Source organism: Lepidochelys kempii, chromosome 5 (assembly GCF_965140265.1).
Source record: "Lepidochelys kempii isolate rLepKem1 chromosome 5, rLepKem1.hap2, whole genome shotgun sequence".
Lineage (NCBI taxonomy): Eukaryota > Metazoa > Chordata > Testudines > Cheloniidae > Lepidochelys > Lepidochelys kempii.
Window position 1 is genome coordinate 77,882,387 of NC_133260.1, and position 288,358 is coordinate 78,170,744.

The following is a 288,358-nucleotide window of genomic DNA, read 5'->3' on the forward strand; positions in this document are numbered from 1 at the left end:
CAGACTTCTGATGGACCCCAGGCAGCTCGCAGGACTTCCAGGACCCCCAGTTCCACAGCAACCAGGGAGCATATTCTGTTTCACAAACATCACGTTTTTGGTGTATTCTAAACAAAATAGTGCCAAATTTCAGTTCCACAAAAATTAAAGTTTCTGGCTTTTTGTCCTGCTTCAGGATGAAAATTATTTCCAAAACCTCAAAATTGAGGAATTAAAAATTGGTTTCCATGCCAGCTCTCCACAGAATACTGATTTCTAAACCGCTGTAAGTGTCCCATTGGAACTATAGAATTAGGAATGTCAAGGGTGTGTGCGCAAAATGTTACACCCTATATCCTTATCCCTTGTAAGGCACTGCAGCTGAGGACTACACCTACAAAGAGAATGTAGTGCTAGTTGTAGGTAACAGCAGTGAGAAATACAGCGGGTTGTTCAGTATGTCGTGCATGTGTCTTTAATATATCAGCCCATGTTTTATATATAAAATTAGAGCATAGCCATGTGCTTCTTGTAGGTTGTCTGTACATTCAAGTGTCACACTGGCAGACCAGCTAACCTGTGTGTGACCCATAACAACTAAATGAGGCGTTACAATTATCAGGACACTTCACTTGCAGATGAATTTCAAAGAGATGTATTATCATTGACCCATTCATTTGTAGAAATAGAAATCAAGGGGAGATGCTAAATTTGTTTGTCTGTGTACCTGTATCCTGTGAGACATTTACCAATGTAATCAAATTAGCTTTTAGATGCTAAATCCTTTTCATTTTTTAATCACCTTACATTATGTATGTTACTGTTCAGTTAGCCTTAATATCAAAGATGTGAGATACTGCAGCAAACTAATTATAGTATCTACATTGTCTTCAGCTTATCTATCTCTGTTATAATGAAGGACTGGCTAATTGCCTTTTGCAAATGAGTGTAACTAGATTACCTGTGTATGCATAAAAGGAAAAGGAGTACTTGTGGCACCTTAGAGACTAACCAATTTATTTAAGCATAAGCTTTCGTGAGCTACAGCTCACTTCATCGGATGCTTATGCTCAAATAAATTGGTTAGTCTCTAAGGTGCCACAAGTACTCCTTTTCTTTTTGCAAATACAGACTAACACGGCTGTTACTCTGAAACCTGTGTATGCATAGGAAATTTAATGTTAATTTCGAAGAGGTGGGTCAGTGTGTCTTCAACAAAAAAGAACCTCAATCACATGCTGTGCTCAACCCACTTAACAGCCTGCTTCAGCTATAAAACCTCAGGCCTGATCTGTCATCTCTAGTCTGCTGAATTTTAAACAGGGAAAGTTTAAGCCCTGGGACTAAGCTCATCCAAGTAGTTATTTACAATACCCTGGGAATTGCATGGAAAGACTCTAACAGACTTGCATCTAAACCGCATTTGGATTCTTACCTTTTTGGGATGATTCCATAGAGACTTTTGCAAACCAGTAGATTCATCCATCACTGCTACAAATCTGCTATAAGGACTTGCAAGCTTTTGTAATGTATATAATAATTTAACCATTCAATAACTCTTTTCTTTTATTAATAAATCTTTAGTTAGTTTACTAAGGATTGTCTGATAGTGTGATATTTGGGTAAAATCTGAAATACATATTGACCTGGCGATAAGTGTCTGATCCTTTGGGATTAGTAGAACCTTACATATGATGCATTAGGTTTTCAGTAAAACGAAAAGGAGTACTTGTGGAACCTTAGAGACTAACCAATTTATTTGAGCATGAGCTTTCGTGAGCTACAGCTCACTTCATCGGATGCAGCTGTAGCTCACGAAAGCTCATGCTCAAATAAATTGGTTAGTCTCTAAGGTGCCACAAGTACTCCTTTTCTTTTTGCGAATACAGACTAACACGGCTGTTACTCTGAAACCTAGGTTTTCAGTAACCCCTTACTATATAAAACCTGTTTGCCGAAATGGGAGCCAAAGGCTGGAATGCTGAAAAGGAGCTGTGTTTGGTTTTTTGTTAATCAGTGTGGTGCTGCAGAAGCTCTTCTGATACTGTTTGGTGATTCTAATTATAGAATAAACCACCAGTTTGGGGGAATTGTCTGCCCTATTTCTTGCAGTTTGCTGACATTCTCAATGTGGTCCATCCCAGGCACCTGGTCACACCAAACACTCAAATGGTCCTCATCATATACTGTCTGATGCTCTGGTGAAAGGTGCCTGAAGAAAAAAATGCTAAATATAAGCAGAACATTTTACTTCTCCTAAAGTCTGCCTGTGTGATATCAGGTAGAGAACAAAAAATAATTCATACTGCAAGTGATTCTGAGCAATACCTGACCATTATATGCAATGGGGACACATTACTGAAGTATCAGTTATACTGTACTTTTGTGTTATTTGTTAAAAACCATTCACTCCAAGCAAAACAAAGTCTAATGCTTCTGTTACCAATTTTGAAATCTGGCTTGTGTAAACATACATTTTTGGCATTAATAATGTTTTTTATAATTTAATTAAACCCCTGTGATTTGTTTGCCATTGGCACTGGTCACGGATGAGAACCAGACTTAGACAAAGTTTACTTACTAGATGGCTGACATACAGATCCAAGAAGCAGCTATTTACTAGATATGACCCAGGAACCCCTCAAAGTCCATGAGAAAGGGGGCTACAAGAATATCCCAGTTCTGGTACGTACATTCTGGTTCACCAAAAAAACGTGGGGCCTTAAGTGAAAGCCAGGGTCAGGATGATCATTAATATTATTGTGAAAAGTACATACAGATTATGTATGTATACTGATAATATGTTCCTAAAATGTATCAAGGCTGAGTTGACAAACAGGTTTTCTGGCAGACAGAAGAAGTTGATTCACCTGTCGCTCTATCTGCATGTAAACTAAGCACTGTAAGTCAGCACAATGGAAACTCCATTTACCTACAAAGTCAACAGTGGCATGTGAAATCAACAGGGAGGCAGAGAATAAGACAAAGGTGATTATCCTGAATCTGGGTACAGACAATGAATTTTGGGGAATACAAGGAGAAGGAAATAAAGACATCCTTTTATCCTGCACCTAGGAAGTAATTTGGCAGTGAAGTTAAAGGCATGAAGATAGGATCATAATCTGACCTGGATGAAATGATACAGAGAACATTTGAAGTGAGAAACTTTTAGACAGAAGTTTAGCCCCTAGAAATAGTGTTATGATTTTGTTTTATATGTAACCCATTTGTTTCCATAATCTTTACTATCTCTAGAACCTGGAATTTTGGTAATAAACGTATCCTTGTTCTCACTATAAATATCTCAGTACTATGGTGTTGTTCAGTGACCTGATCGTGAGTTGATTCATTCAAGCTAGTGTGTTCACTGTTCCCTTGTGGACAGCAGACCTGGTATTTGTATGAGTGTTCAGTGGATAATGGGGTGGACACTTCAAAGGGTCTTGAAAAGCGAGTTAGTTTTCCTGTCTTTCCTTGCTTTTGGTTGCTGTATGTGTCTGTTTTATTATTTGCTATATGTAGTTATCTCCTCCTGCTTTTATAGCTTACTACTGGGGTGATCTTGAGAGGTGTTGTATACTCACAGCTCTTCCAGTGAGGCTCTATTTGACCAGGAATCTACATATTGGACCAAATTTCAGCCTCAGTTACATTTAAGTGAAACCAGAGATAAACCTAGAGGAGTTGCTCTAGATTTACATCAGTGTAACCAAAGACAGGGGACCAGTACCTCTAAGACATCCTTTGGAAGTTCAGAATTCATCATCAACAGTATTCTTGTCACTTTTTGGCTACTGGGTTTGACTGTGAAAGATGAGAATTCTTTAGTCTTTAAAAGTGCTGAGTAAGGGCAGGGGCACTTTTCAACTGGACATTTTAAAAACAAAGTAAAATGGGCCCAAACCTGCAGTCTGACATACAAAACTACTTATGAATTCAGTGAAGCAGATGCTTCTTTTCACTTTTTCTATTGGCAATACACACTTCACAGTGAGGCCCAGGAAAGGGCAGGGAAAAGGCGGAGTGGGATCAGACTCTTGAAATAAGAAGCAGATGTTGAGGGGGAAAGTGTTGAAGTAATATTTTGTTTCCCATTAGCCAGTTATTTCAGCATGTTGAATGCTCAGAATGTGTATTAACACTTGTGTGATAAGAGAAATCAATAATACAGGTTAAATACAGCAGTAAATCCCACATTGGAAAAAGGAATTTTCAACCTCAATTTTTCAGTTATTTTAAATCCTAAACTGACCTACTCACTCTGGTTTAATAACCTACAAAATTGTATTATAAAACCCCAAGCTATTTCTAACAAAGTGTAATGCAAAAAATTGAAATTAGTAAAGTTCCATTGCTTTCTTGTGATCTTAAAGCAACTAATTTCTAAAACCAAAATCTAAAGTAAATCAAATATGCTGTTTCCAACTATTGCTAGTATCTATGGTTGAATTCATATTGATTTTAATTACAGGTTGATAATGGTAATGATGAGAAGCTGTTACCATCACCAGTTCAGCAGTGTCAGGAAGTCTATTGTAAATCAGACTTCTGTGGCCACCAGTGCGACGATTGTATTATATCTAGCTCAGAGTAAAACTAAATGGCATACTATTGAAATCTCTAATGACCACAAAAGCCTTGTCTGTACTTTATTTTTACTACTGCTGATGGAACTGCACTACCATTAATTGGGAGGCTGAGAATGTTGCCACCCTCAGCCCCATTGTGGACAAGATCTATTCATGCAGCCTGTGTCTGCATGCCTGGTAACTCCTCCCCATGCAGAAGTACCATTATCTTTCTGCTAGCCAAGCCCAAATGACCCTCACAATGGAGATCATAGAGTGCGCAGGGCAAGAGAATGCTGCTTTTAGCACAGTTAGAGTGACAAATGTGTCTAAGTTACACCAGTTTGAGAGGGGAACATGCAATCTAAAATGGCTGTACTCCTGACTCCTTCTCCCTTCAAGCAGGTCATAGCCTATTATGTCACATGCTAGTGCCTGAAGATAGTTGATGAGGAGGGGCTGTGGATGGCTTTGTGGCCTCAAGGAAATATTCCATGCATAGATATTTTCATGGCAATCTCCTGCTTTCTATCATACTACATGATGAAGTGAGCAAAGTGTGCAGAGAGGCATTTGTTGGTTGAGAAACACTGGATTATATACTTGCCTAGTAATTATATCTCCTACACTGAATATTGAATATTGTTTGCTTTGCAGTAGGGAAGAGCCCTATATTTTGGAGTAATTTAAACATTTCTCAGACATTAACTACCTTGAGCTGCTGAGATTTCACATTGTAATTTTGCCCTCTGCTACTTTCAGCCATATTCGTTGCCACAGAATCCAAAAGAATAGCCCTTAGTAGTGATAGCACTGTAACGCCGCTATAGCTTTCCCCATAGGAGATTGCTGCCATAATCATCCTGGGATCTAGCGGTCTGGGATGATTCAGCAGAGTAACACTACTGTTACTCTAATTCCATCCCTCACTTTTCTTACTTGATGTCATGGGAGCTAGAAATTAAAGTACCTGTTGGTCTATTCATGCTAAGCCTGAATAGCAGCAGTTAACAGAAAGAAGACTGCTAACTTTCTTTCACAGAAGGCGCTATACTACCTAGTCCATTCAATTTTAAAACTCTGGCCCTAATTTTTTTTCTTCTATAAAAATATTTAAACTTAAGTTTTCCATGAAATCGACAAACACAGAGCCAGGTATTAAACAAAATAGTGATCCACATTCAGAGTAACTACGTGCCCAACCTGTCAAATACTTGGCTTGGAGCTTACTATCTCAAGGAGTCCCACTGAAGTCAGAGGGATGCCTCACAGTAGATAGCATTATACCAGGCAGAAAGGCTTTGACTGCGAAAAGTAGTTATGCATATATCTCTGTTCAGGACAGCACTCAAACACATTCTTAAATTTAAGCATATAGAATCACAGAAATGTAGGAGTAGAAGGGACCTTGGTAGGTCATCTAGTTCAGTCCCCTGCACTGAGGCAGGACTAAAAATTATCTAGGCCTTCCCTGATAGGTGTTTGTCTAACTTCTTTTTTTAAAAACCTCCAATGATGGAGATTTCACAACCTCCCTAGATAATTTGTTTCAGTGCTTCAGTATGCTTACAGTTAGGATGTTTTTCCCAATGTCTAGCCTAACTCTTCCTTGCTGTAATTTAAACCCATTACTACTTGTCCTATCCTCAATGGTAAGAACAATTTATCACCCTCTTCTTAATAACAACCTTTTATATACTTATAGACTGTTGTCAAGTCTCCCCTCAGTCTTCTTCTCTCCAGACTAAACAAAGCCAATTTTTTGTCAATCTCTCCTCATAGGTCATATTTCTAGACCTTTAATCATTTTTGTTGCTCTCTTCTGGACTTTCTCCAATTAGCACACATCTTTCTCAAAGTGTGGTGCCCAGCACCAGACACCGTACTCCAGTTGAGGCCCTATTAATGCTAAGTAGAGTGGAAGAATTACTACTTGTATCTTGCTAATACATCCCAGAATGATGTTTACTTTTTTTGCAATAGTATTACATTGTCGACCCATATTTAGTTTCTGATCCACTATAACCCCCATATCCTTTTCTGCAGTACTCTTTCCCAGGCAGTCACTTTTCATTTTGTGTTTGTGCAGTTGATTAGTCCTCCCTAAGTGTAGTTCTTTGTATTTGTCCTTACTGTGTTTATGCTATTGTACTTCAGACCATTTCTTCAGTTTGTCAAGATCATTTTCAATTTTAATCCTGTCCAGCAGAGTGCTTGCAACCCCTCCCAGCTTGGTATTGTCCGCAACCTTTCTGAGTGTTGTAGCGAGGGGGCGTGGTCTCCCTCCCTGACTGATGGGGAGAGAACCACGACTGCCCCTTGGTGGGCAGAACTGGGACACCCGTGGCCGCCCTGCCAGAAGCAGAGGGGCAGGACTGGAACTGGAAAAGGGGCAGAGCTGCCCGAGGAGCAGGACGTCTCCCCCCACTACTGGAGTCTGGACCTTACAGAGGCTGCTATACTGCCAGAGACCCGGAGGAGCTGCCAGAGCTGTCATCCAAATTATTTGTGAAGTTATTGAATAGAACAGGACCCAGGACAGATCCCTGTGGGATCCCATTTGATATGCCATTCCAGCATGATTGTGAGTCATTGATAACTTCTCTGAGTATGCTTTTCCACCCAGTTGTGCTCCAACCTTATAATAGGTTTGTTTAGACTATCCTTCTCTAGTTTGTTTGGACGGTCTTGTGATACAGTATCAAAAGCCTTGTTTCAGAGTTTAAGAGTTGTTTAAGAGTACTGTCCTAAATCATGGCCTAAATATTTCTAGAATCAGGCCTTATGCCCATCACAATGAAGACTACTTTTTTTTTTAAAGGCCTACATGTGAAGAGACTATTGTGGATTTCAAACTTCAGAGCAAGATAATGACCTAATGGCAATTCCTGACCAGCTGACTTTAATCGCTTCATAGAATAGCAAAGATCCTGAGATTTGATTTCAGATTACTCTGAACACCTTAAAAACAAACTTCAGGGCAGTAAGAGCTGACAATGATGCACAAGTGTCTGTATTTTCAAAGAAAACTTGACCTGAGCATCTTTGAAAGAAGGTGTTTTGTTTTCATTCTAAGAAGTCAACTGGATGATACTAAATCTGCAAAACAAAACCTTCCTCAGCTGTCAAGAGTCCCCTTGAATATGTGAAGAAACATAAAGAGAGAATTCCCTTGAATAGTGTGAAGTTTAGAAGAGAGTGAACTTTTAGAAAGCTGTCCCTTCCAGCAATGTCAAGTCTTCTGATGTAGTCCAGTAGGATTTTCTTTAATTTTCTTTATTCACAGGGATCCCAGCAAGGTAATGTGAAAAAATGGGAGACATACAGTTATAAACACCTCAAAGGTCTCCTTTTAATCAGCAACTCCTTCCTTCCCACACTTGCTTCCAGGTTGTGTTAGTGGAAGTCAAGATGATTAGTTGCTGGCCAAAGGCCAGGGCAACATTTATGATTGGATGCAGTGTGTGATAAGATTTGACAGTTGAGTGAAGTCTGAAGGGATTGTTCAGTGATATTAAAAACTGAGGAATTTTCCTACCCACATCCACCTTAATTGGAGGTTGCATAACGTAAAGTTGCAATGGGTCAGCTTTAAACTATATTTCTGCTTATAAAAAAAAAAAAATCCAGAGAGAGAACATGCGCCTTGTTCCCTTTTCTATGTGCTCCACACTACTTTGTTGATTCGTACCCCATATCAATTGCTGATTATTTTGGCTATTCCTTTTTATTATTATTTTTTTAAAAAGGAAACAACTCATACTACAGCCATAAGGCCAAACTCTGCTCACCTTACTCACGTAAGCAGTTCTATTGACAAAATTAGGGCTACTTGTGTTAGTAAAGCAAGCAAGATTTGGCCACTGTTACTGTAAAACTACAGTATATACTTTTTGCTGAGCCAGGCAGTCTGAAAACCCATCTGATCAACATCTCACCAGAAACATTCCAAAATGTATTTTAATTACAGTTGGCATTTCTAGACCTCTTCATGAGGATAGCATAGGTGCCAACTCCATAGATACTCTGGGGCTGGAGCACCTACTGGGAAAAAATACTGAACACCCACTGGCAGCCCCCCTATCAGAACCTCCCCTTTTCTCTAGTGGCTCCTGCCTGCCGGCAGACCCCACCAACCAGCACCTCTCCCTCCCTCCCTTCACTTCCTGCCCACCGTAATCACCCGGATCCGGCCCACAGGCCATAGTTTGCCCACCCCCGATGTAAATGAGCATCACTATTACAAGAAAAATACAAAACTGAGAATAGAAAAATAGAAATGATTCTTTTCCTAGCATCACCTTTAAATAAGAAGAGTTGGTGAACCACAAGGGTTAAGACAATTTGACTAAAACAATTTGGCTGAACTCAAACAACATTAATTATTAATTAATTACAATTAATTTTCTTCCCAATTTCCCTTTTCTGCAACTAACACGGCCAATGCTTTCCTGTTGGCAAGTTAAGAATATACCCACCTGCTGCAACATGCTTCAGAGTTAAGAGCAGAAAGCAGAGTATTTTCCCCATGGCAGGGGTGGGCAAACTATGGACGGTGGACTGGCCCACTGGGAAGTGGGGGCTGGGTCTTGCTCCAGACGGGGTGCAGGGTCGGGGACTGCACCAAGCAGCTCCCCAAAGCCACAGCATGGCCCCGCTCCGGCTCCTATGCACTCCAATGGTCTGCCCTGGCACTCCAATGGGAGCTGCAGGGATGGTGACTGAGGATGGGGCAGTGTGCAGAGCCACTTGGCCGTGCCTCCACGCTGGAGCCGGAAAAGGGACATGCCGCTGCTTCTGGGAGCCACTTGAGGTAAGTGCCGCTTGGAGACTTGATACCAATCAGCTCTGTGTTCTTGGGGAACCAGCGTGCAGTATCCAGCCTGTCTGACTCATGAAAGACCCCCCCACACCTCTGTTTAAACCAAAACCCATCAGAGAGAAAAAAACTTGCAGAGAGCAGTGAAGGGCATTGGGAGACACACCTAGACCCCTCCTGACAAGGGTGACAAGATTAAGACCTCTCAATTAGCATACAGAATGGAAAACAGAGACAACTCCCCTAGCTTCATCTGCATGAAAGATGGGACGGGGAGACATCTCAATTTGCATGGAGAATGGAGAACCGCACTGAACTCTGGGACCAGAAAAACAGGCATGCATCGCATCATGGAACTCTCTTCTCCAGATGTTAATGAACCTGTGCCTGCACACACCCAGCTCAGCAATTATTAGACCAATTCTATGCTTAAACTCTGTACCGTTTTCTTTTTACTTCAACATCAAGCAGCCTAGTTGCATTGTGAGCTCCCTGGAAGAAAACACCACCCAGAGCCAAGAGTGATCAGCTCCTATTGTCTAGCCTAAAGAAAACCCTTGAGTCATATTCAACACACTGAAGAAATGGATGATAGGACTTGCATTGGACACATTGAGCTCTTAAGAGTAGCATAGCCCTACACTCCACTACTTCCTACACTCCATTCAGAGTAGGAAAATGAGGAAGTTTATTTTATAGGGCAAGATGCCTACAAAATGTTCTAGGCTAAAGCAAATGTTGATTTCTGTTATAAGACACTTAGAATTTTTCAAGAGAATTACACAGGGATGCTTCAGAAAAATTCTGAGGTGGGGTGGAGGAAGGAGTACAGTTGTGTCAAAATATAGAGCATTTTTGTCCCAAATAGCATAATGGATCAGAGAGACTGGACAATTATTGTTTCCTAATGACCATGTCCAAGCTTGTGGAGAGGGGAGGGCAAGCCACAGTCTGGGGGGCAACCCATGGAAAAAGACACCCCTGTAATTAGCTTGTGTGGAGGGGGGGCTGTGAGTGGGGAATTAATGTCCAAAATTTACCCATTCCCTGGGATTTGGTATTGTCAATTTAAGAAAATGTAACCTTCACTTGTACTCCTCCTGCACTTGTCTTATGCCTATAGTCCCTCTAATTCCTTCTGTCCTAAGAGAGAAGAACTCTAACCCTTTTTATTGATTGGAGCAACTGAACCGTACCTGTTCTGGTTCCAGGATTAGATAGCATGAGTCAGAAAAGCCCTAAATCTCTCTGTAGGGGCCTAAAACCAGTGTCTGTCCCTCACCCTTTACACTGTCCGTGATTAAGGAACTACAACCTCAAGATCATACACAAAACCAGGTGTCAAAGATCAATATTTGAAAAAGAAGAATGCAGTAATTTCTTCCCCAATCATCCCTTCTTTTTCAAAATAATTTTAAAAAATCTCCAACCTTGGGGTAACCTGTTGACATGTCATGCAAAGTTAGTTGATTGGGGAAATCTGTGGATGATGGCACAGGACCAGGAAACTCCATTAGGCTAACTTGGCAGAATTTCCAGGTGATCATCCCCTAAAGTGGAAGGGGCTAGAGCACAGCCTCCTAACCTCATAGATACTGGTAATCAGCTGGGAAGTGGAGCACCAGCCCAGAGGAGGTACTATGGCGGACAGCTCAACTGCATTCAGAAGTCATGATGCCATTGTATGAGTCTCCCAGTCTGGCCTTTCTTTAGCACGCAATCTTGGCTTTCGGAACTAGTGTTGAAAAAAATCCCCACACTGTTTTTCCCTTGAATGGCAATTTTTTACACTATATTTTTAAGAAATCTGTAACGTAATCTTTGAACATTCTAACTTCACCCATCACAATGTGACTTTTCATGTCAAGACATATCAGTCAGCAATGTAATGTGCTATTGATGTAAGGAGATGGCTGGCATCCACTGGAAACACTGAATATCTGCATTATTGAAATGAGTTAAATAAACCTGTTGTGGTTTTTTTGTTAAGAGAAGTGTGAGTTTGAAAAAATCTTGAACAAAAACAGTTTTGAGAAAACAAAGAAAAGCTTTTATTACTCCTAGTATGTGAGATAATCAGTTGAGCTGATCAAAAAATGCCAGTTGTTTCTTGCCAGATATTTCTAACTTTTTTAAAAAAATTCCTATAAAAAATAAAAATCCGTTTAATTGAAAAACCAGAACTGAAAACAAATTTTTCCCCAAACATTGCAAAGTTCAATTTGTAGTAAATATGATCAATTTTCAGTTTTAAAAATAGAATTGCTTGATTTTTTCCCCCTCAAAAAAATTGAAGTTTTGAAGACACAAAATATTCTTAGTAGGTTTCTGCCCCAGGATCAAACCACTAGGTCCCAGTTCTCAAGGCAATAAAGGAAAGAAAACTAAATTAAAAGAAATAAAAGCAGCTTCTCTATCCTGGCAGGATCTTCCAGCCTTCTGTCTAACCACTCTCTATTCACAAGCTTGAGTAGCTTGGCTCTCTGCTGCACTTCTCTGTAGAGCTGAAAATAAAAGGTCTGCTCACTTCCTCCACGCTAGGCCCTACTAAAGTGAATTTCTCCCTTTTTAAGGCTCCTCTTCCAAAATTGATATGTCTTTCAGGTGTGGCAGGGCAAGGCTGTCCAAAGTTGCGCTTTAATGCCTTCTTGCCTGTACACACTGTCACAGTGCAAAATTATTTTTCTTAGGTCCTGTCCCATTTAGAACCCATTAAACACTCAGGTATCATATTATAGATGGCTTAAAGCAAAAAACAAAACAAAAAACAAAACAAAAACCAACCAAACAAAAAAACATTTGAGTGTTGTTAGCATTTTAATACAATATATAACACAAATATAAATTTTAAAATAAAACAAAAACAGGAGACATGGGTTCAGTTCCTATCTATACCACAGACTTCTTCTGTGACCTTGGTTAAATCACTTACTAATCTCTCTGTGCCTCAGTTCCCCAGGTGTAAATAGGGATAATATGACTTCCTTTGCCTGTCCTATCTATTTAGATTGTAAGCTTTTTGAGGTAGGAACTGTCTCTTACTATGTGTATGTACAGGGCCGAGCACAAAGGGGCCCTGATCTCAGCTGGTCCTCTAGGTTCTAGTACAATATAATTAAAAACAAAACAAAAGAACAAAGCCAGGGCAGATACTCCAGTATAATTAAAAAGACACTTCTGTGACAGCAATGAAAATATGAGACACAGAGTGTGAAGCTATAGGGTAGAGTGGTGCAAATCCTGCCAGTTTTTGTTGTCCCAATTTTGGTTACTTTACTGGCGGTTGCATTTTGTGCAATTTCAGCACTCCAGAATTTAGTTCACAAAAACTCCAAGAACATAAGAATGGCTCTACTGGGTCAGACCAAAGGTCCATCTAGCCCCGTATCCTGTCTTCCGACAGTGGCCAATGCCAGGTGCCCCAGAGGGAATGAACAGAACACGTAATCATCAAGTGATCCATCCCCTGTTGCTCATTCCCAGCTTCTGGCAAAGAGAGGCTAGGGACACCATTCCTGCCCATCCCAGCTAATAGCCGTTGATGGACCTATCGTCCATGAATTTGTCTAGTTCTTTTTTTAACTTTGTTATCGTCTTGGCCTTCACAACATCCTCTGGCAAGAAGTTCCACCAGTTGACTGTGAGCTGTGTGAAGAAATACTTCCTTTTATTTGTTTTAAACCTGCTGCCTATTAATTTCATTTGGTGACCTCTAGTTCTTGTGTTATGAGAAGTAGTAAACAACGCTTCCTTATCTACTTTCTCTACACCAGTCATGATTTTATAGACCTCAATCATATCTCCCCTTAGCCGTCTCTTTTCCAAGCTGAAAAATCCCAGTCTTAATTTCTCCTCATATGGGAGCCGTTCCATACCCCTAATAATTTTTGTTGCCCTTTTCTGAACCTTTTCCAATTCCAATATATATTTTTTGAGGTGGGGTCACCACATCTGCACACAGTATTCAAGATGTGGGCGTATCATGGATTTATATATCGGCAACATGATATTTTCTGTCCTATTATCTATCCCTTTCTTAATTATTCCCAGATTCTGATTGTTTTTTTGACTACCGCTGCACATTGAGTGAATGTTTTCAGAGAACTATCCACAATGACTCCAAAATCTCTTTCTTGAGTGGTAACAGCTAATTTAGACTGCATCATTTTATATGTATAGTTGGGATTATGCTTTCCAATGTGCATTACTTTACATTTATCAACATTAAATTTCATTTGCCATTGTGTTGCCCAGTCACCCAGTTTTGAGAGATCCTTTTGTAGCTCTTCCCAGTCTGCCTGGGTTTTAACTATCTTTTGTAATTTTGTATCATCTGCAAATTTTGCCACCTCACTGTTTAGCCCTTTTTCCAGATCATGAAATGAAAGGGAAATGAAGCAGAACTGCCAAAAGCCATTTACTGTCACATTTATTGTCACTGTCAATAGGAAAACCAACGTATATGTGCACAGTAAAGATGTGATGATATATGACCATAAGCATCTGTATTAAATTAATATTTCAATCTGTATCCTAAAATATTATTTGTGTGTTTGACTTTTAAGATAGTGTGTTGGACTAACAAAGGGGAGCAGGGAGTTTCAATACCCTAATCTACAGTGGGGACATAGCCATCAGGCCAGTGATTACAACTGAGACTGATTGGGTCTAGCTGCCCAAGCAATGGAGCAGCCTGGATAGGCCCTCTTTGGTACTCCATCAGACGATGAAAAACATTCTCAGGTACCAGCAGACTTCACATCTGGGGCTTGAAAAAAAAAGAAACTATTGAGCAATAGTAAATGGGCCCAGCTGCCCACTGGGATGGTGGGGGTTTTCTTAAGCCCAATTTTCCCTAAGGGGAGGGAGACACATAAAGACACAAAGGAGGATCTGTTCTTGGTAGGAGAATGTGAGCTGGTTCTGGTCCGTTCCTGTGACTAACTTCCAACTAACTTAGCTTGTAGTGAAGCATAATATTATATAAGACTAAATATGCATGTAGGCTGTTTACTGTTTTAAAATCCATTTTCTCTAACACTTTGTTCCAACAGCTGAAAAAATAAAAATACTGTTTTAAGAAAGCTGTTGGTATCACCAGTTACAAGTTCCTGAAGGGAGAAAACACAGGTGCTCAAAACCCAATCAGACCTGTATGGTCACAGTTGGTTAGTACACACTGGGTAGTGTATCTAGAGCCTGGTCTAAGACTGGCCATACTGTGACATTCCACCCCAAACAGGGGCAAAAGTAAGGCGGTACGGGCCAGTACGACACACCGGTAAAAGGTAGCCGCCAGTACCTGCCTGTACCGCTGACTTTAAAGCGCTGCCGTGGCCCTGCTTAAAGTGCTGCCAGCAGCCCTTTAACATCGCTGCCCCTTCTGCACCCTCCATCGGCCGCCCTGCCAGGTCCCTACCAGCAGGGCTGCCGATGGGGGGCGCAAAAGGGACAGCGACGTTAAAGCGCTGCCAGGGCATCGCTTTAAGCAGAGTCCTTAAAGCGCTGCTGTGGCAAAGGACCCTGCTTAAAGTGCTGCTGTGGGGGGCAAGAAGTAGCTGCCCCGGGCCCTTTAAATTGCTGCTGGAGCCCTGGCGGGGCCAGGCAACACAGATGAGCTGGCAGGGGACGCTGACCCCCACCCCGCCCCTTCCGCTGGAGGCCCCATACTGCTAAGAGCTCAATTTGACTTTCACCCCGACCCCAAAACAGGTGAGGGTAAGAAGGCAAAGACTTGAAATGGGTACACACAGAGATCATAAATGGGTCAGAGTTGCAGTTAGTCCTGTAACTATGACAGCTGCCAACCTGATGTTGCTGTAGAAATTTGGGGCTTGATTCGCACTTACACACAGTGTACAAAGACCTTAAAATGGGTGCAAATGTAATTTTCCCCTGCTTTAAGATCTCTTTAAAATGCTACAGCAGTGTAAAGAAACCCCTGTGTAAGTGAGATTCCAGTGCCTTATCTTTTTCACTTCTGATTTTTGTGTTTGGATTTGTGAATTTGGCATTGCAATGATATAGGCTGGGCTTTTTGTTTTGGTGCTGTCCATATAATTATAGAGTGCAAATTATTTGAAGCCACCTATATTTCAATATAATATTAAATCATATCAATATTTGTCTAATTTCCCCCTCCTCACAACAGGTTCTGGCTCTCCTCCACTACAGCTGGCATTGATATAGATGGAAGAGAAAGCTACTGAACCGCCAATACTAAGTCTTGCAGAATCTTGAATTCAACTTGGATGTTTTCCATCCGAGTACTGGCTTGCCCTGCCTCTGCTGAGTTTGTGAAACATGATAAAAATCACAGCCTGAAGTGGTACATCTGCAGTTCACTTAGAAAGTATGTCTGGCCACGTGTTAGCAGCCAAACAACAAAACATAGGTAGAGCTAAATGTTAGATCCTGAAGTGTATGTATTATAGAGGTATCTGAACTGAGTTTAGATTTCCTTCCTTTATTATTCAATCTTCAAAGCCAAAGAATTCTTAGAGCAACAGTGCCATCCAGGGGCCAGTTAATTAGTGGTGTGTAACCAAAATAATTGCCTAGAACTGATAAGATATGTATAAACAATAATTTCTGCTGTGATTGTATTTGGAATTATTTCTTCAAGTGTATTCATAAATGATTTTACGTAATCTGAATAGTTCAACAGATTAAAGTGTAGAAATCTAAAACAATAACATTGATTATCAGCTGTGGTAGTGAAACCTGTAACATTCTAAAAGAAAAGGAGTACCTGTGGCACCTTAGAGACTAACCAATTTATTTGAGCATAAGCTTTCGTGAGCTACAGCTCACTTCATCGGATGTATAAAGTGGAAAATACAGTGAGGAGATTTATATAGACACAGACCATGAAAAAATGGGTGTTTATCATACACATTGTAAGGAGAGTGATCACTTAAGATGAGCTATTACCAGCAGGAGAGTGGGGTGGGGGGAGAGAAAACCTTTTGAAGTGATGGCCCACCTTGATTATCACTTCAAAAGGTTTTCTCTTCCCCACCCTGTGCCCCCACTCTCCTGCTGGTAATAGCTCATCTTAAGTGATCACTCTGCTTACAATGTGTATGATAAACACCCATTTTTTCATGGTCTGTGTCTATATAAATCTCCTCACTGTATTTTCCACTTTATACATCCGATGAAGTGAGCTGTAGCTCACGAAAGCTTATGCTCAAATAAATTGGTTAGTCTCTAAGGTGCCACAAGTACTCCTTTTCTTTTTGCAAATACAAACCAACACGGCTGCTACTCTGAAACCTGTAACATGCTAGAATAACATAGGAAATATATAAAGTGGTTTAAGATGATTGCATTTAAAAATCATATGGCAATTCACGGTAGCGTAATAAATCTGAAGTAAAGGAAAAACTATCTTTCCATGAAACCTTGATAAACAGTTTCAGCCCCAATCCTGCAAATACTTATACAAAACATGAGCTTCATTGAAGCTATTCACAGTGCATAACATTAAACATGTATGTAAATCTTTACAGGGTCGAGGCCTTAATTACTGTACATTGCATATTCTGCTTTCCAACTTTACGCATGTGAGTAGTATAATTGAAACTACTTACTTTCACTCGCTCATAACTTTCTCCTTTTAGGCTGAAACTTCCCGTATTTGATCTCTGCACAATTTTAAAACAACGTATTCAACTTTTTTTTTTTAATAAGAGAATGGAGAATAAATACATTGTTCTGTTATTAACATTGTTTAGATTTCTTGTGCAGTTTCAATTAGCTGAATTTCAAACTGTGCTCACGGCTACTTTGCAGTGAGCCAAGCCTCTTTACATTTGAATTAAACCAAAAGTAACTCTTCCTTTATTCCAATTCCTTTCCCCATGCTACCAAATTTCTTTCAGATATTGAGGGAGGCAGTACCTGAAAATACTGTAGACTAGGTAAAAACTTAAATTTTCAATTCCATATCTGGTAAAAAAAAATTCAAACCCTGTTGAGCATAATGAAACTCAGACACATAGGGTGACTGGGTGGCTCCCCGATTAATTTTGTTTATAATTTTGTCATTTTAAAAAACTCGTTAAACATGTAATTTGTTTATTATATAAAAAGCAGCAAGGACTAGATGCAGTGAATCTAGAGGAAGGGATATTTGTTTTACAGGGTTAGATTGAACAATTGCCAAGAAACTTGCCACTCTGCATGTTATGCTCTTATTACTTTTCTATTATCGTTATATGTTCGCCTTACAAAGGCAGCAACTACCATCAAATTGTGGATGTAATTCACTCCGTGGGAAAGGCCTAATAGCACGGGCTCGACCCAGCGTCAGCCCGAGCGTGGATCCCGGTGCAGGGCGGCGTGAGGGGACCCTGTGCCCAGCTCCGGCACACACACACACACACACACACACACACACGTGAGAAGGGGAGGATCTGGACACAGACCCGCCCCTCCCCTGCCTGCTTGGGGGCTCCTCCGGGCTCGATCACAAAGCTCCGTTATTCAAGGCATAATAGGTCCCGACCCGCCCAAAAGCTGCAGTCCCTGAAAAACAAAGGAAAAGTCTCTCCCGCCCCCGCGGCCGCCCCGCAGGGCACCCAGCCCAACTTCCCCAGCTCTGCCCCCGGCACCCTGGTGCGCGTGGGTCAAACGACCAGCGAGTCGGCACCTAGACTGTCCCTCACCATCGAGACGCCATCTAGAGCGTTTCCGCAACGCTGAGAGCGGTGCGCACGCGCGCAGTTTCTTTTCGTGGTTGTCTTTGGAAAGAGCGTGGGCTGCTGCGGCCGCCGCCATGGCGCAGGTGCTGAACCTCAACAATGAGGTGAGTCCGCACGCGGCCCCTATCCCGCCGCACGTGGCCCTCGCCGGCGGTTTCCCGGCTGCTCCCTCCTGGGGCTCAGAACCGGGGCGCCTCTGGTGGGCGGATGTGGCTCCCCGTTGGGGGGCGGAGGGAGAGCGCTGGGGGCGGGCGGGTCCCGGGCTGCGCGTGGATGGGGGGGGGTCCCTGGCTGCGGCGAGTTGTTTCTTGGGCTTTTAGCTCATCACCCATGTCAGAGGAGCCCTGGGATCAGGTATGTTGTGGCCCCTCAAAGCCTGGCCAGTACCAGTCAGAGGAGGCCCCAGTAGCCCTGCAGTGTGGCCCATGGTGCCCAGGGTGTTTATAAGTAGGGGCCCTACCAAATTCATGTTCCGTTTTGGTCAATTTCATGATCATAGGCTTTTAAAAATAGTTAATTTCACAGTTTCAGGTATTTACATCTGAAATGTCACAGTGTTATAACCATGGGGGTCCAGACGCAAAAGGTTGCAAGGCTATTGTAGGTCATAGTATTGTCACCCTTATTTCTGTGCTGTTGGTGACCGAGGTGCTGCCTTCAGAACTGGGTAGCTGGAGAGCAGTGGGCTGTGCAGACATGAGGGCTGCATGGTTTGAAGGGGAACATAATCGCTTTCGGGGAGGGCAGGGCAGGGCTGGCCTTATGGTCCCTCCACCAGCAGCTGGAGTCTGGTGCTTGCTAGGAGTCCCCGGTGGGGCACCCCCAGCCCTGCTTCTCCCTGGCAGATTTCATGGGGGGAGACCAGATTTCACAATCTGTGATTCATTTTTCATGGCTGTGAATTTGGTAGTGTCCTATTTATAAGCCTCTAGAAATGTTTGGTCCAAGTCCTGCCTCTGTCACCCTCATTGAGTGGACAAAGGCTGGTGTAAACTTCACGTTACACCTTCACGTTGACACCACTGGGATTGAGAAGTGGCGGGTGGAGATGTTGTCTCATGGGCTGCAGTTGTCTGGCTCCATGGGTTCTAGTGGGCTCTGCGCATCCTGATCCAAGTAACTGTAACCAACAGCAGTGAGTACTAGCCCTTCTGCGTAGCTCAGAGTGGTGTTTAACCTGATGGACACTGTAATTTTGTTGGGTGTTCCCTGTGCCTTAAAAGTAAGGGCAGGTTCAACAGTTTCTTCCAGTTTTTAAAAACTACATGCATCCCTTTGGCTTCTGGCAGATTGAAATGCTGCCCTTAGATGGAGCTAGCCTGATTAAGGTTAACAAAAGATTAGGGTTCCACCACTGATGTTCTCGGTAATGTCCTAATGGAAAGCACAGACTTTCTCCCTTGAGGCTGCTGAGAAGAGAAAGGGTGCTGTTGTTCAGTGACCCTAAGACCCTCCCCGTGCCAACTGCCAAAGGTGTCATGTAACAGTAACTGTCATGTAACAGTAACTCCTATTAGGTCCGACAAACACACTACATCTAACATATTGTTATCCTTGTTGAATGAAGGCCAGTAGCCAACTGGTCATTAATATAATTGTGATATGTATGTATTAACACTATATGAGGAATTATGATACTTGCTGCTGATATACTTTCAAGTCTGTAGCCAAACAAAGGGAGAAGCAGGTTTTCTTCCAGACAGGAGGGAAGGTATTTATCTCCTTGTTTCGAAAGTAAATTCAGCATTGTGGAACCAACACCGAGAGCCCCATTTTCATGTACCTCATCAGGAAAAGCCGGTTTGACTTGGGGGATGTGAAATCAGCATAGAAGGACATTGGAGTCTGAACCCCAAGGGTTCATCTGGAAACAAATAAAGTAAATTCTGGGGAAATAAAAAGTGAAGCAAAAAGACACTTTTGCGATCCATCACTGAGGGCAGGTCTACACTTAAAACGCTGTGGCGACGCAGTTGCACTTCAGTGAGGACACTACTACACCCACGGGAGAGCTTCTGTCAGCATAGTTCATCCACCTCCACGAGAAGTGATAGCTATGTCAACAGGAGACGGCCTCCCATCAACATAGCGATGGCTACATTGGGGGTTAGGTCGGAATTACTGTCGCTCAGGGGTGTGGATTTTTCTACACCCCTGAGCCACATAGTTATATTGATGTAAGTTTATAGACCTGGCCCGAGAACAAAAAGGACTGTGTTTTTTGTATCCATGTATGTTGGATCCTGGCCTGGAAGGGACTGGTAACTGAGAAGTTGGTATAGGTGAGAAAATTAACGTAGACATAGATTTTTAGCCTGTTAGAGTTGTTTAGTCTCTCAAAGCATGGTATACTTTTGTTTTATTTGTAACCATATCTGTTTCCACTATCTTTGCTCAGGGCATGGCTACACTTGCAGATGTAGAGTGCTGGGAGTTAAACCAGGCCTTGGAGACAGCAGCAGGGAAAGCGTTGCCGTGCGCTTACACTGTCAGCAGCAAGCGCACTGTCGTGGCCACATTAGCAGATCCTGCAAAGCCACAGAGAGCAGTGCATTGTGGTAGCTATTCCAGTGTGCAAGTGGCTGCAGCGTGCTTTTCGAATGGGGGGGGAGGTGTTGTGTATATGTGGGGGGAGAGACTGTGTTTTGGGGGGCAGAGAGTGTGTCAGCATGCTGTTTTGTTAGTTCAGACAGTGGCAGGGGAAACCCCCGACATCAGGCCCCTCTCTCTCTCTCTCTCACATGCCTGCCTCAGTGGCAGCAGCATTCCACAGTAATGGTTTGCTTTGTCCTGGAGCAGATAAGCATGCTGTCAGAAACAGCGCTTTGAAAGGGGATATCCACATGCCTGTAGCAGAGGTCAGAACAATGACAAGAGTGGCCACTTGGGATGTTTCTGGAGGCTAATCACATCGCAGTAAGGCAACATATAGTCCACACTGACAACCGGGCCAGGTTTCAGCCAGGGCGCAGAAAGCTCTATGCTTCTTGTGGAGGTGGATTACCAGGAACGCTCCAGCTGCAGAGGCCAGCCACTCTAAGTGCCTTGCCACTGTGGACACCTCAGGAGTTAGGGCGCCCGGGGCTGATTTGATGCTCTCTAACTTGCAAGTGTAGCCAAGGCCTCAGTATCATTCAAATCTCTATTTTATGAATAAACTTCTTTGTTTTATCCTGAGTAGATCTCAGTACTTTAATATTAAGTGAAGTGTGAGTTCTTTGTTGACTTAGCTAAGCTGGTGTGCATGCTATCTCTTTGGAGGCAGTGGACTTCGTAATGACTGAGAGTGTCCAATGACACTGAGTGTCCAGCCTTCTCGGGGCTCAGGAACTGGGATACAAGTGTTACCTGCAAAGTAAAGTAAGGGCTGGCAGAGTCCTGAGAAGTTTGTCAGTGAGGCCTAACAGACTGGGGTAAAAGGATGCTGTCACCCAGTTTAGCTCCAGCAAGTCTCTGTTGCTAAGGCAGAGGGGTCACAAGGTCACCAATACTTGTGGGCGCCCTGAGAGAGCATCACAGGTTCTCAGTCACATGTTATCTCTAAAACCTTTTAGGGGCTACATCTTTCAAGCTGCTGTCAAGTAAGTATTTGATAATATGAAGCCAAACTCACTCCCTGATGGAAATAGAGAGCCCACTCTTTCTTGCCTCCCTCTGAGTCTTCAAACAGGAGGGCTGAGGACAAAAGGAAGGGGAAATAGTTTTTTCAAGCTCTCAGTCAATACCCAGGGATATGCAGTAGACAACTAATGAAGGGTTTGAGCTAATGAAGGGTTAATGTTTTACTCTCACTTCTCTCAATATGCACAGTATCTTAAAATAATGCTTAAGCCTTGTTTATATGTACACGGAAATAAGGATATTATTAACTAAAGTTCAGTGGTTACTTTAATTCAGACAGGTAGCCAATTGACCTTCATCTTTCTGGAGACATTCTTTTTGGATTAATTGCCTTAAAACTAAAAACTCTACTTCTTTGTTGTGTTACAAATTACTGAATCTTTTAAATTTTTTCCCCTAATTTAAGATGTCATATTTTGACAGTAGTTTTAAATGGTCCTGCATTATTGAGATTTCAAATTGGACAAAATCAGATTGCAGGTATTTTATTCCCTATGTTGTGAATGTGCCGGACAGCAGGGGGAGCATGAGACATAATATTTGGGCTCCTATCTTGCAACTGATAGTTGAAGTTAGGATTTGTCTATAAAGCGGGAAATTTCCCACAATAAGTATTCCACATATTCTTCAGTAGGTATTCTGATATAATTAATTAATAGGTATAATTCCCCTTTGTTGTCACTATGCTGCAAAAAAATGACTTTAGTCTGGAATAACTACTCTGCTTTGGAAGCAGAGTAATTATTGAGGAATAAAATTACTTATTTTGGAGTACAGTATCAACATGGTAAGTTATTCAGGAATAGATATTTGCTAATGCTGTGCTGGTCAGATGTCTGCAGACAAGCCCTTAGAGGGGGTGACACAGATGCAAGGGATCACATGTTTGGGTACAGTTGCCGACTCAGATCGCTATTATACACTCAGGTGGTAGGAGCCTTAAAGCTTAAGCTGTCTCTCCCTCTGACTTTAATCAGGCCATTAAATAGAATTGTTTTGCATTTTTTTAACTTCTTGTAGGGTGGATAGGTTCTGGATTAAGTCTGTCTAGGTCCAGACCTATCCTTTTAACTTCCAAATATTCAGCATGATAGGAACCAGACAGAACAGGCAGTCTGTTTATATAAAATTGAAAAATAAACATGAGTATCTGTTTAGTGATTTAGCTCTTTGTGTGCTATCTCACTTGAGATTTGGGATTCTAAAATATTAATTTGTACTTGAAAACAGAATGGCAGTTCTGCTCTCTAACGTGTTTTTAAACAATTCACTGTGGGGGGTTCCACATTTTCCAAAGGACTACAGATTATTTTTGTGCAGTTTGAGTACAAAGATACTGTTTTTCTAAGTGCTAATCATGTAAATTCTCAACTTGGATTTGAAAGTCATGTTATGTACTTTCCTCCTTGCAGATTCTTTTTGATAGTAAGGATTCAACTAATAGGATTAACTATGTATAAATGAGGTTGTTTGGAACAGAGTTAACTATTCTGGATGAGTTTATGGATCAGCCAGAACTGAATCCAGCTTGCTTGTGCAGCTATGTTGACTTTCTAAAGTGCTAACAAGAATAAAAAGGACTACAAATAGGCTTGGCAGAATTAGATTTTTATTTTTATAATTTTAACAGATATTGATTTATTTTAAAACTGTTTTTATTTAAATTTTCATATTTGCAAACAATTAGGGGGTTAAGCATTTTAAACTTTTTTTTATCAGTTTAAATTTTCACAGTTGCGGGAACTTAGGAGAGTGGGTATCAGACAATGGGACTCTCACTAATTTAATATCTATAAACATTAACAAATAGTTTAAAAGCTTTCTATAATTATACTATGACTGTAGACATTGAAATTCAAAAACGTAAAAGCTTTAACTGTTAAAACACAAGTGTCAACATTTACAAAACAAATAGTGATAAATCAAACACTAAGTTCTCAAGCAACATTTTTCTTATGTTGCCTACCTGTACCTTTTGATTACCATCGATAGAAATACTTTTTCATTGGTTTGTATGAATGGTGAACTCGACATTTATTGACGATCTAATCTTCCCAATTTATTTTTGGTCCTAAAGTAAGTAGACATGATTTTGAATACACGGAGGAAACATATTTTTGATGGAGTGTAATTTATACAGATACTTTTCGAAGTAGAACCACACAAATAAAAATAACTAATGAATATGGGGAACATGAGTGGTGAAAACAAGTGTGTTCCACACCAATTTTGGCAATTCTTTCATTTAGTGTTATCATAGATTGCATTATTTTGTCTTTGAGATCATAGAAGAATTTGTGAAGTCCCTGAATTCATACCAGTAATCATAAAAAATAATACAACCTAAAATGAGTTGGCAGAAATCAAAGAAACCCAAGCCACACAAATTCTGTGAAAGGTCTTTGTGAAAGGTCCTGATCTCATTTAACATAATACATTATTATACACTAGGGAAATAAGCAAAAGACTTACCACAGAAAACATGGATATTGCACTAGTACATGCTAAATTAGAAATATCTTTTGAGTTAGTGAAAAAAATCCATATTGGAGTTACTCAAGGATGATGGGTTTCAGAGTAGCAGCCGTGTTAGTCTGTATTCGCAAAAAGAAAAGGAGTACTTTTGGCACCTTAGAGACTAACCAATTTATTTGAGCATAAGCTTTTGTGAGCTACAGCTCACTTAATCGGATGATATAGCTAGAAAATGAAAACAGAAGAGATGGTAGAGCTGAACAATAGTAATTAAAGAAAAAAGCACTTTTAAACAAAGTACTGGAATACAGGTAAGATGGGAGACTACTGGAGGTACTAAGTGATGCGGGGGAAATGTGTGGATTATTTGAGAGAACACTATGAAGATTCTTGATCTTGCTAGCAGCTAATAAGGAGAAACAGAGTCTGGGCTCTGAAATCTTGTGGCAGTATTATGAGATATTGATGAGTGGCCAAGTTTTTCAGGAATCTATAAAGGGAAAATGGAAGGGACACTGAATTTCTTATAAGGGAATCTATTTATTTTTATTTAAGATCTTAATCTTACAGGCAAAGAGAGGAGCTTTACCATTGTCCATCTTGGGCAAGTGCATTGTTTCAGTCACTTCAGCAGAGAATCTAAGCTGAATACCAGTCAAACAAGTAATCTTAAAAAGGACTGATGCTTAGCAAAATTTTAAATTAGCTATATAGATAAAATAATTTTCTGGGAAACTAAACTGAAATAAATTACATGGGCAATTGTAATCGACCAGGTGGAGCACTCTGTCCTATGTTCAGGAGATAGTGGAAGTTGACAGCATTGGACTAGTTTGATTGTATTGCCTAAACATAGTGTTTGACTGTCTTCTCTTAAAATCCAAACCACATACAGATCCACAAGTTGAAATGCTTCAGATAAGCTGTTTAATTTTTTGTTGTAGAAATTTACACTTTCTTTTTATGGCTGCAAAGAGAAACATTAACTGTCACATCTGTTTAAATAGTAATTTTTAATTGCTGACATAGTTAAATTGGTTTGGAGAACTGAAAGGGCAAATGTTTAGTTAATTACTTACTAAAGGCACCTCCGGGACTGCAGAAGGCTTTTAAAGCAAGGTCTGCAGTCATTTAATGCTGTAGTCACTTACTTGGTTTTTTCCCCACCCTGTATTGATACATCATAGGTGATCTGAGACTACTAACGCCAGCCAATGTTTTAAAGATGCTTTTTGGAAGCAGAGAAGTTTCCCAGCTGCTTTTCTCAAATGGCTTTTTATTTTGGGAGCCCAATTCCCCATATTGTGTATGTCCAGTCTGAACTATGACCATGTTTATTTACAAGTCATATGCTTGTAGAGTGTATTTATTTGAATAGGGACTGTAGCTTGTCCAAGATTCTTTGAGTAAACAGTACTGTTTATGCTGTTTTGTGTTTTTCAGGAAGCATTTATCAGGACAAAACAAAAAATCTGAGATCTGATAATGTTCAAAAGTTTTCAGAGATACTTGTCATTAAGTGACGGCTGACAGCATTTGGGATCTCATTTTGGGATGTATAAGTAGGGGCATAGCGAGCAGATCGAGGGACGTGATCGTTCCCCTCTATTTGACATTGGTGAGGCCTCATCTGGAGTACTGTGTCCAGTTTTGGGCCCCACTCTACAAGAAGGATGTGGATAAATTGGAAAGAGTCCAGCGAAGGGCAACAAAAATGATTAGGGGTCTGGAACACATGAGTTATGAGGAGAGGCTGAGGGAACTGGGATTGTTTAGTCTGCAGAAGAGAAGAATGAGGGGGGATTTGATAGCTGCTTTCAACTACCTGCGAGGTGGTTCCAGAGAGGATGGTTCTAGACTATTCTCAGTGGTGGTAGAGGACAGGATAAGGAGTAATGGTCTCAAGTTGCAGGGGGGAGCTTTAGGTTGGATATTAGGAAAAACTTTTTCACTAGGAGGGTGGTGAAACACTGGAATGCGTTGCCTAGGAAGGTGGTGGAATCTCCTTCCTTAGAAGTTTTTAAGGTCAGGCTTGACAAAGCCCTGGCTGGGATGATTTAATTGGGGATGGGTCCTGCTTTTGAGCAGGGGGTTGGACTAGATGACCTCCTGAGGTCCTTTCCAACCCTGATATTCTATGATTCTGTGACAGGTTGTTAAGTTGATAATGTTGATGTCCTGCTGGGAACTAGACTGAGGCAGAGGAAATTTATCTCCTCAGTGCAGTATATGAGAAATCAGATTTTTCAAAATTGCTCTAAGGTAAGGTCTGGTACTCTTAAATTTTTTAAAGTGATTAACTTTTTTAAAAAATACAAACATTTCAAAAATTGGTTTCGTACATGGTCCAGTAATCTGATGCATTTTCTGTATCTAATCTGTGTCAGGCATTGTTAATCTGCATTAAGATTTTTATGAATTTAACTTCTGTAATTAGATGTAGTGCTTTGACTACCTTTTGATATTACAGGTTTCAGAGTAGCAGCCGTTAGTCTGTATTGGCAAAAAGAAAAGGAGTACTTGTGGCACCTTAGAGACTAACCAATTTATTTGAGTACTCCTTTTCTTTTTTCAAGTAAATTTGTTAGTCTCTACGGTGCCACAAGTACTCCTTTTCTTTTTGATATTACGTTGCTGTTTTTCTTTAATTATTAGTATATCTGAACAGACAGAGTTTGAGAACAGTGTTAAAAAAAACCTGTTGGTTTATGGTTGTAATAGATTAGAAGAGTCCTGTAGGGGAACTTAGACTCCAGTTGTCACCTCTGGGCTTTTCAGAGGCTGGGCAGAACAAATAAAGAACTTCCTACATCAAGGACTTAAAGAAAAGTTTTGAAAAGCTTTCTTCAACCTGTTTCCTAAACGTTTCTCAAGGAGAACTTTTTCACTGTTAACATTCTCCTTCCTCTCCCTCCTTCCCTCCAAAGGATGGTCTGGCTCCTAATCCCAGTCAGCCAACCTTCTCCTCACAGCACACACCCCTTCTAAAGAGTGCTGAAGCAGTTACTAATTCTCTTTGCCAACCCATGAGCATGCACTACTTAATCATACAAAGTGATTGAGGTGGGTGGCGGTGGGAGGGGGTAAAGAAATAAGAACTAGGTTATCATAAGGGTCCTTTTTTTTGTTTTGTTTTGTTTCTGTATTGTTACTGCCATACTTACTGACAGGTGTTTTGAAATAAATTAACAAAATAATTGAAACTGGAGTGATTACACAGTGTTGTTTTGACAAATAAAATATGCAGAATCTTAAAATATAGTGTACAGAACTTTTAATTTTTTTGTGTAGAATTCCCCCAGGAGTAAAGTGTAGAATTTTTCCCCCCACATAACTGCACTCAAAAACAAAACAATATAAAACTTGTAGGCTCTAAAGTCCACTCGGTCCTACTTCTTGTTCAGCCAGTTGCTAAGACAGACTGGTTCGTTTACATTTACTGCCTGCTTCTTCTTTACAATGTCACCTGAAAGTGAGAACAGGCGTTCAAATGGCCGGTTCATTTACATTTACTGCCTGCTTCTTCTTTACAATGTCACCTGAAAGTGAGAACAGGCGTTCAAATGGCACTGTTGTAGCTGGCATTGCAAGGTATTTATGTGCCAGATATGCTAAATGTTGATATGCTCCTTAGTACAGTCTACAAGTGGGAGCATAATCTTTTATCTTTTTACAGTGCAAATATTTGTAATAAAAATATAAAGTGAGCACTATACACTTTGCATTCTGTGTTGTAATTACAATAAATATAGTTAACAATGGAGAGAATATTTATAATTTCAATTATTCTATTGTTTAACAGTGTGATTAAAACAACAATCACAACTATTTTTTTAAACTCATGCTTAATTGCGATTATTTTTAATCACTTGGCAGCCCTAATTTTTAATTATGCTTTAACTTTAAATTTTAGAAATATGTTAACTAGTGTAGACAGAACACAAACACATGTTGCCAACACTAGCTATTGTCTTCATTACAGCGTTAGCTCAAGTTATCTACACTTGGTTTAATAACTCTCAAGTGAGCCTTGCTAAAGTAAGTGTGGTCACTCTGCACAACACTTGAGCAGTTCAGAGTGTTTGTATTAGCAGCACAAAGTAGTTGAGTCCTTTCTGCATTATTAGCTGGAGTATCAGTCCCGCTTGGGTGTCAGCCCCCTACCCTGATGGACCAGCTAGCTCAAGTTTAAAGGATCACTTAATTTGAGCTAGCGATTATTGTGTGTGCATGGGAATCAGCTCGTCTACACTGGCAGCAACACTTTAACATGCCTTGTGTAGTCGCGCCCTGCGAGGGGCACTGTCTACACTGGTGCTTTACAGTGCTGAAACTTGCTGCGCTCGGGGGTGTTTTTTCACGTCCCTGAGCCAGAAAGTTGCAGCGCTATAAATTGCCAGTGCAGACAAGCCCTCGGATTACTCCTCAAATTAACGCTGCAGTGAAGACATGCCCTAGTTTTTAAACATGACTAAGAGCAAGTGTTTGTTCTGTCTACACGAAAATATTCAACTGTATTAGTGAAAATATGACTAAAAGCTCAAGTGTAGGTATACCATAATGTGTCCAGAGGATAACTCCTTGATATGGCAGTGTTGCCTGGAATGTTCTGTCTTCAGTGTGGTCATTTAATTTTGTGTTTATACCAAATATTTTATGGGGTTTTAAAGATATAATTCAACAAATATTTGACTTTTGTATTTTATACATGTAGAAGGAAACCCATGCTTTTTGAGAGAGTGGAATTATCCTTCTATGTGAGCAAGACTTGTTTAAAACACAGTGGCAGACATTTTGTTTACTAATCTTTTAGTATTTTATGAAGTGTGACTTCAAAGTATTAGAGTTTCAAAACTAGTTTGGAAACTAATTCATAATTAAAAGCAGTTATCTCCTGTGTAACTGACATGGCTATGTTCAAAAAATGAATGTTGACTTAGTCTGTCACCAGAAAATCTCAACTAAGGCCCTGAATCAAGAAAGCACTTAAGCATGTGTTTAATGTTAAAAACATGAATAAGCATCTGTCCTGAATAGGAGTGCTTAATGTGCAGAAATAGCAGCAAGACTAGATCCCAACTCCTCAATGTGCTTAGCTCTCCTACAACTTTGCTGCTTTCTTCTTGAAATTCCATTTCTACATTCTGATGATGGCCACGTTGGATTGCTTAAACCCCATTGGTGTCTGTGCATGCTATAATATACAATGACAGGTTTCAGAGTAACAGCCGTGTTAGTCTGTATTCACAAAAAGAAAAGGAGGACTTGTGGCACCTTAGAGACTAACCAATTTATTTGAGCATAAGCTTTCATGAGCTACAGCTCACTTCATCGGATGCATACTCTGGAAAATACAGAAGATGTTTGTTTTTATACACACAAATCATGAAAAAATGGGTGTTAATCACTACAAAAGGTTTTCTCTCCCCCCACCCCACTCTCCTGCTGGTAATAGTTTATATAAAGTGATCACTCTCCTTCCAGTGTGTATGATAATCAAAGTGGGCCATTTCCAGCACAAATCCAGGGTTTAGCAAGAACATCTGAGGCGGCGGGGGGGAGGGTTAGGTTACCTTGCATAATGACGTAGCCACTCCCAGTCTCTATTCAAGCCTAAGTTAATTGTATCCAATTTGCAAATGAATTCCAATTCAGCAGTCTCTCGCTGGAGTCTGGATTTGAAGTTTTTCTGTTGTAATATCGCAACTTTCATGTCTGTAATCGCGTGACCGGAGAGATTGAAGTGTTCTCCGACTGGTTTATGAATGTTATAGTTCTTGACATCTGATTTGTGCATCATACACATTGTAAGGAGAGTGATCACTTTACATAAGCTGTTACCAGTAGGAGAGTGGGGTGGGGGGAGAGAAAACCTTTTGTAGTGATTAACACCCATTTTTTTCATGATTTGTGTGTATAAAAACAAACATCTTCTGTATTTTCCACAATATGCATCCGATGAAGTGAGCTGTAGCTCACGAAAGCTTATGCGCAAATAAATTGGTTAATCTCTAAGGTGCCACAAGTACTCCTTTTCTTTTTGCATAATATACAATGTGCCTCTGAATAGGTTTGATAATTCCATTTTTATTTCCATGTAGCACAGTGGAGTGTATAGGAGGAGGAAAGTAGAAAATTGGAGCAAAGTGGAAAGATGAGAGAAGGGACTTTTGAGAAGGAGTAGAAATATGGAGAATAAGATGCTTCTTTGATCTAGTGCAAGGAAATGCATGTTACCCTCCCCCACTCTTTTTCCCTAAGAGAAAAGGAGAGTGATAAGAATACAAACACAAATTTATGTGGGAGGAAGGAAAACCTTTCATCTTGTAAACTCTTATAGCCATTGTATACAAGTATGACAGGTTTCAGAGTAACAGCCGTGTTAGTCTGTATTCGCAAAAAGAAAAGGAGTACTTGTGGCACCTTAGAGACTAACCAATTTATTTGAGCATGAGCTTTCGTGAGCTACAGCTCACTTCATCGTCTCTAAGGTGCCACAAGTACTCCTTTTCTTTTTGTGTATACAAGTATGCTTCCAGTGTTTACATTCATTAGGCTGCAATTGTCTGTCTCCCCCCCCCTCCGAAAATCCTCTCCTTTTGTCTAATTTTGCAGTGATGATCTTATATTGAAACAATATCTTGTCCTTATCTGGCCATTAATTGATGACTATGAACTTGCATGAAAACAAGATCTTTGTTTGAACATATTTCTAAGAATAAAGAATGAGGGAAGAAAAAGATTAGAAAACATGTATCGTACACCAGATGTATTTCGTTTACAAAGTCTTCTAAAGTTTTAATATGTGGTCCCAGGTACAATAGTCTGCTGTCAGAAAGTATGTGTGGATAAACTAAATTCTTCTGAAAAATTTTGCTAGATGGCAGCACATAATCAGCAATGTCAATGACTGCTTTAGAGAGATCTATGTCATGTATTTGTTTAATATGGAAAAAAGGATTGTTTTTCATCTGCAATATAGAGGAGTACAAGAGTGAAACTGATTACTGTTCACAAATACAGTTATAAGATTTGAGTTTATTAATCATAACTAATGCTTTTAGGCAGTATTGGCCTATTTCTATTCTGTGGGACGGTACAGTTGTAGAGACTGAAAGCACAGAATTTGGCCTTATTTGATTTTTATTTATTTATTTTTAAAAGTTTCTTAGGTTTTGGAAATGTGTTAAACATGTGGACAAACAACCGAGGTAGCAAAAAGACAAAATATAAAAAATAAATGTATTTCACATTTTAAAGTCCAGTTGTAACAAGGTGTCATATTTTGTACCATGAATTAAATCCCCACCGAACGGGCAGTGGTGATCCATCACTAAGGCATGCTGAAACGGGGTGAAACTGATATGATGGTTCAGGGGAAATAAATGAAAATAATCAACAATTTTGTTTGTATATGCAAGCATTTGTCATAATATCCATTTAAACTAATTTTTTTTGTGGTGTGTCCTTCCGTCCCGCACATATGCCCCCAAATAATCTTGTGGGCTACCTAACAAATTCTCTCCAAACTAACTGAGTTTTAAAAATGATGGGACCTGTTCCTGCAGAAGTCAATGGCAATATTCCCATTCATTTTATCAGTAGCAGAATTGGACCATTAAAAGGATTGCATAAAACAAAACCTTCGATCTGGGAAAGTTTTTATAAACGCTGTCATTTTATGAAGCATGGTATGTTGTAATATTTTCTTACCAGATTGGTAGATCCAATGGTGGGCAGTGGATCTCTCTCAGATTAATAAACTTTTGATCTCCAATCGCCTCCCAGAAGGTGCTGGTTAAGTTTTACTTTACCCCTGGACTTGTGGTTCTTGCTCAGTCTTGACCAAGCTGAAATAAAAAACTCAATTAGTGGATTGGACCAGAGATGTTTAGATTATTAAGCATTTTAAATCAAGAATGCACTCTAAAGAAGCCGTCCGTCCCCCCCCCCACACACACACACACAAACACACACAACTTGAGCAATGAGAAAATGTATGACTATTTGTGCCTGGAGGAGATTTGGGCACGTAGAGATGGTGGGAGTTGTAATCAGAACTACGCAGCCAGAGGAGTCGTGCCATTGGGATAGTGAGGGTAGTTGCTGTTCTCTCATGTCATGTTGTTGAGGAGGAGAGGGGATAATGGGTTAGTGCTCCAGGCCAGAAGCTGCTTTCTCGTGGGTGGTTTTTTCCCCCCCCTTTACTTTCCATGTTTCCTTGCTGTTCTATTATAGATGTTTGCAGCAGTGGAGTGGGTGGGGGGAAGCTAACATCCTAAATTTCTGAAATGTTCTGTGGGGTGCCTCCAATAGTGAGATGTTTAGAAAGGAAAGATGAATTTGTAGTTAAAGCGCTAAACTGGGTCTGGGAATTCAGTTTGTAACTGTCACATAATGTTACTATGTTTATGAACAGTGCCTACCTAGTACAACAGGGCTCAGATCTCAGTTGAGGAAGGTCTCAACAGTCTACTTTAATAGACATTTTCACTCTTTTCACGGTTAACAAGACTGGTAGGAAAATGTGGAGTGGGAGAGCTGTTGGGAAATAGTAGGGTGTCCTTAATGGCACTGAAAATCATCTTTTTATTTTGACTGCAGATTTTTTAGTCTATTATTTATTAGACCACAACTTACCAGAAAGTCTTTTTGCACTGCTCTGTTTTTTGGGGTTTTTTTGGTAGGGTGTGCAGGTTGGACCTCTTAACTTCTAAATTTGTCTTTGTTATACAATTGAACTATATAACTCCTTATATAAGGAGAAAAAACAATATGCATATAGAACATGTGTGAAAATAGCCATAACTTATGAAAAAAGACCAAATATATTTACTTTCAGAGCCCTCAGACTACACATCAGAATATATTCTCTATGTGCCCAAGTTGTCAATCAGAGTGAAAATGGAGGGAAGTTTTGATTTGGGGATCTGTGTATCTCACAGGGGACTGTGCATTCCCTTATTTGTAGGGAGGCGGGTTTGTATGTTGTGCTATATAACATGGATGAGTATTGTTCTCCAGGAGCTGGTCAGATAGTGGTTCTGAGGAAATTTCCACAGCTAAGATGAGAGAAGTAAATAGAAAATCAGTTGCTGGATTCTTATTCCTTGCCTTCCTTTGCTCCAGAAGTGTTATTTCTCAACTTGTAAATTGAATGACCAAACACATTCTTTCATGGTATGTTCCTTTGGAGATATTGGCTTCTGTATAATGAGAAAAACATGTATTCTCAGCCTCATTGGGGTAGAGGGTGGAATTTGAAGGAAGGATGGGAAAATATGGTAGGGAGATATGTTCTGACTGAAGCTGAGCTGTCAGACTTGCATAGTCCAGGGCTGTTTAGATTAGTGTCTAAAATGTTTTAAACTATTAAATACAAAATATGTTGTTTACTTACCCGTGTTAGACTTTATATCTTATTAGTTTTACATGACTGACATTAATGGTGTTAATTGCACAATCTAATGGATCCCAGTACAAACTGAACAAATGGGAACTGCTTTGCTGTCACTGAATGGCAGCCACTTTGAGTGGGAAGCACCTTAAACACTTAACAATTCAGAGCCAATCCTCCATGATGTATATCTTACATCACCCAAAGTTGGTTCTTGGCTGATTTCTCATTCTTGCTTTCACTATAGTGCACCACGCTGGGACCTGTTTCCAATTTGTGTGGCACTTATCCATTTTTGCATTTCCATATTGAATTGTCATCATAACGTGTTAAAAGTAATGAACTCTTTTTACTTTCATAGTTAAGGCTAGAGAAACAAACTACTTTTAATATGTGAGGCATCTTCTCACAAGACTCCATCTTTGTCAAGAGAGTTGCTGAGACATTCAAATCAATTTGGATACCTTGTTTGGATACTTGATGCATGCACCGAAAGAACAGACTTGGCTAGTGTGTCGTAAACTGTGGTCTGTTTAGTTACCTGTTGGTCTTCACAGTGGTTAAGTGTTAGTCTTCAAGCAGTGACACTATGTGAATTAAGATTTTGGTATGCAGATTCCTGACCTGAAGTGGTTAGAAGATTGAAATTTACAGGCAATGAGGCGATCTGGTGCTAAGTACTGTACTTAGTTCTTCATCCAGGGTAAGGAATAGATAGATGATTGGGAGAAGAAAACCAACCAAACTGCTGAATTAAAGACTGTTTATATTTATTTTCTCACCTAATAATACTTTTTCTATGTAACCAAGGTCTGTTGATGCTGCAGGGAAGGTGTTGGATTTGGGCTGTAAACTTGAGGTAGGTTGAGGGGGAGAGGTTCTTTGATAGATGAAGTTCAACATACTAAAGTTTGAGAGCCACTAGGTAAAGCCATTGGGAAGAAGAACTTCAGACGAGCTATTGCCACTGAAGAACCTGCTTTTTACCTTTTTTTCCTGTTCACACTGGTGTGGGATGAGTGTTGAGGAGGACAGAAAGAGAACTTGCTTAATCAGCTTAGGCTGACATTCCCCCCATCTTCCTGGTCCAAAATAAAAATACAGTTGAAAGACAGATATCGGTTGGGATCTTTTTTAATATCCCTTTTAAAATCGTTTGGTCTTTTTGAGGCCAAAGCTCAGATATGCTACTTTACAGAACCTTATGTTTTTTATTACAAAAACAATAATTGGTTAATAGCAAAAAAGTAATTTTGTATACAACTTATCTTTCCCTTTTATTACATTAATCACATTGCTGAGGAATCTTTATCGATTGGTGGAAAAACACTAAACCAAAATTATAATTTTCAAAGTAACTTTGTCTCTAGAGGGCTAAGCAAGGCAAGAGAAATCATTAAAGTTTCAAATTCCACCTCTTTACCAAATGTATTTTTTCATGCTTTAGCCAACTTGGGCACATAAATATAAATACTAGCTAACTAAAATTTATATAATATATATATATATATATATATATATATATATATTTATTTATTTTTGCTTTGACTGCATGTTATAAACGTGTAGGGTGTTATGAAGAAAAAAGTATGTACTCTTTAACCTCTGAAATACTTGGCAACAGTCATCTTTAGCTCTATGGAAATACATGTAAAGCTTTTTGTTTTACTTGTGTTCCTTTTAAATAATCTTCAGTACAACAGTTTCTGGAAGAAAAAAAAATGATAGCTTGATCTTAAGTTCTGCCTAAAATTATTTAAATGTTAAATTACTGACATTCTTTTACAGACCATGTAGATGTCCTAAGGAAAAGGTCTCTTTAAAGCTTATGGAATTTCCAAATTTATACCATGTGAGAGAATTCAGAGGAACAGTACTTTTTCTAGGAACTCTTCCAGCAGCTGTTTTTAAAGTTCCTAGAGATGCCACATCATCAGTTATACTCTATTAACGGCAAACTATGATCAGCAGATCACACAGATTTTCTTTCAGCAGATTGCAAAAGTAATTAAACATGTAAAGCAGACCAGGCTTTGCTGCCAACTATATTGTACACAAACAATATCAAACTACTGTACTTGAGGAAAAGAATTGAAGTTTTCCTTAGCTCTCAGTAGTTTATATAAAAGTGTGTGTGGTAGGCCACGTAGGCTAGTTAGGTGCTCTCATAAAATAAAACATCTGTGGTTCCTTGGTATGGCAGTGTATAATGAAAAAAACATGGACACACAGTCATGAGAAACTGCTGTAGATTTTATTTTATTTTTAGCATAGCTGAAGCGCACAGATTATGCTATATAATATAGTTTACCAGTACTAATTTATTGGTATATATGCATGTGTAAAGGACAAATGCTTTAAAAAGGGGGAGGAAAAGTAACATACTTCAGTATAGCTCACTGCTGTCTACATAATGCAGACTTCCCTCTCTGTTCAGCTTTTGAATTGTTAGTTGGCATTACAGGCTTGACATGTACAAATTCATGGAAAAAAAAATAGAGGGTGGTTGGAGGAAGGAAGGAAGGGTTATGCTACAGGTTTTTCTTCCAAATTAGAATGGAGGCACTGTTGAGGTCTGTTATCTAGAAAACTAAGAGTGAATAATAGTGAGTGATGATGATGGCTGCTTAATTGGGGCAGTGTTGATGAACTTCCACTCAATTTGGCTCATATTATGGAGTTAAATAGCTGTGACATTCTGATTTCTCATCTCTAATACAGAAGTTACCAGATAATTGTTAAAAGTTCACTGAAGTCAATGGAAGTTTTTGTGTTGACTTCATTGTGCTTTGGATCTTGCCGTAGTCTAGGATGAAATAAGCATGGAGTAAATTGAATAACCTTTTGCATCTGTTCAGTATAGTAATTAAGTCATTTGAAAAATGACTTAACTGAGATATCTGCTTTATTGGGAAAATGCTCCAAGGTGTCTTCCAGTTTCTATAGTATTAGTAACAGCACTATTCACGATAATACAGTGTGTATATTTGAACTGAACACTTAGACCAGATTATAGATAAATTTTGCATAGTTTTTAAATGCAAATATTCCACTCCAGTTTATGTACTTTGTTCTGTGAATGTCATGGCTTTTGTCAAGGTTCCTCCCCCACTCTGAACTCTAGGGTACAGATGTGGGGACCTGCATGAAAAACCTCCTAAGCTTATCTTTACCAGCTTAGGTCAAAACTTCCCCAAGGTACAAAATATTCCACCCGTTGTCCTTGGACTGGCCGCTACCACCACCAAACTAATACTGGTTACTGGGGAAGAGCTGTTTGGATGCGTCTTTCCCCCCAAAATACTTCCCAAAACCTTGCACCCCACTTCCTGGACAAGGTTTGGTAAAAAGCCTCACCAATTTGCCTAGGTGACTGCAGACCCAGACCCTTGGATCTTAAGAACAATGAACAATCCTCCCAACGCTTGCACCCCCCCCTTTCCTGGGAAATGTTGGATAAAAAGCCTCACCAATTTGCATAGGTGACCACAGACCCAAACCCTTGGATCTGAGAACAATGAAAAAGCATTCAGTTTTCTTACAAGAAGACTTTTAATAAAAATAGAAGTAAATAGAAATAAAGAAATCCCCCCTGTAAAATCAGGATGGTAGATATCTTACAGGGTAATTAGATTCAAAAACATAGAGAACCCCTCTAGGCAAAAACCTTAAGTTACAAAAAAGATACACAGACAGAAATAGTTATTCTATTCAGCACAGTTCTTTTCTCAGCCATTTAAAGAAATCATAATCTAACACGTACCTAGCTAGATTACTTACTAAAAGTTCTAAGACTCCATTCCTGGTCTATCCCCAGCCAAGACAGAATATAGACAGACCCTTTGTTTCTCTCCCTCCTCCCAGCTTTTGAAAGTATCTTGTCTCCTCATTGGTCATTTTGGTCAGGTGCCAGCGAGGTTACCTTTAGCTTCTTAACCCTTTACAGGTGAGAGGAGCTTTCCCCTGGCCAGGAGGGATTTCAAAGGGGTTTACCCTTCCCTTTATATTTATGACAGCTTTCCATCTCATAGTTCCAATATTTAATTAAAGGCTAATATCATATGTGGCATAGGAATTGAGTAATCATTCTTAGAGTAACTCCATTAAAATCATTGTGGAGTTAGACCCAGAGATCTCCAGGTTACCACACTGTAAGTCAGGGTTATTTAGGCATTCTGTTTCACAAACTTAGTTTGCTGTCTGAGATCCAGGACTCTGTTCACATTCACTCAAAAAGAAAAGGAGGACTTGTGGCATCTTAGAGACTAACAAATTTATTTGAACATAAGCTTTCGTGAACTACAGCTCACTTCATCGTTAGTCTCTTCATTTACTTCATTGTTAGTCCCTGTGGTGCCACAAGTACTCCTTTTCTTTTTACGGATACAGACTAACACGGCTGCTACTCTGAAACACATTCACTCAGTTAGGTATTGGAAGCTGACATACCATGTGGTGCAGGGCCTGTTTAAAAAAAACTTCCTCTGAGGTCAGTCAGACATTTAACGTGAATCAGCACTAAGCAATCTCATTGAAAAGTCATCAGATTAAAAATACCGTTGTATTCAAATAGTATCCAAGGATAGGAAATTTTAGGATTTTGGATGAAAAAAGCATATAGTTGAACAGAAAATTGAAGCTAATTAAACATCAATGGTAAAAATAGATGCACTGATACGTGTACAGTGCAGATAAGTTGTAGTAATGAGTAGGAACAGAAGCTCAGAGTAAGAGACAACATTTTAGCGAATGTCTATAAAAGCACTGCAAAGCTCTTTTTTGGAGGAGATATGAACGGGGTCCCTAAATAGCTTGTTTTGTCTAGTCTTAAAAATTATTTTTGATTAAATTAAGTGTGAATGTAAAGCACAAGAGTAATTCTGGAATAGCTCCCTATGTGGATACTCTGATTCTAGAGTAAGAGTACCTTGTTCTGGCTTAGCTTAATCCGCTTCCAAACAATAACCTCATTATATCAAATCAAATTAATGTGAATAAACCACTTTCAAACAAGGATTCTCTATACCCATTTTAAAGTTGATTAATATGTTGTTTATCTGGGAATCATCTCTGTGCTCTTCTCTTTTGCATATTTCCCAAATTGCCCTCGTTGTTTAGGAACCCTCAATTGAATGGAAAATAAGGACTGGCCCTGAGAATGAAATCGGCCAATGGAAAACTAAATTTGCCCAGCACAAGGGAATCATTCCTGAGGATTCACATCACAACTCTGAAATATTAAGACATCATTTTTCTTCTTTAAATAAAAGAGTGCTGCTGTAGGAGCCACTCTTTTTTCACTCAGAATTATTAGAAAGCCTATTGTGGGGCAGAGCAAGCTGGAAGAGATAATAGGAATTTTGATTAATACTCTGTGTCAATGAAGAGTTTAATAGTGACTTAGAGCTCCTGAAAGCAACAGGCCTTGAATAACTGAATCTCTAAGATAAAATACAGTTTTTCTCTTAAATTTGAAACTTCTGTGATGCATCAATTTATTTCAAAATATAGCCTATAGAGTCTATCAGTATTTGGGGAAGCCATCTTCAGGCAGCATTCATGTCTCCTTTTTCAGCATCTTTTTTTATGCCTGTATCCAGTGTCCAATTTTGTGAGGGCTTAGGACAGTGGTCTCCAACCTTTTACCTCACGCCCCTCTTCCCATGAGCCAGGAGAGGGGATATGGCTCTGGGAGGGGGGACACAGACAGGAGTAAGGGGACTGAGGCTGGGGTCACAACAGGGAGCGGGACAGGGCTGGGAGCAGAGCCTTGGTCAGGGGCCAATGCCAGCAGCTGGGATCCCGGGAGCAGGGCTGCAGGCACGGGACGGAGCTGGGTGGAGCTCCTTCTCTTCCCCCTGTGTGGGCTGACCCAGGCCCCAGCCGTGCTCTCCTATGGGACGTGCCTCACAGTTTGGGGACCTCTGGGTTAGGAGTAATTTCTCGGAGACCTGACACATGCTAGTATGGGGAGATGAGTAATTTGACCTCTCTCAATGAATCTGTTTCTATGAGAGCAGTTTTGGATGGATACCAAGTCGAGTAAAAGATCAAAGGAGACCCATCATGTGTGTAGCATAAGCGTCTGAGAGAGTGCTGACACAGAGGTTGAAGTTGCCAGTGATGAGTCTGGAAGGGAGCGTGTGAGGGGGATCCATGATGGTGATGGAAAACAGGACTGAACGAGTGTGCTGAGCAGCGGTTAACAGTGCTTCTTTACGAGGAAGGGAGAGAGTAGCTGGAGTGAGAAAGTGGGATGCCAATGCTAAAGCATAAAAATAGACTTGCTGAAACCTTCCATGGCAGTAATAAGTAGCACTTAAAAGATGGTGGCAGTGATTTGTGGCATCTCATGTAGGTTGGGGCTTATAGGCTGTCTGGGGGAGGATTAACTACGCAGGTAGGAGCTTAGTATAAATTATATATGGGGGGAGGGATAGCTCAGTGGTTTGAGCATTGGCCTGCTAAACCCAGGGTTGTGAGTTCAGTCCTTGAGGGGGCCGTTTAGGGATCTGGGCCAAAAATTGGGGATTGGTCTTGCTTTGAGCAGGGGGTTGGACTAGATGACCTCCTGAGGTCCCTTCCAACCTTGATATTCTATGATTCTATGAAAAGTACACTGTCAATCAAACATCTAGCAGGGGTATTTGAAGCTCTTTATTCCTTCTCTTATCCTCTCCCATGGGCTTCACCCCCACTATCCGCTTTTTCTTGTGGAAAGCGTTTGTGTGTAGAAGGCAAACTACTGTTCCCATTGTAATTTCAAGCAAAATTCAATATCAAACTTTGTTAAACCAGTGCTCAATCTGGCTTAATCTGTAAACGCCAAGTGGGGCACAGAGTTCCTATTGAAGGAAGGAAATACACAAATGATAGAAGTAACCTCAGGAGGAACCCTTTCTTGTGGGATATAAACACTTGCTAACACAGAAATTCTCCATGCGGCTATGTTTCACAATCTGGCTGGCCAGTAATACCAAAGCCTACTTGTGGGCAGCAGAAAGCCCTCTTCCTCTTTTGGTATCTATAGCGGTCCCAGGCAAATGCAGGGTATTCACCCTCTCCAAATAAAATATGAAAAGGACTGAAGCAAAACTGTGAAACTTTCAGATGAAATAAAAACAGGAATGTTTTGGAACAGCTGTGGGAAAAATGCACAAAGGCACTTTTTGAATAAATTCACTATACTTTTGATTTCATTTCCTCCTGTTCTCTGTTCTTTTCCTATATCCTATTTCTTTGCATCAGAAGTACAAGCTTGTGTCCCCCAATGCAGTGGTAAATCTTTTTCACGTTATCACCCTCTGGAAAACCCTATTTAAAATAAAGGAGTTGGTCAGCTTCAAACATGTTTTTATCAAAGCTCTTTTTTGTGGCTTTGATTCAATTATTTATCTGAATAAAAGAATCCAGTCCTACTCCTGAGCCTCAGTTTCCTTGTATTTGGTCATTCTGTTTGAAATGTACTCCTAGTCGTCTTCACCTCTGTACATCTAACTTTGCTTCCTGTGTGTGATATTCACTGGTTGCTGTTAAGGTGTTGATATTTAGGGTATATAGAATTTTTTTTCTAAAGTTTAATAGTGTTGTGTTCATTGAGCTTAATAGGTCAAAGCAGTCAATTATCATAGGGCTTATATTTCCCAATAGGGGAAAAAAGATTAGAGGAGATTTCTTTAGATAAACTTACATCTAGCCAAATTTCTATGACAAAAGCCTGTAGAAAATGTGAAGAGGACTTCCTAAGAGTAAAGTTTCCCTTTCAAGTCTTGACATTTTTGAAAGTTGACACTTGTGTAGCCCAAGTTGTTACAGAAAGAACAGATGTACAATATCTTTACAAAGAGACTTCATTGAATATGAGCAGACAACAATAGGTGGGAATCTTATAAGGGGAACCTTTAAAGTTTCAGTTTAGTTCAAGGTATGTATTTATTTTTGGGGAAGAAATAAAAAGTAAATGAATAAAAAATACCACCTAATATTACACTGTACTAAAGTGCAGTTGTACACTATTCATTTGAAACCTTTATTGGCCTGTATGAAATGAAAACTGAGGAAGAATAAAGAAAAGAAGATAGTGACACAGAAGGAAGAGGAGGAAGGAGAGGTTACAAAGTAAGAGGACCCATAGATCTGTGTGATGAAAACAATAAAATGTGATCATGTATATTTTTACGTGAGAAATGTCTTCCAAGGTCTCCTGGGATTGGTAGCACAAGTCCAGGTTGCTTCTTCTATAGAGGGTGACCTTCTTCTGCTTATAACAGTAGATGCTAAATCTGTTACCAGGAATACAGTGGTTCCCTGATTGATTTAGCTTCACAGATGTGAAAACCATGGCTAGAACTTGAGCAGAGTCCACCAGAAATGGATGAAAGGGCTCCAAATTGTAGCCCAATATTATCTGTTTAAGGGCTATATCCTGGGCTGACGTGCTTTGTTGAATTAGGGCTGTAGCGCTCAGAATCTTATAGGATCAAGCCCTATGTGAATAGTTGTATTTGCTTCAGACTGCTCAAGGGAAAATGAAATGACTATCCATTTCTGGGCTGATATATTTGAGATGAAGATAACAATTATGGAAGTACATTTCTTTAACGACTAAAAGTTTAAAGATGAATTATGACCTGGGTGATTTAAATGATTCTTGTATGCAAAATTATCTGCTGCTTGTACACAGCAACAGAATAAAAAGCTCTGATTTTTATAATGTCTTTTTGAAGTCTTATCCAGACAGGTTCTCTGTGTATATAAATCTCCCCACTGTATTTTCCACTGAATGCATCCAATGAAGTGAGCTGTAGCTCACGAAAGCTTATGCTCAAATAAATTTGTTAGTCTCTAAGGTTCCACAAGTACTCCTTTTCTTTTTGCCAGATCATCTAGTACCTGTATTTCAATATTTTAGAACAGAATACACCAAGCTAGTCCTGGGAGAATATATGCGCATTGCTTATTTTTGTCCCTTAACCAACTGGATAGTTAACTGTTGCGTAATGCATTTTGAACTCTGTGCTGCCCCTGTAGTTGAAAATATAGGCCTGTACCTTTCTTGATACATCTCACAAATCTTTAGTCATGTTCTCCTAGATTAAAAATAAATTGGCCAAATGTTCGCTTAATTTGGAGATGAGCTCCCTCTACAAACTTTAAAACAAGCCCCAAATGCAGCCAAGAATAACATTTAATTCTAATGTAATATTCCTTTGAGAATATTTCCACCACAGTCGAGGTCCTTGAAATTGATGGGCTTAAAAAAAGGCTAATGCGAGGAGAGAGTGAGGACAAATCTCTTTAGCAGAGGCCTTTGATATTAATTTAAATTTTATGTATGAATGTCTTTCTAGGCCTGTATCTGAGATTCAGTTATCATTAATGCATATGTGGAGCTATAGTTTTTTGGGTTTTTTTGGGGTATCAGCCAGGCAAGTGGAAGGATTTCAATAAATAAATACATTAAAATTAAATAAATAATAAAGGATTTTATGGTCTCCCTTATCTAGAAATTCCCCACTTCTTATCAAGAAACCAGCAAAGCACTGTTTGTGGAAATTTCCAACTTTAAATTGTACAGGTAATTTCTCAAATAAGAAAGAAATAGGAAAGTGTGTGCATTGTATGCAGTGACACTTTCTTCTCTTCTGTCATGCATTTGTTTTGCTTCACACTATGTAAAAGCAAATGCTACTTGTCCTATAAAGTTGGTCGGTGCAGCAGTCTTGATCAGAGGCTAGTTTTGGTAAGTATGTCACTAAGTTCAGTCACGTTAACCAAGATGAAAATATTTAATGGTAAGTAACATCCTCCGACCCAACCTCAAAGAGCAAGTTTAATAACTCTGCTTCTACTTCAGGGAAAAGATGTTAGAGCTGTGAATATTTTGTGGGTATCAGAAAAAACTAGTATGCCTAGGGGATAACACATCGTGTAATGAATCTAAAGAATTCTCCCAAGCCTCCATTACGCTTGGCACAGTAATGAAAATGGTAAATCTTTTACAGGATTCTAATTGATAAAGGTTTTGAGTAAGATGGTAAAAACTATATAACTCTCACAATAAGGAGTGAGGGGAAAAAGAAGAATCTCAGCTGTCTGACTTCTACACAGTACTTGTTGCAAATTTTAGACGGTAGGTGAAGGATAACATGGCAGAGAAATGGTTAAATCCCCTGTTCATTAACTGGTCTAATATTTGGATTTTTTTGGAAGTTGTAGAATTTTTTTTTAAGAAAGTAACTTTTGATGGGGATGGAGTATGGTGAACTCTACTGAAGTACACTTTTTAATTTTATCTCTAACAGTTTTTTGTTTAGGAATTTAAATTGGGTGGAGGTATACGGCTAAAAGGAGGGAAGCCTTGTCCTAACAGATCTTACAAGGCCTACCAAAGTGGGGCTCCCCTCCTGCAGTCTTTGGACAGTACACAAGAGAGGTTAGGGTGATGGGAGTTGTATATGGATGGAATATAGGCTGTGTAGAAGGAGGACAGGAGAGGCAGATCTTTATCCATTTGAGAGACTTCAAGCAGTGACACCCCGATTCAGCAAAATACTTCAGCATATGCCTATTTTTAAGCATGTGAGTACTTCCATAACTAGCCAATATAATTCTCAAGTTATATGTTTCTCCATATTGATATTTGACCACTGAAATGGCAGAGAGCTGAAAAAGTACTCTGTTTAGGATTAGAATGCAATTAAGCACTCTTTTTTTTCTGCAAAAATATTGTAAACAATATTTGCAAAAGCACACTAGAAGAAAACTTGGAGGAGCAAAGCATGACTGAACTGTCTAGTTTTTAACCCTGACAGCTTGGGGACCAGCACTTCTGAGAAACTACTAATTGCTGGGAAGGCATTCCTAGTGCTGGAATGCAAGTCAACATGTCATATATTTCACATTCTCTTCTAGAATTCCATTATCCAATAATGACACTACAGAATGGTACAAAATATATTTTCCCAGGTTCGGACCATAACTATGGGGCCGTTTTGACATTTTAACCTATCAGTATAATAAAGCTACAGTGATGATTAAACTTACTATACTGATTAAGCGTCTTATAATTACAAGTCAAATTATATCTAAAGTCAGTTTTGTTATGTACTCTGCTAACTTGTTCTTTTTCAATGTTTCTTCTTTCTGTTTCTTTCTGTAGAAAGGAAATTATGCTCCAGTGATTTAAACACAGGACTAGGAGTCCAGTGATGTGGATTTTATCCTATCTGTTCCATAGAATTACTGTGAGACCATAACTTTTATACCTCAGTTTTCATCTTCAAAATTAGGATATTTATATACTTAACTGTGGTGGTCAGAATTATTTCCATTGGTGTTAGTAAAATGCTTTGCTATCTTCTAATGGAATATACTCTAGAAGTGCAAGATGTTATGATTATTTTAATATAGATAAACCTAGTATATATGAATCTGACATACTTGAATTTATTGCAAGATTATTTGTTTAAATGCAAAATACAGAACTCTGATTCATCTGTTATCACTGATCCAAATATTTAAGTTGTGAATACAGTAACTCCTCACTTAACGTTGTAGTTATGTTCCTGAAAAATGCGGCTTCAAGTGAAACCAAGTTAAGTGAATCCAATTTCCCCATAAGAATGAATGTAAATGCGGGGGTTAGGTTCCAGGGTATTTTTTTTTTTTTGGCAGTACAGTACTAAAGTCAAGAGGTGCCACCACCTTACCCCACCCAGGCACAGCCCACTAGAACTGGACACAATGAGGCAGGCAAGGATACTGAAGGTGCCGTAGGCTAGGAGAAGCATGTTGCGCAGCAGCAGCGGCAGCTTCCCATACTCTGCAAGCACCAGGGGTGGGGGGCTCAACCCTTGGCCTGCCCGCTCCACCCCTTTCCCCAAGCCCCCACCCTTAACCCGCCTTGTCTTCCCTCCCTTCTCCCCCTTTTACTCCGCACGCCACGTCCTCTCTCCTCCGTCCTGCCCACGGCAATCAGCTGGCTTGCGGTGTTCAGGAGAAACGGGGGAGGAGCAAGGACATGGCGCTCAGGCTCCCCCTCCCTCCCCTGCCTCCTGGCCGCGGCAAGCTGTGTTGAGGAGGGAAAGGGGAGGCGTGCTGCGTCCTCGCTCCTCCCTCCTGCCCTCGGCAATCAGCTGGCTTGCAATGTTCAGGGGGAAGGAGGGTGGAAGGAGGAGCAAGGACTCGGCGCCCAGCCTCCCCTCTCCTTCCCCTGCCTCCTGCCCGTGGCAATCCGATGGTTTGAGGTGTTAGGGAGTCGGGGAGGGATGGGGAGCCTGCACGCCAAGTCCTTGCACCTCCCCCCTCCCTCTTGAATACCACAAGCCAGCTGATTGCCGTGGGCAGGAGGAGGGGGAAGGCGCTGGTCCGTGGGGTCTGCTGGTGGGCGGAAGGCGCTGGGGGGAGGCGTAGAGGAGCTGATGGGGGGCTGCCAGCTGTGGACAAAACAGGCAGCCAAACGATGTTATAGCGAAGCATTGCACAACTTTAAATGGAGCATGTTCTGTAATTGAGCAGGGACGTAAGATTGAAACAATGTTAAGTGAGAGGACGTTAAGTGGGGAGTTACTGTAAATATACTGTAAAGCATGCATAAGTGTATGCTTAGTTTTAGTTGTAATTGATATATATTGGGTGAGACCCTCACTCCTTTCCAGCCCCTTTATGTTAGGTAAAAGGTCTGGAGCAGTGTAAAGGGCCCTAAAAGCCAGGTTTTGGTTGGGATAGTCATCGGCCTACCTTCTAAAACAGTGGGTATGCAGAGGTCTTCCAGGGGGTATATCAGCTCATCTAAATTGTTTTACAACAGGCTACATAAAAAGCACTAGCGAAGTCCGTACAAACTAAAATTTCATACAGACAATAACATGTTGATACTGTTCTATGTACTATACACTGAAATGTAAGTATAATATTGATATTCCAATCCATTTATTTTTTATAATTATATGGTAAAAATGAGAATGTAAGCAATTTTTCAGTTATAATGTGCTGTTACGCTTTTGTATTTTTGTCTGATTTTGTAAGCAAGTAGTTTTTAAATGAGGTGAAATTTGGGGGTATGCAAGAGAAATCAGTCTCCTGAAAGGGGTACAGTAGTCTGGAAAGGTTGAGAGCGAGTGGTCTAAGACACCCTTGAAGAAATGGCATAGGGAGTATGTTGAGGGCAGGGCCCAGCATACAGTATTGCAGAGATTCTGGGTAGCATTGCAACCCATGGAGCAACACAGGAAGCTGCTGTAATTTAGACAGCACTAGGAGTCTAAATTTCATAGTCTATAAATTATAAGGTCCGAAGGCATCACTGTGATCTCCTGTTAAATTATGCCGGAGGCTTCTCCAGTCCCTGGAATAGCCCAGAATCAGGAGGGTGCATAGAGGGCTTGAAGCCACCATAGCTGTGCCCTTCTCCTGGGTTGTGAGTTCTGTGCTGTATCTCTGAGACGCAGCATAGAGTTGCATGCATTATTTCTGGCAAGATTCCTGGGGATGACTTGTTAAATGTGTTGATGTATCTTTTGCTTTGCTGGTGTGTGTTACACATTTGTGTTTAAAGACACTAAAACTGGTTTTCTTTCCACAATGACTTCTCAAGTTTTAGTGGTTTTAGATCTAAGCCAACTAGACAGCACCATTCTGCAACGAATGGCAGAGCTCTCTTGGCGGAAGGAGAGCCCCATCATTCCCATCCTGCATTGCAAACAATTCTTGGTCATTCTTTCCACTGGTAGCCACGTAGTCTGTGGACTTCCAGCCACTCTAGAATGTAATTTTCCAGGGCTGCTGTTCACAGAGGAAATTATTTGGTTTGAGGTTTACCTCTGGGCTATAATTAGTCTCTTCTGATTTTTGTTTGTATTTTTATATCTGTGTGGAAGGAACTCCCCATCACCAAGTTTCAGAGGCTACTAAGTATGGGGAGTTCTGATATATGGTCATGGGCCTACCTCATACCCCAGTCATTTTAGAGATTTCATTGAAGAGGGCTTCCACTTCCTTTACTGCTTGACCTTCTGAAACATCAGAGTCCTGCTTGACTATAGGCCCTATATAATTTAATAATAATAAAAAAAAATCTTTGCCAACTGAGCAGTAAGCCAAGGAAGAAACGTCTATCTCATTTTTGGATGTCAGAACTCACTGAACATTATCATCTTTTATTATTTGTAGCAATGAGGAGCCCCAGTCATGACCAGGACCCCATTGTGCTAGGCACTATACAAACACAGAAAAAAAAAGACAGTCTCTGCTTCAAAGAGCTGGTTGTTTTCATGGGAGTAACTTCAGGAGGACTTCCAAGAGCCCAATTCACACACAACACCACTGGGAAAGAAATGGCCACAGATTACCTAATTCGACATTTTGTGCCTGCTGGATAGTGGATACCTCTTATTCTTGTTGTTATCCAGCTACTGAACTTTAATTGGCTGACAGCTGAAGAAGTTGATTTTTTTGGCGCAGTTGGTCTGTAAAAAACATGCTCCATCTGCATTAAATGTTCCTAGAAAAATACATTACAAAGCATGTTGGAGAGGAAACTAAATGTATATGTTTGGTTATGTAATAACAAGCTGTGCTTTTTAAATTAGTGTATGCCTTATACAAAGAATAATCTTTGGCTTTTTTACTATAGTGTGTGGATTTTTTTTCTGCAGTGTTAAAGAACCACTATTAAAGCTTCCTATGAAATAAGACATACTCATTTTTTCTTAGTTTAAGAAGTTCTAAATGAACTTGAGCTTAAATGTTTTCTAGTGTGTATTCAACTGTACAGACTGCAGTTGTCAAATCACAGCTAGATGTGCAATGTGATGAACTCCAAGGAAATAGTTTTCTCTCTAGTTATTTAATTACACCAAGTCCTCTTTGCACCTGTTTCTTTTTTAGGGGCGAGAGAGATGCTCTGAGCAATTACTACCTATCACATCAGTAGTTGACGTTTGTCTCCAATGCTCATTTTGAAAAAGTACAACTTTGCAAGACTTTTTAAAGACATACTTCCTGTTTGTACAGTTGTTGGATGAAGGTTGTTTGCCGGCATGAAAATGTCTGAATAGTAAATTATTGCAGTTCGCCCAGACTTCACATTCATGACCAGTTGGTTTGAAGGTGCAAACACACTTTTTTTGCTTTGCGGTTAACCTTTTAAGAGCCTCTAGTTTATTCAGCGTGTGGAATGGTATACAGATGTTCCTACATTAGAACTACTACTATTAAATTGAAATAGGATCTGTACTACCTTGTGAGAAAAATGTGCTTCGCATTCTGAATGTAGTGAGTTGAGTACACGTAGTCAATAAAAGCCCAGCTGAAATATTTGACCTTTTTACCATTGAAACTTTAATCAGAACACAAATCATCTTTACTCTTTTTTTTTTTTAACTTGGTTAGTTGCACGTAACTTCTAATATTTACAAACTCTTGTCTGTCATGAAAAATCTGAATAATTCAGTTCTGTACTTTCACCGATTTTTACTATCCTATATTGAAGCCTGGATGCAAATTTCTCAAATATCCCTTATTTTGAAGGGTGTCACTCGTTTTAGTCCCGGTAACCTACATTCTTCACAAATTTGGTCCCTTCACTTTTATTGTTGACAGCTGTTTAAATTAGAAACAAGAATTGTGAAACTGAGATAATAATTTATAATGTTGGGTTGAATCCTACAGCATTTTAAGTTTCCTCCGCTCTTGATTGTTTTTTATTTGTGTCCCTAATTTTGAGTTTGTCATTCTGTGTGTCCCATTTTTGGGCAGTGGCAGTTTGGGAGGTATGCCTGCATAGTTTACACTCTAGAATATTTTAAGCAGGCTCTTCGTAAGGAGCTGGCAAATCTGTTTGTTCAGCCAGTGTCTTAATTCTGTGCACAATATAGCCATCAATTTCACGATCACATACCAGTTATCAAATAACACAATATGTTTTCTCCAACCATAGATGCATGAAGCATTTTGCATCTTTTCCTGCCTGCGTATTTACACAATTTTTATTATCATATAGCCCACTATCTTTCATGTAGACTTTTAAAACTCTCCTCTCTGAAGTGTGCATTTCAAGAATTGAGTCACAAATCTTCAAATACTTATGCACATGCTTAACTTTACACATGTGATTAATATCCTGATCTTATTAGGACTACTAAATCTAAACATATGTGTATTTGCAGAAATGAGGTCTTGGTCATGAGCATATATAAACTCTACTTTGGTTTCAGCCACCAGCAGAGTAGTCTTTCGGTACAATTCAGAGGCTTGGGCTCTTAACTATGATGGTATCTTGGTTACAATCTTAAATCACATACATAGGCCAGCAAATCTTTACTTGGTGTCATACTTAATCTATAGTATGTTGTGTAAGTACCATTTGCTATCCACTACTTTTGTGGTCTCTGTTCTACATGTCTCCTTTCAAATGGTGAAAATATCTTATTTCTAACCATAAGAGATTAGACCTTAAACTGTCTTTGGTCCAGGACTGAATACTACCCAACAGGGCCTGTGACTGTAATTTTGAGATGGTAATTTCACATGGGGGAGACTTTTCTTTTCCCATGTTGTTCATCGGAAAGGGAACTGGCTCTTTAAAGCTTTTCTGAGGTTTGGAGTGTTAGTATTCCTGATGGAGATGTATTAATGATGAGGCTGAGGTTGTCGGTAGGACGAGATAAATACAGTTTAGCACATGGTGTGATGGGGCAGATCCCCACGTGAGTCAGGAAGATGTTACAGCTCCTCTGGACGCAATCATCCTCAACCCAGCACACCTGTAAGGCTTGTCAGGCCAGGAGATGGGTGGGTCCTAGAAAGGGAGGGATCCCTGCTTAATGCAAGTTGGCACTATAAAGGAGCAGGATTGCAACTCGGAGCTAGAGCCTTGAAACTTGACAGAACCCAACTTCAAGTGTCGGGGTTGGGTTGGGTTGAAAACAACCCAGTACTCTCTGGCTTCAGTTGAGTCAGGTAGTCTCTGATCACCTTTTCTTGCCCATGGGATCCATGTAGTGGCAATTGTGTGCCTCGTTCTTGCTGACCACTGTTACCTCCCTGCGTTGTGTGTTGTGAAGTGAATGTGCCAGCAAGTCACAGCGCACCTCACGCTGTAGCACATACAATAGAGCTGTGGTATTTGGCAAAAACTGGGCACGCAGCTGCTGATGCCATTGGCAGGAGGGAGCTGGATCTGGATCACGGGCATGATCACAGGGAAGCCCCTGCAGGCTGAGCCCCAATTCAGAGTGGTGGTATTTGAGCTGCCACAGATTTGGCAGGGAATGGCCTGGAGACATGGGGAAACCAGACTTTCTTCAGATGTGCTGCTCGGGACTGGGAGAGAGAGTGCCTGGCATGTAGGGTTGGTAGAGTGGGGCTGGAGGTAATTTGCCCTAGCAGCTCCACAGGGGAAACAAAGAAATGAAGTCCAGCCTGGCAGTTAGATCCTTGAAACTTGACCTGAACCAGACAGGACCCAACTACAAGTGTCCGGTTTGGGACAAGTACGAAAACAACCAACACGCTCGTGCTTGGTTGGAGTTCGAACTGTCTGCTCTAGTTGGTTTCAGATTGGGCTTTAAAATTAGGCCAGAGCAGACCTCTTCTCAGAGCCCCCTTGGCCTTGAAAGAAGGGGTGGCTGTCTGGGGAGATGGCTTGAGAGCCTTGGTCATCCAGGCCCACTCGGAAAGGAGAAGGGCTGGTACTCCTTCCCCCGTCCCCCATTTTTGCCTTCCTGAAAGTTTAGGATCCTTCATCTAATGGCACAGCGAAAGGTGTGTGCCCTGGGGTCCAAGACAGTAGCAGTGCCCACCCTTTACCTAAGGGGACACTAGAGAGGTGTCGCCTGCTACAAATACTGGAGAATATAGGTGTTCGCTTCCAATGCTAACCCTAGGGTAGATTAGAGGGAAATTAAGTCCATACATGAGAGAGACAGAGCACCCAAGCAGAATTGGTCCACAGCAGTGGTACGAGTGACTGACAGAGCCAGAGACAACAGGCAACTAACCCAGCAACAGCCATTCCAGCAGCAGCTGTTGCAACAGGGCACTACTCAACAGCTGCAGACAACCCAACAGCACCAGCTGCTATGCAAGATGGTGAGCCAGCAGAAAGACTTACAACTAAACCTGCTAAACAGCTACTGTTGGAGCTGTGGCTGGCCTGGGCAGCCAGGGTCTGATGATTGTGGCCGTGAGCCCAGGGCCAGTGCTTCCATCAGTGCCTTTTGTGATGCCAGTAAACCAGGTGCCAGCTCATGCCAAGTCTGTAGTTGTATTCAGTTTTCTTACAAGAAGACTTTTAATAGAAATAGAAGTACATAGAAGTAAAGGAATCCCCCCTGTAAAATCAGGATGGTAGATACCTTACAGGGTAATTAGATTCAAAACATAGAGAATCCCTCTAGGCAAAACCTTAAATTACAAAAAGGACACACAGACAGAAATAGTCATTCTATTCAGCACAATTCTTTTCTCAGCCATTTAAAGAAATCATAATCTAACACATACCTAGCTAGATTACTTACTAAAAGTTCTAAGACTCCATTCCTAGTCTATCCCTGGCAAAAGCAGCATATAGACAGACCCAGACCCTCTGTTTCTCTCCCTCCTCCCAGCTTTTGAAAGTATCTTGTCTCCTCATTGGTCATTTTGGTCAGGTGCCAGCGTGGTTACCTTTAGCTTCTTAACCCTTTACAGGTGAGAGGAGCTTTCCCCTGGCCAGGAGGGATTTTAAAGGGGTTTACCCTTCCCTTTATATTTATGACAGGGTCATTCACCAATCTTTGTAGTCCAATCACACCTTGGAAATGCTACATGCTAGGGAGTTCGTCTCATGGGCTGGAAGGCTTAAATGTAAAGATAAAATGGGCAAAAGTAAATTTTTCATCTCTTTGCTGTTTGAACTCTCAGAGGGCTAGAGATACTAAACTAAGGCAGAGATTCCCAGGGGTTAGCCCTGGGTCCACCCTGAAAGTCCTTTTCAATTGAAAGATTACTATGTCTGTCATCTTTAGGAACCATGGATGGTAACTTATTTGCATGTGTATGCTTTCTTGCTTTAACCTGTAAATAACTCTCTAATTTCTTTTTCCTAGTTAATAAACCTTTAGTTAGTTTATTAAGGATTGGTTTGAAGCATTGTCTTTGAGAACTGAGGTATAAACTGTTTCTCTGGGACTGGAAGTAACCTGAATATTTTGTGATCTTTAGTCCAACTTGGGTGGCAAGATAGACAGGAGAGCCTAAGGGGACTGTGTTACTGGGTTGATATCTAATTATAGAGCATAGCACCAGTTTGGAGTGTCTGCCCTGTTTTTGACAGTCTGCCCTGAGGTAGGCACTCAATCATGAGGCACTCCTGACAGCGTGACCCCTATGAAAACTGACTAAGATGGCCTGCCTATGACCCTGAAGCTTTCTTGATCACTTTTGAATGAGTGGCATTGGTCTCCCAAGGGCCTCAAGATCATAGGGGCCTGATACAGGCTACCTGACTGACCTGGCTCATGCAGCCTACTGAGGGCTTGACCTTGTGTGGCTATATCGGATTACACACTGGGTGAGGCTGTCATCCTGGACTTGATCTCAGTGAAGAGAGAGATACTGCTGCCATTTCTGGATGGAAATGTATCTGGCCTAGCCACTGGTGGTGGTCCAAAATTTGAAAGACCATTGCTGGTAGTGATTATGGCTGGAGGAGTGGACTGGTGCTCAAGTAGCCAAATTAGTGCTGGTTGTGCAGTTTGTGAGTACTCACCAGTGCGGCCCAAGTGAGTACTAAGGCACTATCCAAGGTGCCTGAGGCAGTACAACTGCTGAGAAACTGGAGAGATGAGGGCAGGGGACAACCTGGGGCTGAGAAGCCAAGCCAACCCAACCTGATACGAAGCCCAGGCAGAAGAGAACACACTCTGTTCGTCAGGGACAAGTGCCCTAATCTTTAGCATCTCGTCAGTTAGAATGACTGACTTTGGACGAGTCACAGCAACAGGCTAGTAAGGGCCTGGACAAAACCTAAAGGGTGTGGTTGGCTCCTGACACTGCTGCTCTGAGGGAATAGTGTGGACTTAGATGCCAAGCCACTAACAGACAAGGTTGATAACAGATGAGAGAATGGGCTCAGACCAAAACATGTTGGCCTGTTCTCATGTGGGCAACCAGAACACACCCAAAGAGAGTGCCCCTTTATGGAATGTGAGTATCCCAAGGTTTGAACAGTGGAAAGCTGAGTGTGGAAGACCAGACCTGCCAAAATAATTGATCCCTGTGTGGATCAATGGGACAGAAGTGCAAGGTCGGTTGGACTCTGTTTATAGCCAGATCCTGGTGCAGACTCCTGTGCCTGGGGCAGAAGGAACCCCAGGGGAGACCATCTTTCTACAGTGCATTCACATTGATTTGAAGGCCTACCTCTGCAGATGACTATGGCTATCTGTGGGATGACACATGGCTCTACCCTCGCTGTTGTCCTATCCTCGGATTAGCAGTACCTGTGGGAAATGTATCCAGGAGCTAAGAAAATTGAATACAGTGGCTGCTGAACCCAATTCTAGCACCTGGGGAAGATCCTGGAATGGTGGATCTAGCTGAGTTAGGAGAATTAGTCATTAGAATTTAGGGAAGTTTAAGATTCACAGGTCATTCATCCAGGTTGCAGACAGGAGTGGTAGTGGTTGCCAGATTTAGGGAGCCTTGGCTCATGACACAGATTTTGTCTGTGAGCAAAAAGAAGACCCTATGCTGAGCAGGGCCTACAACTAAATTACTGCTGTGCATGACAAGGTGGTAGAACTCCAACACTTGTGGATGTTGCCCCATTTAATACTCTGAGGAGAAAAACTGTATCACGTTGAACATGGTAAACGCATGGGGGAGGTAGGGTACCTTGTTTGTACCACTGGATACTTCTGCAGCTAGTACATTATATCACTTGTACTGGGCAGGAGAAGACTTGCATAGACTTCTGAGAAGTTAATTCAGTCTCAGTTTGATGCATGCCTAATGCCATGAGCTGTTAGAACATTTAGGGTTTGCCCCAGATATATCAGTATTTTAGATTTTATATGTAGATATGCATAGGGAATGTTCAAGTATTTAAAATTGTCAGTTTAAAAATAAAAACTCCGGGTACAATAAAGAGAAAGTCCTCTATGGAATTTTAAGAAGGGCATGGCAACTTGGCATACAGTACAAATTCTCTGTCTAGGAGTAAATTTTAGGATTTTGCTAGAACTTTACCACAAATAAAAAATCAGACACTGTTTTTGTTCTGATTTCTTTTTCTCTCCACTTTGTGGGTTTAGCATTTAACACTGTTACTATTGATGATGGTAAATCACTTCAAAAAAGAGAGTTCTAGAAATGTATTTGGAAAATCTATTGCTAAATAGTTTTAAATTTCTTTACAGTATTAACGTACACAAATGGCCAGGTCATCAGTCATCAATGAGATGCTATTATCATCCTACATCTCAAAGTTCTTGTATCTTTATGAAAACACTAACTTGCAATAAGTTTGGCCCTGGAGAAATTTCATGGCAAAAGATCCTAGATAACTTGCTGGACTTACCATCTGTTTATCTATGCTACATTTTTCAAATGTGTTTTTTGTGAGGTGGGTTGGGGAGAAATAATACTAAAGTAGGATTAAATATATATTGATGTAAGTCTGTAAATTTACAACTTGCAAGTATAAATTCGTGGGGTGGAAATGAAACTAAATTTAATGACAGTCGGTATGTAACAATGTGGTTTCATTTGTTTGTCTATTTGTTTGTTCTTGTAGAATTTAGAATGGCCTTTGACAGAGAGTCTATTATTGAAGAATGAATAAATGTTAGTTTTAGGGGCTTTTTAAAGAACATTTAAATTGTCAGTTAAATGTAGTTTTGTTCCATATTGTACTTTAACAGAAAAGTACAGGTGCATTTTCAATGAAGGTGGGAATACAAAATGAATGAGCAAAAAATAAATGTAAGCTGTTCAAAACTCTAGGCCAGCCTGGTTCTAAGAATATTATTAAAATATGCTGGTTAAGAATGCCTTGGCTTTTTCATGTCTTCTTCCTGTTCAGACCTCAGACACATTTTTAGACTATTGGTTTGTTTTCCTCCTCTGATGTTTATGGAAGCAGTTTGAGTTTAACAGGAATCTGAATTCATTTGAACTACGATTTTTTGTTAAGCAGAGGCATGAACTGTGTTCAGATATTTTTCTGTTTGTTGAATCAGTTTAAAAAAAACAAAGGCATAATAGATACATTGATTAGTTTCTGTACACGAGGATAAATAGCTATCTAACATATTGTCCTCCTTTCAAATAGGTTGTGAAGATGAGAAAAGAGGTGAAGAAGGCCAGAGTTCTTACCATTCGCAGACTCACCAGACACATTGCAAAACTTAGGTTAAAAAAGTTAGTTTTAATATTTAATCCTTTTTTAAAAAAAATTTTAATGCTGCATTTATTTTAAATGACATGTAAATATTGACTAGACTGTGGGGGAAATGAGTATCTACAAAACATTATTTAACACTACACATTTGAGGTGGATAGTAGGGCAGTATATTAATTGAATAGTTAATACTTTTAAAGAACACAATATATTTTTAGAACAGGATTGGTCTTGCACTGTACTTCTATGAATGTGCATTATTAAGTGTCTAAGATGTAGTAAATCTTATTTATAGATTTGTGTCAACATTTAACTTACCTTAATATAGTCTAAGGCAGTGGTTCCCAAACTTTAACAACCCATGAACCCCTTTCACTAAACTGTCAAGTCTCATGAACCCCCTTCCTAAAAATGAATATTTCCAGGGATTTTCTCCCTTTCTTCGACATAAATTATAAAAGCAGTGTTCTTGGGAATATAACATTTGTTTTTATGACATGCTTATTACACACTATTATTTATCATTACAGTATTTTTATTACATTATGAAAATGGCAACACTCTTCCAAGATCTCACTTTTGTAGCTTGTATCACTTTTGATTAAGCCTATTATAAGACAAGGCTCCTATCAGAGGTGCAAGTAGAAAAAAGGAGTGTGGGGGCGAAGGCCCTGTGCACCCTGGGGCCTGGCGGGACACCACCGGAAAAGTGGGGGGGTGTGGGGGGGGCTGCCGGGGGGAAAAAAAGGGGAGGGACCTATGGGGGGGTGCACCACGGTGGGGGCGGCACATGACCCTCGTCGCCCTCATGTACTATGTTTCATCAAGGAGTATCAGATGTGAAACAGGATGAAGGTATTTAAGAAGCCAACTAGGAGTTCCTCCTACACAAGCATTCAGATCTTGAGCAGTCCGGGCAAATAATGCACATCACAACAAAGCTTAAACTTATTCTTCATACGAATTTAAAAACAACACGAGCAGCCTATTTTAAAAACCACAAAAAAATCCACCTCCCTTTCTATTTCGTATAAGGAGTCTTGAAGTTTAAATATCCTCAGTGTGATAGATATGCTTGCTTTGATCTGCTTAGCTCTTGGAAGTCCCCAAGGCTCTGGGCTGCTGGCCCCGTTCTGCCTGGGGTCCCTATGGACAGCTCTGTCCGCCATTAGGGAATTTTTTTCCGAGAGCCCCCTGTAACATTTGGTGAACCCCCCAGGGTTTCATGAATTCCAGTTTGGGAACCACTGGTCTTAAGTAATATGAACCTAAAGACAATTTCCCAAAGCAGACTTGAAGTAAAATTTTCAGAAGTGCTTAAGTGACTTTGGACCTTCGGTCCCATTTTCAAAACTGGTTTAAACACTTGACCGTAGTAATTTTGAAAATGGGATTTAGACTAAATCACTTAAGCATTTTGGAAAAGTTTACCCTTGATGTGTTAGAACATCACTGTATTACAGAAAGCTTCAGTAGCTTCCTTAGTGCAAAGTTCTGCAAGTTTCAGTGCAAGGAGCTCTCTTCAATATGCTTTGAACAAATAAACACTGTTTTTGGAATTTTTAATTGTGTTTCTAATCCGTGTTAATGTAATTAATCTTTCACATGGGGCAAAGTGATTTGTGACACTGTTAGTACTGAGACCAATGGAAGAAGACAAATCTACTGTTGTTGTGTTTAAAATGTGAAGAATACAGTTGTTTAGACATTTCACCCACTGCAGCAAATTTTGTAAGATTTTGGCAGTATTGTGGCCTCCATTACGTATTTAAATTTAGTAATTAACATTTTATTGTAAATTTTACTCAGAAAAGTATCTCTTGTCATCTAAATTTTCAGGATTCTATCTTCAGCTAACTCACTTTTTTTTTTTGGTAGATATTCTTTAATCCCGATCTCTTAAGGTTTAATTATTATATCCTACCTAGGGTCATTCAAAATTTAATCATAATGTACTTATACAAATTTTACAAGTAAACTTTCTCAGGCTTGATTCATCTCGTATCTAGTTTGAGCAACCTTGGCTTAGACTGGCGCTAAACGATTTACAGCATTCTCTAGACACTACGTTTAGTTCAACAGCTCCCAGAGAAGATGCAGCAGATTCTTCTGATTTCAGAAAAGTCCTTGCCAAAATGTTGCTATCAAATATATTACTACTTGCCCTCACGTTTTTAGAATTACCATTATATCTCTTCTGCATGCTAATTTCATTTGTAAAAGCTGGGGACGCATTGATGTTTCTATGTGTCTACTTCGCTGTTCTGATAATTTACATTTAACATAAAATAGATGTGAACAGTAAAATTGTTTATATTGACTTTTGTGATTTATTTTGCTGCAAATAGTAATTTCCGTGTTGCCAATCAGTGTGTTACCCAGTTAAACAGAGTCTTTATCAACAGGGGTTCGGAAGATGTGGTACTAAAGAACCAAAGGCGAGCAGAGAGATTACTAAAAGAAATTCATGCCATGAAGGTAATGTCTTCATATTCATATATACACACATATATTTAATATTTAGTGTCACTTATTTTAGTAACAAAACCCTGGGCCTGTTTTCTTGCAATGTGGTATGAAGAGACTTACCTGAAATCATGCATAGGTCTGTTTTGACTGTAAATGTAATAAGGTGGAACACTAAGAATATTTGCATATTCCATGTTTGTTGCTATATCTGTCAAGGTGTGAAACTAATTTTGACTGAGACTTGCCAAACTAAACTTGGATCTGTTCAGAAATGCTCTGTGCCTGAAGCTTTCACTGTAACAGTTACAAATATAGGAATTTAAATATTTGTGCTGTTCAGGGGATGTAGATCGGTTGAAATTGAAGTTGCAGTGGACTGACGAGACATTGAATCAGATACATTTTTCCCTGTTTAGACAGGGTGTTTGTTAGAGAAATGAATGACTCGAAAGTTATGCTAACACTGTGACATGTAATTAAATGTCTGATTGTCTATTTTTTATAACAGAACTTTAAAATCACATTTGACTAATAATTATCCTAATGACAGGTTCAATTTTCATGGAGGTTTTTTAAATTCTGAATATTGAATTTGAGTAAAATTCCAGCGTTCAAGTTTGAGTTTAAGGATACAATATGTTCCGAGAGCTGTTTTCTCAGTTAGATTGGTGAATTCCCATCACTTTACCTGTTGTTTTTCCTTCTGATGTCTCTGGAGACTCTAGGTTTGAGTCATATACAAAGGCATGCAAATTGGAAAGTCTTTATTGATGATGTAACAGTAAGTAAGATGTTCTTGGGCAGATCTGTAAACTAGCTGGGTATGTTCTCTCCTCCAGCGCGTTTCTCTTACAACTGATTCAAAACCAGATAGTCTCAACAGATGAACAAGAAATAGACAGAAAAGCCTCTCCCATGTGGGTAACGATAAAACATACAGTACTGCATTTAAACATGGAAAGCAATTAAAGAATGTCAGATAATTGATTCAGAGACATTCCATGTGTAACCTTTCTGCTAGTTGGGTTGGCAGCAACAAGGGCCGGGCCCTTATGTTAGGGGATTCTCTCTAGTGTCTGTCTTTTTGGCTCAAGCCCCCACTCAGTAATCTGGGAACCTATAACCACTCTGGTAGCCTTTGCCAAGCTAATCTGTACCCAGTCACAAGCACAGAAGTTTAGACAAATTAACTTTATTGCCGGGAGGGGAGAAAAAGGAAAGAGCAGGTTGAATCGAGACAAGTATTTACAGTTTAACTCCCACCACCATTTACCTCAGAGTACATAAGTCACAGTCCCAAACAATTGGACCTTGAATGGCTGATGCTCTCCCTCTGCTGTTCAGTGTGCTGCTCTCCTGCTGGAAGCTGTGGCCTGTGGGTGAATCCAACTGTCACTTTGCTCTGCCTGCTTGGTGCTATGGCTGGGCCCAGTTGTTGCTGCTCAGCCTAGAACTGTTGCTGACTTCTCCTTGCCACTGGCTAGATAATGAGTTTCTGGTGAGCAATTACAGCTCTTAGTTCAGCTCTTTCAAATACAACAGGATCAGTGCCCTCAAGAACCCATCAGAGTTCTTGCCACCCTAAGAGATATTCCCAGCAGCTATCTAGGAATGTGTAGTCTCTCTCCCCCTTGCGCTCTAGCTCTGTCCAGGGCTTCTTACTCCACCTTGGCAAACATCGGTTTTCATCAGGTTGACACCATATCCAGTTATTGTTCAGGCTTTGTCCAGGTGGGTTCCTAACAGGGAAGTCTCAAAAATATGGGCCCCAAGTCAAAACTTAGTCAAATTGTACCCCAATGTCCCCAAACTACCGGCCGTTAGTATGCCTCTCTGTCGACTCCCCTTGCTCTTCAACAGATGACTGAAGAAGAGGTTAATGTAAGCTCAGAAGCTTGTCTCTCACCAACAGAAGTTGGCCCAATAAAAGATATTTCACCCATCTTATGTCTCTAATATCCTGGAACCGACCTGGCTACAACCACACTACATCAGAAAGCTCCCTTCTCTCATAGGCATCAAGCCACAGGGCTTGCACATGCTTGTGACTTCCCCCTACTTCACATTCTTTACCTGTTGGCTTATTCATTTATTTTTTTTTTCTTTCTTGTCCAACAACCATAGCATGAGACATAAATACAGCAGAAAAATTCTTATTGTAGGCCGTATGATAGCTCTACTCTTTGGAACTCTAGCATTTCAGTGACTCTATAACAAAAAGAGCGGAAAGCAAACTGGATATTTTCTCTTGATCCAGGCTTTCAGTTAACCGTAGGGGAAAAGTAGGTTAGCAGCAACAGTTAGTGTTCTGGAAAAAAATGTTAGCTCTTCCAAAGCAACATCCTATGAGATTGGATTAATTTATCAAGGGTGGATAACATTTCTATAAACATATGGAATTAAAGGAGGTTTTTAGTGATTCAGTAGCTGGAGGATTGATACAAATTTAACTTCATATGTTCAGCAATTCTAAATGCTAGTTGACTGGGCCATTTGTGAAGGATAGAATCTGAAGTTGGAAACCTGGAATTTAACGTAAGACCAAGGAGTCTGAACATTGTTTTGGAGCACAGGCACCAGAATATACAAAACTTTCCAGGAGACTGCCCGCTTGATGGGGCAGAAGTGACCCAGGATGTTACACTTACAGAAGGAAAACAAAAGGACAGTTGAGTGGTTCACCAGGACTGAATGGTAGAAATCATGCATATCCCTAATGATTTGTTACACAAATTAAAAATCTAATATAGTGTATAAGCCTGTACCCAGTTTTTCCTGAAGTAGGTTTATTAAATTCCCATCAGTTGGTTCCGCAATACCACCTGCCACTTCTGAAATAATAAACATAGGAGAGCAATAACTGTAGCTAGTTTTGTAGTTATGCCATGTGAGCATTACTGGTTATCTTATTATAGACACTTTGTACCCTAATTATAAGAGATTTGAAGTTTGGCATTTCAATATAAGAACAAGCAATATTTGTGAAAAGTTTAGGTTTAGGATCTGGTTTGATCAAGTAATTAATAATAGCTGATGCTTTTTAGATAAGCACAAATACCAAGTCATAGACTATGCAGTTTAATATTTGTACAACGTGTCATTTTAAAAGATTGTATTGTATTAAAAAAGTGTAAAGCAACCGTATGTAACTCTCAGCTTGGAAGGATTAGATTTTTATCAGTAAATGTCAGTTAAGTCACTTTCGGAGTGCACAAGTGAAATTAACTAAAAAAAAATATTTCTATTGATAAAAGAAATTTACAGATAGGCAACGTAAGAAAAATGTTGCGTGAGAACTTAATGGTTTGCTGTAAGACTATTTATTATGTATATTTTGATGTGATGACAATTTGTTTTAATGGTTAAAAAGCTAAAGCTTCATGAATCAGTGTCTGCTATCATTAAATAATTGTCTCTGCTTCCCCCTTCCTCCTCCTCCGCCTAATTTCCCACAACTATGAAGATTTAAGTGGATGAAAATAGAAAAAAATACTTAAGAATAAACATTTATATGAATTCTGATAAGTCTACATGTGATGCCTAGGCTATTTAGTGGCAAATGATCTATCTAGATAGTAGTATAGGTATGTATATTAGTAAAGATTGCAATGTTACCATACTGAACCACTTCTGAGAATTTTAGACTCAAGTAAATTTATGTACCATAACAAATATGGTACTTTATCAAAAATATTCCCTTCATACATATAATGCCAGTATGGCAAAATAAGCAACTTATTGTCAAATTCTACTCACCGTTTGTGTTAAAATAGACTATGAAAGCAAAGCACTTTTCTCAAACGAGATGGGAAACTTGCCCATCCTCACTCACTGCACATCCGTTTCTCAGATGCTCTTTCACTCTGTCCAGTACTCCATGTTTTAGCAGATGTTACAAGAATCTTAGTGTCCCAGTGCATTCCTTTTCATAGTAAAAAATATCTTTCTTTGTAGCACCAGTTCACAGAGCAATTTCAAAGTTGGGTTTTCCTTTCATTCAGTCCTAAGACCAAGCAGCTTTGACAAGACAAGCCTATTCAGCTGGACTTGTTCTTCTACAACTGGGAATCTTTATTTTACTTTTGGATTTGGAGTCTTGGTAGAACATGTCAGAGTTGGAATGGAGAAGTATGGCAGTCACAGTGCAAGTGCTTCATTAGTGACTATATAAAATTTGTGTCCAGTTTCCAAATCCAAAAATCATGTAGGAAGCTTCATTTTAGTTTTTATTTGATTGGGTTATTTTTTGGGGGGTGGGGGGTTAGGTTGTTCTCTAAAGATTGGAACTTTTTGACCCAATTTTAGATGTCTATACTTGGGAAAAGTCTCAAACCACAGCTTTAGTCTCTGAAGTTCTCTTAGCATCAATAATTCAAAAAGAGCCTACGGAGAAATGTGTGCTTTCAGAACTTGTAGAAAGGAGTTGACGTATCGGCTTTCTATCCCAAGGGAGACACTCTGATACGTGGTTTCAGCTGTAACTCTTAATTAGTGCTTTCTTAGATCTGCCATTTTGGACTGATGTTTCCTACCTATATGCTGTCTGTTAGGGCTCTTTTTTTGCTGTCCCTGAATCTTGTGGTGGTTCAACATTAATTTCTAAAAATTATGTAATCATTTACACAACACTTTAGAAATCTAAACAATCAATACAAATAAGATAAGATACAGGACATTAGTTTAGGAAAGTGGATGTGACTATTACTGAATTATTAACTGTATTTTATTTTTGCTCGGCTTAGTGGGAGATCCCGTGCCTACCTGCTGTACAGCCCAAGTATGTTTCTGTTGTTGCCCTGAAACATGTGACCTGTAGCACACTGTTGCCTTTTGTTCTCTGAGTAGGATTAGAGCTTTTTTTTTTTGTTTTTTTGTGTCCTTCTCTCTCCCCCCCTCCCCCCCCCCAAAAAAGTATAGTTTAGTAGGTAGGAGCAATTAGGGTTTGTGCTATGTGGAAAATTTCTGTGCAAGCAGACCTCTTCCTACTCTTACACGCCCACAATGGGTTGTGCGTTTTTGACAGTTTAATATGGAGTGGGAACAGCTAAAAGAAAGGAAGAGTGGAGAGATTATTTAAGATGGAATCCCTTTGGAAATTGAGGAACTAATTCCCCTTCACCCTAATGATGTCTTTTAAAGATCAAGAGTGGTAAATGGGTCAACAGGCCTTCTGTGTTAATAGTTTTTGGGAAAGGTGGTGTTTGTGAGGGGATACACCAAATCACTCTTGCTCCACTAACGTCATCCAAAAAAGTGGGAAAAGAGGAAAGGGGAGGCATTCATGTAATATGAATAGTTATTAACAGTAATATTCAAGGACAGTGGTAGTGGTTTTAGGCTTATTTACTTACACAATCGTGCTCCACCTTAGTCTCTCTTACTACATCAGCTTTTATCCGGCTTTTTTCCCCAGCTGACGTTAATTGAACAGACTCAAGAAGTTGCCCTATGAATTTGCTATGGCATCTGTCTTGTTTTAGGCCAAAATAATACTGCATATTAGCTGCTCTTGGCATTGGATTTTGAGTTGGAAAAAGTTCAATTGTTCCACGTTCATCTCCCTTCCATGTTTTGGGGAAGGAAATGTAAAATAAAAATTGTACTTCTCACTGGAGAAGTGGAGAGTAGAAAAACAGGTCTGCTTTTCTTGAACATGCTTCTTAACGGACTGGGTGTTTTCCATAAATCAAAGAAGCACAGATAATCAGATTGGCTTTCAAAATTACAAATATATTTGACTGTTTCAGGCATAACTTTTATCTGCTAAAAACAAATGGGAATATCAAAGAGAAAAGTAAGAGGAAAAAAGTTGGTTTTAAACACAAACACCTCTACATATCCTTTCCATCCAAGAAGAATCTTTAGCATATTGCAAAGAAACACCACAAATTATTGTGTTCTTGCTTCCACTTTTAATATGGTACTGTTTTTTAGTAGGACTCAGATATGCAAGACAGACTGGATATGTTTTGCTCTCCCTTAACATCACCCTCAAATGGTGGAGTGGAAAGAGAACCCAACTTATTAAAATCTCAGGAAGATCCTGGCTATGTATACTGTAAAATCATATCTTGAAAATTCATATTTTGTTAACTTTCAAGCCAAAAACAACCCCAGTTTGGAGGCCTGATTTGACTTTTCACTGAAATCATATATTTATTGTGGGCATTCTGAATGAACAAGTAGTACATAAACTCTTCCAGATTCCTGGGAGCTTATGTTCTGGCCATATGTCATTCTCAAGAAAACTACCCAGATTTTGAATAAAATCTTCCTGAGCTTTGACCTCTGACGTTGATAGAGCATTTTTAATATTAAATGCAAAAGTATGGATTGATATAATATGAATATTGGTCCCTAAAGATAAGTCTTAAAAATGTAATGTTCTACAACAAAGTAAACTCAGTCATTTTTCACTTATTTTCTGTTATCTCTGTAATAAATTGAGACAGAGAGCATCCACCAATTCAGAGACCAGGCCTCTTGGTTGGTTTGCCCACAATCAGCAACAAAGACAGCACAAATGAATGCTTCAAGTAGGTGTGCTCAGCCTTCCCTCTGAGCACTGTTTTTTCTTTGCTTTTTTGTTTTTTCACAAAAAACTTCAGTTTTTTTCACACTTTTTTTGTTTCTCTCTCATTTGCTTTGTCTTCAAAAACCATCTTCACAGCCTTCTCCACTTGGCCTGTTCAGATATACAGCTGCAGGACTCAGGCTAGGGTGACCAGACAGCAAATGTGAAAAATTGGGACATGGGTGGGGGGTAATAGGAACCTATATAAGAAAAAGACCCAAAATCAGGACTGTCCCTATAAAATCAGGTCATTTGGTCACCTTAACTCGGGCTGTCAGTCCCTGTCAGTGTGCCTTCACAGCTGAAGAGTCAGAATGTTTAACTCTGTATGACTGCTGCTCTCACTTTGTCATCAGGCCTGGGGAATACAGCAAGGCTAAGGATGAGCAACTTAAAGAAGATAAAGACAAGGAAGGCAAATTTAGAGGGGAAAAACACAATAGTGGGCAGATGAATTAGCTGGGTTAGAGCCTAGGAAAGAAAATGTTATCTCTAGAACCTATTTAATCCATACACTTTTTTTCTTCTGTACCTTTTTCAGTAGATGGCTACTATAACAATACTTAGCACGTACAGTGTAGATGTGGCTAGACAAAGTTATTAAGGTTCCTACAGATTTAAAGAAAATGCAGCTTTCTCAGGAATCTCAAGAAAGGAAACATCAGTAAAAGTTAAAGTCCTTTTAGGTTTCTGTTTAAAATTAGCAGAGGCAGCCTTTTTGTTCTTTCAGAACTAATAGGTGATTTTTTTTCTGTTACAACAAGCGGAGGACCAGAGCCAGACCACCTTTCTCCATCAACAAGGCTAACATTTAAAAAAAATCAAACCTGGGCAAACTCTCACTGGATTGGTGGGCTTCAGAAGGGATCAAAGGTGATAGTCTACCACGTTAGTCCATTTCATAAGGTCATCATTTCAAGTACACTGTGTGAAGAAAAGAACTCAAGAGTCTTGGAGCAATTGCATTGTTGTTGCTCCTGCTCAGCATTTCCAGAGCAACACTCAAGCATCATCTTTACATAGGAAAAAGTCAAGGGGATTTGAGCCCCAGTCTGAGGGACTTCTCTCCTCAGCCAGTGTAATGAGTTTTGATTTTCTGCATGGAGACCCTCTATCTATTCATCTCTCTGGAAATTATCAACATTCAATTGGTTTAAAAAAATAGTAGGCCTTTTTGTACATTTCTGGGATATGCATCTCATTATTGACTAACATTTAAATAATTTCAGTCTAGCCACTGTTACATCCTGAATTTTTTTTCTCTTCCCTTTCTGCACAGCTACAGACTAGGGACCGAATGGCTAGGCAGCAGTTCTGCGGAAAAGGACCTAGGGGTGACAGTGGACGAGAAGCTGGATAGGAGTCAGCAGTGTGCCCTTGTTGCCAAGAAGGCCAATGGCATTTTGGGATGTATAAGTAGGGGCATAGCGAGCAGATCGAGGGACGTGATCGTTCCCCTCTATTCGACATTGGTGAGGCCTCATCTGGAGTACTGTGTCCAGTTTTGGGCCCCACACTTCAAGAAGGATGTGGATAAATTGGAGAGAGTCCAGCGAAGGGCAACAAAAATGATTCGGGGACTGGAACACATGAGTTATGAGGAGAGGCTGAGGGAGCTGGGATTGTTTAGCCTGCAGAAGAGAAGAATGAGGGGGGATTTGATAGCTGCTTTCAACTACCTGAAAGGGGGTTCCAAAGAGGATGGCTCTAGACTGTTCTCAATGGTAGCAGATGACAGAACGAGGAGTAATGGTCTCAAGTTGCAGTGGGGAAGGTTTAGATTGAATATTAGGAAAAACTTTTTCACTAAGAGGGTGGTGAAACACTGGAATGCGTTACCTAGGGAGGTGGTAGAATCTCCTTCCTTAGAGGTTTTTAAGGTCAGGCTTGACAAAGCCCTGGCTGGGATGATTTAACTGGGAATTGGTCCTGCTTTGAGCAGGGGGTTGGACTAGATGACCTTCTGGGGTCCCTTCCAACCCTGATATTCTATGATTCTATTCTATGGTGGCATGTGTGTGACTGGAAGACATCTTAGTGCTTAATTACCTGATGGGAGATCTGCTCATCAGCGCTGTCTCTATTCAACACAATAAGAGTTGTAAATGCTCAGCCCTCTTCAGGATCAGACCTTTTAACATAAAGAAAGCTTAAGTAACTAGGCCTGGAAAGTGAATTTTCCCAAATGTGTTTTCATGGTTTCTGTATGTGTATTATACATGTGTGTTAAAAATTTCCCTCCAGATGTACATTGTGTGCTCCATTTCTCTGCTTTGTATAACCAAACTAGTTTGGTGGAGGGATATTTTTGATTTTCATTTAATTTTAAGAAAGAGAATTAAGGTTGCATGCCAGCATGCAAAAGTCCTAATATGGCCATATTAGGCCTGAACTTTGCCCCTGTATGTGTTAGACAGCAGTTCTTCTTGAACCTTTTCTGTACCAGGACCTCTTCCCCTTCCCTTGCATCCACTCTTCTATCTAGCCAGGACCACCCAACCCCTCTCTCCTCCAATTGAACAACATGGGAATTGCGACACCTTGACACCAGATTTAGTGCTAATTTTATTTCTCAGTTAATACAATAGCCGACAATGAACTAATTTTACAGCCAGTATACTATGTTGAAGGATAATGTTATCCCATACCTGAAGAACAACAAATATTGTGCCATGTTACAGAGACTTAACTTTTTTTTAAAAAAAGTCATATATAAATAGTCATAGAGGCAAATAATGGTGAATATGTTGAAACCCAAGGATATTTTGCCACTTGTAGACAGAACTTTTTTATTTACAGCAAATTTGTTCGTAGGATCAGTTATATGACTGTGGTTTGGAATCGCATTTGTCATTGATGCTTATGTATCGTGGGTTTTTTGGGTAATGCAGGAGAATTAAAGGACAATTAATTGCATTCAATAACAGTGAAATGTGTTTAGAGTTGTTGCATTTCTGAAGCACAGGAATTAGGAATGTGTTTTATGTGGAAGATGACAGTGGTTAAAAATTCCAGCTACGTGGATGCAAGAACTGGGTTAATTGTTTGCAGGAGTTTTCGGAGCTATTGGAATAGAACAGTGTTTTTGGACTCTTCTGACTTCATTTTGCCAGAACTGAATAAAACATTTATTTTAACATTTCTCAAAAGAAGAAAAGAAAAAGGCTACCAAGGAGCATACTGTTCTTTTCTTTCTTAGAAGCTATTTACTTTATAGAAATAAAAAAAATTGACAAACTGGAAAGATAGGGATATTTTTAAAATAGTCCTTGCCTTGTTTGAAGGTATTTTCCAAATGTATTATGGTTTGACTTTGCAGTTTTTTATCCTATTTTTTAAAAAGTGTAATATTTAATCTAGCTTTCTTTACACAATATACTGTTGAAATGTCAAACTAATCAGAAAATAGCATCTTAATTTTTAAAAGTTTTTAACAGAAATTAGTATTTAGTGTCCAAGATTTAACATACCTACTAAAAAGTAAAAAATCACATTTACACATTGTGTGATTTGCGTTGTTAGATATTTGCTATCATTGAGTGACTCTGTCCCTTTTAAAAAAGGCACTCTTTTAAGCCTGATTTTGTTTTCTTATCCCAAATTTATCTAATCGAGAATCTCTGCAGTGGAATTATAGAAGAAGGGTAAAGCCCTCCCCTTGATCAATAAAGGGAAACGTGTGGGTTCCACTTGCTGGTATTGAGCAGCAAATTGGCCAGCTCTATTAGCAGAGCAAGAAGATGGCACACAATAGACATTTAGCACTTTCAGTTTTTTCAAAATATTGTTGGAAACCAATGAAGCAATATAATATCTTTATCTAGTATCCTTCATACACAGTGTAAGAATGCTTTAGGGACTCAATTTTAGGCTAAAAGGGAAGGTTTTAAGATGAGATTTAAAGAAAGGAAAAAACTTAGGGCATGTGTGCTCAGCAGACAAATTAAAGAATGCGTATATGAACAAAAGCAAAGTCAAGAGAGGTATGAGCTCTAATAATGCTCTGAAGGTTGTGAATGCCAGATTTGTCGGTAAAGTTGTTTTGAGGGGATAACATGAGGCTCCAGGATGATTTTAAGAGTATGGGCTTTGAGAAGAAAATTGAGATCTAAATTCTTGAAAGCCATAGTGCAGTCAATGACATGACGAAGGAATGGCCAGGAGGAAAGCTGCAGTCTTTGGAAATGTTTCATTATAGGAAGATACTATTTATGTAGAGGGTTATTCAAGGTAGGTAGGCAGAGAGAAAATTATGGGAATTAAAGATGGAGTTAGTGGTTTTCCACACAGAAGTGATGTCTAAGGCTGACGCTAACTGTGAGCTAGAGGTTCCAAGGGAAAGGGGGACAAAAATAAATAATATGAGGGAATATGGGAGATTTGTAGAATTTAAATCTCTTAAATTTGTAGAATTTAAGCACATTCTCTTCTTGCAATAGAGAGAATGATCAATACCAAAAATCACATAGATTCAGTGAAGTAAGAAGTGATCAGAAGCAAGGTTTAGGTCATTAACTCATCTAATAAAGGGAAATCTCAGAAGCATTACAAGTCTTGCTCATTGCATTGTTTTCTTGGATTTGTTTGGTGTTTTTGTTTTTCTTTATTGATTTTTCAAAAGATAGATTTCTTTTCTAAAAGACTAATAATATGAATTCTTGTAATAGTAGCTACTTTTTTGTTTGATCCGTTCAGTTTCTGTAGCCTAGGTTTCAGTCAACATCCCCTTGTAAATAATTGTATTATGCAAGAGCAGTGACTAATATTCCTTGTTGCTGTTTTGCTATAGTTTTCTTTTGTCTCACAGCATATGTTTCCAACAAAAATGTGCTATATATTTTGCTTCATATTAGGCATTGCAACATTCCATAAAGTTAGTATGAAAGAATATTTTCAAGGCTTTTGGAAAGAATGGTGTGAAGATTTAGAGGCAAAGCAGCATCCCCTCAGTCAGCAGAGGTTGGGCCTTGCCTCTATCTGGAACCATAAACACCAGAGAAGCAGGCAGCCAGTGTAAGTTCCCCACCTTCCTGGGGGCAGTGGGGATTGGACTTCTGGTTTCAGCCCTGGGGTGAGGGGTTTTGGGCTCTGTCCCTCGACTGCAGGGTTTCAGGCTCCAGTTGCAGGGCCATGGGCTTCAGCCCCAGTCCCCAGCCATCCAGCATTGGGTGCTGGGCCCGCACTCACCCGCACGTCCTCCCCCCCCCCCCCCCCGGATCCCCCTGCGTCCTCTTGCCCTAAGCTTCAGTCATGTGGCTGCAGGGCTCTGGTCCCCAGGCTCCGGCTTCAGGTCACCACCACCCCATCTCTGCTGCCTTGCTCAGCCCCCCCAATACATCCCACCATCGTCCCTGATCCCTGCTGCCCCCCTACCCACCTCCCCATCCAGGGCTTAATTTGTGTCCTAGCTTACCAGGGCTGAGAGAGTCTGTTGTGAAAAGTGATATTTGTTAATATCACTTTTTGCTGCCTCACAGCTAGCTAGCTAGCAAGTCTGCTGCTATGAAAACTGATATTAACAAATATCACTTTTCACAGAAGCAGACTTACTAACTAACAAGTCTTGAAAGCAACCAAAAAAGCAAAAGAAACAATAACAAAAAAGACAAGAACATGCAAAGCACATTATTTGTTTCTGTTCTCTTTGGGTCCAGTAAAGAATAGAGACAACTGTATGTTGTTTTTATTTTTGAGTCTGCAAAAAACCCTACATAGATAAATTACTATGATTTGGACATGTATATGTGCATATTTATTTGTTTTTCCGAAAGTTAAGTATTTTAGGAAAAATTGTCACACTGTGGCCGCCAAAATTTTTTTTGTGAGAACCCTGCATGTAGACAAGCCCTTAGGTACTCAAGGGCTGATACATAGGAGTAAGTGTACAAGGCAGTAGATTTATCTCCCAAAGAGCTGGTGGAAGAGCCCCCATTACCAGTATCCCGTAAAAGTAGGCTGGATGAAGCAATTGAGATGTTGAAGGGAACAGTCCTATATTTGCAGTTTCACAGACGAGATAGCTTAATACATCTTTTCAGTATCAAATTTATAGGATTGTTTCTTTTTTTCCCCAGTTTAACCTATCTTCCCCTGAAACCATTTCTCTCTTCCCTCTCATGTAGAATTCTCCATTTATACACTTGCTATAAATACCCATAGACCCTCAGTTATGCAGTGTAACATCCTCCAAATGTCTAGGCAGTATAAGAAGAAAAGCTTGGTGTAAGTGCAAAAGTTCGTCTCTCTCACCAACAGAAGTTGGTCCAATAAGATATTACCTCACCCACCTTGTCTCTCTAATATCCTGGGACCAGTGTGCCTACAACAACATTGCATACACATTTCGTGAGGTCTGATAGCCTCTTGTTAGCTGCCTAAAGTAATTATTAGAGCAGCCTGGACAACCTAGTTTCAAAGATAAAAATTTGGTTGCTGTTAGGGTGACCAGACAGCAAATGTGAAAAATTGGGACAGGGGGTGCGGGGGGGAGGTTATAAGAGCCTATATAAGAAAAAGACCCCAAAATCGGGACTGTTCCTATAAAATCGGGCAAACTTTTTGACCTGAGGGTCACATCGGGTTTCCGAAATTGTATGGAGGGCCGGTTAGGGGAGGCTGTGCCTCCCCAAATGGCCAGGTCTGGCCCGGCTTCCACCCCCTATCTGATTCCCCCTGCTTCTTGCCCCCTGACACTCCCCTGTTCCCTGGGACTCCTGCGCCATCCAACCACCCCTTCTCCCTGACTGGCCCCGGGACCCTGCCCCCATTCAATGCCCCTGTTCCCTGCCCTCTAACCAACCTGACCCCTATCCATTCCTTGACCACCACCCCGATCTCCCCTGCCCTCTATCCAACCCTCCTCCCCCCGCTCCCTGCCCCCTTTACCACACTGCCTGGAGCACCTGTGCCTGGAGGCACTACAGCTGCGCTGCCCAGAGCACCAGGACAGGCAGACATGCCACCCGGCTGGAGCCAGCCACGCCACCGCACAGAACAGAGCACCATGTCAGGCTGCAGCTCTGCAGCTGCACTGCCTGGCAAGAGCTCACAGCCCCGCCGCCCAGAGCATTGCGCTGGCAGCATGGTGAGCTGAGGCTGCCGGGGAGGGAGGACAGTGGGGGAGGGGCCAGGGGCTAGCCTCCTGGACCAGGAGCTCAGGGGCCAGGCAGGAGGTTCCCCACCTCTGTGCTAAAGAGAGAGCAAGTGTCCCTGTTCTCCTATCAAATCCATTTGTCTACCCTTTCCAGGAAGTTACTGTTGTAAAGAATGAAGGTCTGATCTTTGTTCCACTCCTCTCTACTCTCCCAACTGCCCAGTTAGTGTTCTAAAGACATTACTACAGTCCACACATGACTGGGCATGTCCAGGGATCTCAGTTTATTCTCTTTTCCCCCCGTCAAGGTCTTTCAACAGAAAAAATCTGCAACCTTTTGTTGAAGTGATACAGCAGGATGCAGCAAGGAGACATATTCTTAGTCATGATTTTTTCAAGGTCCAGTCAATGTCAATAGCTTTAATTACTTTGAAGGGTGTTCTGTCATTTGGGTATTTTCCATAGAATTCAATAGTTGCTGAAGAATTCAGTTTCATATTTTCTTTTAATTTTGTGATTGTGTAGCTGAGTCTAGATCTTTCATGTGGAGTTGTTCAACCCCTATTCCAGGATACAAGGAGTTGCACTGGCAGAAGTATTTTGTTGCGTCGGGAAATGAGTTATTTGTACCACCTGAATATTTTTGTCATTTGTTACAGTGTGTTTATTTTTGTGTTGTTGGTAAATTTCTGTTTTAGTTCTTTCCTTTGTTTTTGTAATATTGAAAGCCAGAACATAATAGTGAAAATTGTTTTTAAACATAACAAAAGCAAGAAAGAAAACTGAACCTTACCAATAAATAGTAACAACTTAAGTGTTTTTTAAAGCTTCCAGACTTGACTTTACTACTCATCTCTGTAACTAGATAACTGGTACTCCTACCCCCTCCACTGTTCATGCTTCTATGTCACTTTTCTACATATCTGAAACTAACTGCTACTATGTGATCCTAACTGTATTACATTAGTACATAAGAATTTCTGAGCTATTGGGCACATGGGCCAAAGCTAACATTGCCATGATTGTAGAACTTGCAGTTAAAGAACTCTGTTTTCATATCATAGAATCATAGAATATCAGGGTTGGAAGGGACCCCAGAAGGTCATCTAGTCCAACCCCCTGCTCAAAGCAGGACCAATTCCCAGTTAAATCATCCCAGCCAGGGCTTTGTCAAGCCTGACCTTAAAAACTTCTAAGGAAGGAGATTCTACCACCTCCCTAGGTAACGCATTCCAGTGTTTCACCACCCTCTTAGTGAAAAAGTTTTTCCTAATATCCAATCTAAACCTCCCCCACTGCAACTTGAGACCATTACTCCTCGTTCTGTCATCTGCTACCATTGAGAACAGTCTAGAGCCATCCTCTTTGGAACCCCCTTTCAGATAGTTGAAAGCAGCTATCAAATCCCCCCTCATTCTTCTCTTCTGCAGGCTAAACAATCCCAGCTCCCTCAGCCTCTCCTCATAAGTCATGTGTTCCAGTCCCCTAATCATTTTTGTTGCCCTTCGCTGGACTCTCTCCAATTTATCCACATCCTTCTTGAAGTGTGGGGCCCAAAACTGGACACAGTACTCCAGATGAGGCCTCACCAATGTCGAATAGAGGGGAACGATCACGTCCCTCGATCTGCTCACTATGCCCCTACTTATACATCCCAAAATGCCATTGGCCTTCTTGGCAACAAGGGCACACTGCTGACTCCTATCCAGCTTCTCGTCCACTGTCACCCCTAGGTCCTTTTCCGCAGAACTGCTGCCTAGCCATTCGGTCCCTAGTCTGTAGCTGTGCATTCGGTTCTTCCGTCCTAAGTGCAGGACCCTGCACTTATCCTTATTGAACCTCATCAGATTCCCTTTGGCCCAATCTTCCAATTGGTCTAGGTCCTTTTGTATCCTATCCCTCCCCTCCAGCGTATCTACCACTCCTCCCAGTTTAGTATCATCCGCAAATTTTCTGAGAGTGCAATCCACACCATCCTCCAGATCATTTATGAAGATATTGAATAAAACCGGCCCCAGGACCGACCCTTGGGGCACTCCACTTGATACCGGCTGCCAACATATACCTCCCCATGTGCCCCCATTAAGAAGTCCTTCAGATTTCTTGGCTGATCAATGTGTGTGTAATTTTCCTTTAAGGCTAAAATGTCATATTTGAAAAACCATGAGTATGGTTGACCAAAGGTGGGAATGCTAATAAAACATGAAGCATAATCAGAGGAGGAGAAATACCCAATGTCTGCACCGATTTCCGTTTAAATAAAATATTATTGGAACCAGTTATTCAATTTACTCAATATTGGTTAAAGTTTTCTTGGAATGGGATCTGCATACCCTTTGGGTTGTCTAATTTTACTGCAGCTAGTGAAAGTACCTCTTTAACTTCCTGATTCTAATGTGCTAACCTAAAACAGGTTCTCCCCAACCCCCAGCTCCAGTGTCCAGAAATGACCAAAGAAATATTTAACTTCAGTCTTTCTTTTTATAAACATTGATGTCAGGGAGCCTTGATTACCACTTTGCCTGTGTAGTGTAATGGGTTGCATTACAGCTGCTCCTTTTGGGTTGGAAAAAAAAAAAAGTTCAAAAATGAGCTACTGTGCAATACATGGGCAAACATAACAGCATAAATCTTTTGGTTTATTTTGCACCAGCTCTCTTTATACAAACAACATCTTAGAAATGTATGTCTTATTTTCTTGTTTGTTTTTCAGTAATTGAGCTGGCTGTCATCACTATTGCAATGTAATATTTTTGCTGACTTTTTTTTGTAAGGATTCTCCCTGCCTTTCTCTTTCTGGAGTTATTCAGTTATATCAACTGTGCAAACAAAAAGTGTAGAGACTGTTAAATTTCCTAAAACAAAAAAAAAAACATTGGCACTTATAAAACTATGATCTACGAGGGGAGGAGTTCATGGCCTGGAGTGAACAATAGTGCATTTTCATTGTTGTTTTTCAGTTGTGAAGATGGGGATAGGATTTTGACAACCACATACTTCACAATTCCATTTGCTTTAGGGGCATTTGTCATCTTACTCACACAACGATGTGGCTGCAAGTGCAAATTTCATTCCTTCACGTCTTCACCAGTTCTTATGTGAATGGCAATAAAGGTATCAAGGATCTGATTCTGCACACCAGAAGTCTGCAGTAAAAGGAGATGAGTGAGATGAGGGAGGCTGGGGTGCCTCATTCTGTACAATGAGCATGACGGCACAGCTGCATAATTACTGCTGGTTGGACTCAGGAATATGGTCCAAGAAAGGAGCATGCAGCAGGCTGAAGACTGCACTTAAACCTATCTCTTCTGCAGAACCCATTTTCCGCCACCCCTCTCTTTGCACTTGTGAGATTCAAGGAGCTGGCACACAGAGGTCTGGAGATTTACTTCCACTTTGAATAACTGCCTAGTATTGAACATGATTTTCACCCATGCACAGTTTCCCTTCATGTGTGTGTTTCCTGCAGGCCACCTACTTCCCGGAGGTATAGATTTCATTTGTCCTCCTTTTCTCTTTCATGGAGTCAGGGGAATATCTGATTTGCCCAAGCTTAGGGAAGGTACCAATGAGGAATGATATACACACAAGTATTTTTGTCTGTGGTGTCCAGGTTGCAGATACCAGTGATAAAATGCTTAAAATAAAAACAAAACCTTATTGCAGGGGTAGTCATTTTTTTGTCAAGGTCCAAATTTCTTGATTAAGGTATAGTCAATGCCCGCTCAGCTCCCCTAACCCCTTGATTGCCCGCCCCCCCTCCCCCCCCACGTGCCTGCCAGCTCCCCGTCCACCCTGCCCAGACAGTACCATGACTTTATTTCCCTAAACTGAAAATGGGGCCCATGGGGCTGGTGTTGCCGCTTGCTCCTACCCCCAAAAAAACATTCCTCTGTGTCCCCAATTGCACCGAGTGACAGAGAGACGGGAGAAGAATGGGTATGGGCTGGGATCTGGACAGCAAAGCAGGGCATGAATGTGAGTACTTTTGAGCTTGGAGCCAGGAGGTAAAGCTATTGGACTATGATCCAACTAGTGGCATGATGCCCCTTTGGGAGCTGGGATAGCAGAGGGGCAGGAAGGGATGCTCTGGGTAGTGGGAGAGACCAAGGAGACTCCAGGTAGCAGCTCTGTGGGCATCAGGCTGGATGTGGCAGAAGTGGGTGACTGGAGGTGGACTGGGTAGGGGAAAAGGCTGGTTGGGCAGGAGGGAGAGCTGGAGAGGACTCCGGGCACTGTCCCCAAAGAGCAAGGGGTGAGTGGGACATGAGGCCAGGGTAGGGCTCCTGGGATCACTTGGGGGTAGGGGGCACGAGGCTGGCGGGTTACTCTGGGGACTGCTCATGGGTGATGGGCACAAGGCCAGAATTTGAGGGGTGCTCTGGGGACCCCTCAAGGGCGAGGGGCATGAGGCTGAGGTTGGTACACTCCAGGGACTGCTCAGGATATAAACACTGCTCTTCATGGCTCCAGCCTGAGCTCAGCTTAGCTTCAGCCTGTGCACAGAAGCAACACGTAGTGTGTGGGAGGGCACAAATGAAGGTTCTGGGGGTCATGTGCCCCCCAGTTTCTCAGGACGCCCAGAATTGAGGAGGCAGCACTCCCCCTGGCAGCGGCATTCTCCATGTGTCTGTGCAGTGCAGGAAGGGAGGAAGTAGTAGGGCGGCTGACTAAGCTTCTCTTCCCCGCTGCCTGCCACCACGTGGGGCTGCTTTGCCTTCCCTGCTGCAGGAGTCCCCCGCATTGCCTCTCACCTGCAGATGGTCTGCAAAGCCGGGAGCAGATCTGGGTCTCCAGCAGCAGGGAAGGTGAAACAACCCAGTGGGGGTGGGGAGGAAGAAGCTCAACCAGCTGCCCTGGTCCCATCCCACACTGCATGGACACACAGAGTGCGGCTGCCAGGAGGAGTGCTGCCGAGACATCTGGAGCAACTGGGGGGTTGGGGGAGCATGTGACCCCAGCTGCCCCACCCATGTGTTGCCTCTGCCCCGTGATCCACTGGGCTGGCGGTCCAGATTCGGATTGAGGTCTGCCTATTGACTACCCCTGCCTTATTGTTAGCCAAATTTAAGAAGGGGATTGAAAACCTTTCTTTAAGACACTGTGTTGTGGGGCCTAAAATAGCTGTCCGTGTCTGTATCATTTTCATGGAGAACATCAGTTATGATTTTGCACCCAAATATGTTGAATGGTTAATAATATGCACACAATGTTGTTTTAGGTTGCATCAAAGCCTATCACCCATATTTCTTAAATGTGACCGTTAATACCACCACCTTCATTTTGTAGCCTTCCCTGTTGACAAGAAAGTTGAATGGAAAAAAAGTTGTCTTTTACTTATGCCTACTAGACTGTTAAAGTGATAAAGTGAAACAGATCAGAGGCAGCTTTTTGTTGAATTTATGGTAATGTAAGAAAAGTAGGCTATATAACAGATTGTTGACAATCTTCATTTTAAAAAAAGTTTTGCAGATAAAATTACTCCTTCCAGAGTCTTGCATAAGTATTTTTCTTACTATTCTATTTTTCATAAGGATGTAAAAGAGGTTTTCACTTATTTTTTAAAAAATATGGCTTACAGATGAAACTCCAGTTCCCTTCTGAGTCTTGCATAAGTGAATGTATTACTACTCCTGGTTTCATAAGGATGCAGTCTGTCTGATAGTACAAAAAAATTGATATCCATCTTATGCCTAATTTATTCTAAAATTCGGCAAGGGCAGTTAACAAAACACAAGACTTTTTAATGACTTGGCATAGACTTCTTTGAGTGTTCTTTTTCCTCAAAATGGACATTTAATCAGTGTATTTTCTACATTCTAGTTTGTTTCCTCCTTCTGACATCTATTTTTTTTTAATACTATTGGAATTTAGTAATGATCTGAGGATATCACACTTACTCAGGCCTTTGAAAAGTTTGTGCTAGATTTTATGATGAGCCCTGGCGAAAAATCTGAATGTAATGAGAATTTTTATCACTGGCAGTGAGTTTCATACAGGACTTCTTTGCACTGCAGAGTTAACTCAGGTTGAAACTTGAGTGTTGCCCTTAACTCAAATCCTTCCACACAGTCAAACCCTTAACAAGTGTGGGGTGTTCTTAACTCAAGTTGGCTGACCTATCAGAGGGCATAGGCTAAAGCTTGAGTTAGCACAGCTTGTCAACTGCTATCACAACCACTCTGCAGTATGGATTCAAGCTAGCTGTGCTCAAGTTCCACTAGTTCCCACAATTCTCCCCCATTTGCCCAGAAAACAGAAGTTTTCCCACATTTCACTGGGAAAGAACTTGGAGCAACTCGGCTCACTGCAGTGCAAAGAACCCTGGGATATGCCCCCAGAAGTCTTTGTGCTTTTGTAGATTGAGTTAGTGCATGGCGAGCTGGTATGTAAATCCGTAGCACGCTAGCCTGCAACAGATTATGTGGACCTGGCTGCCATGCACTAAAAGTTCCATAGTGCGCTTTCACCTGCTTGTGTTTTTAAACAGCAGTTGGTCAAAGCGCACTAGGGAACTTTTAGTGCTTAGTAGTAGGGTCTGCTCTAAACTCTTGTATTATCTGCTTTAGATTGGTGGTGATATAATGTGGGCATCTGTTGTTCAGAGACCTTCTTGGGTCCTATTTTTATTTTCATTTTCAATTTAGCTGGTGCTGATGCCTGGTCCATTCCCACATCTGCCCTGTTTTTGCTCCATACATTTTCTATAGTTATTTTCCATTTGTACTGAATTGTAATGTGGTCAGTTTGGTAAACAAAAGTTTAGAATTGCACAAGCAAATAGATACCAGGTGCTTGAAGATGAAACAGTAATGGGCAAATGAAAACAGGTAAAGGAAACTCACTAAAACTGAATTAAGTGTTCAGATTCAGCAAGAAACATCACAATGAATGATTATTGAGAATATGTGCCAGAAAATAGAAGAGAAATGCAAAATTGAACTGAAAATAAATGAACCAAGAAAAAACACACACAGCAGCTCCAGGAGGAATGTGTCATTAAGAACAGAGGCCAAAAAGAGTGCTCGGAAAGACAAATGAGACTTTGTAGACAAAATAGAAACAGATGCACAGACTACTGAAGCATGAAATGACGTGAAGACACTGAACAAAATCATTAGATTTTGTTTTTCTTTCTGACAATGAATACTGACTGACCAGTTTAAGACAAGAAGAACAAATTAAAAATGAAGACCTCAGAACAATTAAATAGATGGAGGCAGTACTTTACTCAACTACTGAATGGCAAGCCACTGGCCAATGTCCCAGATATGGAGGAAGATCTGGACACTGAACTAGAAGACCAGTCACCAAAGTAGAAGTAGAGAGGGCAGCCGGTTAAAAATGAAAAGGCACTAGATCCAGATAACATTCCAATGGAGATTCTTAAGGCAGACTTGAAGAACACAGTAGACATTTTAATAGGCCTTTTACAAAAGGTGTGAGAAGAAGAAAAAGTACAAGTGAGTGGGGGAAATAGTAATATAGCAAAGCTGCCAATGGAAGGAGACCTCAGTGTAAAAACTGGAGAGGCATTCAATTGCTGTCTGTCCTAAATAAAATACTTATGCATATTATTCCAAACAGAATAAAGAATGGCAAAAACAGGCAGGGTTCAGACAGGAGAAATCATGTGTAAATCAAATAGTAACCCTATGTATCCTCATAGAACTGTTGATCGAATGGCAGTCACCATTGAATTTGAGATTTCCAAAAAGCCTGTGGTACAGTGGATAGAACAGTTTATGGACATTGTTACTATGGAATTCCTCAGAAATCTGTGTACCTCATTCAGTGCTTCTATTAAAATGTGACATACCAAGTAATACATAACAGTAAACTGACTAAGCTATTCAGGGTTACTGAAGGTGCCAGACAAGGGTGTCTTTGCAGTGTTGGTGTACCTGTGTTGGTCCCAGGATATAAGAGACACAAGGTGGGTGAAGTAGTATTTTTTTTTTTTATTGGGCCAACTTCTGTTTGGTGAAAAAGACAAGCTTTTGAGCTCCACAGAGCCCTTCTCTAAGCCAGACCTGAAGAAGAGCTCTGTGAAACTCAAAATCTTGTCTGATTCACCAACAGAAGTTGGTCCAATAAAAAAATATTGCCTCACCCACCTCGTGTCTCAGGGATGTCTTATGTCATCCATGATCTTTTTACAGGTAGTGGATTGGGTGATGAAGAGACCAAAGAACAACCAATGGATATACAAAAGGCTTTCACACAGAAGTTAGAGGACCTTGAGTTTGCAGGTAACATCAACTTGCTATCCCATTCCCATGGAGATGTGGAGATCATTTGTTTTGGTTTGCATATCTATGCACAGTTAGTATGGCTGAAAATCAACATCTAGAAAACAAAAAGCATGAGAATCAAAACAAGAAACAAAACACATTTTTGGACTGACCTATAGAAGCAGGTCAATATTTTAAATATGTTGGAAGCATTGTAAGTACAACAGGAGGAACAGGTGAAGACATCAAAGCCAGAATACTAAAAGCCAGGCATGCCTTTTTAACGCTAAAGCTGATCTTGAGAAACCAAAACCTTTTACTCTAAACTTAACTTTGAATATTTAACACCATTGTAAAATCAGTCTCACTATATAGTGCTGAAACTTGGAGACTTAAGATCTTGTTGTGTATACTTCTAGTTTTCACAAATTGTCTTGGATAAATCCTCAGTGTCAGATGGCCAGAAAAAAATCTCTCAGAACTCTGGAGGAGGACAGCACAGATGTCAGTAGGACAGAAAATTACGGAACGAAAATGGAGATGGCTAGGACGTACATGGAGAAAAACCCCGAACAACAATCAGACAGGCATTGGACAGGAACTCGCAGGGCAAAAGTCGATGAGGTAGACCAAAGATAATATGGAAATGCTCAATAGAAGCATAACTGAATTATCACAATGACTTGGGAGGAAGCTAAGACTGAAGCAGGAGAGCGGCAAAGATGGAAGGCAGTTGTTGTTAAGGCACTATGTTCCTTATGGAATAGAGAACTATGAGGGAGAGAAGAGAGTCCACATGACCAGTTAGTGCGTGGCAGGCTAATGCACTGTAGATTTACTCTCCGCCTCGCTTGCTGTGCACTAACTCTCCATCTAGACAGGCCGTTAGTGCCGTACATGGACTACAGTACGATTGTGGATGCAGCAGCCAGAGTGTTACTTTGCAGCATGACTGCTCTCACTCAAGGTAGGCTAACTTGAGAATAAATAACTCAAGATAACTCTTCAGTGAAGACATTTCCTCTGTGTCTTGTTCTGAGGTTGATTTAATGCCAGCCCCAAGAAGCTTGATATCTAGTTAAGCTTTTGATTCCCCGCCTTTAGGTTCGGACCACTAACAAGAGACAGCTTTTTCTTCTAATGGATGCTGCATGCTTCCCCACCAACTGATGGGTACTTCTAGAGAGTAAAATAGAATTTGTTTATGCTGTACGCTTTGTAGAAATGTACCGTACACCATTTGGTCCCCCTAACGCTTTTTAATAAAACACATCATGACCACACATGAAAAGAAGGTTGAAAGATAAGAATTTATAGGGAGGTTTTCAAAGACACAAAAGGCAGTCAGGTGTCATTATTCCTTGAAAAATGTTCCCATAAAGTTTAGTTTGCGGTCTCTGTCCTGATAGTCACAGCCTTCCATTGGATTAGTCTCGGAGACAGCCATCAATAGCAACTATGCTCCACTTAAACTAATTAAGGTGTTTCTTCTGTTGGCTCGGGAAGAAAGTAAGCAACATCGCATTCCTTTCTGTTTTTAATATTTTGAAGGCTCTCAGATGCTATGTTAATAAAAAAAAAAATACCCAACTCTCAAATAGCACTTTTCATCAGCAGATCTCAAAGCACTTTAAAAAACAGGTCAGTATCATTTTACAAATGGGGTAGCTCAGGCACAGAGAAGTGACTTGGCCAAGATCACCAAATAGGCCAGTGGCAGAGCTAGGAATACAACCCAGGTCTCCTGAGTCTCAGACCAGTACTTTATCCACTAGGCAACAGTGCCTCATTTGGGGTGGGGAAGGCAGGATGCATAATGACTTAAGGTATAAGGAAGAGGAAATGATTAAAAAGCAACGTTTTAAATGCATCCTGTTAACTCTGTGGCTCTTGTTAAGATTTTGACTTTTAATTCTCAGTACTTGATAAGATTTCAGACTCAGGTAAGCATCTGGAAGCCTGGATACTTGTCTGAACATATGGACTCCTTACAATCCTCCGTCCCACAGAAATTACAGAATTAGAACAGGCTCAGAGATAGGCGATGAGTATGATAAAGAGCAATGAGAACCTAATGTGAAGAGAGATTGGAAACCCTGGATTATTTACTTTAGAACACAGACAAGAGCATATGATAAACGTGTATATATAATAATGAAAGGTATAGGAAGATAAATCAATAGCTTCTGTTGTTCCTGTCTGAAAAGACAAGAAAAAGGGACAATTCAATGAAATCAAAAGGTGGTAAATTTAAAAACTGATAAAATGGATACTTTCCAACATTTTTCATAATTGGACTGTGGAACTCATTCCCATAGAACATTGTTGAGGCCAAGGATTTAGCAAGATTCAAAACGAGGTTGGACATTTATATGGCTAGCAAGAATATCTGCAGTTGTCATAATTACAAAAAAAAAAAAAAAAATCTGTAAGGGATATTAAAGCCTGTGCTTCAGGGTTTAAGCCAATCTCTAACAATTAGAGATCAGGATAAGACCTTCTATGGGGGGCAGATCTAATCTAGCCCCCTGCTCTGAGGCATAACCAAATAAACCTAGACCATCCCTGACAGGTGTTTGTCTAGCCTGTTCTTAAAAATCTCCATGCAGTAGTCTGCAGAGCACCTGAAACAGTAAGTTTGATAGGCATGAACTGCTCCATTCATCTCAATAGGGAGTTAACTCGGATGCCAGTTATATTTTAAAAATCACTCATCATTGGCGATCCCTCAATTCAAGGATACTCTACCACAGAAAGAAAAGGAGTACTTGTGGCACTATAGAGACTAATAAATTTATTTCAGCATAAGCTTTCATGAGCTACAGCTCACTTCATCGGATCCATGCATCCGATGAAGTGAGCTGTAGCTCACGAAAGCTTATGCTCAAATAAATTGGTTTGTCTCTACAGTGCCACGAGTACTCCTTTTCTTTTTGCGAATACAGACTAACACGGCTGCTACTCTGAAACCTCTCTACCACACGTTTACATATGGGTTCTGAAATGACTCGAGTCCGATCCTGGAACCAAAAAATCTACCTGCAGTAGGTACAGACATTTCCTGACAGATCTGCCTGCTGGAAGAAAGTTTGTTCTTTTTCCTTCTTGCACTTTCTTTTCAGCTTTGAGGGCAAGGAACTTTTTCTCAAAGCGGGCCACTGTCTGATGAAGGATGTGGAGCCATTGAGGTTGGTTGGTGGCTTGCTCCTCCCAGCTTGTGATGTCCACATCAGTTTTCTTCGGATACGTTTTCAGTGTGAAGCATTTCCTCTGACCACCGTGGGATCTCTGACGATGGGTGAGCTGAGAGTAGTGGACTTGTTTTGGGAGGCGAGACTCTGGCATCCCCACACAATGTCCAGCCTAGCAGAGTTGGTGCATGAGGATCATTGCTTCAATGCTGGTGACATTGGCTTCAGTGAGGATGCTGGCACTAGTGCAATGATCTTCCCACTTGATGCAAAGGATCTTCCGGAGGCATTGTTGGTAGTACCGTTCCAGTCTCTTGAGATGCTGTCAATAGGTCACCCATAAAAGAGTGTAGGAAAATGAGAAGTATAAGACACCTTTTGCTCCAGGCATTGGTACTTTTGAATGTTATTGTTAGAGCTCGAGATTAGAAGGATGTCCACGTTATGAAGGCCATGCATGGAACCAATGACTGTTTAAAGGTCACTATTTCACTGCTCAAAGCACATAGGGAGTGGAAGTAGATGATGATCTTAAAGCAGGGATAATCTGAGGATCTAGGGATGGGTATTATTGGCCACACTCCTTTATCAATCACTTATTGTGGCCTGGAATAGAAGGCTGAAACTTTTGCTATGTAGGAAAGAAGGAGGCTCCTGTCCTGCCTCTGCTTCTCCCTTGTGGTGTCTCTCACTAGCAGTGAGAAGAGAGGAAAGAGCAGATAACCACGAGCCTGCTGCCAGCAGGGCACAATGTCCCCCTCTGGCAGATGACCATATTTTTCTCACTAATTTTTTTTCAAAAACAAATAGTTCATCTGGCAACCTATGACATTAGCAGGGATTGGAAACACTGGGACTGTAATCCAAAACTGAGGATAGTCCCATCTAAAAAAAGTATGTTAACCTGAAGTAACATGGTGGTGACTTCAAATGTTAGAAAAGTGTTTTGTGTAACAAATTGCAAATAGTGAAATTACAGATTGCACTAGTTCAAGTGACTTCTGACATTCAAAACCAAAAGATGCTTAGGGAAAAAACATTCAAACGTTATAATGTTGGCTTTATTGTATTTGCCCTACTGAATAATGCCATGAGCTTGGTATTTCCTTTTGGGTAACTTTTTTTTGTAACGTTTTTAACTGTGTAGTTTACTAAATACTTTCATACAATGGTTATGAAAACTATACCTACTACTTTTGAAATTGCCACAGGATTAGACTTGCTAACTGCTGTTTGAATGTTAGGGTGAAGAGAGTAACTTTTCTCCACAAATGTGGCCACTGAGTCAGATGGGAACCTCCAGAATTAAACAATTCATTAAATAAAATGTCAAGCTTATAATGTTCGTCTCTTTAGAATGATGTAATTGCTGGCATTTGACTTGCATACCTCTTGAAATATTAAATTAGTTTATAAACGTGGCAGAGGAGAGCAGCCTATACTTGCCAAATAAAGCTTGGGTATTTTACATCAGCTTAAGCAAGCTAGCCACATTAACTCTTTTGTGCTCTTAAAAGTTATTTATTTTGTGACTTAAGCAATGAATGAATAGGTTTCTCATGATTACATGTTCATATTTTCAGGGCTAGCAAACATTTTTCCTAGATAGAACTTTTTACTAGAATCATTCAGTAGTATAAAGTGATTTAGGTTAGTAATTTAGGATCAGAAATTTTAGGTATTTGGAAGTGTGTGCATTCCTGGAAAAAAATTTTAATTAAGGTTTTGTAGTTTTGCCTTTCAAAATAAAATGAAATCATTAGTGTTTTACATTCTCTAAAAAACATTCTTTATACAGAGAATGTGTATAAAACTTCTTAATGTAAAGCTTAATTTCAATAAAATTAAGATTGAGTTTGACGTTGAATTTCACTTGGATCTAAACTGAGACAGCACTGCATGTAGACATTTAGTAATGTTTAAAATTGCTGCCAGCAAAAACCTGACACAAATATAGTTCACAAAAGAACGATCCCTAAACAAACTCAACTTGAAGTATTTTCTTACGTTCCCAATGGTAAACTCTAATTTGGGACTGCTTTTTTTTAAAGGTAAAAAACATTAGACTACCATCAAAATCAAATGATGCATTTGCCAGGACTAAGGTTGTTGTATAGAATTAGAATTTTTTTAGTTCCAATTCACTTCTGTTGATCATTTTCATCTGTTGACTTTCTGCACTGCTTTTTTAAATTGTAATATACATTTTGAATAAGTATTGCTACTTTTGTTTATATCTGATAAATTCAGATTATCAAGAATAACATGAATGCTCAATTTTGTTGAGAGCTTCAAACTTCTTATTTTTTGAAAAGTTGTGTGCTAAAATTAAAGGTGGTACAAATAATATAAATCCCTTGAAAATTAAGAAATTCATAATGGGAATGTGGATGAAATTGCATAATAGTAAACAATACACTGTATTTTCTTTGGTACATTGTTTTAAAAAAAATGTTCTGTAACTGCAGAAACTTTCTTTTGTGATGAAATCCTTCCTTTGGCAATATATAATCTATGTTTTGATAACTGAAGAATGCTATAATTAATTCACAAAATCAGTGTTGTTCAGCCTCAATGACATGGGTGTGTACTTAAATTACAGTTTATTTCACATAATTTGAACACATTTTATCTCCATTTACTGCTGTTCCTACTTGGTAAAACCTTTATTTTCAGTATATGATAGTATGGAATTTCTAGCGCAAGCTATCCTGTCAGATGGCTTGGAAACTTTTTTTTTTTTTTTTTTACATGTTCACTAGACCGACAAAGCAAAAAAGCCTATGAGGTCTTTTTGTGGTGGTTCTCCTGTAGTTGTCTGTCCTCCATTGTGTGGGTTTAATGAGTAGAAGTAATGTGGCCTTAAGGCATGGGTTGTCAATTATTTTTTGTCAAAGTCCATATTTCTTGGTCAAGGTATTCCAGATTCCAAAGAACATAATAATTAAAAAACCCCGATTAATGATAGTAAGTAGATAAAAAGATTTTGGGGTCCATTCAAAAGCGTCTGGCAGTCTAGATTTGGCCCACAGTGTGCCTATTGACTACCCCTGCCTTAGGGATAGGGCACTGGACTTCAACTCAGGAGATCTGTGTTCTGTTCCTGGCTTTTCCACTGACCTGCTGGGTGACATTGGGCAAATCATTTCTCCTATGTGCCTATCTTCCCATGTGTGAAACGGTGATGATATTTTGTAAGGTGCTGGAGGTCTGCTGTTGAAAAGTGGTATAAAAGTGTGTTGATGTTATGGACTCTTCAATCTAGCAGACAAAGGTATAATGTGTACATTTTTAACAGTGAGGGTAATTAACCATGGGAACATTTTACCAGTGTTCATGGCGGATTCTCCATCACTGGCAATTTTCAAATCAAGATTGGTAGGGCCTAGGAGTCCCCAGTCATGGCTCAGGAACCCATTGTTCTAGACGCTGCAAATACATAAGAGTCCTGCCTAATAATTTAGTAAAGATGGCGCAATGTGCCCAAATACTAATGAAGACCTTCACACCTCACTCTGCACAGAACAAGTCTTCAGTGTCTTAGGTAAATAAAACTTTAACTTCAGGAGCTACCTGAACACACATACAAGTTATCTTGTATGGACTGAGAAAGTAAGATACTGCTGTTAACATACTACTTTTAAAGTTTCCAATTTTTGTGAATAAGTAATAGCCCCTAACATGTGGTGGTGATATTGTAGCAGTTGCTAGGTAGACTTTTTTCATCTTCATCTGGCCAAGGGTCTGAAACAGTTTTTTTTTATGCTGACCTTACCGCAGTCATCTATGCTTTTGTCACCTCATAATTAGATTACTGCATTGTGCTTTACATTGGACTACACCTTAAATCAACCCAGAACTAAACATGGTGCAGAATTCTTAGGCTTGCTTGTTAAGCAGTGTATCTTCTCAATGCTCTGTGATCTGCATGGCTGCCTGTTGGTTTCCAGATGGAATATTTAACACATTGGTTTTAACATACAAAGTTCTGTTTTAGGACCAATGGTGACGTTTCTCTTTGAAAGCTTCAGCAAAATATGTTCAGACATTTTTGAAGTGTGTTGTTTATGTTTAGTATACATACACTTCAGAGTCCTGTCAGAAGGTTGTGGGCATATAAATCAATAACTGAACCAATTTGGTTGAAACTTGGTCCACTTCCTCACTGAGATCCAATGAACAAGTAAAATATTAAATAAATTGGTTCAGACATTGGTGGAAACTTTTTTCAGATTTTCCAAGCAGAATTTTCTTTGTTCAGTCTATACCTGAGAACCTTGGAGTTGTAAATACTACATAGACTTTACGACGTTTCTTTTTTTGTTTGCATGAAAGAAGTTCTTAATTCCAGGAGCTTTCAAGGACTTTGAGGCTTGGAAACACTAAAGGGAGAAATAGGTAATATTGTCCCAGAAGGATAAGCACATGGCTGGGAACCCAGAACTCATGTATTATTTCCCACCTCTGCCACTCAGCAGCCTCAATAGTACTTTGCTTTACAAACACTAGATATGCGTCACAGCACTGCTTTGAGGAAAGGTAAGGTAAATATCACCCCAGTTTCACAAATGGTGAAACTGAAATGCAGTAATGAAGTGACTTGACTGGAAGATGTTGTGGTGTACTGGATTATGTATAAGCCTAATAGTCTGGAGAGCTGAGATGTAGTCTACTTTTCTCACAACGATTGTTCTGGTTACTTGAATAAGTCACTTAACCTCTCTCTACCTTGTTTTTCACTAATGGTAAGTGGGGTTTGTTATACTTTGCTAAAATGCTTTTAGATCTATAGATGAAAAACACTACAGGAAACAAGGCCCCATGTACACCAGAGAAAGGTTCCTGCTTTTGGGTACTGCAGACTGGAAATTCTGTGGCAGTCTTTTTTTAAAGTAAAATATAACTGTTCTAGCCTTAATATGAAATCAGTACGGACACCCCTTTGTATTTACTTTGATAATTCAACTAGTGTAGTTGTCCCACATTTTTACTTGACACATTTTTGTAATTGTAACAGTGTATGGAATTTTGGGGACTGGATTGGCAATAGTTGGGAGGCAGTTTAGGGCACTGTCCCAAGCAAGTATGTGTTTCTGCCGAAATGATCAGCAGTGAAATAATTAACAAAATTGACCTTTCACTTATTTTTGTTTCACATTTAACATCCAAATAAAGGTAAATGGGAGGAGTTCATACCTTTCAGACACTTTTTCAAGTTGTCTGCAGACCTAGGGAGGTAGCACTGCATCAGTTTACACTCAGTTCACCTTTCAGAGTCCCAGCCAGGAAGGCTAGGTTTTATTTTTTGTTAAAGAATGCTTGGATTCATAGAGCAGTGAGTTCCACTGCAAATTCCTCAACCACAGAATAGCAGAATGCATGAGGCTCTGTCTTTATTTTATCCCAGTATTATAGATGGGGGCAACCATGTCTGAGAGGTTTTCTGATTTGCTGGGATGTTAGGGATGGTCATGGCAGTGGCTTAGGCCTGCATCTTAGTAGGGAGGAGATGCAGATTCTTCTCTTTCTAGCTCTACTGCTGACTGTGTGAATTTGGACAAGAGACCTAAATTTTCTGTGTTTCTGTTTATTCATCTGTAAAATAGGGGTTAATTGTTGTTTACCATGAGGATTAATAAATGATTATACAATGGTTTGAAAATGTAAAGCTATATGTAAATGTTATATTCAAAAAGGGCAAGTGGGATGACACAGGAAATTATAGGCCAGGTTAGCCTGATATCTGTCATAGGCCAAATAATGGAAAAGCTGATATGGGAGTTAATTAATAAAGTATTACAGGATGGGAATATAATGCTCATCAATGTGGTTTTATCTCAAAGAATGAAATCAGGTTTTACAAGTTTGGTTGATAATGGTCACTGTGTATACCTTTTGTAAAGCATTTGACATAGGATAACAAGACATTACGATTTAAAAAAGGGATTCTGTACAACATCAATAAAGCACCCATTAAATGGATTAAGAACTGGCTAATTGACAGGCATCCAAAAGTAGTTGTAAGTGGAATCATTGAATAGGAACATTTCTAATGGAGTTCCTCAGGTATCCTATCTAGGTCTAAAATTTTTATCAATGATCTGAAAGTATATAAAAAATCACTGCTAATAAAATTTGCCGATGACATAAACATTGGCAGAGTAGTAAATGATGAGGACAGGGATGTCGGAGATCTGGATGGCCTGGGAAATTGGGCCTGTTCAAACAAAATGCACTTTAATACAGCTAAATGTGAAATGATAAATCTAGAAACAATGTGGACCATAACTATTTAATGGGGGACTATATCCTAGAAAGCAGTGACTCTGAAAAAGATTTAGGGATCATTGTGGACAAATTACATGAGCGCCTATTGTCATGCTGTAGCAAAAAGGGCTAATATCCTTGGATATATAAGTGGGGGAAATAGGTGATTTTATAAGTGTGTACAAAGCTATTTCAAGAGCTAGTGGCTGAAGGTTAAAGACAGACAAATTCAATTAGAAACAGAGCACACATTTTTAACAGTGAGGATGTTTAACATATCAAGGTGATAGTTTAATATACCTATCAAGGGAAGGGGTGGATTCTCCATCTCGTGATATCTTAAAATCTCAATACAGATATGACGCTGGTAGGCAGCTCTTGCCAAGGCTGTAAGTGTCAGCTGAGCACTGACAAATTCACAGCTGGAAACCAGACCAGCCCACCTGTATGTTAGTATGGTTCAAGAAAGATGTTAGGTTTGTAAAGATGTGGTTTAGTGTTTAAGACTCTCTCTAAAATGCTTGTAAGTTGCTGCATGCATTAATCTTACCTGTAATATCTGTATCCCACACTAGAAAGTAGTATGTAAATTTTTTGCTCTATAACTCTAAAAAACTTTTTGAACTTGTTTTGAACTTTGCTCTATAACTCTAAAAAGTTTTGAACTTGTGAACTCAGGGAGGAGGAACAGTTCTCCCACCCATCAAGAAGATCTATCCAAACTAAATGGGCCACCGTGAAACGTCACAATACAAAAACTGGGCTGATGGTGCTCTTACACCCATGAAGGTGCTACATATGAGAGACCACATTCCATCAGCTTGAATTCTGGAAGAAGAAAATGATAGCTGACATGAAAATTCTTCATCTCTTTGCCATTTGGACTCTGGCTGGAGCTAGGAACCAAAGCAGAGATCCCCAGGTTTAGCCCTAAAAGATGTTCAGTGCTGACAGATTACTACATCTGTCACCTTTTTAGAACTATAGACTGTAATTGATTGGTGTATAGGTCACCTGCTTTAACCTGTAAATAACTCTCATTTCTTTTTCCTAGTTAATAAATGCTTAGTTAGTTTACTGTAGGAGTGGCTACTTGTGTTCTTTGATATGAGATGTACAGCACTAATTGACCTTGAGTAAGTGACTGGTCTCTTGGAACTCGGACCAACCTGAAAATTTTGTAATTTTTGGTGTGACCATTTATCACAAGTCCAGCTTGCCTGGGTGGCAAGATAGACTGGAGTGCCCAAGGGACTGTCTGTGACTCCATGGTAAGACTGTTATAATTAGGACCCTGCCAAATTCACGGTCGTGAAAAACAATTTACAGACACTGAAATCAGACCTCCCCCATAAAATCTAGCTGCTAGTCTGCCAGGCTGGGAAGGGACGGGACTTCCTCTTCCCTGCATGGACTGATCTCAGGGGGAGATCAGACCCGCCTCTTGTACCACCCTGGGCTGCAGGCAGCTCTGCAGGTGTGTTTCTTCAGATGCCTGGAGGTTTGTCTGATCTTCCCCGGGCTGCTGGGAGCGTTCCAGCCAGGGGCTCCTAGCTGGTAGTCCCAGCTGGGCTGGGACGGGACAGGTCTGATCTTCCCCCTTGTCCCCGAAAAGCAGCGGTGCAGGAGAAGAGGAAGTCCTGTTCCTCCCTAGCTAGGCTGTGACTAGCAGCTAGGAGCCCCCTAGACTGGGGTGCCCCTAGCAGCACAGAGGAGATCGGACCCACTTCAACCTCCAGGAACCTCCCACCAGCTGCAGGCAGTTCCACAGCTGCTGCCTTCAGAGCCCAGCTCTGAAAACAGTGCAGAAGTGAGAGTGGCAATCCTGTAACCTCCCCCCCCCAACAGTTTTGTGACCCTGCTCCCATGACCTCCTTTTGGATTGGGACCCCCACGATTACAACACCATGAAATTTCAGGTGTAAACATCTGAAAATATGAAATTGACCAATTTTAAACCCCCCTCTCCGTGAAATTGACCAAAATGGACCATGAATTCTGTAGGGCCCTAGTCATAGTACTTCAGGACTCCATGTTTTTTACTGGGTTGGTGAAATCTAATTGTAGAACATACGACCAGTTTGGTTTGTCTGCCCTGCCTTTTGACAGTCTGCCCTGAGTTTGGCACTTGTGGTTGTGAACCACTTCAGACAGCATGACAACTGGATGAAAATCTATAGGCTGTGTTGTGCAGGAGGTCGGACAAGATGATCTAATGATCCCTTCTGGCCTTAAACCCTATGAATTATTAGGTTCTTGCAACGTGGAGGACAAAGAGTAGCACTGTATGTGTGAGAGGCAGCATCCCACATTAAAAAGCTTTTCACAGTGTCTTGTATTGGAAGATTGTTAGCGGATTATAAAGTGAGAAGAGCAGAGGGGAATTGTTGGAGGCAAGAATGTTTGATGGGAGCATTTTCTTCAGAGGTCAAAGATGTTTTAAAAGGGAAATGAAAGAGAAGTTACGCAATGTAGCAATGAAGTTTGTTGATTCTATGGGACAGAATAGTTTAGCAATTTAAACAGCAGGCTGGAAATATTCAGGCTCCCTGGAGCCAGAGTTTCAAATCTAGGAGGGCTGGCTAATTCTTTCTTTCTTCAAAATAGCTAATTTGAGTTCCATGTTACTCAGTGGATTTTCCAGAAAAGAGCTCAAAAATTTACCCCTGTCTGATTTTAGTGGACTTTCAATTGCGTGGGGTGCAGTTTGTAAGAGCAGGAGTATGCTCCAATGGCATCATATTTCAATACACTATTATGCAAAGTAAATAAAAATATATGATCTGTCCATCCCCTGAAAAGTTTAGTCTGAGACATGATGCAGTGTGAGTAACAAGCTATGATTTGGGGGGATAAATGAGTTGGTCAAAGGAAGGACAAGGGTTACAGTAATAACATAGTGTGGTTACTTGCTTTGGTATATACATGTCTTGATCCATTTAAATTCCAGATCATTAATTTACAAGTTTTGTTTCATTTTTTCCCCTCTATTTAATTTTTTTTAAAGGAAAAATCTGGGGGCTGAAAAATAGCGTTCTTGTAATGTTAATGATGGGAAAAGCAGAATCAAGGTTGAAAGTTCAGCCTTAACTGCTCCTTGTGCAGGAAATAAGTATTTTGGACCTTTAAACCATAATGATTAAATGTATAATTACTATGCAAATCTCCATTTTTATGTTAAGTTTTGAGTGTTTAACAGTGTGACATTAACCTGTGTTTTTGCATTTCATTTTAATTCAAAGGAGGAAATTCACCTTCCATACTACTTAAACTCTGTGGTGGAGGCTGCAGTGACGGGGAAGGAATGGGTAGAACAGCTTTGCAATTTGGCTTCTACACCTACCCATGTACTTCAGAGACTGTTACTTATAAGTTTGCCTGAATGTGTTAATATTTCTAAAGAGTTATTAGTACTAGTAGTATTACTGTAGTGCATAGGAGCCCTAGTCATGGACCAGCACCCCATTTTGCTGGGCATTGTACAAACACAGAATAAAAGGATGATGACTGTAATTCTTGTATTGCCCTGGTAAGAATATAATTCAGCAATGTGGGAGTTTCTCTTGCTTGTTAATTTATATAGAGAGAAATTTGCAGGAGTTCTATAAGGGCTTTAAGAGCAGTGATTAAAATGTACAATGCTAACTTAAATTGTTCCCGGCAGAAAGTAGTCTCCTCTAATGAGGAAAAAAGACACACAAAGATGAAACCCAGGTTATTTTAAAACCTACTGTCCCTCTGTGGAGTCGCAGGGACTGTTACTAAAATAGATATGTGGCTTGGCAAGTATAGAGCTGCTGAAGTCTGGATTTTTATTCCCGTCTTTCCCCTAAATGCTATTCCTATTTATACATTGCTCCAATTCTGCAGTAATATGCAGTTGGTTAAAGTGAGAGTAGAGAATTGGATGACATCACATGACTGAACATTACCTTAATGTAAATTTTTTCATCTTTCAGGGTATTATTGCTTCCTTTTTTCACTTGTAACTTTTTATGTAAAACTTTAAAAGAATCCCAAACCTAAGTAAGAATTTGGAGTCACTTGGCTATCAAATTCAAATTTGCTTTGTTAAAATGTATACTATACTTTATTTGAATAAACCGATTGGCACTGTTTTGAAAGATAGATTTTGATTTCACATCTGGTAAAATAGTTTTTCAGAAATAGTTTGGGTGTTTTTTATTTTGTTACAATAGAATCTTAATGAGATTCCCATCTGCAGAAATTCATGTAGATTTGGATCACAATAGGTGTCACAGGATTTGAATTTGTAAATTGTGCCATGACAAAATGTTTTTCTGCTACTTCAGATACACCATCCCAGACTGATGTCACACTCTCCTTTTCTCTTGTTGATCAGGCAATCAGCAGGCCATTTGGAAAATAAACTTGTTACTGGCACCAAGATCCTTGGAAACAGGGCTCAACAATTGAACCCAACTGATGTCTATTGTAGATTTTGTTTCTAATTGGAAAATATTAAACCCTTTATGTGGACCATAGCTGGATTATTTTTACTGAACTATATGTCCAGCCCTACTTGGAACTTTTCCCCATGAGTTGCCAATATACACTCTGCCTCTTTGTAGCGCGGCACATGTCTCAGAATGGTAACACGCTGCAACTGTCAGAGTACATCTGTTCTAAACTAAATTTCCAGTTTTTTCAGATGAGACAGAAATGGGGGCTCAAACCTAATCATGACTTTAGACTATTCAGCCATAAACTGTTAGTTTCCTGAAGTGCCCTTTTCTGAGCTGGCCTGAAAAGAGTCCTTCCCTACTAAGACCTCTACAGAATCTAAACATATTGACAGGAAATAGCAAGATGAGACTGAACAACTATTAAAAAAAAAAAAAAATCCAGTTAGTACATTTGTGGAAAAATAATCTGAAGCACGGAAACATAATGGGCGAAAGATACTTACGTATTACTGCTTTCTAAGTACCAGAGTGGACAGCTATGTAGGTACAAATCTGTAATATAATGTGATGGCAAAAAATTCAGTATACTTTCAAATTGCATTGAGTCTTGTCACCTAACAGTCTAAGCAACGTGCCTCTGTGTGGCATTAGTGAGACTTCACCTAGAATACTTTATATTTTCTGGACAATGAGGTGCTGTCCATCGATCTATGTTCTAATATTGTCATTCATCATCATAGTTCCTCCCAATACCAGAAAAGTGTTATCTTTATCAGAGGGAATTTTAGGGTGGATCAAGAAAAATGATTAAAAGCCTAGGTTGGTTTATTTAAGAGGGAAGTCATATGCCGTGGATGATTGGGGAATATAGTTGATAACTAAGTATTTGAAAGATGTAAACACTAAGAGGGGAGAACAATTAAATAGCAAATGGGAATATAAGTAGGACTAATGGAATGAAGCCAAACAAAAAAATGTTGACTGAATATCAGGCAGAATTTCCTACCAGTGAGGTCTCTTAGACTTTGTAATTGTCTCCCAAGGTAAGTGTTGACATACGTTTCCTCTGAACCATCTAAAGCTGTGCTGGAGAAAACAGCTGAGAATATATTTTAGTTGAACACTCCTGCTTTGGTATAAGGATCTCCATCTCTAATTTATGTGGTTGCCTAGTCTGTCAGGTTTTTTGTTTTAGTTTTTCCAATTTGAGGCTATTTTATGAAACACATTCTAATCTACATGTAGATTGTATTCTCCAAGTCAAGGACTGTCTTCATCTGTTTTTGGAAATCACTCCACACACTATAGACTGCACTGCATTCAACGTAATCATAATCAATATAAATATAATTAGGAAGGCCAAAAAATAATTTGAAGAACAGCTAGCCAAAGACTCAAAGTAATAGCAATTTTTTTTTAAGTACATCAGAAGCAGGAAGCCTGCTAAACAACCAGTGGGGCCACTGGACAGTCGAGATGCTAAAGGAGCACTCAAGGATGATAAGGCCATTGCAGAGAAACTAAATGAATTCTTTGCATCAGTCTTCATGGCTGAGGATGTGAGGGAGATTCCCAAACCTGAGGCATTCTTTTTAGATGACAAATCTGAGGAACTGCCCCAGATTGCCATTAAAGGTGGTTTTGGAACAAACTGATAAACTAAACTGTAATAGGTCACCTGGACCAGATGGTATTCACCCAAGAGTTCTGAAGGAACTCAAATGTGAAATTGCAGAACTACTAACTGTAACCTATCATTTAAATCAGCTTCTGTACCAAATGACTGGAGGATAGCTAATGTGATGCCAATTTTTAAAGAAGGCTCCAGAGGTGACCCCGGCAATTATAGGCCGGTAAGCCTGATTTCAGTACTGGGCAAACTGGTTGAAACTACAGTGAAGAACAAAATTGTCATGCACATAGATGAACATAATTTGCTGGGGAAGAGTCAACATGGTTTTTGTAACAGGAAGTCATGGCTCACCAATCTACTAGAATTCTTTGAGGGGGGTCCAGTGGATATAGTGTACTAAGATTTTCAGAAAGCCTTTCGCAGGTTCTCTCACCAAAGGCTCTTAAGCAAAGTAAGCTGTCATGGGATAAGAGGGAAGGCCCTCTCCTATCTTTTAACCACTTACCAATCCATGAAACAATGGGTAGCAATAAATGGTCAGTTTTCAGAATGGAGAGAGGTAAATAGTGGAGACCCCCCAGGGGTCTATATTGGGACCAGTCTTATTCAACATATTCATAAATGATCTGGAAAAAGGGGTAAACAGTGATGTGGCAAAATTTGCAGATGATACAAAACTACTCAAGATAGTTAAGTCCCAAGCAAATTGGAAAGAGCTACAAAAGGATATCACAAAACTGGGTGACTGAGCAACAAAATGGCAATGAAATTCAGTGTTGATGTGCAAAGTAATGCACATCTGAAAATATCATCCCAATGATGCATATGAAATGATGGGGTTTAAATTAGCTGTTACCACTCAAGATCTTGGAGTCATTGTGGATAGTTCTCTGGAAACATCCACTCAATGTGCAGGGCAGTCAAAAAAAAAAAAAAGAGCAAACAATGTTGGGAATCATTAAGAAAGGGATAGAAAATAAGACAGAAAATATATTGCCTCTATATAAATCCATGGTACGCCCACATCTTGAATACTGTGTGCAGATGTGGTAGCCCCATCTCAAAAAAGGCATATTGGAATTGGAAAAGGTTCAGAAAAAGGCAACAAAAATGATTAGGGGTGTATGGAATGACTGCCATATGAGGAGAGATTAATAAGACTGGGACTTTTTAGCTTGGAAAAGACACGGCTAAGGGGAGATATGATAGAGGTCTATAAAATCATGACTGGTGCGGAGAAAGTAAATAAGGAAGTGTTATTTACTTCTCATAACACAAGAACTAGGGGTCACCAAATGAAATGAATAGTCAGCAGGTTTAAAGCAAACAAAACAAAGTATTTTTTTTCCACACACAATGCACAGTCAACCCGTGGAACGCCTTGCCAGAGGATGTTCTGAAGGCCAAGATTATAACAGGGTTCAAAAAAGAACTGGAGGTTAGGTCCATCAATGGCTATTAGCCAGGATGGGTAGGGATGGTGTCCCTAGCTTCTGTTTGCCAGAAGCTGGGAATGGACGACAGGGGATGGATCACTTGATGATTACGCGTTCTGTTCATTCCCTCTGGGGCACCTGGCATTGGCCACTGTCGGAAGACAGGATACAGGGCTAGATGGACCTTTTATCTGACCCAGTATGGCCATTCTTATCTGAAATTAAAATTTCAAATGCCATTTCTGCTTGGTATTTTAATGTTCAAGCTTGACTTCTAATTTCCTAACTAAGGGTTATGCCTACTTCAAAGGTATTTAGCTATAATAGGATTTATCCGTTATGCTAAATATCACCACCATTTCAGATTCAAATATTACTTATTTTAAAGTTTGTGTTTAAAATAAGTAGATTGCTAAATACACACATTAAGGAAACATTTCATTTTCCTTTCTAATATCAACATTTGCTGTGTGTTTAACTTTTGGTGACACCAATCTTTAAGTTTGACACCTGTCACTAATCTTTTTAATTTTTTTTCCCACTGAGCACTGAAGAAATCTACTTTCATGTAATATCCAGCTTGTTAACTGGATGAATGAATTGGCAAGCAGGTGATATACAGGAGAAAAATTGGGTTGGAGAAAGGTTACATGGAAGAAATGAGGAGAATAAAAAACAGAGAAAAAATATATAAAAATATAGAAGGTTTATCAAGGAAAGAGGTGTTGAATTACAGTGGGAAAATGGGAATATTTAGATATAAAGGGGAAATTATATTTCTGTAGATAAGACATTCAAAACTAAAATTATTTTCAAAATGTTTTTAAAATGCTACTGCTTGTGAAAGGTGTTAACTTGATACCCCTGGAAACTAAAGTCTTCTGTTTATACATAGAATGAGTACAGCAGTGGACATACAAGCTTCCCTACACTCCTGATTAAGTGCTTGGACCCTGTCCTGGAAGAGAGCACTGCTCAGAATGAGAGAATATGCTTTCTATGCCAATTTCATCCTTAGCTTCTGTGCAGAGGTTGCCAATAAGGAAGCCAGCTTTCAGTTCCTTAAGTATTTTTGTCTACATGGATCCAACTCCTAATGCATGTGCACATAAGTTAGGAATCTTTTGGCCAGCAGTGGCCGTTGGAGTTGTGCCTGCATCCTGAATGTTCTTGCCCCTTCCCCACAAATCTGAGGGCAGAAAGGATTGGAGTGAACCCAACCGTTGCTCAGGTTCTTCTTGCTGCCCGTGGCAGCACGGCAGAACCCCTGTTGTGTGTGCCTGCTTTGCTGAAACCAAGTTATAATTAGTGATTAGACAGTGGTGGTGTTAGATAAGTACATGACTCTTAGGACTTCTACATACTAGCACTTATTTTGGTATAACTTAAATTGCTCAGGAGTGTGAAAAAGCCACCCTTATGAGCTACGTAAGTTACACCGACCTAAGCGCCAGTGTGAACAATGCTATGTTGACAGGAGAAGTTCTCCATAGAGCATTTGTACTAGCAGCGCTAGAGGGGTGTTGCTACATCAGTAGAGCTGCAACACTGCGGTGATTCTAGTGTAGACTAGCCCGTTAGTTGGCCTATTGGCTTTAACAGAAAAAAAGATGTTGCTATGTTTTACTAATTTTTCATATTTAGGCTCAGAGCCCCCTAACCTACTACTAGGACTGAAGCAACTGTTACGGAAGCTAAATTTCCAGGGTTTAAGACATGCTCCTCTGATGCTTCTGTGCCACTCAGTGATAGGCGTTCTAACTGCCTGTTTTGTGTAGGCAATGGGTATATCCATAGAGCAAGGGTTATTTTCTACTCTTTCCAAGCAGACTCAAAGACTAGGGATGCCTTCTAAAGTTATTTCTTCTGAAGCGCTCTGTCAAGGTTCCTCCCCCACTCTGAACTCTAGGGTACAGATGTGGGGACCTGCATGAAAAACCTCCTAAGCTTATCTTTACCAGCTTAGGTCAAAACTTCCCCAAGGTACAAAATATTCCACCCTTTGTCCTTGGATTGGCTGCTACCACCACCAAACTAATACTGGTTACTGGGGAAGAGCTGTTTGGACACGTCTTTCCCCCCAAAATACTTCCCAAAACCTTGCACCCCACTTCCTGGACAAGGTTTGGTAAAAAGCCTCACCAATTTGCAAACCCTTGGATCTGAGAACAATGAAAAAGCATTCAGTTTTCTTACAATAAGACTTTTTAATAAAAATAGAAGTAAATAGAAATAAAGAAATCCCCCCTGTAAAATCAGGATGGTAGATACCTTACAGGGTAATTAGATTCAAAACATAGAGAACCCCTCTAGGCAAAACCTTAAGTTACAAAAAAGATACACAGACAGAAATAGTTATTCTATTCAGCACAGTTCTTTTCTCAGCCATTTAAAGAAATCCTAATCTAAGACGTACCTAGCTAGATTACTTACTAAAAGTTCTAAGACTCCATTCCTGGTCTATCCCCGGCCAAGACAGAATATAGACAGACCCACAGACCCTTTGTTTCTCTCCCTCCTCCCAGCTTTTGAAAGTATCTTGTCTCCTCATTGGTCATTTTGGTCAGGTGCCAGCGAGGTTACCTTTAGCTTCTTAACCCTTTACAGGTGAGAGGAGCTTTCCCCTGGCCAGGAGGGATTTCAAAGGGGTTTACCCTTCCCTTTATATTTATGACACGCTCCATGAAAGCCTTTTTGGACAGGGAGAAGGAGGATACAGCTAAGGCTTAGTCTTCCCTCCAGTCCCTCTAAGCTAGGGGCCCAGTAAGCAGTGATTCCACCTTGGGCTCCAGGGTTGAAACATCTGAGACTCCAGTTAGTGACTTCACTCCATTGTTGACTTCTTCAGGAAGGGGGTAGGAAAATGAAATATAGATCTAGAGATAAGATGAGATATAGGTCTCCCTGTTCAAGACCCTTGTAACTGAGACATAGTTCAGTATGTAAGATTTGTCTCAAGCTCCACAGCTGAAGATCAGCCAGTGGCCTAAAATGCGACTCTCTGGCCCTTTGGTGTCAGTTATGAAAAGAGTGTATGCAGTATTGACTAGATCTACTGTGTGCCCCTTTACGGCACTTACTCTGGCACCAGCTTTTTCGCTACCCAACAGTACAGGACGTTTTGGCCCCTACATGGCACCAAGTGACCTGCCTGTGGGCCTGAACCAAAATCCCCATTGTTGCCTTGTACAATGCCAACAGTGCTAACTAGTCTTCAGTCACCAAAACCACAGCACCACGTACAGCAGTTGAAGTACAATCTACTTCCCCTACCCAATTAGAAGTGATGAGGGAGTGGTCTAGCACAGAAAGTGTAGTCCCATCACTGGAAGATGTGTATTCCTTTTCATCTTCTCTACTGGAAGACATGGTAGAGACTCCTCTTGTGTTCATCCCCCTTTCCCTCCATGGGCATCACACTGGGAGCTTGGATCTCACAAAGAATAGGCCCCCTTGTATCTTCTGTCCATCAGTCCAGTAATAAATATATGCTATGGGTCATGGTGCTACTGGGCACCCTGGGCTAGGCAGTCATGTGTCCACAATCCATCTTCTGCTCTCCTTTTAGGACAAAACACCTTTCCCATAAGAATTAGGAGGATCAACAGGCAGAAATTGAGAAGCAGTTGATCCTGGTAGAAATTTCATCACCCCTTCATCCCTACTACCAAAGTGACCACTCTCTTTACAATGTATATGACTTTGGATGGGCTATTACCAGCAGGAGAGTGAGTTTGTGTGGGGGGGGGCGGAGGGTGAGAAAACCTGGATTTGTGCTGGAAATGGCCCAACTTGATTATCATACACATTGTAAAGAGGGTGATCACTTTAGATAAGCTATTACCAGCAGGAGAGTGGGGTGAGAGGAGGTATTGTTTCATGGTCTCTGTGTATATAATGTCTTCTGCAGTTTCCACAGTATGCATCCGATGAAGTGAGCTGTAGCTCACGAAAGCTTATGCTCAAAGAAATTGGTTAGTCTCTAAGGTGCCACAAGTACTCCTTTTCATATTGATGAAATTACTGAGGGACTATTGGGGCCCAGTCTGCCCTTAATGCCCTTAGGTAAGGGCGTGCAAGGATAGCTAGGGCTCAAGCTTGGCCCCAGTGGACACTGCTGGCCAAAATAATCCTATCTCATGCATGTGGGGTGCGGGCACACTAAGAATAGTATCCACATGGAGGACACATCTTGAAGAATCACAGTTATTGTAAGCTACTGTATTGCTTTATTGAAGCAGTTATGCTGGTCAGTTTTGTGAGGTGGGTACCTATCCACTTTAAACTGGGATCAGCAATTCATTTCATATAGACCACTGAACTATCATTTGATGGTACTGAACTGGGGTCTATATTGTATTACCAGTGTAAACAACTAGCAAGTCCAAATGCGGACTTAACTATGGTCTGTTTTTCATAAAAGTTTGATTTTACCATTGGGATGAAAATGCTTAGTCTTTTTTTAGACTGCATCTACTGTGGACAGATAAACCAGCATACCAATTCTGCAGTCTGTTGTATTGAACTACACCCATAAGATTAGGTCTTTAGTTGTGTTTTTTTTTTAAAGCAGAGTTAATCTACTTTTGTAGATAATGGCACCAGTATCTGTACAGCCACATTGCGTAGGATGTCATGCTATGTGTATTGTATCAAAGAACAAGCCTTTTTAGTGTGCTCTAAAAGGTTCAGACTAGGAAGTGACACTTTGTAGTATTTGCTGGGGAATTAGCAGACAATTCTGTACCTGCTAAAACTATTGCTAGTGCATGGAAAATATATAGGGTGGGGAAAGAACTCTTTTGAGTTTTGGAATAGGCTTTACTAAGTATTTCTGTCAGGGAAACCAATGTTATGATAAGACTGTTATCAATTTAAATTGAAAGTATGGTTTTACAAAACTTTAAGTTTGAATATAAACCTTAATATGAATAGAAATGTTTCCTTGTATTAAATTTCAGTGCAGTGGTGTTTTTAAAATTTTAAACACTTTTCTGAATTGTTGTAAATGACATCCACCCATGAACCCAAATGACATCATAGTAACCATAGAGTTAGAAGGAACTGCAAGGGTCATCTAGTGTAACCCTCTACCAAGATGCAGGATTTGTTGTGTCTAAAAACCTATCCACAACAGATGGCTTTTGAAAAGCCTCCTTTTGAAAAGCTTCTACAACATGATTTTAGAACACTAATGGAATGTTACTGAACCAGAAAAATGAAACTGATAAGAAAATTGAAGTTAAACTAAGTGGTAAATTTTTCATGGTCTAGGCTGAATGAAATTCCAAATGTAAACTATTCCGCTTTACTTGTCTAAAGATGTCTGTACTCCTCTTCCCACCCCCAACCGCATGTCAGCAAGTCTCAGAACCCAGGTCAACTGACTCGGGCTCATGCTATGGAACTAAAAATAGCAGTGTAGATGTTCCCACTTGGGTTGAAGCCAGGACTCTGAAACACACCCCTTTTCCAGGCTTCAGAGCCCCGGCTTTGACCTGAGTGGGAACATCTGGACTGCTATTTTTAGTTCCAGGGTGGCAGCAAGCCTCCACTTCCAGGCAGAGGAGATGATGGAGCCCTCAGACTCTCTGTTGAACATGTTGTCTCCATTGGTACTGGGTAGGGTGGCCTTGCCTCTCCATGAAGGGGTGGCTAAGATTTCAAATGCCCTGTGGCAAACACCGGCCTCCCTGGCCCCCATCTCTAAAAAGGCAGAACACAAGTACTTTGTAACCGCTAAGGGGCATGAGTACTTGTATACCCATCCGGCGCCCAACTCCCTGGTGGTCGATTCGGTCAACCACAGGGAACGGCAGGGTCAGCCAGCCCCGACCCCAAAGAACAAAGACTCTCCAAGACTAGACTCTTTCAGAAGGAAAGTTTATGAATCTTCGAGCTTCCCGTAACAAGTGGCAAACCATCAGGCTCTCCTGGGCTGGTACGAATTCAATCTGTGCGGCTCCCTGCCCAAGTTTGAGGACTCCCTCCAGGAGCGTGACAGGAAGGAGTTCAAGGCACTAGTGGAGGAAGGGGCAGCAGCCGCTGGGGCATCCCCTTGGATGCTGCGGACACAGCCCGCATGATCAGTGGCCTCCGCGGTGTCCATGAGACAGGCGTCATGGCTCCTGCTCTCTGGGCTGCCCAGAGAGGCGCAGTCTTCCATGCAGGATCTCCCATTTCATGGGAAAGCTCTGTTTGCAGAGGAAACAGATACAAGGCTGCATGGCATGAAGGACTCCCGCACGACCCTCCAGACTCTGGGCCTCTATATCTCAGCTCCGGCAAAACCTAAGTTCAAGCTGCAGCAGACTCCCACCCAGGCCGCCCTCCCGAAGTGCGAGGCTGCCCATAAGAAGCAGCGGGACTATAAGAGATGACCTCAGAGGCAGTCTCAGCCTGCTCCCCAGCCTGGGTCCTCCAAGGGCAAGCAGGTGGGGAAAAGGCATTTTTGACGGGACGCTTGGGGACACCCCACCAGTCCTCATCAGGGATCCACCCCCAACAAAGCTTCCCTTCTCCAACCGGTTGTGTGTTTTCCTCCCAGAATGGTTGTGGCTAACCTTGGACAGATGGGTCCTCAACACCATCTCCCAGGGTTACACCCTCCAATTTACTTCCTCTCTGCCCAACCACCCCCCGCCCCCATCTTCCTTGGGGGACCCTTCGCACAAAGCTCTGCTCGAGCAGGAGATGGGGCAGCTCCTAGGTCTAGAAGCGATAGAGGCCATCCCCGAGGCGTTCATGGGCAAGGGGTATTACTCCCATTATTTCCTTATCCCGAAGGCTAAAGGGGGGCTCAGGCCCATCCTGGACCTCCAACTTCTGAACCAGTACATGGTGAAGCTCAAGTTCCGCATGGTCTCTCTGGCCTCCATCATCCCCCTCCCTGGATCCTTGGGACTGGTACCCTGACCTCAATCTACAGGATGCGTACTTCCACATCCACATATTCGAGGGGCACAGGTGCTTCCTCCATTTCATGGTGGGGCAGAATCATTACCAATTCGTGGTCCTTCCGTATGGTCTGTCCACTGCTCCCAGGGTGTTGACAAAATGCATGTTGGTGGTAGCGGCCTACCTCAGACGGCGGGGGGTCCAGGTATTTCCCTATCTGGATGATTGGCTTGTCAAGGGCACCTCCCAGTTGCAGGTGAGGGATCATGTGGCGCTCCTCCTGTCCACATGCACCGCCTTGGGCCTGTTGGTAAACCACACCAAGTCCACGTTAGTCCCAGTCCAACGCATAGAGTTTATTGGGGCGCTCCTGGACGCAATGTTGGCCAGGGCCTTTCTCTCGCCAGACAGATTTGAGACCCTGAAAGGTCTAATCAACTTGGTCACAAGGTTCCCCGTGACAACAGTCAGGGTTTGCCTACAACTCTTGGGTCACATGTCAGCATGCATGTACGTGGTCCGTTACGAGACTCAGGATGAGGCCCCTCCAGCTCTGGTTGGCCTCTAAGTTCTCCTGGGCCACGGACAGGATGGACAAGGTCCTCACCGTGCCACACTCTGTGATCACCTCCCTACGGTGGTGGTCCACCCCAAACAACATGCTCCAAGGGGTCCCGTTCAGGGACAGGGCCCCGTCGTTGGAGCTGGTGTCGGACCTGGGTTGGGGGGCCCATGTGAGGAACTTTCAGACCCAAGGCCCATGATCAACTCAAGATCTGACCTTACATATAAACGTCAAGGAGCTCAGGGCGGTGCGGCTGGCATGTCTGGCCTTCCGCTCGCACCTGGAGGGCGGGGTACTCACGGACAACATGGTCTCAGTGTTCTATATCAACAGGCAAGGTGGCGCCCAATCCTCTGCTGCAAAGCGCTCAGGCTGTGGGACTTCTTTATAGCCTATGACATCCACCTGAAGGCCTTCCACCTACCGGGTGCCCGGAATGAGAGGGCAGGGACTTGAGCAGGGACTTTTCCTCGCAACACAAGTGGTCCCTCCACCCAGAAGTGGCCCACCAGCTCTTCTGAAGGCGGGGAACTCCCCAGGTGGACCTGTTCGCAACTTGGCAGCACTGGCGATGCCCCTGGTTCTCCTGGGGGGCCTGGGGAGGTGCACTATCTCTGATGCCTTTCTCCTGTCCTGGTCAGGTTGGCTTCTCTACACCTTTCCCCTGTTCCCTCTAATCAGCAGGGTCCTGGAGAAGATAAAGACGGACAAGGCCCAAGTCCTCCTGATTGCCCCAGTGTGGCCCAGGCAGCATTGGTACGGGACCCGCACAGGCCTGGCGGTAGCTCTGCCATGGCCTTTGCTGCTCCGCCCGGACCTGCTCTCTCAGGACCTGGGCTGCCTCCTCCATCCCAGCCTGGCGGCTCTTTACCTCGCGACGTGGCTGCTCATTGGTTAGGTGGAAAGGAAAGGATGTGCTCAGAGCAGGTTCAGCGCGTCGTCCTCGAAAGTAGACAGCCCTCCACTTGCCCCGCTTATTTGGTGAAGTGGTCCCAGTTTTCAAGGTAGGCGGCGGACCAGGATGTCTCCCCGGTGCTTGCCCCAATCCAGTTTATCCTTGATTACCTCCTCCACCTGAGGGCCCAGGGTCTGGCGCCCTCGTCAGTCAAGGTGCACCTGGCAGCCATATCGGCCTTCCATCCGCTAGTGCAAGGGCACATGGTATTTTCCCATGCAATGACTGGCCGGTTCCTTAAGGTTTTGGACTATCTTTTTCCATATTCTAGACCCTCGGTCCCACAGTGGGACCTGAACCTGGTGTTGGCTGGTCTCACAGAGCCCCCTTTTTAACTACTGGCCACATGCTCCTGGTCTCACCTCTCATGGAAGGTAGCCTTCCTGGTTGCAATCACGTTGGCCAGGCAAGTCTCGGAGCTCCGAGCCGCCGTACACGGTCTTTCGTAAAGACAAGGTCCAGCTCCACCCACACCCCGCATTCCTCCCGTAGGTGGTCTCTATCTACCACATGGGTCAGGACATTTTTCTACCGGTTCTCTGCTCCAAGCCTTACATGTCTAGTGAGGAGCGCCGTCTCCACACACTCGATTTGTGGCGGGCTCTGGCTTTCTACCTCGAGCGGACCAAGTCGTTCAGAAAGTCCTCGCAACTGTTCGTCGCCTCTGCTGAGCGTGCGAAGGGCTGACCGATTTCCACTGAGCAGCTTTGCAATCGGATCACTTCATGCATCCGTTCCTGTTATGAGCTGGCGGGTGTCCCCCCCCGCCACCTATTGTGAGGGCACACCCGACTTGGGCGCAGGCCTCGTTGGCTGCCTTTGTGGCCCACGTCCCTATCCAGGACATTTGTAGGGCCGCCATGAAGTCTTCGGTTCACATCTTCACCTTGCACTATGCGATCGACCCCCAAACCAGGGATGACGCCCGGTTTGGCAGGGCTGCCCTCCATCCTGGGAACTTGTGAACTCCTACCCACCTCCAACAGATATAGCTTGGAATCAGCTATTGTGGAATACACATGAGCAATCACTCAAAGAAAAGACAGTTACCTTTTCCGTAACTGATGATCTTCGAGATGTGTTGCTCATGTCTTTTCCACATCCCACCCTCCTTCCCCTCTGTCGGAGTTGTCTGGCAAGAAGGAACTGAGGGTGGGGGAGCGCGCAGCTCCCCTTATAACGCGCCAGGCAGGTGCCACTCCAGGAGTTGGGGGGCGGGACTCTCCCCCCTACGGGTACTGCTAGGGGAAAAACTTCCGGCACCAGTGCACATGGCGAGCATGCACACCTACTGTGGAATAGACATGAGCAACACACTCGAAGAACACCAGTTACAGAAAAGGTAACGGTCTTACATTGTAGGCCTGACTTGACATGAGTAATGAGGCCTCACCCATGTCCAATTTCTTGGGAGACTGGATTAGGGAAGTGAATGAATCAGCAAGCTAGGAACAGAATGTCTGTACTAGCTAAAATAAGGGGAAATACCCAGGAAACCATTTACAATGGACCATAAAACAGTAAATAAGATAGTCCTGGAACGTAAGATAAGGTCAGGGATAAGTTGTTCATAGACAGTGCATGCTGCATAGGGATTGTATAGTAAATGCATTGTAATGTTTTAATGTATATAAAGGCAGAGATTTGCTGTGTAATTTTGGATGTTGATATGCCCTATGCCCACCCTCTACCCTTAAGTCTGATCAACTCAGTGTAGCTTTGCTGTATTCCGAATAAAGGAGCCTGAGTGATGAGACTAGAGTCAAACTAAGTTCATAGAGAACCAAGTGGGGTTCCCTTGAGACTTCTTCCGACATGTTTTAGTACAATTAGCTTAAAATGGTCTTTTGTAGTTTCTGCTGTTCCATACCATCTGGCGTCCCACGGAGGGTTAGGGAGTGGATGTTTGTGGAAAAGAGGTGCATGGGCTCATGTGACTCTAGTCTCTACTGGCCCCCGCAGAAATATGGGGTGAGTGGACACCACCTTCTCCACTGGCTCCCTTGGAGTAAGGGCAGAGGCCTGCAACACCTCTGCTGCCACAATTTTTGTTGGCTTCTGCTGTCCTTTCCACCCACCTCTATGTATATGAGAGGAGGGGGAAGACTGCTCCTTCCTCTGGAATTTATGTTGTTCTTTCCTAGACTTCTATGATAGCTCATTTTAAATTGATTTGCAATTGTGATAGTTTTACCATAGTTATAAGGATTATACCATTAATTGCTTGTATAGATTCCCTTTGCAATGTACATTGTAGCTTTGTACTCCATTTAGTGTATTGCAGTTCCAAAAATAAGCAAAAATCCCCACTTAAAATACCTGGTTTTTTTCTAAATTGCTTCCCTAATTTTGCATAGGAGAAAAGCATTGTCTAGTGGACTGTGCGCGGAGTCAAACCTCCTAATTCTTAGCCCAGTGACTTACCGTGGGCACATCACTTAACCACTTTGTCTTAACCACTCTGTCCTAGTTTTCCCATCTGTGTAGTATTTGAAAAGTCATGTAAAACCGAATCATAGATTCTAGGGGTGAAAATACCTGTTAGATCATCCTGTCTGTCTACCTGCCAATGCAAGATTGTTTCCTATTGTACATTTACTAGTGTGTTTTCAATTTGGTTTTAAATGTGTCGACTTGTGATTGAGCTTCTTCCAGGGCCTCTGGGCGATGATTTTAGAAGTTAATAGATCTCACTGTCAAGGTTTTTCCTAACTTTCATATCAAATGTATTTTCCCTTTCTTAATTTCATCCCATTACTCTTGGTTATACTTTACTATGCTGCAGCTTACACTCATTAATTATTGAAAAGCACACGTTTTACACAACACTTAATGACTTAGATAAAACACATTCTATGCTTAGAAGAGCTAACAAGCTAAATAAGATGGACACAGGACAACATTGTGAGAGAAGAAAATGTGTGTGGATTATTAATGATAAAGGAGGAACTGCCTAGAAAGGTGAGTTTAAGGAGGGATTTCAGGAAGTAGCATGAGAATGGCTAGCAGATGAGGACAGGCAGACTAATTGTGGGGAGCAGCATGATAAAACGTACATAACTGAAAGTAGGGAAAAGTGACTAAGAGTGTAAAACAGAAGGACTGGAATGCTCATTGGAAGGTAAGCAGGGGGAAATGAGGACCCTCTCTCCTTAATGTTCACATTTTTCAGCTATTTATAGACTAGGTGTGCATATATAGCACTTAATCTTTGCGTGTAAATCAACTGGTCTAGACCACTAATTACTCTGGTTGTTATGAACTCATTCCCTAGAATTCTTCTGAGGTATCCATATTTGAACACAGTGTTACAGCACAGAAACAAGGGTCTATCTCCCTGCTCTGCATCACAATGCCTGCATATACAGCCCAAAGTTGCATTGATCTCCTTGCTGCCATATCACACTGCAAACACAGGACTAGTTTACTCTTCTTTGTCATGTTTAAGTTGCTTCCCAGCTTTCTGCCTATTTGAATATCTATTTTATGAATTATTTTCCTCAAACATTAGCATCACCAGTAACAAAGCAGGGCCTGGTGATAGGTAGCCCAAAGCCTAACTGGCAATTTCTTCCTTTACCAGTTTTATGAATGATTTGCATTATAATTTTTAAAACTATAGATATGTAGGAAGTCACTTGGTCCTCATGTAATCTAGTAATATGAACTGTTTTAAAATGGACATATGGCAAACAATCTATACTATAATTTATTTTCTTCAATACCCATAAAAAAAAACAAAAAAAACAAGCCAATATAAACTCTAAAATAGGTATTGAATATGTACAGTTGCTAAGATTAATAAGGATTTTAATATTCTTTTTAATACATGCATCCGTCCTAATTGTGGTCACAGTTAGTTTAAAATATACTTCTCTAAAGATGCCTGCTGTGTAGGGTTCTCCCTTCTGGCTTAAGAATCCTTCATAGATGATAGCTTCAGAGAAGTGGAATTACAGGTAAGTAATTTTTCCCTTTCAACCTCAATTACAGGGCTGTAATCAAATCTATATATTTACGCAGGAAAGAATTCAGAGTTTCTGGTAAATGGGCATTTCTAAACCTCCCATAGTCTATTTTAAGTGACAAATTCAGGCAATTGTGTTTCTAAAAATAAGATCTGATCCTGCAGACTGTACTCACTCAAAACTCCCACTGGCTTTAGTATAACCAGGTACTGTTGTGATGGTTATGAGATAAATAGATTAGGAAAAATCTGGTTTTAAATACGTACGGCAACATTTTGCAAGTAAATTCAGTAAAATTTTACCTGTAAGTGTTCATAAATATTGGTGTCTATGCCATCTTTGAAGAACTGATCCTATTCTCCTTTAAATTAGTAGGAGTAATCCAAGTTTACTAAACCTTTCCAAGATTTACCTTCATAAACATTATTATAAAGTACTGTTATTACACATGTCTAAGAAGAGTAAACATTTTTCTTCCACAGGAAATAAATCCGGATCAAGTAACCAAACTTGCTCTTGGAGGAGAGATTAATTTTGAGCAAGTCTGCAAAAAGGTATGACTTTTTTATCTTATAATCATTAGGACATGTGCAAGTGTGGGTATGTGTATGCATTTGCAAATACCAATCCACTAGGACGTGTGTGTATGTATGTAGAATTATGTGTGTATGAAGAATTAGTAGAGGAAGCAAAAGTGGATGGGAATCTGGGAGGCAGTGACCATGAGTTGGTTGAGTTCAGGATCCTGACACAGGGAAGAAAGGTAAGCAGCAGGATACGGACCCTGGACTTCAGGAAAGCAGACTTCGACTCCCTCAGGGAACAGATGGGTAGGATCCCCTGGGGGACTAACATGAAGGGGAAAGGAGTCCAGGAGAGCTGGCTGTATTTCAAGGAATCGCTGTTGAGGTTACAGGGACAAACCATCCCGATGTGTCGAAAGAATAGTAAATATGGCAGGCGACCAGCTTGGCTTAACAGTGAAATTCTAGCGGATCTTAAGCATAAAAAAGAAGCTTACAAGAAGTGGAAGGTTGGACATATGACCAGGGAAGAGTATAAAAATATTGCTCGGGCATGTAGGAATGAAATTAGGAGGGCCAAATCGCACCTGGAGCTGCAGCTAGCGAGAGATGTTAAGAGTAACAAGAAGGGTTTCTTCAGGTATATTGGCAACAAGAAGAAAGCCAAGGAAAGTGTGGGCCCCTTAATGAATGAGGGAGGCAACCTAGTGACAGGATTTGGAAAAAGCTAATGTACTCAATGCTTTTTTTGCCTCTGTCTTCACGAACAAGGTCAGCTCCCAGACTGCTGTGCTGGGCATCACAACATGGGGAATAGATAGCCAGCCCTCTGTGGAGAAAGAGGTGGTTAGGGACTATTTAGAAAAGCTGGATGTGCACAAGTCCATGGGGCCGGACGAGTTGCATCCGAGAGTGCTAAAGGAACTGGCAGCTGTGATTGCAGAGCCATTGGCCATTATCTTTGAAAACTCGTGGCGAACGGGGGAAGTCCCGGATGACTGGAAAAAGGCTAATGTAGTGCCAATCTTTAAAAAAGGGAAGAAGGAGGATCCTGGGAACTACAGGCCAGTGAGCCTCACTTCAGTCCCCGGAAAAATCATGGAGCAGGTCCTCAAAGAATCAATCCTGAAACACTTACATGAGAGGAAAGTGATCAGGAACAGTCAGCATGGATTCACCAAGGGAAGGTCATGCCTGACTAATCTAATCGCCTTCTATGATGAGATTACTGGTTCTGTGGATGAAGGGAAAGCAGTGGATGTATTGTTTCTTGACTTTAGCAAAGCTTTTGACACCGTCTCCCACAGTATTCTTGTCAGCAAGTTAAAGAAGTATGGGCTGGATGAATGCACTATAAGGTGGGTAGAAAGTTGGCTAGATTGTCGGGCTCAGCGGGTAGTGATCAATGGCTCCATGTCTAGTTGGCAGCCGGTGTCAAGTGGAGTGCCCCAGGGGTCGGTCCTGGGGCTGGTTTTGTTCAATATCTTCATAAATGATCTGGAGGATGGTGTGGATTGCACTCTCAGCAAATTTGCGGATGATACTAAACTGGGAGGAGTGGTAGATACGCTGGAGGGCAGGGATAGGATACAGAGGGACCTAGACAAATTGGAGGATTGGGCCAAAAGAAATCTGATGAGGTTCAGTAAGGATAAGTGCAGGACCCTGCACTTAGGACGGAAGAACCCAATGCACAGCTACAGACTAGGGACCGAATGGCTAGGCAGCAGTTCTGCGGAAAAGGACCTAGGGGTGACAGTGGACGAGAAGCTGGATATGAGTCAGCAGTGTGCCCTTGTTGCCAAGAAGGCCAATGGCATTTTGGGATGTATAAGTAGGGGCATAGCGAGCAGATCGAGGGACGTGATCGTCCCCCTCTATTCGACATTGGTGAGGCCTCATCTGGAGTACTGTGTCCAGTTTTGGGCCCCACACTACAAGAAGGATGTGGATAAATTGGAGAGAGTCCAGCGAAGGGCAACAAAAATGATTAGGGGTCTAGAACACATGACTTATGAGGAGAGGCTGAGGGAACTGGGATTATTTAGTCTGCGGAAGAGAAGAATGAGGGGGGATTTGATAGCTGCTTTCAACTACCTGCGAGGTGGTTCCAGAGAGGATGGTTCTAGACTATTCTCAGTGGTGGAAGAGGACAGGACAAGGAGTAATGGTCTCAAGTTGCAGTGGGGGAGGTTTAGGTTGGATATTAGGAAAAACTTTTTCACTAGGAGGGTGGTGAAACACTGGAATGCGTTACCTAGGGAGGTGGTGGTATCTCCTTCCTTAGAAGTTTTTAAGGTCAGGCTTGACAAAGCCCTGGCTGGGATGATTTAATTGGGGATGGGTCCTGCTTTTGAGCAGGGGGTTGGACTAGATGACCTACTGAGGTCCCTTCCAACCCTGATATTCTATGATTCTATGATTCTGTGTATTTTAAAAAGCAATTTAGCAGGAATGGCTTGTTAAGGCTGGTGAGGCTAATCCCCATCAATAGTAGGCAACCACATCATTGGCCTATATAACATCTATATCAGGGTGTCATGGCCTGCCTAATATATTTGTGACCCACATGACCTATTCGTGGACAATGTACATTTTCATTTTTTATAAAGTAAATTTCCATCCCATTTCGCTGCAGAGGGAAACGTCCAAATGTGAACAGGGTATAACTGATGTCATGGTGTCTGCAGACAGTCTGAAATAGTGACTGGCTGGTGAACTCCCTGTCCCCTATTAATCTCATTGGTGTATCACCTCGAAAGCCTGATAATAATAAATTATCAACATTAACTATTCCGTTGTTGATGTTTCTAGCAAATCCAAAGTATATGAGTAGTAATAGTTTGTTCTGTTGGGAAGGAAATTCAGAGGGCGGATGCACAGCCAAAATAATGGGAGAAAAATGGAGAAGGAAGAGAAACAAAGGGCAGGAATGACAGAGTCCTAAAGGGGAGAATATTTTGCCATTGAGTGATACTGAATGTTACAAGAAGGTACTGAATCAATAATAAATAGGTAAAATTTTGTTTTATATATTTATTTTTATGTAATTTTATATTACATTTTCTTTTGATCTCTGACATCAGTGTACTTTCCACTGAGGATCATGTGGAGTATGAAGTCTGGAATTTATATCTGAGGCTAACATGGAATTCAGTCATCTCCTCTGAATGGGCTTGACATCCCTGAGCATACTGTACTGCATGCAGGGTGTAGAGGAGTCTGATGCAGCTGAAGGTTCTTCAGCCCCAGAAGCAGGCCCACTGACAGTGTGGGGGGCAAAGGGGACAATTGCCCAGGGGCCCAGGCAATTTAAAAGGGCCTGGGGGCCACCTCTGGCAGTGCAGAGAAGTTAAGGCAGGCTTCCTGCCCGTCCTCACTCCACGATGCTCCAGGAAGTGGCTGGAACAGCCCTATGGCCCCTGGAGGGGGGGGGAGAGGCGGTCTCCACACTGTCCCGCCCCCCAACACTGACTCTGCAGCTCCCATTGACTGGGAACTGTGGCCAATGGGAGCTGCAGGGACAGAGCCTGTGGGCAGCAGCATGCAGAGACCCCCTGGGCCCCCACCTAGGAGCCACTGCCAGAGGGGTGTACCAGTGGCTTTCAGGAGCTGCCAGAGGTAAGCGCTGACCCCCTGGTCCCCTCCTGCACCCCAATCCCCTTCCCCAGCCTAGAACATTCACCCAAACTCCCTCCCAGAGCCCGCACTACTTCCTGCACCCCAACTCCCTGACCCAGCCTGGTGAAAGTGAGTGAGTGTGGGGGAGAGCGAGCGACAGAGGGAGGAGGAATGGAGTGAGCAGAGGGTGGGGTCTCGGAGAAGGGGCGACACAGGGGTGTGGCCTCAGGGAAGGGGCGGGGCAAGGGTCTTTGGGTTTGTGCAGTTAGACAGTTGGCAACCCTACTGGGCCAGTGTGTGGAAGCCCCGGCTATGCCGGAAAAGTGCACCCAGCACCACAGCCAACAGTTCACTGGGCACCAGCCCAAATGTCAGGCGGACCTCATCCGCGTGGGCGTGGCTTGTGCATGCGTGGGGGCCCATTGATGTTCTGCACTGGGGCCCAGAATTACTGTCGGTGGGCCCCCCTCCAGGAGTCTGTGCAGCACATGCAGAGGAGATTCCAAACTTCCACGGGGAAAAATCAGGTTAATCCTCAATTCAGAGAGCAAAATAGCAGCATCCTCCATAGGAGGGACTCAGCAGGTCTAGAGCAGCACTCCAGTAGGCATTCCTTTCTGTCTTCTCTACCATTCCTTCATGCTAGGCCTGGAAAAGAGGGTAAATGAAAGATTGGGTGATTGCCGGAAGGGAGTGAGTTGGAAGTGCCTGGCTGATTGCATGTTTTTGTATTTACATAAAGTAAGCTTTCTTTTTATCATTTAAAACAGACATGTTTATGAAGCTACCTATTTAGAATTATTCTAGGGATTATTATCATAAACCTTATCTGCTATTACGCTGCTGTGTTCTGTTTTGAAACTCCATGAAAGTCTTTATTTTAAACTTGCTCCTTTATTATGAATGCAGTTTCTTTGCTCACAAGAACAAGAGGGGTTCACATTTATGTTTTAACAGAATCAAACTCTGCAATTCCTTCTCCATACTATTTTCCCCTTATTTTTTAGATATTTCCTTTATTTTTGTATTTTTCTTTCTCTTTTAATCCCTAATAATGTTCTATAGGTGAGCTAAAGTACATAATGTATTGTTTACCTTTTCATTAACTTGAATATCAAAATATCTAAAACAAAACATCCTGTAGCTGTTTTCCTTTTCAGAATAGGTTTGTTTTCATTCGTAAAAAGCAATCTTTTTTTTTTTAAATTCATAGGGAATGATGAATATTAGTTTTGCATAGACATTTGTTGCTAATTCCTTCGACCTACTGAGATTTCATGATCTGTTACTAGCTCTTGTTGACAGGCATACATTTCTATTTGGAAAGAGTTTATGTATATTTCAAGTATTGACAGAAATTGCATACCATAAGTGTATAGAAAGTCACAAATTATAGTTCTATTATTTAGCTGTTTTGAGATTAGTCAACATTTTTATACCTGGTAGCCATTAGTATGGCAGATAAGAATATTAGATATTCAGTACATAAAGATTATTATTTATCTGTATTGTGATAGCACCTAGAGTCTCCAGGCCCCTAGTACTAGACCCTGTACAAACACAGAACAAAGAGACTGACCCTGCAGTAAAGAGCTTACAATGTTAATATAATGTAAGAACAACAGGTGGATACTTCATGTTTGTGGGTACATCTATGCTGAAAAATTTCTTAGCCATTTTTCAGTAGTGGTGCAACTCCATCAGTGGTACCGACAGAATAACCTCTAGTATAGACCCTGGATTAGGTGACAAAGTGATAAAAATGCCTCCGTCGGCTATAGTGGGGGGGGAGAGGCGGTCTCCACACTGACTTATATTTTTGGTTGCTCTGATGCAGCTGTGCCAGTACTGAAAAATGGGACATACATTTTCTAGCATTGACATTGTCCTTTAGGTGCTGATTATGTGCTGCGAAAAACTTATATCTGTCAGCCAAAGATAGGACTCTGAATAATACAGAAACCGGATCTATTGTGGAAGTAAGAACCATTTATACAAATAAACTTTTCTGACCACATTTTGCATTTTTAAAGTTCTTATTGAAGATGTGTCCAAACTGGGATGGCACTTTTACTTTATTAGGGCTTTCACAAGCAGGAAATCTGACCAAAGTCCAGGACTGTCGATTATATTTCTGTGGATTGAGATGAAAATAATAGTGCAACTAGAGAACTTTCTAACATTGGGGGTTCAAAAAAGGGTGTAGTTGGTTCAGTCCTTTATTTTAAATTCCAAACCTTAAAAAAATGTTCATGTCCAAGAACATGTACTTCGTTGCATTCTAGAGTTAAAGGAAAGAGATGAGTTAAACACAAGAGTTTCTTCCCCCTCTCATACTCCACAACTGATATTTGCATGAAGAAGCAGTAACTTTAGAATTTTAGTCATGAGGAGGGCAGAGGGCAACTCATATTTTTGTCATGGGCCTAAAATAGCATTTTGTGTATGAAAATAGAGGTGAAGCAGCAATGAAATTGTGGTTCCATTTTAGTGGCACTCATTGATGATCTTCTGCTGTCAGTGGATAGAGGGTCGATATCCATTCTCATCCTCCTGGATCTCTCTGTGGTATTCAGTGCTGTTGACCATGAGATATTGCTGTGTTACCGGAGAGAGGTGACAAGGATTCACATGACCAACATGTTCACGTTGCTTAATGTGCTACTGGAATACGCTAAAATGGTTTGAGTCATTTCTGGAGGGACGCACCCAATGACTATTGATGGGGAAACCCTACCTCCACTACTAGATTGCTCACTTGTAGAGTCCCCAAAAGGATCAGTTCTCTCTCTGGTCCTTTTCAAGTTCTGCCTGCAACCACTAGATGAACAGGTCAGATGACATGGACTCAAATGCCAGCGATATGTAAACGAGAGACTACTCTACACATCCTTCAATATATGTGACCATGTCACTACAATGAAGATGGCCCAGAGCTTGGATGAGATCAGCTCATGCATGAAGAACAGCTGGCTGAAGCTGAATCCAAGCATAAAAGCGATGGTACTGGTGGGAGAGGAAAGTATTTTGAAGAATTTGCATCCACGGTGCAGAATCCTTTAGTTGAAGGTTCACACCCACAATTGGTCAGTTCAGTGTGTAGTTTGAGTACCCTTGGATTCCTTATTAACATTAAACTCTCACATAGCATCCATAAGTTATTCATTCTGTCACCTCCAGTTGGCTAGGAAACTGTTACATTCTGGCAGATTATGGCCTGGGTTCTCTTACTCACGCCTTTGTCACCTCTTGTCTGGACTACAACAATGAGAAATATATGGGCATGAAGCCTTCAGCACTTAAGAAACTCCAACCTGTATAGAAGACTGCAATGCATCTGCTCAGCAACAATCACATCAGACCTGTCCACTCTCTATACTGGCTTCCCATCAAATATCAAATGAAGTTCAAGGTCTCAGTTCTTATCTTCAAGGTTCTTCATGGGCAGGACCCAGGATATTTAAAGGTCGCCTAAATCTCGGGGATGAAGATCATGGTCAATAACTATGCTGTCCTAGCACAACGAAACACTCTACAGCAAGGATAAAACTCAACTATGTGGGTTGCAGACCTTTTTGGGTGAAGCCCAAAAATATGGAATTAACTCCCCCAAGAACTAAGGACCTTCACCACTTTCCAGTCCAAGTACAAAGTGCATTTCTTTGGCTTTGGCTTCTCTAACATAACTACATAGCAACATGTAAAAACAAAGCAAAAAGCCCTATCAAAACAAGAAACTTCATTGCACATGTGTCTCACCCTATGTAGTCATGTTGCTTAGTACGTTACTGAAGGATACTCGGATATCATGGCAATAATCGTGGCATAAAAACCTATATAGAACAGAATACACTGAAAGAATAATTTCACATATATCCTCTAATATTTAATAGCAAAGGCCTTAGGCAAGCTCTAGAAAGGCATGTGGTGTTAGTTGCCTCTACTGTCTAAAAAAAGATTTTGTTTCTTGCTGGTATAAAGAGCTATAGCGCCTAGTTCCCTAAGGCCTTGTCATGCAGAATTATGATATTGATCTTTCCTCAGAACAAAGCTTCTGAAATGGAATATAGATTTAGTCTTTTTAGGAAGAAAAGAATCAGACTGTTAGATGTGTCAGAAGATTGGTAATGGAATGTAGTTCTTCTCATATATAGGGTGCCAGTTTGAACCATTAACTAACTAGAAACAAAAACAACTTACAGGTGTTGGGAAAGACCAGAGGATTTTTCTATTGTGAAAAGACACATCTGCAGTAACTCCAAATTCCTTTTTCCATATAACTGTATATACACCACATTCTCTGGTCTGGAGACCGACTGATAGGCAGTAGCAAGCAGTCTACCCAGAAAAGAGAGGAGGAAGAGCAGAATAATAAAAGTTTGAGAGAATGGCAGACTGTAGGACCCATCAGTTAAATGCAGCATCTGAGTTCTGTGCACTGAGAAATAAGACATCCAGTCGTTTTATAGGTTTTTCAAATTGCTGATCTAGCCCACCTGGGAATGGTTTTCTTAAATGTTTTACCATCTTGTTTCTTTTCATAGCATACAAGATAAACAAGGCATCTGATTTCCTGAAGGGCTTAGTTCTACTTATGTATACATTGATCACTCTCCAGACATCAAGCCTGTCCTGTCTGATCTCCTGAAACTTGGAACAGAATAATGGAAAAGTGATGGCATGGCGAAGTTGGAGAAACCATTTTAGGCAGGAACTCGAGCAGGTTTAAGTACCGCTTTGTCCAAGAAAATTGCAGAAGAGGCTTTTTTAATACACAGTGCATTTTAATTCATTGATCCTTCTGGTGTAAGTGATGGTAATCAAAAAGGCAATTTTAATTGCAAGGAAAAGCAAAGCTGAGGGAGACATAATCTCAAAAGATCTATCAGTTGTTTCAGGACCAAGTTAGGTTTCCAACTTGCAACTGGGGGGCAAAGTATTGCTTTGAAGAATTTAAAAACTTAAGGTTGACTTTCTTTACCTATATTGTAAAGGATTCCCAGCCTTCCAGCAGTGACGTGGACTAGTAACATAACCAAATATCCTATTAGCTTTTGTAACTGTGACTGCACAAGATACCAACATCTTTTAAAAGATCTTGCAAGTTTGGGGCACATAATCGTGTTAGAATTAACACTGTGGCAAAAAAATCTTATTTATCAAACTGCACTTAATGTTCTCAGCTGCCCAATCACATATCCGTTCAGAGTTTCTCCCAGTCTCCATGATTTCCTTTTATGAACTGGATCAGTTTTGTATCAACAAATTTCCAAAATTAACATCCGCTTCCTCTTCCCAATCACAGACATATTACACAAATAAAACTGCTGCTACTACAGACTGCTAGCAACCCACTGTTAATTTCTTTCAATTCCAAGGCATCATCTTCCTATACATGGAATTCCGAATATTTTTTTATTAGAAGATCTAGAAGAATAGTATGCTTCACATTGTAATCTGTATTTAGGAAGGAGTCCCAAATTCTTTATTGTTTTCAGTCTCAGTAGTAGTTTTCACTGGGAAAAGAAAAGGAGAGCATAATAATGTAGATGTTTAGTATTTCAATGCTTGGACTTTTGTGCTACTTTCTAACTCAATTAGAGATTCCTTGTTGCCAACTGATAAATTTTGGGGGGAGAGAGAACTAGACAATGTAATGTTCCTAGACCTCATGGTGTTCATGAAATGAAGACACTTGAACATGAATACAACCTTGTAAATTCATTACTATTCATCATATAGTAAAAAGAAGAAAACTTAGCAAGATAGTGACACAAACAATTCAGACTATTTTTACTTAAGCATATCAGATCCCTAACCAGAATTTTTACTTGGCAGCAAGGAGGAGGATCTCTTAACGTGTTTTCTCATAATTTCCCAGTATCCATAATGAGGAAGACAGCAACAAATATACTTACTATATCCAATAGAAAACATCTTCCACTTTGGATGTAAATATCTGACAGTCCCATGTTATAACTATTTTTAAAAAAATAGGAAATTTCATCACACAATTTTCAGATGAAGTTGAGATTTCAGGCACACATCAGCATTTTGAATGTATACTGCTGTCAAGGTCCCTTCCCCACTCTGAACTCTAGGGTACAGATGTGTGGATCTGCATGAAAAACCCCCTAAGCTTATTTTTACCAGCTTAGGTTAAAACTTCCCCAAGGTACAAACTATTTTACCTTTTGTCCCTGGATCTTATTGCTGCCACCACCAAGCGTTTTAAACAAAGAACAGGGAAAGAGACAACTTGGAAACATCTTTCCCCCCCAAAAAACCCCAGGCCCTACACCCCCTTTCCTGGGGAAGGCTTGATAAAAATCCTCACCAATTTGCATAGGTGAACACAGACCCAAACCCTTGGATCTTAAGAACAATGAAAAAGCAACCAGGTTCTTAAAAATCATTTTAATTAAAGAAAAAGTAAAAGAATGACCTCCGTAAAATCAGGATGGTAAATACCTTACAGGGTAATCGGATTCAAAACATAGAGAATCCCTCTAGGCAAAACTTTAAGTTACAAAAAGACACAAAAACAGGAATATACATTCCATCCAGCACAACTTATTTTATCAGCCATTTAAACAAAACAGAATCTAACACATATCTAACTAGATTGCTTGTTAACTCTTTACAGGAGTTCTGACCTGCATTCCTTCTCTGATTCCTGCAAAAGCAACACAGACTCAGAGAACCCTTTGTTTTCCCCCCTCCAGCTTTGAAAGTATCCTGTCTCCTCATTGGTCATTTTGGTCAGGTGCCAGCGAGATTGTCTTAGCTTCTTAACCCTTTACAGGTGAAAGGGTTTTTCCTCTGGCCAGGAGGGATTTAAAGGTGTTTACCCTTCCCTTTATATTTATGACAACTGCCTTTTAAGAAGAATGTTTAAGTTTTTAAAAATAACCTTCAATGGCAAGGTTGCATTTTGCAAACAAAGCACGTAAACTACTGGTAACTTGGCTAATGATGCCATAACAAAATCAACTTCATGTTTCCTTATCAAACAATAACTAACAGTTCTACTTTATCATTGACTATAAATACTAGAATACCTCAGTCTTAAATTATTCTTATGCTGCTTTATGGTCTTCCTTACTGTCCTGTATGGTACACACAAAGCATTTTTACAAATTCTTGGTGAAAAAGAGAGCCTTCTAAAGGCAGTTGTTTCACAATCCTCCTTAAGGATGGTAGTGGCAGCAGGCATCTCCGAGGCAGGGTGAGTTTGAATGTCTTTTAAGAAGCACAACATTAACTGCATTTCCTAGTTTTCTGAAATTTGAGGGGTTTTTCTTTTTTTTTTTTTTTTAAACCTTCCTACTAAATACATGTCTTATTCGTAACTTCATTTTAACAAGTATTTTGTGATGGAAAATGTATATAACAAAAACAGTACACTTCCTGCGTGAGTGTATTCTCTTTGTATGTGAGAGATTTGTGTGTATGTGAGAAAAGTCACAAAGGCTTGATCCAAAGCCTGCTAAAGACCGTGAGAGTCTTTCCATTGACTTCAGAGGGCTTTAGAACAGGCACAGAATCATTGCAGTTTTCATTTTGTTCACAAATAAAGTCTATTAGCTACAGAAAACATTCCTGCAATGATCGGTTCCTATTAGTGATATTAAAACTTCTGGTTTTATTGTTAGTGCCTTTAAAAGCAGCATAACCAGATAATTACTTGTGGATTTTTAACATTCTTTGCTTATAAAAAAGTTCTGTTCACAACCATAGAGAAATAACTACTGTATGCAGTCCTCTCTCTTTGTTGGTTTAATATTATTAATGTGCTGTTCAATCTATTTAGTCTTTTGTATTTTGTGTAATATGCTTGTCATTGATGTCTTGCTCTTATGTTTAGTTATAGGCAAAGTGTTCTCACCCAAAATTTGCCATTTAAAAATAATCTGACTCAGTCATTGCAATTCTGTCAATAAATATCTAGTGGTTGTTTGGCAAAAGGAATTTTGCTGTTATTCCAATGCCAAGAAATTTGAAACAAAAAGCAGCTGCTGTTTTTGTGGGACCCATCAAAAATGTTATTCTGCTTCTTATGGTGTAAATTGTGGCCTCATGTAAATGTAAAACTCTAGATGAAGTAATGGAAATTCTACAAGGACATTCAGTGCAGAATTTGATTCAAAGTATATTTCTGATATGAAGCTGTACCTTTAATACTCATCCTTCTGTGCTTTAATAGTGTGTGTATATTTGTAACAGCTACTAGAAGTTCTGTCACCAACATATTTAATGTAGCAGGGAGTATTTCCAGTTATTCCCCAGCAGCAGTAGTGATTATCCTATTTATTTTTGCTCCAAAGATGAATACGCTGCCTTCTGCATCAATCCCCTTTCTTTACCATCTTAGGATATATAAAGCCATGTCCAGGCTCTCAGTTTATAGCAGCATATTTATGCTGAAAGTACTGAAAGGGAAATAATACTTTCATGGAAGTGCTTTTCTTTCCCCATTATATTAGATGTGTTATACAGGGTGCAATAAGGAACTGTCAGGATCCCTTTAATGGAAATCTATTCAGTGATAAGGTGTGCCTCAACTTTACATTATATCTACATATTCAAAACCCTTGCGGAACAATGTGCATTAATTCACTAAATAACATGGTTTCTTTTAGTACAGACACAAAATAACTGAAGATATACAGGAATCACCACTATAGGGTTGGCAGTTTTGTTCATTCATTTGTTTTTGTTAAAATCTGCTTGAAATGGAAATGACTCTGGGTGTATAAAACCATAGTTCCCTGAGAATTTTCCAGGGCAAACAAGAAATGTTAACTTCAAACAAGGATGGCTGTGGCTTTCATAAGACCATTGAAGATGTGAAGAATGTTGCACTAAGGTGTAAAAACTGTCTGTCTGTGACCAACTCTTCATGACAGCTCATTGCCTTCAAAACTGGATCATTTAAACTGAACTTAGAGATACTTAATGCCTGTCTACATAATTTTTTTTCCTGCTTTAACTATATTCATTTAGAAACTGATTTGTTAAAGTGGTACAAATCATTTGGAACTGTACTGGTATAAAGATGCTTTATATCAGTAGAGTTTATTCTCCATCATTTACAGGAATAAGCTATATAGATAGTACACACAAAAACTATATTAAAAAAGCATCAAGGCTGGTGCAAAATCAAGCCATCAAAAGTTAGGAAATGCCATCATTAAGGTTGCCCTTGTTTGGCCCACATATGCATGTGTGTTGTGATGGTCTTTAATTACATACTGTTTTTTTCCACATAACTGATTAATCCCCAGAGTAGGTCTGCCCAATCCATTGAATGAGGCAGGAGTCCATTGGAAAAAAAGTGATCATGTAATTAAAGACTGTACCATACATATACATAGAGGGCCAAATTAAGTGGCAGACAATTGGGGTGGATTGATTTAAATCAAAGCTTTTTAAATCAATGAGGAGGAAATCTTGATTTAAATTTATTTTAATCATGTTTTTCATTTATACTTTAGTTATTTTTGTAAAGAAATTTTTTATTCTCTTTGGTTCATACCCCTTAAAACATGTTAATTTGCAACTAAATATAGCCTTTACCCTAAATCTGATGCTTCTTTCTGCTAACCACACAGATACACTATATATACATTTATTTGAGCTATTCAATAGGTTAACCTCCATTTATTCATGTTCTTAATTTTTACATTTTTTATAGTTAGAAAATGGTGAATGCTGCAGTTCTTATTTAGTAGATTAATTTTTTACTTGTGATTTATGTCATGCTGTATTTAGATGGAAAATCAATTTTAAAAGCTCCAAAACAGTATTTTATTTTTTTATTGAATAAAACTACCTTAAATGTGCGAGATCCATATGGGGGGGAAATCAAAACTTTTCTCAAAACATCTTTTGCATTTAACATGTCCTTTAAGATTTTAGCACTAGTAGATCTCATCCTCTCAAACCTAGTTTTTAACTAATAAGTTGGAAGAAGAAACAAATTCCATTATTTTTCACCTTCCAATTGGTTTCTTAACTTTGAGTGAACTAGTCAGTGAACTGAAATAGTTGAATAAACAAAAATGAGAGAAATGTTCTCTCTACACCTTGAGGAGAGGATGCTGCTGTCAAAATCTGGTTTAGCTCTTCAGCAAACTCTGGTTCCAGGTGCCTGGCAAATGACTTCAATCAATTCAGTGGGGGACTTCCACAAGACTTTCTTTAAAATTTGGCAGCAAAAATTTACTGCTTTAATATATTTTGTATTTAATTTAAATGATTTTAATAGATTATCATTTTTACATAGGTTGTGAGTTTCATATTTAATTTTAAGTAGGTTTATTTTTAAAATATAAATCCATATTTGCTTAAAATTTGAAAATGTCTGTGTTTTTGTTTTGTTTTGTTTTTTTAAATAACCAATTTTTATCACCATTCAGGGAACTTTTTTCTGGCATTTCCTAACTTGAGGGCTTGGCATTGTAACTTTCATCCTTTAATTTATTTGTATGTATGTAATTCTATACTTTTAAAATATTAAACTGAAAAAGCAGAAATTCCATAATTTGGAATCATATTATCACCCATTAGTCATCAGCAGTTTTGGAACTTTTAGATCTTCACAGACTTCTACCACTTGAGCTAACAAAGTAATCAATAATAGTCATGTACCAACACTAGAGGAGCATCAGTGGGTTTCACAGATATTTGCCTGCAGCAGAGGAATTGAGTTTTATGAATCTTGGCTTCCATTCCTGGTTTTGGAGGGATTTGTCGGCTAGTAGGCACAGACATTTTTCTGCCCATTGCCCCCAAGCTTGATTCCTTCTGCCTCATCCCTTCAAGCCTATCCCTGTCTCTTTCCTGCCCTTCCCCCTCTCCCACGTACCTTGCCCCCAGTCCCAGCGTCCACTGCCCAGGCCTTGGCGGGGGAGGGGGGGGGACGTGGAGGCTGGCTTGGGGGATGGAGGGAAACACCCCCCAGCACTCACCGGCAGCATGGCTGGGGCTGGGCTGCTGAACTTTCCACTGCCGGTGAGTGCAGGCCCAGCCCTGCTGCACCCTTCAGGGGCGGGGCTGGGGCGCGGGCCATGGGGAAGAGGCATGGAGCTGCACAGGGCATCAGGAAATTTTGGTGCTCCAAATTTCCTGGTGCCCTACGCAACTGCGTACTTTGCATATGGGTAAGGTTGGCCCTGCCGGCTTCTCATCCTAATCCCAGTCTCTTTGCCCAGTAAATGCTAGTCTCTCATCTCCAGATTCTACCTTTCCAGTTCCCCATCTAATCTGTCTTTTTCTCCAGTCCTGGCTTCAGGATTCCATTCCATTCCCCACCCCCTCACATTTTTCAATCTCAGTCCCAATCTTTTTGCCCAGTCATTGGAAGTTCTCACACTGCACCCTGGGTCCTCTCAAATCGCCACCCCCTACTTCACTAGTTCTCTGTCCCAGTCTCTTTGCCCAGCCTACCCCAGCTCCTCATCCAATCTTAATCTACCCGTTCTCCCCACCTACTGGCTCCCAGTTCACCAACCCTCCACTCCCTTCCCCTCTGCTCAACCCCCCACCCCCACCCCAAAACCCTTACAGTCCTGGTCTCCTTGCCCAAGATATAGTTAACAGAAAATTGGATTAACCACTTACGTTCCTGTGCTTCCCGGAGTGCTCTAAATGAGAGAAATACACAGAATGATGGGTAAAGGGCAGTTATGCTTTGTACTATGTTCCCTCCTTGTTCCTCCATGCTAAATTCTTTTGTTCCCTCTATGATGGGAAAATGGCATGGACAGTTTTGGAAAAGGATAGAGGAAATCCTGAGCTTGCATGTTTAGCGGCTGGGAGCTGATTTCATCCCTGTATCGGGGGGATGGGTCTCAGATTTTTATATGTGATGTACTCATAAGGGAATGTAATTGTTTTTTAAGTTGACCCACAAAGGGGGGGAAATAAGTATGGGCCTTTGGTGGGGGAAAGGAGCCTTATAAGCCACCTCTGTAGATAACAAAAAGGTGCAAAAAAAAAAAATCTGCACGTTTTTACATGAGAATTTCTTTTCTTTTTTTGTCAGTTCTGCTTTTCCACCCCTCCCACTCTCCTCTTCCCCCCAAAAATACGGACAGCTGAAGAGATTGTAGAGTTATGATGTCACAGATATCAAGCAAATTTAATCTGTCTGAGGAGGGAAGTGGGTTTTGTTCAGTTTTATTGAAAACTTTTTTTTGTTAAGACTTGTTTAATGCAAATGTTCTGTAAATAAAGGAAATGAGTGATCTGTCAAAGGTTCATCTCCCTTACATTTATGGACGGAGAATTCTCACTATACATGTCTGCATTTGAATATGACTGAGTCATACTACAGTAATTGCTGTGAGGCTGTAAATTGACCTAACCAATGTCCATTTAAGATGTAGTGTAGACATGACCTAAGCTATGCAAGTGTGGAGACACCTTTATACTATGCAGCAGTGTGACTGTTTCCTTTAAAAATAGTAGGGATGAGGGGTCAGTCTACTCTTGTCCCCGGATGTATCCGTTTAAGGTTCCTGAGACTTTTTGGAGTGGACAAAGGCCTAGGGAAGGGCAGAGGTAGGTATTAGGACAGAGGAAGATGGTCCTGGGTGAATAGATAGTGCTGGGAGTGGGGGGATTTGGGGGAGAGAATCCCAGGCCACTGTTTCTTTGAGGGCCTGGGACCCAGGAAACTGTAGGGCAGGGTGGGGCAAGGCTCCCTGCCAACTGGGACAAGCCTTGGGAAGATTGGAAGCATCTATGCTGCCTTCTCCTTCATAACAGGAGAGATATCAGCAGTGGAAGGATTGCTGCCCTTTTCCAGCCTGCAGGGGAAAGGACTGAGCTACGAAGCGAGACAGCTGGGAGTAGCTGGCTTAAGGCTGCAGCAGACCTGAATATTCGCACTGCCCCAGAACGATGGCTATGGGGCTCTTGTGCCTAGAAGAGGAAACCTGCTGTTATCCAGGAGGAGGGCAGGCACAATTCCTGAATTAAGGAGGAGGACAGTTGGTCCTGAAGGGGCTATAACGGTCTGTATTTGGGAAAGTCTAAAGACCCCACAAGGGGGCATATTATTATAAGTATTCTGGCCTGAATATAAATTATGAAGAACTAAGATGGAACTCAGCATGGCATCCGTAGGGCCACCGCAGACCATGAGGGGGTGCTCTGGGACAGCGCCCATCCACAAACTGGCATATCTGCATTTACACGAGAGGGCTGTACCAATTTAACTATTTTAGTTTAAAAAAAAAAATCCCCCCCACCCTAAACACACACACACACACAACTGAAATGGTTATACTGGTAAAATTGCCTGTAGACCGGGTCTAAGGATAGTACCTCAGTAGCCTAGAAGACATCTAACAGATCTTCTCCCAGTATGATACAGAATCACTGATGTACCAATGCTGAAATACCTACAATAGGATTTTTGAGTGCAGGGTTTAAATTAATCTCCAATTCTTCTGTGGTATGTATGGAAACCTTGATGTTGCTTGAGCATTTCTGGCATGTGTTAATCATTACTAAATGCACATATTGCCTAATGAACATAATGCTGGAAAATCTGTTTTTCAGTGCCAAGAAGTTGTTAATCTATATGTTTATCTCAAATGCTTTATAGTTTTTCAGTGAACTGAATTTCCATTTCCACGGTACGTCTTTCCGAAAAATGGTTAAACACATATGATGAAAATCTGTTTTCAATTGTGGGAAGACTTTGAGTGTAGTATGCCAAGAAATCTTTTTGTTTTCAATAGCACATCCAACTTTTAAAATGACACATTTATTGTAACAGTACCAGATACCCACTGGGTCATTTATCCCTGTGTGTCCTTACTAGCCCTCACCACCTTTTTAGCATGGCCCAAGAGATTAACATAACTCTTCCCCCTGAGTCTAACTGCAGAAGCACTGATTTTTTTCACCATGTCACAAGTCTGTGTGGGTATAAACTGTTTTATCGAGCTATACCTGATGAGTTATCTTTTGGGGTTTGGGTTTGTGTTTGTGCCTTGGAGCTGCTTAATTGCCTAATAATACTTGAAGGTTAAATCCCCAGGAGTCCCTGTGTTCATCATTCCATCAACAACCTAAATTTGTAATAAAACTTTAGCTATGAGGATTTTGATTCCAGAACTTTTCAACTAATATTTTGATCAAGCAGCCACTTTTCTTGGGCGATCGCATAGTTTTATTAATATAGAGATCAACCCCGTACCCCACCATCCTCAGAACTTTCCTTATTTATTTCTACCATCTGCTTCCACTGAGAGCTTTTGGTGTATGGTCAGTGGTAAACTGCAGAGAACTCAAGATGCATTCAAGTTATTGCTAACTCCTAGAAGTTTTTTCAGAACTCTGTCTCCAGATAGGCTTACAACACATAAATTGAGGGGCATAGTTTGTTCTACCCTCAGCCTGTGTTCTCTTCTTCATTAATAGTGGGTGGTAATGTGAAACAGTGAGAACAATAATAGGTTCAGAATTTTCTTTTGGAGTTTGTTGAGTTTGGCCAGTTCCCATCATGCTTAGACATCCAACTCCCTGTTAGAAGCAACTTCCTGCTCTAGTTCTCTCTAACCTGGCTTTTCTCCATTTTCACTTTTTAGTGCTATATGATCAGGTACTGATGTATTGATAGGCCAGTTTCACAATTTGCTCTCCAGAAAAGGTGAAGCATCAGTGTGATGCTCTCAGATCAGCTGTGAAATGGTTAAGAAATTATTTTTATTTATATGTTTATAGTATGCCTCAAGATTTCATTCCAGTTTTGTAACATCTTTTTAGTAAGATTTTTCTACATATTCTTTACAGTTTCTTATCCACTTACAAGCACTGTACATACAATCTTTTGCTCAGCCCTCTTATTTGACCATGTTGTGTTGATGCAGCACAATCACTGTTAATCTCCTTATTTTTACGGATTGCCTGTTTTTTTAAGTACTAGCATCTCCTCTGCTCCTGTTTTTTGCCAAGTTTTGTTCAGCACAGCAAAAACCAAAGAGTAAAAATATTTAGCAATGACATAGTTTTTTAACTTTTCAAAGAAATGTACAAATATGTAATTCTGATGAACAAATACCACTGCTGTCTTCCTCTTCTATATGAATTCTTACAATATGTAATATACTAATGCTTTTTCTAATATATTACTGAATTTATTGATAGGAACCTAGCAGAGCTGTGTGTAAAGTCAAATATGAAGAGTATAGTACCCACCTAGTTTCGAGTGGGGAATTTTTCCACGTGAAAAACAACATAAAATACCAATCAACATGACTGCTGTGTCAATTTAGGCCTGGAAGCATAAACTCTGTGTATGGGTAGGTAACTCAGATTATGTGCATGCCCTGTCCTAGAACTCTCTGCTGTGGTTTCCCACTATAATACCAGTTGTAGTGTTGATTTTATGGACAAAAAGAAGAAGTTGAGAATAATAATGGCTTGTAGATCACCACAGAACTTGCACTTGAGAGATCTGATTTTTATTCCAAGCTCTGTCATAGATCACTTATCTTTCTATGACTGTTTCCCACTCTAAAAAATAATTGCCGAGCTCACAGAGTTGTTGGGCAGATAAATTAATTTTGCCAGATTAATCCAATGGAACTACACTGACCATTTGTTGTATTCTAAAGCTATTAAGGCTTGTAAAGTGCTTTGACGTCTCATGGAAGACATTAATTATAGAGGTTCAATATATTATGTTGTCTTAATACTACCAGGTCAACTAATATAAATCCAATTAAGAGTATGGGGAAGAGGGTTTGGGGTTGGTTTTTTTTCAAAATTTTAAGGAAAAAAATTCTGAATTCATTCCAGGCAATTTCATGTCTCTGAATTTTCCCTTTATTGTGAAAATGTTGGTACAGTGAATATTTTTTACATCAAATCCTGCAAAGAAAACCTCTATAAAAGGCACTTTTTCACATGAAAACCATTTGCAAAATTCTGATGGGAAGTGAAGTTAGGTCTTTGAAAATCCTCTTGGAAGAGGAAAGGGGATACATCCTTGAAAATCCTCTTGGAAGAAGAGAGGGGAATACGTCTTGGAAAATCCTCTTGTTGACATGGTTGCTGGAACAATTTTTATGATGGGGGTGCTCAGAGCCATTGAACTAAACTGTAATCCCTGTATATAATGGAATCCTTGTCAAGCCAAGGTGTGCAGCAGCACCCCTAGTTTCATCATCTATGCTTGTTGAAAGAAGGGGGTGAGAAACCATGATAGAAACTCATTTACATATTCAAGTATAGTCATTCATTTTTGATGGGAGAAAAAGGAGACAGGTGTGGATGTAGTATAATTGGAGGACAGGTTGCACAGCCTCCAGCATTTTTGGGATATACTTCACTTTATAAGAGGAACAGGGCTAAATGCACGGGATGTGTGAAAGTGGTTAGCCTTTGTCTCAGGCCACGCATATAGAACAGGGCAACTCGCTTACTCTTCAACTGTGCTCAGAAAGTTGGATATTCAAGCCTGCACCTGGGTGCCAGACTCCACCAAAAAAGAAGAGTCAACAGCATTGATGCCAGTCAGTTTGAGAACCGCTGCTCTAGGCTTTTCCCTTACAAAGATTCCCTTGAAAATGGTAACTGACAGAAACCAAAGGGGACCGTAAGATTTCCTGCATGTATTGACTTCTTATGTGAAATGGTTCAGTGAAGTTTGGGTTTTACTGAGAAGTATCAGGTTGCTAACCCTCCAAAAAATCCTTAGGCCAGTGTGATCACAGTGGACAGACAGTAGTGCTGGAACTATGGGTGCTGGGAGTGCTGCCACACCTCCTGGCTTGAAGTAGTAATAAGAAACACCAAATGCCTGGTTTCCATCATCAACACCCCCACTATATAAATTGTTCCAGCACCCCTATGGATAGATGTCAGCTACAGCTGAAAACATTTCATAAGTCTACTCAAAAATGCTAGGGTCATCTCTGTTGACATTTACTGATGCTCATGCTGACTTGTTTGCTCACTCAGGCAGCTGCTGCAAGTGGAACGTCTCACCTACAGTGCTGCTAAAAGCTTATGAAAGTCACTCCATGTAGTCCCTACACTCCAGACCACCCCTGACCCTTGGCAGCTGCTCCAATATTGCATAAAGAGCTGAGGAGGCTGGGTCAACTGAGTGGGAATCCTGCAGCTGCTGCAATCCACTTCTCTCTCTTCCATTGCCTACTTCCCCATCCCCAGCTCAGAACTTGAGGAGAGCCAATGCTGGTGTTCTTGGTTCCGCACAACATATAGTTTGCAAGTCTGAAAATTAGCTTGTATAACTAGCATAAAATGTCACTTGTGGAGCTTAACTAGACATGGTAGTTGTTAACAGACGATTCCTTCCTTTCACAAATATTATGGACCGTACAGCACGCGGCTATAAGCATAGGAATATTGTCATGAAGCTGGACATGGCCAATGACAATATTCCTATGCTTATAGCCGCGTGCTGTATGGTCCATAATATTTGTGAAAGGAAGGAATAGTCTGTTAACAATACAGGCATCACCATACAGGCATCACCAGTGGGTTTTTAAATGGCCAAATTCACACTCCAGTCATTCTGCACTTGTTCAGCCTGTTGTTGAACCGCTCCTTGTTGCTGTCAAGTTGCCCCATGTACGGCTTCATAAGCCACAGCATTAATGGGTAGGCAGGGTCACAATGGGCATTTCGACTTCACCTACTGTGATTCTGGTCCGGAAAGAAAGTCCCTGCTTGCAGCTTCTTGAACAGGCCAGTGTTCCGAAATACGTGCGTCATGCACCTTTTTGGACCAGCCTGTGTTAATGTCCGTGCAACGTCCACAAGTGCCTGGAGAACCATTGAGAAATACCCTTTGCAATTAATGACCCTGCACACTTCCATCAACATGTGTCCAACGGTCTACTTTCCCACTCTGAACTGGTTAGTGACCAATCGGTAGCAGTCTGGAGTAGCCAGCTTCTATAGTGCAGTTGCCACACACTTCTCCAATAACAGGGCAGCTCTCATTCTCATGTCCTTGTGCCGCAGGGCTGGGGCGAGCTCATCACACGGTCTCATGAATGTGGCTTTCCTCATCTGAAAATTCTGCAGCCACTGCTAGTCATCCCAGGTGTGCATCATGATTTGATCCCACCACTCAGTGCTTGTTTCCCGAGCCCAGAAATGGTGTTCCACTGTGGTCAGCACCTCCCTGAAAGTCACAAGCAATCTCGTGTCATAGCTCCTATGCATAGCTAGATCAACGTCGCACTACTCTTGCCTTTGTAGTTTAAGGAATAACTCCACTGCCACTCGTGATATGTTGATCAGAGCAAGCAGCATACCCGTCAACAGTTTGGGATCCATTCCTGCAGCCTGAAAGAGGCAGCGCCCACAGTACACAAACTGTTGAAAGATGGCACCAAATGCAGATGAAGCCCAGGGTATGCTGGGATGCGAAGCAATGCATCACGGGGCATTGGGACTAGACTCAGGATGCCCCACGACCCCCTCCGCCTTCTCATAAGTCTTACTGTCAAAAGAGAAAGTGGTGCTCTGTGGGATAACTGCCCAGAGTGCACCACTCAAAATAGTACAGCAAGTGTGAACATGCAATTGCACAGGCAGCTGTCAGTGTGAACACACAACAGGGGTTTTCCTTATGCGCTCTCTGAGCGACGCTGTAACTGCTGGTGCTGTAACTTTGCCAGTGTAGACGTGCCATTAGTGAGCCAAAAAGTTTTGAAGGAGCCCCTTGTTAAAATGACCGCCCTGCACCTTTAAGTGGAGGGGTATTTGACTGGCTGGCCGAACAAGGGAACTATGCTTTATGGCTTGGGGGAAAGGGGAGATGGAAAACTGCTGCAAAGGGTCAGCGAGGTTGCTGACTCATCCCCCGGGAATGAGGGATTGAAAAGGGACAGCCCTGTGCCTTACCCCTCCCTTTTGCACGAAGCAGTGTGGATCTGCAGGCACAGTATTGTCCTTTGGGCACATAGGCACACATCCGAGTTGCTCGAGCGTTCGCAGCTGGGCTTCTGTGGTGAAGCAGTACTCATTGGTGTCCAAAGAGGGGCATGTTATGGGATCAGCTGATACCGCTGATGTATATTGTGTGGGCCCATCACCGGCCACCAGATATAATTGTGGTACACATTGTGGGAAACAATTTGGGAATGCTTAAAAGGGTGAAACTAATGCTCAGAACAAGGAGGGACTTGAGGCTGATCCTTAAAATTTTTCCAGGAGTTAACTTTGCATGGTCAGTTATGCTTCAGCACAGGATCTGGCAGGGAGCCATTAGCCCCCCAGGATGGACAAGGCCAGGAAGTATGTGAATAAGGGGGCAGTAATTTCACATCCTGGCATAGTATATGGATCACCAGAGTTGTTTCGGGAGGATGGGGTTCACCGCTCAGACTTAGGTGCTGTCATGTTTTTGACTGATCTAAAAGAGGAATCTTACTCTAAAAGAGGGAATCTTACCAGGTTTGGGGAGGAGCAGCCAAGCTAATGGTTTTTGCCTCTTTGTGGCAAATGTTCAGTGCAGATACTCCATAGGAAAAGTATACAGTGACCGGATAAATGGCTTGGGAAAGGAATTAAAAAAAGTTGTTTGGTAAAGGAGTGAACAGGGGGCAGTTGGGGACTCCTATGATTGGTATGGCAGGGAGCCAACCCCTATTATTATAGCCCACCTTAACCCTCCTGTGAGGATGGGGTGGATGGTAAGGTCCCAGCAATGGATTTCCTGGAGGGACATGAATGGGAAAAATGGGGGAGCTGGTAAAATCCCCCTGGTTAATTATGGAATAAACATGGGATTACCTGCACTGTACACTTTTTATCTGCTGGATAGTCCCAGGCATCTGATAATAAAGTTTGCTGCATGATTAGACCTATATCCCATATCTCCTGTCTTCTTTCCATATAGCCAGACAATGTTGGCATCTCATGACTGCCCAGGTTGGATGTAGAGTACAGAAGGAGCCAGTCACTGAACAGTAAATATATTACTCGACTGCTTTATTCACTTTGCACCTCCCAGACTGGATGCTGAATGAGGGAGGAGGATCCTATGGAAATATGTGGTGATGCAGTTAGGTATTGTCATAAATGCATATGTACAAGAAGATAGAGATGTGATTGTTCATGCAGCCTTAAGCATTTCCTGATAATTTGAGTTTCGCATTGCAACTTTTACATTCTTTTAGCATTGTTTTTAGTTTGACATATTATATATTGGATAGAAGACAACTATAGAAATACCAAAAAAATAAAATTTCTGTTTATGCACATCTAAGTAAATATTAGGTTTTGTAAGTTTAAGCTTCTTGATAGAGAGCCAGGAAAACTGGATTTTATTGTTGCATGCCAGAAACTTGCTTTATGACTTCAGGTAAGTCACTGGGGCTAATCTGTACTTCAGTTTCTCAGTCTGTAAAATGGGGATAATGTCTACTTTTGAAAATACTGAGACTTTTGCATGAAAGACACACATTAGTGAAAAGTGGTACAAGAAATAGTATGGCTTCATACAAATAAATATTTACCATTCCAGCATTTTCATAAATAATCAGATTTAGTGTTGTGTTTTTCCTCTGTGGGTAGATTTAACATTTTTCCTTCTAAATTAGATTTTCTGTCAGTGTTTTTCGTACTATAAAACACTTATGTTCGATTTGTTTTTCCATAAGATTGGATATGCCAAAAAGTCCAGAAATAGGAAGTGTTTAAGGATAAGAATGTCACATTGTATGTTTATGGCTGCTATCTCCTAATGTAGATAGTGTTTGCGAGTATTTTTCTATAAGAAAAATGTGAGTATTCCATATAAACTGGCAAATAAACTTAAACCCTTTTCCATAAATACTTGAATTAAAGAACACCAGATGTTGCACAGAAGCTACTGCTGCTTTGTGAACTTTATGGTATACACTTTCTAAACCCACAGGAAGCGTCTGAGGGGGAAAGTATATTAATTAAGTTCAAAAATACATTTTCCAGCTATAGAAAAATCTCCAAAGAAAATACCTTTTGATCTTCAGCAATGTGAGCAGGCTGTCCCAGTAGTCTGGGAGCAGAATACGCTGTTGTCACATGGGATCTAGATTTTGGCTTCTAGTTCTCTAGGCCAAACCAGCCTGCGAGTAAGCCAGCTGAGGCCCATTGGAGATGGAACATGTATGTCTCTTGGACCATCTCCTCTGGCCAATGTTCAGAGCATCGCAGACTGTCTGCAAAGGGAACATTTTCCAAGCCCTCCTTGACCTGAGGAAAGATTTCTGCGATATGGGGGACTTGGGGAGAAGGAAAATTGCTGGCAAGCCCAGAAAATCATCTCCTCAAACAAGAAATATGACCTAAACAGTATGGTCTTCTGCTAAGATGTTGAGTTTCCCTCACTATTTTGTAACTTTTTCCCTAGGGCTGGCCAGAAAACATTTGTTTCCAAAGAAGTTGGAGAGTTTGAAATTTTTTTTTTATTCTGATATGGAATGTGGGAGAGAAACCCACCCGGCCCTGGTCTACACTAGGACTTTAGGTCGAATTTAGCAGCATTAAATTGATGTAAACTTGCACCCGTCCACATGATGAAGCCCTTTATTTCGACTTAAAGGGCTCTTAAAATCGATTTCCTTACTCCACCCCAGACAAGTGGATTAGCGCTTAAATCGGCCTTGCCGGCTCAAATCTGGGGTACTGTGGACACAATTCGACGGTATTGGCCTCCGGGAGCTATCCCAGAGTGCTCCATTGTGACCGCTCTGGACAGCACTCTCAACTCAGATGCCCTGGCCAGGTAGACAGGAAAAGAACCGCGAACTTTTGAATCTCATTTCCTGTTTGGCCAGCGTGGCAAGCTGCAGGTGACCAGGCAGAGCTCATCAGCAGAGGTGACCATGATGGAGTCCCAGAATCACAAAAGAGCTCCAGCATGAACTGAACGGGAGGTACGGGATCTGATCGCTGTATGGGGAGAGGAATCCGTGCTATCAGAACTCCGTTCCAGTTTTCGAAATGCCGAAACCTTTGTGAAAATCTCCCAGGGCATGAAGGACAGAGGCCATAACAGGGACCCGAAGCAGTGCCGCGTGAAACTGAAGGAGCTGAGGCAAGCCTACCAGAAAACTAGAGAGGCGAACGGCCGCTCTGGGTCAGAGCCCCAAACATGCCGCTTCTATGATGAGCTGCATGCCATTTTAGGGGGTTCAGCCACCAGTACCCCAGCCGTGTTGTTTGACTCCTTCAATGGAGATGGAGGCAACACGGAAGCAGGTTTTGGGGACGAAGAAGAAGATGATGAGGAGGAGGAGGAGGTCGTAGATAGCTCACAGCAAGCAAGCGGAGAAACCGGTTTTCCCGACAGCCAGAAACTGTTTCTCACCCTGGACCTGGAGCCAGTACCCCCCAAACCCACCCAAGGCTGCCTCCTGGACCCGGCAGGCGGAGAAGGGACCTCCGGTGAGTGTACCTTTCAGAATACTATACATGGTTTAAAAGCAAGCATGTGAAAGGATTAATTTGCCCTGGCATTCGCGGCTCTCCTGGATGTACTTCCAAAGCCTTTGCAAAAGGTTTCTGGGGAGCGCAGCCTTATTGCATCCTCCATGGTAGGACACTTTACCACTCCAGGCCAGCAGCACGTACTTGGGAATCATTGTACAACAACGCACTGCAGTGTATGTTTGCTGGTGTTCAAACAACATCCGTTCTTTATCTCTCTGTGTTATCCTCAGGAGAGTGAGATATCATTCATGGTCACCTGGTTGAAATAGGGTGCTTTTCTTCAGGGGACACTCAGAGGTGCCCGTTCCTGCTGGGCTGTTTGCCTGTGGCTGAACAGAAATGTTCCCCGCTGTTAGCCATGGGGAGGGTTGAGAGGATAGCCACGCGGTGGGGGGAGGCAAAATGCGACCTTGTAACGAAAGCACATGTGCTATGTATGTAATGTTAACAGCAAGGTTTACCCTGAAAGAGTGTAGCCACTGTTTTATAAAATGTGTCTTTTTAAATACCGCTGTCCCTTTTTTTTCTCCACCAGCTGCATGTGTTTCAATGATCACAGGATCTTCTCCTTCCCAGAGGCTAGTGAAGATTAGAAAGAAAAAAAAACGCACTCATGATGAAATGTTCTCTGAGCTCATGCTGTCCTCCCACACTGACAGAGCACAGACAAATGCGTGGAGGTAAATAATGTCAGAGTGCAGGAAAGCACAAAATGACCGGGAGGAGGGGTGGCGGGCTGAAGACAGGGCTGAAGCTCAAATGTGGCGGCAGCGTGATGAGAGGAGGCAGAATTCAATGCTGAGGCTGCTGGAGGATCAAACCAGTATGCTCCAGTGTATGATTGAGCTGCAGCAAAGGCAGCTGGAGCACAGACTGCCACTACAGCCCCCCTGTAACCAACCGCCCTCCTCCCCAAGTTCCATAGCCTCCACACCCAGACGCCCAAGAACGCGGTGGGGGGGCCTCCGTCCAACCAGCCACTCCACCAAAGAGGATTGCCCAAAACACAGAAGGCTGGCATTCAATAAATTTTAAAGCTGTAAACTTTTAAAGTGCTGTGTGGCATTTTCCTTCCCTCCTCCTCCACCACCCCTCCTGGGCTACCTTGGTAGTCATCCCCCTATTTGTGTGATGAATGAATAAAGAATGCATGAATGTGAAGCAACAATGACTTTATTGCCTCTGCAAGCGGTGATTGAAGGGAGGAGGGGAGGGTGGTTAGCTTACAGGGAAGTAGAGTGAACCAAGGGTCGGGGGGTTTCATCAAGGAGAAACAAAGAGAACTTTCACACCGTAGCCTGGCCAGTCATGAAACTGGTTTTCAAAGCTTCTCTGATGCGTACCGCGCCCTCCTGTGCTCTTCTAACTGCCCTGGTGTCTGGCTGTGTGTAACCAGCAGCCAGGAGATTTGCCTCAACCTCCCACCCCGCCATAAACTCCCACCCCGCCTCCCCCTTACTCTCACAGATATTGTGGAGCACACAGCAAGCAGTAATAACAGTGGGAATATTGGTTTCGCTGAGGTCTAAGCGAGTCAGTAAACTGCGCCAGCACGCTTTTAAACGTCCAAATGCACATTCTACCACCATTCTGCACTTGCTCAGCCTGTAGTTGAACAGCTCCTGACTACTGTCCAGGCTGCCTGTGTACGGCTTCATGAGCCATGGCATTAAGGGGTAGGCTGGGTCCCCAAGGATAACTATAGGCATTTCAACATCCCCAACAGTTTATTTTCTGGTCTGGGAATAAAGTCCCTTCCAGCAGCTTTTGAAACAGACCAGAGTTCCTGAAGATGCGAGCATCATGCCCCGATAGCTCAGTGGTTTGAGCATTGGCCTGCTAAACCCAGGGTTGTGAGTTCAATCCTTGAGGGGGCCATTTAGGGATCTGGAACAAAAATGGGAGATTGGTCCTGCTTTGAGCAGGGGGGTTGGACTAGATGACCTTCTGAGGTCCCTTCCAAGCCTGATATTCTATGTTGGTGAAACGTCCCTTGTGATCCACCAGAGCTTGCAGCACTAATGAAAAGTACCCCTTGCGGTTTATGTACTCGCCGGCTTGGTGCTCCAGTGCCAAGATAGGGATATGGGTTCCATCTATGGCCCCACCACAGTTAGGGAATCCCATTGCAGCAAAGCCATCCACTATGACCTGCACATTTCCCAGGGTCACTACCCTTGATATCAGCAGATCTTTGATTGCGTGGGCTACTTGCATCACAGCAGCCCCCACAGTAGATTTGCCCTCTCCAAATTGATTCCCAACTGACCAGTAGCTGCCTGGCATTGCAAGTTTCCACAGGGCTATTGCCACTCGCTTCTCAACTGTGAGGGCTGCTCTCATCTTGGTATTCATGCGCTTCAGGGCAGGGGAAAGCAAGTCACAAAGTTCCATGAAAGTGCCCTTACGCATGCAAAAGTTTCGCAGCCACTGGGAATCGTCCCAGACCTGCAACACTATGCGGTCCCACCAGTCTGTGCTTGTTTCCCAAGCCCAGAATCGGCGTTCCACAGCATGAACCTGCCCCATTAGCACCATGATGCGTGCATTGGCAGGGCCCATACTTTCAGAGAAATCTGTGTCCATGTCCTGATCACTCACGTGACCACGCTGATGTCGCCTTCTCTCCCGGTATCGCTCTGCCAGGTTCTGGTGCTGCATATACTGCTGGATAATGCGTGTGGTGTTTAATGTGCTCCTAATTGCCAAAGTGAGCTGAGCGGCCTCCATGCTTGCCTTGGTATGGCGTCCGCACAGAAAAAAGGCGTGGAACGATTGTCTGCCGTTGCTCTGACAGAGGGAGGGGCGACTGACATGGCTTACAGGGTTGGCTTACAGGGAGTTAAAATCAATGAAGGGGGTGGCTTTACATCAAGGAGTATTTCAGGCAGGATTTCACGGAGGGTTTCAATAAGAAATGGTGCACCTAAGTAATTGTTCTTATTGGAACAAGCAGGTTGGTCTGGCCTCTGATTGATACATGGCTAGATTTACCTCGCTGCACCTTCTCTGTGAGTGACTGCAGTGTGACCTAGAGGAATGAGTCCCCTAGACGGGGGAGAGGGGGAAGTACAAAACAAATCTGGTTTATTTCTTGTTTTGATCCACTCCATCTATCTTTTACATCTTTGGCTGGCAGCAGACGGTGCAGAAGGACTGCAAGCCATCCATATCTCATGGCTGCTCGGCAGAAGACGGTGCAGTAGGACTTCTAGCCATCCTCATCTCTTGCCTGCCTGGCAGAAGATGGTACAGTAGGACTGCTAGAAATCCGTATCGCCTGCCTGCTCACCATAAGATGGTTCAATAGGACTGACTGCAGGACTAAAGAGAATGACCTGGTCAAGTCACTCCAAATTTAGTCCCTGCGCACATGTCTGCCCAGGCGCTCCTGGCCGAGATGGCCAGGAGCACCTCGGACATGACGATGACGGCTACCAGTCGTGCTGTACCGTCTGCTGCCACAAGGCAATGGGTTGCTGCTGCTGTGTAGCAATGCAGTACCATGTCTGCTAGCACCCAGGAGACATACGGTGACAGTTACCTGAGCGGGTTTCATGCTTGCCATGGTATGGAGTCTGCACAGGTAACTCAGGAAAAAAGGCGTGAAATGATTGTCTGCCCTTGCTTTCACGGAGGGGGGGAGGGAATGGGGGCCTGACGATATGTACCCAGAACCACCTGTGACAATGTTTTAGCCCCATCAGGCATTGGGATCTCAACCCAGAATTCCAATGGGCAGCGGAGACTGTGGGAACTGTGGGATAGCTACCCACAATGCAACACTCCGGAAGTCGACTCTAGCCTCGGTACTGTGGAAGCGCTCCGCCGAGTTAATGCACTTAGAGCATTTTCTGTGAGGACACACACACTCGAATATATAAAAACGATTTCTAAAAAACCGACTTCTATAAATTCGACCTAATTTCGTAGTGTAGACATACCTTTAGTGTTGCCAATAGCTTGACATTTAGGGCACTCACTTCCAAACCAGGCACAGTAGGAACTTGAACCTGGGTCTCCCACATTCCAGGTGATGAATACAGGGCTATTAGCAGTACTGGGTTTGGTGTCTCTTTCCCCTTCACCCCACAAAATCCATCCTGGATCTGATATGCCTTCCCAATCAGTTTTGCATATGAAGAACTTTGCAGTAAAGTGAGGACAATGTTGTGACTGAAGAACAAGCTTTCTAATAACTGCCTGTTGTCTTTCAACATACAAAGAACTAGGAACTGAAAATCACAAGGCTAGGAGAGGAAAGAAACACCATCCCATAATACTTTTACCCTAATTACTATAAATTCCTCCTTTTGCCTCCATGACACCCAAATTGTCCTCTGTCTCCCTTATTTCTTCATACAAAAACACAAACCCCAATATCATCCTTGCCTTTCAATCTGACCATGTTAACCTGCTCTTTAAATCCCTCCAATGGCTTTCTCTGCTCAGCTGCATCAAATTTAAGCTTACCTTTGCCTTCAAGACCCTGTATAACTGCACTTAACACTTATCCACCCATCTCTTTATCCATCTTCCCTTATCTCCTCTGCTGTACTAATGCCAGCCTTGATGCCTCATTCCACCTGCTTCTCTCACAAATATCTCTATTCCTTTAACCAAACCACTCCATGCAAACGGAATGCCCTCTTTGAGCTGGTCCACAAGGTTACTACCTTCTTCATGTTCAGATACTTCCTGAAAGTTAACTTCTACTGTGACTCCTACAAGAAGTCAGGTGGTTGCTTATTCCTATTTATCCACAGCTTTTTCATAACGTCTATTTAAAAAACACAAGTGTGTTGTGTTTTTCAAACTGTGCTACTAAGATGTGGCTATTTGCTACTTTGACTACCTTACTTAGCTTTGTACATTTCTCCTCTACCCCTTCATCCGTTTGCCTTTTAGACTGGAAAGTCCTTGGAGACAAGGAGCAATGTTGTCTCATGTTTGGAAAGCATCTAATACATTGGAAATATTGGAAATAATAGTAATGACTTCAAAATTTAGTCTCTAGAGCTCTATGAAAAAAAGATGAACAATATTATCTGACTTAAGTTATTACCCCTCCAGCCAAGAGGAGGTGGCCTTGTGTATACAGTCCTCTTCCGCCTTTTTTGAATTATTGTAGACCAATATAGCAAATGTGCAGTGAATGTAAAATTGTAGTGTGTTGTTCAAGCCTGGAAGATGTGCAGACAATCTATTCTTAAACATAAACATCACAATATCACTCATAGTTAATAATAGGGCAATTGCAATGGTGCATATTTGTAATGTTCTTATCGGTAGCCCCATAGTCAAATTCTTTCGTGCTCCTGGGGATGACGTGAGATTTTAATTTAAGACAAATGTGAGGTGTGCAGGCCTGGTAACATTTCAACTTTCATTGTCTTGGAGTTTTTGTTTTTTAGTGGGCTGGGAGGGCTATACACTGTCACTAGTGTGTCTTATAGTATGGATCAGGAAAATCTACACAACCACCTTATCACCATACAACATTTCTTATTTATTTTTCATTTTTTTATACAGCCAAATTCCACTGCAGCTGACAGAGCGACTGCTAGACTAGCAACACACCCACTGTTGAAGACAAAAATTGCTGATATTAAAGGTATGAAATAGACAGTCTCATCTTGTGCACAAACAAATACAGGAATTTGAACATTATCTTGTTCTATCCCTTAAAAATGGTGTTTTGGAAGAGGTAATATAATTACTCCTGTCTCAATAGGGATGTTTGTCGTAACCGCACAGATGAATTGTAAACGTTTTACAGTTAATTTCTGAACACTGAAGCGTCCTTTATTCTGTAAGGAACTGAATTTTTAATAAAAAGAATATAAATGAATATGAATATATATAAAAATAACGAATATGTCATGTGTCAATAATAAACTGGCTTATTATAGCCTGAATATGTTGGTCATTTTTTATATTAAATTGCTTCCATGTTTGTTCTCTGCTTTTAACCCACAGTAATAGTATTTGCTATTAGGTGTATATACTGTTTGCTAATAGGTGTATGTACTGTTACACATTTGTATTACCGAACTTAAGCCAGCTAGCTGAGATGAAGTCACAGACCTAAAATAGTTTTGTAATATTAACTGTTTAGCAGGTTAATAGGTCTAAAACTTTCAGTTGTATAGCAGCTTGCAGACAGAGGGGATTATATGATTCATAAAATCCAGAAGTCTCTGCTAAATTGGTGCTGCATCCTGTTTAGAGCAACACCTATATTGATTCTATAAAGACTCTATATTGGAGGTATTTAAGGCTGGGGTTTTTAAAGTAGGCTAAAGCAGTTTGCACCATTTCCAGTATGGACATAGCTTGTTTTTCACCACAGCATTCACATACCCTACACACCACCGCTAATGGTGTACGGTTTAGATATAGGCTAAAAGAAGGTTGAGACATGTTGGTTGGTGCTCTCTGTTGGGCAAAGAGCAGATATGGAAAATTCCAAGCCAAAGGGTGAATGTTTCAGAAAAAAATTAGCTTGTGAAAAAAGGTTATGGTGGAAATAACCTTAGCTAATAACAGGCACTGCTAGGTGCCTATGATTATACATGTGTGTGGATATAACGTGTGTTTGCAGATTTCCACACTCAAAATATCATCTAACATTAACTTGAATCAATGAAAATCATCTGATGCTGAGAAGTTCGCTGCATGCAATTGGAGCCCTCACTCAGTTCTGATTTCCCCGCTTTTCCTCTTTGACGTTACTTCAAGCCATTTTCAGCCCCTACTTTTACTTTCTAAATGATCTAGTGAAGGCACCAAAAATATCTCATACTTGCTCAGCATAGTGGATCTAACTTGCAAACATAGTGTCAGAGCCCCTTGAGCATTATTTTAACTAATGTGTGTACTGTCGTGATGCTGCAATAACTCTATTTGCTATTATTTTTGTAGCTGCTGTAAAAGCCTTTAAGGATGCAAGACGGAAGCCACCTAAAACTCAATCTTCAGATGACCATAAATCAGAAGAACAGCTTTCTCAAAAGCCTAAATTGAGGCAACAGTCTAATAGCAATGTAGATAACCAGACACATACACTGGTTCTAAAACAGCAAGACGCTAAAACAAAGGTGAATGTGAAAACAGCCACTAACATAGAAAATAAACAAATCTGCGAGAGAGAATGTGAGCAGAAAACTTTAGAAATTGAAAGAACAGATTCTCCGGGTGATTTGTCATTACAAACTTCAGAAAAACATGCAGTAGTTCAGGATCAAACCAAAATAACAATTGACTTGCCAAAAAGAAAAAAACTTACAAGTGCGAACAAGTTCAGGATAACAAACAAATCAAACAGTGATGTCAGTGATATGGAAAAATTTGATAACAAGGAGTATTTTGATGACAGCACGGAAGAGAGGTTTTATAACCAGTCATCCGATTCTGAAGATACTGATAGTGATGACGATTTCTTCATTGGCAAAGTAAAGAAAAAGAAGAAGAAAGTGGCAGATAGTGACCTTTCTTCAGCAAAGGAAAAGAAAAGACTCAAAGAAGCATTACTAAACAAAACAAAGGACTCAAAGTTCATGATGATGCAGGATGTGATCACAGAAGAATGTAAACCAAATGCAAAAGCAATGAAGTTGGAATCAGTATTTTGCAACTCTCTGTCCAGATCTGATCAGAAATCCAAAAATATGAAGAGGTACTTTTTTCCATTTCAGTTATAGAAATTATAAAGTAATTATTATGACTTGTAATATTTCCATCGAATGAGCAGAATTTCAGCCAATCACTGCTCAGAGTATTTGGATTGGCATTTTGTAGCCAGTCACATTATTCTTCCTTGACCATTATGCATTTTTCAAATTTTTCCCTGCTCAGGAAAGTTATTCATGTGTCAGTATCAACAGAAAGTCCTAAAAAGATGCTCACAGCAATGTAACTGCTCCTGACCATCATAAAAGTTGAACTCAAAAGCTCAAGATGAGCCAACAACCAAAATCAGTTTTATATTCAAAAATATAAATTATATGTAGTTCTTGCATTGGTTTACATGTCAGTTTCACTTTAATGTCAACCAATTGCAAAAGCTGTTTATTGCTATCATACCCTAGTGCCATGTAGATTATCCAGCAAGTATGGTGGAGCTGGCCATTTTTTCAAACAAATATTTTATTATTATTCCTTTCTTGAAAGATCTTTAATACTATTTTCTTGTTTTTTAGAAATGTTAACTATCAGACTTCCAAAAATAGAAGAACAGGTATGTGTCCATGGTACTGCTGCTCCATTTGAATTCCTTAAAATGCCAAAAGTAAAACCTGTCAATCTGTACTTATACCTGTAGGGCTAATCACAATGAGGTATTCTGTTTTGTTTCATATTTCAGTTTAGGACTTGTCTCCATGAAAACAATTAGTTTGCGGCAAGCTGGGGTGAGAATCTACCCCCTACTAACCTGTCATAAACTGTCTGTGTGGACCCTCTTGACATGCATTAACTATGTTAATGTGCTTTCATTTACTTCCATTTCAGAGAGGACTAGATCAAAGAATGTAAATGTGCATCAGCATGATCTACATGGACAGTTAGTCTGCAGCAGGCCAGTGCAGCGTAGATTCACACCCCGTCTTGCCACGAACTAAATGTTCATGGAGACAAGCCCTTAGTGACATTTATTCACATATTTTTGTTTGAGTCATCAAGGGATTGCACTTGCCGTTTAACTTGTAGTAACTGTTTGATGCTATACATTTCCATGGTTTGAAATAGTTACCAAAAGCAAGCATCCTACAGGTCTGTACTCGGCCACCTTTCCCCACGTAAAGTAATATCTTACTCCATGAAGCTACTCATGGAAAAAGGTACAACCTGAGTGTGAGTAAAGGTGGCGGAATACAACCCTTAATCTCATCAAGTGGTTCATCCCAGCAAATTATTTTAGCCACTTGAATATTTTACCCAGATTATGGCTCATTCTGCACTTTCAAGGATTAGAATTTTTTTTCTGCATCAAAGAAATTATGTACCGAATATTGAAAGTGCTACTCTAAAATCAGATGTCCAGTGACTCATCCCTCATTGGTGTACTGTACAATAAACTCAGATTGTGATGACTCTTATGCATGGTAATTAAAATTCCACCCAAATTTTGCATTGAAACCCCAGTGCCTTCTGCCATCTTGACCATATCTGCTGTTCATGACCTGTCAGTTTGCTGATTTGTGAGAAGAGGGATAATCTTCCTGGGTATTTTTAAAAAAAAGTATAAAGTATAGTCATGTGTTCATATGTGTATATTATGCGTGTCTCATTAGGAATGGATATTGGAGATTATATGGTATGTCTCACTTATTCTATATTGGCTTAGTTATATTGGCTTCCAGTAAATACCTACCCTTATCTTCCGGTTTTTACAGTATGTATTACCTGGTTTTGTGTATGTTCGTAACATAGTTGCATTTAATGCTTTTTTTATTGTATTTTATGCACAGCTTTTCCAAAAAATGAACTGCGGGTAAAGAGAAAACAACTTGCTAAAGCTGCTGGTATACAGTATGAAAATAAAAAAGAGCTTTTAGAGCAACCACTTCATCCTTCGTGGGAAGCAAGCAAGAAGCGTCGGGAACAAATATCTCAAATTACAGCATTCCAGGGGAAAAAAATTAAATTTGATGATGATTAAACTTTTTTAATATAAATTCATATTTTTAAAGAAGATTCTTTGAGTTCCCCTCGAGTTCGGTGTCTACTTTTGAGATGTAACAACTTGTGTTTTGGCTGGACCTTTGTGACCCTGGTGTTATAGATTGAAAAGAGAATATTTATCTTCTTGATTGAGATAATATGTGCAAAGTTGTTTGGAAAGTAACCCTTTTACAGTATTTGAGAACTAGTGCCTTTTTCAAATCATATTTACATGTATAAACTAAATAGTACCCTAATCTTGTGAAATCGGTGATGTAGTCTTTTAAAGGTTTTTTAGCAAGGGAAAAGCTATTCCAGATTTGTTTATAATGAAGATGGTTTCATTTGCTCAGTTTGTGCTATATTAGTTGACTAATGGGGATGTCACATAGTATCAGATTCAGAGTTCACTTCTATAGTGCCACCAGCTGTGAAACCCACAATGAAGTCAAGAAGGGGTTTATGGAGATATTTTGTGCTCTGTAGTAGTTGGGAGTTTTGACTTGCTTCTATTTCCTCTGTGGCGTTTTGCGTTATGTAAGGTACGCTCAAGAGAATTATTTAAGGACTTCCATATCAGACGAGATGGGAAGGGTAAGTGCTCCTATCTAAGAAAACATTGTTAAAATAGTTCATTAAAGCATATGTTTAAAATATCAAAATATTTACTCTTGTCTTAGCTGGAAGAAGTTAAGAGCACTGTTAGCTCTGAAGACATTTGCTAAATTCCATAAATGCATGAAGCAAGCAGAAATGGAGATCAGTAGTGCTTAAGGTAAACTCTAGGTAGCAATAAAAACTTGCCATCTAAAAAATAATCATCTTTCTTGATTAGATCAACAATTTTGATAACTAAAGTGCACAGTCATGAGCATTCCTGTACTGAAAGGAAAATTCAGTGTGCCCCACTTAATTTAAATTGCATATAAAAGTACCATCTGATCAAATGCTATTGATTTTTTTCCTCCAAAGATCTTGTTTTTTTGATATCCTAACTGTTGGAAGGGCATTTGACTGTGCTGGATGGAGCTATCAGTTTAGTGTTTTGGAGTTCCTGGGATCGGGGTGAGGGGAGATGGTTTTTAGCCATATTTTTTTCTTAAAAGGTCTTTCATATTAGTTAATTTTAAAAGATCTATGAACTTAATTGTAACTGCCTCTTCCTCGTGGTTTAATTAGGTGCTACTGTCCTTTATACAATTGGTCTGAATCAATTCCATAAAACATATACACAATTGGTCACATAAACACCACCCTATACCGGAAACCTACTGACCGCTATTCCTACCTGCATGCCTCCAGCTTTCACCCTGACCACACCACACGATCCATCGTCTACAGCCAAGCTCTGCGATACAACCGCATTTGCTCCAACCCCTCAGACAGAGACAAACACCTACAAGATCTCTGTCAAGCTTTCTTACAACTACAATACCCACCTGCAGAAGTAAAGAAACAGATTGATAGAGCCAGAAGAGTTCCCAGAAGTTACCTACTACAGGACAGGCCTAACAAAGAAAATAACAGAACGCCACTAGCCGTCACCTTCAGCCCCCAACTAAAACCCCTCCAACACATTATTAAGGATCTACAACCTATCCTAAAGGATGACCCAACACTCTCACAAATCTTGGGAGACAGGCCAGTCCTTGCCTACAGACAGCCCCACAACCTGAAGCAAATACTCACCAACAACCACATACCACACAACAGAACCACTAACCCAGGAACTTATCCTTGCAACAAAGCCCGTTGCCAATTGTGCCCACATATCTATTCAGGGGACACCATCACAGGGCCTAATAACATCAGCCACACTATCAGAGGCTCGTTCACCTGCACATCCACCAATGTGATATATGCCATCATGTGCCAGCAATGCCCCTCTGCCATATACATTGGTCAAACTGGACAGTCTCTACGTAAAAGAATAAATGGACACAAATCAGATGTCAAGAATTATAACATTCATAAACCAGTCGGAGAACACTTCAATCTCTCTGGTCACGCAATCACAGACATGAAGGTCGCTATCTTAAAACAAAAAAACTTCAAATCCAGACTCCAGCGAGAAACTGCTGAATTGGAATTCATTTGCAAATTGGATACTATTAATTTAGGCTTAAATAGAGACTGGGAGTGGCTAAGTCATTATGCAGGGTAGCCTGTTTCCTCTTGTTTTTTCCTACCCCCTCCCCCAGATGTTCTGGTTTAACTTGGATTTAAACTTGAAGAGTGGTCAGTTTGGATGAGCTATTACCAGCAGGAGAGTGAGTTTGTGTGTGTATGGGGGTGGGGGGGATGTGAGAAAACCTGGATTTGTGCAGGAAATAGCCCAACTTGATTGTCATGCACATTGTGTAAAGAGTTGTCACTTTGGATGGGCTATCACCAGCAGGAGAGTGAATTTGTGTGGGGGGGTGGAGGGTGAGAAAACCTGGATTTGTGCTGGAAATGGCCCACCTGATGATCACTTTAGATAAGCTATTACCAGCAGGACAGTGGGGTGGGAGGAGGTATTGTTTCATATTCTCTGTGTATATATAAAGCCTGCTGCAGTTTCCACGATATGCATCTGAGGAAGTGAGCTGTAGCTCACGAAAGCTTATGCTCTAATAAATTGGTTAGTCTCTAAGGTGCCACAAGTACTCCTTTTCTTTTTGCGAATACAGACTAACACGGCAGTTACTCTGAAACAATTAATAATATGGATATTCTATGCTATCCATTGCTATCCGTACAGCAGGAAGGTTTTTATATCGAAAGTGATGTTCTCTCCCTTCCTGCATTACGTTGCAGCCTTGGAGGAATGTGGATTTCAATTAAGTTTGTGCCCCAGGATATTTTGGTTTTTTTAATTCCTCATTGTATGAAAGAGGGGTGGTTTGGTGGGTAGATGTGTGGGGGGGGAGGGGGGTTTTTATACCAGATAGTAGCAATAGACTCAAAGTAATCTTGTACTAAAAGTCAGCAGCCAGTAGCTATACATAGGAACTACGTTCATTATATTTTGAACATATGTTTTTCTTCAGGGAAAATCATGTTTTGAAGAGAAGGTCATCCTCTTGAAAGCAATATCTAGAATACTGTTTTATATATTCTAGACAAGAAACTTTTTTGAAGGCTTAGTACTAGTCCAAACAAATATTTGATGTGCAATTTTCCTGGCTTCAATAAAGGGCAGGAAACTTTTTCTCTCCTTTTGTTAGCTGTAATCCTGTTATAAAAAAATTTCTTCACAGGCAGCTAATATTTTCTAGGTAGGTAAAAGTTTCCAATTTTTAGAAGTGACTGATCTGCATTGTCAAATTTAAAAAACAAACAAACTTGTAAACTTAAAAACCTAAGAAAAATGTAGATCATGTACAATATATAGCTAGTTTTTAAAAGTTTATATCCTGAAGCGTCACTTTACATGTCCTTAGAGTGCCAGGACCATTTAGTTTTTCTTGGCAGTTAAGAATGCAGGAAGAGACTTTGTTATAGCTATAATTTGTAACCTTAAGTGTACTCCTGGGGGTATCTGAAACATCAGAGCCTCCTTTTTTGCAAAATGACCTTTTAATTCTTCACGAGCTTGACTGGAAGACCTTGATCAGAGAAATCCAAACATTATTCCACATTCTGATGCTCAGTTACTGTAACTTTGGGGGGTGGAGAGGAAGGGCAATCTGAGTGTGACAGATCCTTTTTTACTACCTTCCATGTGTCTTATGGGTTATTGCTACTTAGGTTGTGCTTAAAGGCCATACCCAGGCTAGGGCCCCAATGTTCTAGGCACTGCATTATAGAGAGCTGTATTTTATTGTATTTGTGCAAGAGAACAACTCTTTTGAATTGAGGAGCCTAGTGAATTCATCTGAAGTTCAATACTGTGTTCACAGGAGTTTCTGTTCAGAAAATAACATACAAAGTAAGTGTACATTTTGCTAAAGTGATTTGTATCTCTTTCTGTGTTGTTCTGTGGTAAACCTATGGCCAACCCCACCCAAAAATGTCTAAGGGCCTACATATTTTTCTGGTTTTAATAATGATTGGTATACTGAAAAGGCATTTCTTTGGGTGTGAACATTAGATGACTGGCAACTCCTATCAAGCTGCAGCAAGCTGCACAGTTCAAAATAAAATCAATGTTTAGTACTGTGCACAGAAGAGAGACGCTGTATCAATACATATTAATAGACAATTGCTCAACTGCAATTCAGGTTGCAAATATGTATCAATAGCTGGAAGTGAAAATATCTTAATAGACCACATACTTTAAAAAAAAACTGATGGAAAATCCAGAAACTTAAAGTTACTTTAAAACATTATGGAAATGCTGATATTGCTATCCCCATTTGAAAGATTTGAAAACTGAGACAGATGTAGTAAATTATGTTGTATATACAATTTAATTATTGAATTAGATATAGTATCAGGAGAGTTAGGGCCTGTTCCAAAGCCCTTTGCAGTCGTTGGGAGTCTTTCCAGTCACTTAAATGGGCTTTGGATCAGACCTATAGGTTCTATCTGTAGATCTGTCATTGACTTACTCTTTGATGTCAGGCAAATCACCAAAACTGAAGATGAGGTCCAGTGTGGGCAGGTTTACCACAGAATAACAGAATAACACAGAAAGAGATACATATTAGCAAAATGTACACTTACTTTGTGGGCATGTGCACTGTGTTTTGATGCAAATATGGAACCAGGAGGTGTGCCTTTTCTAATTAATAATTCTGAGTATACTTCCTAGTCTTATCTTACCTGTAATCACACTGAGTATTAGACACAGACACACAGTATTGTGTTTTGGGCTTGAGGCATGCAGTCAGCAGGAGGCCATGCTTACGCTGGTATTAAATTGGTTTGCAATTTCTAACTGAAATAGATGAGAGAGTATTGTCTTTATCACCCGAAGTGGAAAAAGCCCCATCACTGAGATCATTTTAAAGCTGGATTGAAGAAATACTGCTGTAGGGAAAGAACCTGCAGTGGCTTTATGGGCTTGAAAAGACCCATTAGGTCATTTTGACTGTCTCAGCTTATGTGATATCCAGCATGACAGAGAAACATATTAGCTGGATATTTCTGCTAAAGAGATTGAGTGAAATAGTTAACAAAGTGGACATTTAATTGTGTTCACCTTCATACTTCTGCATTAACTTCTCAGATGAATGGGAGGCACTACATACCTCAGGGTACCTTTCAGCGGTGTGCAAAGTACTTACACTACACACACCCCTAACATGGGTATAAATAACAGTAGATCATGAGTAAAGGTATGCCTGAACCATGTGGGTATGGGCCTCTCTATTCACTCAAGCAGTGCCTGTCAACAATACTATTTTTATCAATATAAGGTCCTGCTGATGGAGCCGCTCCCCACCACAGGGAAAGACTCCTACAGCAGGGATCTGCCAGAATCTTTCCTCATAGTGGGGAAAGGCTCTGGCAGCTCTCCGCTACTGGCCAGCAACTCCCTGCTGTAGGAGCCTTTCCCTGGGGCAAGGCAAGGCTCCAGCAGCTCCCTGCCAGTAAAAGGCTCCACCCGCAGGGAGTTGCCAGAGCCACTCCCTGCGACAGTGAAAGGCTGCAGCAACAGGGAAAGGCTCTGGTGCGGGAGGCAGTGAGGAAAGGCTCTGGGAGGTCTCTGCTGCCAAGCCTTTCCCTGCTGCCTCCCCCTTGCCAGAACATTTCACTGACACATGGAGCTACATGCTGCAGCTTGTACCAGCCTGCTTTTTACTGTGGCTTGTAGCTACACACCCAATAGACCGCCACAAGAGGTGCAGTGGAGACATAGCCTTAGTCTATTGATTCAGGCAGTGTACAGAACTGGGAATACAGCACAACGTTAGTTCATATTTGGAAGGTAAACCATACAGCTTAAAAAATGTATTTCCATGAAAACTGAAATTCTGAAGGAACTGCAGGATGGCTAGCGATGTGCCATTACATCTCTCTGGCTTACATGGAGCCAGGCGTGTTAGAGGGTCTAAGCCCACTCATTTCCTTATGGTATCTGTTGTTTGGAATGAATTCTTCAAACTGGTTTCTAGGCTCATGCTCTGTTTCCTCTGGTGCTCTGGTTAGATGATTGCTAACAGTGTGTCCTTAGTACAGTGTGAATGTTGATCTAGCTGTAGGATAGATCATCCCACCATTCCTGTATTATTTGGTACTAGTGTAATGGACATACTTTCATGTGTAGTTTCAATGTGGTAATTTAATTCTGGTTTCTGCTTTTTATTTTGTTTCTACTTCACATCAGAATTTTACCCAAGTCAAATGACAAAATAACATACGCTTTGTGGAACCACACACCAATAATATAGTGTATCTGCTCCAAGTAACAGAACATAGTTGTATCTAAATAGTGTCTTTTATTCACTTCTATTTTCCTTGACACTCTAAAAAGACAGACTGACAATTACTATAGAAATAATGTGGTGGCTAAGGCTTCAAAGACAGAGTAGAGCACAAAAAAAGTTTTCAAATCCTAAATGAAATATCTTTCATCATGGCCTGAAGGTCACTTTGGGTTTGACTGGCGTCCAGGGAGAGCAAATTCCAAATGGGGCCCTCATTTTGTTTATGCTTTTGCCTCTGAACGCTGAGTGTTTAGACTTGGGTCCTGGCAGTAAGCACTTCCCAACAGGATTTGTTACAGGGAGAATGTTGCAGGACCCCCTTCTTAAGATTTCGGCCAAAATGAAGGGAACGTTGGAGTGATTTCCCTGCTTCTTATTGCGTTCACACCCTCTCTTAATGCTGTGAAACCCTCTCTGTCACAGATGAACTAAGCCTGGGCTTAGGAAATACTTCTTGAAGAGCAATTTTCTTTTTATTAGTTTTCAGTGAATGATGGGCATTTTCAAAATATTTACAGAGGGGAAGATCCCAGGAAACACTAAAGGTGTGACTACACAGCATTCTGGCGTGAGTGCGAGATAGCAGGGCTCACGCTAGCGGTCTAAAAACAGCTGTAGAGACAGTACTTGGACGTTGCAGCTTGGGCTGGAGCTCAGGCTCAGAGGCCCGAGGCTTGCTCCAAAATGCTGTGTGGACATACTAGAAGACCTTTACTTCCTGCTCCTAATTACATAAGTTAAATGTGGTATGGTATCACTATACTCTGTACATTTTTTCAGGAATTTGCCATGTAACCTCACTTGCCAAATAAGTATTGACTGCTTCCTTTTTTGTAGCTAGAAGAAAGCATTTGTGGGTAAAAGACTAAATCCCCAGGCCCTCACCCCTCCTCTTTTGCGGGCACAGGCACCCCTGAGAAACAAAAGTTAGCACAGGCCCAAGCACTTCATAGGGTCACCTTATTAAAACATTCATACATTTCACTAATCCCAGCTGGCTTAATTGCCATGATGAGATAAAGAACCATCTCAGACAATTGGGTCCCAGAGTATTCTTGAGTTTTAAAGGTCTACACCCAAAAGTGAATTTGGAACCCAGTCCTAAGATTTATAAAGAAGTTCTGTATTTGTGCTGGATTCTTGTGTATTCTAAGCAGAGCTGATATTGCTGCTGGTTGCCTGACGCTTCCCATTATAAGACTTATAAGGTGCTTATAACTTTGCCAAACTTTAATCATTCCCATTCTGACGCATATGTAGCCGCAGCCAAGCGCCACTGGAGACAATGAAGAGACTCCAGTTGACCTCAGTGACAAAGGGATCAGGCCCATGTTGAACCTAGGTGCAGCAGAATAGACCGTGTGAACACTTGAAACATTTTATTCAAGTCATTTTCACATAAACTTGCAACCATAATACAGGCAATGTAACACAAGAATATGAAAGTGCAATGAAGAATACAAAGCTAGTGTCTGAATATTATAAATAAAAGCTCTTCAAATAAAGATAGAGGTTTTAAAATTAAGATTCTTGGAAAACAGTGAAGGAAACATTGAAAACTCCTTCAAGAAATTGCAAAAACAAGTGGCATTTCACTGAATTTGTAGCATTTAGTTGCTAAAACAACAACAAAAAATAACCTCCTATTAGCATACACTTCTTGGTTTTAATTCAAGTTATTTCAGCACCTTTTTTAATCTGGGGAATGTAAAAAGACCCTACATATTTGGCATAATGTGAGGCACAGGATAGACTGCTTTCAATTTTATGAATGAAAATAACCCTTTTGGTATGAACAGGTACAACTGAAAAAACAGATATATAAAAGGACTATGAAGGTAAACTTTGGTGAACGCACCATTCAATACTACATAGTAAACTTGGGTGTGCAACATAAAAAATATCATCTACATGATCTGTTGGTTCAACCGCTGACCAATCTCTCATTCTTTTAATACTTTTGTCTAGAAATATGCACCTATTATCAAACATGTATTTCAAGATTTTACAAATATAGCAAAGTTGTCTTGTAATGAGTCTGTTGCATGGGAATGTTCCTTATATGCAACATTTCTCTAAAGACCTGAAATGTGGGAAGTAATTGCTTCATGCACGCTCTAACATTTTCAAAGGAAATTTGAAACTGCAAGAGAAGCATTTCTGTACTTCTGAAATTTTGCAAACGCTTGGACTGATCTTACGCTCTTTGAGATCAAGGGCAAAGCTCCTTTTCAAAGACCACAGGAATAGGCCCAAAGCCTATTAACAATGATTACACAATAAAATTTGTTTTATAAAATAAACTCTTACATCAAAACAATGTATAAAGATTTCCTACAAAAAAGCAAGCATTCCCTTTAAATATATTGCAGCATGAAAAAAGTAGGCTTAAGGTATCTGGATCAAACCTGCAGTGACCAAGATACTGAGAATTATGGCCAGCAACTCCCCGCATTTAGTAACATTCGCTCATTAGCTTTGTAAATCAACTTTTCTCTACTCCTGCATTACAGCTCAGCAGGATTAGTTAAGAACAGGTTGTGTTAATTTTTCCAACTTTAATTCTGACATTCTTAGCTTTTGTTGATTTAAGCAAGACCATTTGTGTACTCTTGAACAGTGTGCAAATTTCATTTCTTTTCCCATTGTTTAAAACAAATGTTTTAAAACTTGTACAGCATTTAGCTAAAGAAAAGAAATTCCATTGTCTATCAGATCTACATGTAAAATGTGTTCATTTACCAATGATGGTGTCGATGGCGCCCTACCAACCTATCATGTCAATGAGTACTTAAAGATTCTTAAATCAGGGGATCATTTGGCAGCCCAAGCATCTGCACTAAAGGCCAGAATGCATCTTCCTACAGGAGAGCCAAAGATACTCAGCAAACTTCCTTTTTAAACTTCCACAATTTTTGAGGTATCCTCCAGTGGGGAGGTAAGTAGAGGGTGTGGCTCTCCAACGCAGCAGATGCGCCCACAGCTACAGGAAAATCCCACAGATCTGAGGGCATCTACGGAGTAAATACCCCCAGAACTACTCTCTTAAAACACCACACCTCAGTGCCTCCTGGCTGCACAGCGCCTCGGTAATTGCTGAGCCTAAAATGTCCTGTGCCCCAATAGTTCTCAGAATCTAGCTCTAGAGAACCAGGCTTGCGGGACTTGTGCTATGGTGTTAAAACATGCCAGCTTGGGCTCTGAGACTCACTCCCCTCACCAGGTTTCAAACCCCAAGCTCCAGTCCAAACAGGAACATCTACACTGCTATTTTTAGCTCTGTAGCACCAGCCTAGGTCTGAGCTCTGAGACTTGCTGCAGTGGGGACATGTTTGCAGTGTAGATGTATCCACTGACTTCCATGCAACTGCACGTGTACAAGTTGCCCACACACAAGAAGCTGCAGCTTCAGAGCCTTCATCCCAGGTTGGAAATTTTGGCCTGAATCACTTTTGGCAGGAGGTATAAATGTACCTGCATTTGTTCATTCATACGCTTGTGTGTGTGTGTGCGTTTTTGTTTGTTTGTTTTGTTTTTAATCCATTTACAAAAATTGTTCTGGAGCTCAGACCTCAAAAGCCAAACTTCAGTCTGGAACATATTGGTACAGTCAATTATAAACACATGAAAATAGTGCTTTTTAAAGAGAGATAATGGCACAACTTTAACTGCTGATGTGCATAGAGCCCTACTACAGTAAAATGTGCCAAGTCTAGTTTTCAGACTTTTTATTGCTTGAGTTAGATACCCACTTGGTGAGTGACTAAAATTATCTTTACCAACCAAATGAGGAAAACCAATGGAAAACTTAGCAGCCTGCAGATGTAAACTGGACCCAGCCTGCATGTAGAAGTGAAAGGTGAGTGAGTAAAGGGCCATTCCCTCAATGAGTTAATGGTTCTTAGGTCATCAGTGTCAGCCTGGTTAAGTGTTGATGTTACAGTTGTTTAGGTTTATTGTGCCAGAACATGACGGTGATTTGGACAGAAACATTTGATAATCTTAAAACAACAAAATACATGTAGGAAATAACTAGCTGATCCATAGTCCTCAAGGATATTCTGATAACTAACACAATTTCAAAATTAAATGTGCATGGTTCTACTGCATGCAATAATGGCAAATATTGCTTAAAATATTTCCCAACCTTGTAACAAAACACCCCAGTATTCCTCAAGCTACACAAATACATAAAGATATATACCATTAAAACTCTAAAGGTTTTGAGCTTTGGCTGTTGCTTTAGATGTTGTGAGCTGCAGGTTGAGCATTGCACCATCTGTGATCTTCGGAAGAAGTATCAGGACAATGTGAGAAATAATTTCACAGTTTAAAAAGCAAAAATCACAGCTGCTTTAGCTTAAATTGGTCAACTGCATACTTTTGTGAACCCCCACCAGTAAGCAGCATGATATATTTTGTTAATTTGGGCTGAAAGTTTTTCACTTTGACTATTTCATGATTGACTTAACAAAAGTACTTCCTGTGTTGTTGCATTCACCAACAATTATTCTATACATATTGTATAATATTTTAAGCTTCAGTCTTTGAATAGCCAAATATGCAATTAAGAATCAAGTACAGTACTAACTGTAAAATAATGCTAATGAGAATACAAGTAAAAGGCCTTTTCTCAATAAGAACACCCTGATAGGTCTTTTGGCCTATTTCTGTTTGTGGTGCCTCTGAGCTGATTGCCTTTTGTCAGTTGTTGTAATTGGTTAGCCTGTTCAATTCATGCCTTTTTTTCGTACAACTAATTATTAGGGACTATCCAATGTGGCTTTCAGAAGCCTTGTTTCTGGTGGACAGCTGTTCATCTTAGTTCATTTTACTCGCATTGAATTAATCCTTTTAAGACCCCCATTTTGAAAATCTCTATTCACAGAGAAAAGTGGCTAAATTCTTTAATTCTACTCCAAAAGTAAAACAGACTTATGGCCAAAGCCCCAATATGCATTCAGCTTGAGAAAATGGTTTACCTACTAATATATTAAAAATGTAAAATAAACATAAATTTCGTATATGGGATGTAACTAATGCATACATGAACGTTTTTCTGCTATATGTTAATATTCCTTGAAAACTGAGGATACTTTTCTCCTCTGCATCCAATGTATCCAATTATTTTTACTGTAATGGCAGGAGCATCACTCCCAAGAAGGTCTTTGTTCCGGCATTCATTGAGCTAGCCAGCATTACTACTACTTACTGCATTTTATTTAGTACTATACTTTTTGCTACCTTTTAAAGAGATTACAGCTCATTCACAGATAGTGTACTGACCAAACTCTGCTGTTATCTGCACTCTGATTTCCAGTGGAGTTTAAAACAAAACACAAAAAAACCTTATTTTTCTGTGAATGAGTTAATTTCCTTTAGAATTTGAAAATCTGTGCATAAATCACCAACCCCACACGTTGCAATAGTTTTTTAAGTGACAATTTGAATGCTAAAAATCCAGTTACACATTTTATGAAGCAGCCATTATGCTTCAAAACCACATAAAAGTTTGTGTTGAATTTTTTTGCTTTTTGTAAAGTGTTCGTATCCTACTGAAGTTTATATAATGATATTACAGTACAAAACAGTGGGCACTGACTCGTCCATTTTCTTGCATCTTAGTATCTATTTTTTTAAAAAAAAGGAAAAATTTGTTAAATACCATACATTAGCAAACAAGTACTAAACAAAGTTAACCCACCTGTGTTAAATATCTATACATCAGTATTAACATGCAGCACAAAAGGAACTAGAGAACTTGCTTTCCTTTGTATGTTTGAATATCATTACAGTATTTTGTTAATTTAGGAAGCCGAGAGAGGGGAGGCTACAAAGCAAAGTAACGATGCATAACCCTAACTGACACCCTTCAGTTAACCTTTTCTCTCTCCTCCCCTTCTTGAATTCAAGTGAAGAGAAGCTCGGTTAGTGGATGCTTTGATTAGAGCTAGTTCTAGTGCAGGGAGATGCCATGAAAGTTTCTTCACACTGCTCTGCCAAAAACGACCACTCATAACCTGCAGCACACCAGTTGTTCAGTTTCTCATTCTCCCACAAGCATGGACACTCTGGTGGTGAGAACAAATAAAGGACTAGGCCAAGGCCATTAAACTTGTTGCTTTTAAGAACTTAAAAATGGCCATACTGGGTGAGACCAATGGTCCATCTAGTCCAGTGCTTTTCAAACTTATTTTCTGGTGACCCAACTGAAGAAAATTATTGATGCCCATGACCCAGTGGAGGTGGGGATGAGGGGTTTCGGGTGAGGGAGGGGCTCAGCCCTGGGCACAGGGTTGGGGCTGGGAATGAGGGGTTCAGGGTGTGGAAGGGGGCTCAGCTGGGGTAGGGGGTTGGGTGCACGAGGGGGTCAGGGCTCTGGGCTGGGGGTGCAGGCTCTGGGGTGGGGCCAGGGATGACGGGTTTGGGGTGCAGGAAAGGGTTCCGGGTTTGGAGGGGGCTCAGGAATGGGACAGAGGATTGGGGCGTGGGCTTACCTCTGGCGGCTCCCGGTCAGTGGCGCAGTGGGGATACGTCACACTGGGCCCTGGAAGCAGCCAGCAGCAGGTCTGGCTACTCGGCAGAGCCACACAAGTGGCTCTGCGCAGCTCTCGCCCGCAGGCACCGCCCCCCGCAGCTCCCACTGGCCAGGCGGAGCCGGTGCTCAGGGCGGAGGCAGCGTGCAGAGCCCCATGGCCCCCTGCCTAGAAGCCAGACCTGCTGCTAGCTGCTTCCAGGGTATGGACTAGCCTGCCTTAGCCGGGCAGCACTGCTGATGAGACCTTTAACGGCCTGGTCAGTGGTGCTGACCAGAGCCGCTGCGACCCAGTGCCTTCCATTCTGCGACCCAGTTCTGGGTCAGTGCCAGGTGGTTCAGAGGGAATGAACAGAACAGGGCAATTATTGAAGGATCAGTTCCCGGTCATCCAGTCCCAGCTTCTGGCAGTCAGAGATTTAAGGACACCCAGAGCATGGGGCTGAGTCCCTGCCCATCTTGTCTAATGGCCACTGATGGACCTGTCTTATTCTTTGTTGTGACTGGTGTGATATGAACCTAGGCCTTCACATAGGGGTGACACAAGTGTTTGCCATTTTAGCCCTGCTTGATAAGTGTTTGATTTCCCAGTACGAAGGACTTTGTAGTACATTCAAAGTGAGATAAACCTTACAAGTGGCATGTGATGGAGCATCTGCCCCACACTGGCCGGCAAGGGGTTAAAAAGAGCCTTACAGCAGAGCAGGGTCAGTAGCTGCCTGTTGTTTAAGGAGGGAGGACTGTGTCCTGAGTAGGCTGCAAACCTGTAGCATCTTGGACAGAGTGATGCAGGCAGGAAGACAGAAGGAGCTCCAGATTGGCTGCTGAGACTGAGGAGGGTGCTGTGGCTGCAGGGAAGTGGCCCAGGGAAATGCAGTGATAGTAGAAGCAAAGGAATGCAGTAACTGCGGTTCAGAGGGTTCCTGGGCTGGACCCAGAGCAGTGGGCGGGCCTGGATCCCCACCACTGGGGAAGTGGCAGGACAGTTGACTACAGTCGCCACTGGGGAAGTGGCTGGACTACTAAGGAACTAAATCTCACCCAGAAGGGGGGGAACACGGATAGTGACATGGCTGGAGGGCCCAGCCACTAAGAGGATTCTGCAGTTCCTGACGCGAGAGGGGTTGCAGGTGGACTGTGGAGAAGGAGTGACGCAGACATGGGTGTTGGCCTCGAGCTAATCCCCAGAACGACCAGGAGGAGGTGCCAGTCCAGCAGTGAGTGACGCGCTCCATGATATAGTAATTAAGCAACATCCAAATGAGATCAGTGTGAAGACCCATTAATGTAGGTCTGTCAATCCACACTGGTCACTTATTTAAATTCCAAAGCAATAAATGAAAACTAATAATGTCACCAAGGTTTCTACATAAGATTAATGCTCTCATTTGTTATTTCCAGTCAGATTAAATCAACCACTAAATGTCACACATGAATAATGTGATTCTGTAATCATGTATAAAAATAACTGGAAAGCTCACTCTATATGTGGTTATAACATAGTACTTATTTTTCTGTGTAATGTTCAGAGGGTATGTTAAGCTAAAGTACAAAGGAAACACTGATTTTGTTCAATGTACATTTGCTTTTTACAAAACAATTTGTGGCCAGACATAGTTAAGGGTCATTGCTTGAACACCAAGAGAGCTAATATGAAACAGTAAATGAGGTGTTGCTGGAAGAACTGTTCCGGGGGAGGGGAGGGAGGGCTTGCTGTAGCAGTGAGAAAGTAATACATAACTGTATGTGGTTTTTTGCTTTGTTTTGAACAAAGTGTTTCAAGGGGCCCTCAGCAATCTGTTCAACAGCTTTGTGTGAATGCTCTGTATGGGAATTGGATAAGCATCAGGAGCCTTGTGGCTGCAAATTCAAGAAGGGAGTTGAGCCAGGGAGAACAGCTGGGAATCCAGGTAGGAGCAGCAATTTTAAAGTCCCTATAAATCCTGAAATCAAGAGTGCAGAAACAAACTTTTCTAACAAGAATTTTAGTAGGTGTTCTATGCTAGGAGAGGAATGGATTTTGATAAACTATTGTAGGTGCCTTCCATCTTAAATGGTTCTATGGATCTGATGGAAGATTGAAGAAAATAGCTTAATTACAAGTAGCTATAATTTGAAAGATATGCAGTTGTAAATGGCAAAATAATCATTCCCATTCCTCCCACAAAAAAGAACCTAAGTTCCATCTGTAACCGAAAACTAGCACGCTCCACACTAATTATTAAATCATCCACTTACAAAGTTTGCATCGCTAGAACTCATTTGGCAATTATCTACTCAATGGAAAATTCACCTCTTGACACCATAAACCTATTTGCTAATCTTAATGTTATGAGTGTAAAGTAGTTACAGAGAAAGAGGAATCTACTTACGGTGAAATTGTGCAGCCAGAGGCATATGCATGATGGCCTGTATAGCGGATATCACAGCGTACTACATTGTTGGAGTAATCAGACTCTGGTACCAAATAGCTGGGGTTTACACTAACCTTGAAGGAAGGAAAATGCCATTTACAACTGGGTTTGGATTGATAACCTGCTGTGCTGGTTTAAATGGGTTTATAGTTATGATTTCTTAAAACACACCCCATACCTTCAGTATGTAGTTTCCAGGCTTCACATCTGTAATATCAATCCATTGGCAATCTATGTCAGCATTGTAGGTGTCATAACAACCAGGGCTCAGTCCCTAAAAATGTACAAGCAAAGGAGTCTAAGGAATATATTTTCAGAAAACAACAACATTAACACAGACACAAACTAACCCCAGTCAAAAAATTCAGGTAACGCCACGATGCTTCCTTTGTGCACATCATTGGGGAAAAGGGCACAAATGAATGAGATAAGCATTGAATCTGAACTTTCTGAGTTTTATTTGTTTAAATAGTACTGCCTAGCTCTGACAGAGCAGTTGTATTAACTTTTCTTTGTTTCTACCACATAAGAAAATTAAAGATAAAACTATTCATAAATAGGTACCAGTAATTACAATGCTTATCTGAGAGACTGGAGCATCACTTACAAGCTGTTCTGCTCTTTTGGATAAACAGGAATTTGTTATAGCTGGTTGGAAAACAGGGGTTGTTTTTCATGGAAAGTTTTGGATGAAAATCAAAAACACATTTTGGCCAAAACCAGAAATATTTCAATTCTGAAATGCTGTTGCAGAGGCTCATGGGATTTGTAGTTCAGGCATTTCATGTTCCCATTCTTATTAGACTGGGCTTCCCAAGGGACTATATCTCTATCTCCCATGATGCACCACTGTGCATCATAGGACATGATGGGAGATATAGTTTGGGATCCCCATACAAACTATAGGGGATAAACTACAATTCCCTGGGCCAGCATGGTTCCATTTCAGAACTGAAAAATTTTTCAGGTGATCAGTTTGATTAAAAATCAAAATTTTCTGTGGAAAGCAGACACATTTCCCAGAAAATATTTTGTTGAGAACCCAGTTTTCCAGCAAAACACAGTTTCAATGGAAAACTTTGAACTAGTCTTATTTATACACTTTTTTAATATAATATGTATTTACTGATTACATATCCCTGAAATTTAAAATAGCTATATTTAAGTACTATCTGACAGTATTCCCTAAAGTGTCGCTTATTTGCAAGAGTTGAAGGAATCATTTCAGAAAAGATAAGAACTGACCAAAATCTACACCTAAAACTGTGAATTTCAATTGAATGGCTTTTGAGGTTCAGAAAGTTTTGGCTATCATTTTTCCTATTGTCTTTTTTCATGTACCACTTTCTGATTCAGCTTGGGACCAGCATTGCTGAATTATTATGAGGGAGGCTGGTCTCACAGTTTTTTCAGCCTGACAGGAAGCAGGAAGTACTGGAAATCTTGCGATATTTTAATCCTGGATTTCCAGGCCCAAGAAGCGTGGGTACAGTTCAAATAAACACCTGAGATTTTTCCTTACCTATTTACCTGATTAAATGAAACAAAAGGAGTTATTCTGGTCCATTGGGGAGAAACATATGAGGCCACTTGAAAAGTTTGGCAGATGTAAGGAGGGTCCTGCATGAGACAGTACAGCACCAATAAAGTCCTAGACATACTATTTGCAAATGCCATTTTGGATCCCTTCTATCTGAAGAGGAAGTTCTTATAGTTGCTGCTTAAGACTTAGAATCTTAGAGACCAATTCAGCAAAAAATATTCATCACCATTTTTGTGGGATAAGTTGGGGAGGGATACACTGCTCCTGTTTCTTGTCTGGGCAGCTCCATTTTAAACCATTTTCCTTCTAAATTTATTTGAATATAAGAAAAATCAAGAAAGAACTTTTCCCCATGAGTTAGGACATGAGGTGCATGCTCAGTGAATCCTAATCTCCAGTTCCAAACTCATTTGTGTGAATTTAATTGCCACTAGAATCTTGACTACCTCAAAGAAGAGTGTTGGCTTTGGCCATAGATGAATTTTGCATCCAGTGCAAAGAGTAAAGTACTCGTCATAGGAAGCTCATGGAGTTAAAGAGCTGTCTTTGTATTTTATTTGTCTATAGCTTTAGTTCTGCAGAAAATGGCCTAATAAGGTTTTTCTCTTCAAGCAAATACAGGTTTTGAAACATCAGAAATGGCTGCAAGAATTCAGAGGGTATCCAAAATGGCAGCAGAGGTTTTTCCAGATCTGTGTGTCCAAAAAACCTCTGACTTTGTTGCTAGGAATATAGGAATTGCCACACTGGAACATATCAATGGTCCATCAAGTCTGGTATTCTCAGCAGTGGCCAGTATAGGATGCTTTAGTGGAAAAATCCTCATAAGTCACTTAACTATGCAAGATAAAGCCATTCAGGAATTCCCTCCTGACCCCAGCTGGTAATCCGCTTATGCCCTACTTACACGTGCCAAGTTTGAGGCTGGAACAAAGTTTTACAGTCCAATTACAACCCCTAAAAATATGGGTTTACAGTGGAAATGCTGACACAGCCTTGACTCTAGTGACACAAGTACTCCAGCTGTAAAATATATATGTTAGGTGAATGCTGTAACCTACACAGAGAGAGACTATTTTTAAAACCCCTACACAAACTTTACATATTGTAGATAATTCATTATACTTAAGATTTAAATATGGACACATCCACATGGGAAAATATTTGGCATTTCTCAGGAATAAAATTATACCTCTGCAGAAAAAGGGATATAGTTTGCCCATGATGTTCACACAGTTCCCATTAATTTGAAGGTCTGTTACATGCATGCACAGAGCATGATGCTGTGATGTACTGAATCCCCTCAAACCCCCTTTGATAGCATTGGGAACTGATGAAACACAGCACCTTGCACTATCAGGCTCTGAGAAGAAAGAACACTAGCTCTGATCCTTGACTGCAGCCATGGACAGCAGAATGTGGATTGGGATGAGAGAAGTGGAACGAGACCTTATAGGATTTCTTCACTGCCCCTGATCCTGGGCCTGCTGTGTGATGGCCAGTCCCGCAATCTAAATCAGAGTAGCTTGAGGACTGTTTTAATGTACATCAGCTGTCCATGGCCCCAGGAGACCTGCCAGGGTACAAGAAAGCCTCAGCCATCCACTTCCAGCAGCCACACCTTCTACAGGGGCTGTAGTGAAAGGAGAGTACAAAGCTGCTATGCTAGTTTTATGCCACCAGCAGATTCCCCCTACCCTGGGGTGATTATCTAATAGCTAATTAAGGCACCTGAGAACTGGGGCCTGTAATGTTACATAAAATCTCTCAAGTAAGGCAAACTGCAAGAAAGAAAATCTCTTGGTTCTTTGGAACCATCTCTTCTTACCTGTGTATGTGCTGTACATGCATATCGTCTATAGTATCCATAGTCACAGGAGGTATCTTCAAGACAAAAACTTGCTTTGTGCCCTTCAGCAACTCTCCGATGTGAGCCTGCTTCCAGCAAGTCATAGTGGCTGAATTCATCCATGCTGTGGTAATGTCTAACAGACATTAGACCACAGGTCAGTTAGTAGAGGCAGATCAGATTTTTCCAAAACATTATTAAATAAAAATAATCATGTTTCCTATCTAATCTACCTTATAGTGCAACCTGCCAAATTTTTTCTTACATAAAACTAATGGGTTAATATATTTTTCTCAGTGGCACCACTGTTAGATTTTTTTTTATTGTATAAAAACACAACCTTATAAAAATAAATCACATTTTAATTTGTTAAAAGAATGGCTCTTCATTGGCTTTGTTTTCCCAAAATTTCCTGTTTTCTCTTTTTCAATAACACTAGCAAGCACTTAAACTGTTCATACTTGAGTGGTTCATCTTGTAATGTTTGCCTTCAGGCACAGTTTGTTTGGATAGGAATGCTTACCTTCACATATTGTAAATTCTAGGCAAGTTAGCTATTTCTGGAAGGGGCTGAAGGGTTGTGGTTATTTTCCTACTTCCATTGTTTGCAAATATAATGATAAAATGTCACATGTTTGGGGGACAATCTACTCTGTTTAGAGATTCATCCTCTGTGTACTAATATTACAGATTGGATTATCTGAAGGAATGGCTACTTACATTCAAATGTATAAACTGACATTCAAAGTCTTGCTGGTTCGATAATGTTAAGGTGTTCTGCAAAAACATATTTTTGGTTGTTTCACAGTGTGCACTATTCCAGTCTGAGAGTGTGTGTGTGTGTGTGTGTGTGTGTGTGTGTGAGAGAGAGAGAGAGAGTGTCCTAGGTGTCACACACTCGCTGTGATGCACCTATTTGTTCTATGGTTCTACTTTTCTCACATAGCTGAAGAAAGCAAACTAGCAAGAACCAACAAATCCGCAGCTTGTCTGAGTAGCATTCTGCTACTGTTGCTTATGAAAGATTTCAGTATGCTGTGTGTATGTAAAAGATTAAATAAACTATAGTTCAAACACCTTTTAATGAAAAATAAACATACATTTATATATATATATAATAATATAAAATGTATCACCAGCTAAAAACTTGGATGACAAGGTGACTCAGAGAATGATGGTGACTAACCAGTACCATTTGATGGCAGGTCATTTGAGAAATGAATTGGTTGTTATAGTTCATTTACTAATGGACCAGTATCAACACCATAGAAACCATCCTCACAATTGGCATTCTTGTTGGCAGCATATTCAAAGTCCAAGAATTGGATGAGTATTGAAAGAACTCTACTCGCACCCTGGTCAGTATAGGGCCTATTGGCAGGGAAAGGATTATCTGTTCTGTGGATGAAGGATTTCAGCTTGCAGTGCTATCAATTTCACATTAAATTTTTAAAAACTAAAACACATTTTCAGAGCGAGAAGGGTTGGGGGTTTTTCTTGGTTTACCAAAGGCTTGTATACTATGAATAAAACATCTGCCTTGCTAGGTCTATGTTTAAAAGACTTCATTTGAATTTACAGTAATTGTTCCATCAGGAATAAACAATTTTACAATTTGACCTATTGCAGCAGGCTTGATCCCAAGCCCCTTGAAATCAATGGAGAAATTCCACCAACTTCAAAGGACTTTGGATCAGGCCCATGGCAACCTCTGTGGTACATATTTAGATGGAATTCAGTATTCAGTCATCATTTTATCAATGAATAAATTATCTCTGTCATTGTATTAAAATTAATCATTATCTACACACAACTGTAGAGTCATATTTCAAATGAATTGAAGAAAATACATTACACTTTCCTAAAGTATCACAAACCTGATATAAAATATCTAAATTTAGGACAAGATTGCAAACTCATATACACCAAGTCTCTTGGAAAGGACAAGTGCACATATGCAGTTCTATTAGGTCCCAAAATGTTAAAAATATTCTCCAATGTTTGTCTTGCCACATGTCTATCAATGTTTGTCTTGCAAAGGTGATAGTGGCGCACTGTATATCAGAGCTAAATGGCATCTATTGTGGCATCACTTTTTACGTAAAACTCCAATTCTTTTCAGATGAAGATGATAGTGAGATATCACCCTAAGGCTTTATATTGGTAGAAGTGCTTGTTAAGGACCGTTCCCATTCCTCTTTTCAATATTGAGGAAAATGTTCCTTGACTCATGAAATAATGGGGCCCCTAGAGAACCAAATGACACATTCAATATTTGAATATTCTTTTTTTTTAGTGAATGTGAAAGTAAAAAATACATTTTGGTGCATGAACTATAATTATAACTTTTTTTAAGTTCACTGGTTGGTTCTATTTAATATAAATGGACAACAGACTTATGCAGAATTGAATGTTATAATTGGATATGTGACCAAATATTCTAAACTGATTCGAAATTGCACAGGCTTCCAGATTTTCACATTTGTATGTGAGTATGAACTATTTATTTTCATTTGATCATTTCAATTCTTCATCCTCACATGCGTAGCTATATAATGAGTTATTACCATAAAACGGGGGGGGAGAACAAAATCCTATAACTCTATTTCCCCTAGACAGAAACAAAACATATCATATTACAATTAACAAATGAAAAAGATAAGTAGAAGGTACCATACTGGACACTTCACTCACTGGTGACAGCTGTGCCACTCCCATGAATATCGGGGTCTGCTTGGTAGGAAGTCTGATGTGCCTTGATTTTTCACTCTTTGGGGGAATCTCAGAAGCACTCGAGCATCGTAATCTCTGACATCTGCCCTGTAAGCTGAACTGCAATGATGTAAAAAGAGGCGTAAGTATATTTACAAAATATTAAGCAGACACTCAAAATTGCTTCTTCTTAGCTTATGATCTAGCATTCAACCCTCTGTGACTATATGTGATAACTAGCAAGTTGCAGAGCACCCTCAACCAGTGGTGAGCTGGAGCCGGTTCCTACCGGTTCGCTAGAACCAATTGTTAAATTTAGAAGCCCTTTTAGAACCAATTGTTCCACAAGGGACAACCGGTTCTAAAAGGGCTTCTAAATTTAACCAGCCAAAAGTGGCGCCTTAGGCGCCGACTCCATGGGTGCTCCAGGGCTGGACCACCCAAGGGGAAAATTTGGCAGCTCCCCACCCCCCCACACACCCGGCCCCAGCACACCGCTCCGCATCCGTCTCCTCCCCTGAACCCACCGCCCTGCTCTGCTTCTCCCCCCCCCCCCTTTCCTGGCTTCCCGTGAATCAGCTGTTTGCGCAGGAAGCCAGGGCTGGCTGAGAAACAGGCGGCGGCTTCGCACTCAGGCCCAGGGAGGCGGAGGTGAGCTGGGGTGCGGAGACGCAAGGAGGACCGCTCACACCGCAGCAGGTAACACGGGGGAGAGGGGGGCGGGGCGCGCAGGGGAACCACTCCTCACCCCAGCTCAACTCTGCCACCCTCAGCTTGAGTGTGAAGCCACCGTCTGCTTCTCAGCCCGGGGGGGCATGGAGAAGCAGAGCGGGGCGGTGCGTTCAGGAGCGGATGAGGAGGTGGAGCGGAGGTGAGCTGGGGCCAGGTGCGGTGTGGGGAGCTGCTAGTGGGTGTTCTGCACCCACCAAATTTTCCCCGTGGGTGCTCCAGCCCCAGAGCACCCACGGAGTAGGCACCACTTTTGCTGTGATCAGTGGGGGGAGCAGTCACTCCCCCGCTCCCTCCCTAGCTACGCTCCCCTGCCCCTAGGAGCCAGAGGGACCTGCCGGATGCTTCCTGGGAGCTGCCCCAGGTAAGCACCTCCGGGACTCCCCAACTCGCCCCCCCGCAGGTCCCTCCGGCTCTTAGGGGTGGGGTGGGCACCCACTATGGTGGCCCACGAGACCCTCCTGCCCGGTTCTGGGGGCAGTCAGGGGACAGGGGTTGGATGGGGCAGGAGGCAGTGACCCCCTCGTGGGGTGAGGAGGGAACCAGTTAAGATTTTGGCAGCTCATCACTGCCCTCAATCCCATTAATTTTAATAGCTAAGGATATTCAAGAATGCTCTGTGGTGTGCTTAGGAGCTTCTGGTATTGGATGCAGGCTTTAGTAACATTCTAGGACTCAGTCCTTCTGTTGATGTTAATTTTGTCCCTGATTTCAGTAAGAGTAGGATTTGATACCTGATGAGCACGGGTTAGAAACTCTTTGATACTTAGGGAAATCAATGGTGTTTAACAATAGCCAAGAGCATAATATCACTTTAACAATGGATAGCTGTAAAAATGTCCTTGTTTAGCATGAAAAACTGTTTTTCAATAGTTTCTGTAAAACACAATATCTTGTAGTTGATCTCATGGCCACAGTATATTTTGTTTCCATTGTAGTTTAAAAGGCTACAATCAAGACATTTTGGTCCCAAATGTGGTCTAACCTTTTAAATTTTTAACTACCCCTCTACCAACAAGAACAATTTTAAATAGCCATTTTTGTGAGACTACCATAAACAAACTTCTGTGCTACCCTTTGCTGGTTTTCCTGCAGCAAATTAACAAAAATGTTTCCTTAATGCTATGCTACAACCAGTTTATGAAACTGGTGAATAAACAAAGTTGTTTTGCAGGGTAAGGTACTCTACAAATTAAATTTATGAAACTCAGCCATCTTAATTTCAGTTCCAGTCAAAACAGGAAAAATCTCTCTTTGCCAAGGGGATAGGGACAACTCACGAGTAAAGAATTTTTTTTCTCAAATTCTAAGATTATCGCAAATATTTTTCTGACTCACAGAAGGTATATTGCATCTGCCTAAGCATAGTGCATACAGTATTTTGTTAACCCACACAAATGGTGCCTTTTTAAAAATGAAACAAGACGATTTATTCACATTAAAGGAGAGAGTTAAAAAAAGATCAGATTCCAGCTAAAATCAGGGACAAAGATTTTCAAAAGTGACAAGTGCTTTAATATACCTATCTTCAGCGATGTTTAAAAAGTCCTGATTTTCAGAAAGGGCCCAGTACCAACCCTTTGGAAATCAGGCTCCTTTAAAACATCTCAAATGAGCTAATCTTTGTAAAACAGAGGCACCTAAAAGCACTTGTCACTTTTAAAAATCAGGGCTAGTATATTACCCTTTCTTGTTGTCTGTTGTTGAAAAATCATAAGAAGGCCACAAAAGAAGCTAGACTCAGGACCTGTTATCAAGGCCTCTATCTTTACCTACTCCCTCCTGGTTTCCTTGCTGTTGGGTACCCAGGCTGGAAGAAACTGGAGCAAGTGCCTGAGGCTAAGGTAAAGGAGAAGTCAGCAGAGATGCCTACCTTGCCAGGCAGTTCTCCTCAGCAGCGCATCTCAGGCTGTACATGGACACCCTTTGGACATATGTGGATGCCTGGATGTAATAGGGATCCGGGACTAAGTCAGGGAGACCTGCAGTTCATCAAACCAACCACACAACAGCACGATCAAACCCAGAACATGTCTGCCAACGTTTTGTTTCACTTTCAAGCATTAGGAGGAGTTATTTTGGCCAAAGGCTCCTGCCACGCTTTAGGTCACAAGAAGCGTTTAGGCTTCTCGCTGGACAGGCAGAGCCTATTGTTTGCTGCCAGCCTCTCGCCTCGTAAATCCTGAGGGCTCTCGGGCCCCTACCACCACCATATGATCCTAGGAATCCTAGGACCGCGTCAGTTGTTTGCCTCGTGTGGGGGGCAGGCAGGGCTGGTCATTTCTCCAGAGCATGCTGGGATGTGAGCCCACTGCCAAAGCCTATCGCTATGTGCTGTGCTGGCGGTTGGGTTGGCGGCGGGGAGCCCAGCTAGGAGCTGGCGGCGGGGCCCCTGCTGGAGCCCTGGGCGAGGTGTTACTGCTCGTGCTCGAGGGGTGCGGGGGGGCTCTTACCATACTGGAAGTAGCCGGTGCCATAGCCGGGTCTGTACCTGCTGCCCTGGCGGGGTCTCTCGTAGGTGTCGTAGTAGTTGTAATAGGGGTTGTCGTCCGTGTACTTGTAGGGGTTGTAGGGATCGTCTCCGACCATGGCATCTTCCCGGCCGGCTCTCAGATTGCTCAGGGGCGGGGGGCTGCCAGCGCCGGGGCTGGTGCTGTTGCCCCTCCTGGAGCCGGCGCCTGAGCTGTGGGGGGCGCTGGGCCGAGACGCCCCCTGCGGAGGGCTCCTGGCTGAACCGCTCGCGGCTCCCTGGCTCCTCTGCCCTGCGGTGCCGCCGGGGGGCGGCTGGTAGCCGGCCTGAAACCAGTGGCGAGCGCCCGAGCCCCTGCTGGCGGCTCCGGCCGGCGGCTGGGCAGCGCCGGCTTCAGCAGCAGCAGCAGCCCCCCGCGGGGCGGTGGCGTTGTTTCGGAGCAGCAGGATGGGGCTGCCCGCGGCCGCTGCCTGCCGGCGCCGGGGCTGCTGGTACTGGGAGCCCAGGCTCAGCAGGCTGTACACCTGCCCGTTGTTCTCCCACTGAATCCGCTGCCTCCAGGCGGCGGGCGCCGGCGGGTTGTGGCGCGGCGGCGGCTGGCAGCCGGCGGGCCAGGTGCAGCTCAGGTACAGCCACACCTGCAGCGGGGCGAGCAAAGCCGCGGGCAGCGCCACGTGCATCTTCCCCGCTTCAAGAGCCCCGGCCGGGCGCGAAGGTCACTCGCCAAACGCCGCTGGCCGCAGCCAGGCTCGATCCCCGCAGGCGGCCCGGGGAGGCAGAGACCTTCCGAAAGGAGGGAGCTTCTGCGCTCCCGGGGTGTTTACAGGGCACGGCTCTGAATAGCAGCAGCAGCAGCAAGCGACCCGCCTCTCATCGTCCTCCGGCTTTCTCTGGGGTCTGGACTGGAGGCGGGAGGAGGAGGGCTGAGGGATTTTAAACTTTCTGGCACATTTGCAAAGTTACACAAGCCCGCCTGGCAGGCTGCTCCGCCGCTGTTTGCTCACGTAATGCGATGGGGAACGTGCGAGTCTGACAGCGCCTCACATCTGCCCCGCCGCTGCCTCCCCTCCGCGGCCCGAGCCTCCTTGCAGGGAGAAGGAGACAAAAGGATCCCTCCCTCGGTATATATACACCTCTAGCTGCACGTCTCGAGCTGGGGCGAGCCTGCAGGCACCTCGAGGCCCGCAGACACACGCAGCCTGCCAGGCCGTGGGGCAATGCCAAACTATGCAAAGGAAAAATGCTATTAGCTCATCAAGACTGGGGAGACTGAGGGTGAGCGCCTAGTAAGAGCGGAAACATGTTTCTGGGAAATATTCTGGCCAAAATATCTCCCACGATACGGCCACTTCGGAGGATTTAAGCAACAGTCAAGTATCCTTAATGCCCTTTTAATTGAGGTAAACCCCTCAGCAAATAAACTCTCGCCTATCCATTACTGGTTTTCTGCATGAGTCACACGAGAAATGCACTGCAACTTTGCCTCCCAGAGTAAGTGTTCATTGAAAAATGAAATTTCACATGGGAGAGACTTAGCCCATCAGCAGAATAAATAAACCTGGCCAGGCAAGTGTCCCCTAAAGCTGTGCTTTCCCTGGAAGAGCCAGGAGAAGAGGAAGGGTATTTGATCTGACTTTTTCCCCTTCCTGCTTAAAAAAAAACGTATAAACACTGTGTTTGGATCAGATCAGACTGTTTCACTGTCTGGGAGTAACTAAACATCCATGAAGCACAAACAAACGCCAGACTGGTGTGGTTTCAGTGTCTGTTACAGGTGCAAATGTTTGCTAATGAATCATTTCAAAGGAATGGGACAGAATTAGAAGGGGCTCCTTCAGCCCTGGTTTGTTAGTGAGGATTTTTCACGTGACCTTGTCAGTCTTGCGTCAGTGCCAGGCTGGAATTTCTTGCCTCAATTACATAGATTCTCTTAACTATCCTGAAACTTCAGGTTAGCGACCTACTAACAGTGCCATGCAAAGCTGGTTCCGGGCACGTTTGCCACCTACTCTTTGCAATAACATACAAATTGTCCAGTTGTACAATACTGGTTAAAATAATTTCAGTATAAATATTGGACTTGATCCTATAATACAAGGATGCTTAACTAAGCTACCATCCAATTAATAATATTAATAATAAATAAGAAAATGAATACCTTTTGTATAATACTTTACTAGGAGGAGTCCTATTAATTTCAATTGATGAAATGATAAGCATGTGCATTTGCAGGACCTGGTGCCTTTGTTAGATAGATAAAGGTGCACTAAGGCCATTACTGCCACATATGCAAAACAATTTCAGTGGAATCGGTGTTAGAAATAGTAGGAGCCTTAGTGCAGAGAGGGCTCTCTCTGCTGGACTGTTTTTTACCACCATGTTGCTTTCCAGCTGCTGTAACTTAAATGGTGATAAAAATAGGCCTCTCTATACCAGGTGTTAAAACCAGTAGGGATTTTTTTTGTTGTCTGTTGTAAATTTCCCTGGGAGTCCTGCAACTTCTTCCTGAGGAGCATAGTGTTTTCTTCCAGGAGTGATCCCATTGGTTGAAGGGGCCTGCTGATGATAGTTTAAAAATACTTGGTAGGTAGTGTTTGCAGGACAGGGTCTTCTAATAGTAAAACAGGTAAATGGTAACTTCCCTCACCTGCACAGGCCAAGCAACTGTTAAGCCATTATTCTCCTGTTTCTTTTAACAGGGTTTTCTTCTCATTTTTCGGACAGTTAATCTCAGTCTCTCAGACCTTTTTCACTGTGGTTACTGAATATTTTATCTTCCACTTTAGGTCTTGACTGGAACAATGACTAAGACTGAGGAAAATGGAAAGTCTAGAAAAGAAGGAAAATATAACATTGAAGAAAATGAGGTCTCCGGCTTTCTAATCTTCCCATAAATCTTACTAGTGTTACAAATAGCAGGTTGTGTACCCATGTGTGATATTAGAAAATGTTTCCACACACTGGGATTCTGGCCACAACTTCTGTGTTTGCCTGATTACGTAACTGTTTTTCCTGAAACTGAAGAAACCAATAATTGGGAATGGTCTTGCCCATTTATCAGACATTGTTTGTCATTTGTTCCAAAGAACTATTTTTAATTTTTAGTGAATGTAGAGCTTATGAGTCATAAAAGGTGCTGGCAACAATCCTGGGGAGTGAGATCCTCCATTTTTAGTTAAATTCATTCAGCCCCTGTCCTCTCTGCAAATATTGCCAATATACCTATCCTTGAGGAACCGAACTAAGATGATTAACTTGTTTTCACAGTTACTTTTCACTGAAAAGCTCACCACTGGCTCTGAACAAGAGATAGAGAGGTGAAAAGCTCCATAGCGCATTACAAATCTCCTAACCCATCCAACTCTCTTGCCCCCTCCCCAATATAACTGCATAAAAATTGCCCTAAAAATCTAGTGATATAACAGGTATTCAACACAACACATTCACCTTACTCATGTACTTGAGTATTTGAGTACTGCTTCGTTTTAAAAGTTCATGTATTTTACTGGGTCCTGATTCAGTCAGTTACTTAAGTATGTGACTAACTTTCAGCATGAGTTGTTCCATTTCAAATTAATAGGATTACTCATGTGCATAAGTACCTTGCTTAATTGACGTAATATCTATAACAAACAATAAATAACATTGCAGTTCCAAACCATCATAGCCAAGAGTCAGCTGCTTGCCAGGACATCTATATAAGCCTCCCTGGATGCCCCAGACACTGCTGCTCATTCCTTCTCCATGGCAGTTGTCATGAAACAGGCATCTTGGCTCCAGCCTAGGGAAGTCCAAAGACCTACCGAACTCCCAAGGCAGCAATCAAGTTTTCAGAGAAAGAGACCACCCACTGCACCTGGTTCAACCACACAATTCTCCTCGTTGACAAAATGTCAATTTTAACAGCTTGGTTGAAGGTCCAAATCATCCCTGTTTTTTGCATCTCCAGCTGCAACATTTTGCCTGCATCCCCACATGTGGAGGCCGCCTCTTCCATTTTCAACTGCTATGGGAGCAGATTACATCCAACAAATAGATCTTGGAGGTCATAACACTGGGATACACCATCCATTTTACTTCCCTTCCCCCCAGCTCACTCCTCTTTCCTGTCCCTCTGCAGGGATCACTCTTATGAGCATTTGCTGAGACAGGAAATCAATACCCTTCTACATTTAAAAGCTATAAAACCAGTTCCTGCTCAGCACAGATGGAAGGGTTTTACTCCCAGTACTTTATGGTCCGAAAAGAAAACAGAGGGTGAAGACCCATTTTAAAACTAAGACTCCTAAACAACTTTGTGAAAGTATGAAAGTTCAGGATGATTCCTCTTGCACCTACAATTCCCTGATTAGATTCAGGGATGGTTTTTACCCCTCAACTTTCAAGATGCGTATTTGCTTATCATGATTCACTTGTCTCACAAGAGAGTCATTTGCTTTGTGGTAGGCCAGGACCACTTCCAATACTGAGTACTTCTGTTCGTTACCCTTTCGCCGACAATATTTTAGAAGGTTCTGGCAGTGGTCACTGCCTACCTTCATCAACAGGTGATAATAATCTTTCCATACCTCTGCAACTGGCTAATCAAGAGCTGGTTTTACAATGAGGTTCTTTCTGCCATACAAACAGGTTTGTCCCTGTTCCTCAGGCTAGGTTTTCAGTTCAATATCAAGAACTCTATCTTGACCCTGTACCAAGAATAGAAGTCATAGGGGCTTCTCTGGCTGTTGTGCCTTCCCCTGGACAGATTCACAACCCTGTCAAATTTTAGCATGAGGATCTAAATAAGCCCACAGACTGTGGTAGTACATTATGTCCAACTCTTGGGACATATGGCAGCTTGTACCTTTGTAACACGTCATGCAAGGTTATGCCTTTGCTGCATCTATGATGTCTCAGAGCAGTTTATTCACTGAGTAACACAGGCTAGACTGACAAGTGTCAGTGCCTTGTCAAGTAAGAGATTCACTCAACTAGTGGAAGGCTTCTCACAAAGTTGCGTCGCCCTCAAAGTTATATAAGTGTGATAGAATTATAATTATGTAGTAGTAGAAATAAAGATAGACAAAAGAGTATATAGGTATTGTAAAAAGGTATGAACATCAGTTTCATGCTGTTGAATTTCACTCTGTAACAAATGAAAGGCCAAAGTGCTAATTATTTCAGGACAAAGAGTCTGTGCTGGAAAGTGATAAGAACTTTGAGGAAACAATGCTGTTCTTTAAAACAACACCCTAATGCTCTTTCCCACGCGGGGGCCCCTTGTCATGCCTATGTAAATCTTGGTATCCAAAGAGGGAAAAATAGATAGTGGCATAAAAATTGTTAAATGAATCAAGAGTCATAGATTGTGTTGTTAAGTGAAAGAATGAATGATGAGTGCCTGGAATTGAGAGCCTGAAGCAGGGAAATAATTGGTTAGTAAATGGTGCCAGCCTAATCCTAAGAATTTCAACCTTGATATTGATGGGCCGAAGAATATGCAAAGTGGAGATAACCAGATGACCCATGGAAGGGCGAACCGGAATCCACCCAAAACGCATCAAGGAAGAACAAGAAGATAAAACCTAGCCATCATGGAGCCGTCATGGATGTACCACCTGCTGATTGTGCTGATTGATGGTCTCTCAATTGTAAATTCAGCATGATGGAGCAACTTCCATAGACTTGTATTGAACCAGAGACCTATAAAAATTGGGTCCAGGGACTGTGTTCTTTGAGTCTGGTTCTACGACCACCCTCCAGGAGCATCGGATGCGCATCTGACAACGATTCGGCTCCACTCTCGTGTCCAGGCCACCTGGCCAGTGACTTGGCACGAGCAACATCTAGGCTGGTAACTATAATAACCTTTATGTAGAACCTGTGTGTGAACGTCTGTGTGTGTGAATGGATCTATATAGAAATTGCATATAGGAATATTTTGTTGTATTTACAGTAAATGTGGCAATTTGCCTTGTCCCTCTTACAAGATCCTGTTGGTATCATTTTTATTAGTGTAACAACAATGTCTGTGCAGGTGTCCCCTTTACCCAGTCATCTCCATCCATCACCATAACAACAGACGTATCTTTATTGGTCTGGGGGGCACATTTAGTGTCACATACTGTTCAGGGAAGATGGTTGGCCCAAGGATCTCAACTACACATTTCAGAGGAACAGCCGTGTTAGTCTGTATTCGCAAAAAGAAAAGGAGTACTTGTGGCACCTTAGAGACTAACCAATTTATTTGAGCATGAGCTTTCGTGAGCATTAATCTTCTGGAGCTGAAGGCAGAGAGGAATGACTACCTTCATTTGCTTCTATTAATCAAGGACAAATCTATCAAAATCATGACAGATTACACAGTTTGCACTTTTTACATCAAAAGGCAAAAGGAAATGTGATCCCCTTTTCTTTGTACTGGAGCAATAAAGTTATTGAACTGGTGCATAGCCAATCAGATCCACATTTTGGTGGCCTATCTTCCGAGCAGACAGAACACCACAGCTACCACTCTCAGCAAGCTCTTCTCCCAGGACTACAAGTGGGAGTTGGATTCTTGGACCTTCAATCCTCAATTTCTGACCAGGGGATTTCCAGAGATGGACCTTTTTTCCACCATCCCCAATAAAAAGTGCAGTCAGTTTTGTTCAAAGGGTGGCTGGGCCTTCACTCACTGGAGATGCCTTCCTCCTCCCATGGATGAAGGGATACATGTATGCATTTCCCCCAATGCCTTTAATATGAAAAGTGGTGAACAAGATCAGACAAGACATACCCAGGGTCATACTAATAGTTCCAGCATGGTCAAGACAGGTTTGGTATCCTTGCCTGATTCACCTAGCTGTCTGCAATAAGCCTTGTGGCAATTTCTCATCTGTTTTCTCAAGAGGCGCTTCAGATTCTTCACCCCAACCAAGGAGGTTTTCACCTCAAGATGTGGCTTCTCAATGGTTTGCAGGAATAGTGACTGCTTGCGCTGTGGAGATACAACAGGTATTGCTGAACATTAGGAAAGCATCCACCCAAAATACTTACCTTCAAAAGTGGAGAAGATTCAACTATTAGTGTGAACAGCAACATCTTTCACCTGCTCTGTTCTAGACTACTTCCTGGAATTGAAAATGAGTTCTGTGAGAGTTCACTTGGCGGTTATAATGGCCTTTCACTTCTTGGTTGAGGGGTTCTCAGTGTTTGCTCATTCCACAACAGTGAGATTTATCAAAGGATTGGGGAAACTATTCCCTCAGGTGAAAGAACCCATCCAAGGACCAAGCTATTTAGGAAGACTCCGAGACTGGTAGGGTCAATTGCTGACCTATCAAAAGGGTCCACAACCTTCACCCAGAGACTTTCCTATATGAATCTATCAATATGTAACCTCTTTCTACGGTATTGGCCCATTTCATGAGTGCTCTCTCTAACTTTATGGCACTGCTCAAGAACATTTCCGTCACTGAGGTCTCCAAGGCTTCAACTTGGACATTAATACACACCTTTTTCCAAACTCTATGCAGTAGTTCCATCTTCCAGATCAGATGGTGCCCTTGGGAATGCAATCTTGTCCACAGTCCTGGACTCAGCTCTGAAGCTCTCTGCTCCAGCTGAGAGTGCTGCTCAGTAGTCACCTGAAGGAGAGTACCCATAGAGTCCCAGAGGACACTTCTCAAGAAGATGGAAAGGTTACTCACCCTGTGCAGTAACTGGAGTTCCTTGAGTTGTGTGTCTCCATGGTTGCTCCACTACTTGCCTTCCTTCCATTCTGCTTCAGAATGTCCTCTACCAGACTTTGCAGTGGAGAAGGAACTGAGGGCTGCCTGTGCAGCCCTATAGAGACTCAGTGCAGGATATGAGATATGTAGGGTGCTTACACGGGCTGAACAGGCACTGCTGCCAAAAATCTCCAATTGAAGGCACGTGGAGCGCATGCTCACCTGAAGTGGAGCACCCAAAGGGACACACATCTGGAAGAACTCCAGCTACTGCACAGGGTGAGTAACCTCTCTTTTTTTCAATGACACCTGTAAAATAACCCAAACCCAAAGAAGAACCACATTTTCTTCAAATTATGCACTGTAATACAATTATGCAAACATGCAGCCTTCAATGGGTTTGCACAGCTGTAACTGATTGGAATTTAGTAAACCCTTCTATTAAGAAGGAACAGAATCCAGATCACTCCTATTCAGGTTCTTATGCTGTGCCCATCACCATGGTATTGGAAAGCCTCCCTCTTAGCTATGTTGGCTCTGTAAGGCTAATTAAAGTAAAAAGCAGATTTGTTTAGTGAAAAGGTGTCATGCACACAATCACTTTTCAGAGTCAAATAGCACTCTAATCCAGTTCTTACTTCTATCACCCCATACACTCCTCCTAAACATAGTGAGGGGAAATGGGCACTGTTGGTAGTCCATTGCTGACAATGATGACGTTTTGTCATAGTTCTTGGCTATGCATATCACTCTGAATTTCGAACCCTGATGCACAGTCGGCTGCACTGAGGGCATGGGAAGTCTCTATCTATGATGTTTGATGATGCAGCTCTGTGGTGCCTTTCATGTGCAACCTGGAGATGATTTAGTTGATCCCACTCAAACTTGTCACATGTTGATCTTGTCAGAGACTGCCAGTGAGTCCTGTTCTGAGCCATTTGCTCAAGTTCTTTGGGATTGATGCCAGCCCACTGGAGACTGGTCTTCAGATTATCTTTGAAGCGCTTATATGGACAAGGCTTCTTTCTTTTGCCCTGACTCAGCTCCTCATACAAGATCTGTTTTGGGAGACAGTGGTCTTCCATTCTGATGACATGTCTGGTCCACCTATGTTGTGCTCTCAGTAATGTTTCCTCAATGCTTGTTGTGTTTGCTTTCTCTCGAGGACTTTAATATTGATCATTCTGTCCTGCCAGCGAAGGCTCATTATTGTGAAATTGCTCAAGCTATTTAATGTGATGTCTATAAAGAGTCTACGTCTCAGATCCATATAGGAGAGATGTTAGAACCACTGCACTATAGATCTTCAATTTGGTGGAGAGAAGGATGTTGTGTTGGCAAAGAACTTTTGTTCGGAGTCGGCCAATGGCCTGGCTGGCTTTACTAATTCTGGAGGAAATTTCCTTATAAAGGGAACCATTACTTGAGATGCTGCTGCCCAAATACTTGAACTGTTCCACATTTTTCAACTGTGTGCCTTGGATGAAGATGGCTGGCACTGGGGCATTGGAATGAGGTGCTGTTTGGAACAAGACCTCTGTCTTCCCAAGACTGAAGGTAAGGCCAAACAGCTGGGATGCTTCAGAAAATCTATCAACCATGACCTGAAGGTCATCATATCTATGGGCCCTCAAGATGCAGTGGTCTGCAAAAAGTGTCTCGACAAGAAGCCTCTTCAGTGTCTTGATCTTAGCATTGAGTCTTCGAAGATCAAAGAGAGAGCCATCGAGTTGGTAGTGGATGTAGATCCCCTGATCCAAGTTCCTTGTCATATGGCTGAGGACACAGGCAAAGAATAGATTGAACAGCACTGAAGCAAGTATGCAGCCTTGCTTCACTTCATTCAAGATTTCGAATGCCTCAGAAAAGTCACCGCTGGAGAGTTCTTGCACTGTCATGTGGTCATGGAACAGACAGATGACTTGTATGAACCTTCTTGGGCAGCCCAGTTTTATGTAGAATGGCCCACAGACCCTCTCTGTTGACAGTATCAAAAGTGTTGTCAAATTGATGAAAACTGCATACAGGTCCATGTTCTGCTCTAATAATTTTTCCTGAACCTACCTTATAATAAAGATCATGTCCATAGTACTACGACCTGGTCTGAAACCACAGTGCACTTTTGGCAAATTCTCCTCAGATATGTTTGCAATGAGTCTGTTCAGCAGAATGACGGCTAGTATTTTCCCTGCTGTACAGAGGAGAGCAATCCCTCTATAGTTTCCGCAGTCAGCTTTGCAGCCTTTGTTTTTGAACAGTGATACAATAATAGCATATTTGAAGTCTTGTGGCATTTCTTCTTCCTCCCAAATGCTACTCAAGATGTCATGAAACACCTCGGTAGCCATTGGGCCTTCTACTTTATACAATTCTGCTGGGATACCATCCTTTCTAGGTGCTTTGCCAGAATACAGTTGTTTGATGGTTTTTATAACTTCCTCAACTAATGGCAATGAGGACTACCCATTACCTAAAATACGTTTAAAATGTTTTTATTGAAGTTTATGAATAATACAAGATGAAATACATCTGGTAAATAAAGTACCAAGGAAAATACAAAGTAAGCAAATAGACGCACACACAATTCAATACATGGAGATGAGTGTGAATTAGTGGGGCTCCATAAATCTAAGCTTTGTACAACAGAATGTTTTCTGCAAAAGTACAAGAAAACAATTAACAAGTCAAAACTCAGAAAAACAGTGATAAACCATTGAGTTCCTATTAATGACATTTTTAGAATTTCTCTTAAATGAAGAGCACTACGGTTGAGAGTTTAATGAAGGAGGTTAATGGATGCCATATCAAATCAGCCACTTTCCTTTCCTTTACAAGAGGGAGGAGTAAATCTTTTCCTAGATTTCAGTCTGCAGGAGGCTGTTTAGCATTCCAGAGCAACAAGATAGATATCTGCCATTTATTCATAGATTATAAAGCCTCATCAGCTAGTCTGACCCACTGCATAACATAAGCCATAGAACTTCCCTGGATTAATTGCTGTTCGAACTAGAGCAGATCTTTTAGAAAAAATCCAATCTTGATTTAAAAATTCTCAGTGATGGAGAACCCAGGATAACCCTTGGTAAGTTGTTCCAATGGTTAATTACCCTGACTGTTAAAAATTTGCACATCACTTCCAGTCTGAAGTTTTCTAGGTTCAACTTCCAGCTGCTGGATCTTTTTATATTTTTCTCTGTTAGATTGAAGAGCCCATTATCAATTTTTTTGTTGCTCATGTAGATACTTATAGATGAAGGATGGGCAAACTTTTTGGCCTGAGGGCCACATCGGGGTTCTGAAACTGTATGGAGGCTTTGCCTCCCCAGACAGTTTGGCCCGCCCCCTCCCACTGCCCCCCTCAGAACCACCAACCCATTCAACGCCCCCCTGCTCCTTGTCCCCGACCACCCCCTCCCAGGACCCCCTGCCACTAACCGTCCCCCCCCAGGACCCCACCCCCTATCCAACCCTCTGTCCCCTGACTGCCCCAACCCCTATCCACACTCCCACCCCTGACAGGCCTCCCCCCGGGACTCCCACACCTATCCAACCCCCTGTTCCCTGTCCCTGACCGCCCTCCCCCAGAACCTCTGCCCCATCCAACCGCCCCCTGCTCCATGTCCCCTGACTGCCCCCCGGGACTCCCTACTCCTTATCCAATCCCTCCCCCCCACTCCCTGTCCCCTTACCATGCCACTCAGAGCAGCAGGACTGGCAGCCGCGCTGCTCGGCCGGAGCCAGCCACGCCACCGTGCTGCCCGGCAGGAGCTTGCAGCACCACCACCCAGAGCGCTGGCGGCAGGGTGAGCTGAGGCTGCAGGGCAGGGGGGACAGCAGGGGAGGGGCTGGGGGCCAGATGTGGCCAGGCAGGATGGTCCTGTGAGCCAGATGTGGCCCACGGGCCATAGTTTGCCAACCTCTGTTATAGACTGTGAACAAGTCTTCCTTTAACCTTCTTTTTCTTAAGCTAAATAGATTGAGCTCCTTGAATCTTTCACTTTAAGACATGTTTTCTAATCCCTTAATCATTCTCATGGCCATAGGCATCAACTCCATGGGTGCTCCAGGGCTGGAGTACCCATGTAAAAAAATTAGCACATGCTTAGCATGCACTGGCAGCCAACCCCCGCCCCTCCCCAGCGCCTCCTGCATGCCGGCGGTCCTGCTGATCAACTCCTCCCCATCCCTCCCAGCACCTCCCGCCCGCTGCAATCAGCTGTTTCATGGCATGCATGAGGCTCTGGGGGGAAGCAGGATGAGTAGGGATGAGGCACGCTCAGGGAAGGGGGTGGAACTGGGTGTGAAGAGGTGTGGAAGAAGCAGGGTGGTGGTGGGAAGAGGCAGGGGAGCGGGGACTTGGGAGAAGGGGTGGGGTGGGGTGGGGGAGGGGCCTGGAGTGGAGCAGGGGTGGGAAGGAGCAGGACAGGGCTTGGGGGAAGCATTCAGGTGGGGGCTGGACCTGGGGCAAAGTCGGGGGTTGAGCATCCCCTGGGCCAGGACAAAGCCAGCGCCTATGCTCATGGCTCTTCTCTGCACTCTCTTCAGTTTATCAACATCCTTCCTGAACTGTGGACACCAGAACTGGCATAGTAGTTAGGTAGCAAAATACAGTGCCAAATATAGAAGTAATAGAAACTCTCTATTCATCTCAAGATTCTCCTGTTTATACCACAAAGAGCTTCTACATTCACTTAAAGGGCAACATTTAGAAATTTTGGAACATAACTTTTAATATGGATATTCCCAAAGCTATGTAGAATGTGAGGAAGCAATGTTAAAATGCAGCTGTACCATAAAAGGTGACATGTAAAAATGGCATAATTGAATTTCAAATTCTTAGTCTGTCACTGATTTTCATATCAGTTTGCTTAGTTTTCAGATAAAACTCTTTTTTTCCTAACTGTCATACCCACTTGGAATCCAAAAGTCAAGCTGGTTCCTTTCCATCTTGTGCATCATCTCCAGTAATAGAAATTCTGCAGGTAAATTATGCCTTCAACTACTCCTGGCAACATCCTGTATTCAGATTATGCCTTCAGAGACACCTGTGAAACCCCATTATTAACATTCCCTGAATTTGCACAAATGTAGCTGATGTAATTAATCTGGTCTGCAGAACCTCTATGACTGAGGATAATGTACAAGATGAAAAGAACTCTGGTTGATTTCTAGATCCCAAGGTGAATTTGTAGAACTGGGAAATAGAAAAAAAAAGTCTTTACCTTCATACTGAATAAATTTTATATGACAATGCAATGAATATGGAAACCAACAATGTCATTCATAGAAAGTCAGCACTTCAAGAATATTAAAAATAAAATCTGTGACTCATGTCTGAATGGAAAGTGAGGGGAGAAAAGAATCAGATCACATATATTAATCTGCTGTGTTTTTACATCTCTAGCACTATGGAGAGATCTGTCTCTGAAAAGAGGACCTTTGATATAGGATGAGATATAGCTTGGGACTTTCAAAAGGGGCTTACAGGACCTATTTGTCCAAGTCCCACTGAAAGCCAGTGGGAGTTGGGCGTCTGATTCCCTTAGCTCTTTTGAAAATCTCAGACCCCACATTCCTATATCTGGCATTAGTAGCTATGTATTTTCCAGTGCATGTGTCTTTCCTGGAGGTACTGGAGCAATCGTATCTAAAATGAATTCCAATGCATATTTGATGCAAGGTAACTGGCTAGCCCAGTACAGATAAGTAAAAATCTTCATATTATAAGAATTCAACCTGAAGGAATTGCCAGGAGATACATTAACGTTATTTAGCTCATCAGATAAGGTTAGTATATATACATTCCATGTTTAAGCTATAGGAACAGAAAAAGTAAAGTTCCTTTGTGATTGAAGTGAACTGAGATTTCAAAAGATATGTATTCCTATCTTTGGACTATACTGTATCAGCTAACTTGAGACAAGGGGCCAGATCTTCACTGGAGCTATTCCAGTTTACCCAAGCTGGTGATCAGTTCTCCATTGTTAAATATTACTCTCTAGGAGATCTGAGTGTGACTATTCTGAGAAGTATGGAGAACTTGATGACTGGTTGAATGACAGTCATGGAGAGCTGATTTTATTTATTTACCTGATTTATAAGAGACACTGAGTTCTGAATCAAATGAAAGGTTATCTAGTATTCACATTCTTATCCCGTGTAACTGTGTAATCGCCATTATCGTCGTCCCTATCCCCCCCAATTCCCTCCTTTTGTTTGTGTATTTTCTTTAATAATATTTTAAGCTCTGCAGGGCAGGGTCTCAGAGGTATTTGTTCAATTACATCATGATGGGGCTCTGATCCGATTAGTTTTGGCCACTATGGCAATATAAATAATAACAACTTTAACCAATTAGTCCAAACTGAATATAGAACATTTGTCTTAGGTACAATATTATGATCAAACATATACTCTTTTATTATTCGGTTTTGTTTTATATAGCTGTACAATAGATCCATTTCAAATATATCTCCAGCCAGATTCTTGTCTTCAACTATGAACTGTCAGATTTCACTTTTGCTCTTCCAGTTACCCAGATAAATGAATAAATGGTTGAATTCAAAAATTCAAAGTAACTCAATTATATTGAAAGAAATGCTTTGTAAGAGGCATCAAAAGCATGTCAAGGTAACATGTATAGTATTTATCCTACGAATTAGAGATAGCAGGAGAAAAATCTACTGGGATTTTCAATAGCAGATATAAATATTATCACTGAATTCTTTTTCTTTTTGCAGTAAATATTGATAATCTAGATCAGTGGTTCCCAAAGAGTTCGCTGCTCCAGACCAATGGGAGCTGCTGGAAGTGGCGGCCAGTACGTCTCTCAGCCCGTGCCGCTTCCAGCAGCTCCCATTGGCCTGGAGCAGCGAACCGCGGCCACTGGGAGCTGCGATTGGCTGAACCTGCGGATGTGGCAGGTAAACAAACCGGCCCGGCCCACCAGGGACTTTCTCTGCACAAGCAGCGGAACAAGTTTGGGAACCACTGATTGAACAAATCTCTGATATGGATTGAAGTACGATCCTCTGGGAGTAAGCATGAGAGTTTTCATGGGATAGCAGGTCAGTATTATTGCATTTGATTTTAAACCTATCAAACAAAGACAATGAATACACAATAATTTGCTTAGCTGCATAATTGGTTTGCCAGTACAGAAGCACTTAAAATAAACGCAACATTTTAAGTCATTTAGATCCTTGCGAAGCCTTTCATGCAGCTACGTGTATTATTTAACAAAGCAGACATGCTACAATTATGACTCGAGTAGCATATCCCCTGAGGTTTTTCCTTTGGTCTGATTTTCATCATAATATTTTCTGTCTCTACAGTGTTTATTTAGAAAAAAGATCCTTCTGTATATCGATGTGTATAACAATACTAACATTCCAAAGTATAGTTGTTAATAGATGGGCCTGAAACAAAACCCAAGACCTATACAAATACACAGATACACATATGGTCAGACACTCACAAATGTCCCTAAAACTTTGGGGACATTTAGGCTTTGTCTACACTAGCACTTTTGTCGGCAAACATTTTGGTCAGATCCAAACTTTATAGTTGGGGTTCATCTCCAGTAAAATGTTTGATTTTTTTTTAAAAGCTTTTAATTAAGAAGAGCGACCTGAGAATTCTCTGTCATCAGTCACAATATGCTAGTTCATCTTCTCCACTGCCATGATCAAAAGAGCTTCAGGAAAGTGTGCCAGCTTCTTGGCATCATGCTGCTCTTCCCCCTTCTGACTGCTCCACAGAAATCAGGCTTCACAGGTGAGGCTGGGGAAATGGATGCTCTCAGTGGCATAGTTCCTTTGGAAAGCCTGGGGAATTAATGAGTTCAAAAGGATAATCCTTGACCTGTCAACATTATCTTTCTGCCCTGGTGGGCCCCTGAAGAGAGTGAGTCAGGCCTGGTAGCCTGTAGTATCCTACAGGAGCCATACTGACATGGATGTCAGGGGGAGAAGGAAATTCTGGAGAAACCGAAAACATACACAAACCTTGACACACAGAAGTTTCTGGAGTCAAGTCCTTGCTTGAGATAAAAGGGCAAAATTCCTTAAACAGGTGTTTCCCACACTGGAAGGGGTCTCATTCAGTATGTTTATACTAGATACCTCATTAAAACATTGTGGGTCAAATTCATTCCTGGTATAAGTCCCAAGGAATGTAACTCCCACCTGTGTTGCACCAGGGGTCAATTTCTCCCTGTATCTGATAATTACTGCAGTGGAATGTTTAATCTGGTTCTCGTTGGCCTAAAATTTATTTTTAAAGGAATAAAAAAAGCCCTGAGGTGCTGCTGTTTTCATACTTTGTATTGTAGCTGTGGATTTGCATTTTAAAGCTGTATTAAAAGTGGAATGATTCTCAGCACTACTGTTTTGGCTGGGAATTACTGCTGTAAAATTTGCCTCATTAAAGTTTCCATTTTCTCATACCGGGGGATAAAAGTAGAGCATTATTTCAAGTGTCTGACCTATGGGAGGAAGGGAAGGAATCATCCTCTCTCTCTCTCTCTCTCTCACCCACACGTACACACACCACTTTCTCCTCCTCCTCCTCTGTTGTCACCATCACAGCTAATTAAGCACTCTACAAAGACTAAACAATAATATCACACCTTTCATTGTGAAAGATCCCACAGTACTTTACGTACTTCACCAACAACTGAGATGCAAACAGTTCTGTGGTGGAATATGGCAGCTGTTTAAAAGCAACACTACAGAACAGTTTTAGACAAGAACTGAAGGGAAACTCTTTCACTGAAACTGGTGGGGAAAGGTCTAGGTAGACTGAGTAGAATGAGATTACACATGCTGAAATCTGGATTCATAGATTGTTTTTTAAGCCAAAAAAGGGAGCATTATGATCATCTAGTCCGACCTCCTGCATAACACATATGATCGAATTTCACCCAGGAGTTTTGGCATCAAGTTCGTAATTACTAGTTGAGCTAAAACATCTCTCTTGGAAAGGCATCCAATCTTGATTTACGCATTTCAAATGATGGAGAGTGTACCACATCCCTAGGTAAATTGCTCCAATGGTTAGTTAAAAAAACTGTGCCTTGTTTCTAATTTGAATTTAACACCCCATCTCTTATGAAAAGTGTCATAGAACCCTTAATATAAATGGTTAGGAAGCTGCTTTTACATTTAATCTAAAAGACATCACCTGCAGCATCACAGTGCCCTGTAACACCATGGTGGAGTATCAACTATGGACAGTGGTGGTGGTAGATCAAAAAAGTAGGTGGAGCACTAACCCGCCTCATGCACTCATTAAATAGGGGCACTTTTGAAAAAGTCCTCACTTCTCTGCTATGGCCATCAGCTCCACAATGAAGGGCAGGTGCTCTTGTTAAAGTGCTGCTGTTCCTTTGAAATGTACTCTTCATTGTCTGGGGCACTGGAGCAACTTCCCTGCTTAGAGCCATCTTCTGGAGCACTGTGCAGTTAAATTAACAACTTTGAATGATGCACAGAAGTGTGAGGAAGGCACATGTATTTTGTTTTGCTTTCGTGATTTGAGGTGATACAGTGCCCAGATGTTTCAATCACAAAACCACCAATGAGTAGCAACCAAGACGGAAGAGTGCCACTTCCTGATGCCTAAACACCACTTCCTGTACCACTAGGGTTTTCCTGGAGGCTCTCATATCCACACATAACCCATCCTAACCCCATCTTCTGACAGGGTCACAAAACAAGCTGGTATGGTCCTGGAGATGAGGGGTAGGGAGGAGGAAAGACATTTCATCTCTTGTTGTAGGGTTTGTTTTCTAAACACTGGGATCAGAACGAATCCTATGTGGGTTGAAAAGGTTGAATTTTCTAAACCACTAGAAGTTTATGTTCAGAACACAGATTTATATTATTTAGCTCTATTCACTGTTACTAAAAATCTGGCTTCTACACTGTAGAGCCAAAATCCACATTGCAAAACAAAAGAACAGTTGCCATAAGTGTCTGCTTGTACAAGAGAAGCCTGATGATGACTGGGCATAAGACACTATGTATTTATTCGTCTCCCTCCAATTATGACTTTTTGGTCATGCTTAAATTACAGAGGAGAAACGAACATATCTGTCTGAGTTATATCTGTATACCGTATCCAGACTAGCTAGTTTAACCCACTCTTTGTGTCCTCTCCCATTCTCACCTCTCCATATTCTTCCATCCAGTGGCATAAACGTGACCAATCTGACCTCCGTTCTCTCCTCCTTTAAATCCTTCATTAAGACATATTACTTCCAACAGGCCTGCAAACAAACATGAAACGAATAAGACACATGTCCTTTCTCCCTTGAACCATCAGTTGATTGTTACATCCCAGCCCCATCCGTGGGCTACTTTTGTTCTATTTACATTCTAAAATATTCCAAATAGGGATTAGCCTCCATTTTTGTCTCTAGAGCCCCATGTCCTATATAAACAGAAGTAATTTAATAAAATAAATTTATTTAATAAAATAAATAATTTAATAAATATAGTGCTCCTATATAAATAGTAAGTAGTAATTTAATAAAGAACAGTAACAGTTTACATAAGAACAGCCCTACTGGGTCAGACCAAAGGTCCATCTACCCAGTATCCTGTCTTCTGACAGTAGCCAATGCCAGGTGCCCCAGAGAGAATGAATGGAACAGGTAATCATCAAGTGATCTATCTAGGGTGACCAGATGTCCCAATTTTATAGGGAGAGTCCTAATATTTGGGGCTTTTTCTTATATAGGAATCTATTACCCCCCACTCCCATCCCGATTTTTCACACTTGCTATCTGGTCACCCTAGATCCATCCCCTGTCACCCATTCCCAGCTTCTGGCAAACAGAGGCTAGGGTTGAGCTCTTGCAAGATGAGTGATTTAATTCAATAACCAGAGAGAGACTGAAAATGGATGAGTCACTGTTCTTGCGATATGAGAACTATATTATTTTACTATACAATAAAAATATTTTACATATTTTACACATGGCAGCATATCCCAGCAGTGAACAAAATAATCCTGTAAATGTGAAGCAATGATGTCCTTGGGCAAAAGCAAGTTAAACTCACTTGAACTCATGAAAAAACTCTCATCACTGAGGTTAAACCATAATATACAGTGGACAATTTCTCACTATAGTAAACCACCAGACTATTAGATATGTGAATAATACGTATGTGTTTGCCCCTGTGGGTACAGAAGCTGTTCTGAATTCCTCAGAAAGGTTTTAAATGCTATGTGTACAAAATGTTAAACTAATACATTAGGGACAAAAACAGAATCCAATAGATGCCCACCGACCACAAAAAAAAAAGTGGAAAAATAAAAAGTTCAGTACTCAGTTTTTTTGGCCTGATGATTTACGGAACATATTTCCATTCCAACTATAAAAAGCTCCTGAAAGGGAAATGTCAATCCTGAGTGTCAAACTCTGCACATTTACACCTGAAGATAATGATGTATTTATTCAATTTCTTTTGGAAAAGATTATTTTTGCTTTAACCAAAGTAACCTCCCTTTATTTTGCATTATATGGTCTTTAAAATTAGAAGTTACTCTGTCTTTCTAAAGGGAGTTTCCTCTTAAAGGAAAACAAATAAAATTACATGCCTGAATCTAGTAGGACAATTTATTGTTGTTTATGTCTACAGTGGGCCTAGAAGCAACACAAACAGCACATTTTCTGGGAGAAAAACTAACAAATACTGTTCCCATTTTATTAATGGATGGATTGTTTTTTCTTCTAGAGTTCACCCAAAGGTAAATACTCTGAGAGAACTCCAAGCGGAGTAAACATACTATTTATAAAAGCATACATCAGGGAAAAAGAGAGAGTGTTTATACGTGCAGTGGGGTTGTGAAAGCAATTCCTAAAACCAGAAGTTCTTTGCAACACTTGTCTCACCTTGAAATGATTATTAGGTTTTACTTAACGTAAATTTCTGTGGAATTCTGGGAGTCTGTCCAGTTAAACACATGCTTCCTTCCTGCCCCAGAGCAAGCCGTCCACAGAAAATTCTGAATGGAGGGGGCGGGGTTTACTTTTGCAGGACTCATCTGGAAACTTTGCTTCCATATACATATGTTTCGGAGAGAATTTAGCTCTGTCACAAATATATTGATATTCTCTCTCAGGCACACAGCTTGTCGGAGCAAATGAGGTGGGTAAATAAGTATTAGGGTGACCAGATAGCAAGTGTAAAAAATTGACACGGGGTGGGGGGTAATAGGTGCCTGTATAAGAAAAAGCCCCCACAATCGGGACTGTCCCTATAAAATCGGTCACCCTAATAAATATTGACTTTGGAGTAAAAAGAGGAAAACCATCATACCATTCACAAAAAGAAAAGGAGTACTTGTGGCACCTTAGAGACTAACCAATTTATTTGAGCATAAGCTTTCGTGAGCTACAGCTCACCATTCAGTAACTTGGTCTTTGCTAACCACCATCGACATTATATGTGCTCGTCGCCCTCTCCTGGTCTCAGCCGGTAATTTTCAGGTTTGAAATGTGTGACTCAGGTCTCCTAAGAATGTTACTTATTTCCCTGACAGACTTTCCCTGCCCAATCAGAGGGTTGCTTGATGATCATATTTTTCAGGCACTGGTCCATGCTACCTGGCAGCAACAGAATGTATGTATAGTTTCTCATCAGAGTACCGGAAACACAAGCTGAGCCCGTTGTGCCAGGCTTGGAGAGAAAAATCACAGTCTTGTGTACGGTTACCACCACAGTTACCAAAAAACCCAGCCTATTGGTATAAGTTAGCAGACTACATGGAGCGGACCAGGAGCCGGATAACAGACTCAAACTCCTTCTGCTGGTGCATTCAAGGAAGATATTGGCTATAATACCTTTGACTAGGACTTGGACTAGATTTGGAAGCTCTAAAATATACAGGAAATTATTTCCATTTTTACCCCTCTGCACAGATTTTATGTTTGTTTATTTATTTAGGCTGTTTAAGAAGGCTTCTGATGTGTTTCTTCCTGGGGGTGGAGGAGAGTTGAGGAAACACTGTCTCAGTGGAAATCGTTGCCTAGTGGCAGTCACACAACTCACAGTGTAACAGTAAAAGATAGAGCTGGCACGTTAAAGAGCCTCATGCCGTGGAGAATATGAGTTGTTGTTACGGAGGCTAAAGAAGATGGAGTGGAAATTCTCTTCAACTCAAAGCTTGCTGGAAGCTCCAGTTTCAGATCTGAGACACACACGTTCTGGGCTTGATATTTAGCCCATTGTTAGTACCCCCCATATGCACTTTTTACATCTGTACAGTTTTGTGAGTGCAAATAATTGGCACGTTAGCTACATTGTGCTTACTAATCAGCTATACCAGCTGACTTGAAGTGCACCTACAAGTAAGTGTGAGCACAAAGAGGGAGACCAGCTTTTAAGAATCTGGTCCTTTTTCTTTAGGGACTGACTTCTTACATAGGAGAGAGCATATCGTCACCCAGCACAACCGTTTGGTTGATTTCTAATCGCACAAAACCAAACACCCCTGCTCCGCCCCCTTCTCCAAGGCCCCGCACCCACTCGCTCCATCCCCCCTCCCTCCATCGCTTGCTCTCCCCCACCCTCACTGACTTTCACCGGGTTGGGGCAGGGGCTTGGTTTGTGTGTGGGGATGTGAGGGCTCCAGCTGGGGGTGTGGGCTCTGGATTGGGGCCAGGGATGAGGGATTTGGGGAGCAGGAGAGAGCCGAGACAGGGGGTTGGAGTGTTGGGGGTGTGGAGGGTGCAGGCTCCGAGAGAGAGTTTGGGTGCGGGAGGAAACTCCGGCTAAAGCAGGGGGTTCGAGTGCAGGAGAGGGTTCGGGGTGCAGGGTCCTGATGGTGCTTACTGCAGCTCCCAGGAAGCGACCGCCAGGCCCCTGCAGCCCCTAGATGAATTGGCAGCCAGGGATGCTCTGTGTGTTGCCCTCAGACCTGCAGGTGCTGCCCCTGCAGCTCCCATTGGTCAAGGTTCCCAGGTCGGGGTTCCAGGGGTGTGTCTGTGCGGATTTGACAGAGCCAGAAGAGTACCCAGAAGTCAGCTACTACAGGACAGGCCTAACAAAGAAAATAACAGAACGCCACTAGCCATCACCTTCAGCCCCCAACTAAAACCTCTCCAACACTTCATCAAGGATCTACAACCTATCCTGAAGGATGACCCATCACTCTCACAAATCTTGGGAGACAGGCCAGTCCTTGCCTACAGACAACCCCCCAATCTGAAGCAAATACTCACCAGCAACCACACACCACACAACAGAACCACTAACCCAGGAACCTATCCTTGCAGCAAAGCCCGTTGCCAACTGTGTCCACATATCTATTCAGGGGACACCATCATAGGGCCTAATCACATCAGCCACACTATCAGAGGCTCATTCACCTGCACATCTACCAGTGTGATATATGCCATCATGTGCCAGCAATGCCCCTCTGCCATGTACATTGGTCAAACTGGACAGTCTCTACGTAAAAGAATAAATGGACACAAATCAGATGTCAGGAATGAGAACATTCATAAACCAGTCGGAAAACATTTCAATCTCTCTGGTCACTCGATTACAGACCTAAAAGTCGCAATATTACAACAAAAAGACTTCAAAAACAGACTCCAACAAGAGACTGCTGAATTGGAATTAATTTGCAAACTGGATACAATTAACTTAGGCTTGAATAGAGACTCGGAGTGGATGGGTCATTACACAAAGTAAAACTATTTCCCCATGTTTATATCCCCACCCTCACCCCCCACTGTTCCTCAGACATTCCTGTTAACTGCTGGAAATGGCCCACCTTGATTATCACTACAAAAGGTTTTCTCCCCCCACACACACTCTCGTGCTGGTAATAGCTCATCTTAAGTGATCACTCTCCTTACAGTGTGTATGATAACACCCATTTTTTCATGTTCTGTGTGTATATAAATCTCCTCATTGTATTTTCCACTGAATGCATCCGATGAAGTGAGCTGTAGCTCACGAAAGCTTATGCTCAAATAAATGGGTTAGTCTCTAAGGTGCCACAAGTCCTCCTTTTCTTTTTGCGAACGCAGACTAACATGGCTGCTACTCTGAAACCTGTCATTCTTATATAAAATTAATTATAATAATAAAAATGTTTAGTACAGAAACTCCCCAACATAATGATCTCTCAAGATAACAACGATGTGAGATAACAACCTTGGCAAATAATGCATTTTAAAAATCTTGACCTACTAGGAAACATATGTATATAAGTTTCCATTCTCAGTCACAAATCTAGCATTCTGGAGCAAAGTCACTAAAATATAGTCCAACAAACAAATGTTTATTTAACGTGCCCTTCACTTTTCCCTCCACTGCACCCCACTCATCGGTGTTGTCCTTGGTCAGTGGAGACTCAGAGTTCAGAGATGCTTTCACACGAGTTCAGCTCCCAGGCGGGGGGCAAGAAGGCACCTTGCTCTTTTCTCCAGCTGCTCACTGTTTGCTCTGGCCACTGCTGTTTGTTGTGCCAGCGTTCACGCCACCACTCTGTTGCCAATGGCCCCGCGCCGTCACCGTCTGCTGCCACCTGCCACTGTGACCTCTATGAGTTGGTCTCTTGAGGTTCCACCGGCTCTCAGTGATTTCAGCTGAGCTCTCCGTGGGGGAACCTCACTGCCAGGGCAGACTGGGCCGTCTCTTCCTCAGAAACACTGTCCCACGGCGCTTAGATCTGATTATCAGTGATTTCAGTTGTAGTGGTAACTTAACAAAACAAAAGACTGTCTATGGAGCCTAATCAGCTCTATCTTTAAACAGTGGAGAGGGGCAGGTCAACTCGTACTTGTGACTCAGACGGACCATCAAGCAAAACACCTGTCCCTGCCCTCTCTCCTGATGCCCTCAATCAACACAGGCTAAGTGCAGTTCTACTGCTCTTTATTCACACAGTAAGAATAACAACATTTCATTACCCGCCCCCCATGCATTCAAATGATTTGTAACTCAACCCCAGCCAAAATCTATCACTTGGGCAACACAGCTCCATTTGCTGTATACCTAGGTAGATTAGGTGTAAATGTAAATACAATCTGATCCTGAAGTCTTTCCCCTCAGCCCCCAGCTCATCATTAGCTGTCAGGGAGAGCTCATTTAGACTTTGCTTACAAATCATAATTTGAAATTATTAGGTTGGCCAACATCACCGAAATGAATGCACTGACACGGTCGTAAAAAACAACAGCTGTATAAGGAAGATAGTCTGTGTTCATACTTTTCGAATCTATGATACTTTTTCAGATACACATATTTAATCATACAGTTTATATGCTTTTAAAGTGTGTATTAATGTTTCAATTTCAATTCAAATTTCCAAACAGGCAGGGAGCCTGCCTTAGCCTTGCTGCGCCACTGACCAGACTTTTAATGGCCCAGATGGCATGGCCACCAGGTTCCCTTTTTGACTGGGCATTCCGGTTGAAAACTGGATGCCTGGCAACCCTACTGCCCAGCATACTGAGGCTGGAAATCTTTTATATTCCACCTTTAATGAATATCTAATTCTCCCATGTAAAGAGTGGGTGGATACTGTTCATTCCTGAATCTCAATGTCTACTGTCATAAAATAATTATTACCTGGCTCCACTATTGTCTGACACCCCCCTAATTTCCTGCAACTATGACCATTTAAATATCAATAAACATTAAAAAAATGCTTACAACCCATACCTTTGCACTACTGTGAAAATTTAAATCGATAAAAATTGAAAAAAGCTTAAAAATAAACTTTGATATTATCTGTAAAAATTATTTTTAAAAATGAATTCTGCCAAGCCTGATATTAATGTAACCACCAAGGAGATTACCTAGATTCCTTGCGGGGCTCAGTGTGCTGGTAGCTTGGGAGAAGCACACTGTCCCTGGTCGGGAGTGGGAGCCAAGGGCAGACTCAGAGTCTGCTTGGCAACAAAAACCAATAGAGAGTGAGATGCCCTTCCCAGGGAGCTCAGGAGAGGAGAGAAGACATTTTGAGGCAGTCTGGAGGCAGCCAGGGAAAGAGCTGGTCTGGCTGTGTGGGAAGTTGGTGAGTCCCAGGCCTGCATGCAGGGTTCCCCCTGAGAACTGGCCTCTGGGGACCTGGAAGCAAGATCCCTCAGCTTGGGTCTTTCCCTCTCCAAGATGACTCCCAGTTTCTGGAGTTTTTCTGGGAAAACTCCCCACAGCCAGGCTGAGTTAACCTTCCAGCTCCCTAGGTGAGATCAGTCACCACATGGCAAGCTCTGCTCTGGCTGCCAGTCCAGGGCTGCTACCTGCTGTGTGTCTGAGTGCTGGGGTGGGAGACTAAAGTTTGGATTTTAATATAGTTTTGTAATCTGCACCTTGAGCCATCATTCCTTTGTGATGAGGGGAAATCCTGGGCCCAGAAGCAGCAAGACTCCTGCATGATGAGGATGCCTGCCAACAGTGATCATCAGTAAAGTTAAGATTTTGCCACAGTTATTTTTAGTACAAGTCACAGACAGGTCACAAGCAATAACCTTTTACTAAAATTAACTGGGACAAAATGGGGAGAAAGGGGGGGTCCAGCTCCCACTGTTGCTGGGGTTCTGGCCTATGGTGGCTGAGAATACCAGTGACCCACCCACGGTGGCTGAAGCGGAAAAAGTCACGGAGGGTGGGAGGTCTCACAGAATCTGTGACTTCCCTGACCTTTGTGACATAATCTTAGCCTTAATCATCAACCCTCTGCAGTGACTGAGGAGTCCAGAGTCATCTCTGAACCTGAGGATCATTCACGGAGTTTGTGAGTACACTATCTTTTAGTTAGCTAGTCAGGGAAGTTGGGAGATCCTTTACTTTCTGAACTGTGTCCTCAAGTCTAGGAGTGAGGGTTTGGGGATTTTAGAACCTGCTGTCTATTAAACCTGCAGAGGGACTTCCCATCTTATCCCACTTGTGAGTCCTTTGGGCTGTACCAAACCTAGTCAGCCACATTGCTAACCACTACACAGAAGATATTGTGGTCATCAAGGTACACATACCAACGGGACACTAATTTTACATATGCAATATCTTGATTGGGGAAATTCACAGGTATTATCAGCGTGGGCACCGGTGATGCTGAGAATAGTGTTTTACCCTGTTCTGTTCTATTTATCTCCTGTTTAATATAGTTACTGTGTTACATATATTGTACGTGTTTGTGTTATTTCTTGGAAATCTCCAACTATCCGGCAAGTAAGTGGGGGTTACCCAGTGATTAGAATTTCCCACCCACTCTGCCCTGGTGACCCTGCCAGGAAGGAGCAAGGGTGGTGGAGGCACCGCCAAATAAATGTATATGGGAAGAAAAAGAAGTTACGTCCTGCTGAGTGGGTGGCGGGATCCAGAAGAACCCAGGCCTGTCCATGAAAACCCATGAGGAGATCAGCACTAATGGAAGTAACTGGGTGGATAGGGGGCCACCACATTATGACTGGACACATTTCCATAAGATTGGGCCTGTGTAATAATGATTGGGGATAAGAGCCTCATCATCTCCACTCTCTCCTCATTATGCCAATTGAAAGGGCTGAAGTGGTGAAAAGGGGACTCTAAACCCCCCTAGATCCAGCTGATGGATGCTTACTGTGGCCCAGGAACTGAGAGAGACTGCCCTACGAGGACATACCAGGAGCGGGAGGGGCATGTCAGGGGCAGTGCTGGTACTGCAAAGAGTCTAGTCAGTGTTGTGGCCCCTAAGTAGCTGTGGACAGACTGTTGTATCTTAGGTAGGCCCCCAGGGCTCTCTACATTTTGCAGGGTAGCTCAGGATCAAGAGGGCAACGAGGTGGCTTAAAGTCACCTTAGCCTCCATCCTGCTGGGCAGCAAATTCTGTGCTGCACCTTTTAAAGCACAGCACAGAATCTCATCATGGTTTTTCCAGCTAGTAAATCCAGGCCCCTCTATTCCCTAATTCAAAATCTTCTACCTCACACTTTTCATGCACCCAAACCTTAGTTATGGCCCTTAGAGATGTATTAGAATCCACAGATGTTTAAATAAGGATCTAGTTCTTACATATTCACATGGTGCGAGGAACATGCAAGGCATTTCTGGTTATAACATTTCAAAATGGTCCTGAAAACAGGGGTTCAGAAAGGCTCAGGCACAAAATGAATAACATCTTGCAAGGAACATATAAGGAATAAAAAGAGGTTTTATAAACACATTAGGATCAAGAGAAAGGAGAAGGAAAGTGTAGATCCACTACTTAGCAGGGAAGGACAGACAATAGCAGATGACACCAGGAAGACTGAGGTCTTTAATACCTATCTTGCTTCAGTCTTCACTAAAAAGGTTAATGGTGACCAGATACTTAACAATTAATTTCAGCAACAAGGAAAAAGGAACACAAGCCAAAACAGGGAAAGAATAGGTTAAAGAATATTTAGATAAGTTAGATGTATTCAAGTCAGCAGGGCCTGATGAAATTCACCCTAGGGTACTTAAGGAACTGGTTGAAACAATCTTGAAACCATTCGTATTATATTTGAGAACTCATGGAGAATGTGTGAGGTCCCAGAGGACTGAAGAAGGGCAAACATCATACCTATCTTTAAAAGGGGGAACAAAGAGGACCTGGGGAATTAGGCCAGTCAGCCTAACTTCGATACCTGAAAAGGTACTGGAAAAAATAATTAAACAATGAATTTGTAGGCATCTAGAGGGTAACAGGGTAATAAATAATGGCCAGCATAGGTTTGTCAAGAACAAAATCATGCCAAACCAATCTAATGTCTTTCTTTGACAGGATTACTGGCCTAGTGGATGGGGGGAATCTATAGGTATGATACAGTCCCACATGACATTCTTGTAAGCAAACTTGGGAAATGTGGTTCAAATGAAATTAGTATAAGATGGGTGCACAAATGACTGAAAAACTGTACTCAAAGAGTATTTATCAATGGTTTGCTGTCATACATGCTGCAGAATGCTGTCATATCTAGTGAGGTCCTGCAGGGAGTCTGTCCCGGGTCTAGTACTATTCAGTGTTTTCATTAATGGATAATGGAGTAGAAAGTGTGCTTATACAATTTGCGTATGATAACAAGCTAGGAGGGGTTGCAAGCACTTCAGAGGATAGAATTTGAATTCAAAATTACCTTGACAAGCTGGAGAACTGGTCTGAAATCAACAAGATAAAATTCAGTAAAGATAAGTGCTTAAAAGCTTGCAGCTTATAAACATTATTTCTTGCTTGGTATTTTAAGTAACCAGCTCATTTGTTGGTGACAAAGAAATCCTGGAGACCAACACATGCTTAATTATATTCAGAAGAGGTTACTGAGGATTGGAAAGGGGAAAACATTTTACTGTTTTTAAAAAAGTTGAGCTAAATAGGAAATTATAGACCACGAAGTATAAAGGTGTTGTAGAGAATGTATTGGAAAATATCTAAAGTAATTTGGTGGGAGGACAACTGGAAAACAACAGTTTAAGGATAGTACACATGGCAGGTAGGTCATACTTAACCAATTTTCCGGGATTTGTTGAGATGCTGTTAACCTAACAGTAGAATGAAAATCAATAGCTGCAGCAGAGTAAAAGATTAAAAATTATCCACAATGTTTTCACACCCAAAATTAATCAGTAAGGTTAAAAAAATGGAATAAGAAACAAAATAAATTGTGCTCTGAAGAAAACAGGTCTGTGAGTCTTTAGCAATGCTACTTTGTGCTGTGATTTTGTTGGTGCTCACAAACTAGGTTCGGCTTGGGCCATGCTGGTTCATGCTTGGATGGGGGATCTGAAAGTGAATATTTCTGTAGAATGCTGTAGTAGGTGGTGTTAGTAATTCCACTAGGTGTCGCTTTTTACTTCGAGTACATCCTACTAGCCTGCCCACCTTACAACTTACTGCTCCTCCCAGAGTCATATCAGAACCACAAAACTGGGGAGGGAAACCTTCCAACCCAAAGCAGACAGTTGCTACCCAGACAACCACCAGCCATTCAGGATACAGCCATCCCCCCAGGCCAGCCAGTAATGCAATGGTTGTCCAGGCAGGCCATATTCCATCTCCTTGCACACTAGGAACACAGACATGAAGAAAGGGAAACAGGAGCAGTCCCAGTGTCCAATCCAGGGCTGGATTAATGCAGGGGCTTTAGGGGCTGCAGCCCAGAGCCCCAGACTAAGGAGGGCCTGGGCGCATCAGGGCTCAGGCAGGCTACTTGTATGCCTTGGCCCCACGCTACTCCCAGAAGCAGCCGGCTGCTGGCATGTCTCTGAAGCCCCAGGCTGGGGGGAGGCAGCTCCACATGCTGCCCCTACCCACAGCACCATCCCCACAGTTCCCATTGGCCAGAAACCGGCCTATGGGAGCTGCGGGGGTGGCGCTTGCGGGCATGGGCAGCTCACGGAGACACACTGTCCCCCTCTCCCCAGGGATGAACAGAGATGTGCCAGCAACTGGGAGCTTCCAGGAGCAGCGTGGGGCCACAGCATGCAAGCAGGCAACCTGCCTGAGCCCAGCTGTGCTGCCGGTCGGGAGCCACCTATGGTAAGCGCCTCCCAGCTGGAGCCTGCACCTCACACCCCCTCCAACACCCCACCCCCCTGCCCCAGGTCAGAATCCCCTCCTTCACGCAAACTCCCTGACAGACCCCCCACCCCTTCCTGCACCCCATACCCCTGCCCCAAGTCAGAATCCCCTCCTGCACCAAACTCCCTCCCAGAGCCTGCACTCCTCACCCTCTTCTGCACCCCAACACTCTGCCCTAGCCTGGACCCACCTCCTGCACCTACAAAAACAACAAGGAGTCTGGTGGCAACTTAAAGACTAACAGATTTATTTGAGTATAAGCTTTCATGGGTAAAAACCCCACTTCTTCAGATGCATGGAGTGAAAATTACAGATGCAGACGTAAATATACTGGCACATGAAGAGAAGGGAGTTACCTCACAAGTGGAGAACCAGTGCTGACAGGGCCAATTCAATCAGGGTGGATGTGGTCCACTCCCAAAAATAGATCAGGAGGTGTTAATTCCAGGAGAGGCAAAGCTGCTTTTGTAATGAGCCAGCCACACCCAGTCCCTATTCAAGGCCAAATTAATACTGTTAAATTTGCAAATGAATGTTAGTTCTGCTGTTTGTCTTTGAAGTCTGTTTCTGAAGTTTTTTTGTTCAAGTATAGCTACTTTCAAATCTCTTATAGAATGTTCAGGAAGATTGAAGTGTTCCGCAGATGTGCACAGGCTGAAATTGTGAACAAACAGCATCGCTTGCCCCATAACCTCAGCCATACAGAACGCAACGCCATCCACAGCCTCAGAAACAACTCTGACATTAAAATCAAAGGGGCTGACAAAGGAGGTGCTGTCGTCATAATGAACAGGTAGGATTATGAACAGGAGGCTGCCAGGCAACTCTCCAACACCACATTCTATAGGCCACTATCCTCTGACCCCACTGAGGGTTACCAAAAGAAACTACACCATCTGCTCAAGAAACTCCCCGCTACAGCACGGGAACAAATCTACACGGACACACCCCCAGAGCCCTGAGCAGGGGTATTCTATCTGCTATCCAAGATCCATAAACCTGGAAACCCTGGACACCCAATCATTTTAGGCATCGGCACTCTTACAGCAGGATTATTTGGCTATTTGTACTCTCTCCTCAGACCCTATGCTACCAGCATTCCTAGCTATGTTCGAGACACCACTGACTTCCTGAGGAAACTACAATGCATTGGTGATCTTCCTGAAAACACCATCCTGGCCACCATGGATGTAGAAGCTCTTTATACCAATATTCCACATGAGGATGGACTACAAGCTGTCAAAAACAGTATTCCTGATGAGGCCATGGCACACCTCGTGGCTGAGCTTTGTGACTTTGTCCTCACCCACAACCATTTCAGATTTGGGGACAATTTATATCTTCAAGTCAGTGGCACTGCTATGGGTACCCGCATGGCCCCACAGTAGGCCAACATTTTTATGGCTGATTTAGAACAACGCTTCCTCAGCTCTCGTCCCCTAGCGACCCTCCTCTACTTGTGCTACAATGATGACATCTTCCCACGGGAAGGAGGCCCTTGAAGAATTCCACCTGGATTTCAATAATTTCCACCCCACCATCAACCTCTGAGATCCACTTCCTGGACACTACAGTGCAAATAAGTGATGGTCACATAAACACCACCCTATACCAGAAACCTACTGACCGCTATACTTACCTACATGCCTCTAGCTTCCATCCAGGACACATCACGTGATCCCATTGTCTACAGCCAAGCCCTAAGATACAACCGAATTTGCTCCAATCCGTCAGACAAGATCTTTATCAAGCATTCTTAAAACTACAATACCCACCTGGGGAAGTGAGGAAACAGATTGACAGAGCGAGACAGGTACTCAGAAATCACCTACTACAGGACAGACCCAACAAGGAAAATAACAGAACACCACTGGCCATCACATACCGCCCCCCAGCTAAAACCTCTCCAGCACATTATCAACGATCTACAACCTATCCTAGAAAACAATCCACACCACACTACACCACAGAAACACTAACTCAGGAACCAATCCCTGTAGGAAATCTCGTTGCCTACTCTGTCCCCATATCTACTCTAGCAACACCATCAGAGGACCGAACCACATCAGCCACACCATCAGATGCTCATTCACCTGCACGTCTACTCATGTTATATATGCCATCATGTGCCAGCAATGCGCCTCTGCCATGTACATTGGCCAAACTGGACAGTCCCTACGTAAAAGAATTAATGGACACAAATCAGATATCAGGAATGGTAACAGTAGGAGAACACTTCAATCTTCCTGGACATTCTACAACAGATTTGAAAGTAGCTATACTTGAACAAAAAAACTTCAGAAACAGACTTCAAAGACAAACAGCAGAACTAACATTCATTTGCAAATTTAACACCATTAATTTGGGCTTGAATAGGAACTGGGAGTGGCTGGCTCATTACAAAAGCAGCTTTGCCTCTCCTGGAATTAACACCTCTTGATCTATTATTTGGGAGTGGACTACATCTACCCTGATTGAATTGGCCCTGTCAGCACTGGTTCTCCACTTGTGAGGTAGCTCCCTTCTCAAGTGTCAGTATATTTATGTCTGCATCTGTAATTTTCACTCCATGCATCTGAAGAAGTGGGGTTTTTACCCATGAAAGCTTATACTCAAATAAATCTGTTAGTCTTTAAGGTGCCACTGGATTCCTTGTTGTTTTTGTGGATACAGACTAACATGGCTACCCCCTGATACTCCTGCTCCTAAACTCCTTTCCAGAAAGACACTAATATAACAGCTGTTCTAAGGTAAGAAATAGGCTATTTTGAATTAACTGAACTATATTCTACATGTTCTGAACTATAACTGTAACCACAGAATGGCTTTTTGTTAATTAAATGGCAAGCTTAGTATAGTGTTAATAGCCTTGATGCCATAATTGTGATCATTTTCTTTTAAATTAGGAAAAGACTTGTATACAGGAGCCCCAGAAAATCTAATAGTCCCAGGCCCACAGGAGAGTTAACTGGGCCATGGTCCAATCCTCATATGTTTCAGGATTGCTGATAAAAGTGCGTGTGTGGGCAGGAGAGAAGCCTGGAGAAGATGAGGTGACCTATCCCTCAAAGCGAAACCACTGTTCTGCAAGTAATATTTCATAATTCACGACTAATGACTTCTTATTAATGAGGCAGCAATTCAATTGCTAAATAAAAGCAATACTATATAATTTAGTTAATATTTACTATCTAGCAACTAGTACCAATTTCTAAATATTACTACAAATTACTTCTTTTAAGAAATGTAAGTTAATTTTTAAGCAGTTGTAAGTAACTTATTTATTTGAGTTTAAAGGCTCTTCGATGGAAAAGGTACAGGTAGCTCTGACAAAAGTTGAGAGAGAGCCTGGGAAATTGAGGTTCTCTCTTCATCCACATAATAGATACATCACATGGTTTCCCTTCACTACCCAGCCAATTTGCCTCAGCCCTGACCTTCGGGGACCATCTCTAGGGTGAATGGATACTTCATTCATGATGACCTCACTTTAGCTGTTCTGCAACTGCCTATGTGCATGCCAATTAGTGCATGAGACTAGTTTTATGTTATGCACATGTCCAGTGGCATTACACAGTTCATACAGACCAGTAAGCAGCTGTCAGAAAGGAACCACCTTCAGACACTACCAGCTTGCACTAGATTTGAACTTGTGACTTGTGGGGTTAAAGAATCCATATCCCTTTAACCATGCTCCTAGCAGTGGTTCGGAGAATTAACTGAGTATTGAAAAGGGCAAGAAAAATGGGCATTATGAAGTAAATCTGCCGATAGGCAGATATCTGACATACCCAAACAGATTGGGACTGTTAACCATATTTTATAAAAGTAAGAATATACATCAAAAAGTGAAGTTAAATGTGATATCCTTATTTCTGAGTTGATTGCACCATATGAATGTTGGTACCCATATAACCACAAAATGCCTGTGTGTTAGATATATAATTTTTAGCTTTCATCAGTTTCCCAACAACAGAATCTGATGCTTCCTCACCATCATGATACTGTGCATTTTATTGCTCGCATTTTCTGTAAAGACCAGGCCATTAAGCATTAGGGAGCTATTACTAGAAGGATTACTAGTCCCAAGAGCTCAGAATTTGCTTTCAAGTATATATTTGCTTTCAATATTCCTTTCTTTAGAATGTTTATTATAAATTTAATGTTAAACAGATGGAGATTTTTCTGTGATGTACTGTACTGTGTTCAATAAGATATGCTTTAAACACCACCATCCACAGAAGATTGCTTGTTTTTGGTCCAAGGTCTGACACCATACACTGCAGTCCCCAGCTGAAACACAGTACAACTGTTAAATTATCCATTTATTTTACCTTTAAGTTTCTTCCAGGTTTGGCACATAAACAGAGCAATGGGTGGGTGCATTAAATATAATTTGAAAGGATGAGTAACAGACTGTTCACCCACTGTGTGAACTTAGTTTCTGTACTTCAGAAATCCTCTCTTTTGCCATAGATAAGAATTGTACACTTTGGCTGTCTGCAATGCTCTGTAATCTCAGGAATGCAAAAGTCCTCGCGTTATCCCCCTTCCCTGCACAAAAACACTGACATCTGGCTGTGGTTTCCTCTGTTTAGACCACAAGATTGCAGTAAATGAGACATTTATTTTCTCCTCTGTGAATTTCCTTTCTGCTCAGTCTTCACACCATTCCAGACCTATGGGTTCACATAATGTTCTTCTGGAAGAGGCGAGAGAGAGAGAGAGAGAGAGGGAGGGAGATGTTGAAAAAGACCATTTTTCAAAAGACTAAACCTTAAATCTCTTCACACTGGTGAGCATAATAAAATTACTTCTATAGTACTTTCCAATCAAGGATCTCTGGCACTTTGCAAAGGTTAATTAATCAATCTCACAGCACCCTGTAGAGTAACAAAGTGTCATTATCCTCTTTGTACAGATGGGTGAACTGGAGGTGCAATTATTATTTATATCCTGCATTACTATAGCATGACAGAGGTCCCAACTGAGGTTGGAGGCTTCTTGGGTAAGTGATTTGTTCAAGTTCACACAAGAAGGCTGCCCAGGAACAGAATTCAGAACTCCTCATCCCCAGTCCTGTGGTTTAATGACACAATCATCTTCCTCTTTCACAGTAATCTAATTACTGTCACTGGGGAAGAATAACTTCTGGTGATTTTGCCTTGTTTTAAGAAAAAAAAGGGGGGGTGAATTTACCTTCTTAAAGCTTCTGTTTAAAACTTTTTTGAAGTTGTTCTGCACTGCTTGTGGACTCAAAGGTCTAGACATATATTTTATGTTGGGTTGTGTTTGGTTTATTGCCTGTATTATTGTCTTTTTGTGAGCAATCATGCAGTTTGAGTCTCTGTTCCCCCGTTTCAGTAATTACCATTTGTGAATTTAGAATTCCCAACTAAGAAAGCAAACTAAGATGGATTGAACTTACACTCTTTTTCACTGTAATAGATGTGACCAGCCTGTTCAATTTATCATTTTTTCATATCTATATTTGATTCCTACAGCTATGTAACTCAATTAAACTACATTGCATACAAACGTCCTACCTTTGTTGAACTAGATTGCTAGCTCCTTGGGGCAGGGATTGTTTCTTTATTCTCTAGAAGGTGTGTTGACCTCCTATAGCACCATATACATATTAATGATTCATGTTAATGCTCATGGAATTTGAAAAGAGGTGTTCCCTTGGTCTTTAATAATACCCCCCAAAAAACAGTTAAATGAAATGTATGCAAAGAGATTTTTTTTCACCCAGCTGGACAGGGACATTGAAATAACTTATTTGAAATGGGCAAAGAGATGGATGTAATTTTGAAAAAATGAGTTAATCAGTGAGAAACTTTTTCTTTTATCATAAGTCAATACCAGGATAGAAGAAAGTACAGTAAAATCTCTCTTAAGTAATCATTCAAAGGACCAGGAAAAACTGGCTACTTAGTGGAAGTGGTCTTCTAATAAATCTAGAGCAGAATGGGACTGAATATGTTTAGAAATACTCAGAGGCAGTGTGTAGCAGAAGGTTGCCCAAAAAGGTGGTGTTTTGTGCAGGTTTCACTGTATAACAACCCCCTTTTTAATTGCCCTTTCTTCAAAAGAAAAAGAAGTCTTATCTACACAGTAACGTATACTGAAATTTGTGATCTCTACACATTAAAACTAATTGACTTATACTATGTTGATTATTAAGCACATGGCACATTTCTCTGTAGAGACATGTCAGAAAGAGAAGCAGTTCTGCAGGGTCTCAATGCATGGATAAGCCGATGGTGTAGGGGAGCAGGGTTTTAGGTTTATTAGGAACTGGGGAACCTTTTGGAAAAGGAGTAGCCTATACAGGAAGGATGGGTTCCACCTAAACCAAAACAGAACCAGATTGCTGGCATGTAAAATTGAAAACATTGTAGATGATTTTTTTAAACTAAGGCTGGGGGAAAGCCCTTAGGGTGAATTTGTTAAAGGAGGAACTCCCTATCCTAGTAAAGAGGATAACAAAGAAGTTGGTAAAGTACAGGCAGGAGCTAGTGAGGAACAGTCAAACAGAAAAGAGTCCCATTTATATAATACATGAAGGCAAGCAAGTGAATATAGACAAAATGTGTAAGTGCTTATATACAAATGCTAGTAGTCTAAATACTAAGATTGGGTGAACTAGACTGCCTGGATGAGGATAAATGAGGATATTGATATGATAGGTATCACGACAACTTGGTGGAATGAGGAAAATCAATGGAACACTGTAATACCAGGGTATAAAATGTACAGGGATGACAGAGTAGGTCATGCTGGTGGGGGAATGACACTATGTGTGAAAGAAGCATAGAGTCAAATAAAGTAAAAATCTTAAGTGAATCAAATTGTACCATAGAATCTTTATGGATAGCAATTCCATTCTTGAACAATATGAGTGTAGCAGTAGGACAATACTACCGACCACCTGACAAAGATGGTAATGGTGATTGTGAAACGTTCAGAGAGATTAGAGAGGCTACAAATGCAGAAAATGCAATTAAAATGGGGGATTTCAACTATCCTCATGTTGACTGGGCATAGGTCACCTCAGGAAAGGATATAGAGATAAAATTTCAAGACACAATAAATTATTACTTTTTGAAACATCTTGTCCTGGAATCTACAAGGGGAGAGGCAATTCTTGATTTAGTCCTAAGTGGAGAACAGGATCTGGTCCATAAGGTGAATACACCTGAATCGTTTAGTAATAGCAGCCACAATGTAATTAAATTTAACATATTTGTAAGGGGAAAAATGCCAAAGAAACCCACCACAGTTGCATTTAAACCCACCACAGTTGCATTTCTATTTAACTAGCTTCCTCATTTCTGTGTAGTTCCCCTTCACAAAAGGGGAACTACACAAAAATGAGGAAGCTAGTTAAATAGAAATTAAAAGGAACAGTCACAAAGGTGACCATGCCTGCAAACTGCATGGAGACTATATAAAAACACCATAATAGAGGCTCAAACTACATGTATACCCCAAATTTAAAAAAAAAGTAAGAGGACCAAAAAAAATAAAAATGCTACCATGGCTAAACAACACAGGAAAAGAGGCAGTTGGAGGCAAAAAGGAATCCTTTAAAAACTGGAGATAAAATTCTAGTGAGGAAAATAGAAAGGAACGTAAACTCTGGTAGGTCATGTATAAAGTATAATAAGGCAGATCAAGAAAGAATTTGAAGAGCAACTACCAAAAGACACAAAATGTAACAGCAATTTTTTTAAGTACATCAGAAGCAGGAAGCCTGCCAAACAGTCAGTGGGGCCAGAGTATGATCATAGAATCATAGAATCATAGAATATCAGGGTTGGAAGGGACCTCAGGAGGTCATCTAGTCCAACCCCCTGCTCAAAGCAGGACCAATCCCCGATTAAATCATCCCAGCCAGGGCTTTGTCAAGCCTGACCTTAAAAACTTCTAAGGAAGGAGATTCTACCACCTCCCTAGGTAACGCATTCCAGTGTTTCACCACCCTCCTAGTGAAAAAGTTTTTCCTAATATCCAACCTAAACCTCCCCCACTGCAACTTGAGACCATTACTCCTTGTCCTGTCCTCTTCTACCACTGAGAATAGTCTAGAACCATCCTCTCTGGAACCACCTCTCAGGTAGTTGAAAGCATCTATCAAATCCCTCCTCATTCTTCTCTTCTGCAGACTAAACAATCCCAGTTCCCTCAGCCTCTCCTCATAAGTCATGTGTTCCAGACCCCTAATCATTTTTGTTGCCCTTCGCCGGAGTCTCTCCAATTTATCCACATCCTTCTTGTAGTGTGGGGCCCAAAACTGGACACAGTACTCCAGATGAGGCCTCACCAATGTCGAATAGAGGGGAACGATCACGTCCCTCGATCTGCTCGTTATGCCCCTACTTATACATCCCAAAATGCCATTGGCCTTCTTGGCAACAAGGGCACACTGCTGACTCATATCCAGCTTCTCGTCCACTGTCACCCCTAGGTCGTTTTCCGCAGAACTGCTGCCTAGCCATTCGGTCCCTAGTCTGTAGCGGTGCATTGGGCTCTTCCGTCCTAAGTGCAGGACCCTGCACTTATCCTTATTGAACCTCATCAGATTTCTTTTGGCCCAATCTTCCAATTTGTCTAGGTCCCTCTGTATCCTATCCCTGCCCTCCAGCGTATCTACCACTCCTCCTAGTTTAGTATCATCCGCAAATTTGCTGAGAGTGCAATCCACACCATCCTCCAGATCATTTATGAAGATATTGAACAAAATCGGCCCCAGGACCGACCCCTGGGGCACTACACTTGACACCGGCTGCCAACTAGACATGGAGCCATTGATCACTACCCGTTGAGCCCGACAATCTAGCCAACTTGCTACCCACCTTATAGTGCATTCATCCAGCCCATACTTCCTTAACTTGCTGACAAGAATACTGTGGGAGACCGTGTCAAAAGCTTTGCTAAAGTCAAGAAACAACACATCCACTGCTTTCCCTTCATCCACAGAACCAGTAATCTCATCATAGAAGGCAATTAGATTAGTCAGGCATGACCTTCCCATGCTGACTGTTCCTGATCACTTTCCTCTCATGTAAGTGCTTCAGGATTGATTCTTTGAGGACCTGCTCCATGATTTTTCCGGGGGCTGAGGTGAGGCTGACTGGCCTGTAGTTCCCAGGATCCTCCTTCTTCCCTTTTTTAAAGATTGGCACTACATTAGCCTTTTTCCAGTCATCTGGGACTTCCCCCGTTCGCCACGAGTTTTCAAAGATAATGGCCAATGGCTCTGCAATCACAGCCGCCAATTCCTTTAGCACTCTCGGATGCAACTCGTCCGGCCCCATGGACTTGTGCAACGTCCAGCTTTTCTAAATAGTCCCTAACCACCTCTTTCTCCACAGAGGGCTGGCCATCTCTTCCCCATGTTGTGATGCCCAGCGCAGCAGTCTGGGAGCTGACCTTGTTAGTGAAGACAGAGGCAAAAAAAGCATTGAGTACATTAGCTTTTTCCACATCCTCTGTCACTAGGTTGCCTCCCTCATTCAGTAAGGGGCCTTGGCTTTCTTCTTGTTGCCAACATACCTGAAGAAACCCTTCTTGTTACTCGTGACATCTCTTGCTAGCTGCAGCTCCAGGTGCGATTTGGCCCTCCTGATTTCATTCCTATATGCCCGAGCAATATTTTTATACTCTTCCCTGGTCATATGTCCAACCTTCCACTTCTTGTAAGCTTCTTTTTTATGTTTAAGATCCGCTAGGATTTCACCATTAAGCCAAGCTGGTCGCCTGCCATATTTACTATTCTTTCGACTCATTGGGATGGTTTGTCCCTGTAACCTCAACAGGGATTCCTTGAAATACAGCCAGCTCTCCTGGACTCCTTTCTCCTTCATGTTAGTTCCCCAGGGGATCCTAGCCATCTGTTCCCTGAGGGAGTCGAAGTCTGCTTTCCTGAAGTCCAGGGTCCGTATCCTGCTGCTTACCTTTCTTCCCTGTGTCAGGATCCTGAACTCAACCAACTCATGGTCACTGCCTCCCAGATTCCCATCCACTTTTGCTTCCCCCACTAATTCTTCCCCGTTTGTGAGCAGCAGGTCAAGAAAAGCTCCCCCCCTAGTTGGCTCCTCTAGCACTTGCACCAGGAAATTGTCCCCTACACTTTCCAAAAACTTCCTGGATTGTCTATGCACCGCTGTATTGCTCTCCCAGCAGATATCAGGAAAATTAAAGTCACCCATGAGAACCAGGGCGTGTGATCTAGTAGCTTCTGCGAGTTGCCGGAAGAAAGCCTCATCCACCTCATCCCCCTGGTCCGGTGGTCTATAGCAGACTCCCACCACTACATCACTCTTGTTGCTCACACTTCTAAACTTAATCCAGAGACACTCAGGTTTTTCTGCAGTTTCGTACTGGAGCTCTGAGCAGTCATATTGCTCCCTTACATACAGTGCTACTCCCCCACCTTTTCTGCCCTGCCTGTTCTTCCTGAACAGTTTATAACCATCCATGACAGTACTCTAGTCATGTGAGTTATCCCACCAAGTCTCTGTTATTCTGTTATTATGGAGGTGCTAAAGGAGTACTCAAGGAAGACAAGACTTGTGGAGAAGCTAAATGATTTCTTTGCATTGCTTTTCACTGCAATGGATGTGTGGGTGATCCCCACACCTGAGCAAGGCCATCCTTAGGCACACATGGCATATGTGGCTGCTTAGGGCACCCAAAAATTTGTGGCACCACCAGGACAGCAGGTAAGAGTGGGTTGGTCCCGCACACCCAGCGTACGCTGCAGTATCCTTAGGCAGGAGCTGTATTCATAGAGCTGAATGTGCCGGTGTCATAAATATAAAGGGAAGGGTAAACCCCTTTGAAATCCCTCCTGGCCAGGGGAAAGCTCCTCTCACCTGTAAAGGGTTAAGAAGCTAAAGGTAACCTCGCTGGCACCTGACCAAAATGACCAATGAGGAGACAAGATACTTTCAAAAGCTGGGAGGAAGGAGAGAAACAAAGGGTCTGGGTCTGTCTATATGCTGGTCTTTACCGGGGATAGAACAGGAATGGAGTCTTAGAACTTTTAGTAAGTAATCTAGCTAGGTATGTGTTAGATTATGATTTCTTTAAATGGCTGAGAAAAGAATTGTGCTGAATAGAATGACTATTTCTGTCTGTGTATCTTTTTTGTAACTTAAGGTTTTGCCTAGAGGGGTTCTCTATGTTTTTGAATCTAATTACTCTGTAAGGTATCTACCATCCTGATTTTACAGGGGGGATTTCTTTATTTCTATTTACTTCTATTTTTTTATTAAAAGTCTTCTTGTAAAAAACTGAATGCTTTTTCATTGTTCTCAGATCCAAGGGTTTGGGTCTGTGGTCACCTATGCAAATTGGTGAGGCTTTTTATCCAACATTTCCCAGGAAAGGGGGGGTGCAAGTGTTGGGAGGATTGTTCATTGTTCTTAAGATCCAAGGGTCTGGGTCTGTAGTCACCTAGGCAAATTGGTGAGGCTTTTTACCAAACCTTGTCCAGGAAGTGGGGTGCAGGGTTTTGGGAAGTATTTTGGGGGGAAAGACGTGTCCAAACAGCTCTTCCCCAGTAACCAGTATTAGTTTGGTGGTGGTAGCGGCCAGTCCAAGGACAACGGGGGGAATATTTTGTACCTTGGGGAAGTTTTGACCTAAGCTGGTAAAGATAAGCTTAGGAGGTTTTTTCATGCAGGTCCCCACATCTGTACCCTAGAGTTCAGAGTCGGGGAGGAACCTTGACAGCCGGCGTGGTACATTCTGCATGAGGGAGAGGGTATGGGGGTCTCTGCAGGGAACTGTGACTCGCCGTCACCATGAGACGGGCCAGGCAGCTCAGTATCCTTTGCTGCCTCGTCCCTTCCCACCCCGGGCTGCGAGCCTGGGCTGCCGCAGTGTCTGCTGCATACGAAGCTCGGTGTGTGTCTCAATGGGGGTGGGGGTGGTTCTTCTGGGGGTCCGTGGGCAGGGATGGTGGCTGTGCCCCAAGTCGGGCACAGGGCACCAGTTTAATAATACTGCATAGGGCCCCATAAATCCTAAGAACGGCCCTGCACCTGAGCCATTCTTTTTAGGTGACAACTGTGAGGAACTGTCCCAGATTGAGGTGTCAGTAGAGGAGATTTTGGAACAAACTGGTAATTAAACAATAATAAGTCACCAGGACCAGCTGATATTCACCAGAAGTTCTGAAGGACCTCAACGTGAAATTGCACAACTACTAAATGTGCTGTGTAACTTACCATTCAAATCAGCCTCTCTGTAACAGCTGACCGGGGGGTGGGGGTGGTTGGGGTCACGAATTTAACAATGAATTTTTAAAAAAGGTTCCAAAGGCAATCCTGGCAACAACAGGCCACTAAGCCTAACTTCAGTATCAGGCAAATTGGTTGAACCTATAGTAAAGAACAAAATAATAAGACACATAGATGAATATGATATCTTGGGGAAGAGTCAACATGGCTTTTATAAAGGGATATCATGCCTCATCAATCTATTAGAATTCTTTAAAGGTGTCAACAAACATGTGGACAAGGATGATCAATATGTTGTATTTGGATTTTCAAAAGCAGGCATGAGATAAGCGGGAAGATGGGAAGGTCCTCTTGTGGATCAGTAACTAGTTAAAAGATAAGAAACAAAGGCTAGGAGTAAAAGGTCAGTTTTCACAATGGAGAGAAGTAAATAGTGAGACCTCCCTCAAGGATCTATACTGGGATCTGTGCTGTTCAAGATATTCATAAATGATCTGGACAAAGGGGTGAACAGTAAGGTGGCAACATTTGCGGACATTCAAAATGATGGGGTATAAATTAGCTGTTACAACTCAAGAAAGATATATTGGAGTTATTGTACATAGTTCTCTGAAAACATCCACTCAAAGTGCAGCAGTCAAAAAGATAACAGAATGTTAAGAACCATTAGGAAAGGTATAGATAATAAAACAAAAAATAGCCTAATGCCACTATATAAATCTGCAGTATGCCCACACCCTGAATGCTGTGTGCAGTTCTTGTCACCCCATCCCCAAAAAAGATATATTAGAACTGGAAAAGGTACAGAGAAGGACAACAAAAATGATTTGTGGGGTAGAACATCTTCCATATGAAGAGAGATTAAAAAGACTACAACTGTACATTTAGAAAAGAGATGCCTAACGGGGGGGATCCGATAGAGGTGTATAAACTCCTGAATGGCATGGAGAAAGTGATCAGAAAAGTGATGTTTGCCCTTTCACATAACACAAGAACCTGAGGTCACCCAATGAAATTAGGGCATCAGGTTAAAAACAAGCAAAAGAAAGTACTTCTTCACACAATGCACAGTCAACCTGTGGAATTGCCATGGCCAAAAGTATAACTGGGTTCAGAAAATCAGGAGGTAGCTGTGTCAGTTTGTAGCCACAAAAACAACAAGGAGTCTGGTTGGGTTAAAAAAATAATTAGATAAGTTCATGGAGGATAGGTCCATCAGTGGCTATTAGCCAAGAGATTAGGGACTGAACCCCATGCTCTGGGTGTCCTTAAACCTCTGACTGCCAGGCACAGAAGCTGATTATGAAAGGGACAGCTTAAACACAGTGAGGCTCCTAGAGGGGACGTCTCCTAATATCCCAACTCATACATTTAATCTTTTCCTTCTGTTCTGGAAAATGCCAGTAAATAATGGTTTGATTAGTCATAAAGTTGCATTGAGTTTTGACTGTGAAGGAACTGGAACCCTGGCCTCAAGCTGAAGAAGAGAATGTGACAGCCTGGGCATGGAGAGACATCATCTGAAGCAGTGCCATGCAGGTCCTGCAGGTACTGTTCTGAACACCAGAAATCCAAGCAACCTAAAGGTACACGGCACCAGCAACGTCATGCCGTATATTTTCCTCTCGTGGTTTGAGACTCGTTAACATAATTAGTTATGTTTGCGTACATTTGACCTTTAAAGGGTCATTGTCACTCTGTTTGTTCTTAAAATATAACTCCCTTTAAACATATTGGTAGTGAAGAGACTCGGTTCTACATTTCAAGTTTCTTTAGTAATATAGCAAACCAAAAGAAGCAAACGAAAACAATATTTGCCAGAAGAAAAAGGAATTATAAGGAAAGAGTTCATTTTCAAGTTTCTATGAGGGTTTTCCAAACAATAGAGATAAACCCTTTTTAAAGTACTTTACCATACAATGCTCTTTAAAAATAAAATAACTCACAAGCCTCATTTTAGTCCTTACTACAGCATCACTCATCTCAATAAAAAATATCCAATATAAATGTCATATCTCTGCAGGGAAATAAAATGGCCAGCATATGAGAGTTAGTGATAAGTGATGAGAAACATGTTGCACCATGTATTTTCAAAGGTGTAATAACCCACAGTAAATTGTGCCATCCTCATGCAAATGGAGCCAGTTTTAAAGTTGTAGCAAATAGTACTTGTCATGATGAACTAATCTGGTTGTTTCTTAAGCTACTTTAAAGTAGCAACCTACATGTAAATCAAGATGGGAAGAGGCAGATATTCAGATTAAATAAATTTATTTTATTCCTAATTACATAGCACAGGTCGTGCCAAATGTATATTGTTCTCTCTTTGAGAGGTTATTTGTATCTAGTAATATAGTTTTTAATCCACTTGCTTTTGGAATTTTTTTACTCACTGCTTACAGAACTATATGGAATCTTCTTCAGACAGTCATGCTGGGCTTTCTACTATTTTCAGGAATATGATAGTGACAAAGTCCTGCTCACAGATGAACTAGAATTCAAACCTGACTTTTTTCCCTCGGAGATTGTTGAGACAATGGGAAAAATTAGGGAGTTGATTAAGTAGCAGAAGAAAGCATTGGTGCTCACTGCTGTCAAGAGACTTAATAGACCTTAGTCTAGAGTTTTGCTTACCTGGAAGTCAGGGAAAGTAGGGGATGGCCTACAATTCTGTTATCGTAGGTGCCAAAAATTCCATGTGTGTTTTTGTTTCTACCAGATATCTTGTTATCACTCTTCCCCTAATCACTCTCACAGATTCATGTATAATTCAGGTAGCATGGCTGTACTGGCATCTGAAGGAACTACTTAAACACAGAAGGGAATTAGATCATGTATTAGATCATGTCTTATTAGCATTGCTCAGCATTTCTGCCATAGGCTGAAGGAGAAAAATACTGTGAAAGGATAAAGAGATAAATAACTTTGGCATCCATGCAGCTTGTGAATGATTCATGAAATGAAACCTATAAACTCCTGCCCAGAATGTGAAGACAGTACTACAGGTACCAGATGTTGACGGGCCCAGAGGGATACGCAGTCTGAAGCCAAGACCTAAAAAACAACCCCCAGCAAAGTGGAATAAAATATTGTACTAAATCCTTTGTTTTTGTATGATTACTACATTTGTGCCTCCCTCCTGCAGCTCCTGGCAATGCCTTAGAGGAAAATATTTGGAAAGACCATGAGTCCTGCCCAACCGCTCCCCGCCTTCCCTTAACCCCTCAATAGAGAAAGAACCAGCACTGCAGTACAGACTGAAATGCTGTTTTGCAATGTTGATTTGTATTGTGCTTGTTTTTTAAATGAGTGCTTCATGTCATGCCACATCCAAAGTTAGTAATGGTGCTGATGGACTCTGGAGTGGCCGATGATGGTCGTAATAGTGAAGGTGCTAGGGGAAAGGGAGCAAGTGGAGAAAAGAGAGCAGACTTCTTACCTGTCAATTTTTATTTAAGCGTAACCATGGATTTTGACTGTTTGTATGGCCCTGTGATTTCTGCCCATTTGTCCAGCATGGGGTTGGAATTGCCAGATTCTGCTTCTGGAATGAATTTGTCTGGCCTCTTATTTCCATAATCCTTCAGAGCCAAACAATGGTAAAAGGGCAGGCCAGATGAGAAAATATTTGTGCCTGGGTGCTTGTCCAGTATACTTGCATTCTGCAGGACATGGGAGGACTGTGGAAATCCTCCAGGATTAAAGAAACAGAGCAAGCAGCCTGGTTTATGGAGCAAAGAGTCCTAGAAAAGACAGAAAAGGGGAAAACTGATAGGTAGGGATTGGAGATGTGATAACACTGCTGGATAGGAAAAGGCCTTCAGAGGAGAAGCTAGGTAAAAGATAAATCTCCTCATCACTGTGCCAAATTATGGCAATTTTAGCCTCCTTGTCCTGGGTGGATTTAGTGAGTGCCATATCTTGCAAAGCCTGCCCCTTCCTGCAGCTAATGTAAGAAAAGGGCTGAGCCTTCTAAAATGTTCCAGTCTTTTGAATTGCTAGAGCTTGGCCTTTGGGAACAGCTGTTTCACTGCGTGGTCTGCAGGTCCTCCCATGCCTTCTCCTGGGCCCTTCCATTTCCCAGCTTCTGGACTGTCCAGCCCCCTTTACCTAGCCAGCAGCCAAATTTCTTCTGCCTCCTCCAGAGCAACCACAGGCTATAACAAAGGAAGGGGTACTGCTCCTGCACTTTCTCATCCTGCCCTGCAGGGAAGCATTGTGGGAAGGTGAGGCAGATCAGAGTAGGTATTCCAGTCCTGCCTATGGCCACTGCAATGAAAGAAGTAGAGAATGGGTGAAAAGGTGGAAAAGCCCAGAGAGGATGTGGCTTGCCCCAAGAGACCCAGGAAGGGTATATGGGATAAGGGGGCCAGAGAAGAGGGCTAAAGAGGTCCATATGAGAATCTTGTGGGGAGGGTGACAAGGCTGAGAGACTCTGAGGGCCAGGGGGCAGAGGGCTGTACATGTGTGTGTCATACAGAAATGCCAGAAAATGGAATAGTAGATGCACAGAAAAACCTAAGAGGGAGGTCTCAGAGAACAAGAAGGGGGCTATGGATAGCTCATGAGAGTTCAAAAGGGGGATGGGACTTGGGTGACCCATGGGTGTTTGGAGAGTCCTTACCATCCCAGAAATGATATGGGGTGGGTGTCGAATCCATAAAAGAAGGTCCCAGTGAGTGATGGTGCATGGGCCTGTGTGGGACAATAGATGTGTCTTTGGTTCTTTGTGGAGGGGGGCAATGAGCGTGGATGGGTGAGACAGGTGAGTGAGTTCATGGGTGCTTGTGGCACTGTGACTGGTGGTTGTGGCAGGCAGTGGAGAAAGAAGTAAGAGATTGGGTGGTACTTGTTTCATTAGCAAAGAGTGAAGCTGAACAAGTGGGGATGGGAAAGAAGAAGTAGTGAGAAGGGGAAGAGAATTAAGGAATTTTTTATTGAAGGGAAGGAGTAGCTCTCCTTAAAGAAAAAAGGATTCAACAGAAAAAGGAAAGAGAAAGAAGAGCAAGAGAAAAGGAGACAGTGAATTAAACTTTTATTGTTATCATTAAGGGATTCCCAATCTTAAATGGCTGCATTGCAAAACTCTTACTATAAAATTCTATTCTTCTCATCTTAAGACTTTGATGAGCTCTTTGCAAAATGTACTTTGATGTCACAGAATCATAGAATCATAGAAGATTAGGGTTGGAAGAGACCTCAGGAGGTCATCTAGTCCAACTCCCTGCTCAAAGCAGGACCAAGACCAACTAAATCATCCCAGCCAGGGCTTTGTCAAGCCTGGCCTTAAAAACCTCTAAGGATGGAGATTCCACCACCTCTCCAGGTAACCCATTCCAGTACTTCACTACCCTTCTAGTGAAATAATGTTTCCTAATATCCAACCTAGACCTCCCCCACTGCAACTTGAGACCATTGCTCCCTGTTCTGTCATCCGCCACCACTGAGAACAGTCGAGCTCCATCCTCTTTGGAACCCTCCCCCGCCTTCAGATAGTTGGAGGCTGCTATCAAACCCCTCACTCACTCTTCTCTTCTGCAGACTAAATAACCCAGTTCCCTCCGCCTCTCCTCTTAAGTCATGTGCCCCAGTTCCCTGATCATTTTTGTCGCCCTCCACTGGACTCTCTCCATTCTGTCCTTTCTGTAGTTGAGGGCCCAAAACTGGATGCAATACTCCAGATATGGCCTCACCAGAGCTGAATAGAGGGGAATAATCACTGCCCTCGATCTGCTGGCAAAGCTCCTACTAATGCAGCCCAATATGCCATTAGCCTTCTTGGCAATAAGAGCACACTGCTGACTCATATTCAGCTTCTCATCCACTGTAATCCCCAGGTCCTTTTCTGTAGAACTTCTGCTTAGCCAGTTGGTCCTCAGCCTGTAGTTGTGGATGGGATTCTTCTATACTAAGTGCAGGACTCTGCACTTGTCCTGGTTGTCCCCCATCAGATTTCTTTTGGCCCAATCCTCCAATTTGTCTAGGTCACTCTGGACCTTATCCTTACCCTCCAGCGTATCTACCTCTTCCCCCAGCTTAGTGTCATCCGCGAACTTGCTGAGGGTGCAATATATCTCATTGCCCAGATCATTAATAAAGATGTTGAACAAAACCGGCCCCAGGACCAACCCCTGGGGCACTCCGCTTGATACCAGCTGCCAACTAGACATCGAGCTGTTGATCACTACCAGTTGAGCCCAACAATCTAGCCAGCTTTCTATCTACCTTATAGTCTATTCATTCAATCCATACTTTTTAAACTTGCTGGCAAGAATACAGTGGGAGACCGTATCAAAAGCTTTGCTAAAGTCAAGATATATCATGTCCACCAGAGAGGTTTTACAGTGTGCTTTTTATGTTTGACTTATGTTTATTTTGGTCATTTAAAAGTGGATATTGGAGGCCATCAAGCATGTTAGAGATCCCATGAAAGAAGAATTAAAGGTCTCTGACTTTCTCCATCCTTTGGTCCAGAGCAGATAGACTTTAAATCCCATTTCACATCACATGCGTGCAACTTTTTTTCCTAATGATATTAGAATTTAGGACAAAAATATTGGAGAGACACTGGTTTAAGTGGAGCTCTGTTCTTTTTGGCTGTGTAGAAAGTCAGCACTGTTTTTTAAAGAACTGGAAATGAACACTCCAAGCTCATTTATCATCCTAACTGATTATGGTAAGGAAGGAAAGAAACAAACAAATACAGGTTGTCTCCATCTATAGGACTAAAATTGAGATTTTGTCTGGGCCTGCAAAATCACATTGAACTACCACTCTTCTACTGGGAATCTGTCTTGTGGAGCAGCTATGAAACAGGAGATGAGAAAGTGTAAAAGAAAGATGATACCAAAAATCTTTGATTAATAACTCCAAGGACAGAGGGAGGAGGCTTTAAGTAATTGAGGTTTAAATCCCTATGGGGGCCAATCTCAAGGAATTACAGGACTCATAGGTTTTAAAACTTTAGATCATCTAGTCTGACCTCTTGTGTGTCACAAGCCAAATAATTTCATACAGTTACTCCTTTGAGCCCAAAAACTTGATTGAATAAAGCGTATCATCCAGAAAGGCATCGAGTCTTAAAGTGAAGAATTCAAGAGATGGAGACTCCACCACTTCCCCTTCTCGGCTGTTCTTCACTGTTAAAAATGGGTCTTATTTCTAATTTGAATTTGTCCAGCTTCAACTTCCAGCCATTGCTTCTTGTTATGCCTTTTCCACTCTCGATTACAGTGTCTGCTAGTACCCAGTATTTTCTCCCTGTGCAGGTACTTATAAAGTGAAGGATGTCTGCCAGAGATGAAGAATATTAGGAACAGAAGAATAACCTCTGCCAAAGCAGAGTTTGAAATCCTGGGAGACTAGAAGGAATGGACAGGAGCACTAGTGCTTAAGAAGCACTGCTCATTCTAAAATGCACTATGTTCAGATAGGCCCTACTGCAGTGGCGTTACTCTGGTGCCATCATTGGCACTCCCTCCCGCCCCCCCTCCCCGAGTTCTGATATTGTATTGTTGGAATTCAGTTATTTGTTTGTGGACATTTATAAGCTGATGGTATGGGCTATTAGACCACCCTGCTGCAGTGTCCTTGCAACAATTGCCAGCAGGTCCAAGAAGTTAGCAGGCTAGGCTAGGCTGCTCTGGTGACAACATGGAATAACCTGGGAGAAGGGGAATTCAGGGTTGTCTTCTCTTGCTGATTCCATCACTTTGGATGCTCTTCTGGCAATGGGGCTGCAGGCAGCTGCATTGCTGAGGAAATCGAGTGAGAGATGGCAGCTGAGTTAGGCAGCACTGATACATCCACTCTGAGGGAGCTGCAAGAAATGCAGACTGAGCACACATGTAACCTTTCTGCCAGGCCAAGTTGATAGCAGCAAGGGCCGGGTTCACTACACAGGGGTTCCCTCTCATCAAAGCAAATGCAAAACTGGCTCGAGCCCCCACCCAGTGACCTGGGAAAATCTTACACCCCCCCTGGGATCCTCAAAGAGGCAATACTTCCCTCTCGCAAGCACAGAGTCTCGATGTAGCAGAGAATCTTTAATAACATGAGGTAAACGACATCAGCATTAAATTGGGGAAACACCACAACTAGTGTTCATTAACCAAACCATGAGCAAAGACCCACCCCAGCAAATTGGGCCACATCCTTTCCCTCGGGTTCTTGAGTCCCAGAGAACCCAAACGTCTCTTGAGTCCAGCAATCCACAAATCACCCAAAGTTCAAAAAGTCCAGCCCCAGAGTTCAAAAGTTCATCTGCAGAGTGTTGCTCCCCAGTCTGGCTAAAATGTGCCTGTGTGTGGGGGGGAAAGAGGTAAGGGGCACCTTATGTGTCCTGAAGCTGACTGCCCCACAGGGCTCCGCTCCGCTGTCTCACGAACAGCTCCGCTCTGCACAGCTCGCCGTCTCACGAACACTTCACTCCGCCGTCTCACGAACAGCTCTGCTCAGCTCGCCGGCTCACGAACACTCCGCTGTCTCACGAATGGCTCCGCTCTGCACAGCTCGCCTCACCGTCTCACGAACACTCCGCCAGCCTATTCACGAACAGCACCACTGCACTCTAGTTCTTCCTGCTCCCCACTACTTGACACAGTGCTCAGTGATTCCACCTCATAGTGTGGGAGCCTTAGTGCTGGTGCACCATAAGGCCAAAGTGAATTCAGCACAGTACCTGTAGCAAGACTCTTAATAGACCCAAAATTAACTCTGACATTCCACAGTGGAGAGAGACAGAGGTGCAATTGGTGTTTCAGGCCCTCACAAAGGGACCCACACCACCAGGTATAAATACCTGTCTCAAACCTCTCTCAATTCACAGACTTTTGGAACTCATGTCCCTTGCCTAGCGAGTGCTACTTAGTTGATGGTTAGTCCCTCCATCATAACAAAAGGCCAAGTACAGTTCCAAGCACAGTTCCCATAATCAGGGTAATAACAATTTATCTTCCTGCCCCAATAACAGAGACACTGGGGATCCCACAACAGCCAAAGTGACCACTTGGGCAGTTATAGCCTCATTCTAGGCGGGGTGGGTGTGCCTATGCAAATGAGATCAGCCCCTGAAGTTCTTTTCCACAACTTGCCACACCTCACCACCAGATGTCAGGGTGGAGCTCATCCTGACTCTGCTTACACACAGGATCCTAGGACTGCCATAAAAATAAGGCCAGTAGCTTCTAATTTCTGGAAATCCAATTTGTTGAATGTTTCTGGAAGTCTGTGAGAGGAAATTCTCCCAGGCTAAAGCTCTCTGCTCTGGAGAGCAACAAGCCTAAGCAGCTTTAGATGGAGGCCAAGTAAACGGAGGTTAGAGTGCAGTGCTGCAGCATTCCAGGGAAGGGAGTCTGAACTCAAAGTAGTACATGGGTGAGGACAGCCTAAACTGTGGTGGAATGATCAGTTCTGACACTATGAGTAATGTCCAGGGCAGTGGATGAGAAATATTTGTTTATGGATGTCACTTGTAAGTAATGCTTTAGCCTTGTTTGCCAAGTCTGAGAAGTTCTGGTTTAATTAAAAAAAATTGTTTAAAGTACTATTTCTTTAGGCCTCTTCTTTTCTAGCCCAGCTCCCTGGAAATTCTTTCTCCCTTTTTTTTCTGATTCTCTTCATTTTAATTCCTGCTCAAAACCTACTTTCCTGTTCTTAATTATACCAATTCTAATGATTTGACATCTTCTCTTTTCCACCAGTTGTTATGTGATTGTGTTACTGAGGACAGAACTCACTAGTGTTCTGAACTATTACCTCTACCTCACAGTTTGGATAGAAGCATAGGCGCTAACTTTTCCCAGCACTGGTGGATGCTTGCCCCCAACCCCGCCTCCACTCAGCCCAAACTCCACCCCTTCCCCACCCTCTCCCACCCCACCCCACCCCCATTCCAACCCCTTCCCCAAATCCCCACCCCAGCCCTGCCTCTTCCTGGAGCGTGCCATGTTCCCCCTCCTCTTCCCTCCCTCCCTCCCAGCACTTGCCACTGCAAAACAGCTGTCTGGCAGCAGCAAGTGCTGGGAGGGAGGGGGAGAAGTGGGGGAGAAGAGGGCAGAAGGCCGAGGCAGAGCGGAGGTGAGCTGGGGCGGGGGGGTGGGGCAGGGAGCTGCTGGTGGGTGCAGAGCACCCACCAATTTTTCCCTGTGGGTGCTCCAGCCCCGGAGCATGCATGGAGTCAGCACCTATGGATAGAAGGTTCTATATAAGTGTAACTGTACCATTATAAATAAAGATTAAAATGAGCACTAGGTATTTTCAGGTCGTGACAACATTGGAATCACATTCACGTTGTTGTGTAATTTGGTTAGTGAAGTCCAAGATTTGGAATGCTTGACAGTATTTCACTGTTTGAAAAGTTACTGTTGCTTCAGCTGCAGCCATATTCATCTCCTTAGGAAGATTGCCAGTTTCAAAGGAGAATGTGGGTGGTGCACATTTGAACTATGTTTTTAGTAGCAATGTGATCTTTTGTATCTGCGGACTTCTCATGAGAAATGGTAATTAAACTCCTACTCAAGGTACATTCAACCTCAGTGACACGTGTTCCCTTTCTCAGGAAATGACAAATAATCCTTCAACATTAACTCCAGTGTAGAATAATTAAGTTCTTAACATATATTTAGATACGTCAAATGCACCTGTTGCAATAGTATCTATGTGCCAATCTGCAGGATAAAGCAGTAGGGGTGTATACATATATAAGCGGAGTCTGAATGAGCTCTCCCCTGACATCTAGTGGTGAGCTGTGGAAAAAGACTTCAGAAGCTGATCTCGTTTTCATGGACACACCCACTCTGCCTAGTTGCTCAGCATAGTGGTATTGCTTGGCCAAACGATCACTTGTGGCTGGTGTTGGATCCCCAGTCTCCTTGTTATTGCGGCAGGAGTAAAAACGGGTTATTATCCTTGTTGTGTGAACCAAGGGCAGCAGAACTGTACCTGGCATACTCCAATGGAAGGACTCACACTCAACTAAACGGCACTCGCTAGGGGACATGGGTTCCAAAGATCAATGAGTTGAGAGAGGTTGGGGACAGTTACTTGTACTTGGTGGTATGGGCCCTGTTTATGGTTAAAGACACCATTTGACCCTTCCTCTCTCCATGGTATAATAAAAGAGCTAATTTAGACTCAATTGAGAGTCTTGTTACATGCTGAAGAGCTGAAATCACTGATACTTAGTGCATCTGATGAAGAGAGCTGTAGCTTATGAAAGCTTATGCTCAAATAAATTGGTTAGTCTCTAAGGTGCCACAAGTCCTCCTTTTCTTTTTGCGAATACAGACTAACACGACTGCTACTCTGAAACCTGATACCTAGGTCTAAGTATTAGACCCACTTTGGGACAGTGTCTCTATTGCAAGAGACTGCCCATTGTGCACCAGCAGTGAGGCTCTCCCACTAACAGCTGAAATCACTGAGAGCTGTGTTAAGTTTGGGGGGGGGCATAAAGACATCTTGGCGAATGGCCAGCTGGGAGGCTGGCAGAGAGGTGCAGCAAGTGGCCAGCAGGGAGGCTGGAGGAGAGGGCCAGAGCAGAGCCCCACAGAGGCGTGGCAATCGGCCATTGGGGTGATGAGTGAGTGCCCCTGCCTTCCGCACAGGGTGGGAGGTGAACTCTGCAGCTGAACCTTTGAATTCTGTGGCTGCACTGGCCAAGGGCAGCAACTGTGAGTGGGGTGCGGGGGAGGGGGCACGTTAAAGAGACTTTTGGGTTGCTGGACTTAAGGCCCTGAGGGGGAAAGGACACTGCCCAACTTACTTGGGGGTGGATCTTTTGCTCATGCTTTGTGTTTATGAACCCTAGTTGTGGTGTTTTCCCAAATTAATGCCGAGTTAATTCCCTCCTTTTATTAAAAGGTTTTGCTAGATTCACACTCTGTGCTTGTGAGAGGGGAAGTATTGCCCCTTACAGGCAGCCAGGGGGTGGTGTGTAATTGTCCCAGGTCACTGGGTGGGGGCTTGAGACGGTCTTGTGTTGATTTGTTGAAAAGGAACCCCTAGATACTGAACCTGGCCCTTGTTGCTGCTGACTCCACCTGGCAGAAGGGTTACATATATAAGGCAGCGGAAGCAAAAGAAAATTCCTACAGCTATTGCTTTCGAGGTTACAAGCTTATAGTATAGGTTTGTATTTTATGGCAAGAAAAGTCAAACTCCTAAATCTTCAGCCATCCAAACATCATTGTATTAAACACAATTGAGCTCAGTAATGCTGTTCAATACATAATAGATACATTGCTGAAGGGGAGAGCAAATTATGAATATTTTTAAATCGGAGGTAAAGCAAACAAGAAACCAAGAATAGTACATCACAAAATATCTTTCTTTGTGTATTCACAATATGCCTTCCTCCATGAGTAAATAATAACAAGTTGTAAAAATAAGGAAGTCCTAGTAATTGAAGACCTCTCTCCTTCCCCTGTCCTTGCTCCTTTTTAAGATTGTTCCATGAGCCTAGCTTTTTTGTTCCTTTTGTTTTCTTCCAAGTCATCCTTCAGACCAGCTCCCACTCCAAATTCTGCAAGACTCAAAACATGGCAACTGAGATATAATTGTTATCAGGTATGATGACTATAAACATATTCATAAAGTCAGTTTATTGTGACCAGTTTTGTCCTGCATACATACAAATAATTTATTGATGAATGTCTCGGACCCTTAAAACAAAGAAAAAGACCCCCTTCATTGCCCCCTTGCCAACCAGAAATAAATAAGGTCTCAGTCCTGCAAACACTTAATCATGTGCTTAACTTCATTTGCACTTCATAGTTTCAGCTGAAAACATACTTTCTATATTAGGGTTTATACTGTTGACCATCACTCGAGTTATCTGAATGCAAAACATGGATGTTGTCTCTACTCCAGCAGTAGCAAACATAGCGCAGATGCCTGGAGGCGCTCAGGAGAGTGATGATAACTATACATTGATGAACACAGAAAAAAATTCATGATTCTCCATGCTAGAAAATATAACAATCCCTGTTTGATCATCAGAAATAACAAACACAGTAAATGACGTATGATGTTAACTACAAACTTTTTTTAAAAAAATACTCTAATAAAAATGTTTATCATAACATTTGCTGTAATATAATTTTGATTTGAAAAAGTAACTAATTAAACAGGTTAGTTTTGCAGTAACTTTTCTACAGCTATAAAACACTGATGAACTTATCATGCCATCAGACAGAGGTAGCCTTGCATTGTATGCTTCAAATTTGTGCAAGTGAGTTTCACAAATGCAATTTCTAGTCTCTTGGTTACAGAGGACAGGAATTTCCTCTTTAATTTGGATCAGGAGATTCTTAAATGTTATGATCCTGAAAGTGTCTTCAACATGTTAATAAAAGTTAAACTTAAGGAAATTATAAGACAGTGTCATTTCTAATTCATTTACCATCTGGACCTAATTCTTAAACAAAATCTGTAAAATAGCCACACTGGACTTTAATCCGGAACCCATGATTGTTGGAGGCTCTTCAGGGTGCCTCTATAGCAAGCATGGGAACAAATGGGGAGTATGATCTTTCAAAATGTATATAATAAGACATTAATTATCTTGATGGGCTGGGCTCCACTTATATTCCTAGGACTAATTTCTAGACATTTACATTACAGGCATTAGTTAATGTAAATTACTAATTCTGCTCCATTAGTTGACTGAGATTTTAATATTAGAATGATTTGTTGATCTACTTGGATAAAAAGAAAATGTCAGTCTTATACCAATTTATTATGAGTCATCAGAGTGTCTTGTATAATAAGTGTAAGGTCAAGTGGGAAAGCAATTTGAGAACATGGTACATTCCCTGATACCTTGGTCCACAATATGTGATGAGAAATATATAAGCATTTGAAACATAGAATGGTCCTTTTACAGTATTCACAGTATGTTTTTGATCCCAGAAAAAAATGTATAAAATAGATGCAAAGAACAGTGATACCTATCACATGTAAAACTGAGAATGACGACTTCATGAAAGTTGTTTTGAGCTGCTGAATTCCAAAGTTCTGAGTTGTGATGGCTGGACATTATAGATGCTGTAGATATGTGTAAGCCTTTTCTTTATCAATGGGTTTGCAGTATCAATGTTGCCAACTACTTTTATCCAATTATAATAAATAGCTCTTATAGAGTTGGATCTACAATTACAATTACTGGCATTGCCTTATCAGTAGCTAAAACTGTATTATGCATTATTGGAGGAAAAAGTCTATGACATGAATAAAAGAATGGATTCATGCCTTGATGCCCCTTTACCATCAGAAAAAGGCTATTTGCAGTGGCTGCCCTGGGACCTAAAAGAAAATATAGAAGTCCTTCTTTGGGTTTTAACTCTCCAGGGATATGATTCTGCAAACTGCTGGGTGCCCTCAGCTTTCATTGGCATTCTCACTGTTCCACACAGTTTTCAATTAAAAAACAAAAAATGTAAACTCGATTCCTTCTATCACCACAGAAAAATTTGTTTACACTATGGGAAATGAGGCTTTTAAACTGTTTTAACAGGAAGTCACAGAGCGCATCCCAGAAGAGGTAATAGAATCTTGAGCCATAAGGGTGGGTGTAGGGGAGTAACAAAGGTGGGTATCCGATGCTTGCTGCTAAAGCTGGCTGGAACCTGGAATTCCAGTTTCATGGGAAATTCAGGCATTTTGATTTTTTCATTCCAAAATGAGAACAGAAAAAAATCAAAATTTCCCGTGGTACAAGTTCAAAAGTTTTGTTTTGGAAAATGGCATTTCATTTTTACCTTTTCAAAATGTTTAGTTGTGATAAGGTAAAAATCACTGTTTCAACTTTATCGACTCAGTTTTTATGTTATATTACATTATAATTTATAACATAACATAAAATTCCAAATGGGGTTAGACCAATATTATGACATAATAGTTGAATACTTTGACTTACATTTAATTTTTATTTTATATTATAAATTGATAACTGGTTTTAAAATTGGTATTCTGGCTAGTAAATTGGTAGTGTACTTGGTAAGTAATATTTTAATTGGTAATTGGTTTGGCAGTTGGTATTCTAACTGGTCATTTCTAATTCCTATTCTAATTGGTTTGGTGATCTCACACACAGGATGTGCAGCAAGAGAGGGAAATAATGTAAAATCCTACTTCATTATTTTCTTTACTTCCTTGTTAGCAGCATACCTGCATCACTGATAATTTCAACACAGCTCTGGTGCTAGGGTTTGTTTGCAACAGATCTCTGTTGCTTAGCAGAACACAAAACATTGTTCTTGCCAATATCTTAAATAAATGGTGTCTATTAGGCATTATTTGCAAATTTTCAAAAACTGAGGGTTGGTTTTTTATTAAGAAAGTTATGAAATGACTATAGCAGTCATGTATAAGCCCTCAGCACTATTATCATGTGCATATGCTGTGATAGGGATTTTTCCTGCAGAAATAGGTTTATTTTCCAAGGAAAAATTCAACTATTTGGCAAAATATTGAATGCTTATGGTTATGTTTGTTTACTCAGGTTAAATAAAAGTTTAGTGTTTTGTCAAACCAAGATGTCAGAGGCTGTGACACATGGCTAGAAGGGGTTAAACATTCTGCAAAATAAATAACCCTTAAAAGACATGTGGGGAGACAATGTTTGTGTTTTTGTGTATTTACATATGTATGAGTAGGGTCCACAATGTAATCAACAGTCCCTGTCTATGCTGTATTCTGATAATTCAGAGGTCAAAAAAATATCCTAGCATTTAAATGAAATGTAACACGGGATATCTCGGTATTCATCTCTCTTTGAAATGTACTGTGAATGGTGGCGTAACAAGCAAATTCCGTTAATTCATATAGCTAAGTACCGGTGATGGACTCCTTCAAAGTCATCCTAATTACCTTTTGTTCCTTGCAGAACTGCAGCTTGTCAAAAGACATGAAATTGTATTAAAGATCCTTGGATCCTGATTCTGTCATCTCAGATCTCCTTAGGCTTCATCAGGGGAAGTTTGAGTCACAAGACTGAGGTCCCAGTTATGCTGGTACGCCCTGAATATGAGATTTGGACATTGGACTATAACCCATGAACTATTTCTGAAAGAACTCTTTACAACTACAAAGTTCACCATCTCTCCTATGAATCTGAACCTCAATGAATCAAACTCATGTCTGTATGTATATTGATCGTTTAACCATACTCTTTCTCTCTTTTGTTTTTTAATAAATTTTAGTTTAGTTAATAAGAATTGGTTGTAGCATGTATTTGGATAAGATCTGAAACATTCATTAACCTGGAAGGTAATGTGTCTGATCCTCTGGGATTGGTAGAACCTTTTCTTTCATATGATTAAATAAGATTTACAGAAATTTTCATCATATTTGACGTGGGTACCTGGATGGAAGCCTAAGGGGAACTGTGTTGTTTGGACTTCTGAGTAACCTGTAAGGTAATAAGGAAGCTGTTTCATGCTGGCTTGGTAAATCTAAGTATTGGAATATCCACCAGTTTTATGGGGATTGTCTGCCCCATTCTTTGCAGTTCACCCTAATTGAGTGACCATAGCTGGCTCCTCACTAGGAACCCCGGTCACAGAGGCATACTCAGTCAGTGGGTTCTGAGGAGATCTGCAGGGCCCTCAAGATAGAGGTGAGAAAAACAGCCAGGATTGCCCAATATTTACAGGCAACTGTCCTGTGGAGAAGATTAGAGGGGTAAAAAGCTGTACTAGCAGTACTGAAGAAGGTGTGTGCCCAGGAAGTTCAAGGCATGAGACATGCACTGCTGACTGATCCTGTAATTTAAGGGTATCCATCTACATCTCCTACCACACACTGACATCATTCATGTTATAACTATATAACAACTTGTGGGGGTGGGCAGGTATTCCAGCGGCAGCTCCTCCTGCATCCTACACATCCTCACCTAATGTAGGTCAGTGATTATGGAGTATTTGCAGAGCGGGGAGAGTTCTGTTCCCTCCTCTTTACCTGGTGTAGGTCAGTGATAGAGCAGCGAGAGGAAGATCTGGAGGGAGCTCCAGCTGCTGCACCCTGGCATCCCACTCCACTGAAGATGCTTATGGGGATTGCAAAGACAGCCTCTCATTGTTTTTTCCTGAACACATCTCCTCCTTCCTTTTTCTAACCAAACAATGAAGCTGGCCAATCAGCTTCTGAGGAGCTCTGTGAATTTACATTTGTTGACACATTGCTGGGCAACGTGGGGGAGACAAAAGGGAGACTCCCATTACCATAGCAACAGAAAATGCTAACCTTCCAAGTCCTGAAAGAGAGACGGGACTGTGCTGCTTCCAGTTCCTTGCCCACTCCTGGATGCTCACAGCAGGGATCAGTATGTAGGGAATTAGGTGCTGAAATCACAAGGTAAGTCAGAAAAAATTACACATGCAGAGCAGAAAAAATGTGGGTTGTTTTGTGTTCTTCTCAACCTGCTGTTTAAGCTAACCCCAACATACTGTAAAAATTCCAGGGCCCAGAAGTGGGGGGAGGGGCGCCCTGGGCTTCAGCTGCAGGGGGCATATTGGGCCCCCAGCTTCATCCGCCTGAGGAGCGCTGGGGCTCGAGGCTCCCAGCTTCAGCCCTGTGGGGTTCTTTGGGTGTCACCATGCCTCAGTGGGTCAGAGTTGACAATACCAGATTCAGGACAAACTGCTGAGAAATAGGGCTCACATCCCAAACTGGTAGTTATTGTATAATTAGATATACCAATGCCTGACTCTGCAACTGACCTGCTGTATGACCTGGGCAAATCACTTCACGTCTCGGTGCTGCTGTTTCCCCTCCCACCCTTTGTCTGTTTTGCCTATTTAGATTATAATCTCTTCAAGGCCCAGGCAGTCTCTTACTCCGTGCTTGTATATTGCCCTGCACACTGGGGCCCTGACCTTCTCCGGAGCCTCTAATTGCTATTTTAATATGAATAATGAATTATAATAATAATGTCCATGCCTCATGTGATGTTGGAAACCTGATTGCAATGTTGTAATTTCTATAAAATCCAAATGTGATGTCACAAACGAGATTATAACTTTTACTTTAGCCTGTTTGAGACCCCATTCATTTTCATGGATTAATGTGAAAATAAATATGGAGTTACAAGTGGGAAATGACGCCCTCAGACATCAGATAAAGGATAAGCAGCAAGAGCAGATGAACTCTTATATGATGGTGATGGGAAAAAGGCAATAGGCCAAATTCTACAGGCCTTATTAGGTGAAACTCTCATTAAATTCAGAGGGAGTTTTGACTGATTAAGGACTTAAGTGTGTAGGACTTCAAGTTAGTATTTATAAAACAGAATGTTTTTTGGAAGGTATAATTAGTTTTACTTATTTTTCATTTTACTGTTGAATAAGCAATAGTCTATCCTGGCACCAGGAGACCTTATGCTATGTGATCTTCCAAAAGATACATACTGTTCTGTGGTTGTGAATTGTCCATGTGGCATTCCTGCTAAGTGCAAAGGTGAAGTGTTGAGGATTACTAGCATTGGCCCTTGGTCAGCATAGATGTGTTTTATTGGCTAGAATTCAGTTAAGGAATCCAAACTCATAAAATGGCCTACTAATGGGTTTTGAGGGGTTTTTACATAAGAGAATCTAGAGAGGTTCCAAGTTCCAACACAGCCATGAAAGAAGTCCACAACAATCAGAATAATAGCCATGTCAGTGAGATATGCTCCTCCTGAACCTAGAGCCTTTCAAACTGAATGCTTGACCCACACATAAAAGCTAAGAGAAAATAACATGTATTGGTTATGATGCCATTGTTACAACTCTTGATTAGGATTAGTTAAAAAGTTTTATATGCTACAAGTCGTGTTCCCCATACAGAACAGGAATGTGGGTGGTCAAACTTATATTCATTACACACTTTTGATTCTGGTCTGTAATACATAAAGTGTCACTCTCAGCCTGAAGCCATTGTATTCCATATGTTTTTAATTGAATCAGACTAGTTCATTATTTTTAGAATTGCTGCTCTCAATGGGAACTGCAGGGGGTCTCAGATATTGGCAAACAGAGCTATATAAGATAGCAAACCATAACTGGTTTCCAATGTTGTATCATTTAGAAAAGAAAAAAATGTTTTATTTTACCTTTTACACAGAAGCATTAATTCAAAAACCTGAATGAATTCAATGTATTTTATGATTTAAGCTAGAGAAAGGGGGTTTTGAACTCTTCAAATACATTTTCAGTTCAAACTAAATTTATATTTACTTTCCAACAAACAAAGGTCAATTTGGCAGGAAGAAATGTAGATCAAATGGTATAATCCCCATAAGGAAGAATAATTCTGTAAGTATTTCAACAGAGAGCTTGGGAATCCAACAATAGGTTATATTGTTAATATGTTGTTTATAGCTTCCTTTATTGTTTGATTCACTGTTAATAATAAAATAGCTTGAGTCAGCCAACATTCTTCATGTGGGAATCAGTGTATTGCTTGATGTTACTTTCAAATCCTTTCAGGTGACATAATAATCAATCTGACATAAACCAGCAAATAGAACAGAAGATGATGAGTACAACCATACTAGGTTCAGAGACTCTTTAAAACTTAGCTGAACTTTCGGACGTTCACTTCCCCAGACCCTCCAACAACAATTATCTCCTCCCTCCACGTGACCCGTTAGTGGCTCCATTTCCTTCATCCCGATAAAAGGCCTTGGCTACCTTCCAACTTGTGTTCAATGGCAGTCCTCCTAAAAATCCCTTTCTACTATTTGAAAGGCCATGTAGTTACAGCAACCTTATTGCTAGGCTCTGTTGGCCAATGAATTCAAATTTTACATGTTCTGGAACCATGTGCACCTGTTGTGGAGCACACCCCACCACACATTCAGTGACTAAAGTCATTTGTAGGGTGAAGAGTTGAACCCCAGGGAAGTAATTTCAGAAAGGGCCAGAAAATTCAGAGCCCTATGAAAGGTAAGGGGCTTGCAGACTCATTATATATACAATATATAAACGTCTGAGAGTCTTGAACGTCTGAGGTTCTTGTCAACTGCTGGAAATGCCCCACCTTGACTATCACTTCAAAAGGTTCTCCCCCGCCCCCTCCGCTCTCCTGCCAGTAATAGCTCATCTTAAGTGATCACTCTGGTTACAGTGTGTATGGTAACACCCATTGTTTCATGTTCTCTATGTACATAAATCTCCCCACTGTATTTTCCACTGAATGCATCCAATGAAGTGAGCTGTAGCTCACGAAAGCTTATGCTCAAATAAATTTGTTAGTCTCTAAGGTGCCACAAGTACTCCTTTTCTTTTTGCCAATAAGTAAAAATTATCAAATAACTTTGAATAACTAACAAATTGGTAAAAGTCTAACTCTCTGTGGATAATTTGCAAACAGAAAAGGGAGCTAAATTTGTCAAATAGTTTGTTGAGAATGGTATTCACATAGCTCACATAGCATTTAATAGGACTCGCATGTAAAATACATACATAAATCAAGGGGACAATTTACAGAAACTATAAGAAAGGCAAAAATCCCAATGTTCAAACATGCTGAGAGCTGAATTCTTGAAAGTGAATAGCCAAGTCCTTTGCTTCAGAATTTGCTCCCTCTTGTGATTGTCCAGAGCCTGGCTCTGGGGCCATTAGGAAACAGAATGGTGAGATAGTTGGAAGATCTAGATTTTATCCCTGGCACTGCCACAGACTTGCTGTGTGAGCTTATGTCAGTCACTCAACCTCTCTGTGCCTCAGTTTCTTCATCTGTTAAACAGTGATAACAGTACTTATCCTACATGCTTGTTGTGAAGCTTAGTTCATTCATGTTTGTAAAGGCTTTGAGATCTTCCAATGTCAAGTACTACAAAGGTACAAAGGATTATGGTTGTTAAATATGTAGCTGCAGCAGAAGATGCATTTATCTGAGATGGTATTTCACTGATTTTAACAGGTTTAGTGTTCAGAGCATAGGACTAGTAGTTAGGAAGTACACAGTCCAAATCTTGGCTATTCCACTGACACTCTGAAGCTTTGGGCAAGTCACTTAAAATCTCCTTATCAGTTTCCCTAGCCGTACAGTTGGGACAATAAAGCTTAGCTTTCAACCCGTGAGGATTAATTAATCAATGATTTAGTGTTTTGAAATTGTGAAGCAACTTGAAATTTGATATAAATGCTAAGTAGCAATCTCATTAAAAGCTGCTGGGATGTTCATTGTGCTTGGTATTGGTCATGGGAGTGAATGGTCTCTTATGACCAACTGTTAGCAATACATTTCATGATGGTTGCAATATAAGTGATTACATTAATAAACAGGATCACCCACACCTATATTTGAATACTCAGATCAGCACTTAGGCATGGAAAATGGGCAATTTCTTCAAAATCTAAATATCTTCTTAGAAAATGCCTCTTTTACACATTTAAATGTCTATCTGAGTATCCAGATGTGGGATCTGGATATTCTAGTAATGATTGTGATCATGTGAGTCATTTAGCATTTCATGTGCAGTGCTGAACCCTCTGAACTCTCAGTAAAGTAGGGCATGTTGAGGGTGTTTGGCAGTGCAGCTTATACAGTGAAGTTTTACTCTGAAAAGTGACTCCGTAAAAACAGCATCATACATGTCTGTTTTTTGTGCGTCTTTGTTTTTAATGCCTCCATTTCATGCATATTCCATTTGCTATGTTTACAAGTAAAACTTGCAAGACCCTCTTGGGTTCTAAAAGTCAAGTTGGGCTCTTTTTTCTGCATATGCATCACCCCCATTAATAAAGTTCATCTTCAACAGAATTGCTCAAGCATAGCTGAGAGCAGAATTTGGCCCTGCTATTAGAACCGGGTTTGCAATTCTGCTGATGCTATGGAACTCAGAGGAGAATCCATCTCCCACTCCCACAGCTGTGCTGTGCTAACAGGCATAGACATTAATAAAGATTTATTTTGGTCATTAAGGTTCCATTTCCACAAAGTTTCACTGAAAATTTCACTTTCAGGAAACCAAATTTGAAAATTGAGCTCAAGGAGTGTCATAAATGGTAAGCTAAAAAAGTACAGTTCCAGCAGGAATCTGTATTTTTATTGGTATCCAATCGTACAAAATTAATCCAAAATGAACAAAATATATGGTTGTATGTTTATTTTTTATTTAGTTGTTCCCAGAAACCTTGCAAAAATTACAGCCTAATATCTTGTATCAAAGGATGTACAGTTTATTTTGTTGCTTTCTCCAAGGAAGTGTTATGATCCAAATTTCATTGTTAATTTAATTTCCCAGTTGCATGGTGAATTTAAAGTTCAATTAAAAAAATACACGTAGTTCAAAACTTCATATTAATGGTTTTATCTAGTCTGTCAGTTACATGTCTTGTATTATTTTCTTTCATGCAGAATCACCTTCATCTGCCTGAATGCTGTCTGGATTTTCAAATTTGTTACATCTGTGGCCATGAATTTGTCTTCCAGTCAACACTAAATAAGAAATGCTTGGAAGGATGATGTCATGGAGATAAAAAGTAATTTACAGCAAGACATTAGTTTAAATGTTACATATGCAAAAATGATCAAAATACAAATCTTAGATCAGATGGAATGGTCAATATTTCCTGTATTTTCTTGAGATGAGGCACATAATATTTCTATCATGGTTGACTTCAAAGATAGAGTGGGTTTTTTACTGAAAAACTGGTTTTATGACAAGTCAAAATTTTCAGTATTTTTAATGTTCCTTTTGGATGGCAGGGGCCTGATTCCCCTCTTACTTACTGATTTTACATCAATATAACTTACTGATTTTATATCAATATAACACAGATTTACATCAGGTTTAGACTAGTATAAGTGAGAGGAGACTTTGACCTTGCACTGTTATATGTAGTCTCAGACACGGGTCGTTTAAAGTTTTTGTTTATCAAACTTAAATGTCATTGATAGTATTGTTGTTCCTTTAGTAAAATTGGGAAAGCATGGTAATCTTTCATGACCAAACTGCACAACAGGGTAAGTGGGTTGTGAAACAGGAGATTTCTGTTCTGTTCTCACCTCATCTACTGTCACTTGCTGTGTGGCCCTAGACAAGGGTTAAACTCAGATCCGCTATAAGCAGTTAGGTCAATGGAATGCACCCCTTACACCACTTCTGAATTTAGTTCTCTATGCCTAAATTCTTCCTCTCCAAAATAAGAACAATACTTCTCTGGAGCACAAGGATGTTGTGATTATTAACTAATATGTGTAAAGCGCCTTGCGATTCTTTAACTATAGGTGCTGTAGATATGCAAAGTATTACTATTTTAAGAGGAGCATAAAGATGAAAACCGGGGAGGCAAAAACTTGTGCCTCTGAGGAAGACAAGTGAGGGGCAGATTGCTCCTCCCACAAGGAACTCCAGGGAAGGAAAATTCTATAAGGGGAAACCTGTGCCGTTACCTCCATGTTGTTTCTTTGGGGGAGGGAAGGCAGATTTCCATAGAAAGCAAAGGCCTTCTGCACAGAGCTTTTGTGCCTCTGCTTTGATTCTGGGGGCCCAGTGGTCCCTCTCCATTATCTGGCACCTGGTTCCAGGGGAGCTGTGCTTCAAGGAAAAGAAAAGCAATTTTGCAATGAGTTAGAGCTTTTTAAAATCACACAGGACAGAAGAGAGAGGACATGATGTATGTCTCCCTGGACTGCCCACCCATCCCACACTCATCCGCGGACCTACAGAGAGCTATCTGCAGGGTCATGGGTTGATGAAGGGTGGACACTGCTGATGAGGGTTGTGCGCTAGCACTGGGAAATTTCATGAAGTATCATTTTGGTCAGGAATGAAAGTAACAAATTCTGGGTTATGTTTACAGTTGTATTAAGCTCAGCAGATTTGATTCAACTGGGTTCATACAAACCTTTTATCCGTATTTTGCTTCTCCTGGCTTTGCACCCCACAAGTTTACAGTTTTGAGTTTCAGATTTATATAATAAAATAATTTAGCAGATGACACTGTGGGTCAACCATCTTATATGGCCTTGCTTATTTGTATGGGACTTGAAAGTATAGCATGGTGGTAAGGCAAATGGAGTCTACTTTACCCCTGGTTGCCAACCTTTAACAAGAGATAGTGTTTATTAATTTCTTCTTATATAATTTGTTTCAGGATAAAACAAAACAAAAAGGCAAAACAAAAAAACTGCAACAAAAAACTCCCACAAACCCTTGCCACTGAAACATCACAATCAGATTGCTGGAAATATGCCTCAACTCCATGCAGCTCCCCTATACTCTGATAACTTCTGACCTGCGAAGCAAAGTCAACAAAAATGAGCATCACATTGAAAAAAGGCCATCTCAAGTAAAGTAGAGAGAACATTCCTGGAACATTGTATTCTTCATGGAAACAACTGTAAAGAAAAAGAGTTTGAGCAAGCATAATAAAACTCCGCCAAGTGCTGGAAGGGCCCCTGCTAATATCTCTACCATCCTGCCTTCAAAACAGATTGCGACACCCAGTGTGTCAGATCTTCCCAGAGTTTTGCCAGAAATAGCGAGTTTAGATTCCATAGTAAAAGCAAGCCCTGGGAAAAGGAGACCAGGCACCGTAATAATATCAAAACGGTCGAACACTACAAACATGTCTCAGAGTCAGTTGAATCGCCCAGTCATTCCATCAAAGAGACCTGGCTTTAGGGTGTGCTATATCTGTGGCAGAGAATTTGGGTCACAATCTCTTGCCATACATGAACCCAAATGCTTGGAGAAGTGGCGTATTGAAAATGACAAATTACCAAAGCATCTCAGAAGAGCAGAGCCTGCTAAACCTCAGTCCCTCACTGGTGGCGCCTATAATATTAAGGCTGCAAATGAGGCAGCTTATCAGAGTGCTCAACCTCAGCTCTTACCCTGTGAAAACTGTGGTCGCACTTTTCTTCCTGATCGTCTCCCTGTGCACCAAAGGAGTTGCAGACCAAAGGATGGTGGCCTGGGCCCTTCAAGCTCTAACCCCCCTAAATCTGTTAAAGGCCCTAGCTCTGGCCTTGTATCTGCAGCACGTACTGATCAATCTAGTAAAGTTCAACAAAAAAGTGGGGCCATACCAGACAAGGTAAATTATTATGCATATGACCTATGAAAGAGACATGATTGTTTTGCTATAGATACCCCAGAGACTAGAGATGAGTGAACTTTCATCAGATCTTAAATTTCAAGGCCTACTTTTTTCAAAGGCATCTTTTTGCTCCATGCAAATTCTTACCAACTGAGCAAGATTGGAGTAAGAGGGGAATAATGTGTTTGGAAGGGAAGGCATAAAATATTTTAATCCTATTTATCCCTGTTTCTTTGATCTTACTTGTTGAAAGGAGATATTTGGGTTCTCATTTTCATGTTCCTGTGGGAGATGTATCCCCAGAAGAGGCCATTATGCACTATAGGTCATTAAGAGATTATGTCAAGCTGCTTAAGCAGGCTTTGCATTTTCTAGTATGTTTTAACAGACATCAGATGTTTGTATTTAATTAACACGAGCCCTAATGTTTTCTTGGACTTTAATCATTCCAGAGATTTATATTTTTTAAATGTTAGATTTAACCATGAATAAAATCATTGGGTTTTGCATGTTCAAAGCCAGCAACTCAGAATACAATGAAAAATAAGTAAACAGACTGCAGTTTTTTCCACTGAATTTGATGAAGGAGCCAAGATTAATGGGACCAATTCTAACTTCAATTTATATGCAAGAAGCTACATGAACATTAACAAAATGGAGCCTATATTTTTTTGTTTCTGTACCAACTTTGGAATGGTACTTTATTTTGGCTGAATTTTTTTTTAAAAAACGCCTAAAGTTAAGCATCTAGATCCATAATTAGGTGCCTAAATGAGTGGCCTGATTTCAAAAGTGCTGAGCATCCAACTTCATTTGATTTCAATGGAGCCACACTACTGTAAAAAAGGGAACATGCATGGTCCAGTGGTTAGCGCATTAGTCTAGCATTCAGGAGACCCATGTCATTATTCTGTTACAGATTTCGTACAAGACCAGCTAAGTCACTTAGGCTCAGATTTTTAGAAATATTTAGGTGTTGCTCTGCTCAGCATTGCAGTGTCTAATTCCCATTTTGGTCACCTTTGAAAATGGGACTTAGCCATCAAAGTTACTTAGGCCTTGCAGTGCTGAGTGTGGCAATGCCTAAATATCTTCATAAATCGGGGCCTTAGTATCTCTGTGTCTCAGTTTCCCATCTGTGTGCGTAAGGAGGGGGCTATAATAGTACTTCCCTAGCTCACAGGGGTGTTGTGAGGACAAATACATTAAAGATTGTAAAAGTGAGCTGTAGCTCACGAAAGCTTATGCTCAAATAAATTGGTTAGTCTCTAAGGTGCCACAAGTCCTCCTTTTCAGATACTACAGTACTAGTAGCTATATAAGTACATAAGATAGATAGACAATGGTGAATAGACAGTAGGATTCTTCACCACATGTTCACATGGCATAGGATATATGAAGTAATGCAAAATGCTATATAAATGCTATGGTTGTAGAAAAAAGTACATTAACCTTGTATTGTTACATTGTATTATCAACCAAATAGCTTGTATCATTATGTAATATAGTGTAATTGTACAATGAAATACTATTATAATGCATATGAATTAAAATTGCTCTTTATGTACAATTTCATGTTTACTGAAGAAGAAAAATTAATTAAGAGAAAAATATTTTTTTAAAAAATAAAAGAAAAAAAGTCCATAATTATAGTGATGTACAGAAAAGGTTCTACGGAAAAAGTGACTTTGTAAAAATGATAACCTCTTACTCAACAGATGTGGGTGCATTCAATCACATCTGCTGACTTGATTCGCAAAAATAAGTTATTACTGCTTTTTACTCCTCTTAATACTGCACAGCCAGTGTAGCCAAGATGACGTGAACTGGATTTTAATCTTTCTTGTGCATCATTACTTTGTTTACTTATTTCCAGTCAGTTCATTCCACTGACATTGATGGGGGCTGTACAGGTCTGACTGACAGTGTAATATTAGTGATGATGCACAAGAAGGAAAGAACCCAGCTTGATTTTCAGGTCTGAGGATGAGTTTGCAGTGCTGGCCACAAGAAAAGAAATCTCTTCACTGGTAAATTGAATACATCTAGTATGGGAATTCTTCAGCAGTAATAGAAAAGGAACCATACACTGCATTTTTACATTTACAGAACCTCTCTTCTGTGTAGACCTGCACTTTCAAAGCAGAGATGGGAGTGGAAAGAGAGAGAGAATTATAATGGGAACATCATCTCAATTCTCTGAGTAGCATAAAGACCACACAAGAAATAGACCATCTGTAGAGCTTAATTTTTAGTCATCTTGTCCAGTTTTCACTGTATTTTTCCAGCAAATACTTGTAACTATTGTTTATGTTGCCAGCTACACAACAATTTACTAATGTGTTAATATTATGTTAAAAATAAATAATGGCTAATTAAGTAATAGCAAACAGCTTTGCAGCATAGAGGGAAAGAGCTGGGCTGGTGGCAGGAGAAGTTTGGAAAATACAACATGCAGTCATACCTAGTTAATGCAAAGTAGAAAGAGCTGCATCTCAGCCCTGTTCACCTGAAGGAATGTTGCCACAGGGCATGTCTTTTGAGGGACAGGAGAAGGATCAGAAGAAATTAATAGAGGGCTTCTTGGTGAGGAAAATAATCCTGGGCAGTCCATGTTATATTTATCCAAACTACTTTGGTCCAGAATCAGCAAGTCAATTAAGCACATGTGTAAAATCAAGTGTTTTGCTGAATCAAGTCCTTTTATGAATATTTAGTAAAATATATATATATTAAGAGAGTCTCTGTGCCAACAGTTACATTAATATTTATAATCAGAGACCATCAATAGATTCATAGATACTAAGGTCAGAAGGGACCATTATGATCATCTAGTGAACATAGAATCTCACCCATCCACTCCTGCGAAAAACTCTCACCTATGTCTGAGCTATTGAAGTCCTCAAATCGTGGTTTAAAGACTTCAAGGAGCATAAACTTGCATACCCCAATTCTGGGCTAGCACTAGCCAGAGGAACCTCATGGCTCCTCTAATTTGTCCCTGTTTCCAGTGGTCTAAAGGAGTCATTACAACTGAGTATCACTGAAATGAAGGGATGTCCTGCCACACACTTTCCCCTTTGCAAGTCCCCTGTGCAGGGAGTTGGATCAGAGGGTGAGGTAGGGTCAGTTATACAGACTCTGCACCACCTGGGGATTCCTCCACACTGGAGAATCCTGAACCAGTTGGTACCACTAAAGCACCTCTTGAGCTTCTATGTGCCACCAATGCAGGATAAAGCAACCATGGGGAAGCAAACAATGTGGCCCACTGTTTTTATGCTAGCTCTGATTTTCTTCTAATCTTCTGCCAAATCTTTTGTCCAGCTGTAGAGAAAGCTAGTTGATGTATTACTGATTTGTTAGTTCAAAGTTGTTTTTTAATCCAAAGTATGGATTTTAATGGAAACTATGGACTCATTTACATTAATTGAGTCTGACGATATATAAACCAAACAATAGCCTATGCCTAATTGACTTTCGGAGATTAAATCAGTTCTGAAATCCCTCTTCTTGGATCCTATTTGGATTATATAGTGATACATTAAGATGTTGTCAGTAAGGCACATAATTATATTATTTAAATCCAGTCGTGTACTACAGAGAATGCACTACTCTTTCATAGAAAAAAAATGGTTGCTACTTCCTATGCAGATTGATATTAATGAAATGCTATAAATGTTCTTTTTTCTGCTTTCTTTGGCAACAGATGTTGATAACTTTAATCCTAAAATCCTACCAGCTGGATCTGTAGCATCTGGTGCTGCCATCTGCTGTTTATTCCCTACTGTAATGTTTTACCCACAAAATAAAAATGTTAGCCACCTCTCTCTTCTGCATTACTGTACATCTTAACACAGAATCAGTCTGGTACTCCAGCAAAATCTTTACACCATTCACCTGATCTTCCACAAAACTGTGTAATGAGATCATAGAATTAGAACTTTTTCAAATAGCATGTATTGCCAAACAACATGGGCCTGCTCCTGCTCTCATCGAAGTCAATGACAAACTCTCCATTAATTTCAGCAGGAGCTGATTTGGACACTTTGTTAGAAGGTAATTCACAAAAATATGAGGACATAGAAAAGGATAGATAAAAATGGACAATAAAACATTTGAGTGAGTTTCATTAAGAAATATCATGATGGGTGTGGATGTTCCCCTCTCTCCTCTCTATAGTACCGTGCACTTTACTTCTGAGTTTCAAAAAGGTAGCACTTTTTGAATAAAATGGAAAACTCAGATAATTCCCATGCGGTTACATATGTATTTATCTACGGTGTCAAACAGAATTACCTTTTTATTACTACACTTAACTAGATAAATATAGGGGTCAGTTCTGGCTTCTATTCTACACCATTCCTGTCAGTATGGCCAGTCCCGCACTGAGGACATTATGATAGCCTGTGACAAAGAGACAATCTTTCTGATACTAATAAGATTCATACTAGAGAGACTTCCACCCCTACGCTAATGTCCTTAACTGTCGGACAGGTTGGGATGGGTGAAAAAAAGTCTGCTTTCCAGGAGCCTGATTCTGCTATTAATCTTTTATACTTCTTTCTCTGCTCCATTGTTCACATGTGAGCAGTGCTGGTCAGAATTCTGGTACCCTGTCATTCAGTTAGGTAGATAATTTGATGAGTGGGAACTTTTGGCTCGTCCAGTACTAGATGAAAAATTATTATGCTCTTAAGGGAAGTTTGCGACCCAGTCAAATTGAATGCCATAACAAACCAAAAATATACCTCTCAGGTAAGTACCATGTTCTACAAAACAGGCTTGGAAAAAGAAATTACTGTGCATATTTTGTTCATTGTTGAAAATATATAGCCTTTGAGTTTAATAATTGTATTCATGGTAGTGAAGACAATAAATGGTCATAACCTTGTAAAAAAGGACACTCACTAGAAGAAAGTCTTAATGACTTTGTCAGGTATTTGGAGCTATTTTTATGAGGACATATTTCCTCATGACATTGGGCATTAATGTGATCACTCTTTTTACAAGTGAAAAACAAAACCGTGAACAGTAAGTAGCAGACTGTTTAGTAACTGTCCTATGAGTAGTCTGGGTTGGAAAATTCCTTGAACTGAGATCTGATGATTTCCAAAAATAATTTACTTCCAAACAATAATCATTCAAAATGTGACATTTGGGCAGGACAGTTTAAGGAGGAATAAAAATTAATGTTAAATACCAGTGGTTTTAAAAATCCCAAAGAAACTCACCATCACAGAGATTCCATGGTTTAACAATCATCTCTTATGACAAATAGCAAGGAGAACTTTCTTTCACATTTTGTATTTTAGTTAGCTCTGGTATGTGTATCTGTGGAGGTGGGAGAGAATTTAACATGTAGCATGGGTTCAGGACAGGTATCGTGCCATCCTGAAGGTGATCTAGTTCAGTTCTGAAGTTTCTCTCTGGTCTTCAGTTTTCTTTAGAAAAATATTTGCATGCTGTTGAAAATTATAATAAGGAGCCATTTTTTCTTACATTTTTTTAACGTGCGTTTCTAAATAAAGCCCAAGTAGACTTCTGTCTACAGTACATCTTTCATCAGACTTCCCTACTCTCCTCCACCAAGGTGCTTCAGCTATGATCTCGAGGGACAATTTCCAAGGCTTGGTTAGATGTGCTTATTCAGTCTCTAGCCTTTCTGCTGAGAGTGCCAGAAAGAGTGCCAGCTGCAACCGTGAGTTTTGTGATGTGGATGTCTTTTTGTGACGTGGCTGGCACAGGACTGAGACCACTAACTCGTTCTCACATAAGCCACAAGCAGTCATCCAATGGCAACTTTTTGCAGTGTTGTAGCTCTGTGTAGTTTGAAAGTTTGTGCCTTCCACCAACAGAAGTTGGTCCAATAAGAGAGATTATCTCGCCCCCCCGCTTGTGTCTATCCAATGGTAATGATGGCCTGTCACTTCAGAATGAAAGTGTGGTGGAGCTGAGATAAAAAGTTACCCCTCTCCCGTAGGACACCTTTTTAAAGAGAAAGCTATTTGCTTTGATGGTGACCCTTTTGTGTTCCCCCCAATATCATTGGAGGTATCTTATTTTAAATAATTATTTTCTCCTGAGTTAAACTACTCTTTTTCTGCTTGATCCCATACTTAAATGATAATTTTTTATTTAGTATGCTGATCCACTGCTATGGCTATGACTGTGATGGTAGGAGTAGAAGGCTTTAAAACTAACCAGTCAAAGAATAATGAAGTGACATCCATGAATTTTCAGCCCAGAGTCTGGAGCATCTACCTGCTCAAGTGGCCATTTAATAAAGGAGGGACCTTTATGGGTTTAGGGCCTGAACCAAAGCCCACTGAAGTCAACAGAAAGACTCCCATTGATTTTTGTGAGCTTTGGATCAGTTCCTTAAATATGATCATTTTCCATTAAAATCATTATTGTCTAAAATGAGTTCTGAAAACAATAATGCTTCTTTACTGCAATTGTTGTTTGCAGCCACCAGCCATCAGACGGCCTCCCACTGTTGTTTGTTATATATGTGGCCGTGAGTTTGGAACTAAATCTATTGGCATCCATGAACCACAATGTCTGAAAAAATGGCATAACGAGAATGACATGCTACCCAAACATTTACGAAGACCTGAACCTAAAAAGCCAGAAGTCAGATCCTTAGGAGGTAAGCTACAGACCAAACAAGAGGAAATGGGAGGGTGTAAGTTGGAGGGAAAAAATAGTTTTAAAGAGAGAGAAATGTTTTACATGTAATTTTGTGTTCATTCGTATGAAACAATCTATTTGTGATAGAGTTTAGCTTGTTTTAAGCATCCTATTTTTTCTTTTGCCAAATCAGTGTCAGTTACAGGTGCTCTGTGCCTCTCAAGTAAGGGCCCCTTATATGTCAATCCCTTCTGAATCTAAAACCAGCCATTTGCAATCTGCTTCGTAACTAAGTCCTTCACGGGCATTACTCTGGGCTACTTTCTGCACCATAGGAAGGCACATTTTCAAGCAGGACAGTTCATCCAAGATCAATATGCAAGTACAACTGTTACAGGGTTCAGGGTGCAATCCAGACAAGTTAGGGCCGCTGGAGGGGCCACGCTGAGAATGGTCAATAAGGGTGAACTGCAAAAAATGGGGCAAATCCCCCAAACTGGTGGTTTATTCTTATAATTAGATTCACCAAGCCAGTCAAAAAACACTTTCTGTAAGACCTTACTGGTTACCAAGAAGCTAAAATATCGTTCCCATTTAGCAATCCAGTCTTTGGCTCCCACCCAGACAGCCAGGTCAAATATGGTGTGGATTACTTAAAATCTAAACCATATATAAAGTTCTACCAATTCCAAGAGATCAGAGATCAGACAATGAATATTTCAGATTTTACCCAAATACATTCTTATGGCCAATTCTTATTAACTAATCTACGTTTTATTTAAAAGGAAAAGAAAGAGTTACTGGGGTTAAAAGATCATTATACCTACAAATATGAATAAAGTTCTTAGGTCATAGCAAAGATGGTGAGCTGCTGATTTGCAAAAACTCCTTCCAGAATCAGTTTAATAATAGGCAGTCCATGTATAGACTTTGTTCAAATTCTTCCATAAGAATTTGCAGGGGCAGTCCAGGGTACCTGGAGACCTCAGTCTTGTGGCTTGAACTTCCCCTGAAAAAGTTGAGGCAGTTCTGAGATGGCAAGGATCAGGACTTAGAGTTCATTTATAGTCCTCTAGTAGGCTATGGTAGCCTTTTGACAGCAGATAACAGAGCGGGCATTCCTTGAATGAAGAATAGGTAATGCACATCATTGCTTTGACGTAAATCTCTATTTACTAGACACAGACCAGTAACTAGCTGCATTTATTAGGATAAGGTAATTTTACTACAGACTTCAGAGACATAAAGACAATGATATTATTACATCACAAATTTCATCTAAATGTTAACATTCCCTTTTGATCTCTGAATCCATAGAATATAGTAACAAACAGGAATAGATGTTTATCATCCACAAGCTAATATGGTTACATTGTTAAAATCTAACAAGATAAAAGTAAACACAGACAAATACAATTAGTATCTTCTTCTAATTCTCTAATAATACAGGTTAACATTTCAAATAATTTAATCTACTTTAACATGGCTTTGATAACTATCTACAAGAATGGCCCTGTTTACCATTTCAGTACTTCTCTAATACATCCTTAAGGTTGATTTTGGGTGTCTACAGCCCTCCTCCCAGCAGGCTCCTTTCTGCTAGGAGCTCCCTGAGTGCTATAAAACCCCCACCTGTCCTGAACAGATGAGTTTCCTTTGATTAGGGCTTTCCTTTCAGCCTAAATGTCCTCCAGTTTACAGCCTAATTGAGCCATCTGACCTATGTTACTCTCTTCAGTTACTTGGGGAGCACACTGCATCACAAGCTTCTGTTGTTTTGATTCCAACATACTTAATTTACATAGGAGACAGGTAAATAGTTACCTTCTCTCCTGTCTGGGAGGGAATCTGTTTCTCCCTGTTCGGCCACAGACTTTAAAACATAGTATCAATGAGTCTCCATAATTCCTTATATAGTGTTAATACAGGCATTTCACAATGATATTAATCACCAGGGTGTCATTAGCTTTAAGAAAAGACCTCGCTCTAAATACTTTTGTAACACAGTAATGTTGTATACAATCAGGTGATGCAACTGCTTATCACTTGAGCTTCAGCCCTTTTCTTTATAGACCCATAAACCTTTAAATAATTCTTCTGAGGGTTACCCCTCAAAGTAAAATGTATTCAAGCTGTAAGGAAGGCAACAAATAGTCTGATGCTGAGGGAGCTTCATACTCTTTCTTCCCCAGCTTGTGTTTGCTGAAATGCAAATTGTTCTGTTTCCTGCCATCTCTTCCCCCTGCTGTCTTGATGTTTACTTTTTGTATGTAAATTGAGGTAAAGACACCTGCCTTTAAAAATAAAAGGAGTACTTGTGGCACCTTAGAGACTTTATTTGAGCATAAGCTTTCGTGAGCTACAGCTCACTTCAGAGCTGTAGCTTTTTGCAGATACAGACTAATATGGCTGCTACTCTGACACCTTCCTTTGTTTAAGATAGACCTGTTTAACAACTCTTCCTGACATACCTGGTTTAAACACTCTTTAGTCATAATTCTAGCATATATCCATATCTTTTAATACCCACTGGGTACATACATCACATGATCAGTCAGATATAAGTTTTCAAATGATACCTCACAAGGCATATTTTGTACAAAGAATTTAGTACAACAGCATGTAGGGTGTGAATACATGGGGTGCTTAGTGTCACACTGACATATGCATTCATTAGAACAAAATATCCTCAGGCAAGAGCAATTTGGGGACTAATACCTCAGCCAGCTTTTACACCTATAATGTTGGCCATTTGAAAACAAACTAACATTTGCCAATGGTAACCACAAAATGGTGTCTGAGATACCAGAGTTTTAACCCTACCCTAGTAGTAATACCAATGCTAACTATGTAGTAACTATTAGCACATGTTGCCATTTTAAAAGCAGCTACTGTATACACTACAGTACAGCATTTTGCTCTTCATTATATATATATATATATATATAAATTACAATACCTTATGCAATAAGACAGTTGCATTGATCTTTCTACTGTCTCTAAACCCTAATAGCTTAATACAAATACACTTCCCACTGTGACATATGGAAGCCTAACTACAGTGGAAAATACTGTATGTGACATAAAATAAACATTCATTTCCTCTCACTTATTCAATGATTGCAATTTTGCCCAATTCTGCAAGTTGCGGAGTTTCCTCACTTCCCCTCCCCAGATCAATGAGAATTGGCAGTGCCCAGTGTCTTGCAGGATTGAACCCTTACATTCACTCTGTGCATATGTCTTCACAGCAGAGTTAGCTCCGGCTGTTATTTGAGTGTTGCCTGTAAACCTCCCTCCTGTCCACACATAAAACCCTCTTTCCCATCTTGAGTGATGCTTTCAGCCTGGGTTTGCTGGCAAGCTTGGGGTGTGGGTTACAGCCAGGGTTCTGCTTTCACTCGGGCTGGTGACTCACCCAGTTTGCAGTGAGGATGTAGGCTAACTCATTCAAAGTGTTGATAGCCCTTCAGTTCCTTCCCACATTTTCCCTTGGAGAGTGGCTCTGCTGACTACAGCACAAAGAACCATGGGATATGCTCCCAGGAGTCTCAGCAACAGATACAGGTGAGTGCAGCAACAGTGAGGACACAGTAACTCGAGTATTGTTTTGCAGTATGGCTGCTCTCAGCCAGACTAGGCTAACCTGAGTGCCTGAATTAACCCAAGTTAATTCTGCAGTGAAGACATACTCTGAGAAGACATTTTCATTTCATTAGCTCTTTTTATGATTGTCACTTTTATTACTACATACCAGGAGTAAAAATAAGAGAAAAAGATAGAGGACTAGATCTGATAGAGGAGGGCATAGCTGGGTAAAAAAGGAATACTTCAAGGTTTTGTGGAACAGCAGCATTCTGAGCCACTAGCTATCTTGGGGAAGTGGGAGGAAAAGAAAGTATCTACTCTTAGGGCTTGGCTACATTTGCAAGTTAGAGCACATTAAAGCAGCTCCAGGCACCCTAGCTCAGTACTCATCCACACTGGCAAGGCACGTAGAGCACTCTGACTCCACGGCTAGAGCGCTCCTGGTACTCCACCTTGGCAAGAAGATTAATGCTTGGTGCGCTTGGCTGAAATGCCCGGGCATCAGTGTGAACAAGGTGTTGTATTACTGCACTCTGATCAGCCTCCGGAAACGTCCCATAATCCCCTTAAGTCAAGTGGCCACTCTTCTCATTGTTTTGGAATCGCTGCAGGAATGCGGATATGCCCTTGGAAAGCTCCGTTTCTGACAGCCGGCTGCTTATCTGCTCCAAGACAAAGCAACCATTACTGTGGAATGCTGTGTGTGAGAGAGAGAGGCGGGGGAAAGAGAGGAGGTCTGCTGCTGTCTGAATTTACAAGACAGCATGCTGACATGCTTGCAGCCCCCCAAAACCCACTCTCTCTCCCCCACATACACACAACACACTCCATGTCACACTCCACCCCATCCCACCCCCATTTGAAAAGCACGTTGCAGCCACTTGCATGCTGGGATAGCTACCACAATGCACTGCTCTCTGTGGCCGTTGCAAGAGCTGCTAATGTGGCCACACAAGTACACTTGAAGCTGTCAGTGTGGACAGATTGCAGCGCTTTCCCTACTGTGCTCTACTCAGGCTGGTTAAACTCAAAACGCTCTACATCTGCAAGTGTAGCCATGCCCTTAAAGAAATCAGCACAGCAGGATGCACCTTTATGAATCTGCATGTTGCCTCACTCCTATGCAGTCCTACAAGGTGTTGAGTACCTACTGTGAGGTGCTATGTGCCCACAGATCCCAAGGAGGCACTTGACAGCTTCCACAATATGGTCCTAAGTGTCTGCTGCTGATAGGTTGAATAGCACCATGTTTGAGCAAAAACTATGTGCTCCCCACTCTCCTGTCCCCAAGAAAATAATCTTCCTTTTGTTCTTTTTTGCTAAGATGATTCCAATCATCCAGAAAATGCAAACTACCGCCCAAACCACACACACACACCACATGTCTCACAGTTTTATAAATGGAGGAGGAGGGTAGCCTTTTTGGTGAATGGAACAAGCAGTGTTCTAAAGAGAGGTACCGAAATGAGATCTGTTTACATAAAACTTTGTATAGTTGACATATTTTTTTAAAAAAAAATAAGTGTGACTGGAGAGAACCACTGAACTGATTGCAGTTTTTTTGTTTTCTGAATGCAACAAATGCCTGTAGGGAGAAAGTCACCTCCTTTCCTTTTCTGTCTCTCTCTTTTTATTCAATAAACTTTCCAAAGTACAGAAAATACACATTCATTTCCTGCAAAAGAAAGGGGTATTTGCCTCAGCCAAAGAAAGAAACACCAGTCGGTTGCTCATCTAGCAAAAAGAACATTAGGAACAGGCGTATTAAGAGATCTAAGGGTTATTGTGGTTATGTGAACTGTTGGATATGAATCATATTAAAACTGCCTGGGCCCTTCCTGAAGAGATCCATATCGTGCCAGTGACAGAAACCATGGAATATTTTAAAAATGCATGGGAGCTTTTTTAAATAGACTGGTGCTCGCAGTTTGAAAACAAGGTGAAAGAAAACAAGGTTTTATGATACAAATTAAGTAGCTGAAATAAACTCCAGCTATTTCTTTAGAGCCTGATCCTGTACTCGTAATGCAGGTAAACTCCCACTGAAATAATTGTGAGTAAAAATTGAACAAAATACTACATGTGTTTAGGAAAGGACTGCAGAACCAGTCTCAATGACCTCAGTGGGTGTTTTGCCTGAGTAAAAACTGCAGGATTTGTCCATAAGAGGTTTTGGGCTAATCTCACTCCTATTCAAGTCAATGGCAATACTCTTGTTGACTTAAATTGGAGAAGAATTGGGCCCTTTGCTCAGACAAACACAGATGGGACATACACAACATACATTTCCTCCCATCCACTTGGTCAGATAATACAGACTCATTGAGCAGAACTTGAAATAAGGCCAAGAAAGCGAAACTTTGCTGATAATAATGTGTATACAAAGATGTAAATAATTAATTAAGAATTCATACCGTAACACAAAGAGCAATGTTTTCTCCTTGCTTTAGTACAATACAGAATGACTGAGTTTATAGTTAAGTTTATTCAACCCCTGGGACTATAAGCAGGGCTTTTTTTTTTCTTTTTTTTTTTTCAAAAGCAAGATGATTTGGTTAAAACTAAAAGGCTCAGTCAACAGGTATTTCCTGAAAATATTTTCCATAAAGAGCTGAATATGGCTCTCCAGAATGAAAACTAATACTTTCTTTTTTAATTTTCCAGCCAAAGGTTTCTATGATCTTGATGCTCTAAATGAGGCTGCCTGGAACAGTGCCCAGAGCCAGTTAGTTCCATGTGATATTTGTGGGCGTACTTTCCTGCCAGACAGACTGATTGTCCACCAGCGATCCTGTAAACCGAAACCAGCAAAGTAAAGTACCCCCCTCCCCCCTCAAACACACACCTTCCAGCCAAAGCATTAAAGGAATAAAATCCTGCTTGGAAATAAAAGGCATAGCTCAGAGGCTCTGTAAAATCACGGTGATGTAGAAACATGTTCAGATCATCTCCTTGGTAAAAACAACAGTAGCCACTATAACATAGGCCAAATACAGTGATTTTTTAGCACATCATTATAGAAATGGAAAACATATCTCGTCATTTCTGTGCTCTGAAGGGTGCAGCACAGAGCTCATAGTTCAGGGGTGCCAGTAAGGTGCCTGTAAGCCACCTCCTGAGCCTGTGCTATTCTGGGGGGGCTGTAGTGGGGCAGTCACCCCGCTCTGGCTCAGAAGGGGTTAAAAGCCAGCCCCTGGAGAGGGCTGGGGCTGAGAGAAAAGGCTAGGCTGATTGGGCAAGCAGCCATAGCAGGGGCCATGCCCCAATCAGGCCACAGCTGGCGCTATAAAAGGGCTGTGAGCCAACAGCTTAGGCCCTCTCTCTCTTGAGAGGGAGAAGGACCTGACTGCCTAGGAGCTGAGCCGGGTTCCTGAGAAGAGTAGTGCTGGGGCGCTCCAGCCTGGTAACTCCCCAGGCTGCAGGCCTTGTGCAAGGCCTACAGAGGTACTGGGGCTGCAAAGGGATAGCCTGGGGTTAGGCAAAGGCAGCTGATGAGTGGTTTACAGGCTGCCGTCTGCCCCAGTGAGTGGGGGCTAGATGATGACTGGCAGTTGCCACTGAGGCAAGGTGGGGATAGAGGGTGGGGGTTGCCCTGGGAGGAGAGACCCACAGTGTGGGGGCACTGCCAGGGGGCAGCACGCCAAGGTAAATGGGCACTGGGGTTTGGGAGGGACATGGGGGCTAACAGCAGGCAAGACACCAGCCTGCAGAGAGTGCTCTGGAGTCTGGAGAGCTAATTCCCAAATTGACCAGCTGGAGGTGCTGTGCTGGTGAATAATCCCCTTGCTACAGAGGATTACCCTTCACTCCAGAATGAAAGACCCCAGCAATCAGAAGAGAAGCACCCAAATACATAGCAGGGAACTTTCTGTCTCAAATAATGATGCAGGAGAATATCCTGCAGCACTCAGTGATGGTATCTGGGCTGTGCCTCCCTGCCCAACTCCCATGTAAATTACTTTTGGGGTTTAATATCCTCAGTTTTTAAGCTCTGACTGGAACTATCAAGCTTCCTACCTGTAGTGGGTGTAGGGTGAGTCACATGTCTTAGTAGCCCTAGTGGGTGGGGGGGGGGGGCAGCTAGAGGAGCCAAGTGTTGGCTGAGCATAAAGCTTAGTTTAGCAGAGCACAATAATCTCCCTTCACACCACCAGCTCCGTCACTCCCTCTTCCTGAGTTTTCCCGTTTCCTTTGTGGCAGATTGCTCTTTTCCCCAGAAATAATAAATAAATCAGCCTGCAGCAGTTCTGGCACCTTGGAGTTGCACAGTTTGCATGGCTCCTAAGGATGTGGGTATACTGTACTAAATTAAGCCCCCCTCTCCATTAAAATGTAAAGAACGCAGAACTTTTTTACCACCTACCATAGAACCATAATTTTAAATCACACTGTAAGACAAAGCTATTTAATCCGCTTAAACTGGCCTAAGTATTTAGCACCTGGCCCAAAATACACTGCCACTGTCAATGAGAGATACCCATTGACTTCATTGGGCTTTGGATCAGACCCTAAAACCATAGGAACCTACTTTACCCATCCATTGCAACCATGGAGGAGGCATCCATAATCAGGTGACAAAGTGCAAAGGGGGAGGCCAGCACTGCCTAGCATGGGATGGGTGTGTTTTGCCCCATCCTAAACCATACTGGTAAGCACTAGGAGGTCTGTCCTAGGGGCTTTATCCTGTTCATTGCAGTCAAAGGCTAAACTCCCATTGATTTCAGTGGTTCAGGATCAAAGTGCTAGCACAAGACATGGGGATATGTGTTTTATGGGGCAGCACTAAAGATTTTTTTACATCCAACATTTCAAAGAATGCTATTGTGTCCCAGAGCAGAGTCAGAGAGCACCAGTGAAAGGGTTAAACGTGTGAAGGAAGTAATATATACTCTAATAGAATTTCAGCAGAGAGCACTTTTTTAAACCTCACTCTAAAGTGTTTTATTAAGTGGCCAGGAAGCATGTTAAGCAATCATATGAACTTCCTGAACTGCTGAAAGAAACTGGATCACCTATGAGTTTTCACCTTCAGTTTTAATGCCATTAAGCTGGTTGTATGCATCCTGTGACAAATGTGACTATTCCTAGAATATTTGCACTTATTATTGCATTTATAAAAATCAGATGTAAGGAACTGGATGTCTTTATGTACTCTGAAATGACACATGGGCTTCAAATACTTTTTTTTTTCAAGCTATCAGTCTGCACAATTTGCCATGTAAGCAAAACAAGAAATAGTATCATTGTTCAGCTATTAAGGGATCACCCCTGGCCCTGCCCAAGCCCCAACACAAAGTTAATTCAGATGGGGACAGATATCAGCATTCTCTGCTGAAAATAATTTCCCAAACAGTCAAGCACCTAAGCAGCCCTTTCCTCTCCAGAAGGGGAATTTTATTTTCTCTTGTTACATATTTCCTGAAGTCAATGGGCCAGTTCCTGCTTTGCAATGCAAAGCTCCATAAACCCAACAGATCCATCCCCTTAAGTATCTTCGTTGCATTGTACGGAATTCTTGGGTGGCATTGGAGCTACTTCACCTCTTCTCCCTGGGACTGGTGGAGGGGATGTAGCAAGGGGGAAGAGGGCTTGGCCAGGATGTTCCCAGGCCCCAGCCATCTGTTGCTGCTAGATCCACCCCCAGAGGCTGTTGGCAGCCTGAAAGCTATTCTGTTTTATTCTGGGAACTGGCCTAGTGCAAAATGGCATCAGGATTGGAGGAATTGGCAAAGGTGGCTTAAAACTACCTTTGTGCCTCCCCCGCCCCCCTTCTCAGTTGTGGTAAGCAATTCTTTGCTGCAGCTGAGGAACTGGGCCATCCAGCTTCGTTCCAGAGCAATTTTAAGAGCAGAAATGATTTAAAAAGGGACCAAGGACCGTTAAGGTAATGAGTTCATTTGCTGGCATTGAAAACTAAATATGAGGTAGAGTCTAAGATTGACTGTCAATGGGATTTAGGATCCTTATTGCCTAATTCACTTTTGCAAATGGGACTCATGAGCCTAAGTGATGTGCTATTTTGCAAATGTTACCCGTAATGACTGACAGCAGCTTCATGTAAAGCTCTCCCTACATCCACCTACTCATCTCCCCAAACGGTGTATCCCAAGAGCAGAGCTGAGTCATTTGAAGGGCTATGCATATGGGGTGTTAACACGTACTTGTGTGGATCATGCCTTTGGACTCCTGAGCCTTACCTCAAAATTCCCCTCTACAAGGTTCCTGTCACAGCGGCCTGAAGAGTGACTGCTATGCAGGCTTCTGGGTAGTTGGATTAGGGCTGACAAACTTTGGCCATGAGTTTGAAAGCTGTTGTGCTATTGAAATGGAAAGCTAGAGTTTAATTAGAGCTTCACAGCCCAAAGTGAAGTAACTCCTGTTAATATAGCAGAGCTTGCTTTATATATTTGTTTGTGAGATTGAAAATGTGAAGGTGACTGGTAGCCTGGCAGTGCAGTAGCAACACAATGGTTCTCATGCCTAAGGGACCCGAGGTCAAAGTCTAAGCTTTTGTACCAACAGGGTGGGTGCACTTTGTAGGTATCACACACCTGGGCTCTGTGTGGGGAGCAGACACTCAATATCACATCACTCTCTAACACAATCCCTGTGGCAAATGAAAAAAGGAGCGCCACCAGCTAGTTCTAGGACTAGTCCGCTTCAGCCAGCACTAGGATGTGGGCCCCTTGGGGGAAAGTAGAATAAAAAGGCATGGATGGGGAAGGGACCGTTCCACAGAACCTGGGAACATCTGCCAAGATCATGGGTGAGGAATGCAATGGGTCTTTTGATCATTTTTGGTGATGGTTTTGTGTGTGTGTTTGTGCAGTACTGGAGACTACAGCCCTCTGTTTATCCATTATGAGGTAAAGCATAGGCAGTAGCATGGAAGGCTTCTTCACACAATCTGAGCAATCAGCCTCAAAACTGACGCTGGAGAGGATAGCTCGATCTCCAGCCTTTGTCACTGGCCTCTGCCGAGACTGCCAGCAAGAATACTAGACCTGTGCCAAGTGCAGTGGTAACTTTTATGTCAACATTTGCCCAGTGGGCTCTGCATTGATACCATCAATTCATTTCACAACTTAATTCCTTTTCAGCAGCACTAAGCTGTGATATGTCCAGCATTTTCCATATTTATTTGGCATTAATCTTTCAACCTTCTTTCAGAAGAGGAAACGGAAAACTAAAAAAGCAAAGCATTTAACTTTCTTTGCTTTTTAGCATTGTTTACTGTTCTTTGGCTACTTGTCACTTTTTCTTATCACACATTCAGTTGGCTTATAGCGGGGTCCCACTTCAATCCCATGTTTCTGCTGACCCAACACATAAGTTTCCTAAAGGTCTGAAAAATGTTTTCCTGCACTTTAAAGAAACAAAGAAAGTCCATTTAGTTTGCTATGACTGTGCTGATAGCAACTAAAACCATAACTAGGCAAGGATTATAAAAAGTCAGAATACAAGCTAAAATATTACTGATTCTCATGCAAGGCTCGGAACATGCTAAGAGAATGAATGTCTCCTTTAAACAAAGTTATTGTTATAAAACACACAGATCCGGAGTTGGAGCCTAATGTTCACTGAAGGCAATGAAAGTCTTGACTCCAGGAAGGGACTCCCAAAATCCTTGCTCAGGCAAAACCTCCATTTCCTGCGGAATTAGTAAAAACTGGGTAAGGACTTCAAGATTTGGCCTAACGGGGGAAAAAAATTCAATTGCAAATGAATAATGTGTGTAAAATGTTTGCCTACCTTGAGTGACACATTATATTAATAGCTATGAGAATTTCATCTGCAAAAGATCTCTAACTCTCTCAAATGTTAATGGCATAACATGTTGGAAGTGATCAAAACAATCTAGGGTGTGACTCCTTCACTATCTACTCAACTTCCTTAATGAATGAATGTTTATGACAAAAGCCTATGAAGGAGAAAATGTGGCAGTCCAATAATTGATCTTGTTCATGTAAGTGGAAAAACACTATTGTATATATGTAAACATTTTTCAAAATTATTTCATTTTAAATCTTTTTGCTAGTAAACATTTTATCTGCAAAAATTACTGTTTATTTTTATATATAAAAATTGCTAAATCATTTATTTGTTAATAAACTTTATAGACATGTTTGTTTATAGCTTTCTTTTGTCATTTTATTTTATACACAAACTATTCCGCTCCGATAATCCTTGTGTAAGTGGTGGAAAGTATCCAAATATTTATTGTACAATGTTAGATAATTTCATTGTAAACTTGATTTATACCACATAGACCAGAAATAAACCAGGCACAATGTAGAAATTATACTTCCTACAGCCTTTGGCCTTATCCTGAACTCTTACAGTACACATACTTCAGTACACACTGAAGCAGAAGCAGACTATAGAGTCCATTGAACAAACGTATGTTTCACACGTTTTATAGATTTTCTTTACATTTTTTCAAAGTTTTTCATGAAGGTTTTTGAAATTTTCCTAAAAAAAAAAAATAAAATAACAAAGCCAAAACCAAGCACACACACTGCACCCCCAACAGATCCAAACATCACAAGAAAGTGAACATTTTAGCGTGGCAGAGGTTGTTTTAGGTTTTTTGTTTTTTTGGTTTTTTTCATTTTTCTCTTCCTTTTTTCTTTTTGCTCTTTTTCATTTGTGAAATGGTAAAAAGGGAGAGGAAGGGGAGGGGGAAAACAATCCCCCCCCAAAAATTGTTGATAGTAAGTTTCCAAAATCCCAAAATTTTCTCTCCTCTTTTCAATATCTCTAACAATTGGAAAAAAGTAAAAAATTTTCATTTTTGGAAAAAATACCATTTCTTGTCATAAGGCATGGTAAATGAAACATTTCCCCACCCTTACTAAATCTAGTTTAAATTTAATTTCAGCTGTTTTCTACAAAAAAAAGTTCCTTAGAAGAAGTAATTCACCATTATTACAACACCTTTGACATCTGAAAGTCAAAATCATGTAAATATTCAGCCATTTCTTACTAATCCCCAAACCTTCTAGATGCTGAAATCTAAAACACTGTAAAGTGTCACACACACAACATAACATTCAAGATTTTTGAAATGCACTGCCTTTCAAGAAGGTCTTGTCAGTTCGTGGATGTTTACTCCAGGTGTATCCACACCAATGTAGCTGTGTTTTGTGCAAACGCCTAGTATGGATGTACTGCTCTGGTGTCAACTGGGACTTGCATTAGTGCAGATTCCTCCAGTTTGAAACAGGATGAGCTTCACTGGAACAAATCATGGTTTACACCAGTGCAAAGTCCTAGACTAGGTCATGTGCTGCACTGGTGTAAACCATGATTTGTTCCAGTGAAGCTGGAACATCAGGGGCTAGAAATCCCATGTAGACAAGGCCTGAGTTACTTCAGAGGAAATCAAAATATTCATCATTATGCGATCTCTTACAGTAATGAATATTGCAAGGGAGTAGGAAAACAGCACTTTTCAGTGACCTCTCTGCTGTCCCATCTTGAGCTTTTACCAACGTATACTGCTAATAATATTCCTCAGAAGTGAGTCCTAAAAACGATTTCACTTAAATCTTAATGAAAAGCACATTTTAAGGTAAATGAGTTTAATGATATTTGGGGTTTAAGTTTAAAATACTGCAAGCAATCTACTCTGTAAATTAACAGTGATGTAGATTGAGCCAACCTGAAACCAAATGCTGACACGTGCAAGTGGTATTTTAAAAAAAACCCAGCATGGTTTGAAAAAGCAGCAGTTGGTTTTGATTGTTGATGAATCAACAAAGCCCAGCAGGTGGCAATATAGGCACTTGTCGTAATCTGAAATAATTGAACTCACGTTGTCCAACTATTTTAAGAAGATTTAAGAAAAATATAATTCAGTCGTGTGTGGCTGCACCTCTCACATAGAAAATAAAAGTCTGAACACTGAAGGTGATTTTATTCACTAAAATAATGCAAATTCCATGTGTTAGGGCCTGGGATTATTTCCATCACTGGATCCTTCTTGCCGTATGCATATTTTTGGGAATTTACCATGAATTGTTTCATTAACAAAGTTAATTAGAACAAAGTTTCTTTCAATTGCAAAGTGCACAGCGTGTCTGGAAACCAGACATGCCAAAGCCATGAAAAAGAGGCAGAAATTGGGCTTGTTTTTGGTTTAATTGGCTTGTGAGTTGCTTTTTGGCTTGTAGCTTGTTGCTGCTTCTTCTTTATATATTTATATATATATATATATATATATATATATATATATTTTTTTTTTTACCAGCTCCCAGCAAGCAGGGGCAAGGAGGCAGAGTCAGGGATGCACAGCAGGCTGCATGCTGGGGGCATCTAGTCACATAGAGTGTTTGGAGTTCTTAGGGATTGGCTTGTTTTGGCCTTGATTTGAAATGGGATTAGCTTGAATTTTGGCTTATTGTGAAAGTTGGGGTACTTATTTATCGTGTGAAAGTTGGCAACTGTGCTGGAAACACATCCCACAATTTTTCTTTATGAATGGCCTTTTGAAGGCTAACAGAGTTCACTCTGATCAGAGCTTTGTCTTGAAGTACTGCTGTTAATGGGTTTTACATTTGACCTGCCTAAAGTAAATATTCTCATCCAGATAAGATTTCAAACGGTTTGTTCTGTTCTTAATTAATCAACCATTCTTCAAAAGCCAAGTTTGATTCTGGGGTTAGGTCTCATGATTAATTTACTGATCACTAATTATTTTTAGTATTATCATTTGTTAAATGATGGGTGGAAATATTTGAGGTGGGGGCTGAATTATTTGTTTTTAACCACTCAGCTGGAGAGTCCAAAGAGAAAGGAGTAAATATGTAACACAGGATATATTTAGGGAAGGCAATTTTAGCAGTGAGTTGAAGTTCTGTATATTTTTGTGCTCGGAGAAATACAGAGAGAAAGTGAGCCTAGTGAACATGAAGGTTTCTTCCGGGCTTCTGGATACTGAAGTAACTGAAGAGTCCCCCAGGGTGAAATTAAGAACCAAGAGTCCTGGGGAGCCTCTGGAATCTTGAAAGTACTGTTAAGAGATCTGACAATCTGTAATAACAATACTTCTATAGTACCTTCTATTCAAGGCTCTCAAAGTGCTTTACGACCCATCCACTAGGCTTATAGTCCTTGCCAGACAAGTCTTAGTCTCGCTATGCTAAAGTTAGGGAAACTGAGGCCCAGAAAAGTTACTTGACTCGTTTGACCAGACCCAGCAATACCACCCAATACACTTAATGCCCAATCCTGTCCTCTCAGCACTGGACCCTGCTCCCTCACAATACAAAGCGCTATTGCTTGTTTGGATGGGCCTGCAGGGAGAAGCTGTAATCTTAATTTTCCAAACTATAGAACCCAAACTGCAAGTTAAAACCCCACATTTTAGCACTTAAAGCCCTAATCCTGCAATGAGTTGCATGCAGGTAGACCCCAGTACCCATCAAGTGCTCTGCTAAAACCATATGGTTCTCTGTGGATGGAGGGTCCTACATATGTGCAAAGCATTGCAAGATTGGGACCTAAATATATACTTTAGTATATAGAATTGGCATTTGTATTCTTATGTGATCACTTGAACAGGGGTTTAAGCTCTCGGTAAAAAAAATACACCTTTTGATTGATTCTAAGAATGGGAAGCCCTGATTGCGCACATCACAGTAGTGTCTAAGGTCCAGCTCCACAAAGATACTTAGGAGCCTAAGTCTTGGTTAGGTACCTATGTCCCAGTTTTGGCTCCACTGTGATCCACAAAACTCCCGCTGAATCCTGTAGGTGCCTCAACTCACTTGGTGCCTAAGTTTTAAGGGTAAAAGTTCACAAGAGGTCTATCTTTCTGCCTGTGGGCATATGCACTGCTGCCTCCCTCTAGGCATCCAGATGCCTCTCTCCTCCTTCAGCTCAAGATTCATTCACAAACTGAAGCAAGACCAGCGTTCATCTACCTAAATTGCATGCAGGGCCCAATCTGGTAGGTGTGATCAGAGGTCCCTACTGGATCAAGTTTCAGAGGGATAGCCATGTTAGTCTGTATCAGCAAAAACAATGAGGCGTCCTTGTGGCACCTTTGAGATTAACAAATTTATTTGGGCATAAGTTTTCATGGGTTATAACCCACTTCATAAGATACATGGAGTGGAAAATACAGTAGGCAGGTATAAATACACAGTTATGCTCTCTCTCTGGCCCAGTGACTATTTAAGTATTTATCCACTGTGGAACAGTTGTGAGGGCACTGCCCTGGCAGGTGAGAGACCCTGGGTCCAGGCCCCCTACTCCAATCACTCTATTAAGCCACAGTGGAACAGCTTCAACAGGAGAGGCTGATGGAGCCCCACATCACAACATCCCATAGCTCAGTGGTTAGAAACTCCCCTGAGAGGAGGAAGACCCCCTTCTTAACTCCTTTTTTCCCCTCTAGGGAGGAGAGAGGGGAATTGAACCTGGGTCTCCCACATCCCAGGTGTGTGCACTAACCACTGGGCTAAAAGTTGTAAAATGAGCACATTCTCTTTCAACCAGTTTTGTGGCGTGAGTCAGGTGTCTAACTCATTCCCCCAAGAGCCACCTTAGATGCCTAAGCTCCTCCATGCTATGTGGCTCCCTGCAGGCTGGACTTCTGAGAGGGGCCGAGCTTAGCATACACTCATCTAGTCAGCATCTCCCATTGGCTAGCTTAGGCAACCCTTGGCTTTTGTGGATCTCATTCTTAAGCACTTCTCTTTCCCCATTCACTGTGTTGGGGACCTTGGCACCTGATTTGGCTTTGTGGATTGCAGTGTCATTCCTGTGATTTTTCTAGTTGCCTAAAAGTTAGGCACCATGACACTCAATGTTGCAATCCCCATGTCCCTTTGTGGATCCCACCCTAAGCACCTAACTGAGATAACTTGGCACCTATCAGTGGATGGCTCCTATCCATACCACTAATGAGGGCAGGCAGATGAGCATTTTAGGATCCAGTATATATCAATTTGATCTGCTTGTCATTTCACTCTTCCATTTTTTCTTCTCTATTTCCATTTTCTTCTTCTCTATCATCTATTATCCTGCAAGATTTAGATTGTATTAAATGTTAATCAATTGCCAAGACTTGGGGGTTTTAGTTTGGGTCCTTTTTCCCCCTCATATAATTATTTATGTGTGTTATCACAGGTTGGAAATACTTGTGCATCTGAAATTCAGTAAAAATATATTAGAAAAAAAGAGATTAAAGACCAAATTCTGGTCTCATTTACACTAGAGAATTCAGTGAAGTTCTTCTGGATTTAAACCTGTGTAAATAAGAGCAGAATTTGGCTATGGTATGTGTTCTGTCAGTGAAAGAAGACCACAGTCACCTTTGGGACAACAGTCAATTATAAAACCATTAAGCTGCTTTTCCTGTGCAGGTGGTTCAATGTCCTATCAAGTGTTTAGTCTCATCAAACATCTGACTCACTGGATGTGCACATTTCCCAGTCTCTCTGTATTATTTTGCAATGAGAGAGGACAGAGAAATTAGAAGTTTAAAATTATAGATGGACCTGAGCCACAAACTTCAAATCCAGATTGGAATTTTCAGTGTTCAGGGGTATTTTTGTTCCAGGGTTTTGGTTCAGGCCCCCGCATAGCTAAAATTGAACAGAAGTGAATTGGTAGAGTTGTTTGGTTTCTCTTCGGCACTAGTCAGGATCTGATATATTAAATATTCACCAGTGTCAAAAGAAATTGGAAGTTTTCCCATAAATGCATGCAATATTCCAAAGAACAGCAGGAATAGCATTTACAGTATCCTCCTGACCTGTAATTCACCTCATCATTTTTCAGTACATAAACTATGGCACCTCTTAGATGTGACATACCATAACTTGATGCAAGCCAGTGCAACTGCACACTGGGTTCATTTAAACAAATATCTCCTCCTCATTTAACAAATGGATAGAACTACTTGCCATCAAAGATGACCAAATTTCCTGTACTTCCGGTGGGCACCTGATGCTTGCTGCTACACTGTCTCAGTGACAGTGGGAAAGTCTGCACATCTTGTGCAACAATATAATAAATAAGAAAATGTTTAAATTGTACTAAGTGCTATTGTCCTTTAGTGTGGTTATTGTTCAATTTTACCCTATCAACACTAGTCCATAGTTTGATAAAGCCGATACAGTAAACCCCAACCTGGGGATTGTTTTAATATGGAGGGCTATTTTAGATTAAAAGTAAGCTTTCTCAACCTCTGATTCTTTGTTGGAGATAGGAGTGTTGCTTTCATTTTGACTGTGGTGGTAGGCACCAGAGATTCCACAGGCAAAGTGACTACAACCCTCTTGGTTGACAATCCAGGGACCTTTAGCTTAACTAGCTCCGTGAGTCCTTATACCCTTTGTGGAACAGCACGGGAGGAACCTGTAATACACCTTCCCCACTGGGTTATGCTTTAGGAACACAAATTCTGTCCTTCTTTAAGAAGCCTAGCTTGGGGGGGAGCAGAGTTTGATAGCTGTTGTAGCACCTAAACTAGCACCATTGTACTATATACACTGAATGTATATAGAGTATATAATAATGAATAATAATGGTAGTTATGGATCTGTAAATGATGTCTGTATTTTTGCAAAGCTTTGATAAAATAATTGTTAGGAAAACAATCCATTGGAGGAAATTTAGGGAGCCAGAAAATGAGACCAGAACAGGAGACAAGAAGTTGTGCTAGTGTGAAGCAATTTTGCTGAGCATGCCTGATCAGAATCTAAGGGCTTGGCTACACTTGCGACTTACAGTGCACTAAAGGAGCCCCGGCACACTAGGTCACTACCCGTCCACACTGGCAAGGCACGTAGAGCGCTCCTGGTACTCCCCCTCAGCGAGTGGAATAATGTTTGGTGTGCCCCTGCTGGAGCACCGTAGCGCCAGTGTGGAAGCCCTGGTCTGTTAGTGCGCTCTGATTGGCCTCCAGAAGTGTCCCACAATGCCTGTTCTAGCCACTCTGAACTCTACTGCCCTGCCCTCAGGTGACCAACCATCAGACCCACCCTTTAAATTCTGTGGGAATTTTGAAAATCCCCTTCCTGTTTGCTCAGCCAGGAGTGGAGTGCTCTCAGCAAATCTTTCCAGGTGACCATGCCTCCACACGCCAGGTGATCCCCAGTATGGAGCAATGGCGAGGTGCTGGACCTTATCAGTGTTTGAGGGAGGAAGCTGTCTAGTCCCAGCTGTGCTCCAGCCGTAGGAATTACAATAGCTTTGGGCAGATATCAAGGGACATGATGGAAAGGGGCCATGACTGGGACGCTCTGCAGAGCAGGGTTAAAGTGAAGGAGCTGCAGAATGCCTACCACAAAGCCCATGAGGCAAACAGCTGCTCTGGTGCTGCCCCTGCGACCTGCTGTTTCTACAAAGAGCTAGGCACAGTACTTGGGGGCGACTCCACCTCCATTCTGAGGACCACCATGGACACTTCGGAGCACAGTTCAACAAGGTGATGGGGGAGGAGGAGCAAAGCGGGAGCGAAGGTGCTGAGGCAGAGGAAGACACCCTGGAATCCCTAGATGCATGCAGCCAGGAGCTGTTCTCAAGCCAGGAGGAAGGTAGCCAGTCGCGGCGGCCTGTGCTTGGGGAAGGATAAACACCAGAGGAGGTTCCCGGTAAGTGGCTTTTATTTTGGGAAGGAAGTTATTCGGTGCAGGCTCTTGGGGCAAGGAAGGTTAGGGCTGCATGCATGCCTAGATGTGGAATAGGGTGTTGATGTGCTCTCTCACATCGTGGTAATCAGCCTCAGTGATCTCTACAAAGGTCTCATCCAGAACTTGGGCAATGCGCTTGCACAGGTTTCTCGGGAGAGCCGCTGTGGTCCTTGTCCCAGTAAGACTAACTTGCCTGCGCCACTGTACCATGAGGGGTGGGGGGACCATTGCTGCACACAGGACTTAAGACTTAAGACTCCTTTAATTCACCCTGTTGTGCCTATGCATTGTACGAATTCTGTGTCCAGATACTACAGTGTTTGGCATTAAAGGCATCTCTGTCAAGAGTGTGATTTTTATATAGGACATGTGCTGAAATATCTAAGTATAGCAGGGTTAATTAAGGTCAAAGTTTGTAATTCTAGGTTTAGCCCAGAGTCTTACTGTTATTTTAACGTGTTTTTTCTTTCTTTTTGAACATCATATCCAAAATAAAACAAAAACAACTTCTATTGACATTGTACCACTTCCAAAATCCAGGATTGTGAGACATAACCCTGCTATTTCAATGCGGGATTGAAAACAAAACCCTGCTATTGACACGGTATCCTGCCTACAGCTTCTTTGGATCTGGTATGTTGGTGGAGCCATTACAACTCATACATTTTAAGAGAAAGTTCCTCTGACTTTATTATCAGGTCCTTCAGATGTGATACCATGCCAGTAGAGAGTTGCGACACTGAATTAATGTAACACATTACTGAATTTTTTCCACAATGTAGCTGAAAATATCACAATAAATTGCTTAGGATGATGGTATGAAAGTGCATACAGTGTGGTCAACAGATTGTGGTCCGCAGTCAACCTGCAGAACTCTTTGCTCTAGGATGTTGTGAAGGCCAAGACTATAACAGGCTTCAAAAAAGAACTAGATAAATTCATGGAGGATAGGGTCCATCAATGGCTATTAGCCAGGATGGGCAGGGATGGTGTCCCTAGCCTCTGTTTGCCAGAAGCTGGGAATGGGCTACAGGGGATGGATCACTTGATGATAACCTGTTCTATTCATTCCCTCTGGGGCACCTGGCATTGGCCACTGTCGGAAGATAGGAAACTGGACTAGATGGACCTTTAGTCTGACCCAGTATGGCCGTTCTGATGTTTATATGGTTTTTATCTAAAAGTAGTGAAAGGCTGCAGTCAATGCTGAGAACTAAGGGACATAGTCTGCATTTCTTTTGTTGTTGCCACGGGTTGTTCCTTTTATACACTGAGAGTATAGTGCCTTTAAGTGCTTGCAAAGCCCTGGAATGTGTGGTTTATAACAATATTAGGAACTGACCCATAATTACAGCAGTGCTACTAGGCATGGCTCTAGTAATTTATTTTGTAAGCTCTTGAAATGCTGATTACTTCGTTCTTTCTTATAGTCTGAATCTGGGGTAGGTAATAGCAGGCAGAACAGAGTCCTTTTTCCAGGATTTCTAACAAGGATCTGTTATGCCTAACGTCAGTCTGTATCTGATACAGTTGTCTCATTCTTCATAATTCTTTGATGAAACCCAGCAATGATACCAGCATACCCAGCAGGCTTGTGTAGTGCCCTAGAGCAGTGGTTCTCAAACTAGGGCCGCCACTTGTTCAGGGAAAGCCCCTGGCGGGCCGGGCCAGTTTGTTTACCGGCCACATCTGCAGTTTCGGCCGATCGCGGCTCCCACTGGCTGTTCAGGCTGATGGGGGCTGCGGGAAGCAGCGTGGGCTGACCTTCCTGCAGCCCCCATTGGCGTGGAGCAGCGAACTGTGGCCAGTGGGAGCCGCGATTGGCTGAACCTGTGGACAGCAGCAGGTAAACAAACTGGCCTGGCCCACCAGGGGCTTTCCCTGAACAAGTGGCTGCACTAGTTCGAGAACAACTGCCCTAGAGCTTTGGCATCCTTCTCTCAGTCTATTCCAAACCAAAGTTTGTATTTTATGGTTCTAGTCTTAGTCTCTGATTGACAGGAGTATCTCTGCTTATCAGCTAGACTGCCAGCAAATACTATCAGCTGGATTGTCTGGTCCACTAAGACCACTTCCTTCTGCAAAAGCAGTGCAAAGTGGCCTTGAGCTGGCTAGAGATAGCCAGGAGACATTTTCCTTGTACAGAGAAACTTTTTCCTGGTGGAAAGCTGGCAGAGATGGTCCTGCAGCCTCCTGTGCCTGCCACCTTCCTGTGAATCAAGGAACCACAACCAGTGGCCTCCTCTCTCCATGCCATCTGAGCAGAGCTCTGACAGAGTGGAGAATCAAGGCCATGATCTCTGTCTTTGCAGTACATTTGAGGGACTTGCTCAGCCACGTCTTGTGAAAGGAGCGGAAATACTTCTTATTTATGTGTAGAGGGCTAGTATGAGTTCTGAGCATGACTTTAGTCCCATTTAAGCCCTCAATGTCAGGTTTAAAAGGGACATAAGTCATACAAAGAGGTTTTTATTGACTGTCTGCAGAGGGATGAATTTCACTTTCCGTGAATAAATCCGTGACTATTATTGTTGTTGTAGGATTACAGAATTTACAATTCAATTAGAATTTTCCAATTAATTAAACTTGAAATTATTATACTAAACACAGTGCTCTGAAGACTACTTGGATTTCTTTTATAGATAATACAATGTAAAAACATAAAAATTAGATGTTAAGAAGTGACTTGTATGATATTGCATAATACATTAACCTTACTCAAATGATATGACTTTCTGTAATTAACTGTGAGAAAGGGAGAAAGAGAGAAAGAAAGAGAACGAACCAACCATCTGTTTTAGGAAGAAGCCCATTTATAAACTGCTATTTTCCTTGCAGATGCTGACCAAGTTAAGATACAATGAATATCCAAAATAACTGCATTGTGGGCGAATGTGGTTAACATGCAGTTGGATATAAAAATCAAATACGACCATGGAGAAACTTCTCCTTTTGGCCACAGATGCACTGATGACATATTCAGAGCTAGAATCATTCAGAATTAGTACATTAAATAGCATAATTGTGGTGGAAAATACAGCTGACACGGCATCCTCGTGGCTAGTGGCATCATCTGGGAGCCTCGGGTTCAGGAGTGACACCACAACTCTCAATCTCTGGGCCACATATTGGAAGAGATGAGAACTAGCTGGATCAGCTACTATGGCATCTCTCACCAGCTTCTTCAACATGTTGGCTGATTCAAAAATGGTATTTATCCGAACAAAAGGGGTTGTTTTTAGATGATTTTCTTATTGACTACACTAGCAGCACTCTGCTGGTATAGTTATCCCTGCATGCTATATCAAAAACGTGCGTCTAGTCTGGATGCCGTTTATATCAGCAAAGGTGTACTTTATGGCTTATTCCACTCCCTGCCCCAAACAAAACAAGTTATACCGATAAAGTGCAATTGTACTGGCATAATTGAATCTACCCTAGGGGCTTTTGTTGGCAAACCTCTGTCCGACAGGGATCACATCTCTTCACGCTCTTGACCGATATAGCTATGCTGGCAGAAATCTGTAGTGTAGACCTGGCCTAAGGAGACCAAACTCAGTTATTAGTATTAATTATATTATATTTAATATATAAATTAAATTATATTAATCATTACAAATTATGTTAAAATGCATGGCTTGTTAATTATAGTAACTCATTATGTGTGGTTAAAAAGTCATACTTTAGTAGGCTGAAAGCAGCAACTGGCAAAAGGTGTACATGCAAGTGGTCAGAATAGCAGAATTCTATCCTTAATTTTGCTATTTACTTGCTTTATAGCATTGGGAAGTAACCACTTCTCTGTGCCACACTTCCCAGGGAACAAAAAGGGATAATCAGACACAATTCAAGTTTTTGGAAGGGCCCACAAAATGGGTTTCTGAGGCCTCACAACTTCTGGGATTCAGCATCCAGCTTAGCCTATTCATAAATAAAAAAGAAGGGGAAGAATGATCACAAAGCATTGTGTTCTGATCAACATCACAGTAGGATACATGCAAATAGTTTGTGTGAATGTGACGAGAGATTTAAATTAATAATCTGCTATACATTTTTAAAATCTTGCTTTTAGTGGTTTGTCTTTCTCCCTCAGTCAAGAAGTAGATAGATGTTTTAAAATCTGCTATGCATGTACATAGAATATAATGTTCTTGTGGAAAACAGTAAAGGAAAAGAAAATGTCTTATAATTTCTTTGATCTGATATCTTCTGCTACCTTTCTCTAAAATGGTATAACCTCCTGAATGGAAGGCCCAGCAGGTCTCAAACTCAAGTCTATAGAGCTGTCACCAGCCACTTCTGTGGTGCTACCCAGCACCAACTGTAAGTAGCTCACTCTCCACTTCCCATAACCTGCTATGGACACAGACCCTGGGAAGTCCCACCTCAAGGGGTCTGTCAGGCAGCAGCCTCAAGGTGCCTGATTGGCTTCCTGCCCTACATAAACCCCAGAGGTGTTCCAAGAAGTGTCCAGGTCACAATATGGATCTTCTGTAGCTGCTATGACCATTCTACCTCTTGAACTCCTGGTTTTGACCATGGCTTGATTTGGACCTCACCTCCTGACCCTGAAACCTGACTTGGATTCTGATCCTTAGTATTGACCTTGGCCTGGGACTTGACTATGTACTCCTCTGCTGCTCTCAGCCTCAGGTTTGACCCAACTCTGATGCTGGTCCTTATTGCCCATGTCAGAATCCTGATAGAGTAAAAGAGAGAGTCATCCAGCCTGGGAGCAGAGACAATACCATGAAACTAAAATAACACAGCTCAAATATCAAATAGTGACTAACAAATACCCATGGCAGTCCTCACAAAGAACAGCTATAGGCTGAAATACATTCATAGGTAACATCTGATATTATGTATGCTCATACAATACATGAACAATGAATGTGTTCCTGGAGATAGTGCTTTGTTTGTGGACAATTCAGAAACCAAAAAAAAAAGGCTACATTTGATGAATAAATCATTCACTACAACAGTACATCCAGCTGACGGGGAGCGGGCGGTATCTTTCCTCACCTTTCCTGTGTGGAAGTAAATGCACCACAGCGGCAATTGTCAAATATGTTTCTTTGGTTGATATTAAAACTCTAAAGTTAACTGACAGAGTAGTAGAGGAAAGTCTCACTTTTTTCATTGGCAAAATTAGCATTTTTTTAGTTAAATATCATTAGAATTCAAATATTTAGTGGTAAGAAGCTATATATTCTGAAATATAGTACAGTCCTAATTATCCCAGTTGCATGTTGGGAGAAATGTTATGCACTGGAACTAGGGAGTGCAGCCAACCTCAGAATCCCTGTCCAAAACCACTCTGTGGTCGCATCTACCCTAGAATTTTTCTTACCCATTATTCCCAGTAAGTAGTGCTCAAATAGTAGTGCAGACTCCATGTTGTCTAACTCTGGTCTGAGCCTCCAAGCCATGTATGTGGCCATCTGTATTTCCCCATTTCACATTCTGTATCCTTCTGCCTCCTTTTCATGGCTGTTTGGAGTGTGTCTGTTTAAGTGTGGCGGGTTATCCCTTGGTTCTGAACTGTCCTTGTGGAGGACCCTTAATCAGTCTTAATAGCTTTACCCTGTCCTTCATGGATCTCTCTTTGAATCTGACCCTAATGGAGTGTAATGTGTAGGATGCGGTTAAAAGCTTTCTGGGCAGCTTTACTGAATATTTTAATCGCATGCTTTTCACCCATGCATGCAGGAAGGTGATCATGAGCTGCAGGTGTACTTTTCATCATCATATTTCCATTTTCTAAAGACTCAACACTTTGTTGTGGTTGTTGCTGTTTGCCAGAGTGTTCAATTTCCAATGCACTTTGAACACTTCAGTATACTCTGCGGCACTATATGTATATACTTATACTTCCTTTTTCACGTGCCTTTGTGCTTCTTTTCTCAGTGTTTTAAAATTTAAGTGCATATAATGAACAGATGGGACAACCAGGGCCTTGGAGACTTTCAACTTATTCTAGAGCACGAGCTCTTGCTCTTGCTTTCTTTCTACCATATACACATAAAGGATTGCAAACAATTACCCGGTCATAGGTGCCCTTGTTTATCCTTTATCTATCATCATCTACTCATCTTTTTAAAAGCAAATAAAATTTCTCTGCAGGCTGGAACACGACACATGTACAGATGATTTTTTTATCTAAGTCCTGCCCTAGTTTTAAGGCTGCACATCTTTCCTTGAGTCAAAATCCCATATGATAAACTTTTCATGAATTGGGCTTTGAGGATTATAACTGAGAAAAAATAGTGACTTATAATGCTGTTCTTTCATGCATAAGGAGAGAGGTTTATCCAGCTTGATCCTATTATGGACTCTGTTAGCACAGCTTATAATGTTACCATGGCAATGCTCCCTAATACTGCTGTTTTAAAGGTCTGTCATCATTTCTTAAAAATACATCTTTTTAAACAACCCCCAAACATCCTGCCCCCTACTCTCTCCACCCAAAAATAAGATCATATATATATACTTACTTTGAACAATTCCCTTTCACTAAACCAGGCACGCAGATATTTATAACTGTTGTTGTGTGAGTATATAGGCTGCATTATGCACACTGGAAATAGACAAAAAGATCAAAGACATCTAAAAGAGAAAATAGAATGACACTGATCTCATTCCATGGTATAAAAATGACAATTTCATGGACAGAATAAGTGTCTGTTTCTATCGTGTATCTTTATTTTTGTGTTGCCACATCATACCCTACCTCAAACCAAAGGAAGGAATAAGACTGTAGGCTTAAATTTCATACTCTAAAATAAACTTATTTTTAAAAACTCTTCTGGTAGGATTGATAGTTTAGATCCTAGAGGGAAAAGGATTAAATCACAATCTAAATTAATCCTTACAATGCTTGGATGTATTTTACTTGTAATTGTTGACACAGTTGAAATTAATTTCCAGCACTTTATTTTAAACAGTGGGAACATTTTCAATATCCAAATTATAGAATTACATTGATAAGAAAACTTTCTGCATCAGACATTGTTGAGCTCTCTCTGGTCCCTCCCAGGGACTCTGAACTCTAAGGGCTAGATACCCTTCCATGAGATCTGCGTTGACTTGCAATATAGAAATGTCTCTCTCCAAGGGTGAAATCCTGGCCTCTTTGAAGTCAATGAAAAAACTCCATTGACTGCAACAGGGCCAGGATTTCACCCCAGATGACTTCATATTGAAGACAGGATCTTACAAAGCTTTCATAACTCCACTCTGAGCTCAGTGGATCTCCAGAAGAAAGTGTAATCTGGCAGAAAAGGAACATTTTAGTAGAGCTGATCAACCCTCTTCAACAACATCCACAGATAAGGTATTAAGTAGTTGGCTGCATATGTTTTTTATTTACCATTGTTAAGACAACAAAGCAAACAACAATCAAGGACAGAAAGTTAATGACAAGCACTCCCTGGAGGTTAAGTTTTACAAGAATTCGATGGCAATTTTCAAAAGATGTAATAACTCTCCTAGGCATCTTATTCAGAACAATAGGGGAAAGAACCCATGTTCCTTAAGGCAGTCAATAGTATCCAAATGTTCAACTCTCAGCATGAAGACACTTAGAAACAGGTGACCAGGGACTGGAGCAGCAGCCACGAGGCCCCCAAATTAGGAAACCACAAAAGTCAATTAATGCCCCCTTTGCCTCCCGATCTTTTAGACCTATGCCAAATGCAGCTCAGACAACATGGAGGGTCTGTGCTTTAATTTTTAAAATATACCAAATACACGTGCTTGTATTTACAAATATGTAATACAGATGCAAACAACTGTGCACATTTTGAAAGTTGACTAAAGACTTGAGATTTTACTTAGCATTACCTAGTACATATTCCCAGGTGTGGGATGAAGCCTTGTAAACACACACTGTTTCAAACAAAGATCAATGACATTAAAACATTTTAAAAATGCTACATTAATTCAAACCAAACTTTGAAAGCCTTGAAATTCAAGGTTAAGGTTAAAGTTTCAAACCAAACATCTGAAAGTCAGGCATTTTCCTGAGCCTAAAGAAAACATTTGTTATCTACAAAAAGAAAAGGAGGACTTGTGGCACCTTAGAGACCAACAAATTTATTTGAGCATAAGCTTTCGTGAGCTACAGCTCACTTCATCGGATGCATTCAGTGGAAAATACAGTGGGGAGATTTATATACACAGAGAACATGAAAAAATGGGTGTTACTATACACACTGTAACGAGAGTGATCAGGCAAGGTGAGCTATTACCAGCAGGAGAGTGGGAGGGAGGGGGTGGGAAACCTTTTGTAGTGATCATCAAGGTGGGCCATTTCCAGCAGCTGACAAGAACAACTGAGGAACAGCAGGGGTGGGGGCAGCGGATTAAAGCTGGAGGCATGTAGGTAGGCATAGCGGTCAGTAGGTTTCCGGTATAGGGTGGTGGTTATGTGACCATCGCTTATTAGCACCGTAGTGTCCAGGAAGTGGATCTCTTGTGTGGACTGGTCCAGGCTGAGGTTAATTGTGCGACGGAAATTGTTGAAATCATGATGGAATTCCTCAAGGGCTTCTTTTCCATGGACCAGATGATGAAGATGTCATCAATGTAGCGCAAGTAGAGTAGGGGCATTAGGGGACGAGAGCTGAGGAAGCGTTGTTCTAAGTCAGCCATAAAAAAGTTGGCATAGTGTGGGGCCATGCAGGTACTCGTAGCAGTGCCACTGATTTGAAGGTATACATTGTCCCCAAATGTGAAATAGTTGTGGGTGAGAACTAAGTCACAAAGTTCAACCACCAGGTTTGCCGTGACATTATCGGGGATACTATTCCTGACGGCTTGTAGTCCATAAACACTACCCTATACCGGAAACCTACTGACCGCTATGCCTACCTACATGCCTCCAGCTTTCATCCAGACCACACCACACGATCCATTGTCTACAGCCAAGCTCTACAATACAACCGCATTTGCTCCAACCCCTCAGACAGAGACAAACACCTACAAGATCTCTATCAAGTGTTCTTACAAATACAATACCCACCTGCTGAAGTGAAGAAACAGATTGACAGAGCCAGAAGAGTACCCAGAAGTTACCTACTACAGGACAGGCCCAACAAAGAAAATAACAAAACACCACTAGCCATCACCTTCAGCCCCCAACTAAAACCTCTCCAACGCATCATCAAGGATCTACAACCTATCCTGAAGGACGACCCATTACTCTCACAGATCTTGGGAGACAGGCCAGTCCTTGCTTACAGACAGCCCCCCAACCTGAAGCAAATACTCACCAGCAACCACACACCACACAACAGAATCACTAACCCACGAACCTATCCTTGCAACAAAGCCCGTTGCCAACTGTGTCCACACATCTATTCAGGGGACACCATCATAGGGCCTAATCACATCAGCCACACTATCAGAGGCTCGTTCACCTGCACATCTACCAATGTGATATATGCCAGCAATCCCCTTCTGCCATGTACATTGGCTAAACTGGACAGTCTCTATGTAAAAGAATAAATGGACACAAATCAGACGTCAAGAACTATAACATTCAAAAACCAGTCAGAGAACACTTCAATCTCTTTGGTCACTCGATTACAGACCTAAAAGTGCAATTCTTCAACAAAAAAACTTCAAAAACACACTCCAACAAGAGACTGCTGAATTGGAATTAATTTGCAAACTGGATACAATTAATTTAGGCTTGAATAAAGACTGGGAGTGGATGGGTCATTACACAAAGTAAAACTATTTCCCCAAGTTTAATCCCCCCCCCCCGTTCCTCAGACGTTCTTGTCAACTGCTGGAAATGGCCCACCTTGATGATCACTACAAAAGGTTCCCCCCCCCCCACTCTCCTGCTGGTAATAGCTCACCTTACCTGATCACTCTCGTTACAGTGTGTATGGTAACACCCATTGTTTCATGTTCTCTGTGTATATAAATCTCCCCACTGTATTTTCCACTGAATGCATCCAATGAAGTGAGCTGTAGCTCACGAAAGCTTATGCTCAAATAAATTTGTTAGTCTCTAAGGTGCCACAAGTCCTCCTTTTCTTTTTGCGAATACAGACTAACACGGCTGCTACTCTGAAACCATTTGTTATCTAGTTTCCATATATTCTTTTCAGCAGCTTATCTGACATTTTTAATAGCTTATAACATACAGATATCTTAATGTAACTTGTTAACAAGCACATACAAGCCATGTTCCAACCTCCCCTCCAAACACACTAGATCCATATTCTAATAATCTGATTCCATGAAGACAGATCAAGATCTGATGTAATTGCAGTGAAGAGACATAAAATCAAAAGTCAAGATTGAAATCAATGAGAATTCCGGACACTCAGTTCATCATAGGAGGCACTGAGTGTTCTGCAGGCTGATGGAGCTAGCCTGGTAAGTCTTATGGAGCTTATAAGAAAACTTTTTTTAAAAATCTGTACTCTGGCTGCCAGTAGTTCATTGTACCGATAATCAAAATCTTGCTTATGATCTAGCTCATTCTTATATTGCCGTTTGCTTCTTCCTAATGTCCTCTCATGAACATTAAGATCCTCTGATTAGGATAATTAAGATTAAACTCCTTTTGCTCTTGAGCTTTTGCAGGTATTGGAAAATCACTTATCCTATTAATGGAAAATTTGAAAAAAATGTCATTTCAATTTAATATCAGCAGTGCACTTGATGATTAAAACTGAATAACCAATTTATAAAGATTTCAATTCTTTGTTAGATTGTGTTTTTGTTTTAATGGTCAAAATGTATAAGCTTGTTACTTGGTTTATATGTGTCTAATTTGGGTGTGGGGATATTGGAGAGAATAAAAAGAACAAAAAATAACCAATAAGAGAAGATGGAATAGGGCAAAAGGGAAGATAATGTCTTAAAATCTCTGTCAGGGACACTTCACATAAAACCTAAAATTAGGAGCTGTTGTATCAACCAGGCAAGGTACTAACAAGCTTCAACAGGACTTTATTTTCAAAGTGGAAACCTCTTTACCAAGCTGCTGTAGCTTTCCTCTGTAGCTTTCTCCCAGCCTCTCAATTCCTCCCCCCACCTTACTGTTTCCTGTCTTTTCAGACTCCTAACAGCCAGTGCTCCCAATTCTAATAATTACAAGCAACGTCTAAACACCACGTTCCCTCCTCTCTTAAGAAACTCTCCCAATTAAAATAAACATTATTGTTCTAACCACAGGAACAAATATGAAAAAGACACTACACTGTTAGCAGAAATATTACACTGAAAACACTGTAGATACTACATAACATAGTCTCTAGTCCAGATAGGTGGTCGTCTGGGTCTGACAGGCCGTCGCTCAAGCCCCAGTTCCAGTTTAATGTCTTGTTGTGTTGTTACTATGGTGAAGTCATCCAATGCAGACTGGGTGTTTGGCATAATCTCCTCTTGGTGCATAGGCAGGTGCAAGACAAGAAGCATTCCATACCCGCCCATCAGAAAGTCGATATGTGTAAGGTCCCTTCTTCTCTATGATTTTAAGAGGAGCTGTGAATTTATGGTCCCTTTTCTAACGACGGAGCCACACTCATACTTTGATTCCTTAGCACCCCGCTGCTTGTCTGTGAAAGCCTTAGACTTTGCTTGGTTCTGTTCAACTGTTTTTCTCACATCATCCTTGTTTGGGGCATCAGGTCATGCCTTTCACAATCCAGCAACGTTCAGTTTAGTATTCATCTGTTTCCCATGCAGTAACTCTGTGGGTGATCTTTGCATTGTGGCATGTCGTGTAGCCCGGTATGCTTGCAAGAAATCAGTAGTGAAGTTTATCCACAATCACCCTTCTAGTTTAGCCATTTGCAAACTCTCTTTCAAACTTCTGTTAAACCATTTGATTTCCCCATTGGCTTGAGGGTAATATAGGGATGACCTTCTGTGTAAAATGTTCCTCTGTGCTAGAAAAGTTTCAAACTCCAGGGAAGTAAATTGACTACCTTTATCTGAAACCAGTTCTTTGGGGTTACCTTCCCTGCTAAAAACTCAAGAGAGGAACTTAATTACTGTAGCAGAAGAGATTTGTGATGTAAACGCTACCTCAGGCCATTTACTGAAATAGCCTATTAAAGTGATGGCATAACGGCAGTCAATTGGAGCAGTATCAAAGAGTCCTACAGTGTCAATCGCCACTTTTTCCCATGCAGATTCAGGAAGAGGAACAGGCTGTTATGGAGGGGTACATGTCCCTGCTGTCTTATCATGCATTTGGCAAGTGACACAGGATTTTATGAGTGCTTCAGTTTGAGAGTCCATCCCTGGCCACCAATACAGATCCTGTAGTCGTTGTTTGGTTTGGACAATTCCTTGATGAGTATCGTGTGCCACAAGGAGCCGGTGTGTACCTCGTAGCACACAAGCCATCAAACAAAGAAAGTTCATCCCGAACTCTAAAATAAGGCAGCAAAACTGGGTCAAGGTTTTTAGGGTGACTGGGCCATCTCTTTGTCAGAAATTCCCATAGTTTATGTTGAATTGGACACGCTGAACAAGCAGCTTGAAATTGTTCTTTTGTACCTGCAGTGAGAGTTCTTGTAATAAGTGCAACCTCTACATCCTCATCCTCCAGTGGACCATTTGGTGAAGGCAAAGGCAGGAGAGAAAGGCAATCAGCAACCACATTTTGGTTTCCAGGCTTATATTCCAATTCATAATTGAAAGAGAGTAGTCTTGCAGACCATTGAGCAATCCTCTTTCCAGTCCTTTCATGGTGAGCAACGTCGTCACAGGGCTGTGGTCTGTGTGCAACTTGAACGTGTGGCCCCACAGGTAAGTTCTCCATTTTTCAGTAGCCCAGACACTAGCAAGTGCTTCTTTTTCAATTGTAGAATATTTTCTCTCAGCATTACTTAGTGTCCTTGAAGCAAATACAACAGTCCTCTCTGTGTTGTCCTCATGCAGTTGTGTTAGAACAGATCTAGTCCATAATCAGAAACATCAGTAGTTACAATTGTGGACAATGCAGGACTGAAAAGTGCAAGTACTGGACTATGTACAATCAAGTCTTTCACCGTTTTGAAACTAGCTTGTGCATCCTAAGGTTGAACTTCTCCGTAGTAATTCCTGTAACGGTTCAATGACAGAAGCATAATTGGTAATGAATTTTGCATACCGGGAGGTAAGACCCAAGAAGGAACGTAAGGTTTGCAAATCTGTTGGAGGAGGAGCATTTGAAATTGCCAGGATATGATCTGGATCAGGTTTTAGTCCAGCCTGTGAAATTGTATGCCCCAGAAAGGAGAGTTCAGTTTGTCTAAATTTGCATTTGGACCTATTGAGCTTGAGGCCTGCATTGCTGATGCAGTTTAGTACAGACTGCAGGTTATTGTCATGCTCCTCAGAAGTATTTCCAAACATGATAATATCATCCAGATAGCACTGAACTTAACACAGATAGCACAACCATGTTGATTCTTCAGAATCAATAACATCATTTTTTGAAAGGCACTTGGGGCAGATGCGAGATCATATGGAACACATTTAAAACGAAATAGTCCCTCATGTGTAATAAATGCTGTGAGGTCTCTGCTATCTTCATGCAAAATAACCTGGTGGTATGTGCTCTGCAAATCAAGAGTAGAAAACATCTTTGCTCCATGGAGTTCTGCAAATACTTCTTCTATGTGAGGAAGAGGATGGCTGTCAATCAAAATAGCTTTATTTGGTTCCCTTATGTCCACACAAAGGCGAATGGCTCCACCCTTCTTCTGCATCACTACTATAGGTGAAACCCATTCTGAGGAGTCAATCTCTTCAATAATGTCCTTTTGAACAAGTTTTCTAAGTTCCTCTGAAAAACCTTCCCTGACTGAAAATGGTAAGCGCCGTAACTTCTGTCGTACAGCCATCACATTATTCCACATTTTAACTTTATGCAGAAACCCATAAGCACAGCTGAGTTTCTCCTCAACTTGGTGTTGAGTCCCAGCTGAAACTGGTGTGTGTACCGCAAGAGTGCTTTGCTGAGAAAGATCAATTCATCCATTAACTACCCTGAGACTGAAAGCAGCCAATAAATCTCTGCCAAGGACAGGAGTGCCTTTGTGGACAACGTAGAACTCTGCAGTTACACAGCAATCACCAAAAGTAACTATTACTGGCAGGCAGCCACGTACTGGAATATGGTTTTTCAAATAGCACAACAAGTGAAGCTTTGGTTCAGTAAGAGGCACATCTTTAAAGTAATGCAAATAGATGGAATCAGGTAGTATAGATACTGCTGAGCCAGTGTCCAACATTAGCTGAATAGAGTGTGGTTTACCTGAGGGTATGGCCGAAATGTTTACAGTGCACTTTATCTGTTCTGGAATATGTGCAGTACTGATTTTGTCCACGCTCAGCACAGTAACATCTGGCATTGTAACTGCATGCACCTGTTGATTGAACTGGCTACTGCGACATACTTTAGCAAAATGTCCAATCTTTTTGCAGTGATCACACTGAGCTACTTTTGCTGGACATCCTGTGTAGCTTGCAAGGTGTTGTGGGGATCAACAGCAAAAACATGCTTTTACTGTATTTTTGAATTTGGTGGTTTTTCATTAGTTTTCCTCTTGCAATTGTATGTCTGCAGTGGTAGTGAACTTTTCTGCAAAGGAGTCACAGCCTGGACTGTGCCTCCTGTATCCATGCTCATTATTTTGGCTTCAGCTGTAGCTGACTCAATCTGAATAGCGATGGTTACTGCTTTTCCTAGTGTAAATTGTGGTTCTAGAAGTAAGAGTTCTCTTACATGAAGCATGGTTGTTTTCTCAATGACCTGGTCTCTAATCATCTCATCTGCCATATTCCCAAAGTCACAAATTACAATCAGACTTCTCAGGGAAGCAATATACTGCATTATAGTTTTTCCTGGTTTCTGCTCACGCTGGTGAAATCTGTAGCGATTAGCTATTACATTCACTTTTGGCACAAAAAAATTCTTTAATGCAGTGAGTGCAGTCTCATATTTATCATCTGCAAGGGGAAAAGTGTAAAATATATGCTGCCCTTCTGCTCCAAGGCCCTTCTTTCTTACTTCAGAAATCTCTGTAGCACTGATTGCAAGCAGATAAGTCTCAAACATATGGATCCAGGCAGTAAAAGCAATTGGAGGCTCACCTGGGCTTTTCAGAAAGGGTGCAGGCGGGTTCAGAGGCAGAAGATCCATCATCGTCACCAGAATGTTGTATCAACCAGGCAAGGTACTAACAAGCTTCAACAGGACTTTATTTTCAAAGTGGAAACCTCTTTACCACGCTGCTGCTGCACCCTTTTTAGCTTTCTCCCAGCCTCTCAACTCCTCCCCCATCCTTCCTGTTTCCTCTCCTTTCAGACTCCCAATGGCCAGTGCTCCCAATTCTAATAATTACAAGCAACATCTAAACACCACTGGAGCAAGCTCACTATGGGGCAAAAAAGCACTAATGAGAGAGAAATAGCAATGTTTGAGGCCTGTACCTGGCCTGGGTCACAATCACTCCATAATTGGATTATAACCCCTCTAAATCAACAAGGCATTGAAAACACATCCCAGCAGCACAAGGAAAGTTAGAATAGTGCCCAGATAACAGTAGTCTGATCCTGCAAGCAAATTTAGATTTTAGTCAACAGGGTAGATTAGAGTAATTAAAGGGTCAGTCATATTCCATATAAACATCCACCCATCATCTATATGTTGCTCATCCCAGACAATGGAGGTAAGAGGAATGTGACGGGTGTGCATTACAGCTTGTCCCCATAGCTTGGAGTACCTTTACTGCTACTTCAATTAGCCTCCACTGCTCTGAACCATCATCTTTGATTTTGCTCATGGGCTTCCTGTCCTTAAATGCATCATGTTCAGGTTTCTTGTCTGAACATTTGGTGCCCTGCTTAATCTCTCAGCAGAGATACACGTAGCAATCAGTTCTTCCTATTCTCTCTTAACACCATACACTCCACCCAGCCCTCACTATTTACTTTCCCTTCCTCTTCTTTTCCACTCTCAGCATTGTGCCCTCTTCCCACTTAGGTGCTGAGAACCTGCAACTCCCATGATTTCTTTTGATGGGATGGCTTCAAAAGGGGATGTAGGGGCCCAGTAACTATCAAACGCAGGCCTCAACTACCCTTTCTCTTCTCCATAAACTGACTTTTCCCACAAATCCTTTCTTTCCTAATCTCCGCACACCTCTCTCCCAGGCTTGAACTGTTGCCCATGTTTGACTTTTGTTACCATTATCCTTAATTTAAGGCAAATATTCTCAATTCATAAAAACTATTTGCAAACTTGGACCTTCAGATGTTTCACTGCTACTAGTTACCCAAATAGCAACAACTGCCAACAATGCCCAATTTCATCTATGACTAGCCAGGAGACTCTTCCCTTTTTGACAAAGGCAGACTTCATCATGTTGATCCATGTATATGTGACCTCCAGACTTGATTACTGCCATGTGCTGTATCTAGTAGTGCATGTGATAATCTAGAAGAATCTCTAGCTGGCATAGGATGTGTCAGCCCATCTCAGAAACAAAATAACACTGATGCAGCATTTGCTCTCCTTAGGCTTCTACGTCAAACTCAAAGGCCTGGATACAAATTCTCTGTGGCACCCCCTTTCCACTCGGCATACCGAAGAAGTAGAGACCATCAAGCAGATACTTAGCTCTCCCTGATTCTCAAACTGGTCTAATTCAAGCCCCAAAGCAATTTAAAGCAACCTAGTGGCTGTTCTAAATGACACAAGCTGGTAACAGCTCCCAAGGTGCCATTTGTCAGCTTATTATACCCAGAGCGCAGTAGTATTGTGACTATGCTTCTCCAATTCAGGGGCATGGAGACGGAGTAGCATGTAAAGCTGTCATACCAGGTATACACCAGTTTAAGGTTCCCCATGCCAAGGGAATTCTGGCATGGCCAGATCTGACAAGTTTCTGATACTTTTGCATTGTTCCAGAAGTGTAAAGAGTCCAGAAAAGGAGGAGAAATTATGGTCCCTGGGTCTTGATCTTCAAAGTCCAACCTCTCTCAAAGACCAACTCTCTTCATCACTATAACCATCCCAAACTGCAATCAATGGAACAAATGGAACTGTCAATAAAAGTGAAATGCATGAGAGAGGGGGATAGAGCTTTCATGGCGGCCCAGAGCTGTGGAACATCCTGCCTCAAGATGACAATGAATCTGTTTCCTTCTTAACACAATGATGAACCCATTCCTTTACCAGAGCTTTGCCACCATTCTAGCCACCTCCCAAGGGGAGAAGACACAAAAGGAAATGTGTGTAGCGAAGGAGGAAAAAATCCTTCTAATGCAATAGATGATTCTGAAGAAAAAATAAGTTGAAGAATGTATCTAGGCAAGATAAACTCTAAATATTGTTATGTGCTATTATTTAAGTTCCTTATCTATATAGTTTGGGGTGGGGTGGGGAGGAAAGAAAACAAAAGATCTCGGCCAGAACCTCAGCTGCTGTAAATCCAGCATAGTTCCATTGACTGCAATGGATCTATGCCAATCAATAACAGTTGAGTATATGGCCCAAATTGTTTTAAACTTTGCTGGCTTTAATTTTCGAACCACTCACATAGTACAGTGAGTGTGGGACAGAAGGATGGATGAGAGAGATTGTAAATGCCTTGGGGCTGGGTCTTGTCTTATTTGTCTTGCACGGTGCTGTGTTCGTTTGTGGTTCTATGTGAATGATAAATAAAAAATGTTGTCTTTGGAAGAAAACATAGTTTGGAACAATACTTAAAATGATAACTATATGTTTTTTCTGATTCATAGTTTCACATTTGTGGATTCGGATAGGTGCTTCTTTGTTCTTTTATAAATTAATTGTATTTGTTTTGATAAGCCTTGTCTTTTTGATGGGCGGGGGATGCAGGGTGAAAGCACACATAGCATGTTTACTCTTTCCTCCTTGGTCCTGTGGAAGGGCCATATTTTTCTATCACTATCACCTGTTGGCCTTCTCTTGACCTGTGCCCGTTGCACGTCTCTTCTTACCTGAGATTGTAAAATCTGTCTAATAAAGAGACAAACATCAAGTCCAGCTCATGAAGCTAATCCAGTTCTGTTCTGTTCTATTTAGGATTTATGTTCTGCACCATACACCATAGCATAGTACTCCAGTGGGAGTAGGAGCAGACTTGAACAATGTTTTTGCTTAGAGAACACAGCTTGCTTTCCTTTTCTCTGCTGCATTATAGAGAACAATAACTTGTTCCTCAATCTTGCTCAATCCATGCTCTAAACCCTGCCTGCTGATTGTTTAAAAAAGCATTACAATTTAATGGAAATTCTATTACAAATAAACTATTTCAACCAGACAGGAGTGCACACTACTAAGTAGCAACAGTTAAATTGCAAAGATAACAAGTTTTCCTGTAGCCAGCAGTTCTTTAAATAGCCGGTGTTCCAGATATGAGAGATGTCAAGAAAGACAAAGAAAACAGCAGCCTAATACTACAGAACCAGAGAAAAACATACTCTGAAATTAACCTCCACCCCAGGTAAGACACTGACACATTGAATGAACAAAATTAATAAAGGCAACTATGGATTAGTTATGTTAAGTTAGTTTGAAGATCCACAAAATAACCTAGTTTATTAACATTGCTCAATATTACATTGCAAACTAAAGGTTATTTCGTCAATTATGGAGACTGGAGATATGATTTTTCCTGAACTGTTCTCTGTTCACATTAATACTGAGAAACTTCTCACATGCAAGTTGGGAAGCTTTTTATGAACCTCTGCTGAATGCAGATTTGATAAACAAACTTTTGACTCCAAAGTCTTCCTATTTTTTCCTCACAAAGGATTTTAAAATGGGATCTTATTCACTTCAGAAAAATCTTGATAGACCTGATCAGTAAAGGAAGGTGAAATCCCTCAGCAATTGATCATCAAAATGAAACTCTCTTCTTTTTTTCAGCTACAGGCAAACTAGCTCCTTCTTTGGGAAAAATGGTCTGTACAGTGAACAAGTTTATAATCTCCTGTTGACAATTTTTGGTGAGCTGTCTATTCTGTTTTAGCATTATGCAACTGTTAGTCCATCTGCTACTGCCCACTTTGGCATACTGAAAGTTTGTTTTTATTTTTACCAAAAGTAACATTATTGGTTTTGACATGAAGGGTTTGAGTGATATTTTGATCTTTTCTTTAAAAAAAAAAAAAAAAAAAGAGGATGATTTGTTATTATTCTTTAGGAGAAATAGGTATCACTTGTACAAGCTGTCTAATTTTAAGAACTAAGGGAAAAGTTCCCTTACCCGTATGCACTGTGATCCATTTGCCTTATGTTCTTTCCTTCTGCCCAGACTGTTTGTGCTTTGGGATATGTCTGTGCTGATCCTGGGAGGTGTGACTGGAGCAAGTGAGGACATACCTAAGCTAGATCAAAGCTTGCTCAAGTAACAATAGCAGTGAAGCCGTGGTAGCATGGGTGGCTTCACAGGCTAGCTCTGCCCACTCAGGATTCTTAAGTACATACCGAGGCTCCACTGCAACTTACACTCGAGCTTGCTTGGGTAGCTCTACAGGTACTCCATTCACTCCTCCCGACTGCAGTGTAGACACACCTTCAAATAAATGTTTGTTACTTCTGTCAGATATTGAAGAACTGTGTGGGGTTTCTAAGGCACAGCCTCGCCATGCTCAGCTTACATCTTGTAAGGACAATGGAAACAGACAATGGAAAAAGCAACATAATTGTTAAGACTTGACTTCCATGGGTATACAGTATTCTTGCTTAGTTAGCATTTCGAATGGTTTCTCCTGTAAATATACTATCTCAAAGCCAGCTGGAGCAGAAAAGAAAGGCCAGCCAACTACCACTCTTTTAGAACCATTTCCCCAGGATTCTCGACCCCCAGCGCTGCCCCTATTGAAGTCAATAACAAACCTTCCCATGATTTTAGTGGTGTGGGATGGGGCCCTATGATTTTAATATCTAACAATTCTTACTGAATTCTAAGCTTCTCTGCTTTTACTACTTATTTATGTATATTTCCTCTTTTCTTAGTGGAGGGTCATTATGAGGTACTCCAGAAGTTTCACTTTGCCTTTCTCCTAAGTACAAGAGACACAGATAATTGGTTCTCAGAGATTCCTTTCAGCTATATTTGCATGGGTTTTTTGACAATTATTTAATGATTGTCTAAAATGGCTTGCTTGAACTAACCCAAGAACTGGATTCTTCTGCCTTCTGTATTCTAAGTGGTTCACAGTAAGTGTTAATTTAAAATTTCTTAGAAACCTGTTATTCATTGGCATATCTTCTTAAAAACCACAGCAGAGGGCTTAATTAGTATATTGACTATAGTTGAAAAATTCCTTGTTATATCACAGGATTTCTTTGATTAGAATTAATTTGTAGCCTCTATTATAAATTTCAGATTATACTGCTTTTTGCTTAAGGCTCAATGAAACCAAACACTTACTGTTCATGGTCTTAATCCAATTAAACACATTGTGTGGTCAGGATTTCCTAAAGTGACCCATTCATAACCCTATTGAATTGAAAAGGATATGTGTAAATTGACATTTAACTTAACTCAGAGACTTCTGACTTTTTTATCTGGCATCTTGATTGGCACCACTGGGCATGTGTATACACTCTCTCCACATAAGACAACAGTTCCTCTCTTTTACTCCATCTCTCTTCCTACACAGGGCATATGAAAGAATGTAGGTCCCGCTGACAGGATAGGAGACTGTATTTTGGAAAACAGTGACTCTGAGAAGGACACAGTGGTCATGCTGGACAACTGACTGAACATGAGCTCCCAGTGCAATGTGGATGGGGAATATGATCACCCTAGATATAGAAGGACTTAAGACAGAGAAATAGATCAATTTTGTTTCATACATTACAGGGAATAGCTGTACATCCATGCCTCCGGTATAGCTTGCAAGCCCCTTCTACTCCTGTAGTGCCTCTGCAGGCCCCATCCTGATGAATAACTTCACAGCATTATCTCACTGGTTTGTCCTTGGCCTTTTTGAGTAAGACCAATCTCTGCCTCCTAGTCACCTGCCTCAGTTTAACATCTTCCAGAGTGAGGACAGCCTAAAAGGGATGTAGAGGAGATTACTATCTAGCTTGCCTCCAATGCCCGCCATGCCCCTTTACACCTCCAACGCCTTAGAAGCACATCCAGCATGCAAACAAAACTTCAAAAACAAGTCTGGAACACCGGACAGATCCAAATTAACCTGATTTTAGTTTTCCAAACCCATTCTGAATTTCCCTACCTCCAACTTTTCATAAAGTAGACTACCTACATTACTCAATTTCAAACCACTTCACGTATGTCTGTAGGGGAGATTTAATCCAAAACTTTTTGATACAAGGCAAGTAACTTGCAGAATGCAAGTCACTCCAGTAGCATGTGCATAGAACCCCTGTTTTGTTTCAAATTGCATTGTGTGAAAACATAGCAACAGTTGCACTGTGTGAACATAGCAACAGCTGTGAACTGAGGGCATTCTCTGAAGGTATCCCATGGTCCTTTGCTTCTCTGCTGAGCAGTGTGTATCCCAGGATTGTTTTCTCTGTGAATTGTACAAAGCCCGGTGGATCAAAATTTTTTTTTAAATCCCATGTTTTTGGTGTCACCACACCATACTTCCTTTCTGGGTTGGCTTGCGCCATTTTCAAATTGCTATTGACGAGGATCAACGCATAAATGCTCTGCACCACTGTGGTAGTTGTTGGGATGCAGACATTGCAAGCACTGGAGTATTATGTGGGGTGGTTGAAGTTTTAGGTACTCTATGTGCTTTTGTAAAACTCTATGAATTGTTTCAGCTTTATTTTTAAGGAGTTTTTTGTTAAATGCAATGAATACTCAGAATGGATGTACTGTAAATAGTTTTATTGTGAACAAATAATAAAAATTAATAATAAAGTTTGAATGAAACCCATGGAAAAATAATCTTTGTATATGGAAATACATTTAACTAACCAATCTTCTTAAGTAACCAAATATACACAAACCTTTCATTACTGCAACAGTGCAAACAAAACTTGAAGTGTAACAGTAAGAATATTTTAAACACAACTTTTTGTCAGGGTGCATAAACTTAAAGGTGAGTATACACCTTGCCATTGGCTCTTTTTGTACGCATGACCTCGGTCCTGGGGAGAGTGCATGTATTCTAGGGTCGTTCATTCATAAGCCAATAGCAATTTGAAATGACGCAAGCCAGCTCAGAAAGGAAGGATGGTGTGGCAATACAAAAAACCATGGGATTTAAATTTTTATTTTTATCCATCTGGCTTTGCACAATACACAGCGAAAACAATCCTGGGATACACACTGCTCAGCAGAGACGCAAAGGACTATGGGATACCTTCAGAGAATGTCCCCAGTTCACACACAACTGTTGCCATGTGTTCACACAATGCAATTTGAAACAGAACAGGGGTTCTATGCACATGCTATTGGAGTGACTTGCATTCTGCGAGTTACTTGTCATGTATCAAAAAGTTTTGGATTAAATCTCCCATACAGACATGTGCAAAGTGGTTTTAAATTGAGTAATGTAGGTAGTCTACTTTATGAAAAATTGGAGGTAGGGATAATTCAGAATGGGCTTGGAAAACTAAAATCAGGTTAATCTGGATCTGTCCGGTGTATTTCAAACTCTCCAAGTTAGGAGGTGAAGGTGGGAACAATGGCTCTAGTTCTGGCTCACCTGTCTGAAGTAATTCAGGATTTGAGAGTGGAATATTTTTCACCAAGACTTAAGGTTGAATGGCAAAATTAAAAAAAAACAAAACAACCAAACATTTAGTTCCTGATTGCCCCTAAATAACACAAAGGGAGTATTCATCATAGTACTAGTTAAAACTTACCCTTTGATGTGGATTTGGTTTCTCTGCAATCACCAGCTCTTACTTAATGTGACACCCCAGCAATACTCTCGTGGTATCACACTCACCATCAGTCACAGATCACCATCCAGGAGCTGGAGGCTGACTACAGATATAAAGTGCTATATATTCCTTTCTTTACAGCTTGTAAAACTTTGGAATTTTTTAAATTTTATAAGCTGTGGGATAGCAGATACAAATATTACCAACTTGAAAAATATTGTAGTTCTAGACTATTTGAAGGTCACTTTTACTGGGAATTAAAAACATGATCCAATGTTCACTGTTCCTATGCTATAAAAATACAGATTGTGTCCTGATATTTTTAAACAAAGTAATAACAGTGCTGTGTAATAAAATATATAAATATGGTACATCCTGCAATCCTTATAAAAAGTGACCCTTGTTTCTCAACAGTTATTGCTTGTACAGACATACAGGGCATGATCAGAACTCCTTACACAAGCAAAACTCCCACTGAAGAGTGCAGGAACAGGTCCATAAGCAGGAATATCAACTCTATGCGAGATATTATCACACGTAACACATAAAAATATACTTGGCAGGCTAATAAGCTGCATTTAAATATAGAGTGTATTTATAGCCCCTAAATTACAAAATATGCTGCTTTTCTTTTCCATAGACACTGTGTTCTTCGACCAGGTATGAATTATATGTGACATTGTGTTCTGAAGCTGACCTGCATTACTTTTCAAACCATTTAATCATACAGGGCTGACCAGCATTCCTTTAAAAAAACGACCTAATCAAATGCATTTCAAATACCCAAAACTGTTATTTAATCGCCATACAAGTACGAGTGTGAAATGTACAGTGTCCAAATATGCCATTTCCTAAGAGCACTGAAATAGTCAAATGTTTCCAAAATAAAACCCTTCTCTTCCTCTCCCTGAATCACACACTCCTCAGATAGTGCACAGACCATTTTAGAGTGAATTTGAGCAAAGTACTGTTCCACATAACATGGCCTCAATACAAAAACTAGAATTCATTGTAGTCAATGTTCAAGCTTCTTTTCACACATCTTAAAAACATACATTTATTTTTTTTAAATTAACACTCTTCCACCTTTGGGCAAGTGTACTGAATGAGCTGTGAAATATATGAGAACACATTATGTTGCAAGGAAATTATCATGGAATACTATATTGCCTTTCATCTTCAAGTCACTGATGCAAATGTAGATCAGATCAGTATAGTAGTTACTATCTGATGGCTGTTCTATGGAATACATCAAATGGTGGTCTCAATTCCATTCCTAATGGGCCAGGAACTATAATTAGTGACTTTGCTGGAAATCTCAGTATGAAGGCCAAGGAGTGAATGAACATGCAGACTGAACTACCGCTCTCAATTCCTAGAGATGTTCAGTCCAGAACAGAGTTTAGTAACATTAGTGGCACAGTACAGGGACGCTTGCGCCCCTACTGTCTGTGCTAAATTTGTTCTGCGGATAACAGTTACCAGTAATGTCAAACCAGGATTTTTTACAAGCATGAAATTCACTTTAATTTACTATGCACATCTTTGGGATTTTTGCAGTGTTGTCTCATCTGAGACAGAAAACCCAAGTCCTGATGTATGTTTGAAATGTAAAAGCATACAGAAAATCTCAGGGGGGGGGGGAGCAATGAGAAAGATATAGAGCAGGATTAGTTTAAAAGACAGGCTGGAAAATGTGTGTGAATAGTGATTAAAAAAAATCCCATACACTTCTGAGAAAACATGGCAGAAGAGAATAAAATTAAATTATGAAAAAGAGGGGAAAATGCATTTAAAGGAACTTTCACTGCAGCCAAACTATCACTTAGTGTATGGGTAGTGTTTTCCTGTTACATCACACTGAAATCACAATAGTTTAGCCTAGTAAGTTACCACTTGAGAATCTTATAACAAACAATTAATGGAATGTTTAAGTAGAGTGACCACCTGGCCCAAGTTTGACAAATGTACTATATATTCGGAAGCAAAGGCACAGCTTGTAACTGCGCTAACCCTCAACAACATGAAATGAAACAAGGTTTTCTAACAGGGAGTTAAAATGAGTTTAATGGAAACGTGTTCCATACATTGCAAGGGAGCCACCAGCTCCATCTGTATCTACTGGAAGGAAAGCATGATGTGTGCTTTCCAGGTTTTATACTAAGCCAAAAACCAAGGTTTTATTTTAAACAGATGTGAACGAATTAAACCCAATATTTTCAGGTATTTTTAGTGCACTATGATGCCATGTGATTAATACGTTATACCATGAGTGCGTGTTTCCACCTTAAAGATAGCTTTTTAGACATCTATTACAAATCGTGCCCGCTGTTGCCAGCACATTACAACTCTGCGCCCTGTATTGCTACTTTTAGCACATGCTGGTGCTTTTAAAAGGACCCGCTTCTGGGGTGGCGCCGGCTGTGACAGCAGAACCCCCCGAGGGAATTCCGTGAGCGGCACAAGCAGGGCACGCGCCCGGCCTTTCCCGTTCTTTCCGTGCGGGAGGGCTCTTGCCAGGCGGCATGGTCCGAAG

General features: G+C 41.4%; 3 protein-coding genes across 10 annotated transcripts; 2 read left to right on the plus strand and 1 right to left on the minus strand.

The window, feature by feature from the left end:
* The first annotated feature begins 18,072 nt into the window (after positions 1–18,072).
* Positions 18,073–147,184, plus strand: SRFBP1 (serum response factor binding protein 1). Of its 7 annotated transcripts, XM_073344804.1 has the most exons (10): positions 18,088–18,178; positions 20,473–20,632; positions 44,729–44,813; positions 55,886–55,974; positions 58,360–58,432; positions 110,146–110,217; positions 141,817–141,898; positions 143,209–143,962; positions 144,486–144,523; positions 145,755–147,184. In XM_073344804.1, the coding sequence occupies exons 3-10, from the start codon at positions 44,778–44,780 to the stop codon at positions 145,943–145,945; spliced, it is 1,335 nt and encodes a 444-aa protein (XP_073200905.1). In that variant the 5' UTR covers positions 18,088–18,178; positions 20,473–20,632; positions 44,729–44,777; the 3' UTR covers positions 145,946–147,184. The 7 variants fall into 7 exon arrangements, with proteins under 7 accessions (XP_073200903.1, XP_073200907.1, XP_073200909.1 ...); XM_073344802.1 differs by lacking the exon at positions 20,473–20,632 and having other exon boundaries at positions 18,073–18,178; XM_073344806.1 differs by lacking the exon at positions 20,473–20,632 and having other exon boundaries at positions 18,073–18,178; positions 55,886–55,965.
* Positions 147,185–153,771: 6,587 nt separating this feature from the next.
* LOX (lysyl oxidase) lies at positions 153,772–171,630 on the minus strand. Of its 2 annotated transcripts, XM_073344809.1 has the most exons (7): positions 170,539–171,630; positions 169,959–170,067; positions 167,339–167,476; positions 164,624–164,780; positions 161,431–161,526; positions 161,211–161,326; positions 153,772–157,931 (listed from the first exon to the last, which is right to left on the minus strand). In XM_073344809.1, exons 1-7 carry the CDS (start codon positions 171,233–171,235, stop codon positions 157,925–157,927), a joined length of 1,320 nt encoding a protein of 439 aa, XP_073200910.1. In that variant the 5' UTR covers positions 171,236–171,630; the 3' UTR covers positions 153,772–157,924. The 2 variants fall into 2 exon arrangements, with proteins under 2 accessions (XP_073200910.1, XP_073200911.1); XM_073344810.1 differs by lacking the exon at positions 153,772–157,931 and having other exon boundaries at positions 161,207–161,326.
* Positions 171,631–229,315: 57,685 nt separating this feature from the next.
* ZNF475 (zinc finger protein 475) lies at positions 229,316–250,121 on the plus strand. Its single transcript, XM_073346224.1, has 5 exons — positions 229,316–229,405; positions 234,395–234,519; positions 236,137–237,081; positions 243,556–243,736; positions 249,970–250,121. The coding sequence occupies exons 3-5, from the start codon at positions 236,371–236,373 to the stop codon at positions 250,119–250,121; spliced, it is 1,044 nt and encodes a 347-aa protein (XP_073202325.1). The 5' UTR covers positions 229,316–229,405; positions 234,395–234,519; positions 236,137–236,370.
* Positions 250,122–288,358: the final 38,237 nt, after the last annotated feature.

Excerpts from the sequence above, each read along its gene's own strand:
- SRFBP1 (XM_073344802.1), top strand. The coding sequence starts at position 44,778 with ATGTGGATTTTATCCTATCTGTTCCATAGAATTACT. Across the intron at positions 110,218-141,816 it reads TTGAGCAAGTCTGCAAAAAG|CCAAATTCCACTGCAGCTGA; the intron begins GTATGACTTTTT and ends TTTTTTATACAG. Across the intron at positions 144,524-145,754 it reads TTCCAAAAATAGAAGAACAG|CTTTTCCAAAAAATGAACTG; the intron begins GTATGTGTCCAT and ends TTTTATGCACAG.
- LOX (XM_073344809.1), bottom strand. The coding sequence starts at position 171,235 with ATGCACGTGGCGCTGCCCGCGGCTTTGCTCGCCCCGCTGCAGGTGTGG. Across the intron at positions 167,477-169,958 it reads GAGGAGAACTGCCTGGCAAG|TTCAGCTTACAGGGCAGATG; the intron begins GTAGGCATCTCT and ends ACATCATTGCAG. Across the intron at positions 164,781-167,338 it reads GAGTGGCACAGCTGTCACCA|ACATTACCACAGCATGGATG; the intron begins GTGAGTGAAGTG and ends AATGTCTGTTAG.
- ZNF475 (XM_073346224.1), top strand. The coding sequence starts at position 236,371 with ATGGAAACAACTGTAAAGAAAAAGAGTTTGAGCAAGCATAATAAAACT. Across the intron at positions 237,082-243,555 it reads GTGGGGCCATACCAGACAAG|CCACCAGCCATCAGACGGCC; the intron begins GTAAATTATTAT and ends TGTTGTTTGCAG. Across the intron at positions 243,737-249,969 it reads AGAAGTCAGATCCTTAGGAG|CCAAAGGTTTCTATGATCTT; the intron begins GTAAGCTACAGA and ends TTAATTTTCCAG.